Below are 229,620 nucleotides of genomic sequence, written 5' to 3'. Positions count from 1 at the left end.
GAGATGAAATATTAAAAACAAAGATAAATCAAAGTAACTATCTTTGTATGAACCTAATATTTTAATTTGACATCCAGTCGAATGTTATGTCAAATTGTACAAAAACAATACATTAGATGCTAGCTTTGAAATGGAAATTAAACTTAAGACAAAATCTAATTTTATGTTAAAATTATTTTTTAAATATCATTTGAATGATGTGCTTACACTGTTAGATGCTGTTAGTAGGCAAATTAAATAAGGGAAAGTTTGAAAAATATGTATTAAGGAGGGTTAAATTTGAACAAAATGCATCAACAGACTGAGAGGCGGCGCCTTATTCCTCAATGGAAAAAAAAAGGCTCATCTCAATATTGCATTAGTTTCTGAAAACCTGCTGTGCTTATGCTTCTATGTTTCTTAAATGGCACCATTTTTCAGCGTACAATCAGCAGGGGGAGACGTTTTGATTAGAGCTAATTTACAGGGGCGTGAGAGAGTGGAGTGACCCCAGCGGACTCATTTCCTAATTGAGTGCATGCGTTTTGCCGGCTTGAACACTCCGTTAATAAAGTGCCCCATAAAACTGATCTGAGCTCTAAATCATGTCTGCATGTCCTTGTGCTTTCTGCAAACCACTCAGAAGACATGGACATATAGGCTCTGCAGGCTTTGACTCAGGGATAAATCTCTATTCCTTTTACAATGACAAAAGTTGCGCTTAATATAGAGTGTAATATTGTAAATCATGATGTGCACTCTGATAGACTGACTCAACAATTACAAGTAGTGCGGTATTGGAACAGAGACAAGGCATAAACTATGACATGCTGTGGGAAGGATCTTGGAGTCACTTTGGATGATTCAGCTGAATTTGACAGTGAGTTTGGCCATGCAGTGTCAGTGCTGTAGGTTATCAGTGCTGCTCTGTTAGACACTGTCTTCATTAGTGATAAGATAAGATTAGCTCCTGTCTTCCTTTTTCAGTCAAAGAACAACACCTAGTCAGTTTTAGGAGCAGAAAGAGTCACTTAAATAATATGTAAATCTATAATAGTTAAATTATTAGTAACATTTGGAAATTATCAGTTATCATTAAACACTCCAATTACATACAGATATATTTGTTTGCTGTAACTGGACCATACTGTCACTTATTTTATTTGGCTACTAACAATGTTCAACAGTGTTTAATAGCATTCTATCTGGTGGAAGTGACATTAAATAAATTAAACAAGTAAACACAAACATTAAAATATTTAGAGAAATATAAAACATACCAAGAAGACAGCTAAAAGAACAGTTGATAATTATGTAATGTCAATTCCACCATATAATGCTACCAAACACAGTTTAAATTACTTAATGTGTGTGTGTATATATAGCATTTTATATATATATTATATATATATGGTTGTACTTGTTTACCAAGAAGACATTCCACCAGAGAATACCTCCTCTTGAACACTGTTGATATATACATATATATATATATATATATATATATATATATATATATATATATATATATATATATATATATATATATATATATATATATATATATATATATATATATATATATATATATATATATATACATACATACATACATACATACATACATACATATATATATATATATATATATATCTATCAGGGGTGTAACAGTTCACAAAATTCACGGTTCGGTTCGATACGATTCACTGGTGTCACGGTTCGGTTCGGTACGTTTTAGATACAGCAAAAAGAAAAAAATTGGAAGATAAATTTCCTTGATTTTTAAAAAATGTTTTATTTATTAAAACTAACAAAGTAAGTTTTTTGTTTGTTTTTTACTTGAACAATGATGGAGCTATTCTTTACCCATCTTCTATGGTGTTTTCAATGGAAAGTAGCAAAACCCTGCTTGAAAAGTCGCCAAATGTCGCTAGATGACGTCATATGCTAATTTGCATATCCATGACGTAAGTGCATCATATTATCTTGACCTTTCTGTGCTCATCTACTGCATTTTAAGGCAGCAAAAATTCTCAATAAAAGTTTTTTTTATTATTATGTTTTAATGTTTCTGTTGTCCAACAACGGAATTAATATTATAATGACTGAAACGCGGTCCATTAAGACTACATAACCAGCTCTGCACTAAAATCCTATTCACGACATTGTCTAATGAAATCACATACACATATGTGGCTAGATTTGTCGCTAGATTTGTCGCTAGTCGCTTTTTTGGAAAAAAAGTTGCTATGGGGGTCTGAAAAGTCGCTAAATCTAGCGACAAAGTCGCTAAGTTGGCAACACTGCTTTCACACAGGACGCAGTATGCGTGCAGCTGGACCCTTGGCTCAGCGTTGCCCTTCAGATACAATGCGATTTGCGCTGCACTATGCCAAGAGCAAAGTAGGTGGAGTTTTTAAAACTGCCCATGCATACGTTCTATTTATAACAGTTCTTCTATCTAATAACGTGCAGGCCTGTTCATTGTATCGTACTGCTCAGGAAATTCCGACACAGTATAGTACTAGTCCATTTTGATTTCCGTGCTTGTTTGGATGTCCCGATCGATTGGTAAAGTGCAACCAAACACCAGACCTGTTGGTTATCGGAGGATCTTCTATTTCTGGTCTGTTAAACGCATTGGCCATTTTGCAACGAGCCTTCAGCACTACTGACTCTGAGTGAGCGAGCGCCTGACTGAGTAGCCTAACATAAACATATAAGTTGGTGTTTTTTTCTTCTTCGGGGGTGTCAGGGGCATTGCCTGTTACGTCGTTTGGGTTATTGGGCTACCTTGTTGAACACATATCATTATATTTCACAATTTTGTATTTATTTTCCAAATATAATTAATTAGTCCAACGAACCGTTCGGTACATAATGCGTACCGCGTACCGAACCGAAAGCCTCGTACCGAACGGTTCAATACGAATACGCGTATCATTACACCCCTAATATATATATATATATACTGTATTTTCCGGACTATAAGTCCGCTTATAGTCAGGTGCGACTTATTTATCAAAATTAATTTGACGTGAACCAAGAGAAATGAACTAAGAGAAAATATTACCGTCTACAGCCGCGAGAGGGCGCTTTATGCTGCTCAGTGCTCCTGTAGCCTATAGGTTATATAGTATATACTGTATATATACTGTATATATACTATAGTATACACTGAAGACATAGAACACCTTCTCGTGGCTGTAGACGGTAATGTTTTCTCTTGGTTCTAAATAAATGCGACTTATAGTCCAGTGCGACTTATATATGTTTTTTTCCTCATGCATGATTTATTTTTGGACTGATGCAACTTATACTCAGGTGCGACTTATGGTCCGAAAAATACGATATATTTATATATATATATATATATATATATATATATATATATATAGAGAGAGAGAGAGAGAGAGAGAGAGAGAGAGAGAGAGAGAGAGAGAGAGAGAGAGAGAGAGAGAGAGTTTAAGAAACACCAAGATGTGGCTGTTGGTTTGCTCTGAATTCCTGACATGTCTCTGTTTATCATTTGCATTTATCATTTCCCTCTGTAGCATTGCACTTTTAATGTCTTCTAACTTTAGTCGTTCATGAATCACTGTAAGGGTGAACAGCATGACTAGACAGAGACTTCAATAAGATCGGTGGGGGCAGAATGGGACAGAGGAACTTGAGAGCTCCACACAGCCCACTCCGCTAATGGGCCGAAGCGCTTCATTAGGTAATAGCAGAGACGCGACCTGCTGGAAATGATTTTTTTGACTTATTAGTGCTGACACCAGCTGGCCCTGTGATGAATTAGATGTCCTCCTCAGACTTTTGTGTAGCAGACAGAAATGATTTGCTGCATCATGCAGTGACAGAAACTGTGTGGCAGAAATCAGAGAGGTACATTTGTAATCATGCTGTTATCTGGAGAAAAAACACCACTATTAGTGTGATATAGATAAATTATATTAAATGATATAAATATAAAAGACATACAAAGGCATTTTGTCTCTCTCGAATCTGATGGGCATTCTAAATGCATTTTAATAGACTAAATCACATTCACTCTTAGAAATAAAGGTAAAGAAAGAAAGGGGCAATTTTCCTCCCCCTTAATAATCCTCTTTTTTTAATCTTTATGCCACTCATATACCTTCCATGCATCAGCCCCAGTGCATCTACCCCGCAATCTGTCAGTCAATGCACACATTCAGATGTTATAGACATTCCCTTAGTGCGCCCCCATCAGAATATGGAAAAGGTGAACAGTCTGGGATTCAGATGTAAATGTACACTTTTAAGTGCTAAAATTTGGAGGACATAAAAAGTGTTTTAAAGTGTTTGACCATATGGTCACCTTTTAGTGACTCAAAGACATGCAGCTTACCACAAATGAGAGAATTAAAGTGATGAAAATTCTGTCATTATTTACTTATATTCTTTAAAATGTTATCTTTTGTGTTTCGAAGAAGAAAGGCAAACAATACTAGTCATGCGCCTGCCGATGGATTCTCTGCAGTGCAGTGCTCTCATTGTTTAGATGTTTAAAGTTAGCACAGACCCGACCAAATCTAACATTCATGGATAAGTGCTTTTTTTTATATATATATATATATAATCACTTTTTTATGATCAATGCTGAAAAATAAAATAATTTCTTATGACTTAAGAAAGAGACGCAAAAGAGTAAATAAACATGCCGTGTTTATTTGTCACTGTATTTTATCAAAGTAATGGGCCCTTTCTGCTATTACAGAGATTATGATGTAAAACACGGAAAGGGATCATAAATTACTCACTCCCTAATTCCATTGCACTATTGATTCTATTTCATACTGTACCAATTATTAAATTCCAATTTTGTTATTTTTTTTCTTGCTGTTTATAGCACCATTATGATTAACCACATGTACTTTAAAATATAATAATACAATTAAGGCATAAGTATTGTAATGGATTTAATTGATAACCTATATATTTATTTCTTTTAAGAAATATAAACGTACATAAATCCTGGGGCTTTATTAAAGTGAGAGAAAATTTTGCCATTTCAGCCATGCAAAAAAAAAAAAAAAAAAAAAAGTTAAATGGAATGCACAATAATTTCAGCTTTCATTGTCCAAATGTGGCTTTCAAAGAGGAAAAGCTCTCAGGATGCTCCCTGTGCTGTCATTATTTATGTGGTGATTGTGTTCCGAGAATTCTGAATGATAGACAGTCAGAGATTACACTCCACTGAAAACCAGAGTAAGGCAGTAATTTGGCACTCGAGAGAGCCAGGTAAAATGAGGATCTTTAATTCATCTGTCACACTGCAGTGTACATCAGATGCCGACTGCGCAGTGCACTTATATATCACAAACCTGTCTGGCAGTGCTTTAGGGCTTCTTATGGACTGCAGAATAAAACATGGCAGCTCAGACTTCTCAGAGTAAAACCTCAGAGAGCCCAGCAACAGAACTGCTTTCTTTCAAGATCTAAAAAACATCCTTAGGTTCTTCTGAACACAGTATGTGGCTGACTGTTCAACATCTAGCACTCAACATTCTTTGCTTCCACCTGCTGGTCAAATTGGTTCATTGCAGCATTGCAGTCTTTATTCTTAAAGGGAACAAATAATAAATTATTTTAAATTCACCGTTATGTAGCTCTAAGCACCCATGAATTTATTTCTTCTTCTGTGAAACATAAAAGGTGAATTTTTAGGTGATTAATCTTACTGCTTTTTCCCATATGAACATGAATGAGGACTTGACCGGGTCTGTCAAGCTTTACAAATTACACAGGTCTTGCAAGTCATACAATAGCTTTGCATGAGAAACTGAATGAAATTGAACCTCTTTTACCGTGTTAATCTTCCTCTCCAGTGAGCTGTTAAATGCTCCCACAGTATCGAGTCAGTTGAACTGAACAAATCATTCAGAACAGTTTTGTGAACTGGATCAACCGTTTCTTCAAAAAGATTGGATTCAATCAAACTGTTTGTTTACAAATTGGACATAATTTCAAGTTTGTTGACATCATTATTTATTTCAATAATAATTATTTGATAAATAACAAGTGCTAATGAAAATCTATCTTGAATGTGCAAATATTTATAGAAAGGCTGACTGGCTGGCAAATCGATTAATTAAATATAAAGCAAATAATAATAATAATAATAATTAAACATTTTTATGTAAGTTAAATTATTGGAGGTTTAAACTGCTTGACAGAATGGAATTCTCATTCAGTGTAGACTGTGTTTTTCACATTTAGAGTAAAAACTTACTGAATCCATTCCACAGCCTGGCTATCTTGGTTTAATCATCAATTGCGTAATCATTTTATTTGTTGATAACATGTTGTCATATAAAGCCACTTCACCATTTTCTCCACTTCTGCCAATGTGTCTCAGAGTTCGTTCTAACAATATCTCAACTCTAGCTCCCGCTTGATGGATTGAATGGCTGTCCTCTAATCTTGGCAGCAGGCTCAAATTAAACAGGAGCTTTTTATCAAGTGGATGTCATTCAAGCGAGTGAAACGCTCAGGTGCAGCAGAAATGACAACCAGTGGCAAGATGCCAAAGCTGACAGTGACCTAAAAGCAGAAGGAGTCAGGGAGAGGAAATGACAAGCTATTCAAAAAAAAAAATACTTTACACAATGTGGTTTTTATTGGTCTGCCTGCTCATGTGCTCTTTGCATACTAAACAGCTCTTTGAAAGACCCCGAGCAGGACTTGTGAAATGTGGTGTAGTAATGGGAAGTTCAAAGTATCAGATCTCAGAGATGTGAGTGTGAGTTTTATGACATGTGACTGTCATCAGTATGTCTACACAACATATATATTTTAGATTGAGCACAAAAAGCAAAACCTCATTTACATTCCATTAACACATTATTTGCTGTATATACAGGATTCCTATGGTCATACATACTGTAAATTAACAAGCACTTTAAAAAAGGTGAAAATGTTCTTTATGTACATTTTGTTTTACATTCAAATTGGTTTAATGATGTCCTTAAATATTTAAAAAGTTAAAGTTTGCATTTTGTAAATGAAAAAGTTTTTTTTTGCAGTGATTTGTCGCCAATTTATCTGGGAACACGTGGTTCCAGCTGTTTTACTTGTCAACAACTTTTCATTTCAAAGGATCAGAAGAGGGCAGCAGAGATGCGTGTTTGTGAAAACTCGCAGGCCAGCTTGACCATAACTGCCAACAAAAACCCTTGTTTTGTTCTGGAATTTCTTTTGCGGAATCTAGCTTTTAAATATTGACATACAAAAGAATAGTCAGTAGTTTAATTTTTGTTGTTCTTGAGTTTTTTTTTATTTTTATTATGTATTATTTTAAGTGGAACCCTTTATTGAACCTTTAGACAATATATATATATATATATATATATATATATATATATATATATATATATATATATATATATATATGTGTGTGTGTGTGTGTGTGTGTGTGTGTGTGTGTGTGTGTGTGTGTGTGTGTGTGTGGGTGTGTGTGTGTGTGTGTGTGTGTGTGTGTATATATATATATATATATATATATATATATATATATATATATATATATATATATATATATATATATATCCAAAAAAATGCAAATTGTGTTGTTGTTGTTGTTGTTGAGTATCTTATTTGATACACCAAGCTTTTATGACATGTATGGAGTATGGAGCTCACATAAGAGGAAAATATGCAATGAGATCCAGATCCAGATATTTTTATTTTGTCAAAAAGATGAAACTTAAACGTAAGTAAATGATATCTTTATAACATAAAATGCATATAAATATTAGTTGTCACTCTATATCTCCCAATAATGTCTTAGTAAAATAATATTAAAATACTTAGTTTTATGACCAAAGCTCTGTAGATTTCTGTGATTTCTCATGAGAACTGATGCCACTGAATATTTCAATCGAACCTTTTCTTCTGTCACTATACATTTTCTTTCTTAAGGTCATTTAAGCTGTTTCTTTGTAATGGATTCTAACTTTCTAATGACATAATCAGATCATAATATGGGGGTAGTAAAGTTCATGAAATGAGTAACTAAATTATTAATAGATTTCAAAAGAGACACTTTTAAATAACTGCAATAAGCATGCTATATTTCATGTTTGTTAAGCAATCCAATGGCTTTGTATCACTATCATAAATGCTAGCTCTCATTGGCACATTTATGAAATAAAAAAATTAGTAATACCTAATTTGTGAGCAGTCTTTCTTTCTTCCCCCCGTTCCCAAAATTAAAAAAGCAGTTTAACAACTCACTGGAGAGAAAGATTATCAATAACATTAATTTCTTTCAGTTCCTCGCACAAATCTGTTGTAAGACTTCTGAAGGCTTGGCATATAGCGCACACAACATGTGGACCACTTTTATTGTGAAAACTAATTAGCATGAAAAAATCTTTACATTACAAAAGGATGAGTAAATGATTGCATTCTTTTTTCATAGTGATCTCTTTAGTTAAATATTTGTCTAAAATCGAACTCTTTGGATGTTTTATTTTAGAATCAAGCAAGAAGGATTTGTTTCCTGTCAGTGGATAAATCAGTCATTTCTAGTAAGCTCAATTTAGCATTCTACTTTTAACAGCCCTGAAAAGTTCCAATGTTTCACTGCAATTTTGGGACTCAAACAAAAGAACAACTTGTAGAAATGCTTTATGTTCTTCGTCATGCTTATCTGAAAGCCCTCGTGTGAACATGAGTGGAAGCAAAACAGATCTTGGACCTGTTGACCCACAATCTTCACATTCCTCCTTACCCAGTCTCATACATCTTTGATGCCACAAAAACAAAGAGCGAGTGGAATCCATAAGCCTCTGGAATTTATGCAGAAACCTGTAGAGATGGTACTCCATCAGAGTCGCCATTCATGTGAGCGATCAACTTTATACGGGAAACTGAAAGAGAAGGATTTGAGGCAAGAAAACGGGTGAAATTTGTCTGGATCGTCAAAAGGAAAAGCGCCGCATACTTCTGCAAAAGACTTTGAAGTCACGCAAGATGATTGAGATGGGAGGCATGGTTTGATTTAATTTGCCAAAGAATGATTGGAAATGGGTGAGCGGTGAGGGGAGGAGGCTGTTTCATAAAAAAGTCAGTTCACAAAGAATGACAAAAAGAGCACATTTCAACGAATGTATCAATCTGCCAGTAAGGAGCCCAAGAAAGAGGTCTGAATGACGTGAGAGGCTGAGGAAGAGAAAGCAGGTTGTGAGAAAACACTCTGGTTGGCTCCTCTAAAGAAAAAGCCTTCTCTCTCCTGCTGGGCCCAGCTCTGCTCCTGTCCCCTGTCACAATGCGGGGCCTACCGAGGCCCCCTGCCCCCTGACTGCCCTTGCTGCACTAGGAGAGCATTCCCAGCCTGGCTCCAGAACCCCAGCATATGGAGGCCAGACTGAGGGGGTTGCTCTCCACTGCGGCCCCCCAGCAGCAGCTACACTGTCTGGCAGCAGTGTGGAGCCTACTCCTAGAGAGCCGGACATGAGATCTTAGTGCAAGGGTCGGTGCTTTACTGCAAGGGCACACTAAAACTGTTGTCAAAGACAGCATGAAGATTGAAAGAAACATGAAATATATTCGGCCCTTCATTTTATTTAAGACTGGGGGTCTAGTTCGGACTGTCAAACTGTTGGTGCTTAGTCGAGGACGACAAGCTAGAAACACCATCAAATTGCCCCCCTACCTGTTATTAAGCTTCTGTTCACACAACTCCTGATGTGAATTAAAAATGCTTTTGAACTGGGAGAGGAATCTCCAGTTTCTGTTGGGTGGAGCTTTCCATAGGGGTTTTAAATCATGCTATGATTTATTGATTGGTTTTTTAAGTACTCGGCTTTGATTGCATTTACTTCTAATTTAATTTTTTTTAATGGAGATGCAACATGTAAAATAAGAAGAGATGCACAATATATCAGTGAAGTTAAAGAACTGGTCTAATAAGTAAACTATGCAGATAATGCAAGCTAAATTGTTCATATTAGTGCTTCTCTAAAAGTAGACGTATCAAAACTTATTTAAAAAGAGATTTAAATCCAACAGGATTTAACTTGAGATTCTCCAAAATAAAATAAAAAACAGGTGGTGAGATGAAGTGGGGTCCAGTCAGGATCTAGTATCACTCTAAATGCCTTTTGTGAAGTTGCAGTCAACAGCTGTCTCTAAACTAGCTTCAAGTGTCCATTGGAAGAATTTCACTGTAAATGTAATGCATTGGTTAATGGCTCCACAAAATGGGCCACACACGCCGTCCCAACACAAGAGGTGCAATCTGTATAACCAAGCACACTTTACTCAGGAGAGCTGTGCTTCTTGGCCTGCCCTCAGCCCTTCAGCTCTGACATTAACTAATGTTGGTTCACTGCAGGAATATGCAGCTATTCTCATGCTAATGGCAGATTTAACCAGCTCCTTATCCTCAGTGTCTGAGCCTCTGTTCAACTTGATCTGCTGGGAAAAGCGAGCAGAGAAAAAGAGAACAGGGAGGCGAATAAAAAGAGAGGGAGAAAGAGCAAGAAAGCGAGGCAACAAAAAGTGGAGTGTGTAAAACATTATTGTCAAAGCACAGGCACAAGGAAGTTTGTTTCTTTACTTTGCCTTTGTAAATGCTAAAGAAACTGGTGGTCAATATGAAAGCTGCATGTATGCTTGTAATTATGGGACTAACTTGTTTCATGGTTGGAAAGCATGACCCACATGTGCAGTCAGAGAACCACTCTAGGAAGTGAGAACCCGTCGGAGAGCTTTACACTCTCTCAATGCAGAGCAGCAGAAAGGCCAGGTGGTCATTAAAACTGCTGTAATCCCCTTCATGAATAGATCACGGCTTCTCTCACTGTGAGGAAAGCTATGCATGAGCAGAACTGCAGAGAGAGTGAGAGAGAGAAGGGCAGTGTTTGATGCTAGGCCCCCGAGTCCTTTACCACAGTGGCTGAACCGTGTTTCTGTGCGGATGTGCTAACAGTTTCAGGTTCAATGGAGGGAGAAATCCCCACAAAGAGAGGTGTACAAATATTGTGGGAAATCCGTCCACTCTTTAATATTTCATGAAGCCCCACAATCTATTCATTGGACTTCATTCCTTTGGAGGGGCCCTCATTCAGACTCACGCCACTGCCTCAATGGGCAGCTCTTAATTGAGTGCCCGCTCATTTTCCAGCTCCCTGGAAGATTGTTCTTGATGAAAAGACCCTGGCTCTTCATCCTTCTCCTCATCTGCCCAAGAGTGGGAAGCAGAAACGAGGGCGTGCCTTGCTGGTGGTATGAGTAAGAGGGAGGGTTTGGGGGGTGAGGGGTATGAGAAATAAGGGAAAAAAAGTAAAGGAAATAGCAAGAAAGACCATTTGAGAGTTTGCATATGTTGTGTGCCGAAAAAGGCAAGGGTTGAGGGTTGTCCCTTATCCCAGGCGAGATGAGGAACCCATGCGATGAGAAAGCCAGTCCATGCCAGCACAAGACAAACTGCTGTTCAGAGTGAGGCCATGGGACTAAGCAATGATTCGCTCAGCTCATTCTGGCTCCCCGCTGCCTCTGGCTGACAGAGAGGCCTTTCAGCACCGCTGACAGCACCTCAGAGAAATCCCCCATTCGCACCCTGGGAGCTCCGTATAGTCTGGTGTCAGCCCACACCGCGTCTTAAAACAGCCCGCAAGATAGATGCCGCTGTGCTAATCAGTCATTTGTGCGCTGTACGGACTCCATGCTGGGAATCTCAAGATGCTGAAGAGCACCGAGCACCTTTTTGATCTTTTCAAGTGTTTGTTAGATCAACTGTTTATTTACCACACAGAGAGGTCCCTCTCTCATGCCTTACGTCTTCAATGGGCACAACAGTGAAGTAACCTTCACACTTGTTGCACCTGTTCCCAAGCTAGATAGAGTTTCATTGACCTTGTGGACCTGCCAAGGTCTCATGTTGTAGGTCTTCGGTGAATTGTTGGTTGGCATGTAAATGAGACTCTGTGAGGTAAAGGCCTTTCCATATTGAGCATGATGAGAAAATGTGAATCGCAGATGAACTGTGCTTTCACGCCGAACGCGAAATGATTGTTCACTGCTAATTCAGGCCTGCACGCTAGGTGGTGCTGACCAACAATACATTTTTCCTCAGATATGTATATTGTAAATGGATTTAACATCATCTGCTGCTCAATATACAGCATTAAATAAAGATCTACACCAGAAACACAAACTATCTATACTGCTTACAAAAATAGGCCTAAAATATACAATTAAAGTACAATTAGCATCAAGCTACGGACAGTGAAAACTGACAATGCTCTACAGGTCACATAATTCAGTCAACAATTAAAGGTGCTGTAGGGAACTTTTGTAAAAAAATATTTTTTACATATTTATTAAACCTGTCATTATGTCCTGACAGTAGAATATGAGACAGATAATCTGTGAAAAAAATCAAGCTCCTCTGGCTCCTCCCAGTGGACCTATTGCCATTTGCAGAAAGTCATGCGCTCCCGGTAAAAAACAACCAATCAGAGCTGCGGTCCGTAACTTTGTTTGTGTTCAAAATGTAGAAAAATGAACATAATAAGCGAGTACACCATGAATCCATTTTCCAAACCGTGTTTTTAGCTTGTCCTGAATCACTAGGGTACACCCATAATAAGTGTTTATATTCGGACTATTTTAGATTGCTTCGGGGATACCGCGGCGGAGTAACCCAGTACCTTTGTGATTCTTCATAGACATAAACAGAGAGAAGTAGCTCCGGCTACGATGTTCTTCCGCAAGATGCAAGCAGTTCTGTTTATTAAACGCTTGAGCGTCAAAAGTTCCCTACTGCAGCTTTAATATAAATGTAATTCTGTATAAAGAACATGTTAGAATAAATCTGTTCTCAAATACCAAAGATAACAAGAACTCAGCATCCACTCTCTTCTCTTATCTGGGATACTCTTCTTCGATGCTTGTTTACACTGGTTTTCAAAACAACGTCACCACTCTCCCTCTCTTGTGCAACACCAGCTGCCCTGGTCATGAGATCCTAGCTGCAATCTTATTGGATGGCCCTTGATTTCACTTTGCAAAACTGAAAAGATTTGACGGACTGGTAAAAACAAAACAAAAAAAAACAATCACATTTTCAGTGGGCAAATGTTTACAATCTATGTGGAAGCATCCATAGAAACCTATTGTTTCATTCCAGCATGTCATCGTGTCTGATATCATTTCGATTTTTAACACTTAGTGTGGAAAGGCCTTAAGACAGAACTGAAAGGAGTAGCGAAGTACTGTGTAATGTTAAGACTGATATGCTTAAACCACAGTGACATTGATGACGACTCCTTGCACTGGTTTAACATAGCTAAATCTTGTAACAGATCAAGATGTGGGACTCTGACTGTGTAGGGCATGCCATCATATAAATCAGACCTGGCCCAATGTGACAGTGACCCAACTGTGAAAGTGTGACCTTGGGTGTTATCAGGATCCTGAATGTGTCCTGCTGCATGCATGGCCCCTGATCCTATGATTAAAGGTCATCTGGTAAGAAAAGCTGAGCCTGGCATGCTCCAGCTGAGTCTGCTCACATTAACCCTGATGTGTGTCCAACAGGCTTAGAGCGGCTCATGAGGGATGGAGGATGCCTGCAGAGAGGAGTCCAAGGGAGAGGAAAATCCACCACCACCACCCCCTTCCATCAGCTCTTGCATCCCCACCATGCCTGGCTTGCTTCTTGGCTCCAATGGAAGGAACTCAGGGGTGAAAGCATGGAAAATGGATTTCTCAAGGAAGGCATGATGGACCTTTAAGTCTTTCTGTTTCAAGTTCCTGCCTTTCACATTAAAGGGCTGTTAAACTAAATGTTTTGAGTTTGAGTATGAGTTTTTTTTTAATAAGTGTGTCAGTGTACCAAAGTGTGCTGCCAGGAAACCATTAATGTACGTTAACTTGACTGGAAACATAGGGTATATCAGTCCAGAATACCAGAAAACTCCCTTCTATGCCTTTGTTGGGTTTAGAATATGAATTTGAGAATTTCCAGAGCCAGTCTAAGTGGTACCCCATCTCTGTGTCTAATCCTGATTTTTTTTTTTGAATGAACTTCAAGAATGCACTGTGTGAGAACTTTAAAGAGCCGTAGGAATGTGACTTCAGAACCATTGCCTTGAGAGTGGTTAAATCCGTCACAGGGCTTATTAAACTGCCAACAACTCACCCTGTCCCCATCACTACCGAAATAATGACAAGAGCATGCAGCATTCAGACAGACTGCCCAGCTCAACTTTGGAATAACTTTACAGGTGCTTTCAGAGTCAAGGGCGAAGCATAGAGATGGCGGTAGACAGGGTTAAGCACAGTAACATGATTGCACCTTACTTGTTAACCTAACAAGCAGGTTATTAAGTCTAGGAGCTAATCTTGTGGTACTCAAGACAGGAGGAAATACCTCTGGTGGCCTAATCCACACAGGCTTGGCCCAAGACACTCACTGTGCTACTCATCAAGGCCCTTTGTGTTGGACAGGTATTAGCTGACAAGAGCAGGTCTGGCCTGCAGTAGTCATGGGCTTGAGAGGAGGCCTACCTCAAAGACCCCAGAGTGGAAGGGGCGGAAGTAGGCCACTCTCAACCAGGGTTTCTCCTTTTTATTGCCTAGGCTTGCATTTTCTATCTGCTTGCAGTGGACATGAAAGAGTCTGGGTCTCAGACTGGCCTTTGTGTCTCTTTACATCAGAGGGCATCTGAATCTAAGCAGCCAGACTATTTGCTGTTCTGATTCTCAATAAAGCTCATTCTCTCTAAGCAAGTTTGGAAACACTGTTTGAGAGTCAAGATGCCCTTGTTCATTTTTTGTCCAGTAAGCCATCAAATTAAAAAAGGAATCTGCTTCAGGGTGTGTAAAGTGGTGGTTGGTATGTCTAATACGATGGCCGACTTGACCCACCCAGTTTGGTGACCAATAAAATGATACTGCTAAGCAGGGCTTGAAAACAAACAAAAAAAATTCAGTCGGTTCATTCCGAGCAGAATCGATATTTTAACGTTTCTGTTCCTGCGTTCTGTTCCCCTGAAACTGGTTCATGTGGAAGAAATACCGGTCAATAATGTTATTTTTTTAAACAATATTAAACAATATTCTTTACCTATAATCTGCCTAATAATAATAATAATAATAATACAATAATAATAAAGTATAGCGTTTTCTTTACTCAAAAAGAAAAGGAAAAAAATAGAGATCTAACGCTTAGTCACAGCCAATACAGCATCATCTTCTTTAGATTTTGGGCAAATGTAAGATACTTAAAAAAACAAAAAAAACAAAAACAAATTAACTCTTTAAAGACGTCAAACTATTTTTAAGATTGTAAAAAATGTTTGCTGCATTGTTTAAAAAGAAAAAAAAAAACTTGTATAAGATTTTCGCGGCTCACGTCACATTTTATTAGCCCTATTACTTCCAAAATAATGAAAGCTAAAATGCCTGTAGTCTAAAGCAAAATGTTTACAAACGTTATAAAAACAGTTATTAGTTTCTCTCCAAAACAAATCCTCAAACGCTATAAAGATGTCAATCCAAAAACAAAAGGTGAAGCTGATGCCTACCTCTCTCATTCGGCACAAATTCCAAATGTTTCCATGTTCTCGATGCTAATATCTGGATGCTAAAATGTTATTTATTATATAGTGTTTGCACTTTCAATTATTATTATTTAAAATAATCTTGTCGGTTAATGGTTAATAATCGGTTAAGTTGGTTAGGAAAAATAACCGAAATTAACATCCCTATTCAGTAACATCACAGTGCAAAGAATATAGAATAATAGTAAATGTAAAATAAGTAACGCTGTATATGCGTCTGCGTCTGAAATTTCCAAAAAGAAATTTCATTCTAAGAATTACTTTGAGGTTAAAGCTGAGGTAGTGAACTTTTGGCGCTCTAGCGGTTGATAAACAGAACTGCTTGCGTTTTGCGGAAGAACATCGTAGCCGGAACTACTTCTCTCTGTTTATGTCTATGAAGAATCACAAATGTACTGGGTTACTCCGCCGTGGTACCCCAGAAGCAATCTAAAATAGTCCGAATATAAACACTTATTATAGGTGCACCCTAGTGATTCAGGACAAGCCAAAAACACGGTTTGGAAAATGGATTCATGGTGTACTCGCTTATTATATAAATTTTTCTACATTTTGAACACAAACAAAGTTACGGACCGCAGCTCTGATTGGTTGTTTTTTACCGGGAGCGATGGAGTTTCTGCAAATGGCAATAGGACCACTGGGAGGAGCCAGAGGAGCTTGATTTTTTTCACAGATGATCTGTCTCATATTCTCCTGTCAGGACATAATGACAGGTTTAATAAATATGTAAAAAATATTTTTTTTACAAATGTTCCCTACAGCACCTTTAATATAGCAAATGAAAACAGTTCAGCTTCCGGGAAATTTGAGAAGCTACTCTAGGCTACTTTAGTTCCCCTCACTCCACAACAAATCATTTCAATTAACAGTATTTAGAAAAGAACAAGAATTAAAAATATAAGAAGCTATAGCAATATTAATGACAAACCAAAACTAATTAATTTAGGCTAAAACTAAACTCAAACCAACGTTGGGTCTCTCATTCGATACAAAATCAAATGTTTCTGTATTTGCAGTGTATTTGAATGCCAAATGATTATAAAAAATTGCCTAGCTATGTTGACAGTGTTTATTATAGCATAATGTTTGTAAACATTTTGTGTCTGCATTGTCTATTTCTAAATGAAATAAACTTTTTTTTCTCTAAAAAAAGTCATTTTATATATATACACATGGTGTATTTTAACCTTCCAGCAAACTTTTTAAAATATTTTTATAACTTACTAAAAATAAATAAATGGCTTTTTAAATGGTTTAACTGATTATTAATCAGTCAAAATTAGCTGATAATGTTTGCTGCATTCATGCGCACTCAGAAACCGGTGACTGAATGAATCAGCAGAGCTTGTATATGAGCTTTTGTCATTGTTGAATCTTTCTCAGACGTTTCCAAACGTTGAAATTGGGTTGCACATCTATCTGTGCATGATGGTGTCCAATGACTCCGGCAAGCAGAGCTTCTAAAAGTTTGGAATAATCAAAGGAGAGCTGCAGTTCTCAGTTGGGCAGGAAAGGTTAAGCATGCTGGAACTTAAGTGTTGAATGCACATGCACCAACACCGAGAAAAAATGTGCCTTTTTTGCGCTGCAGCATCAGGCCCAATTTGGTCTTAATCTGGCCCTGAAGGCGGTGCATTGTCATTGAAACTTGCCTATGAAGAGTTCACAGATGAGCGGACATTTCACTCATTGGTTTCAGTGTCACATTTGCCTCTGCCGTGCTGCTGGAATTCGTGATTGGAATTTCAAATATGAAATGGAACGATAAAATAACGTTATTAACCGGTTAATGGGCAATTAAAATTTTCAGTTCTGTTCGGAACTATAAAATTTGATTTCGTTTCTGGTTCTGGTTCTGTTCCTGTCAAAATTTCGTTCGTTTCCGGATTTCGTTTTCGTTCCTTGAACCGGTTCAGAGCCCTGCTGCTAAGTGGCAGCTTTCATGATCGGAATTTTTATATCCCTAAAACCAGGCAGTGAGTGACATAAATAAACACAGTGGAGGTTCATCTTTTCTGACCTACAAAAGGCGTGAGTGTGCCACTGCCAAAGGCTGTAGTGAACTTTGACCCTACTGGGTCACAGAGAGCGTTTGTCCCTCCGTAACTGGACAGAAGGGTCCTTTCGCTCTTCATTTAACCTTTTCTGACTGATTCTTTCTTCCCTAGTAGCCACAAAGCCCGTGGTCCTGACCCAGTTGTTCCTGGCATATCTTTGCTCCCCCAACCCAGGCCTTTGAAAGCTGGAGAAAAGCTGGAGTGTGCTTGCCCTGTCAGGAACAATGGCAGAGTTAGTGACCCCTGACCTCAAAGGCTTTGAGATTTCTTCCTGGATCAGGAGCTGTCTTTCTCCATGGTTGGTTACTGCTTTGCAGCTCAGGAACAGAATGAGAGGAAACACTTGTTAAGAAGTGATTCTCATCCATCCTTGCACTCCCCCCATCCCCCGTTTCTCTCTCTCCTTTTTCTGTCTCTTTGATTCTTTTGTGTCCATGTGTTAAAGAACTTAAGGCAGGTCCTCTCTTCTGGCAGCATCCTGACAGTCCATCACTGTCACAAACACAATGTCCATCAGTCACAGAACACACACACTTAGTAACTGTATATATTTATGACTGTGGAAACTCTCAGATTTGTTGCCTTGTTTTTTTATTTTCTATATAGAACAAAATACAATACCTCAGTGTTAACACATAAAATAATAATAATAAAAGGTGCAACATTATTTATAGTCAACAGAATGTGTTAAAGGGACCATTAAAATAAAGTGAAACCGAAAATTCAGTTTCTTTTTTTTCTTTTTTTTTTGTCTTGATGTAATATATTTTCTTTACCAATTATTTAATTAATGCAATAATTAGAGTGTAAAGTTAGGTTAATAAACTTAAGTAAACATTCGCTTTAATTTCTTTCGGCAGCACCACTCAAGGTACATGAGCTCTATGTTTGTGCAGTTAGTTATCAATGGCACAAACAATAAGACTCTTGTTTCTTTTCTTTTCTTTCTTTCTTTTTTTTAGCATTTTATATCACATTTCTTTTTCATGTACATTTTCCAAAATACAAAAATAAATAAATAAACAATTAAATCTGAGAATTTAAGCGTGGTCTTGAATGGGACTTCATTCAGGGATCCTGTATTCACAGGATTCTATCCCGATTCTATTGCAGTTTCCAAGGATGCCACCCCCGCTGGTTGTCGAGGGGACCATAGTGCTGTCCTCTCACGTGTCCAGATGCTGAACATGAGGTCATACAGCAGAAGCAGGCTGAGAGCGGCCCGTGAGGGGTCTGTGAGTGCTGTGAGTGGGCAGAACCATATGGGCTGAAAGAGTAGACCCACTGGGGCTGCAGCTCCAGAGACCACATGAGGCTTTGTCTTCGGCCCTGCCCTCCACACCACTTAATTGTGCAAAACAGTATTGTACAGTATTGTCAAGTGCCGCCGGTCTTTAGTGTGTGGACACCCATGAAAAGAGACCATCTTCTGCCTTCTCTCTCACTTTCTTTTGCTCAGTAGGTGTTTTAGTGCTTCTCTTTTAACCCATTCTTTTTCGTCAAATCACCTCTTTGCTTCCTTTTGGCCTTTTTGTCCAGTTTGAAATGTTCTCTTGACTGATGACCAGAGAGGAACTAAGTGAAGTGATTTCCATTCCTGCTTTGTCTTAGCCATGTGTCTGTAAATCTGTAGGATAGTCCCGTAATAAACCAAAAATCTCAGGCATGAAGTGTCTTTATCAGTTATGAAGTCTAAAATAGCACTCATAATTGTACTCAGGAATTGTGGTCTGTCAAGTCCATAAAACCTACTCTAGGATAAGGTTTTTTTTGCAAAATGCAATGGATTTCATTAGGGCTGATTAAAAATATTGATTTTGATTTAGTTCAGTAGTAGAAATTGTAGGTTCAGGCTAGTTTTTGGTTTCTTTTTGTATATAACTAAATAGCAACTGGGCTTCATGGTTTGAGCCCTTTTGTTAATTTTTTAAATAATTTTGTAGCTAGTAAGTTTCCATATTTAAAAAAATATATATTTTCTATAATTTACAGACTAAGCCCTGTTAAAATGTCTGTTAACTAGCAGGGCATTATATCTGAAATGATCATTTCAGAATGAATCAGAAACAAATCAAGAGCTTATGAACTTAAATTTAATAAGTGCCTAGTCCTAGATTTCCATTAATATCTATCCGTTGTTAAAAAAGTGCACTCAGTATTTTGTGACTCTTATTATCACTTTTGCTTGTGGAATTCATTAATTATAAGTGACTGCTAATTGTTCAATTCTACAATGGTTTTGATACCTGAAAATATTTGCACTTTTAAGTATGGGCACTTTTAATTAATGCATTTTAAAAAGCCATCAAAAATGCTTTCTCCTTTTTGGTATACATAACAATGCAGATAATTCAGATATAAAGATTCATAAAGAAGCCTTTTTATGCTTGAACTATTTTAATTTACAATTGAAATAGACTAAGCACCACACATCCCAAGCTTTTCATTATATTACTCAGAGGTCAGCTTTTTGGAAAGATTACAAATATTATAAGGGCACTGATTTACTGAATGTGACCCATCCCCTTTAAAACTTCCTGTCTTGTTGGGCCTATAAAGCTGTCCCTGGCCCTGTGAGGAATGAAATACAATCCCATTTAATGGACAGATATCCAAAACAGCTGGCTGGCTGCTTTTCACAATATGGCATGTCTGCACACTTTTACTTCTTTATAGTTCTGTGTCTGGAGTGTCACAGATGTGACCCTGTCTGCAATCCTAACCACACTGTTCTTTACACTCTTTTCTTCACAGATACTTTCCGCCCCATTTCACCTGTCTGTAACACACCCTCTCACCACACACACACTCACACACGTGGATAAGTACACCCATTGCCACAGTGGTTGACCCCTAAGGCACCTGTTTCTTTTTCTGTTTTAAGATGAACTGGGTTTTATTATCAGATTTGCTTAGAATAAAGGAAACAACTATACCGCTGTAACTGCTACATAGAAAATGCCCAAATAGTCTAAAAATATCCAGTATTAGGCCTTTTGCAAACATCAATAGATTTTCTTACAGAAATTCTTATTAAAACAGTATATGATTTAACCATTTTACTTTTTTTGTCTTTAATATGGTTACAATTTTGAGTCATCTTTGTAGTTTTTAAATTTTGTAGTCATTCAAAAAAACATTAAATCCAGTTTTTACAGTCATGCAAACTGATGCAAACCTCCTTCATGGTTGATCTGAAATTCCATTGAAATCACATTTTATAAATAATAGTTTTTTTAATGGTGTTCTGTGATTAAATGTGTTTAGACTGGGTACTGCCCTGAATGACAAAACATCCATAGAGTGCTGCAGGAATTACATCAAAACTAAAAAAAAAAAAAAGAAGAAGACTAATTTGTCATGGGCTACCTTAAGATTTTCCTGTGGGGTTTTATAATCGAGATTTTCAACTGATGAGTAAAATAAGTTCTATGGTAAACATAACTTGACGATACCTGAATGTTTTGTTCTACAATGTAAACTTCCTTCATCCCATAAATGCTCTTGTAAGATCCAACGGTACTCCGAAATGCTCTAATACAAACATACTTCATCTCTCAAACACTGCAAGTGTCTCACACAGTATGTAATCCCTCCGAATCGTACCCGTATATTCATTTGTTCCTGTCATGACTTCAGTGGCACTGGAATCTGCTAATGGTTAATCATCTGCCCTGCCACACTGGGGTTTTGTGATTACGCTTGAGAACACTGGGGTGCTAATGGAAGAGAGGCCGGGCAGGCCTGACCCTGTCATTACCTTAATGTGGGCCTGAGCTCCCCCGCCTTGCCTCCTGCCACCATCAAATGAGCCTCACACATGCTAATGCCAGCCCTTTGATTGTTGCGCTAAATGAAAATTAATTGATTCTCATTCAAGTCTTTTGTCAGCTCCCTGTTTTCTCCACCGTGTGCTCTTTCTTTTTGGACCTGGCCACTCAACAATACACACCGCAGCCTTCTCCCCAACGCATTCTGAAGCATGTAAATGTACTTGCCATTCCTATGCAGACTCCAGAGGTACAAAAGAGAGCGAGCCGAGCAAATACAGCGCCTTGTCAATTGGTTATGTATGCGAGTCACCCTTTGGTTAGCAATGCCCTACCTGTAGGTTCTTCAGATTCCCTTTTGTGTATGCTAACACGCTGTGAGGAGTACAGTCCTGGGTGACAGAATGTGAAACTCTGTGGGTTGGTCTTCGGTCACAATGCGCAGTCCATGGTGTCCTGATGGGACCACTTAATATGGAGAACGGTGAAACAAAAACAAATTCCGTTATGTCTATGAATCATTTGCGGTCACACTGTCGACAAACTGTTGCCAAGTATAAAGGACTCAAATTACGTTTTTGAAGAGCAGAGCCGAAGCTTCTTTCATAAAAGTTCCTTCTGAGGCCTTTCTCATCTCATGATGTCTTGCCAAAATGGAATGGAAAGTTCTCAGATGGACGTAAAACAATTTAAAAAGATTAACAGAAATGTCAGATTCACTAATTCGTTCTCTCGATTTATAAACCATGTACACGATTTAGCAAATCGATGGAACGAATTAATGAATCTGAATTTTCTGAATTGAATTAGTAAATTGTGCAGACGATTTAGCAAATCAAGGGAATTAAATAGTAATCATGTGCATGTTTTAGTACATAGAGGGAACGAATTAGTCAATCGTGCATGACATGGGCTCCATAATCTTCAAATCATTCTTTTGATTTATCTTTACAGTGAATCATTTGATGTAGTTCACAGAACTGGTCTGAATGATTCGTTGAGGGATTGGAGTGATCCAGTGCTTGAATTCAACTCAAAAACACTGAACAAGGACTGTTTTACTGTGCAGTTTCGATGAACTATTTCGTTAATGAATTCAAATGATTCATTGCATGAAGTTTGTCCACAGACCATTTAACTCCAGACATCCAGTGGCCTCATGCTTTGCTTCGGTTCTAATGGACTGTGATAAATGAATGTGCTGCAGATACACCGACGAAAGAATCTCCCCAGTCTCTTTGCATTGTCCCTCCAGCCTGTTTGTTTGTCGATCGATTGCCTTCCGTTTTCCCTGTGATTAACCATCCCTCCCCTGCTCTCCTCTCCTTTTCTTTTCCAAGGCGAGGGAACAAAATGGAGGGCTGGTGAAACATTAACCATGTTGTGGTGGCTGACACTGACGGAATGAGACAGGAGTGGTGATGGCCCTGTTGTCCAGTATGAGGAAGGATTGTCTTCAGCTCCAACTCGGTTGTCCGGGGTCATCTCAGAGATCACTTGTGGATGTAACACCCAGATTCATTTAAGGACGGGGATAGCGAAAAGTTACCAAACTGGCCTTTGATTTATAAAGCCGACACCAACACGAAGCCTGTGACATGTTTAAGAATGGCTGAGCCAGGAAGTGCGACAAAATAAGCATTAAAATGTACTGCTTTTGCTGTAGTGCAATCAGACTTTCGCTCTCTGTGTTTTTGGATGGGCAGCATGAGAGCGAAGTAGGTATGAATGCCAATTAAAGGAGTGCCATTCGCAGGGCCATCATTCATGAGTGAGGGCTCCATGCCTCCACAAGCTTGCTCCCAGCTCCCCACACTCGTCGCCATTGTGACACTCTGGCAGAGAGAATCTTCTATAGTGGTCGGAATCAATTCATTGGCCTGACAACACAGTACCAAACCAGGCTGCCGTTTGCACAGAGAAACCCCCATGAAACAGCCCTGGCCCCATCTGTCAGGGCCTCTGAGGCACATTGTGCCTGTGTGAATGTGCATGGGAGGGAAAGAGGAGGTTAATCAAGGTTTGGATGAGGAGGAGGAGGGGAGAGAGTGTGTGACTGAATGTGTGGGAGGGGTGCATGACCATTATGCTGATCTGCCTGTTTTGCTGCTATTCAGAGCCATTAGAAGAATACATTCTTTGGCAGTCCTTTGGCTCGGGCAGTGTTCTGTCACCTATGCTGCCCATTTTTCAGCAGCAAGGGTGGTCACAGGGCAGTGGATTGTGGGAATCAGGTTAATTAGAGAGGCCGGGGCGTTCGTGATGAGCGCGAGTCGGAGAGAGGCGTTTTAAGATAATCGAGCAGACCCTTGGCCTGACCCGCTCCTTGTTTAACCAGCCCCGTTGTGATGTTCCCGACAGATCCCTTCTTACGAGTACCTCTTCCTGCTGGCGATCCCCGGTGTACCTTTCATCCGGTCTTGCATTGGTCTTTGCACACCTGCAAAGTCCCAGCCTATGCTTGTTTTCTTGTTTTGTTCCCCGTCATTGATAACGCATAAAAGGCAGACAAAGCCTCACGACTATACGTTTTCCTCCTAATTAGAATTCCTCCTTTCAGCATTCCGAGTGGCAAGCCGTGTCGAAGAAGCTCTCTTGTTCATTTCTCATTCCTCAACCTAAACCACCCCACTCCTACGGTGTTGGACTGAGGTTCATGTTGGCTCTGCCGCACAATAGGATAAGTGCTGACCCCTAACCCTCTGGATGACCCTCTCTATTGCAAGGGTTAGAGAGCTGTGCAGATGTGGGTAAACTTCCAGAGATCTGGAGAATGCTGCACACTTGTTAAATGGCTGTTTTCCCTCTCGTTATTTAAAGAAAACTCCAAAGAGAAGTGGAAGATGGTTCTAATTAGTGTGTGGGGTTCAAGCACAAAAGGCTATGCCAAGAGGACAGATATGTTCCGCTGATTGGAGTTGCCGCGTTAACTAGCGGCCTGAATGAATGAAAAATATCAAAGGATGTCCAAAAAAGAAAACAGTGCATAACTTATTTAGGAAGGATCATCGGCTAACAAAATCAAAGCTAAAATATCAGTTCAAACTGAGGACAAAGTGAGTGTGCTTCATTTCCTTTAAGTTAAATATTATTAGAATAAATCAGCATTTATTGTATACCGATGTGTGCCCCAGTAAGTTAACTTCTGCTAAATTGTAGCCATTTTCCTGGGTTTTTGAGGACTTATTGCTGGTGTGTGCTTTGGTAGGCCTTTGCAATGTATTGACATCTGTTTCTCTTACTGCAGCACTTATCATTGGCTACCAGAAGGTGGCAATCTAGACCAATTAATTCCCATTTTGGTGTAACTGGACCTTCTACAGCAGTGAATCCCATATCCAAGGGTATATTTAGGTTCAGTTCCAGGGGATGCATGCAAATTTAGATTTTGTTAAACTAAATAATACAGATTTTTGATTAATAAAATAAAATGCATGGGAAATGTAACACTAAATACAAATCTAAAAGAAATGATATAAAACTACTAAATTGTGAGGGCTTGGTCTGTCTTATTTAACCTACCTGTGTTGTGCAAAGTGAATAACTGTAATAACTGAACATTTTATAATATATAACTCACGATGCTTAATAACATTTTAGTTAGCTTGGCACAAAACAATCAATATTTTAAAACAAAACAAGCTAATTTATGTGGTGTTTTTTCACAAACCGTAATTGATTCAGACTGTTTTGCCTTTAGACTTTTTTCTCTACAGGTTCTGGCTGGTTTTATTTATTTGTCTGCTGATTATAAGTTGCAATGTTATCAGGCCTTTTGATATTTTTGTTTTTGTTAGAACCTAAGAGATCAGACAAACTGTACATTTTGCAAAGAACAAAGCAACATCAGCCCCTTTGTCTCTCATTGTATTAATAAAAAAAAACTTTTCAAAATGTTTTTTTTAATGTTCCACAGAAAAGGGAAAGTCATAAAGTATGCTATATGCAGTAAATATACATTTTAATATAAAATGGAAGTGATATTTTAGTGCAGCTGAACATTTGGATGACCATGGTTTCCTGCAATGCTAACACAGTATGTTCTGAGTATGACTCAGAAATTCAGTCATTCTCCAGTAAGTGATTTGTTTGCCTTGCATCTCACAAGAATCCTATTTCTAAGCTGTATCAGTTAACACTTTCCGATAAATTTCAGAGAGCTTGTTTATTAATAAATATCAATCAAATCTTTCAAAATATGACATGCAACCATCTTCAGACTGCAGTTTGTGCTTCTACTACATTACATGGGAACCTTTGTTTCATTCAGGCTTGTCAGTAATGATGCAGGCATTTATGCAGAGAAAGTGAGACAATGCCTGTGAAAGCTAATAACATACCATTTAAATCAACCAAATGGGACAGGAGGAGTCTCCCTTTAAACTCTCTCCATGTCCACCTCTCAGAAATGTGGAGGTGTCTGTCTGAGCAGCCCGATCCTGGGGTGTCAGACGGAGATACATGGAGCTCTATGGCCCGGGAATGAGACCCCTTTTATTTTTTCACCGTATCGGCATCATAAATGTCCTGTTTCCTATTGTGTGGGAACTCATCTTGGACATTGTTCCTGTGGATGTGGACACTTGTAGCCAATAAGTGGAACATGGTCTCCCATGGGGCTGGAGTCTAGCATTCCTGGCATTTCCAGTCGTCTGTGCTGCATCAGGCATGGAGGACTGGTGTATTCATCACTGATTGTGTTGGGATGTTTCTCCTGGCGTGAAAGCACATGTGTGACCTTCATTGGAATGTCCTTGTTTTTCCAGTCCTGTTTTCTTAGTGATATTTTTTTTAAATAACATCCAAAATGTTTGCTACCATAATGTGTTTTTGTAAAATCGCTCCAAAAGACACGTCGTGTTGCATGCATTGATTTACCCTTTCTCGGTTTTCCATTAATCCAGTAAATATTGTTGCTGGTGGTACGGTGTAAACATTCTGAAAGGAATGTTGTTGCAACTTTTCAACTGACAGCTGCTTGTCATGGTGGGTATATTCTGCAGGTGAAGAATTCATCCTGTACAGTGCGAGATGGGTTCTCACAGCCTGTGTTTGCTGTTAAGCTGGTGTGAATTCTACTCACAGTGCTCTGATGCCCTATAGGTCACGGTGAGATCAGCCCTTCATCACACATTCTCTAACTAACATATCTCTCTTTCTCTTCCATTTTTTCCCACACACACACATTACTGAGGTGTATAAGTGTGATTTATGCAGATTATCTGTTATTATTTATTGCACATATTAAAAAGTTGCTATGAAGCTGTTGAGTCTTGATAATGTGGTCATGTGCACCAACATCAGAGAAAAATATAAAATAATAATGCATATCTATAATATAGAACATTTAAATAAAGATAACAAGACTTGCTTTGCAAATCTTTGGTTGTTCGTGTTCTGCACTCTGTTTAGCCTGACATGGAAAAGTTATGTATTAACAGTAGTCCACCAGTAAGTGATTAAGTGTATCCAAGTGTCCTGGCAAGTGCTCGACTCCATTTATTATCCCAAACACAAGACAAAATCCTAGTGTTAAAGCAACATAATGGTTCTTGGGAAACAAACTTTTTTTGTTGATTAATTTTTATTATTATTATTATTATTATTATTATTATTTGTAGTCATTATTTATTTATTATTTTTGTTCCAGATTTTTTTTTCTTTTTTTTCTCAGCTCTGTCACACAAATTTTACACAAATTTTACATAAATTATTTTCCTTCATTTTAAGTAGGTAGTGTTTATAGTCATCCATGTGTGAATAGTTATTTGGTAAATTATATTCCTTCACTGATTGATGGTGGTGACATTTAAACAGAGTGAGCTCAAAATGAGTTTGAAACAATATGATAGATATTCCTAATCATAGTAAAGTATATTTGCAAAAAAAAAATAACATAATGATAAATGTATTAGATGTGACACTATCCATTAACCTTTGCATCTGAAATGTTGACCATAATACATTTTGTGATAAAAAGGAAAGAGCAAGGAAAGAGAAGTTGAATAAAACATAAATGAATATCTCCAAACATGAACTTTATTTTTGACTAATGTAGCCTGATTTGTCCGATGTATTGAGAGTCAGAGGTCAACATTTTTTTATTTTTTTATTTTATTTGGATGTCACAAACTCTGCCCATCATATCCATTCCATCTTCTCCCAGCATCACCAAAGGCTTGTGATATCATCTCATCAGATCTTCAGTTGTGCAGAGTGTCCTTTCTCAAAGCCAAATCACAAGCGCTTCAGTCCTGAAACAATTGAAACCATGCAGAGATATTTATGAGAGTGTGTATGTGTCCGAGTTGTATTGCTACAGAGTAGCCAAAGGCCATCAAAGCATAGGGACCTGACGCGCCACCCTAACCCAGGAATCTCCCAAATCACTCAAGCAGCAGGAGGTAAAGCAACATTATTGGTTTGCACACTTTCCCAGGAGGGTAGACAGGTCTCCTGCCCTTTACTTTAATATACTCGACAACAGGGACCTAGGCCTGCCACAGTAGTGTGAATTTGTTAATTAAATATGCCAACGCTGAAAGTGAAGACCTTTGCACCTTTTTTATTCAATGTATTTCTCTGGATTTGTGTTTTCAGAATCCATCTTGGGATTTTGAGTTGTCATTCACCTTTATAGGCTATAAATCCAGAAGAAAATCATCGGTCGGTTGACAGTGGACATTGTTTTTGTGTTGCTTGCCCTTTAAATTCAGCTCATATGAGAGATAGCCATTCTCTTGGCCCTGTATCCCAAAGGAAATGATTACCCAGGATGCTTTAGGCTTAGTCAGACATTTGACTGAGCACAATTAGGATTGGAGCCGCTAGAAGCCTGAAAACTTGCTGTGCTCTACAATTGGTGTCCAACCGCACACTGTAAAATCAATTCAGACATTAGACATTCTCATCAGCGTCTTTCAACAATATCACTGAGCCTGGAGAGACCTGCACAGCCCAGTGCATTCTATCATCCTTTACTTACCCTTGTCACTCTAAATCTGTATATTTTTTCTTCTTCTGATGAGCCCAAAGAAGATATTTTGTAGAATGTGAGTAAACAAACAGTTGATAGTGGTCACTGACTTCCAGTACTTCATGAAAGTAAATGGCTACTGTCAACTGTTTGGTTTGAAACAATATGAGGGCGAGTAAATTATGACAAATTTAGCTTTTTTTGGTTGAACTATCCCTTTAAATGTGCCTCATGTTACTAAAAGAACTACAAAAAATCTAAATTAACCAAATCTATAAAAATGATCAGCAAGTCACTATTCTTTGTCTTCTATTGCCACACAAGGAATAGAGAAAAAATTGTGATAAAAACATTTGACTTCAGTAAACTCATAGCCAGGTGGGAAATTCTCATTATTTAAAGATTATGAGCTATCAAAAGCAGCATGAAGCCTCAATCAACCTGAAGGCTTCTTCAGCCGCTTTAAAACAATGAAGAAATTCACTGAACAAGAGAAGACCCCTTGAGAGAGAACCGTTGACCCTGAAGATCTATTGATTTATATTGTTATAGAAAAGGTAGTTTTTAATCAGCTGAACAAATACTTAAACTCAAATGGATACCTGGACAATTTTCAATCTGGTTTCCGACCACATCACAGCACAGAGACAGCACTCATTAAGATAATAAATGATATTCGCTTAAATTGTGACTCTGGCAAAATATCGGTGCTGGTATTGCTAGATCTCAGTGCTGCGTTTGACACTGTCGATCATAACATACTACTAGAGAGACTGGGAAACTGGGTCGGGCTTTCTGGGATGGTACTCAAATGGTTCAGATCATACTTAGAAGGGAGAGGCTATTATGTGAGTCTAGGAGAGCATAAGTCTAAGTGGACGTCCATGACATGCAGAGTCCCACAAGGGTCAATTCTTGCACCGCTCTTGTTTAGCCTGTATATGCTTCCACTAAGTCAAATAATGAGAAAGAACCAAATTGCCTATCACAGCTATGCTGATGATACCCAGATTTACCTAGCCTTATCTCCAAATGACTACAGCCCCATTGACTCCCTCTGCCAATGCATTGATGAAATTAATAATTGGATGTGCCAGAACTTTCTTCAGTTAAACAAGGAAAAAACTGAAGTCATTGCATTTGGAAACAAAGATGAAGTGTTCAAGGTGAATGCATACCTTGACTCTAGGGGTCAAACAACTAAAAATCAAGTCAGGAATCTTGGTGTGATTCACACCAGTCCTCAGGTCCTTACACTGGCTTCCAGTTACATTTAGGATTGATTTTAAAGTACTTTTACTCGTATATAAGCCACTAAATGACCTAGGACCGAAATATATTGCAGATATGTTCACTGAATATAAACCTAAAAGAGCACTCAGATCATTAGGATCAAGTCAGTTAGAAATACCAAGGGTTCACACAAAACAAGGGGAGTCTGCCTTTAGTTACTATGCTGCCCGCAGTTGGAATCAGCTTCCAGAAGAGATCAGATGTGCTAAAACACTAGTCACATTTAAATCTAGACTCAAAACCCATCTGTTTAGCTGTGCATTTGTTGAATGAGCACTGTGCAATGTCCGAACTGATTGCACTATATTTTCACTGTTTTATGTTTATTATTGTTTTATTATTATAATTTTTATGTAAAATCATTTTCTAACTGTTTTTAAATGTTTTAATAATTTTAAAAGTTTTAAAATTACTTGTTTTATGAACCATTCACATCAGAACAGTGGTCGAAGCAAGGAATAAGGACTCTTGCTGACATATGGGATGATAATGGTATGCTTAGTTTTCAAAATATAGCTGTATCATTTAACGTACCTGCATCATCCTTCTTTTTATTCTTGCAATTGCGTTCGGCACTCAGAGCATACGGAGTCCCTTGGGGCTTAGCTCTCGAAACACATCCTGTTCACAGTTGGTTCTTTAATTTTTCTCAACAAAATGTTGTGTCAGCTATCTATTCTCGCCTTCTTGAAGTTAAGGTAAAACAACTGCCATTGCATACTATTTGGGTAAGGGAGTTGTCTGTTGACCAGATTGATTGGGAGACTGTATGGGGGAATATATTCGGTGCATCAAAAAATCCAAACCACCAATTAATTCATTACAAATTCTGTCATAGATTGTACTGGACACCAAAGAAACGTTTTCTCGTTAAACTATCTCTAAGTCCCCATTGCAATTTCTGTACCTACCAACAAGTGGGAACATTTATGCATATGGTGTGGGAATTTGAGAAAGTTTATGAGTTCTGGGAAAGGATCTCTTCAATATTGTCTGATATGATAGGAAAAGATATACCAGTGCAACCAGTAGTGCTTCTTCTAAATGATGATTCCAGTTTAGGTTTCACTGAACTACAAAGAAAGATCTGGTTGGCAGGACTAACATCGGCCAAAAAGATAATTGCACAAAGATGGCTCCCTCCTCATACTTTATCTGTGCGACACTGGCTACTTCAGTTTCATGAAATAGTAATGTTAGAACTCTCAACAGCCAGAATAAATAAGGCTAGAGCCTCAACCATTGAGGCATGGAAAGTAGTTGCAAAGGATTTAACAGAAAAACTTCAAGTTTAGTAGAAATGAACGTGGGGTATATTTTGAATGTTTAACATGATTTATGTGGTACTTTGTTTAGCCTAAGGTTATCATATTGTAGATTGCCTCTATTTTTGTATGTATGTATTTATTTATTATTTTATTTGTAAAAAGGTTTTTAATTTTGGAGTATCTATTATTTATATTGCATTTTATTTTATTTATTTATTTTATTTATTTTCTCTTCTTTAAATTTTGTAGGCAAATTGTTTTTGATTGCATATTTTTTTTTTTTTTTTTTTTTTTTTTTTTTAAGGTGGCCTGGACTTAGGGACCGCTGGGGGGCTGGGTGGGGTGGGTGATTGGAGGGGTTTAGAGGGTCATTTTTGTATGGTATATTTTGTAGAAGAAATTGTATACAATTGTATATGACCCTTTCTTTGAAAAAGAAATAAAAAATTTATCCCAAAAAAAAATTACTTGTTTTATTTTTGTTATTATTTTTCCTCATGATTATTTTACTTTCTTTTATGTAAAGCACTTTGAATTACCATTGTGTACGAAATGTGCTATATAAATAAACTTGCCTTGCCTTGCCTTGTTTTAAAAACTAGAAAATAGCAGCACTACTGGTATGTCTCAGATTGTGAAGAGTGTGTATGTAAATGAGTGATGTCAGTGGGATTTTTGATGGACCACTTCTTCCCTGCTGGGTCGTTGCAGGTGCCTGAAGGTTAATTTGTCTAAATTCCTTTGAACTGTTGGCTTAGCTGAATAAGAAGGCTTTCCTCTCATTATAATTTTGATTAGCATAGCTTTCCAGGTCGCTAGAACCATGATCATTGAATCTTAAATATTCAAAGTTCAAATCAAAACACATTCATTTTACTGTTGATGGCATACCCAAAGAAAATACCAGTTTTGTCTGTGCAGGTCCAGGCTATGCTTTGAAGGATTACTTATTGCTCATCAGTGTTAGCTGTGCTTCTGTCTCAGTGGGGAGAGTCTGGGTGAGCACACGTCCCAGAGGTGTCGAAGTTCCCCTTCACCTGAGGCCGTGCTCAGTCATCAAACAGACCTGAGGGCTTCACGAGCTCTTCTAAATGCACCACATTGTCTCCTCCCCACTGTTACTTTCAATTCAGATCTGTCATCATGCAGTTAGTAAGGAGCAGAGAGTGAAGAGCTACTGTTAGCATCTTTTCATTAAAGTGCCTTCACAGCTCTGAGGAGATGGCTTCCTGTTGAGAGGTTAACTAGGATAAAACCGGACAGTAAGCGCTGATTTTGAGTGCGGTGGATGCAACAGATATACACTGCCTTGCTCAAAGCCTCATGTAAATGATGCTAACATTAACTTTGGTTCTTTAACTTCCACACTGTTACATGTTTTTTTTAATTTTTTATATTATTATTATTATTTGTTTATGTAAACAGTCAGGTTATAATAAAACGAGCAAAAAATGCATGAGCATATTTCTGAAAGTCTAGTCCACCCATTTTTCTCTTAAAAAAAGTTTAAATAAATTACAATGTTCATTCTCTAAAGCTTCGAAAGGTACTGCATAACAGGACTGACCCATATCAACAGAGTCCGATCTTTGTGGAAATTCCCACAACACATAACATCATCATCAAAACCATGGCACACTCTCAGAAAAAAAGGTACAAAAGCTGAGGGACTGGTACCTTTTCAAAAGGCACACCTTTGTACCTAAACAGTCCATATTGGTACATTAAAGATACATATAAGTACATAAAGTGTACATATTAGTACATAAAAAGTACAACATTGTACCTTTTCTAAAGGTACCTCCACAGTGACAGCTTTTGTACCTTTTTTTCTGAGAGTGCAGGTTATGGAGTTAGACATAATGTGGGAGTTTTTGGAAACAAATACAAAAGCTGAAATTGTTAACCTCAAAACAACTTCACCTCAGAACAGGGAAGAATGTGAGAGGAAAAAGCGTCACAGGGATCATCAAAGTGATTGGCTGGTGCCGCGCTGTGGAGGCATCCATGCTGTTGTGTTGTGTTGTGTTGTCTTGGCTGGTCTGCTTGCTCCATTCGGACCTTGTGTCAAAATGTTGCTCATAGCCCACAGATCAGCCCCCCCCCCCCCCCCCCCCCCGCAGGCTGCCCACCGGCCTCCAGGTGGGCACACTAATGAGCCAGGGCCCCAGCTCGACTGCAGCCTCCCTGGGCAGGAAGGGCCAGAGGCCGAGGGGTGTGGGGTCAGCCATTCACAGGGGGCTTGAGCTGGGGGAGAGCCAACAGAATTGACAGATAGTCCATTTAGATTTGGGATACAGACTGTAAGGCCATGTGGAGGGGGATGAAGTGACAATTTGTCAGCAAAAAGCTTTATTTTGCACATGTGCCGTCTATTAATTCTCCAATGCTGATTGTCGATGTGTTTAAAGAAACAGTGTTGAATAGTCTTCTCGTCATCACCCCCACCCCTCAGGCTTTACAATCCCGTAGTATTCCCAGTGTAAACACCACAGTAGTGATCTCTGCACTGAAGCCCCTCAATAGGAGAGAGGAACAACTAATGGGAGTGTTTGTCTCTTCTTTCCAGCCGAGTCTTTGTTGCTCTGATCTTACAGGAGTTTATTTTGTCCTATGAGTCCATGGTGTTTTGAGAGAAACAGCCCATCTCCTCCACTGCTGTTTGGCTCAGTAAGACCCCACTTCTGAACCCAGGTACTGTCAATGAAGAATATAAATGCTTATCCCTTTAATAATGGCTTCCTAACTTCAGTGTCTTCTGCTATCTTGACTGTCATGGTATCCTAGAGAGCACCAGATGAGAATGGGTCATGGCCATGGATTTTGTGGTTTGTTTAGCCTGCCTTTCATGGGGGTAAATAGTCCCGGTTTGGCTGAGGCACCGATAACACGTGGTGGGTGTCCCGCAGTGCTGGTCAGTCAAGAGGGAATAAACTCACTCCATACAATGTGCTGCCTCAATAAAAGCTTCTTTGTGGCTGGAGAGAAGGGTCAACTCACTTCTCCAGCCAGCTAATAAATGCCCACATTCTTTACCTTTTTGATTTTGTTTTGGCAAGTAGGCGCAGACAAAAGTAGAAAGACATTTAATTATTCACAGGGAAACAGATAAAAGATTAATTTCCATCGATTTTGCTTCCTGACAAAGAGAGTAATTTTATGGACTAAAGAACCAGAATACAAGCCATTTTCCCCAACCAAACGAATGGAACAAAACAATCAATGGCACTTTTAGCATGGTTATCAATGACCAAAACCTGGAAACGGTCCCTTTGAACAATATTGGTTTTATGCATTCTATGCATTGTCTGTGTCCAAAGTTTGCACCGAATCCTTCAGAGAAAATGTGTGCTTTAGCACAAGAGAAAACCAGATAAATTTAAATAATTCTGTTATGTTCACAATGCAAGATTTAGGTTAAATCACAGGATTCATGATAGCATTCAGAATGTTAAAGCAGTGACAAATGCTAATTTTTTCTCGTACATTTTCAGCTTTTAACTCGTTCAAATGCATTAACCAAAGCATTTCAATGGTTTTTCTGGCTTGTTGTTTTGTGTTGACTCAAAATGAATTAAGAACAATCTTTCTTATTCACATATACACAATATCATACCACTTATATACACTAAGAAAGTCTTCCAGTTTTGTGAGCATTCACACAAAAAATAGTCACTAGTCAGGTGGCTTTAATTACACAGAAGACACAAAAATAATTTCAGTTTTAAGAAGTGTTTTCTTAGCATTTTAACATTACATACTGATGAACATTATTTTTTGTTGTTGTTGTTGTTGTTGTTGAATTATCACCAGTGTTATTTAATCATGTGTTTGTCTTTGGAAGGCTTTGTCTTTCAAATACATTAAATTGTACAATATCCCATCATTTCTTATTTACATGTAATGCAGGAATTGTTTGTTTTTGTCAGCCGAACTTCTTTCAACTAACTGGTTTATCACATTGTTTTAAATAGGATTATCTTGTACCATATTGATATAAAAATACAATGAAAAAGAAAATATATTCCTAAAAATGAAGTGCATTAAACATTACTTTAAATTATCAAGGTTTCCCAATTGGGGTTCCTAAAGGGAACTGCATGGGGTTTGTGAGTTTAATGAAAAGCTACAAATGTATTAAACCATAAAAAGTTCAAATTAAAACAAATAAACTAAAAACAACATAAATCTAAGTAAAACATTAAAAAATGCAAGTATTATATTTGTTCGCCTATATGTCATGTGACCATTAAATACACTTTAAATTTGACTGGTTTGCAGCCTTGCTATTATCTTCTCCCTCATTATATATTTTAAGCAGAGACACTATGCACAACACTGCACACCTGCTTTGGAAATAATTAGATATGTTTTTCCATCCTCTTTGATGTATTGTTTTATCTGTGTCACTCCAAGTCATCCAGGAATTGGCAATGGCATGTTCCTTAGCGGTGGGGAAGGCATAATGTCAGCACAAATTTGCAGTTTAAAGCTGAGATGTGAAAGAAGTGTACCAGTGTGTCACAGCATACTATGCGGGACCCAAATCACTGCTGATTCCTCATAATGTAATTAAAGCGGCAAGTCCCAAGATCTACGAGCTTGCTGTGTCCCTGTTGTTCCCATTTAAGCAACATGCCTTCCATCTGAAGTGAGGCCTCTTAAAACCTTATAAAAAGGCTTGTCTTTACTCATTGCTCTCATTGTCTTTAAAGCCAGTTATTAGAGCAGGGAGTCAAAGAGGTGGACAAAGTACACAACTGCATTACTTAAGTGAAAGTACAGATAGTGCTAGTCAAATATTACTCCATTACAAGTAAAAGTTGTGAAGACAGATTTTTATTTAAGTAAAAGTACAGAAGTACTTGCAAATTTCCTTTTTTATGTCAACATGTTGTTAATTTTTGTTTCATTTAATTATTGCGATATTTTATGCCTCTGAAGCAACTTACAATGCATTAAGTCTACTGAATACACTAGTATCTTTAAAATAAAGAGCTTTTAGAATGTTAAAAACCATTAGAAATGAAACAAGTGAGTTTTGCAAAATCAAGTTTCCAGGAAAAAAAATTCTCAAGTAAAGTACAGATACCCAAAAAGTACTCAAGTAAATGTATACTTTGTTATTGTCCCTCTCTAAAAAATGATGCTGAGCTGCTTTTGAGGACATCAGAGAATGTAAAAGGTGTAAGATCTGTTCTTAATTGGAAATCTGCCTACTGTTCATACTGTGTATGCTTGAATAGAGGCAACGGTGGGAGTGTTAGTGGTGTGAGTTGCGTCCAGATCAACTTAAAATGAGATGTAAATATAAGCTTCTCCTAAAGACACTTTTGTTGAGCTTATTTAATGGCTCCAAAATGACAGTCCTGTTAAACTGAACAATTATGTACTATGGGTGTGCCGGGTAACACCGGTATTTATCTCAGATCAGCTTTTAACAGAAGGAAGAGATCCAAGAGTCCTCACTAGGCTTTCTTCCTCCTAAATTCCTTCATAACTGTGGAAGAGTGAGCTCATCGCAAATGTCCTTAAATGATGTAATGAGATAATATTCTGCTTTGGAATAGTCAGCAGTTGGAATACAGTAGTGCCACACCTTGTGTGTGTGTGATATTCACATACAATGCCTTATTCGGTGTTGGTAATAAGTTTATTTATTTATTTTTACTTTCTTTTACTCACCAGGGCTGCAATTCACATTATTAAAAATACAGTGAAACAGTAATATTGTGAAATATTATTATTATTTAAAATAACTATTTTTTATATATATATATATATATACGTTTAACATTAAATTTTTTCGGCAAGATTCATTTTTCAGTCTCCATTACTTCAGCCTTCAATGTCATATGATTCCTAGAAAATCATTCAATCATATGCTGATTTGTGGCTCAAGAACTATTTATAATCATTATTTATCAATGTTGAAAATAGTTTTCCTGCATCATAGTTTTGTGGACACTATTTTTAGGATTGATTAATGAATAGAGTGTTCAAAAGAACAGCCTTCATTTATTAAACAAAATGTTTTTCAAATTAAATGTTTAATTGAATTTATTGAATGTTAAATTTATTTTTTATTTATTTTTGTAACACTGTGAAAGTATTCAATATTTCTTTTGATCAACTAAATGCATATTTGCTGAACAAATGTATATATATATATATATATATATATATATATATATATATATATATATATATATATATATATATATATATATATATATATATATATATATATATATATATGTATAATCTTACTGACCCTGAACCTTAAACTTAAATATTAGAATTTTGGAAACCTCAAAAGTTTATCTACCAACAATGTTTATTTCCAATAATTTTTAAAGCATTACTTGTTTTCTAGTTTCTTCTGTCAGCAATTATATAACAATTGTAAAATTCAAATGAACCTAAATGAGCTTATAATCAACATATTGCTGTTTAATAGAACATTAGCCTCTTGATTGTAGCCGAACTAAGCTACAAGTAACCACAAAGGCACTGAAGCCATATCATTGTTTTAAAATGAGAAAAGATTGCATTAGCGTTGTAGTCCCTGTAAGCTCCTCCAAACATTTATTTATGAATTAAATTAGAGGTTCCAGCGATTCTCAGAATTCAATTTGCCATTTTGTGTTTCCACAATCTGTTTCGGTCCACCCTTTTACATCGACATCAATAAGAATGATCAAAAGTGTCGTTGCACAGCTTTTACGCATTTGGTCCTATAGCATTGCAGTGAAGTGACCCATTCCAAGTAACCCATATCAGTCTGGAACCGAGGTTTATAAAAGATTCTATTGGAACTCACTCTCAAAAGATTTTTGGGGGGAAGCCACAATGAAAAGTGCTCAAAGAAAAAGTATTTGGAGATATCAGCAGGCTCTCTGAGGGAAAACAAACTATACCAACCAATGTGAATTGACTTAATCTGATTAGGCTAACCTCATCAACGGCCTCTTAAAAAAGAGAAGAAAGCCATGAATTGGTCAGAAAGGCTAGGGGATGGGGGATGCTCTCACTTGCTCTAAGAGCACCAAAGAGTCTCAATGAATACCACACGTTGTAAAGGACATGCTGGTCCGCAGATGGTGAAATGACAACGATCCATTTGAAGCAAAGCTAACAGAATTTATCCAAGGTTTCTGCAGGTATAAGAACAATGAGACTGAATAAAGTAAAAAGTCCCAAAAAATTTCTTTACTTCATGTCACACCACTGCTAGAACTTTACGTTGAAGCCCTGAGGACTAAATTCATCCTGACTCAAACACTCCAGTAAAAAATATCTCAATATTTTAAGAAATGAATGTGGGATTCTATCTAAAAACTCCCCACAGGGGAGTTTATCATCATAAAGATGATAAACTCAGACAATATTATCCGACACATAGATGTATTTTAATACGTTTGGTTTATAGAAATCCTTAGCAACAGTGTGTTTAAGATATCTTCCCTGCCAAGATCTTCCCTCTTTAGATCTTTTGTCAATATTTTCTCTTATTCTGGAATCTGGATGATGTCAACTTAAGTACCCCAGAATAAGTTCAGAAACCTAGCAGCGAATCTATCTCTAACTATAACTGTATAAACACAAGTTGAGGGCTGCTCAGTAAAGCAGTTTCTGAAAACAGGATCTGTTATTATTTAGCACAAGCCCTGTATGGTGTAGCTCCAGGCTCGTATGGGAAACTGTTTTCTTTTTATTTATTTATTTATTTTTATTATTTATTTATTTATTTTATTTTATTTTTTGTTAATGCGTCACATATTTCAATGTTACCAACAGAGATACAAAGTTCTACCAGAAGAACAACTTAGAAGCAAAACAAGAGGCCAAGAAAGGAACTTAAAGCACTGACAAAGACAGATCTCAGTGGTCCCCCAGTTATTCTCATCATCTTTCTTTTTCAGCATTTTTGATGATGAGAGAATTCAAAATGCAAAAACATTCACTGAGGTCAGTGTGACTTTTGATTTCTTGATTGTGCGGTTCATAAAATAAGTTTTATAAAGCCAAAACACTAAATTAAAGTCAAAGGATTTAGAAAGTCAAAATAATCAACTGAAGTCAAAATACTTAATTGTATTACAAAATACTCAATTCAAATGCTTAATTTTTTCACATGTGAATTTACAATCTAATAGGGCCTACACTGTTTTCATCATAACATTCATAACAATATTCTGTGCTGTCATTCAATTCTTTGCATCAAAAATTTATAATGTATCTTCCAGTCTGTTTTTTGAATTCTCTGCAAAACTAAAGACCAGAATCGAGCCTACAGCAGTGTGATCAAAGAGTGTGTAAAGGGATTGGCCAGACAACAGTGGCTAATGTAGACATAATTGACTGTGTTCTCGCCATTCTGTGAACAGATTTGGGGACTGAGACTCATTAACCAACAACAAATTAACTTTACTTCAGTGCAAAGAAACTTTGTGCACTCTCTGATTTTCGACAACAGTTTGCTGGTCAGTGTTAAGTCTTATTACAAAACACACAATCCCTTCATCTTTTTTTTCATCTTCCTTTCCTTTCAGACAAAAAGTTTATCCTGTACACTAAAGTCAAACACATCCCACAAACATATAATGGTGTCCTTGTTATTCTAAATTTAATCCATTGATCTGAATTCGAGGAACAGTATTTTTATTTTTGTGATATATATATATATATATATATATATATATATATATATATATATATATATATATATATATATAATTATTATTGTTATTGTTATTATTATTATTAATCCAGTGATCAGTATCCAGGAAACATTTTTCTGGGACCTTTGTTAAATTCTAAAAAATATCTTAAAATGTTTGGACAAAGGGTCAATAAAATGTATGTCCTGACCATCTAAGTAACCTCTGAAGCTCTGTTTATGGAGGTTTAACACATACAGAAAGCAGGATTATATGTAATAATCCCAAAGCAAACAGGGCAAATGTGAAGAGGTGAACGCACAGCTGGCCCCTGAGAACTCAGGATCCTTGGCAAACAGGATTCCAGCATGCCCCAGCTAGTCTTGGCAACAAATGACAAGAGTCCCTAAACAATGGTCAACAAGCCAAACAAACTTAATAAATTCTCATTGCTATGGGACTTCTCTACCTTATTAGATATAAGAAGAAGACAAACTTTAATTAGATGAGTTTTTGTAGTACTTGTTACACTGGCAGTCCTATTTCATGTTAATTTAAATTGATGTAATTTAATAAACATTATTATTATTATTATTATTATGTGTTACTAACTCACTAAAAAATTGCAAATCGCTGTTTTATAGTTTTGGGATGCAAAACTCTGGCAATGTTGTAGGAAGTATTTTCTCTTTTTTAATATATTGACTCTGCAAAGTGAACAATATGAGATTTCAAAAACACAGTATGTCTGTTACTTGCAAATCATCTGATGTAATTAGTCATTTGTATCGAGGTATAGACTGGGTTACCGCTGTGCTCCACCTCGTGGTCAGATATGTTATCGCACTTGACAGTTTAAAGTTCTAGTAAAATTTTCGATAGATGGCGCGCGACACCAATAAATTACTTCTCCCTAACAGCATCTTATCGGCAAAATAAGATCTCCATTGATCTTCATAAATTATATTTTTCAAAAAAATATTTACACTAAATAATTTAATGTTTGTGTTTAAGATGGTTGCAATTAATATGGGCCAATGCGTTTTAAATCCCGTTTTTCTTTTAACTGTGTCTTTACTTAAAAAAAAAAAGTACTCAGAACCCCCCCCAAAAGTTATTATCTTAAATAAGTGAAATACAAACTTATAGTTGAGGGTGTAATAGGTGTTTCTTGTATTTTATTCAATGCATTACTTCTGCATAGATTAATAGATGCAAGTCTAAAACAGTATTGCATTTTTCCCAGTCGTTTTGCAACGAACCAACAACAAACATTAGCAAACCTCCTACAAGTTTAAGCAGTGTCCTGCCAAGAAAGAAAAACACGAGTTCATAATTCAGCAACAACAATCGCAGCCACGAAGCTCGCTCTCTAAACCCCGCAGCCTGAGAGTTTAGAAACGGCACGTGCTCCGAGGACGCAGAGGTGCAAACGGGTGCAACGAGCGGGCGCGCAGACTGGCTGGCACGCGGACAGATGTAAAGGCACCTCCCCCGCGCGCTCTCTGCCTCCTGCACTGCTGGAATGATTGACGCGTAGATGTTAACCCAGCCAATAAGACGAAACTCCGCTTTATTTGCATAAAGGAGCCAGCTTCCCATTGGTTTCCTGCGTGCAGCTCCGAACCGCCTCGCGTGCCTGTACAGCTGTTTTCTTCTTTGAAGCGCAACTAGATACTCTAAGTTTTCTCGGTTCTATTTTCATTCTAAAACGACCGGAGACTCGTATTTCTGATATATAACACGAACATTTTCCCACGAACGATTAAACTAAACAATATAAAATGCTGTCAGGATGTTACACTGTGGTAAAAAGTCAGTATATAAAAAATATATATATAAAAAATACAGAAAATTAATAAGATTTACATATTTAGAGAGTAAGAACAAAATGTTCAATGCAAAACCTTTCAACGAAATCCAGTGCAATTAAATGCAATCTTAATGCTAGATTGCAAGATGCATGTAATACTTTTAATGCTAGTTAAATCATAGTAATTCGAGGGGGACATATCTGATAAGCATAAAATTATAGTTTTTGTAATGTTGATAAAATTACATGATTTATCAGTTTAACCATTCCGACATCAAGTGTACAGGAATGTTGGTCACGCAGTGCCTGAATGCAGAAATACGTGAATCGGCTATGAAGAAACGTTGGTGGCGAACAGCAAGAGTATTCCCCTTATCACTTCACAGCCAGGCCGACTGCACTCGCCTCTTTGTTGTTTGTCCCTCCAGGGCTGATTGAGCAGCGCGTGACTGACAGCCCGCGGGGGTGTTGTCCAATCAGCAGTCTGCCCGCGCCCAATGGGTGAGTCCGCGCGCCTATTGGCTGAAGCGAGTGTGGGAAAGAATGCAGAGAAGGTTTCACACGAACTGGGAGCATGCGATCTATCTATAAATACCGCTGGCGTGTGGCAGTGGGAGATTCGACTTGCCCTCAGAAGCGCTACACCACACACTCTCGTTTCCTCATATGACAGTCTGCAGACTATAAGTCATATAGCTGATAAGAGGGCCTCACACACCCTCTCGTGAACATCCCGAGGTCTTGTCTACGCTCCGCATCTAATCCTAACACTCCGTCTCGGTGTTTTGAAAATCCACACAAGGAATATAAACAATTTTTGGCTCACATCGGACCCAAATTTTGGTTTTGATCATGCCAGCCGATATCATGGAGAAGCAGACTGCATCACCTATAGCTGGTGCCCCTGCCAGTGGATCTCATACTCCGGACAAACCAAAGAATGCCAGCGAGCACAGAAAGGTAAATATCATTTTATTGTTTTGACACTTTTTGCGGTTGTATTTCAGTTTAGACAAATGTCATTTGTCATTTCCTAAATAAATAAATAAATAAATTCCAGTAAATATAAGGGGGAACATAAAAAGTAGCGTCTTTGTAATATAATTTAATGATCTTTGCATTTCTTCTGCAGTCTTCAAAGCCAATCATGGAGAAACGCCGCAGAGCGAGAATCAACGAGAGCCTTGGACAGCTGAAGACACTTATTCTTGATGCTCTTAAAAAAGATGTAAGTTGTGTAGCTATATGAATAGGTCTATTATTTGCATGTGTCAATAAATAAGTAATCTTCATTTAAAAAAAAAAAAATCCTAATTAGTTCTTCTCATTTACAGAGCTCCAGACACTCTAAATTGGAGAAAGCTGACATTCTTGAGATGACAGTTAAGCACCTGCGCAATTTGCAACGTGTTCAGATGACTGGTAAGTTATAAGTCTGATTTATTAAAATGTGGAACTTTAAACACATAGCCTAATTAAAAAACGTAAGTGAATTTCCTAAACAGACAATGTTAATGAACGTTACGTTTGCTTTGCAGCGGCGCTGTCAGCTGACACAAACGTCCTCAGCAAATATCGCGCTGGATTCAACGAGTGCATGAACGAGGTGACTCGATTTCTCTCTACCTGCGAAGGGGTGAACACGGAGGTTAGGTCGCGACTTCTCAACCACCTGTCCGGTTGTTTTGGACAGATGATGGCCATGAACTACCCACAGCCTGCCCCAGCTCAGCAGGCGCATCTGGCTCAGCCTCTTCACGTGCAGCTTCCTTCAACTTTGCCGATCAACAGCGCCTCTATGGGCCCCAAACTCAGTCCATCAGAAGCGGTCTCACCCAAAGTCTTTGGAGGATTCCAGCTGGTGCCAGCTACTGATGGACAGTTTGCTTTCCTTATCCCCAACCCGGCTTTCGCTTCTGCTTCAACACCGGTCATTCCTTTGTACGCAAACGCAAGTGTTCCAGTGACTGTCAACGCCAGTCCCCTCCAGGCCAGCTCAGCTCCCACGCTGGCATCTCCTGTCCAGGGAATGACCTCCTTCGCAGGCGTTTCGCAGGCCATCAGTCCCGTTGGTGTTAGTGCCGGAGCAGAAAGCAATGAGCCGGTGTGGAGACCTTGGTAGACTTGCTCATCCCATACGAGCTTCTAAAACTGTTTTTCACGATGAAGAATATATGTTCAGTTCCGTTTTAAGGGACTTTTTGAACTTATGTTGAACAAGGCGTATGTCTTGTTGTTTGTTAGCTGATTCCAATATTTGGATGTTGTTGATGAATATGCTGTCGTTAATTCAACAGCATTACACTTAATGTTTATAAAGTACTTTTTTTAAATGAAAGAATTTAGTTTTGTACAAAGTTTGTAAAAGATTGTATCATGCCAAAGGTTTCGTATTGTTTTTTTTTTCATGATGAATAAATCAAAATAACGAAATCTGTCGTGTTCAGGCTCTTTTTTAAAGATCAGTCAATGTAAATCTGTAATAGGTTTCCTATACTGGATGGAGTTGACAAATTATTTATATTTTTGATATTTCTTACATCATGATGCTTCATAGCCTACTTTCAATTGACAAGTGACAGTTTTCTAGCCAACATAAATATTTTACGCTTTATTAAACATTAATTTATTTAAGTGCAGTGTTAAAAGGCATACAACTTTTCTATTACAGCTGTTCCCCTTTTCTAATTTAAAGTCTCAAATACGTCACCTGGCTACCCGGGATCAGTTCTACTTCTGGCGGGAATAGATCACTCTAAAGGGAAAGTTAGTGCGAGGGGGTTTTCCTTTTCTTTTGCAAAAAGGTAATTAAACATCTGAAAAGGGTCTCATCCTGTATGCAGCGGTGTCTTTAAGAAGTCCTAAACCCCCATTCATTGGCCACTAACAGATTGCCTCAGTGAAAAGAGAATATGGAAGAATCTCTTCCTTTTGTGAACAAGCCGCTTTAGATACCTGAATAGCGCGTGGGGTACTTTCGCGCCTCTTTTCTGACTAAACTAATGAGTTATAACGCCAAACCTCTTTCCTAATTAAAATGTAATAGAATTAAAATGTGAATATGAAAAAATCATATATCTTTTTACAGGCAGCTTGACATGCAGGCCTCCCCAGGTGAGTCGAAGTTTTCCCTGGATGTAAACTTATCTTCCCTTTGCGCGTAAGCTCCGGAACTGCGAGACGTGTCGCTTGGGTTGTCGGCATGGCGTTTGCCGTGTGTCTGCCACTTGCAGTAAGCGGCCCACTTCGTTTTCGGATTGTGTTACATACCCTGGTGACCGACGGCCAGAGGGTTTCCCCACTTAACAACTCCCGTCTTGTTAAAACCAATGCTGTACGGGTTTTGGGAAGTTATTTATTAACAAGTCACTAAGTAGGCTAATTTCAGCATGTTCTTGTATTAGAATATTTATTATCTGCTTTATTATTGTGATTTACTTAATTCACGCCGAGTCACGAGTGGTCATAAATTTCACCCTTAAGTTGAATTTTTCTTTTCACGAAGTCAAAAGGGAAGTCTAAACCTGTTTTTATACAGTCTATGGTCTACAGACGGTTTGTTGTATAGCCTATTTTTAATACAAACTCAACTACAAGCTTTAAACAGGAATAAACCACAAATATCACAAAAATAATGCGTTGTTGTAATAAAAAAAAAAAAAAAAAAAAAAAACAGACCCCCCGAAATTCATTGAAAGATCCGTACACTGTTCAGAACCCTCGGGGCTAATCTAAATCGCACAGAAAAGCTTGTTTTCGCACGTGCATTGCTGAAACACTAGTTGGCAGTGTGTGGGCTCCGTGGCTTCTCTCTCTGCCTGCGTGTCTGAGTTAATAGTTCAGAGATGCCGTTGTGGTGCTGAGGTCGTGAGAACCGAGCGAACTAGACTGCCTGCGGTCGGGCAGAGCGCCAATCCGTAAATCCCCGCTGGCAGGCCGGGTCGTGCTTTGGCCGCACAGCCCCTCTGGAGGTGAAGAGGCACACACGCTGGCCGCCAAGATGCTTTTAGAGTTTTGAGCCAATAATTACAAGAGCCACTGGCCAGATTCAAAACACAGAGACTATTGAAGCAACAGGAGGACTTCTCATAGATGCATTGTTCTTTTTTAAGTATTATCTACAAGTCCATAAACCTGGTGACAAAATCGCGTTTGAAGCAAAAACATAATATGGCAGATTTATGAGTATTTCGAATATTGAGGACATGTTTTCTGGGGGTTAGGACATATATTCTTATTTGTTTGATATAGCATATTTATTTAATGTAGGCTATGCTACTATTTTTATATTTAATATAGGCGTATTCAGGACTGGCAACTTCGCGGAAGCACTAACTGGTTCGATTTTTGTGAAATGAAAGGATTTCTAAATTGTATCCATTCAGTAACCTACGAAAGCTATCTGAGTTCTGCAAATAAGTGCACAGTAGGCCTATATTATAATAATAATAAAAAAACTGCACAATGTTGACTTTTGTGATTGTCCATAATAGGCCTATACCTTCAGATCACAGCCAATGCAATGGCCCTGTTCCTCACAGAGCAGAACATGAAAAAAGACTGATCAATTATCTGGGGTAATTCGTTGTTTTTGCCGAAACAACAGAAAATTTGATTTGGATACGGATAGAATGTTAACATAAAACACTGGATGTTTGCTCAGTGCATGGTTATCTTCTAATAAATTAAATAAATAAAAAAAGAGACACAATGTAAATAAGATTCATTGTGCACCATAGAGCTTCACTGATTACAACAAAAGATTGTGAGATCGCGATAAACTGACATGAGTGACAGCTTTTCAATAAAGAAAGATTACAAATGTGTTATTGATTTTATACAGCAGTTCAATAAACAACAAGTTAATATTAAGTGCTCTATTTCAATAGTTCCAAACAAGGTCACTGCACTTCTCCAAGCAAACGCTGTTTCTTATGAATGAATGTGCGTTTTTGAACGAATCTAGTTAGTCAAGATTCAATGACCCATTCATAAAGACAGTCACTTGCATAGTTCTTGAATGAATCAGCTGTTTGAACAAATCAATTGAATGAATGATTCAGTGACAAAGAAAATGTGACTTACCGTCACCTACTGGCAGTTTTAGTTTCATTTTTGAAGAATAATTCCAGTTATTTAAATAATTTAGCCTAGTATTTCATATGTTCAAAACTTTTTATTTAAAAATTAAACTCATCTTCCTTAAACAGTCTGTAAATATACCTAAATGCCACTTTTGTGTTTGCTGTGCCCCCTCTATAGAAGATGTATTACTGATTTCATTTGAATGGTAACTTATTCTTCCTGATTGTGGCTTATTATTCTAATTCAATTTATTGTTTTCATCAAATGTAAAGATTTATAATATAAATATGAATTTAACATGCATAATGACATTTAATGAGGTTCTAAAAAAATATAAAGGGTGACCCTGCAAATCACTGTAAGGAGTCATATATCATCTTAAATCGGAAGGTTAATTATTGTCATTGTCACACATAATTAATGGGCATTATTCATTGACCTGTAAAGAAAAAAAAAAAAAAAAAAAAAAAATTATAATTTATATAGGAAGCATTAAATAAATTTAACTTGTTGGCTCCGATAGTCAACAAATATCGCAGCAGCACGACCACATCGCTGTTTCACTTCGATAGTCAACAAATATCGCAGCAGCACGACCACATCGCTGTTTCACTTTGGATGACCCGAGTTTGAGTCCTGGTTCGCTATCCTTCCCTAATCCCATTTTTTTTTTTTTAAAGGTAATCTAAAGTGACCCTCCTAGCCCTCCCCTCCAAGATGGAGTCCACACAGTAAATTTCTTTTTCATTTCCACCACTGAATCTATTCTTTTAAAGTTTGGCTCTAATAAATACAGTCAAAATTATACATACACACAGACACACACACACGTAGTACAGGGGTTGTTCATATAGAGTTGAATGATGAATAAGCTTCTGACTGCTTAAAAAAAACAGGATGCACTACTACCGCAATAAAAAAAAAAGTGTTAAAAACGTAACACATTTTATAATTTTTTTTTTATTTGTCTGCAGGGCCTTTTTCTGAGGTCAGACCATTTCCACAAATACTAAATACAACCAGCTGATGATTCATTAGCAGGCTGTTCTTAGTTTTTGACCAAACCTTCCATGAATGGACCAGCTAGATTTTTATGGACTCTGATTTTTGTTTGAACTGTTTATTTGCCAGATGTGTCTCAAAAACTTACAATATTTTATATCAACACAACAAAATACATTAGCATCATGATGCTATATGACTGGAAAGTACTGGTCAGCAATGTTGTGAATGTGGTGTCCAAATGTAGTGTCCTTTTTTACCACAAGGAGGAAAATAACATCTTGTGTTGTGCTACACAGATATATTTGATTATGAAATTTAATGATATGAAATTAGGTTTATGTAAGAGAGGTGAGAAGACCAGTTGATGTAGAATCATAGAGAATAGATTAATTTTCAATACATATAAATATACGCATTTATCTATTTGTATGCACGTTGTGTGTGTGTATAATTTTTTCCTCTTTTGCCTTCACAACAAAACAGGCTAACTAAGTAATCCTGTCTAAATTTATTCTAGTTCAAAGTCACACTCATGAGGACAAGGGGGAAATGCTCAGCATTCTTGATATGGGAGAAAGGTGGGGGGGCAAATGGCACTGTGGTCCAGAAAAGAAACCAGATGAGTGTGACACTCCTTTCTCCTTCAGCACCTGTTGCCCAAGAAGTCATGAAAGACACAGTGATCAGCAAAATGTTCCTGGAGACCCAGACTTAGTTCCTCATCCCAGAACATCCCCACATGTGAAATGCATGAACTCCTTAAGAAGACATTAAAGGGACAATTCAACCAAACATGACAATTCTGTCATTAGATAATTGCCTTCATGTCATTCATAATCTGTATGACTTACTTTCTTTGGAACACAAACACAAAACACAATATTTGAAATATATATATATATATATATATTCTTTGACCATACAATGAAGTCAATAAAATGCTCTTATGTTTTACAGAAGTCATATAGATTTGGAACAACATGAGGTTAAGTAAGTATTTAGTAAGTCTTTTGGGTTAACTATCCCTTTAAAAATCTCTAGTGGATGTTAATCAAGAAATGTTGACAATTATTCTTAAATTTTATTTTATTTTTTGGGGGTTTATCCATTCTTCCACTGATATTAATAGCAAGCGGCCTATCTTTCCCTAGTAGCAGGAGTCGTGTGGTGGGGAGGGTGGACGCACTGCCGGCCCTTATCAGATATCACAGCCCAAGGAGCCGCAAGGTCCGCAGACCCTTGTCACTTGTCTGCAGGACATATTTCTGAGTCCAAGTTTTGCTTTTCAGCACAATCTATGGTTTCAAGTCATGGTGTCTTGGCAGTCTTTGAAGCCTTTGCGAATAGTATAGATTCCAAGGGAGAATGTTAAGGACCACCCCCTGACAGTCAGGAGGTCTTTCCAAGTATTTATAATCCCATCTCCTTGGTGGCCTTGAAGAAGACTGACTTTAAATTTGGACATGCTTTTTATTTATGTTTTTACTCATCTTGAAGTCCATTTATTTATGAGGATCTGACTGGTCAGCTGTTGGACTATTTTAAGTGAAGTTCTTATATTACAAACACACTGCAGAGAAGACATTTTCAAGATTTTTATTTAGTTAATGTAATGATTAAACACTCAAACACATACACACACATGCACACATACTGAAAATATTCAAATAGTGTGGAATATTAATAAAAAATATTTTTATATGTATCTAAAAATGTTACTCCAGTCTTCAGTGGAGTGTAGCATTATGCCTTAATATACAGTATTGCACTTTAATGTTGTTAATTATACAGTGATCATCAACCATCAACCCAAAAAAAAAAAAAAAAAAAAGTGGAAAATTGGTTGGTGATTATCACTGTATAATTAACTGTATTAAAGAGTCAAATATCTATAACAATTACATTCACCTGCCTCACTATTAAATATTTAACAGGTAAATGATTTGATGATATTTACTTCTAAATAAAAATAAGTATATATTTTTCAAACCTAAGTACAATGGAACAATTACTTGTTTATATATATATATATATATATGTGTGTGTGTGTGTGTGTTTTTTGAATAGATCCTTCGACATTATTTTAGTAACATTTAGTAACATTTACACTATAATTTCTGATTACTTTGTACAACCTTGTGGATGACAAATGGTTAACTGAAAAGTCAAGCAGAGGGCACAATCTGTGGGTTTTCTCGAAATGAGTGTGCTGAAGACTTGCATGTTTGTGGGATGTATTTCTGAGGTAGTGAAAACAGTCCTCTCAGCATGGCATTTCCTGTGCTTGCTGAGCTCAGTAATACATTTGTACAAACACTTAATTGAAGTTGGGTTTCAGGAAACCCAATGAGTCATGTTCACATTAAGTGTTTATGTTCCAAATGGTAACTGTTCAATGGAATTTGTGAAGACCGATAATAAAACTTTTTTTTTTTTTGTAAGTTGTTTATCCCAGTTGTGCTCTTTGCAGTGAATGCCGTTTTATTTTCAGCATATTTTAAAATTTTGACATCGTTTTAATATTTGAGGAAAATGCGATTCTCTTATTTTTTTCCAGACTGGCAGCGAGCACATAAGGGTCACTTTGAGGGCACAGTTAGTGGTAGTGGGAAGTCTGGCCCCTGCATGGGTGGTGAATCAGCCGCTGCCTCACCACAAGCTCAGACATGCCCTAGATAGACACCTGAGAGTAACTGCTCACTACTCTGACTCATGTCAGTCCTTTCAAACCATCTGTGAGAATGTATGTGTGTGGTGTGTGCTCATGTCAAACACAGGATCTTCACTGTAATTTTAGTGTGAAGCCAAGAAACAAAACAACAAAAGGCAGAACAATACGTTAACGCAAATGGCACAGTGAGTTTCCGTCGGGTGTTTTGATGATGTAAGCTGCAAACAAGATAAATACTTTGAAAAAACTGGTGCAACATCAGACTTCTGTCCTGTTCTTTTAAAAGTGTTCTGTATTTTAATTTATTTTTAAAAATAAAAATGTATATATATATATATATATAGACTTTATTATGTCTTAGTGGGACAGTCATTCATTCATTTAATTTGTTTGTTTATTTATGGGCCACCTTTTGGAAAAAAAGTATTCAATTCATTTGTGGGTTTAAATTGTGTGGGTTTTGTATTATATCTTGGTGAGACACAGTCATTAATTCATTCATTCCTAGGCCAATTTTTTGTAAGAACTTATTTATTTAACATTTTAAAAAGCCATATATAGCCATTATCTAAAAAAAAAAAAAAAAATGAAGTGTGCATTTTATTTCATTTATTTATTTACAAAAAATATTTTTGTAATGCTCTTGTAATGAAATTTAAATTAAAATAAATTAAATAAAATTTGCAGTTTTGGGAGCAGACCTGACTTTTTAAAAACATAATTTTATATTAACTTCATAAGTAGTTATTATATATAAATTGTTTTATTATATTATTATATTTTTAAAGGTGAAGTTAGTATTTCCATATGAATACCTTATATTAACCCATTATTATTATTATTATTTTTTCCTTGAAAGGTAAAGTGTTTCCACTTGTTTCAAGTGGCACAACAGATCACAGACTTCACCTCTAAAGAGCCATCTGTTGATGTTCTCCGTGTTCAGATCACAAGGATTAACTGTGTGTTTATGATAGATTGCACAGGCAGTTTAATCTCTCCACTTATCCAGTCGTGTGGCTCATTGTCCTCATACAGGATGTCCTCCTGGTATCTGGAAGGGCACTATCAGGAGCAGGGTTGCAAGTGTGTGTGTGACAAACAAAGAAAAGTAAAAGAGAAACTACAAGGCAAATCTTCTCACAGATGTTACCAGCTTTTGAAAAGGTGTATGGGAGCTTTCTCATCCTGCACTTTCCCTCCCCTCATCTTGTCAAAAGATCAAACTGTTTTTCTTCCTTTCTTTATCATGCAGCCTCATGTGGATCTTCCTTTTTAAAGGCTCTTGACTCAGACTGTGACAGGTCTCTGTCTGAATGGGGCTGCTCGTAGTTATTAGTGCTTGTCTTTTTTTTCCTTTTTTTTTTTGATCTCTCTTGTCTCTTTTCTTCAGATAGGAAGGTAAAGTTTACTTGTCTTACTTGTTGCAGTGTGCCCTGCACTTGGAGATTTTATGGTGTTGATTCTCATGCGTGAAACAGTTGAGTCAAGTGTCAATAAGAGAAAGGCTTCACTCCAAACAAAAGCAGCTGATGAATGGTAGGGTGAAATGAGAGCCCAGCTGGGCACACACACACACACACAAACAAACAATACATGGTGATACTCTCCAAATCATGTTTCCTTGTTGAATTATTCCTTACTAGTGACTTAGTAAATGTTGATTTTGCTAACTTTTTACTTTAAAATATTAATAAAACCATTAACATTTTTTATACAAATTTTGGAGTGTTACATTAAAAAATGGGAGGGAGTATTAGTGGAGTACGAGGGGATGGAAAGATGACCTCCGCCTCTGTTGCAGGAGCCATCGACTCCACCTTGGCCCTCTGTGTCACCTGGCTCTTTAGCTCTACATCTCCTTCCAGAGCTCCCCCTCTATGAGCTTTATCTCTATCAGCCGGCCCCTTGGTGTCATCAGCCTTACCTCCACCATGGCCCCAGTCCTGGCTGGACTCTGGAGTGCCACCTGGCTCCTCCTACTCTAGGCTCCTCCCTGGATCGTCCCACCATCTACACCTCCTTGGTTGCTCTGATCATCACCTCTCCTGGGTTCCTGTCTCCTCCCTTCATCACATCCTGCCTCCATCTCTTCACTTCAGCCTCTCACCATCCCTTTACCATCTCCTTGTCCACCTCCAAAAACCCCTACATCCCTCCCATTGTTGTTCTGTTATGGCATGAGGTCACATCTTGCCGGAAGGAGTAGTCATATGTCACCTTTATGTTCAGTTTAGTTTAGTTCATGGACTTTTAGTTTGTAATTCTTTAGTTCATGTATTACTTTGTTTGTATTTCCCGCTCTTCCTTTGTCCTTATGGTTTCAGTCATCCTGAGTTTGTTTGTTTCATCTGTGTTCAATTAATCTTCAAAAGTCGTATATAGTTGTACCCTTTCGTTCATTCTTTGTCTGGTCTCGTTAATGCTCACGGGCTCTCCAGCAAGAGATCCTGACACCCTGTGGTTGTATTTCCTATGTGTTGGTTTAAAGACTTTTTGAAACCTTTCTCTTCTTCTTTGTGCATACATACCATGATAATATGGATAAATGATTGCTAAATTATAAATAGTTTTTTATAATCTACTTAAAGCACATATTATAACAATATTTAACCCTGTTCTGGTGTATGAACTTCATTACAGTACTAATTTATACGATTAGCCCGATGCCTTCACCAGGTTTCTTTCATCGTAGGACAAACCCATGACAAAAGTAACAAGATTAGGATAAGCAAACATAGCAACATCTATTAATGAAGGCATTTGTAGGAGAAGACAGATCTTTTAAAAGTATCTGATATTTCATATTCAAAGTTTCATCATCTCATATTTACTCCCGGAATAACTCAACATTTAGCAAGCTAAAGATTATTATTTTCACTTGCTGTCAGTTTCCTCACCAAAGGGCATGAACCGCACCGTGAGTCATAACAGAGAAAAGCACCAAATCAGAATGTGAAACATGAGTGAAAATGAATGATTTTGGGGCATGATAGTGCTCTTTGAATTTAAAAGACTTGCGCGAAAGCTTGTTTTCGCTTGTGGTTAGGAGACAGTTTGTTTGCATGCATGGGAGTGTATGTGGGTATGAGAATGTAAGTTACCGCTCAGGGTTTCCGCTCAGAGTGTAAGTATTTGTGTGCTGCTCTTTGGTTCCTGCTTCACTGCCTTGGTGAAGAGGATCCCTGGAGCAGAACCACCATATTGATTGTTTCACTGATCCTGCAGACTACCACATTGTGTCCTCCGTTTTCTCCCCAGCCAATCAATACCTCTTTGTGTCCATCTCTCTCCAGTGACAAATCACTCAGGTCAAATGCTTTTTTGTGTTGACGTCAGTCAAACCGAAGGTATGACTTTGTCTTTTCCTCATTTGACACTTGAATTGCTTTTAATCACATTCATTGTTCATGGTCGGGCCACATTTGGGAGTCTTCATCAGTGTGAAGTGGATTTGCCTCTCTCTAAACTACAGTGTCTTTTTCAATCTTGGGTATAAAAGTGCGATTACTTTCATGTAAGTGCTGTTTTGGAGGTGGACCAATTTATCCACTGTCTGCCTGGCTGCACTCCTGTTTGGTAGATCTATGGCTTCCGTACATTGACATCAGCACTTGTTGTATTTTTCAGGGGTCTAGCTCTCCAGTATCTGTTTATCACATTTAACATCCTATTCTTTTGATGTGGCCACTTGCCATAGCCTCCATGTTTCCATGGCCGGCTCCAAACAAGCTTAGACACAACAGTTCATCAGAGGAAGACAACCCTCTGCAGCCTCTCACTTCCTATAATGTCTGAGGTGATTCCGATTTAGGGAGAGTTTATTGTTTGTATGCTGCTTTGTACCGCTGGGACTATCAGTCTGGAATGTCGCACTTCCTGTGGATTATTTTGAGACCGGACATTAAATTCAAGACAGTCGTAGATGCACTTTTATTTATATTAGAGAAAAAAGTGTGATTTAGAAGATTACAAAAGCGTGTTTGAGCAGCCTATTGTCTTCCATTTTATGACAAATCAATACATAAACTGTCAGACGGCAGCACTGGGTCACTTCCTGAGGGACTGTTTGCTCCCTGTGGGGTGTGTGGCAAGGGGACAGTGAGGGCATTTTGGGTCCTTGACCCTTCTTATTTAAACTGGTTGAGTGTTGCCTGGAACCGGGGCCATTGAGAAGCCATCAATGGATGCGGCCATCCAGTAGACAGGAGCACTGATAACTAAAGTGATGGAACAGGGTTAACAAGACATATTTAGAGAGCATTGTCATTTCTGTTGAATAAATGGACTTCTTTTGGAAGATGCTTCTTTCAGCCTCACACCATGAAACCTAGAGAAACTTTGACTTTTGTCCAGCAGAGGAAACATCTGGGGATATACAATAAAGAATGTGAATAAACAGAAGAGACCCTTATCCATTCTGCTTCACCTCCGTTCTGTTGGCTGCTGAATTAAGATGTGTTACTCATACAGGTCTGATGAGCTTGGACAAACATATGCTTTCAGAATTTTAGCAAGAAAACAGCTTCAATATATCTTTCTGACACAAAACCTGATTGATTTCAGTAGGGGTTTGACTGAAAGTAATAATCATTTGCCCTTTACACAGCGTGGAAGATGTTGATGATTCATTAACCGCTCTGATTTGATTTAGTTCAGAGCGCATTCATCAAATTGAAGGATTCGTCAGACTCAAACAGCTCTTTCTGAACCAATCATTAAATAATAAAAGAACCAGCTCATTTGTTCGGAAATCATACGTTTACATGCACACCTGAAACTAAAAATCCTGTTTAAGAGATGAGAGAGGCACTCACATTTGCATGTACTGAGTACTTTTCTAAACCCCTAGTACATGTGGTACCAACAGTGAGCTGTTTTCTCCACACCGTCATTGTGCAGAATTAGAGGTGGAAATAAATATCTGTTTCTAAATCCCTCAAACAGACTGGGGACAGGGACCTGTGCATTCACATGTTTCAGAACTCGAGGACAAACCATTTTCTTATCTGCATTAGTGTATGCAAACTTGATATGTCTCTTTGTTTTTGATTTACTAAAAAGAATAAACTTATTACAGTCATTCATTTGGAAATTAGACTACACTTTTGGTCTTTGCATGATGTGCAAACCACAAGTGTATGTATAACTTCTGATTATCCAGTTGGACATACTTACAACATATTGAAAATCTGCAAATCACCCCACGGAGCATGTGAGGAGTACTTTAATGATGATTGGATGCACTTTTTTGGGATTCAGTCTCAATCTTGACTACAATTCACTGCCCTTATAAAGCTTGGAAGAGCCAGGACATTTTTTTTAAAAATATAACTCTGAATGTATTCGTCTGAAAGAACAGTCTCATAAGAGATATTCATTCGTGAATAGGGCTACATCGATCAAGTTATATTGTGGTTTCATAGAGCAAAAAAATAAATAAAAAATAAAAAAATCGGTTAGTCTACATGTCACTATTTTATTTTTGCTTTTCTTTTCTTTTAATTAATATTTTATATAATTATTTTATATCCCTTGTGTCATGTGGAGTTTAAGAAGAGGGCTCTTATCCCTATTCAGTGTTCACTCCCAGCCCCCCATGAAACAAAAGTCTGTGATGACATCACCTAGTTTTCTCAACGAGTAATCCAGAGGGACAGCTCATGAGATGTCTTATTCAAGCTCAGATTATCTCCACAAATCCAGTTAGCAGCGAAACTGTGCCACTTCCTCACAATACTTTTATTTTTTCTTCTTTGTTTCCATCCTTATTCTCCCTTTCATATGTGTTTTTCTGTAGTTGCTGAAAAAAAAAATGTTGCGAAATGCAAATACGTTTTTGGTCAATCACTATTAACCGCATCGGCTTTTTTGCTGTTTGTCTTTGAGCAAGCTAATTTATTCAGTCGTTGTTTTCACATTCAGCTCCGGGTCAGTGTGCAACCACAGTTACCTTGTCACTCATTCATGTGCTTGTCTAATTCAGAGGATTAATTATGCAAATCAAAGTTAATGCCACAAGTAAGCTCTTAAAGGAGCAGTTCACAGAAAAACACTACATAAATTATTATTTTTTAAAGTCTAATAAGGTAAGGGGTTGCTGAATAGTTTGACAGTACTGAAAAGGCTATGCACCCATTCAGTGCAAAATGAGAAGACTAAATTATTAATAATAAGTGTGATTTGTTGTTTCAGATTTAATAAATTGCCTTTAAAAGTCTTGAAAGTGCATCTAAGACATCAGTAAGAGACTGCTGAATTGTGGATCACCAGACCCATAAAATAAATTAACATAAAATATCACTGAAAATCAATATTTAAGTAATTAACAAAAAATGAAACAAATTAAATTTAAACAGCTTTTCAATTCTTTTAGCTTTTCTTAAGGTTATTTAGAAGTTGCTAAATTGATCAGTGTTTAATTTTCTCAATATGGTTGATTGTTCAGCCTATATTTAAGTAAAAACATTTTTAAAATAGCATTTCATGATTCAGCTAACAGTTGTTCGCAGGAGAGAGCTGTGTTTTGGGGGGTGAGAGGAGCTTCCAAACTTAATGTCTTAATATTTATTATTGTAGTTCATATATATAGTTCAGTAATTTAGTCAAACCGCATCCATGTAATAACTTTTTTTTTTTTTTTCTAATTTTAGTTGTTGTTATGCTCTTGCTTCTCTTTACAAGTATGTTCACTCTCTCTATGTGACCATTAAAGTATTACATTTCTGGACAAACTCCAGGGGGTGAACTGCTCCACTTTAACCATCTGAAGAATTCAGATGCTTGGCACCCACTGCATTTAATGGTATGTTAGCAATTGTCTTATCATTCCATGGGAAAGGCTGGCATAACTGCGACTGATCTGCACTGACTCGTTTAGGACGGAATTAAAACAGAAGAAGACATGTTGCAGCAATCTGAGAGGTTTATTACAGCAGTAATGAATTATTTCTTATAAACAGTTACAGTTTCAGTCAAATGTATGGAATCCTGTTACCAATAAGCAATAAAAAAAAAATACAAATTGTGAAACTGCAACTTTTTGATCTCATTTTTTTCTGAGAATTGTAAGAAACAAATTCCGTTGTTTCTTACAATTCTCAGAAAAAAATGAGATCAAAGTTTTGAGAAAAAAGGTCAGAATTGCAAGATTTCAATTCAGAATTCTGCCTATTTTTCTTGCATTTATGACTGTTTTCCCATAATTTTGAGTTTATATCTTTGCAAATAGCAGTTCTGAGAAAAAAAAAAGAAAAAGAAAAAAAGTGACATATAAAATCATATTTATGAGTTAAAGAATCAGAATTCAGACTTTTTCTTGCAATTCTGAGTTTACATCTCACAATTCAGGCGTTTTCTTCTGTGAATTCTGTGAAAAAAGTTTCTATTATTATTATTATTATTATTTTTATGGTGGAAACAGGCTTCCATACTAAAATAAATAACATAAATAACACATAAATAATACAAAAGCAGCATTTCAGACTTTCTATCTTTACATTGCTGTTGATATACTCTAAAAAGGAACAAGCTGTCAGTAATGTCCGTATAAATGTAGGAGCAGGTGGAAAAGAAGCCTTTGTTAATCACTTAATGATGAATTCTTCTCTTTACATGGTGGCTTGTGCATGGCCTGTAGAAACTTTATAAAAAGTTTATTTTAGCATGAAATGAGTAGGCACAGATAAATGGCCTGTTCGAGGGTTTTGTCATCTGATGCAGTCAGGGCTATTGGGGGTCTTCTGACCAGACGGGTTGAGACCATATGTCATCATTCCTGGGCTTTGTGTGGGCGTGTCTCTGTGGCAACCGCATCAGCTGTGGCCATTGTGTGGCTGGACTCAATAGCCCATATATTCATTGCTGGGCTATTGCAGGCCCTGCAACAGAAACAAATTGATACATACAAGCTCCTGCCCCATTGGGATCACATGACACATTTGAAATCAACAAAAAAAGGAACATTTTGGCCTGTTGAAATCTTGAGAAAAGACTGGTTTCCATGGAGACCAGGCGGCTGGCCCGCTTCGGCCCATTAAACTCAAATCAGATGTAAATTTCCTTTGCCCCGACGTCACTGTCTCCTCAGCGCAGACACAAATTAAACAGTTTGTTTGCCAATCCACGTGTCATTTTAATGGCTTTTTATGCGTCTCCCCTTTGTTTAAATGAACAGAATAACAAAACATCATTGATTTATAATATCTAGCCACTTAAAGGGGTCTGTTCACAAGGACTTTCACACTAACAGGGTAATTAAAGAGGATCAGAGGTGGAAACATTGCCTTTCATTCAGATACTTGTCATTTATAGATACATTTTTATCTCTGAGGCTGAATGTAATCATGTATAATTGTCACATAAATGTCAAAATAGTTGGGAAGACCCTTGCTAGATTTTTTTTGTTGTATCATTTTGTATATATCTAAAAATAAATAGTTACATGAGCATAATGAAAAAAAGAACAAATATCTGTAAATATTAAAAGCGCCAACAAGTGTTGTCAGGTTTAAAGGGGAATGTAAAGTCATATGTTTGAACCACACTGTACACTTGATTTTTATAAATATTTGTAATTTAAAAAAAAATGCCATTGTGAATGTGATCATATTATGAAATCATACCACTTTACTTCCCAAATCCAGCCTTTTTACTTCAAGATTTCATGTGTGTGTGTGTGTGTTAGAATTCATTGTGTGGTTTAGTTTGACACATTTCTAGTGCTCTTGTCTGTGCTTCTGTAGCAGGCCATAAATCCTGATCTCTTCAGTGTCTCATTAATGAGTTGGGGTCTGAGCGGCATTTTTCCAAGCTCACAAAACTGGCTTATTTTACAGCCGTCCGTGTGCTTGTTTCTCTGCTGTTGCTAAAGAGACTGTTCCCATCCCCTGACGGCCCTGAGATCACTCTCACAATGGGCAGCTTTTCTGTTTTGTATTTCCCCTATTGTGGAGTTTTCTTCTTAGAAGCTACAGCAAATGCAGCCTACAACTGATCTCCATTAGTTTTTAATAAATCTGAAAATAAAAAAATTACAAAAATCCTTCAGACACCTCCCCAGAGATATTCTTCTTCAGTATTTTTGTCTTGTTTTCCAGTGAAAATGACTAAAATGAATCAATCTGAATATATATAAGTCTTGTTCTCTGAGATATTTATCAAAATGAAAGTGAAATTATGATAAAAATGGGACCAATAACTTGCAATGGCCTCAGAAAATCTACTTAATTCAAAAGGAAAAAAAGGTTTTCCATTCACTGATATTTTTTCCTTTTATAAGCATAAATTCACTTAATTTTATTCAATTTATTCAGAAAACAATACTTAATATCTCCACTTTTGGGTCTCAAGCATACTTGTAAAAAAGTTACACATGAAAGAAAAAACATATATTTTTGCAGGGCATGCAACATTTAATGTCATGGCTTTATGATTTTAAGTCTTCTGCTTCAATTTTAGACCTTTATATTATATATTATAAGAATTATAAGGCCCTTTTAGACTTCAAGTACTTTTTAGGACCCGCAGAAACCCCAGATAAATTGAAGTGTGATTTCACCCACTGTGGATGAATCCACCTGCCAAATTTAAATGCAATGTAAAAAAATTTAATAAAACAAATGTAAAAATTAAAGTAAAAACAGAAAAATGTGTTTGGAAAGCTCTCACAGGTGTGGTCTGGCGGGCTGCCATCTCCACTGGTATCGCACCACCTCTGGCTTGTCCCAGATGGAGCTCAACCGATGCAAATTTGACAGTCTGATGACTGATATTAGTAGCAGCAGCATCAGCTTTGCTAATTTTCATATCTTATTGTGTTCAGCATCAGCCCTCCCAGTGAGACAGAGGCTTCCATTAGTGGATCATCCGTACCACGGAGAGACAGACACGTAAAGCACAGCGGTACGGAAGCTCCGAGGCTCGCTTGCTCTCTCTGTGTCATCCATTCATGCACTGTGTGATTTAGCTGATGGAAAGGTCACTTTTCAAGTGTAAACAGTGTTGTTTTATCATTCTGTTTTGATCAGATTCATTTATCAATGCTACTGTTGCTAGCATGGAAATGTGACATTGATTCTCAGTGAAATGATGAACATAAACACTTCATGATAACATAGTGAAATCCTGGAATGACTTCAGATGGTTTTGCATCATTATAAATCATCTCAGTGACAGATTTCCCAGAGAGAAAGCAAAATGAAGATTTATTAGATGTTTGTGAAAGCGCATTGTCTGTGACATTTCAAAAGCTCTACAGTCCGTAGGTCATAATAGGAAACATCTCAAGAATGTTGGGACTCTTCAATGCTAATGCGAAGGAATGTGACCATCTCGGGCATTATTTGTCTGCGTTTATTTCATGTGAAGAGCAAAGATGGATTTAGATGGTGGACCGTCGACATGTCTGGTATTTGCTGTTCTTTCACTTGTAGACTGCTGGTGGCCCAGAAGAAGCCATATTCACGCCCTCTCAGCCTGACTGACAGCCCTCCACGGCCACTGAAAACCCTCTCAACAATTATTGCAAAATTATAATTGCCCATCTGGTTGTTCATTGAGGGTAACAAGGGTGTCCTCTTGGAAATAAGACAGGGGCTTTGAGGAAAAGTTAAGAAAAGGCATAAGATTTTCCAGGGTCCATAGGCTCCAATTATTCAGAGATTATCCTTTTTACGTTGACTGATCGCGAATTGAATAACGTTTGGGCTGCATTACTGACAGCTGGGTGCACCACTAAAGGGGCTGGAGGCGGATCAGGGCCCTGGGTTACGGCGTTAGTCTGGGTCTGACCCCAGAGGTTAGTGAGGTGACATTATGTAGTGACAGCACTGGGGCATCTCCTCTTAGCTCTCTTCAAAGCTGGCGGGATAAATGCAGAGGGCAATCACATTAGGCAGCTCTTTCACTATCTTTCTGTCTCTTGTGCTCACCCTCTTTCACCCTGAATTTTAAAGCAAAACTCTAAAATCCTAAAGTGCATACAGGCTGTTGTCGTTTAAAGTTAGGTTAAGAGATGTGGGTCATGGGGCCGAGCTCTGGCTTCTGATGTCATCTAACAGTGACGTTTTTTGCCTCTTTTATGTCTGTGAATTCAGACAAAAAGTACATAAATGAACATGTAGCCACAGATTTTCTTAAATACGAAATTAGATTTCTATAAACACATGATGTATCATATTGGCTGTCATCCAACATCAGAGGGGTTTTATGTTGTCAAAATAATATATACCAATCAAAAGTGTGAAATCAGGAAGTTTTTTTTTTTTTGTTGTTGCAAAGATGCATTAAATTGATCAAAAGGGAAAATTAAGGTATTTATAATCTTACAAAAGAGTTCTAATTCCAAAAAACAAAAACAAAAATTATCAAAGTTTTCACAAAACATTTTTCAACCAATCAGCAAATTAGAATGAGATTGATGTGACACTGAAGACTGGATTAATGGCTGCTGAAAATTCCACTTTGAATCACAGAAATAAATTACATTTCAAAATATATTCAGAAGGAAACAGTTATTTTAGATTCACAGTATTACTGTTTATATTTCACATAAATTCTGCCTTGGTGTGCATAACTTCTTTAAAAAATGTTCAAAAATCCTACACACCGCAAACTTTTCAATGGTAGCATGCAAACCAATATAAGATTTTCTCTTCTGTGCATGCTCATTTTCTCTACTTTTACGTATAGAACACCTTTGCTGTCATTTAACACTCACTTAAGAGTAATCATACATTAAGCAACTTCTCAAAAACAACATGTTATTTTATTTGAAAAATCATTTATTTTATAAATTGAGTTTCTTTTGTTTAATCTATTAAGACAAAATAATGTAATATTGGCAATTTATCAGTTATAACATGTACATTTTACATGGTTTATCGGTATCAATCAGAATTATTAATATTGTTTTTATTCCTACTGGTTTCCTGTCATCTGTTAATCTGCTAAAAAGTGATGATCTTCATAGAAAATACTGCAATGAGCCAAATGCTTTGGCAACCGCCTCCACAAGTAATTATTGTTGACCAAGGCCCTTAACATGTGGTCATATCTTAGTAAGACAATGATTACTGTGTGATTACGGAGCACGGGTACAGTGCCCTAACACACTGCTCCCAGCATTCCTTGGCGGGCACCTCTCCAGGTTGTGAAAAGATGCTCCTGTGTGTTTTCTCCCTCCGTGGCACCTTCCCTCTGGCTCTACAGTTTCACGCTCCGTTTCGGAACGCTTAGATCTGCTGACAAGTGTTGCCGAGGCCTCTCGTTTTTATCATGTAGAAAGGCTGCAGGATTCTCATGCCATTGCACAATGCCTAAACAAGCGGGTATGTCTAATTCAATTAAGTACACGAGACTGTGCCAAGCCTCTCCACTGCCGGTGTGACAGTAGTAATGAGCTTGGGCTTTGAGCCGTCCTGCTGGTGGGGCGGGAGTGTGTGTAGGTAGGGTGGGCTTTGGTTGGGGAGAGGGGAATGCTCTCCTTAATTCAATGCTTCTGGTAGACAGTCTTTGAAATGCTGAAAACAGCTTGGAAACACTTATTTAGACCCTTTTAAATGGAATATTCCGCATTCCTGTATGGCTGTATGAGAGAGGCTTGAGAAGAGACACAAGCAGGCATTATCTATTGCACTGGGTGTTCGACTGATTCTCTCTCACTTTTTCTTTCCACTGTGTGGCACAGACACAGCTGGCCTCTCATCTTTGCATGCCAGAGGCCACACTGATTCAGAGCGGATGTGGAAAACAGTTTCTTTGAAGACACATCAACGGAGAACTGTGATGTTGCGGAAGGGACTGTGCTTACGTGGATTTCCTTTAAATTGTATGTTGCAATCTGAATATGCAATACAAACAAGTCTGGATCAATATTTTGATGGGGAAGATGATATTAAATAATCTAGGAAAGTAATAAAATAAAGTATAATAATTTGAAATAAATCATAAAAATGGGAAAAAACAAAAAAAAAACATATAATTAATAGTAAAATAAAATGGAAATAATTACGCTATTTTAAGAGTGTCATGTGTCACATGTCAAGAGTGTCACAATCATGTGACTGCTTTTAGATTTCAGTATGTATGATTATTGATTATTAGGACTGTTAACGATTATCATTAAAATGAATTTCCTGTTTAAAATACTAATTCCTTCTTTGAAAGCACCTGTGGCATTCTGCTGATCGCCAGCCAGGCAATAATTTCATCCCATTGTTCAAAAAATACAAATAAAAAGAACTGAAAATATATGCACTGAGTGGCAATGTAAACCTTTTTTATTTATTATTATAATTATTATTATTATTAAAATGTTATTTAATATTGAACTATTGTTATACTGTTACACCTGAACAGGTCAGATGGAAATATCTGCTGTATTTGATATGCAAAGATATGATACATAAGACTTTTGAGGAATGTTTAACATGCACATCTCTCAATCATCATTGTATTGTATTGTTTTCCACTCAACAATAAAAACCTGCACATTTTCACTTTTTGCAGTTATTGTTATTATCATTATTATTTCATTAAAGGCAAATCTACAAAAATACATTCAACTGTCAATGAAAGCATCTGCAACATGCTGTTGATTTCCACAGATCTGGAAAAGCAAAGTCTTTGTCAATGATGGGCAGCAAATGTTGTCAATTTATATACCGTAATGTAATTAATGATGAAACTGTTAGCCAACAATTTATGCTAAATTTTTTTTTATCTAGCTTCATTTAAATGATTTCAACCAATTTTGTTGGAGACTCCCTCTCAGACTTTCTTCCTCTCTTAGACAATGATGTTGACGCACTGACACCTCGTTGACTTAACTGATCCATTGCTCTGATTAGTCCTCTGACCTTTAACCTGAATGCTCTAATTTGTATGTTAGAGTTTGGAACCGTTTGGCATAATTTTAAAAACAATAAATAAACAAATGCATGAATAACTAAATAAACAAGCAAAACTCTTCAAGGCAAAAGCAGAGACCAAAGAATACTTTGAATGAACAGTGATAACAGAAAAAGTCCTAAAGTACAAACCATTACACATCGCTTACGAATAAACAGCATTCTTATGCATTCCAGCACTTTTGACTCCGGTTAGCAAACATCAGAGACCTGGACAGCCTTTAGTTTCAGGAAAACGCTCAGAAAAGGCCTCCCGCTGCTCCAGTGAAGCACTGATTCAGCCGCTTTTAAAAAAGCCTCTTAAACGTTTGACTTTCTCACAGAAACAGCCTGCTAAATGGCATTTCTGTAATGGACTCCTGCTAGGGTTCATATGCGTTGTATACCCACCCTGCCCAAAGTTGTGTCAACACCATTAACATGAGAATGCCCTAAAAGAAAGGCAAGAAAAGTTTTTTCGGCGTTAAAAAAATCTGAAACTATAGAATTCTTTGTTTTCCGGAGAAAAAAAGATTTGAATCAAAGACACTGATGGTCTTTTTTTCTTTCTTTTTTTTGACTCTGATGGAAAAAGTGAAGCTGAATGAATGTCTTATTTACATGCCAATGGAAAGGGGATGTGGTTTTAAAGGATGGGAAAAGCAGGCCCTCTATTATGGAGGGTGCTGGTAGCAGGGGCCGGGACAGAGCGGGAGCCTCCCTGCCAGGCAGCGGTTAACAAGGCGCTGGCTGAATTAGAGAATGGCAATGAGTTTTTAATTGGTGACACATTATATTTATCAAGCTGACAGCCAGAGTCCTGTGCCGGGACCTTTCTTGTTTTGTCCCATGCTGTGCATTATTTCCCCCTTGGTGCCCCTGCACGATACCCCCTGTCCGGCCGGTTCCCTCACGTGTGAAAAAAAGAATCAAAACATAATAACTGAGCGGCAAGTTGAATGATAACATTGAATTATTCATTAGGGCTGCTTAAAGTGTTGGATAAATCAGGGCCCCTTCAACCCCAACAAAAGCCTGCTCATTGTTATCGGCCAAATCAGCACGGAAGTTTAAGGCCTCGCATAAAGGCAAATCCTTTTCAGACCTGTTTAGCGAGGCTGACAGAGCTCTTTGCGCCACAGAGGCAAAAGTTATTAACAAGAGTTTAATATTTGTATGGGAGTGGTTTATCATCTTCTGCTAGTAGTCTATGATTGCGAAGCAGTCGAATTATAACTATCAGCAAACACACTTTATTGGATGAGTATGAGAAAATAGAGTAACTGACAATATGATTCAGTACATCATTTCTTAATTACAATAGTCGTAATTACAATAGTAATACTAGTAGTCTATGATTGCAAAGCAGTCGAATTATAACTATCAGCAAACACACTTTATTGGATGAGTATGAGAAAATAGAGTAACTGACAATATGATTCAATACATCATTTCTTAATTACAATAATCATAAGTCATTTACAGTTTTTTTATTTAAGAAACTCAAAGTCAAAGTTGTCTGAACAATTCATGATTAAAATGCTTAATAAGTTAGTCATAATACGGTGATTAATGTAATGATTTTATATATATATATTATTTATTTGCAAAAATAATAGTGAAAAATGTTTCAGATCTGTCGAATTAACCTATAACAAATTTTGCTCTAATGAAAATTATTGAAACAATTATGATACATTTATGTTCATCCAGAGATTAAATAAACAATAAGACTTACTTGAAGCACAAATAAAGGAGGATTAAAGCTGGATATGAGATTTAATGTTGAAATTGAGGTATGTAATGTTGTAATGGAGATAAAGTTTATTCAGATGCATCCTATTAACTTCTGCCTAAATTTATGTCTGGCTCAAGTCATCTATAAAACAAATTTTAAAGGGTAATTTCAACATTAATTGAACATTGGAAATTGCAGATATTTGCCTAATTTCAGCCATAAATCACAACTTGATTAGGATCCATCCATATATATTTACAATATGAACGGCTGATGTGAACACATAAAAGAGAAAAGTAAGTTTAGCCCCTTTTTTCACAGTTTGAAACTTAAGGAGCAACAGGATTTGATCAGAACTCAAACAGATTTGAAGAAGTCTTTTGTTGACACTCAGGGGAATGGATTTCAGGGTAAAGCACAGTTCGCCTCTTCATAATAGACCTGAAGAATGGGAAGGGGGCCTAATGAAATATTTAAGATTTTGGCTAAAAAGGGCCTTGAAAGTCACAACAAAGGATTTGCTGAGGGCTCTCATTGTGTGACGGACTTGCGGAAGCCGCGGCCAGACCACTACAGATGTGATGAGGGCCCATATTGAGCGGGGCTGTACAGGCTCTGTTCACAGCTGTGTCCTTGCGCTCCCGACTGGGCCACCAGCCCCCTGCCTTTGTGCCCCATTGTGCCCGGCACAGAGCACCAATTTTACACAGAGCTGATTGCACAGCAACGCCTTTGTGTCATGGCTAAAAGAGAGCCCCACCCAACCTCACCAAAGAACCTCGCTCGTTCTCTCCCCCCTTCCGTCCATCTCTGCCATCGTTCTGTTCTCCTCTATATCTGTGGTCATTTAAAAGATGAAAAGGTTATGAATCCCTACTTTTTTGGATCATATGATCACTTGAGATACGCAGAAGAGTCTACAGGCTATTCTTGCCATGTCCCCCTTTAAAATCTGCCTATTTAGACCTTAATGGTTGTTGATTAATGGACCCTTCATTCAATAGAACATATGCCATTTTGGGATTCTATAAGAGCTTTATGTTGAATTTCTATGCTTGGTGTCACAAGGTCAAGGCAAGCTTTTTAACACACTACACGTGAAAAGGAGGTGATGCATAATTTACTCAGAATGCAGCTATTCACTGAGTGGTTTAAGCTCACAATAACAATTTCCCCCCAAACTAAGGGAGGTTGCAAAACATCATTTTAACCTCTCCAAATGCTAGTCAGGTGCATCTGCCCATGAGTCTGCTGTTCTTTCGAATGAAATTATCCTTTTATCATTGCCTGCTTTGCAGGAATTGTACAGAAAAGAGCAATGTGCACTGAAAAAATCATTGCATGTTTTGTGACAAAGAGCTAAACCAAGGTACAGAAACCTTTTTTTTTCTTTTTTGGCTTCAGAGCAGAACATAGAGTGTACATGGGACCGAAAATCATAAACTCACAATCATGTGAAATCTAAAGTTGCAATAGTGAGATATAAAGTCTCAATTGTGCAATATAAAAATCCATTTGTGAAATTTAACACTGACATTAAGAGATTTAATGTTGCAAATTATATATATATATATAAATGTGCAACTGAAATAAACATTTGCAATTGTGGAACAAAGTTGCTATTGTGAGATATAAAAGTTACAGTTAGAAAGTTAATAAAGTTGATGTGAGATTTAACATTAAAATATTTTAACATTAAAATTGAAAATCTTTTAATCTTGCAAGTGAGATATAAAGTTGCAACTGAAATGAACAGTTGCAATTATGAGATATATAGTTGCAGCTGAAATATATGTAAAGTTACTATTGTGAAATATAAAATATAGTGAGATATAAAAATATAAAAGAGATATAGTCAAAATTATGAGATATGTGTCAGTTATAAGATATAAAGTCATAATTATGGGGAAAAATTGTGAGAGACAAAGTCACATTTGTGAAATATAAAGTTGCAGGTGAGTGATTTAAACTTGCAATTGTGAGATTTAACATTTAAATAGAAAGATGTAATGTTGCAATGAGATATTCACAGTTGCACATGGGATATATACAGTATAGCTGCAGCTGTCAGAATTCTGAGATATAACATTTTAGTTGTGGTGTTAAATCACAATTGCAAGACAGAGACACAATTCTGAGAAATGTGTTAGAATTGACAAATGTGACAGTTGTTATATTGTGAGAGAGAAAGTCACAATTATGAGAAATTAAGTTGCAACTGTGATAAAGTTGTAAATTACATATATAGCCACAATTATGAGATATAAAAATTGCAGATGTGAGATATAGAGTAACATTATGAAAGTTGAAATTGAGATATAAAGTTAAAATGAAGAAATTAAGTTGCAATTATGAAGCTGCATAGTCATATTTTTTGTTGATGTACTTGTTGATGCAGAAAAGGGCTCCTACTGTATATTAAGCCTTAAGCACTGTGCCTTTTCATTCAGAAACTTTGTAGAAGAGGAATCATACAGGTCAGTTTTGTTAAATTAATAATTAGTGATGGGTGCTAGTCTCTTAATAAGCTTGCATTCCACAGGTTAGATATTATAACTGCAACTTATCAAACAAAAACAAAAAACCCTTCATCACATTCCTCTCTGAATCAGTCGTATTTCCGCTGTGGAATAATTCGGGTGGGCTGTAGGTTTCTAGCAATATCCATAATAAAGATAACGCTCACCACAGAGAATGTGACTGGGAAATGTAACCATTATACAGTAATTACTGTACACTCTTTAGTGTCCATCTCGTTTTGGACTACAAGCGCTTGTGTTGGCGGCAGCTGAGCACGAGTCTATGGCAGACAGAGAATTATTCATGGGAGATATGGAGTCCTCCGTGTGGGCTGAGAGGATTGATGTAAACCAGAGCCTCTCGCTGCCCTCCTCATGCACAGCGGCCGAGCCTCATCTCCGCCGTGTGTTTCCCCTCTCTCCACAAAGAACTGTCACGTTTAATGGCCTGTTGGCTGAGTGGGCTGCTGTAGCCCTCTCCAAAAGAAAGGCCAGGAAAGAAAGGCTCATAGACAACTAATGCAGCTTAATATTCTTTAAAAAGGTCGAGGGACAATTAAAGGAGTGTTTCCCATGGTTCTCCCCCAGCGGTTTCTGCCCGCCTGCACAGCAGCTCGGCTGTTTGATGGAGTCTGAATACATCTTATTGATGGGGTCAGAGATTAGACACGATTGGGCCGGCTCTGAAAGGGGTCGTGCGTGGCCCCTGAGAGACGCTTGGCAGAGCCACATTCAGCTAGGCCTCTCCGGCGGCTTCACACACCAGCACATTTGCTCCACTTCTCTGCCTGCAAATGCCTTTCAACAGAGCTGGCCTATTCACAGAGGCAGTTCGGCTGATGCACGTGTGGCTGCTCTGTGAGCTCCGGAAAATGTGTGCTGTTCTGTACTTTGTAAATGCTTTGTAAATAGTTCAGCTGTTCAGTCTAACCTCGGTTTTCTTAGTATAACTTAACTTTCTTAGAGGTAGATTTCAAGGGTGCACTCTTTCATATGAATTTCAACAGGGTTGAGGACATCAATGAGTAAGTAGCATTAGGCTAGTTGTGTGATCTCAATATGGTGTCCCCCGTGATGTGACCAACCCCATATGTAGGTAAAATAGCTTAAGTGTAGTGATATGACTGGACTCTTCATCTCATGAAAGCGAATACACAGTACATTTTCACTGAGCAGCCATTGCACTAAACTGTTAAACCATTTCTTCTTTCTCTAAAGGAAGTGGCATACTAAATGTGAATGTGGGCAAAACAACGCAACAAATACAATGTCTCGAAATCTCATTCTAGAGTATATGAAGCATGGTTTCAGTGCATACCTTAAAAAGGTGGGAAAATACTGAAAAAGCTGTGAAAATATAAAAGTAAAAAAAATGCGACTAAAAATATAAAGTAATGGTTTAAAGATATTATCAATGACATATACACATTATAATTTATATCTCTATTTTCTAACACACAAACACACACTCACATATAGTTGTAATTATTGTATGAAATATTGTAATTATTTTAATTTAAAAACTGAAGCTTAATGATAGTAATATAATGATGTATAGTTGTATAAATATAACTGCAACCTATATAAACATAGCTAAATAAATATAACTCACATTATTGATATTAGTAAATGTATATATTGTATACACACACATTTTATATAATATAATCTGCTGAAACAGTAATGAAAATTATGAAATTGTTGAAAACAGGAATACTTGTATTATTCTTATATAAAACAAAAAACAAAAAAAATATAAACATTAATATTAGCAGTGTTATATTCTATGTGTGTGTGTGTGTTTTTTTAAAATTTTTGACATAAATATTATGTTAAATATGTATAAATATGACTTTCAATATAAATATTAGGTAAAATTAACTGAATGGTAATACATTATATAAATCTGTCCTGACAGTGAAAGGTTGTTGTTCTAAGATTAAATGCTTTTCTCACATTGCTAAGATGTTATCAATCTGTCCGAGACGTTTCAGGGATACTCACTGCCAGATAGCAGCAGACTGATGTGTTCTGTCTGTTCAGTCGCCCTCGAGGCTGGCCATCATTCTGGCACATGTCTGCAATGTGATCTGTAACAAGTGTGAATATGCAAGTACAAGTGCATCCCACAGCCCTTCTCTCACCCCACGGACCTCTGCACTTAAAAAGAACAACAGATGCCTTGTAATCAAGCAGGCCAAACCATTAAATAATCATTGCAATTATTACACAAGCGAAATCTGCTTCTCATTTGTGATCCAGAGAATATCTTGCTCAGATATTGGCCACTCTATTTAATCAGGTCATCTCTGATACACCTTCCTGTGCGTCTGGAGAAATGCTTTGAAACGCTCCTCATTTGGGAGTGTGTAGATGCGACCCTAAGGAGAAGGGGCGCACAGCTGTATTATACAAAGCTGCTTTAATTAGGGGAAAGCTTTGGGTCAGTGAAAACACTGGTTTTGTTTGGCTTGGTCCCTACCTTCAATGACATCTATAGAAGCATCAAAGAAAAGAGCCCAATTACTGCACTGAGCGTTTTGATTTTGCTTTTCATTCGCTCTAATTAGGAGGCAGCTTTAAAATCTTTAAAAAGTCTTCTAGATTATTATTATTTTTTTGTTTAATGTATTATTAGGCCAAATGGCATGCCCTGCCCAGGTGCTCTATATGGCTTAGTATAATAGAGGAGATTGTTTAAAGCAGAACAATTCTCAGTGCTTGTAATGCATTGTTAGTGTGTTGTTTTGCCATGTTATATGTATAGGTCTGGCTCCTTGGGTTCTAAAGAAGTTTAATTTAAAGGGGCCAGACCTTATGTTTTGTGCTTCAAAGCAAGTACACATATAAGAAGCAATACCATAAACATGCCTTTGGCATTTAGTATATATATATATATATATATATATATATATATATATATATATATATATATATATATATATATATATATATATATATATATATATATATATATATATATATATATATATATATATATATATATATATATATATATATATATATTTTGTTTTTGTATGACATTTTTTCACTTTACATTATTATGCCTACACAAATCCATTGTGTTTGTTCAACTATAAAAACACTGTCATTAATTGAATTTGTCTGCTAACTATGGAATTATGAATATTCTCACCACAGTGTGGGAATCCATCATATCTCAAATTATAAAATTAAGCATTTTGGTATGGAAATTACATCTTTAAATTTTTTTTAAAGCAAAACAGCAGATGTCTTTGTCTTTCTAAGGCTAAATATACAGCTTGCATTTTATGTATCTAAAATACAGACAATGTAATAGTATTTCTGCTCTACTTGCATAATTTTCTAAATTATAGCTAGACTGGAAATTACACAAGATAAAAAATATTGGTCATATTTACATAGATTTGTGTGTGTGTGTGTGTGTGTGTGTGTGTCCTTCGCACATTGGAAAAACTTTACAGTAATGTCCCATTAGTTGGATTAACAAAACATTAATCAAGCAATATATTATTATTTTTTAAACATAATAATGTATTAGTAAATGTGAAACCTAGCATTAAGTAATGAAATGTTTATTCATATTTTACAAATTAACTAATGTGGTTAACAAATGGAAAATATTGTGTAAAGTATTACCCATACATCACATGTCTTGTATTTTATCTGAAGCTTTAAATGCCCCCGGTGGAGTTTGAAATGCACAGCAGTTGTAGCGGGCCTTTCTGACATTGGCAGGGTGTGGGTGGGGGCTCATGGGAAGGCTCTGTGTGTGAAATGTTAATATCTCACAAGTGGCAGAGGCTGGTGGTCACCACATTAATAATATTCTACTACACTACTGGCATCCGACCCAAGGATACATTCCTGCTGTAATGGGCAGCAGCTGGACCGGGGTTTCCGGGAGGACAGCTGAGCGCTGGCGGACACAGAGGGACACCCCGTCCTTCCCGACCTCCCGAACTGTGCGCTGTGTGTCTCATCCAAGTTTTGCTGCTATTGGGATTAAATTGCACTGTGTTTCATACCCATAACTCTCTATGTCTTATAATTACATGCTATTTCATTCAATATTATATAATTTCAGAAATTAAAACATATTTTCTTGGCTTATGAACTGCCTTCTTTTGAAAGCAGTGCTTTTAACTCTTTTGTCAGGTCCCAAAGTAGCAACATATGGGGCCATTATAGAGCACTGAACATACATTTCAACATGCTGCTTAACAGCTCTCTGGGGACACAAAAGGTCATTCAGCTAAAGTCCCGCGATTACACTCTAATGAGTAAACTCTCAGTGGGAATGGCTTATTAGGACATTTTGGAAAGCTGTCAGCATGCAGCTAAAGAGGAGAAGGGTTTATATTATTTAAATAGCTTTTAGTTTAGTTTTTTTGCTCCTTGTATACATGTGTATTATTGAGACAGTGATAGCAGTGCTTGCTCTTTTTTTTCTATTTTTTCAAACTTCTTGTTTTTCTTTCACCTAAAACGTTGAAAGCTTATTGGAATGGCAGATTTAAAAAAGGGTGAAAAAAATCTTACATTTTGTCTGAACCAGATGCTATGTCATAAAATGAATGAATCTCTTCTACATAAGTTTCTATCTCTGAGTAACCCCATCCACTGTGAAATCTCTTTGGAATAATAGTGCATACAAATCCTCCTGGGACTTGTTGAAATTACAGTATAGTATGAATTCAGATCACTGTTTCTTGGAGATGGCTATCTTTTAAACAAAAATACAGCAAAAAAATTTTTTAAGTAAAAAATATTTTTTAATTTTTTTATTAAATTGATGGTGCTGTAAATTGAATCTTTATTCTAGCATAATTATACAATATTATGATATTTTTTTAAATGACAGCTAGTTTTATCGTAAAGAGAAAGTTGTAACTCTTTTTTCATGGTTTGTTTGTGTAAATTAATGCAGTTAACTAATGTTAACAAATGGAACCTACAATAATTGTAAAGTGTTATTCATTTGAACATATTTAACATTAAAAAAGATTGCGTCCACCAAATTTCCTACTCATAATTACGAATTTCTTGTGGCATAATTATGACTCGTAAATATGATATGTGTTCCATGACTAGATGTAATTGTGTCAAGTTGAGCAGCAGTTACAGAATTCCGTTTTGAACCAATTGCTTGCATTGCATCTTTTTAGCACACTGGAAAATTGTGGGAACCTTGAAGGGGGGTCTTTTGCCTTTATGCAAACTCCAAAATTCTGGTGATGAGATTTTGATCTTGTTTTACATGGTCTTACATCTTGTTTTACATGGTCTTGTCCACATACAGTTGCAAGCATTACTTTTTAAAAGCACCTCTGCGAGCTGCGGTTTTGCGAGGTGACCTTGACATGGCATCACATTTAGCTTCCACTTGCCAGGAATATATTTTGAAAAAGCACCTTCATTCTGACACATGGACCTCAGTCTTGGCCGGTGACCAGCGGTCGAGCAGCATTAGCAGCGAGACCGTGAGAAACAGGGGGGCGACACCCAAATGTCAGCACAGCTGCAGAACTGCTGAGCATAAAGGCCTAATTACAGAAATATGCAGCCGGAGGCCTCCTGACAGTGAAAACAGAGCAGCGTTTGACTGGCCGCTTCCAGAGAGCGCTAGTGTAGCGTGTCCTCCGATCAGTGACGTGAAATTTACAGCACGTGAGGAGCTCCAGGATTCCACAGCTGCCGTCTGACATCAACCCAGGCGTGCGTAGGTGTGTTTGAGGCATTAGGTTTCTTTTCTCCCAAAATTTAACCTGAGAAGAAGAAAAATAAATAATTAGAGAATTAAAGCTATAATAATGATTGACAGTGGCAACTATGTAAAATATATTCCACATTATATATATATGATATATAATAATATATAATATATATAATATGTTTGTTGCTAGAAAACCAGGGGTTGAAAAGTTTTTTTTTGTTGTTGTTGTTAGTTTTGTTTTGTTTTTTTAATTGCAACCACTAAAGAAAATGTATAGAAAATAGTTCATATGAAACCTTCTGAGGCATCTAATCAGCATTTTTTTTAAAGGTTAAGCACCTCCTTTCTGTTCATACTTTCACCTTTCACATCATTCTCTAACAATTTTTTTTTTTTTTTTTTTTTTTTTGCAGGCCTTATTTTGTAATCTAATATATCATTTTGTTTTGTTTTACATTTCTTGAAGCTTAAGCTCTTCTTTCAACTTTAACCTCCTTTTCACTCTTTTCTTTTCTCCTAAATTTTTTGATGCAGACCCTATTTTGTAATTTAATTCTGTATTTTATTAATGTTTAAAAAAAATGTTAAAGGTAAAGCAACGTAATTCTACTTTCACCTCGTTTTCTCTCCTGTTTTGGAATATTATTCTATTGTAATTGTGTGTTCTTATTATTTATGTATTTATCCTGCTTTTTCCTCATAAATATCTTCCATCACAGAGGCATCACACATGTATTTCAGTTTAAAATTTCACAACAACTATGAGTCTCATATCTTCTCTTAAAGAAGAATTTCACACACACAAAAAAAATTTAAATAAATAAATAATAATAAAAAAAAATCAATTTTTAAATTCTATGGTTTCTCAGATTGTCCCTCCATATAAAAATAAATTCATGACATTTTAAACCTGAGTCCCTTTTCTACAGAGCATGCCTAAACCATGAATACATAGTTCTCAGTTATCAGCTGCTTTTCCTGTAAGCCCATATAACCCATTTCACAACCGCTCTTATCAAATGTTCTTCAACATGCTTAGTTGTGTTTTACGCAGTAGTTTCTTACTTACCAATCATCAGATTGTCATCCTCAGTGCTCTGCATTTTCCCCATAGGGGCCCGGCTTTGAAGGGTGTGCATTATGCTTAGGTTATGCCAGCTTCAGATTTCACCTTATTCGTGTACTTTTTAAGCAGATAGCTGCACTGTTAGTCACACTCTGTTGTGACTGAAAACAAAACCCGAAAAGAGCCAACAAAAACCACAGGATGATGAAGTTATTGTAGTACTTATTTAAATCCATTAAAGTTAATAGCCTTTTTTTCTACCACAATTTAACTTGCTACCTTCATTTTGTTTAAAAGCGTTTTAGGGTGTATTGCCAAATATTATTTTATATTATCATTTTATTTTATTTTAGAGATGTACTTCTGTTGCTCCCTTAAAATATATGAAGTAAAGATTATTTTTAAAATAGTAAGCACTTTACATTGCACAGTGATTTGGTCAAAAAAAATTATCACCTTTTTTTAACCTCTTGTCATATTTTAATTTTAAAGTGTTTCAGACTGTATTTTGTAATTATTTATTTACTTTAATTTAGGGTATGTACCTTTTATCTCTCCAATTAAGAGCCGCATATGCACATGCTTCATTCACTGACACACTACGCAGTGAAACAAGATAAACCAGGATTCCATTTACCCAGGGTTTAAAATGACCCAGGGTTAACTATTTCAAGTGTGAAAAGCCCTATATATAGCCTATATATTTTTTAAGCAGAACACACACACACACACACACACACAAGATGTTTTGAAAGACTGTTTTCATCCAGTTTCATTCAGTGGTAGTCCGAAACAACACTGAACCCTAGTGAATTCAATTGTATGGAAAAAAAAAAAAAAAAAAAAAAAAATATATATATATATATATATATATATATATATATATATAATTAATTTTAAAAAATTAAAAAAGCACTGCAACATTTTTCAAAGTATCTTCATTTGTGTTGCACAGAAGAAGAAAAAAGTCATACAGGATTAGAGCAACATGAAAGTGTATAAGTGATGACCAATTTTTATTACAAAACTCCCTTTAAAATATAAGAATGGATCACGTGTTGGTGTATGTGAGAGAAAGAGACCCTCTGTAAGGCAAGCTTTGTGATGTGTGACATGTGTATCCGTGCTTACGTGCGCCCATATTCTAGACTCATGTTTACACGTCATATTTTTGACAGACAAGTTTAAAGAGAGGCAGAAGGGTCAGGAGGTGGTCAGAGGAGAGTTGAACAGTTAGCGAGGGAGAGGTGGGAGAGAAGGAGCGTGTGAGAAAGAATAAGAAAAGGGAAAAAGAGCCTGTACTTGTGCCTTTCAAGGTGTGTTATTTGTTCAAGGCTGTCCAAACATTTACAGAGTGCTGGCAGCCTCGGAATGCAGAGGCAGGGCTGAGGGGGGCGAGCTTGAGCCGTGGGAAACCGCTGCTCTCCTCAACCTCTGCCGGCTCCTTTCCCCTCGGGCAGAGTGTCAACATACCCGGTGCCAGAGATTTGTGGGACTGATAGTGACAAGTCCCGTCAGCAGCCTTACACACACACACACACCCGTAAGCACACGCACACACGCTCCCAGCGGCACACAGTCGAGCTTTCCGCCTTCCTCTCGCACTGACACACTTTAACAGTCAGATGAGGAAGCCTGAGGCACCCACAGACGAACACACACACACACACACTTAAAAACACATGGCCCACACTCAAATACAAAGCCCGAGTGTTTTTCCTCTCTCAACCTTCAAAGATATACGCATTTACAATGAACTTTTTTGGTTAACAATACACATAGCACATAACAATATCCGCAAATCACGGATGATCAGGGACAAACTCGAGGATGCACAATTTTGCCTATTTTTCATCCACTCCAGCTCATGTCATGGCTGAGGTCATGTTAAGAAGATATTATTACTGAATGCTGAGCGTCCTCTGCTCCCTGTCATTTAGTTAATGGCTCGACGTATTGTGTTTTGTGTGAGGTATAGAGGATGGGTGTGGTTTGTGCACAGCAGCTGACAGTGAATGGTGATAAAGCTCTTCAGACTGCAGTAAACACTCTCACATGCTGCCTGAGTAGGAGTGTCCACTATCCGTCTCATGAGTGTTTCTATTATACTATGTGTGTATGTGTGATTGTGAACAAAAAATAAAAAAGTAATTTAAAGCCAGATATGTCTATAAACGTATGGTTGGATTTCCCAATAGGTGAATATAGATTCCAAAAAGCAACCTTTATTTTTAAGAATGTTGGATAAGAAATATAAACTTAATTCAAGTCTTAAGTAAATGTATCTTGTTTTAAGAATATTTGTTTTACTGGAAAACTAGATTTTTTTTTCTCAGTTGGATGGATGGATAGACAGACAGACAGACAGATCTATCTCATGCCCCTATTTTCCCATGCATACGTCAGTGTTACCACATCTGAGGGCTTTAGATGGTCACCACCTCAGATCAAAGTCCATGACTTGGAAAAATAGCCACAGTCAACAGACTCATAGTACAGCAGTTCAAAGGAGTCTTCAAATGGTTAAATATTTGTCTACTACTCGTCATCGAGTGGCAGCAATTCCATACGTGCAACTTTTTTGTTAAGCGTGAGAAACATGTCTGGTCAAAACCCAGAGCAGGAAGCCTGTGGTATCTGATGGCTCGGGGCAGGATGAATTTCACATTGCCAGCTGGTGCAGAAGTAACACAAAAGCAGTTTCAAGCCTACATTGTAATATGAATTTTCATAAGATGAGTTGTTAAAGAGTGACAAAAGGAGCAATATAAGGTGAAACTTGTTTTAACTTTCCCACCTCTCTGTCTATACGTGTGCACTGCTTCTCTTGTCTCCGGGCTGCAGACACCTGCCTTCATTGCTGGGGAGGTCAGGTTACAATGATGAGGCAAGATCTGGCCAATCAGCTCCTGTGAGAAAGACGAATGAAGGTGGTGGGAACTCTCCTCCCTTCTTTCTCTTGCTCTCTTTCTCTGTCTCCGCTCTGACGGCTTTACACAACCTTACCTGGAAAACTCACACAAGTAAAGGGAAGGGCCAGCAACCTGCCCACCTAATGAATACAAAACAAAACCTTTTACCAACAGGTGAGTTACAGAAGTCAAGTGTGTTCAGTTTACTTCTTTTTTTCCTTCCCCTTATTTCATTCATGACATTGGGCTTTACATCAGCCTATCTTGGCACTATTCAGAAGAGAAAAAAGAAAGAAAGAGAGAAACAAAACAGAGCCGAAGTGTGGGAACTTTTCCTCCTTCCTTTATTCCAATCTGAGTGGTTTCATTGTTGTTAACCCTTTAGATGCTGGTCGGAGTGCACCTGTGCTGCACTCCGACCTTTGCTGATTACATTTCATAGATGGATGGATTGATTCTTTTTTTTAAGCATAAACATCAACAAAACAACATAAATAAATAAATAATAAAAAAGAAAGAAAGAAAAAATATAGTGACATTATATTTGTTATCATGAACTAACAATAAAAAAAACATTTAATCATTTTTTAATTTAATTTAAACCTTTATTGATCCATTCATAAATACTGTAACAAATATATTGCTCTATGTTTGTTAATATTAGTTAATGCAGTAACAGAAATAACTAGATTGACTTTACTGTAAAGTGTTACTAAAAATAAATTTTTAGATAGATAAAACTACTTTGAGCAAGAAAAACTAACTTTAACTGAATTTAACATATTGTACAAAACCACTTCTTATGCAGATTTTTAACATGTTGTATATTATTATTTTTTATTTATTGTGTGAAGTCTACATTTGTGTGAAGTTGATTTCTCAAGGCATCATAGAAAAGTTAGAGCTTTATTCATGTGCACTGCAAGAATTCTGGTTTCAAACAATCACTGGGGTAGATCCAATACTGCCACCCTTAGGTCATCGAAAGTATTATGATACATGGTACTGTGAAAATAAATAAATAAAATAAATAAATAAAAACTTTGGTTCAGAATTGTATTTGTACCCTGAGAGACCAAAGACCCCATTACCTTTTCATCAGTTTGCTGAGTGTGGCTTAAGTGGTCTCTGCAATGTCTCAAAGCTAACTGTTACTGATGGACAGTATCTGCACACACACACACACATCACACATAATATGACATATAAATGAAGGTGTGTATGTGTTTGATGTGTACGCACAACTACGGTTTGAAACTGATGCATGTGTGGAAAGATTATGTGTGTGCATGTATATGTGTGCATACCAACATGGGTTGAGAATAAATGGAAAAGTATATTTATGACAACTTAGGGTGAAAAATGCTCCTCATTGCCTACATTTTACAACACTTCTCTCTCTCTATTGCCCAAATGGATCTCACTGTCTATAAATGTGGAGAGGCCGGACATACTTTTAAACTGTCTGCACTAATGTAAAGTAGGGCTTTGTTCAAGGGGGCTTTCTCTTGGTCTTAAGTTGTTATATAACATACTTACGTCTTATTCAGGTTTCCTGTTTCATTAAGATAGCTCAACCTAATTCACTCATTGCTTTGGCCATGTCAGGTTTTTTTTTAATTATTATTATTATTATTTTTTTTTACTGTTGAGGCTTGAAATGTTTTAAACTTTTAAACACTTTTTATACCTTTCTACTAAACGATCTGTTTTTTTTACATTGATGCATCACACAGTCAGTGAAGATTTGTTAGGAATTTGTCCAAGTTTTTACATGTACAACAATATGCTGATAACCATCATAAAGCAACTCATTATAAAAAAAAAAAGAACAATGCAAGAAAACAGGCAAAGATTTAGAATCATTGTGCTTTTCTTTAGTTTCTACATTAAAGCATTAACAAACATGCACACGAGTAAAGGTGTTTACATGTACAGTAGTGTGTGTATATATACTGTATATATATATATATATATATATATATATATATATATATATATATATACATACATACATACATACATATATATATATATATATATATATATATATATATATATACCCACACACACAACACACAAACAGCATATACACACACATGTATACAGAACATGTACATTAAATAAGACACAATGTATTGTGTTAATATGGAATTTTCCATATTGAATATGTATTAAGCATTTTATATATATATATATATATATATATATATATATATATATATATATATATAAGAAATTGTTTCGTGAGCACAAAATTAGCATATTAGAATGATTTGTGAAGGATCATGCAAAACAAGGTCTTACAGACCCCAAACTTTTGAACAGTAGTGCATATATGTGTATGTTCAATTACTGTTATGTATAACAGTTCAGAGAGACAGAGACTATGCAAAAACCTACTAAAGTTCAATTATAATGTAAACATAGTCTAGTTAGTCTGTCTGCACTGGCTCTGTCTCAGACTGACAAGTATGAGCTCAAATCTTTTTCGTGGTCACTGCAAGAACACCCAGACACTTCTCAAACTAGATTAGGCTGACTTAAGTCACCTGTAAGTTTCTCTTAAAAAGTACTACCTGCACAAAGGTGTGTCTGCTATTGGCAAACATATTAATGGTAAAAAATTAGAGTGATGTAATTTCACAACTATAGTTGTAAGATGTGTTTCAAAGAAATTTATGCAGGCAAAGCAAATTGTCCAGTCAGCAGAGCAGCAGATTGAAACAATCTTTTGTTGAGTTACTAAATGGACCGAAGCACTCCATGCACGTCCTAATCGGGACTTTTTCTCAAAAAACATGTTAGCCACCGAAATCTGTTGTTTCTGGCCTGAGTGGGAAACCAGAACAAAGCTGAATGAACAGTGTCCAGTCACTGAGCCCTGTCCCCAGAGTGCAGCCCAGGATCAATTCTGCCAATACAGATCTGTTCTCTCCACACCGCTGGACAGCCCTCTTCTCTCTCCATCCAGACTCATTTACATGTTGTTATTGTCCACTGTCTGCAATGTAATCTGATCACTTCTACAGCACACACAAAACCGGCATGAGGCACAGGCCCTGCATCCCATTGTGGGGCCTTATTTCCCATGAACCATGGACAAAGGTGAGAGAGGAAGGCAAGGAGAGAACAGAACCAATGTGAGAGAGCAGGTGGTGCCAAACCCAACTCTGTGTCTGAGGTTACTGAACCCAAACCTGTAGCCAGAGCAGCAGAGATCAAAGCAATGTATGCTTTAGCTTTCTGTATGTCTCTGCGTTTCAATACAGTATGTGCTGTCTGGATTCAAAGTTTAAATAAAAATGCTCCAAATAAGGGTCCAAAATGAATACTTGCAAAGCACCAAATCTAAAAATTAGATTTGTAGATCAGTTGATCAATGGAGAGAAGAGATATCAAAGGTAGACTAATTAAATCAGAAACATACTCAGGTGCTAAGCCATGGAGAGATTTAAAAACATATGACAGCACTATATACTGGATTCTGTATCAAATCTGTAACCAATGCAATGGAACCAATGTAGGGGTTATGTGGTCTCTTTTTTGGTACCAGTTAAAAGCCTAGAAGCTGAGTTCTGAACAAGCTGCAGGTGAACGAGGGAAGTCTGACTCACACCCAGATAGAAAGCGTTGCAATAATCCAAACCAGACAACATAAAAAGGAATGAACAACCTTCTCTAAATCACTGAAAGAGAGAATAGACTTTTCCCCGGAAGCAATAACAGATTGTCATTAGAATCCATACCAAATCCTTTCTGGCCAAAAACAATAAACTCTTGACTTGTCCTCATTCAATTGAAGAAAGTTGTTTGCCAACCCATATTGCTACTCATATTTTATAGGGAAATAAATTTGAAAATCATCAGCATACAGATGGTAATTTTTTACTGTGCTTATCAAAGATCTTTCCTGATAGAATCAAATAAAGGTGAAACAAAACTGGTCTCAAGATATAGCCCTGAGGAACCCCACACACTAATAGTACAACAGAAGAATTTCCCTAACTGACTGAAACGGTTCTACCTTTAAGATATGATGAAAACAAGACCAAGTCTAAACCCTGCATACCCACTTGGTATTTGAGATGATCAATGAGGATATCATGATCAGCCATGTCGAAGGCAGCACTGAGATCCAACAGTAGAAGAACAACAGGACTACCTGAATCTACATCTAACCCTCAATAAAGCAGACTCTGTACAATGACCAGCTCTGAAACCTGATTGAAATCTATCAACAATATTATTACTAACTAAAAAATCATTCATTTGTAGAAACACAATCTTCTCTAATATGTTTTAAATAAAAATTGTTTCAAAATAGGACAAAAATAGGTATTTGGATGTTTTTGGAACTCAATTCTGTCTCTCTTCTGCTCCCCCACAGTCTGACTGAAATGTTGCTTTGTACAGACCACTGAAGGGAGTATGTGTGGTTAACATGACCTCAGTGGAACGGCTGCCCATGTAAATGTTATTTGTTTGTGTAGGGTCAGTGTGAGTAAACCTTGTAATGCTCATGTATGGTGGAGTTTATACAGAGGAGTCATCTCGGCCCATGCCCGACACCTGAAGTGTGGAAGACCTAATCGCACATAGCCATAAATAACAACAATGTGTGAACAGAGTCTGAGATGTTTCTTCAAGGTGTGAGGGTCTTCAGTTATCCCATTAGCAACTGTGAACCACAGAGATGAGGCAGATAATGTTATCTTTGGTTTAGTTAATATCTGTCTACAACCTATAAAGTTAGTAATTATCATTGAAAAAAACAAATACTGTATCTAGAGGCATGTTTTATTTCAAAAGACAGAACTAAAAGACCATTAGCTGTGAGGCTAAGTGTATGGTAGTGTATCGTAGTGTGCTTCTAAACACTGAAAAAAAAGAATTTGTTTTAACAATCTTTCTCATCAAGGAAAATTTGCCAAAAATATTGATGACTCATTCTGCACCTTACAGATTTTTGTCCAATCATATGCTCTAGAATGAGAAAGTCCCAACCCCAATTCCATCTGCATCTGACTAGTTCATGGCTGTCAAATTTCCTGTTTCAGTAAGAAATACGTCAATACAAGAAAGAAAAATGTGTTTGTCTTGAAACGCTATGTAAGGTCAATACATTTGAGGATACATGCCTGAAAATAGCTTTATGGAGACTTTTGTATGTCATTGCTGTAAATGTTATTAATGTATTATCAATGCAGTTAGTTATCATTTTTTTCCCATTTTTTTTCCCATTTTTTAAATTAACTGTTTTCTTCCTTGTTTCTTTTCAGAAAAAGCCATGTGACACAGTCTTCCTGGGCAATAAAAGGCAGAACAGACAAATAAAAGAGCAGAATGTGGTGAAAGAAAATAGAGGAGGAGGTGGAGTGAGAACAGTTTTACTGCTGCATGTTTAATTGAACTCATTGAGGGGAGAGTGGCATGGTCCCTCAGGGCCATGAAGAGAAAGGACAGCTCAAAGTGAGAGGAAGGGGATGGACTGCAGTAAAATAGCACACAATGTCATCCGTTTCCAGTAGAAATTTGTATTGTAGAGTCAGATTTTCATGGCAATAAAGGGGCATTTTGGGCATTTTTCAGACCTGATGTCCTAAAAGCCCTTGTTTATCAGTGTGGACAATATATCTAGAAGAATGACCGATTTTAAACAACATTACGCAAATATTCTTAGTCAATGACCCAAATTGGTGATTGCAATCCCTCTGCAAAATGTGTAAAATGACATCTTTACGTTTTACATTTACTTCCACTGGTTATACAAACAGAATGCAGAAATACAGGTGACGCACGCCAAAAATGTTTAAAATCAATAGATGATCTAGATTTTTCTAAAGACATTTTTTATTTCAAATGGAGCCTGGAAGGTTTTGACCAAATCATGGAAAACAGGATAGTGTCTTATCAAACTGTAAACTGTAGTGTCTTATCAACCAGCCTGATCATCAGTGCAGTCTTGTTAATCTCAGTCCTTTTACTGTCAAGAAACGTTATCATTAGTCATTCAAGTGCTTGTCTTCAGTTAAAAATGAACTCCCAAATCCAGACTTACTATATGAGAATCTATTATAAAAATTGTAGATTACGACTGTCCCACAGCATTATTCCAATAATTTACCACTAATACAGTTTTCTCAAAAAAAAATGCTATTTATGAGTGACGGAATTATATCATTTTGAAGGTAAATCAAATTATGCAAAATTATAATATATAAATTATTATTAAATAATAATAATAATTATTATTATTAGTATTATTAGAATGATGTTTCAATTATGGGCACTTATAAAATGATGCACTTTTGACACTTTCAGTGGTTTATATATACCACTGAGAGTGTCAAAAGTGCATAATTGTCTAAGTGCCCATAATTGAAAGAACATTCTATTAAGTGGGGCTAATGTGTGTAAATTCATCCTGCATTTCAAACAAAGCCTTTCCCTTTCCCTCCATTTTCAGAACCTAATATTCTCCAACCTCAGACAGGGAGAATGATTCAAAAGATGCATTGCGTTTCATTCACCTACAGTGGGATTATTACAGTTTGTTTTCTTTATCTCTCTTTTTTTCATTTTAAGGTCTCTGTAAGTCCTGCTGTTTTGCCTTTTTAAGGCCAGACTTAAATCTCTATATCTGTTTTGTTCTGTCTCCTCCTGCTGGAGACTGAGCTGAGACAAAGCGCTGTTTACACTAATGGCCCACTAGGCCTTTCACAGCAGAAACAAACAGAACTGGGAAAAGTGAATAGAACTTAACATTTTGACATTTTTCCACATGCTCTCAAAACCAATATTGACCTAGCTCCCCTGCAAGGTGGGCTTTAGTCCAAGGACTTGGCATTAAAATCAAACCCATGCATCTCAAGCAGCAGGCAGCAAGTCAAGGGGAGAGCCCAACAATGTCCTTCCCAGGATGGGGTTCTCCTGCTGGGAAGGCAGAGTGGACACTGTGCTGGGCTCAAGCTGGTACACGGAAACAGCCACAATGAAAGGCTTCGTGCCACCCCTTGCTTTTAATGATTCCGTCTGCAAAGGCCGACTGTAGCCAAACCGTAGACCCTGCTGGTGTCCGATGCAGACAACAGGAAAGGGACGGCGGGGAAACCCGTAGTACCACCTCATAGCAGTACCACCCCATAGCAGGGAGTGCTTCTCAAAGACCACATTACAATCAATTAGGGCCCTAATGAGCAGGATTTGGACTTGTAACCTGTGGCTTAGGGTCAGTATTTAGCAGAGTCTCAGCGGCACAGCTGGACAACGCGTCAATATGTTCAGAAATAGCCTCGGACTGGAAAAGTGACGCAGCGGGGAAGTGCAACGCAAGTGGAGGTCTTTGCTTCTGCTCAGGAAAACGCACACACATTGACTCACTCCTCTAAATGGAGAAGACACCAATGGCAAGGAGAACAAAAAGAACAAATCTGGCTCAATATAATCAATTAATTTAGCATAGCTCTGGATGTACGTACTATAGATTTTGCAGGCAGCAAGGTGACATATGGGTAATGTGAGGAGAGCAAACAGAGAGCCTTGAGGCTGCAAGTTTATGGCATTTACATACATGGCCAGCAGACGTTTGACCATGCTGGAGCTCACAGGGGGTCTGACAGAGAGAGTGTTGGGTATTTGGGGGTAACGAGGCCTCGGGCTCCTTAGAATGACTGCACAGGAGGGATCTCAAATCACAAGATCCTTCACAGCTGAGGGGGAGGGACATCTGATGGTAAACTATTGTCAGCAGGGGGAGATGGCAAAAAGAGGGGGATACATTAATCAGAGATTGCTAATTATGTTATTTTTTGACATCTTTTAATGTGTTATTGTACCTTACATGCTTAACACAACATTACAGCTAAAGGTAACACACGGTTTAAAACTTAATTAACACAAATAGATCATTTTGCTCTGTAAGTCAACTTTTACTGTTGTTATGGTAGCTTATTCAATGTGCACATTTCTGACCATAAAGGTCATTTATTCATGCCAGAGTGCATACTGGGAACTTTAAAACCTTTATCAAATTAGCAACATCATTAAGTATGACATACGACACTGATGCTCATGACACATTCTCTGCGGTCCTCAAGACTTTTTGGATTCAATGGAGGTACATGTCATATCTTCCTCATTATCTCAAAAATAATAAATAAATAAATAAATCAGATATAACACTGTGAAAAGATTTGATTGACACACAAGAGTCCTAAACCGATATTGTGAATCCTCTCCTCATATCGTCAAAACTGTTTGTGAACACCAGCCAGCAGAACGGCTATGAAGTGCTGCCTAAGAGTAATAAAAGTATAGCACATGCACCCATGAAGGGGTTTTTTAATCAAATGGAGTGTATGGAGGAACCAACCCCCCTCTACGCGTTCACCTCAGCAACCCCACCCCAACAGTAAGAATTAAAGTATTTAATGTGATTTCGCTGTGTGAACCTCATAATGCATTAAAGGCCTAAATGTCTTGATGTCCTGCTCCTGCCTCTCTTATCATATTGCCCACAGTGGGAGCTTGGAGAGGGAGCGAAGGAGTCTAAGTTTATTTTGAGTTCCCCATTGTTTAGGCAGGCTCATGTTTTTGGTGGCCAAGAGTGAAACTTCATTCCCAGCATGCAGCTCACCCTGTTTGATTAAAACTGAGACTATCGTGGAAAGCTAACAGCTTGTGTTTTCGACCGACTGTCGCTCTCATCTCTTTGAAGCTTAAGCAAAGTCACATTTTGAGTTTTATATCAGCACAGGACATTATTTTTCACACTTCAAAAGAAATCTAGTAAGAAATCTGAGATCGTTGGGACTGAGAAGTTCTGGACGATGAAAAGCAGGTTTGTACTTCATCAAAAATCATTATTGGCAACTTTAAACCTCTAACCTCTGACTTGTCCGGCTGACAGACAGTTGTCAGACAGTTTTACACAAAACCTGCACTGCTCTTAATGCGTCTGCCAATCACAAAGTAGAGGCAGAAAACTTGCAGTGTTTTATGTGGCTGCAATGACATCATGGGGATCGCTGTTGAGGAGCTGTGGACCTTGGGAGCTGTTTGCTGTCTGGCAGGTGTTTCTTTCTCTTTATTTTACCTCTTTTTTATTTTTCTTCTCATGCGATGAATGAGAGAGTAAATATCACTTCAAAGAGTGGGGCAGCTCCACACTGAGCTGTGGGAGAGAAGGGCAGGGAGCTCCTGCGGAGAGGTATAAAAAGTTCTTGTCTCTAGTTGGCAAGGTACACCACAGATTAACTGCTCAGAAGGATATGTCTGCTTTTAGTCACCATCATAAGTCTGGATCAATACGGTGCGATAACCTTGAGAAGTTTTGAGACATGTATTGAGGTATATTAAAGTATCGGAGTGATGCTTGTGTCTTTTAAAGAGCTAAAAGTGCTTAAAGCCCTGTCTGACCTATGACCTATCCCCTATTCGCATGGCTCATTAAACAAGGCAACACATCGGTTGCAACTACTTGTTATCCTACTGTTATGGCAACATTCAAGCAAATAAGCTCCAACCTCTTGCCTCAGACCGTGTCGTCAACTACATAAGGGCTATTACCCTTCAGAGAGCAGCACTCCTCGAGAACAGGGTCCTGTCAGCAGCACTTGCTTGGAGTCCACCTTATTGTCCAGAGAATGGGGCTGCCAGGACACAAATTCTTCCACGCTCTTGAAGAGAATGAAAGAATTAACTCATTGGTTGTGTTAATTTAGTTGTTTTCACCTCCAAATCTTATCTATAACCTCGCTGGTCTCATTCAGCTCTGGGTAATTTGACAGCACTGGTGAAGAATGTTGCCATTCAACAAGAGAATTAAACACTGGGACTCCTAAAAACCTTCATTTACACATACAAACAAACTCATAAGAGATAAGAGTTACTGCTAATAGAAAACATAGCACATGCAGAGGGTGTTTAAAAAAAAATTTCAATGGTTATGAAACAATATTGTTTTATAGGGCCTCAAAAGTTCTCAGTTATTTCTTCTACACAACAGAAAATGTTTTAAGTTTTTCCTTAAATGTTTTCCAAGAACAAAAAGCCCCCAGTAATCTCAAAGTCAGTCTCAAAGTTTCACAAAACAGTAAGTTAAAGGGATAGTTCACCCAAAAATGAAAATTTGCCCATGATTTACACACCCTCAAGCCATTCTAGGTGTATTTGACTTTCTTCTTTCAGACAAAATCAATCAGAGTTATATAAAAAAAATTCCTGGCTCTTCCTAGCCTTATGACACTGGGCAGTGGTTTCTGTTCAACAGTCCAGGGAAATAAAGTTCTCCTGTAGTGAATTGATGAATTTTTGTTAGAAAACTATCCAAATATTATAAACAGTAATCTCTGGCTTCTGCTAACGCGCGTTCTCCCCCCCCCCCACGCAACTGCACTAAACCTCTGGTTTATTATAAAGATCATTGTAATTCTTATGGTTATAATCCTGTTTTTTTTTTTTTTTTCAAATAAATTTTTGGAGAAAAATCTAAAACACAGTCATAATCCAATGATATGCAACTGAGAACTCAATTACATCTCTTTAGCTATGAAAGAGCAATACAATTTTACACTGGGTAAGGCGGATGTCACCAGTGACTAATTAGCTAGTGATGGGAGAGAATTGCTGATCCAAATCAGAAGGACACAAACAGACTCCTCCGGAGAAGGAAACGTTTGTATGCTCTGGGCCCATTTACCTGAAAAATAAGATAACATTTAGCCCTAACTCCTCTGAGACACTGCATACCTGTAGGTCCCATGCTGAGGACTGAAGCGAGGATGGTGAGTGTTAGTAATTCAGCAATTTAATTGGATGTTAAACACTACCTTCTGTAATGATCACGTCACAGCAATTACAAGTCTGGAAAGTTCTACCTTCTAAATTCCCCCTTGCTCATTTTTCAAACAGCATCAGCCGCCAAAAACATTTCAAACTATATAATTGATAAAAGCCACATCTAGTATGATTTATTTGAAGCCCACATGCACAAGTAGCATCTCAGTTGCTATTCGGGCCTCAGCCTGAAGCCTGGCATACTGCAGGGGGAAGTCCAGGGAAAGCACCAGACCTCACTCCTCTCAGCAGCAGGCTATTGCTCTGTCTGTCCAGCCAATCCATGGGCCACATAGTAAGGGAGTGAACCAAGAGAGAGAGTAGGAGTGAGTCCAGATGTGTCCTCCCCAGGCCGAGCCGGGTGTGTTTGCGGTGAGAGAGCGGATGCTCTGTGATTTACTGTCTGATCCTCATTACACTCCAGCCTTGACGTCATCCGCTCTCTATAGCCCTGCAGAGCCAAGTACACAGGCACACGAAACACTCCCTAAAGCAGCAATGTCTCAACGTTCTGCTCACCGGGCTGCTCTGCCAGGACCCAGCTCTACTGTACACAGAACAGAAGCAGCATGCGAACCGTGGAGCGTGGGATGAAGACACACCTAGATGAATCTAAGAATGGGATTTAACCATCTAAAAACTGTGTGTTTTGGAAGGTACATGAAAGAGAATCATAGATGACGTCAAAAGTGCCTGTCAAAGCATAATGGCTTATAACTGTGTGAAAGCACAACAAAAGCCCTATTTCTAAACAGTTCACCTAAACAACAGTAAAACACATCAGTGATTTATATAAAAAGCGTGTATAGAACAAAATACTTTTTTTTTTTATTGTATACATAGTTGAAAGTTTTCAGTAAATATCTTATAAATCTCATATAATAATATTATAACATTATATATATATAATATATTTATATATATATATATATATATATATATATATATATATATATATATATATATATATATATATATATATATATATATATATATATATATATATATATATATATATTATTATTATTATTATTACAAGCTGTCTTTTAATCTCAAAGGCATTTGCATAATTCAAAAAATGTATTATTTAAAATTATTTCCATCCACCTTTCTCTAATCTTGTCACAGGGATGCAGAAGCCTATAAAAATTATTATTATACAATTAGACTTTAATATTTACAAATATAAACAACTATTATTAGTAGTAGTGTAAATGTTTAATTTATATTATATATTTATATTTTAGAATAATATTTTTAATATTTTGTGGAATTTATTTTTAGAAACGTATGACATTTTATCATATATTATTAATATTAGTATTAATAATAATAATAAATAAAGTTATCATCATTAGAAATGTTTTCATTTAGAAAATTAACCTATACTGCAAATAAATCTTGAGCCTTACTTAAGCTAAGATATTATAAAGAAACTGTCCAATGATAAAGCATATTTTAAGATTTTACAATGTATGATTATAAACCACTTCCACAGTATTTAACAGCTTTTCTAATCAAATCAGTCGAGAAAATGCTAAACAATGTGCATCTGAAAAATCTAGGCCTTGTTATAAGTACATACTTTTCTAATCTTGCATTACCAAGCAATATCTTTCATCAGTTCTATTCAGCACTTACAGAGCTCATTGTTTCTCTGTTCAGTGCTGATTGGGCTGTGAGGAGTAATAGCAGCAGACCTGAGAGGTCAGAGGGCAACTCTCAGTCCATTCATGGCATGGCTAAATGAATGAGTAGTGACAGCCCTGCTCTTGTTATCAGCCATGATGAGTGACGGGGTGAGTGTAGAGGGCTGTGTGTCCAGTGCAGTGTCTGTAGACATGCAGCCTGTCAATGCTAGACCTGGCAAGTGCCAGGCCCTGCCCCATTGGGCCCGTCCCATTGTTTTGTGGCCAATGATAACCCAGGCGACCTTGGGGAAGCAGGTTGAGCCATCAGTCTGTGTGTGGTAGAGGGCCTGTCAGACCTTTGTCATCAGATCACTCATTAACAAACACTTCCACCAGTGGAGAATGGATCTGTGAACAGTCCTGGTATGTTTAACTCAGAGCAAACACACAAGCTGTGCAGGAGGTTGAGAGGATGCAGTCTGGAAGGATTTTAATCACATTTCCTGTCAGCCCCCCACCTGGGCTTGCCTGATATTAAGGCATCCATATCTTTCTGTTATAATAACTCAATGGTTTGATATAATGCTTTGTCGGGTCTCCTAAAAATTCATTTTGTAAAAAATATGATCAGAACCTGAGTTAATCATCCTGACTTTACACCAAAGTCATTTTATGGATTAAAAGAGAAATTGATTCTTAAGGATACAACTGCACATATTCCAGAGTGTGCTGTTAATTTTACTAACTGACAAACTTCCGAACATCTTGTGACATATGGAGGCCACATGTCTGTCTGAAAAGCTAATAAGCAACTAAACTGATGTGTGAAGCCAAAAAAAGTGAGACAGCCTTTCAGACAGACATAATGTAATGTTTAATCAACACTCTTATCCTAAACTGCTGTGAAATTTCCATATCTACTTTATCCAAAAACACAATTTGTAGTAAAAGATGAGTTCCTGATAAGAATAAATGGGATTATATTACACAGTCAACTTTGTAACAGGATAGGACAATGGAGGTGGGTCATTAAACTAAAAATAACATTCATCCTATTCCTGCCTGTATGACCTTTAATGCTTCAGAAATTACTCATCATGAAGAGGAAGGCTGTGGTCTGAGACCCTTCCCTGATGACTCCCTACCAGGCCTGGAAGAGGGGAGCACAGCCTGCCCTCTGCTGAGTGAGACACACTGTGGACCACAGCCAGACTTATGAGTCAGAGAAAGCCAGCTGGATTTATCTTTTCTATCTATACTAAATGTAAAGATACAGAGCTTTGTGTGAAAAAAGGATGCCTAGAGTAGACTAATTAGACAGTGTGAGTCTATGAGTATTGTGAGGCTGATGCCATAGGCCTGTACTTGAAAGCAAAAAAAAAAAAAAAACACTGACATGCAACACTTATTTTTATTTTATGTAATAATATATAATGTAATTAAGTGTATTTGGAATTAAAGTAAACGAACTAAAAGTAAATGGTTAATGTCTACACGAAATACATTGAATGATAATAACAAAGAACTAAAATATGTAGAGCACACGGTGGTATTATAACATCCAGCCTACAAATAAATGTCACATGGTGCATGTTAACTGGGAACAAACAATGCGAAACTTGGTGAATGAAAGCCTCTTTTCTGTTGTAATATTAATCTCGACTGCCACCTTGTGTTCAACAGTGGAAAGAAAAAAAATTATAGTGTGATTGCAAACAGTAGTTCTTATTTATTATATATTTTTTATTATTATATAATTATTAAAGAAAAATGTTATTTTGCCATTTTAAAAAATGTAATAGGCTATATTTTAAGCGTTCGCTTTAGGTTTCTGGTAGTGGGCCCTAACTTAAAAATAATAATAATTAATTAGCCACCCATTATTTACAGAAATAATAGTAATTCATTGATTTTGTTTCTTTTGTTATTATTTTATTTCAAGCTGAGCAGCGTATTTGTGTCAGAACCTGACACTCTTGATGCAAATCCAGTCTATCAATCCTGAATCCGAAATGAGCAGTTCATATCCTCCTTAAAGGACATCAAACCGCTTGTAAATAATGGGCTTGAGTAAAGCACGGATGAGGCAGTATTCAGACTCGGAGGTCCCGGTGGCCGCTATCGCTCAGGTGATTGAGACGATGCGCATTTGTTGGCATCTGCTCTCACGTGCAGGGATGAGCTCCGCGCGACCGCGCGCTGGCCCGTCAAATTATTGGGGGTGACGAGTAGTCACACTTAAAGTAATTTTTCTCCTATTTCTGCACAAGATTGCACTCGTTGGTTGTTTAAGTTAATAACGCAACTGATTTGATTCGAATACACCAACTACACTATGCATATTTATTTTGTTCATAAAACTTCCATTTAATGGTTTTTGGTGACTTTATATCTTTAATACATGGCAGAAGTTATTGGTAATTGCTCAGCTTATCTCCTGGAAGTACACAACCCAGATGCTGCCATATTTGCGTCATAAGGGCTACTATATTCTTTGATGTGGCTGTTTATGATGCTTTCAAGTCATGTCGGATAGATATGAACGAGTTGGACGCACATGAACCCCACCACAATTTACGCCTGTTTGACACATACTGTACTCCGTGCCAGTGAAGTGCGTCACGTATGCGGTGCAGAAGCAGGACGCGTTTGCAGTTTGCAGTAGCTACTGATGCACGGTTGTTTATGCTACCACAAACACAACATGTATCCATTATTTTGAATTCAAATCCAAACTATTACTGAACATGCTTTTTCAGCACTGTGATCTGTTATCACAGTACAGTATAATCTTCCATAGACATTCGTTAAACTCAATAAATATAGGCTAAACAAAGAATTATTTGTATATTAAGTTGCTCAAGCAAGTGGCAAAACATTGGAACACTTTACTTTTCTTGTTAAAATTAAGCTACTAGCACAAACATGTAAATTCACAGAACTGAAACTGACAGAAACAGTCAGCTCTCTGCCTTTTCGTTTGTTTTTCTATCTCCACAAGTAGTTATTGTGTTGCCTTGTTTATCTAAAAGTGAACTTTTCCCTTTTTTTGAACCTAGCCAAAAAGCCACGTGTTGACTGTGAAACACAGTAGACTTTAATTATATACATTTATTGTGAAATTACTACATTTCTGTCATTCCATGTTCATGGATTGACTTTTATAATCCAACCCTATGATCAGTAAGATCTCCTGATTACAATTCTTCCACTTTTTAGACCAGTAGTTCTCTCAACAAGAGTGCCCAATTCTTATAATAATTAAAATGTAGTTATATAATGTTAATTAAAATGCTTAAAAAAATAAAAAATAAAAATAAAGATGAGTTTGAGTAAAATGTCCAGCTTTTATCATACACATATCAGGGCCTTTTGAATATTGTCTTGAACAAAGGGCAGAAAAAAGGTCGAGAGGTTCTAATAGGCAGAGATGGACCAGGATCTTGAAGTTTTACCTAGTTAGCATACTATGAACATATATTTTCATAGTATTTAGTGTCTTAAATTGCCATTTTTTACCACAAAAAAGAACTTCTGAACAACTCAAAAATAAAAATCCTATATCATGGAGTCCGTTTTTCAAACCTCAGATGAGGATATGTAGTTTTCCAATAAACTATTGGAGATACAGACCATGATGCCAAGCTATTTCATTTCAATTCAAAATAGATTTTAGCATTTGTAGCAATAGTGCCACTATTCTTTAAAAGACAAGCATGAATTTAATTATCTTTTTCTCAAATAAATACAGTGTCTTTTGTTACATGCAAAACTGAAAGGTATTCAATCCATGCCATGCTTTGTTGAAAAACTGTCACTTGACCTGGGCGTTTCTATTTACAAGGGAATGAAAAGTCAGGCGAGCAACAGTTGCTGCTGAAACAGCAGTCTAATTAGAGAAGAAACACCACTGTATTAGCAACTGCTAAGTAGTCCAAACAGATCCCAATCTTAATCCCAGAAACAGATTTATTGGGCTTAATCCTCTTGATGAAAACAGAATCCCACCCACGTTCAGACAGCCCACCGCCCCAGGTGCAGTAAACTCACTAGACAAGGCTTCTGTTTTAGTAAAGCTCTGATGAATTGATAGTGTAGGACCTCGCTGGGCAGCGTGCCCGGTCTGTGGTTGGTTAATTGGTGGGGGGAACGTTTTCGCACTGAAGCCACAATAAAATGTATAAAGGTCATGAATAATTAAAAGAGTGAATGCAAAGTAGGTTTTGTTGGTCCAAATATCAAGCAAACTTCTCACTTCAGAAAGACTTAATTAACATTCCTTCTGTGAAAGAAAAGGGACTCCAAGTACTACTGACTTGTTATTTGATTTATAGTCCTTGGTTCTTACATTAAATTTTTTTTGTAAATATTACATGTTAGACAGTAAAAAAAAATACAGTTTGTTTTCTCCAATAAAGAGCAGAAGGCACGAGACACCGCTTTAGATCTGTAGATAATGGGATAAAGAGAGATCTGTTATCTTAATATCATAATGACTTAATGGCACTTCGCAAATTGGCCTGATTAGCTAATCCTACTGTCTACGTTTATAATCTTGATGTCTCTCAACATGACCTCGGACCCCATTTGGCATTCAGCCTTAGGCTGGACAGGAGCCAACATGAGCAATTTGTACGAATGATATGCATGTTTTTTGCTCAGTTTGAAATCATTGTAAAATTATGTTCTTGATGAATTTGTTGTAAAATTACAATTATGCAGTCGGTGCCAAATAGCCTTGTGCAGTGCACCGACATGTAGTGCCGTTGCACTACGCATGTACAGAGTTTGAATCCTGGCTCATTGACCTTTCCTGATCCTGTCCCGCCTTTCTCTCTCCCACTTTGCTTCCTGTCTAAATATTGTCCAATAAAAATAAAGGCAAAAATGCCAAAAAGAAATCTTTAAAAAACAAAGCAACTTACAATTGCATTCAAAGTTTACATTTACTTTATACCAGTCTAAGCTTTCTTTGGGAATGGAACCCATGATCTTGGGTACCACCATGCTCTACCGTTTTAGTCACGGTGCTACATAAATAAACATAACATACAACACTAGATGTGATGTGTTTTAAACTAGCAGCACGTGTTTTAAGCATGTGAGATGTGTCAGACCACCACGATTGTGTCAAATGACCAAAATCTGTAGGTGGCATTCGCCATAACTTTTAAGCAGTGGGAGAGAAGAACCTACATATATACGCATGATATCACATCAGAAAGCTGGCAACAGACACAATGAAATGACCTCTAGTTTGCGTGTCCTCCACTGTTTTAGCTGATGGAATCTTTTTGACTACAGGCAATACAGTCAATAGAAGTGTACAATAGAATTAAAACCTGAGATTGGAAATTGAAAGGAAAATACTTTTACAACTATTATAACTATGTGTTTGTGTGTGTGTGTGTGTGTGTGCGTGTGTGTGTGTGTGTGTGTGTGTGTGTGTGTGCAATATAATATATATATTATTTTGAAAGGAGTATCTTATGCTTTCTAAAGCTGCATTTTATAAAAAAAAATGCAGTAAAAGCTATAATGCTGTTTGTCAATATTCTACTCTTGGTATTTGGTTGCAAATGTTCTTGTTGCATGTTGCAAAGGTACAATTTTAAAATGTCATTTTTCCATTAATGTTGAAGTTGAATTTTAGCATAATACTCCAGTATTCAGTGTCACATGATCCATTCAGAAATCACTCTTATGTTGCTGAATAAAAGTGATAAAATCTTTACTTCTTCCTGTATGTGAATATTGTTTTTTACAAATCATTTATTTGTTTTTGCAATATGAATACCAATAAAACCCAAAGCTGCCACACCTTTTATTAGCTTATATGTAATTTATATATGCAACTGAAGCATGGTTTTTCATGACTAGTCATTCTTCTGGAAGATTCTTCTGTGCCTTCTACAGTGCCGAAAACCATAATAATATATACTCTAGCAGATATAACAGCCTTGCCAATCAAGAAGCTGTAGTGATCACTGTGTACACATTTGTTTGGGGGACTGTTGGAAAAGTGCTGGGTATATTATGTGATGTGTAACAGCGTTCTATTTATAACAAATCATAGGGCCTTACTCAGAAGGGCACACTTCAAAGGGCATTCACTGTCTATTGAAATGGTTTGACAGGGTAAATGCTCTAGGACTTTTGGACTTTCACATCATTGAACAGGTACTGTACAGATTTCTGCTGTGAGTTTTATAGTTTGATAGTATTGCTCACACCAAATAAAAATCTAAATGTGAACAAAAGCAGTGGGTTCTGCATTCTTGGTTCCCTATGCAGTTTTACCAACGATAGGGTTTTTTTAAGTGTTGTGTTTGACTGTATATATTCACTGATTGTATTTTTAAAGCTTGAAATAATTGTAGTTTGTTCAATGTTTTTTTAGCTTAAGTGCACCTTGTTTCTGAAAAACAATATTTATTTTTTATGTATCATAATTTGTGTTTACAACATGTGTAGTCCTAGTTTATAAGATGAATGGCATATATGTTAAGATTAATTAGATGTCAGTTGACAATGGCTGTGCCATTCTCAAGATGGCAATAAAAACATCCACATTTCTGCATTTTTCGCTATTTTTGTGTATTTGTTTTGCCAGACTCTTTATTCATGTCATTCATGTTTATTCATTTATAGATTCAGAGTCTAGTACCTGTGTATTGCCCATTCACGATGGACGACTTTGAACACAGTGTGCACATCTCCAACCAAGACTGGGACTGTTTTTTTCAGGAGTGTGAGGACTGTGACCTACTCTCTCCATTGCTTGCCAGCCGAGAGGACTCTGGTATGAGTGACATTGATGAGACAGGCAGCTTCTTTCTAAACAGGACCCCGGCCGTGGGCACAGCATCCACAGACCCTGATCCAGACCTTCAGATTGATGGCCCGCCAGACTGTGAGGGTTCACCTGTCTGTAATTACCTCAGCAAGTACGGAATACGTAGTCCAGAGCAGGTTCTCTCTGGCAGTGAGGAAGACTTGCACCTTCAGACTGTCAATCTCTTCTTGGAGCAATTAAAAAGTGTCACAGAAAATCAACAGCCCTTGGAACAAAGCCACATTCTCATTTGTGGAAGTGAGAAGACAGGCCGTCTGGAGGGTTTGTTTGATAAGCAGGATATTCTGTATATAGACCTTGGTTCATCTGGCCAAAATGAGGCCAGTCTTAGAAGAGAAATCACTAAAAAGGGTGTTGCTGATACCTGGGGTGATATAGCCTCAGAAAAAGCTTTAGAGATCACATCCACTAATGCGCAAGAAGATGCATCAAAGTCTGACACAGAGCTAGTCATTGGTGGGAAGCCATTGACAACACCCCTGATTACAGTAAGAATGAAACAAGGACAACAGGGAAGACGTAGCAGTCTCAGCAAAGATCCAGAGCTAACTACTGAAACAAAGCCACCTGAAAAAGTGAAAATGGTAGTGGTTAATAGAAAAGACATGACTGACCCATATCCAGCGAGACAAAAAGTTGCTCAAGTGGATTCTATAAGTAGTTCTGACTTGAAAGATTCACCAGTCGGTCAGATCCCAGTGTCACCTTCCAATCTCAGGAGAAAGAGGAGGAGGAAGAAGAGATTGAGTATCGAACCATTGGAGCAAGGACATGATGCTCAGATCCATTACCGTCAAAGTGAATCAGAGGAAGATAGATTCATTCAGTGGGAAGAGATAAACAACCTTCCTGCAAATGTCTGGAAGACAGACCACATATCACTTCAGAGAATTAAAACACCTTCGATTGTGCATAATACCTATCATTTACAGCTTAAAAACACATCTGATTTGGAGGCTTCAGCTGATTTTATGTTTTCAAAAAGCTTGCCAGTATCTTTTGCCAGTGATTTAGGCACCATACTTCCAAAGTCTGAAATTCAACACAACACAAGCTTTAATACTGAACGCATGCATAATACGTCCCTTGAAAACAATGGACAATTGAAAGCAAAGATTTGTGAGCTGTCTTTATTTTCCCAGGTAGATAAAGTTCTAAATGTAAAAGATAGTGGATTAAATATAACCGAATCCCTTCAGCTTGATCCTGCCGTACACTTAAAAGAGACCATATCAAGTGATAATTCTGATGCAGGATGTCAGAGGAAATCCTTATCATCTCCTAGCCTTTCCAGTGTTATTAATTCAACAGAGCCTCCTTCCTTTACAGTCTCTTTTAAATTGATGGAAGACAAAGATTTATCCTGTGTAGGAAATGAGAATGACTGTTCTCCATTAAAAAATGAACAAACAATTCCACGCAGTAGTAATATTGTGGAGATTTCAGCCACCAAAGAAAGCAGCTTGTTTTTAACGGACAACATTGAAAGACTAGGACCTGGTTCAGATGGAAACGGACCAGAATCCTTTACTTGTTCACAGGATGTTTCTCAAAAACAGAAAGCATGTATTCACAAGAACATTTTGGAATTTCAAAGCCATTCAGGCTCTCAAACCATTGAAATAAACACTGTAAACAAGACAGATGCAAAGACTGAGAATCGTTTGTCTGATAATATTACTCATGGAACAAATGATTGTCATATCCAAAGCAGAAATAAGACTAGTGAGATATCAATTATGAATGCCTCACCCATAAACCCAAGGAATTTGGTTGAATCAGATGACAAGAGAGACAATAGTGATAATGAAGTTGCTGTTTCAGAGAGGAATAATAGTGAACAGTTATTTTGTGGCAAGTTCGTCAAATCTAGTGAACACATACATGGTCCTATGGAAGAAATGCTAAGTGAAAATCCTTCTCGAGAAGTTGTAGAGTTACCTCAAAATATGTTAGCTGAAAGTAACCCTTCTTCCGGTGAGTTAAAAAGTGGAACCAAAGACCTAGAGAGTGCTTCTCTTGATGTTTCACATCAACTTCCATGTCCTTTGTCTGCTATCTCCTCCTTTTGGAATGAAATGGAGAAATTAACCATCAATGACGTATTGGGTCTGCGGTTGATCAGTAACGCCCATCACCCCAGCACTTTGAACCAGGCAGAGGATGGTAGCATACTGGACATTACAGACGCTGCAGACTCAGGCTACTTTACCCAACTTAATGAGCTTGACCGCTTAACTGGAGACATGTCCTACATATCTGATCTGGATGAAGACCCTGCACAACTTCAAACCCCATTTCCTTCCAAGCAAGAGGATGAATCAATTGAGTTTCCTAGCTCTTGTGGGGTGATGTGGGAGAATGATCCAGATACAGTGGTTGTGGATGACGGAAGTGCTGAAACAACTCTTCCTCAACATCCCTACATGGCTAATGCTCAACACTGCTTCAGAAGAACGTGTAAGAACATGTCTGTGCAGAACCTGCAAATTCTAGACACTCAACCAATCAGGCAAATCCTGAGGAATGCCTCAATGCATTCAATCCATGCAGAGGTAGAAGATGATTTTATGGATCCTTTCTACCATGTGAACACTTCAGGTTCAAAGATCTTTTCTGATGACGAAGAAGAAATAGAGAGCAGTGGTATAACTTTTTCAGAAATAATTCAGTATTTCTTCGGTGAGGATGAACCTGAAAAATGTGCACCTCGTGCAGACAACATAGCTGCTTCATACCTTGATGAAACAGGCACCTCTTTGCCTGAGACGTATGACCATTTCTTCTCCGAGTTTGATGCTGGGAGTTTTGTTTTTCCAATTGTGGAAGAGTCAGGTGGTGATAAATTGGTTCCCATATTTTCCTGCTCCTGCTCAGCTAACACAATCCTTCATTTCCCAGAGGCATATGACTATTTCTTCCCCGATTCCCCTGGGAATTCAGATGAAGAGGATGACAGTGACAATGCAGCAATCAAGGTAGTGACACGGAATGACTATAAGCCTCCCAACCATGATCCTGTTGACATGTACGAGCACTTCTTTTCTGAAGATGAGAGCGACTTCCTCTGGACAAACCCTCTGTCACTTAGAAAGGTTCGTCGCACAGGTTTTACCATGCCTGAAGAGAAGACATGTTCTGGGGAGCTTGTCCCTGTGGAGACATTTCCCAAAGGAATTAGTCAACCTATTAATGCTATGAACCCTGATGGGAGCCCTTTCCCAGATACTTTGCTTCTCAACCTGGAGAACTGCGTCTTCCAGCAGCTGGCTGAACAACAGAAGAAGTGTATGGAGATGCAGACAGTTGTTGCTGATCCAAGTAAGAACTCTTAGCATGCAGTATTCTGCACATACACACACTGAAACTGCAATTGCACACTAACACTTTCTTCAAGTCATATGTTTGTTCCCTTTAAACCTAAACCTAAAATAAGAAAATACATTGGTATCTCAAAATTATCATATGTTAGTCAACTCTCACCTCTTTTCTGTCAATAGCTGCTGACTGAGAGTATCTAGTCACATGTAGAGCCATGCCCGGGCTGATGTAATGGTAGTATGTTCTTGACTCCTGCTGGCCAGCTTCTCAGATCTGCCATGTGCCAGCATTAAAGAACATGTCTTCACTTTGATGAGCAAGTAAAAATAGAGAAAACTCAGGGACCGTCAGGACACTTGTCATTATCACTTCATCAATCACTTATTGTCATTGGGGATTCAGCCATAGTTTATTATTCAGTGTCAACTCACTACTATGAAATGATACTGTTCTGTTCTGATTTTGGTGCTTCTTTTCTAGGGTTGGATGCTCCATTCTTGCCTCTTAAACAGGCAGACATGTGCTTGGTTTGTATTGCTTTTGCCTCGTGGGTGCTGAAAACAACTGGTTCAGGAGCAGACACCTGGAAAGCTGGTATGTATCTTTATTTGCCTAAATATAATTGATTAGGGTTAATAAAGTGAGTCATTAATGTATCCATTGAGTTGTGTTTTGACATTATTACGTAGTATGTTACAATTTGTACCGAAGAAATCGTTTTTTCCTGGTAAAAGCTCTCTGTCACATCAAATTAAGCAAAAATTTTTGTAGTAATCCATAATGACGTATATCTGGCTTTTTTTCTAGCTCTTCTCGCAAACGTCAGTGCACTCTCTGCCATACGATATCTGCGCAGACACAAGAGGGAGGAGGTCTCTGGAAAAACTCCTTTGCGTCAGATAGAGCCAGCATAACTCAATAGCACCGCCACAGCCCCCCGATCTGATTTCAGTCACACTGCCATGATACTAATCCAAAAGGTTAGATGGTGAATGTCAAACATGTGCATGCATGACTTTTTCCATCTTTCTCAGTACATATTATTATGATTAACACTCTGGTGTGTGTTTATTGCTGATGAACCAGATTTAAAAAAGCAATGTAGTTTGATTATGAAATGACCAAAGCTCTTTATCTGATTCTGAGATGAGTGGATTCACTGTTCACAGCGAATTCTGTTGTGCATTGTGATGAGGGCAGCAGTATGTTGATTAATATTTGATAATGAGATGAGTATGGAGGTGTTATGATGAAGATAGACATGCGTGTCTCAATAAGTGTACCTGTGGAGAGATTCAAACGGAAGAACTAATGACTATGTACAAATAGGCGGTTTGTTGTGATATTATTGGGATATTTTTGCTGGGCCAAATTATTTTGGTGTATTTATAGATCATCTATAAATGATTTTACAAGTGTAAAATCAGATACCCATGTGATGATGCCACTTCGGATCTGAAAACAGTGTTTGATTTCTTCAAAATCCAGTCATATGGTGATCCCAGTTTAAAATATAATTTAGGATTAAATATATCTGATTTAATTTAATTAAAATGAGGGAACTGGTGTTTTATTTTTCAATATACCTGTATGTCAATAGTAATGCTTATTTTGGCCACTAGAGGGGACTAACAGTCAATTGTATTATGATTGTGCCAGTCTACGGTAAGAAACCTTAACCACAGAGACATGTAACGAGTTTTTCTAAATGTTACCAGCAGATGGCAACAGAAGACAGCGGTTAAAGTCACAGTAAAGAAGGAGCGGGAAGATCCCTGAAATTCATAATTCAAATGCATAATTTCCAACACATTGTTGAATGTTCCCTTTCCCAACGTTTGTATGGCATGTGTCACCGATCAGCTGTACTAAATTTAATGTAGGGTAAGATGACCCAACTTTTTCTCTTGACCATAGATGGCAAAAAAAATATATAATCTCAGCACTAATGAATGACTATGATATTTTTCTAATTTTGTGTCTTTGGAAAATAGTGATTTCTGATAAGGGATCTGTGGACACATCGGTGTTATTAGATTTGTGGGATAAAAGTTATATTTATTATTTTGCAGTAAAACATAGACCCCTGGGGAAGATGGGCCCCAGTGAGTTAATAATATTAATATATAGTAATATAAATAATATATCCTTGAATTTACTGTACGTTTCATACATCTTCACTTTCAATAAAACATATAGGTTCAATGAGAGAAATCATTACATTTGCATTCATAGTGTTGCTATTAACATATCTTTAATTAAAATATGTAAATATTTATCTGCCTGTATATAAGTCATAGAATAATTTTACCTTTCAGATTAAACTAAATTGTCAAAATAAAAATTTTAATAGAATGGTTGATATAGTATTTTACATTAATGACACTTTAAAAAAACATGTAAATATTAATAAGAATTACATCAAGGTAATATAAGTTTATCCAGGGAAGCTTGTTACCCCAGTAGGGGCCCTCTTTTAATATTTCACATTTTGTGGTATAACAATAAAAAAATTAAATGCTTCTATTTATTTCCTATAACTCATCCTGCACATGCTAGACTTATGTAAATATGTTACAATTTAAAAGGAAATCCAGACTGTTCCGAGTAAAGAATAAAGGTGTTCTGGGAACTTTTTATTAGCAAAAATACATTTCAAAATCGTTCAAAATGTAAATTTAACAACATGTACATATTTAAAGTGGACAGATGCGGTGTTACAATTGTTTTATCACTTGTGTTTATTTGTCACAAACAATACAAAAGCAGTTCAGATTTATTTATTTTCTAATGAATAGCTTTGACCTCCACAGGACAAATAGATTTTTCCAACAAAAAGCAGAAGGCCATAATGAAATATGAAAAGTATAAATAAAATAAAAATAATGATAATAATAAAAACGTATGTTTAAAACTTAAATAGAAAAAATAACATATTTACATTTGGTATGTACAAAAAAAAATGCTTTTAATCACAATTTCCAAAAGTTTGTAAGAATCACAAACTAAATTAAATTCAAAAACTCCAAAATGCTACCTTAAGTATTTTTTCTTATATTCATATATACATAGATGCATCAGTGACTAATACACGAATTCGTACCGAATGCATAGAGCAGTCTGAAATCAGCACCCCTAAATTGAAGGATTGTACATGTGCAAAATATGTCATAAAGCCACTGAATAACCAAACTGTGAGAATTCAGATACTCTGGCATGCCAGCCCTTGGAGAAAACATGCCCAGTGTGCATGTGTGGCTTTGATTAGTCTGCTATGTGTGCAAGTCCGGACGGGCATAAGCCCATTGTTCTCTTTTATGACCATCTCTGCTGTGTTGTCATAGCGCCCAGTCCTTGAGCTCCAAAGTAAGCCAGTGTCCGGTGTGGTGAAGTTCCAGGCAGGGCTTGAATCCTCCTATTATCTGGGTCAAATTCCCATATGTTATCATAGTCTATTTCCTGGTCATCTGGATCCACCGGCTGAAGGTAAGAGTCATCTGTGAGAAGCAAAAGACAATGATTCATGTCTTCAAATATTTGAAATATTTAGTTTAATGATTTTTCAACTAAATTCTGACCAACTTAAGCTGTCTTCCAATACTTGGATTCAATATGTAAAAATTGATAATTTAAGTCAAAATCCACTGACAAAGGTTAAGGTGTTGTAAACTGAGCCTTCTAAATACTTCATGCCGTAATTTAAGATCTAACATATCGTTTGTTGTGTTCTTTCTCACAGAGAGGCTCTAAATGTCTTGCAGGATCTCCCACTTGTGAGCTTTAAATCACCCTCCGTGGTAATTCTGTCCTTTTCGCTGGTCTTTCCTTCAAGTGCCACCTGCAGTGCTGTCATTTAAATACCCTGAGCCTGAGCCATATTACACACACAACCATACACACACAGGCCCCTTCATCTGCACTCTTGTTTCCACTGCCATGTCCTGCCTGGGCAACCACACCCGATCAAACCCTGTGTGTGTGTGTGTGTGTGTGTGTGTGTGTGTGTGTGTGTGTGTGGGTGTGCACGTGTGTGTGCGCGCGTTGGAGAAGGTCATTCTAAAACCATCCTGTTAGCTGTGCCGTGAGATTCTGCTCTGTGCACGTTACCATAAATTATTTCCTCCCTATGGTGTTGTGTTTAAACCTGGCAAGTGAGTGTGTACATGTGTGGCCTAATTAGATGATTAAGCAATTCAGTGTCACCATTTTTTTTTCTTTCGATCAGTTTAACCAATCTATGAAACATACTCATGGCCCAGGTCAACATTTCACACTCTAAACAAAACTTGTGGCCACAAAACTGGTCATGCAACTTGCTGTACATATCTATCTACATCCGTGAAAGGTGCATATCATCATGCCATTGTGGTGCTGTAACTGCCTCCTGACTTTAGCATGTCAAACATTCTCACCTGGCGTGTAACTGTAAGATATCTGCTGCGCCTCCATGACAATGTGACCTGGGAAACCTCTCTGTAAAAGACAGGAGAACAGGAGTTCATTTATTTTATACTGTTTAAGATACACACATGTAGAGTAATATTTATATGCATTTTTTAGTCATATTAATTCATTAAAATAAAGTTTTACTGTTTTTACTGTATATTTGATCAAATAAATGCAGCCTATGTGAGCATAAGAGACTTCTTTCAAAACATTTTAAAAAAGTCTCAACAACCCCAAACAGAACAGTATAGTGTAAATCTCATGCATAAAGTGACTTAACCAAAAATGTATTTAGATATTTGGGGGGGGGGTAGCATAAATAAAGAATGTCTGGGTGATACAACTATCCTGATATGATGATGAAGCAAAAAGAATTTAAGTCTTGAAAGAAATTTACTACCATCTCATTACCTGAGAGATGTGGTTGTGTTCTGGCTGTCGGTTTGGGGCGGGCAGTAACTTCAGTTTGGAAACGGCCTGAGCACGTAGATCATCAGACCACTGACTGCTGCCCACCTCGGGCTCCAGGGCCTGGCCATGTCTATTTTTCCGCCCAAGAGGGGGAGTGCACAGCCGGAAAGAGGAAGGAAGGAGAGGAGGATACGACTGCTCCATGGAGGCCCGAGAAGAGTGCTGTGTATCAGAAAAACATGCAAAATATGACTTATAAGGGTGATTAAAAAAATAGCATAGTGAACTAAACCAAACATACTCAGCTGATTAACGGGTTTAAACCTAAATCTGTTATGTAATTCAGGTTTGAAAACCTAACAAGTTAAAACCTGTATTCTATGTTGAAATATTCTCTCAAATGTGCAAGTTAGGTTTCTCTCAGCAGCCTTTTTTATTATGCATCTGGATGGATAAATTAGTAATGAATGCAATGGGGACTTTCCATGGCTTTAGCTCATTAAATCAGGGCCCCTGCGGGTGTTTGGTCACCGAAGGCAGTGGTGTCAAGTGAGAGAGCGGATCTGATATCCTGACCCACTTACTGATGCATGTGCAGCGCTCTCCTCAAGAGGGTACATACTGGGGGTGCTGGGGTCGTCATAAAGGGGCGAGAGAGGTTTGCGGTGACCGATCAAGTCTGAGTGGCGGTGAGGAACTAAGAGCTGGTGTTTGACATTTGTCTGCGGCGTGCTCCAGCTGTTTGACTGAATGGAGACAGATGGAAAACATATAAGTTCTGCATGTTTTCATGCATTCCATTTACACCAAACCCAAAATTCTAAATCTAATGCAAATCAAATATCTCTGCTAAACCTGTCTTCAAAGTAAAAAAAACAACATAACTACTAAGTAGTGCATCAGATTATAGTAATGCTTTACTACCTTGACTAGCGGGGCCTTCTCGATGCGTTGAACAGGGCCGTTGCAGTACACCGAACTGTATGGCGTGTTGTAAACCGGTGACATGGGCCCCTCTGAAGCGAGATACGATGACTGTGGAGGGGAGGAGTAGTGGAGTGAAACAGGGCGGTGGTTAGGGGCCGGTCGGACTTGAGAAGAGAAGCTGCTGCTCCTGCTGCCCAGGTGAGCTGAGTACTGCATGTCTGAGGAGCTGGGCCTACTGGAAATGAACTGTACCAACACACAACACAAACACTGATTTACTGGACTGTATTCACATTCTTCTACCAGATTACAACAAACTTTAGAATCTTTTTGACAATTTTCCACTTTCCAGTCAAATTAATGGATAAAATCTAATGGAAAAATCTCTAGACCTACTTTTTCCCCCGGTTTCAATCAGAAATATTCAGCTTTACACACATAAAATGTGCTGTAAATGGCAGTCCATGTTGACTTAGAGGTGAAAAAATGTCGTAGCATCTTGTCATATTGTGGTTGAACATCAACGCATGCTTATGTCTAAATCTCAGATGTGAACATTTTAATAGTTGAAAATTTGAATAACTAGAATAAAGAATGTAATATGGATACTTCTGGAGGATATAGGTAAATAGAGTTTAGTACTAATTCACAAGATTCTTGTGGGTGGTAACACAGCGGAAATTGATTGCACACACATTAATTATTAACAGAAATTCTACTGATCTTGATCACAACCACATGTGCTACTCCTCCAAAATAAACATACAAGTCATTCTTATGAATAATGCCCCATATTTTACAGCTGTGAATAACCACTGCCTTACTCAATTTCACACTAGACACCAAATTAAACTAAAACTGTAAGAGCAATTCACATAGGAAAACTAGTTCCCTATAACACAAGTTCACAGCTTAACATTAATGGGTTTGGGCTGTTGGGATAGACACTTACACAGAGAGGCTCAGCATATCCAGGGGAAACAGGGTTGTCATCAGCACTGGGCAGCTGGAACTCATGGGATCTGCGTTTGTGCTGGGACTGCCTTAGTGGTTCGGTAGCTCCGTGGCTGCTGCCGCTCCACCTGTCAAACTCGGGAGCCTGAGAATAACAGAGGAGAAAGTGAATATCTCACAACGTTTACATGCGATATCTAAGATATTCAGCACCATGTCCAAGATGGAAGTGAGCGCTCACCTGTTTCTGTGTTGGAGTGTAAATGATGTCATAGACAGGGGGAGGAGGGCTGAGGATCGGGACGTCAGCGCTTTTGAAATACAGGATCCAGTCACTGAACTCGCTCTTGTCCAGACAGGACACAATGATGGGGTTTATCAACTTCCCTAACAACAAAACCCACAAGAGTTAAATTCATATATGAATCTGTGCAGAAACAGGGTACAGCATGAAAGGAAATCAGTAAGAGTGTACACTCATCTTTATTGCACATAGATCCTTGCCAAGAAGGATAACATGCAGCAACTGAAGTTTGATTTGTTAACTCACCCTCAATCATAAATGTGTTGGGCTTGATGTCCTGGCAGGGAGTTGTAACTGTGATCATATTGAGAGGAAGTTTGCCCTACAATTGCAAACGCATTCAAGATTATTTTCAGAGTGCCTCACTGGATTGCGTAATGTTGCAGCTGTATTCATTTGTGAAAATGGAATTATTTTCAGATTGGCCTACCTTGTAAAAGAGGCCATCACTCCCTTCTGACAGAATTATGAGATAGTTGGGATACAACACCAGCAGACGATCATACTGCTCCTGTTAGCCAAACAGAGAAATTGAATCACATTCATTATTGCTTACACTACAGTAAAAAAGGCATGAAGCAAATATTGAGTAACTTGTTTCGGATGCTTTATTGCAGTTAATTCATCTATTTTTGCTCCACCAACAAACTATTTCCAAATAAGCAGCAGAGCTAGTGCAACTGTATAGTTGTGTTCCTAAAGGAATCAGTGTTTTTGAACAAATCGATCGAAAGCCTCACTCATTAACTTGCATCCCTAAGTGAATCAGTGTGTTTGAATAAATAGTGTGAGTGAATGATTCAGTGACTCACATCTAGTGATGGGGGAAATTAAGCTTTCATTTCAATACATTTTCATTGTTTCGGACCGCAAGCTGGCGTTACCTGCTGGACTTGTCAAAATGGTGTAAATGCAAAAAGAGCTCAACCCAAACCTGCACAGACACCTTTTTACAAACCACTAAGAATCCTTTAAATGTGAACCTTCGGAATTTGTTTCGAAACAGTAGCCTTGTTTGCTTAAATCACCTAACGTGGTGAGTTTGGTAAGAACCACGGATTCGAAACAAAAGATTTGCAAAAGCATTGACGCTTCATGAAGTACTGTTTTGAATGTGCTCATTACTACTAACACCCAAATATGGACAAGCAGAGTGAAACAAACTGTTGAAAATCCCAATCATGTTGGAGCAGAATTCAAGGACCGGAACTGTTGTATAATAATATAAAGAAGCTGACCACCACTTTGCACAGCAGTGTTTAAAGCACAGTTTTCCCCAAAGGTTTGCCCCGGCCTCGAGTGTGTGTGTTTTTACTCAGCTCAGGGTGTGTTCAAAGTCAGCTGTTGGGTGAGTCAAATCAAGTGCTTGAGGCAAGCAACTGGTTTACACACCCTTTTCTCAAGCAGATCCTCTCTGCTCTCACAGTAAGCTTAAGATGCACTATCAGTTGCTCACCCTCCTTCACTCTCTGGTAAAAGGTTTAGATATTTGGCCACACGTACACTGGATATCTGGTTACACTACAGTCCCCCTAGTGTGAAGTCACATGCTTTGTGTTTTTGCTGTCGGTTCAATGAAACCTGCTGAATTCAGGCATTTTGATCCAGACTTTGACTAATGAGGGTGGTGTGGAAGTGGCAATGCCAATGCCAAACAATTAATTCAAAGGCTTTTCTCAAGAGTCATTCTCAATTTTGTAATACATCTGTGTTCAAATGAACTTAACGCTAATTTGATATCCTTATAATATTTTGAGTATTAAATAAAATTAGAATAAAATTTAGATTTAGCTTTATAATAAATATTAGGATTAACAGGACGGGGCAGTTGTGGCCTATTGGTTGTGGGTTTGAGTCTTGGTATAGACAGGGATTGTAGTTGGGGGGAGTGGTTGCTTTCTTCCACCCTCAATACAACGACTGAGATAAGACCCTTCAGCAAGGCACTGCTCTGGGTGGGTGGGTGGGTGTGTGTTCACTACTCACTGCTGTGTGTGTGCATTCGGATGGGTTAAATGCAGAGCACAAATTCCTAGTGCGGGAATTTGTCACGTCACTTTCATATACCGCTGTTGTTTTATTCCATTATATAATAAATATATTATTTTTCAATTTTTTCAGGTTGTATAAATAATGTAACCAAAATAAAGGGGCGAGATAATGACAACATCTTGGAGAGCTCTTACCTGACAAGGCATGTGTTGCAGCCTGACTTTCGTGACGTAAGTAATGGGCCCTAGACTCTCTCGTTGCGAGCCCTCCCACTCATAAATGGGCTCTTTACTGATGGAGTTCCTCAGCTCTTCTTTTTCCACTTTGGTCTCTTCTGAGTACTGCACCTTTGGACGCAATATTGAGTTTAAATCCATGTTCAAAAGTTAAAACTGGCATGATGTTTCTTGCTATGTCATGTGAAAGATCAGGGAGTGTCATTAGCATTGGGAATTTTAGAGAAATCCATTGCTATTTGATTGCACATCTCTGCTAATTATGGGATGCAGGTGTTTTTTTTCTATAAGCTCACTTACTGCAATAGCATGTTGTTTCAAAACAGGAAAGAAACCATGTCTTTATCAAATCCAGCTAAGGTGACCACAAAAGAAACAACTCATAAGATCCCAAAGGACAGTGACCAACATTAATCATGATGACCTGAATTAACACCTTTTTTTATGTTTATTGTCATACACTTTGATCTGGCAGCTAGCAAGTACAGGTAATTCTGATAAAAGGTTGATTTTGCAATACCTTAATTCTTGTGTATGTCTCTGGTGTGATTGCAGTGCCGCCATTAGCCTCGATTTGTTCTGTCAAAAGGCCAAACCAGTTGTTCATCTCCTCCTCCGTCGAGCAATACACAATGATAGGGTTCAAGCTGACCCCTACGAAGGTCAAAGACAAGGGGTCAGAAGTTAGGTCAGATGACTACAACCAGTGACCATCTGGATCTCTTTAAAACCTGCAACAGGTTGCTTAATATTTTAGTGAATCTTGTTTTAAAGTATAGATGTATTTGACTAGATACATTTGCTCTGTTTCATGTTAAAATATCAGAGTTAACACTTCTGACCCTGAGAGCAAAATTTCTTTTTCAAGAGCTCTTAACATTACAACATGCCATGCATTTAAACCTGTTGTCACTTCTTGAAAACAGCTATTCTGAAAGAATGCATCCAACCTGGAATCTCCCTTTTATCAGACTCGCATTCCAGGCTTTATCTGTTCAGATATCAACCACTCTTACCACTCTGTCATTTCCAGTTAGATGTGATGTGTTTTAGCAAAAGCACGTTCATGTGCAAGTCTTGGTCATTTTTTCCCAGATTACATATTTAGTCAGGACTGGAAATGCGGCTGTGTGATTCCCAAATCTCTCACTCCCAACAATCTAAGACATCATCTTTCCAAAATGAAATACAGTAGTGAGTCCTATCTGATATAATGTTGTGGCAATAAGAAGATTTATTCACTAATTTGTAAAGTAGGTTTTAACATCACGTAACGGTTAAGCTTAATTCTTTTTCATTCAGTCACGGTCACATTGACTCATCTTCCGAGAACGTTAAGCATAGTTTGAAGCTTTTTGTTGATTGCCCAGCTTGACAAAGTAATATTAAAATGTCAATATTTCAATATGTGGTAAAAATAAAAAATTGGTAAGCAAACTTGTGTCTCCGGGTCCAGTGCGCTGGAATGTGGAGTACTTTAACTGTGATGGAGAGGTGAAGAGGAAAGTCTTTGTGCTTTTGAACCTCTGGAATGTCCAAATATGAAAAGTGGTTTTGGGCCTACATAGTATGGCTTTACAATGTATCAGAATCAAAATCAGAATCAGAATGAGCTTTATTGCCAGGTGTGTTTACACATACGAGGAATTTGTTTTCGTGACAGAAGCTCCGCAGTGCAACAGAATTACAGCAACAGAACAAAAACATAGATAATAAAAGAATTTAAAAAAATGTATGCTGTTTTCTGATTAGTTTAAGATCACAGATCCCACCCTTAAATACCACTGAGAACAACAGGGTTTACTGTAGAATAAAAATAAATCAATTAAAAATAAATAAATAAAAATAGACCTCCAAAATGTAAGTAATAAAATATTGCAGAAATACATACAACTATGTATTAGGCAATTATATGTATGCCACTATATCTCCCTGTTGCTTTATCTCGGGTTCCTTGCGTGCCTTTTCCTGTTTGTTCAACCCTGAATTATCAAGCACACTCACCATTTATCTGGAATGCAAATTCCTGCATATCACCAAAGCTGTTCTTGTTCTGCAGCTTGCAAATTGTGAGCTCTTTGAGAGGAAGTGTTCCCTGTAAAAAAAAAAAAAAATTAAATCCTCATTGAAAATACGGGATTCAAAATTATTTATACATTTATTTTTAAAACAATTATTTAAAAAAGTTATATTTTTTAATAATATCTTTTATGATATACAATTTTATATAAGAATAACTTTCATTTAAACCTGTGAATGATTAGAATGTTTCAAGATTTCTTTTTATATATAAATGTTACTTATGACATTTCAGATGTCTGTCACTTTCAATATTGCACAATATTTAATGAACATTTATTACCGTTGCCTCCCAATGACTCAGATTAAAGAATAGGCATAATAAAACCTGATTAATACAAGTCACAATAGAAAGAGACTAATTTTATGATTGAATACAACTTAGTGTGGCCTTTTTGGCATGGATAGGTGACACATTTTACATCATCTTAAAGTATAAAGTCTGTAATATCTGTCTCCATTACCACATGACTCAAACGACAGTTCCTGTCTAGAGCAGTGACACAAGCATGGACATATTTGGAGTTCCTTTACATTTCGACCTGTGGTATGCATTGTCTATTGTGTGGTTACAAAAGAAATACTGTAGGTGCATCTTTTACCTGGTATGTGAGTCCAGTTGTGTTGTTGGAGACAAAATGAAGATGTGTTTGGAACAGGTCCAAATAGCAGTCATGCACGTCCTGAAAGAACAGACACATTTCATCAGCTCAGCATCCACACAATCAGAAGGACCATTCTAAGTCATGCTCCTTTATAGGTTTAAATTTAACAACGCTGACAGATTAAAAGATTTCACTCTCCCATAGTCTGAATAGCAAGATTTTCAAAGGTCATGTTGAAGGCAAACTCAAAAAAAATAAAAAATAAAACAATAGATAGGGCATTAATATGTGGTAAATGTAGCAATCTCGTTGACAGTCCCTGGAATGAACTGTTAAATAATCCTGTGTAAATCAAGGCAATCTTTGTGAATACTTTCTGAGAAGTGTTTGTTTGCTCTAAAGACTAGTTTAAAGCAGCTGACATTGATTTATCACTGACAGCTCATTTCCTTTTATCTGATCTAGGCCTTTACCATGTTACAGAATATGCCATTATCACAAATACTGTTAGGTAACATTTCCTTTCAACTGTAATATCACCACTTTACGTTATGTTCCCCCTTTCACCTCACCCTGGTTTGGGTTATTTTGCTTTTCTTTTCCTTCACACAAATTTTTTTTTCCCAGTATGACCACATGTTATCAAAACCAAAGAGATTCCCACGCTCCAGAGCCAATGTGTAACATATCAGCAGTTTGATCAGTGTGCTCTGCCCCAGGAAATATCTCTGCATCTCTGAGCCATTTCACAACACCTCACATCTCCACGTGTTCAGACACGGCCTAAACTCCCCAAACCGAGTTGCATCAATTAATCAGCAAAAGCATGGACGTCATTCTGACAGCGCTTCATACAACAACCATGTGACATCTTGTATCTTCCATCTGCTTGTTATGCATTACCTCATAGCGAGTGAGTAAGTGACTGTCGTGGCTGCTCAGACCACCTTAATCATCATACGAAAGTCTGTTTTGAAAGGTTTATTGAATGATTATTCTTGACGACTGCGTGTTTGTTTTGGAGTTTGATTGGATGTGTGTTTTAGATGTGAGTTGGTGTGTCTTACCTGGCAGTGCAGGAAGCGGAAGCGGACCTTGGAGCTGTGGATCATTCTGCCATAGTTCTTTACATTGATGCTACTCTTTTTCCATCCACTAGCTGGGTCGTAGGGAGGGTCCCATTTGATGTTTTCGATCGTCTGGAGATCTTTGGGTGACATTTCCTATGTCAAGACAGTGTTAAAAATGAGTTCCTTTTCTCAGTTACATCTGATATGCAAAGCTGTATGCATTAAATGTGAAATCCCAAATAGGCAGTGTTTTCGGAACATTTGTTTAATGTTCTTTAAAGGTTTTTCAATGTTACAAACAAAAATGTTAGCACCAAAATAATATTTCTACACTTTTACGTTCTAAGACAAGTGTCATAAATTATGACATTGGTATTTCCAAACATTGAAAGCTTCAAATTTTGAATAATTCTATAATGTTTTTACAACATTTAAAACAAATTGACATTTTAAATGAGCTTTTTAAAAAATAACGTTTTTCAAACGTTCTTAGCACGTAAACTTGTTTTCTGGTAACATTTTACAAGATGTTAGTATAATGCAAGAAAAACTTTGTTAAAACATACACAAACAAGTGTTTTGAGCCTTCACAGAACTTTTCATGATTTACTGTGAAGGTTAGAAGAATTATTAGCAGGAGGTTGCTCACCTTTCTTGGGGTGACGGTGCAGAGGATGTTGATGATGCTATTGGACTTCTCCTGGCCCTCTTGCGGGTACTTTTTCCGGAACAAGCGGCTGCTGCTCACAAAACAGTAGACTCTAATTAGTCAAGGGTTGTGGGATAAGAAAAAGTGATATGACCCCACACAGGGGTTATCTTGACCCAAGATGATCAGTTAATCACTATAAGTCAATCTGTCTGAACACTCTGGTGCTCAGTGTCCCACACAAAAGATTACTTCACCATTACACATGTCCATTCTTCCTTAGCTTGCACAAGTCAACATATACGATTTACATCACTATCTGCACCATTTAAAGAGAAAAAACAATAGCGCTTATGTTAAAAACCACAATGCACCGCTCATGAAATGCCTTTTTGTTACCCATGACCCCCATTTATAATCATTAGTGTCAGATCTGTATAATGAAGTCTTTCCTGCGCAACGATAAGCTAAGGAAGTCCGTGTCAGCGAGGAAGTCATCCTCGGCGAGAGACACGTCCTCAGTGACTCCCATGTTTTTCTTCTCTCTCTTTGTCAATCTGTCTCTGCTTTGAATGCAATTAGCATAACGACACTGGGCTCATTCATGCAGACAATAATAGGAAGTATCGGTGATTTACTAGGACTCAGTGATCAACGTGTTTGGCATCCGGAGAATTCATCCGGAAGAATGCAGGTTGTAGGCGGCTTGTTAGACAGAACATGCTCGTAAAAGTGCTGAAAGTTTGACAGCGACAACTTTGTAACTTTATGAAAAAGGCATCAACTGTTTTAATTAAAACTGCAACCATTGAGTGCACTTATTTGAAATCTGATAGGGGTCCTGGGTTTTAAAGGGGCCGGGTCCCGCTGCACTGAACTCTGATCTGATATGTTCGACAAAGACTTTTTTTATGGGCTTGGACTCTGAACCCTAACTCAACCCAGGAACTTATATTCGGTGCACATGCAAACCAGACACAACAGACAAACTGTCTGATTTAAAATAGGCCAACTGTCTATTTAACTGAAAGGTAGTCAGAAAAGTTGTCCAAATTGGACAGCAGTAAATTACACAGATCGCTGTCACTAGCAGTGCAAGCACAATAGTATTACTTTCTGTGCAGGATAAATCCAATTCTCTCAAAAAAACCACAAAACCTGAGAACCTTCCCTGAAGACTGCACTGGAAACAGATATAGAGCTAACTTCATTACACTAGTGAATTCTATCAGCAGATGAATGTATCAGTCAGTGTGAAGTGAGATCTTGACACTGAGCTAATGAGATTTACAGGCAGCATCATTACACTGCCAAATTCAAATCACTAACCCATGTTCATCATGTCAGTGTGCTATAAAATATCACTTTTCAATGAGACTTTTTTTTTTTGCCTTGTTTTCCATTAGAACTTCATAATATATGCCATAAGCCATATGGCAAAAACTAAAAGTATTTTCACAGATTATGACAGATTTTTTCCGCCTTCTTTTGAATATAAAAATATACAATTAAAATGTATCTTTTAATTAAATTAAAATAATAATAGTAATTTTCATAGTAAAAAAAAAAAAAAGTTAAGTGGGGTGAGGAAAATAAAATTAATTAAAAAATAAATAATAATTAATTTTTTGAAAACAAATCTTATAAATGAATATCTTATGCACTGAAAAAAAAATGTTTTTAGTTGTAAATTAAACAGATTATTAGAGTTCGTTTTACAATAAATAGTATTTCAGGTTTTTCTGCTTAATTAAATGTGTGCGTTTGTGTGTAATCGTTACATTTATAAGAAATTTGTGCAAAAATATTTTCTACATCAAATTGTTTTCAGTGTACACAAAATTGCTTCTCAAGTGAATTTATCTTATTTTAATGATGATTACACATTTCTACTGGAAAACAGGACAAAAATACAGATGTTTGAATATTGTTATTTACTTTCCAAACTTTTGGCATTTCAGTCCAATATCAAACTCATACTTCATACCTTTAAAACTTGATCGTTTTAAGGCAGTATCTCATGGTTCTTACCTGTTCCTCCGTATGAAGCTCTTGCTGGAGAACCTGAAGTTGTGTTGGGGGACGCATGACATACTACTCCCCATGTTGATCCTGGGATAGTGTGTGAATCTCCTTGATGAGAGAACTCTGATGTATCTTCCTGCAAGATCAATAGAGTTTAGTGATCCCTGTTGTAATCCAACCTCCCTGGAGTGAGTGAGTGAGTGAGTGTGTGTCTGTTCACCAGAGAGACCAGACTGATACTGAAGCAGCAGACAGGCGAGAGGGGAGTGTATGAGAGAGGGAGTGTGTCAGTGGGTGGAGATAAAGGGAGGTGTGTGTGGGCAAGAGTGAGGGAGGGAGACGAACACGGGGGACTGGAGCAATGAAGTTCACACCTTCTGCATGAGATCCCCTCACTAAATAAAGCATAAATGACAAAGGGGAACGTGTAGTTTTTCACACCTTATAGTGGACAAATGGCACTGATTTGAATGCTTGAATACTCTGATGAAAGAGTGTTAAAGTCTGAATGGAGCTTGCTGGTGTCACTTAAGAGGTCACACCAAACATGTCTGGACATGCTCTGAATACTTCAGGCTCATTATATTATTCACACACCTACATAATTAAAATAATGTGTAATCAAAAAGTTATAGAAAACTGTAAAAAATATAAATTTTTTTGTGTTTATTATTGATAAATTTTTAATTACTATTTCTGGCAGTATTTCGATTTTATTTATATAATAGAGGTTTAAAAAACTGACAATGGGGTTAAAAAATGAAACAAAAATGTGCTCTGGGATGGGATGCTTATTATTTTCTTTATTGTTTTATTGTATATTTATTTGTGTGTATGTATGTTTTTTCATTAATATGGATTCCTGGCAGTATTTTATTTTGTTTATATTAATATAAAATAATATTAAATATAAAATAAAATAAAATATATTGTTTAAAATAATATTTTCTTTTTCTTTTTTATTATTAATATTAATGTATTACTGTTACTGGCAGTATTAGTGTTTTATAGTGTTTTATTTTATATAAGTATGTAATATATGTATAAAATAAAGTATAAAGTATTAAAATGCCATAACACTGTAATTAAAAAAACCAGACCTCTCCAACTCAAAATCACATCTATATTTTTCAATTGGTCTAACCTAATTTGTGTTAATTAGTGGTCACATCTAAATGTTTCAGTTGGCCAAATTGAATTAGTGTGAATTAAAATTAAAATTAAATTAAATTAAATTTATGCATTTAGCAGACGCTTTTATCCAAAGCGACTTACAGTGCATTCAGGCTATCAATTTTTACATATCATGTGTTCCCGGGGAATCGAACCCCCAACTTTGTGCTTGCTTGCTTGCTATCGCAGTGCTCTACCAGTTGAGCTAATTTAATTTCATAAATGTAATTAGGCCTCATCAAAAGCTACAAAAAAATATAATAATAATAAATAGCAAAAAGAAAAATGATAACATTACAAAATCACCTATATAAAATCTACAAACATGTGATCATTGTAGGATCTAAATTTCTGAAAATTACACTTGTAAGTATTTGCTGTGAACATGTCACCTGTGACTGTATGGTTCTGTGTGAGATATGATCTAATCCCTTTAAAAGCACAAGTGAATAATCCCATCCTGCTGAGGGTTTGTATCCCTGATATCTTCCAGCTGTCAGACATGCAGTCTGCCTACAGAATATTACATTATAATAAATGCAATTACAAGTTCTAGCCTTCCTCTTTGTACATGTAAGTGATATAATGATGATTAGCTATTGTATGAGGCATTCTGTGTTTGAATGCATACTTGGAATGGCTCTTCTAATGACGTGTAAATGAATGTGTAGGTAAACTCCGTGTATGCATATCAGCTCTTACCATTTATGGTTTCATTCCCAAACAGCATATTTTCAAAAAAACCCTTAGAAATAAAATGTTATAGTTATTGTTAGTGTGGGGCGGCTGCTGATCCAAACCAGCTTAACCAGAAAATGTAAATGAGGCCATGCCGGAGGCACTAAACTGACACATTCCTCAATTCACTGTATTAAACAGCTACAACATGTTTATTCTTATCAGATACAATGACAGTGTTTATAGCTTACTGAGAAGTTTCATGATTCAGAATAATAATAGCTGAAGTTATATTATATAAATTCTTGAAATGGCTCTTTCATTTTATCGCCATAGAGCTATTATGAAGAAACAGAGATGATGTATCATTCCCCATTCTCAGTCTGAGCACTGAAGAACTAAACTATGAGTCAGAAAGTGCTCCCTGCTTATCAAGCTCTGAGCCTCCTAAAGGAAATTACAGAATAAGAAATCCTATGGAAACATCTGACATAGTCTGGGAAAATTTCACTTCCAGTCATGTGGGTTTCTGTCTGTTCCTTTAGGTTTCAGTTGCTTTTTGAATACAAGTCATATAATCAGTTCAGATAAGGGAAGGACTGAATCCGGGATTTTCTACCATTACAAATCCCTCTAATCTGACTCTCAGCCAATTTATAAACCCCCTATTTTTATAAGATTTACACTTTAAAATAACATTAATGAACATGATTACCGTTGATTAATGCCTCATATTTAATTAGTACATTTACATAGTAGACTATATGTATATGTATAACAATATTATATATATATATATATATATATATATATATATATATATATATATACATAATATTGTTAATTTATTTTTTATTTTTTAATTATTTGTCAGTAAGTTACAACAATACTTTTATACAGCAAGGATGCATTAAATCGAAATACTTTTTTAAGTTTAAAGTTTTCACAAAAATATTAAAAAGCCATTTTCAAACTGTTTTCAACATTGATAAATAATAAGAAATGTTTCTTGAGCATCAACTTAGCATATTAGCACGATTTCTGAAGGATTGTGTGGCTAAAATATATTGAATTAAACAACTGTTATATTAAATTGTAAAAAATATTTAACGATATGACTTTTTTCCCTATTTTTAAGTCTATGCAGACATTCAAAAGCATTAAAATGGGAGATTTAAGCATTTTAAAAAGCCCCCAAAACTTTCACAAAATAAACACCTTTAGGATTTTAGTACACATAAGTTTTCTCAGTTATTATTTTTTTATGGCATTATAAGGTTCAATAGTAATTGTATACTATTATGAACCACTATAATTATGACAAAATGGCCAAATAATGTAAAAAAAATTATAATATTTATGACTGTTATGTATGTAGAATAAGTATTGTCTAGTAACAAAAACAGAATACTATTGTGAATTTTTATAATTCATAAAAACAGGTGGTTTACATTAGTCTCATGTTTTTGAAAGCTGTCACAAAGGAGAAAGGAAGGAAGTGGAAAACCAAGCCAAACACAACAGAGGATCTGACCGCCCCCACAACATTTTATGTTGTCTCTTCTTCCGATCTTACGCAAAACAATGACTTGCTTCCTCATCTGCAAGAGATCTTCTGTTTGGATCCTACAGGGTTAAATGCTTGGAAAGGCAAACAAATGGAGAAAAAATAATGTGATTCTCAGTCATCATTCACTTACGATTCATAATCCCTAATAGTCATTTTGACCATACTTTACCTGCACCTTACACTCCTGAAATACTAGACAGTATCTATTACATTCATTCAACTAGACCGCTATTTGAAAGAAAGATGTTTCAGTTTACAGGAAAAGTGAAAAAAGATCTCAAATGTTATTGTGATAAGGCAAATCTCTAGTTCACAAAGTCACGAATCCTTCAGTAAGAATCTCACACACACGTACCAGAGCTATGCATTGAGCTAGACTATCAGCACGACCCTGTCTGGCAAGTCCCTATCAAATGTTTTTTCAGACTCACCGGGTTCGTAAGGGGTGCTAACTTCACACCTCTGGCTGTTTTCAATGAACCACGTGTGCAAGAGAGAACCACAGGTGTCAGAGCTCTCACGGTACAAAAAAACAGGGTGTAAGAGGTGGCGTAAACAAGGCTTTGAAGGGCCACATCAAACAGGAGAAAGAAGTGAAAGATGTGAATTTTCTTTTTTTATGTGTTCAACAGAAGTGATTATAAAGATGAAGATATAGATGTTGACAGTGTTAAATGAGACCATGTTGCCAGGACACCAAAAATATAGTGTTGGCTCAGACGCAGCTCATATTTGCCCCGTGTGAAATCTATGTGGGCCAGATCTGGGCAACACTGGTTGCTTCCTAGGAATGGATTTTTGCTGACACAGAATTCAGTTCAAGTAGAGCGGCGAGAAGCCAAATCTTTTTCCCTGGAAAACATGCAGGTTCTGAAAGATCGACTTCTAGGGAATAATTAGGGCATAATTCTATAGGGAAGACAACTTGATACTTTACCAGTCAAAGGTTTGGGCACAGTGAAGTTTCTGTATTTATTTATGTCTTCTTTCAACGGGGACACATTCAACTGATCAAAAGACATTTGTAATTTTACGAAAGATAAATGAATGTTATTTTGACCTTTCTATTTAGCAAAGAATCTTGAAAATGAATCACAGTCATGCTAAACGTTAGGGAGATCTTGGTCATTTACACAATTATTTTTGTTGTTGTTTTGTTTATTTATCTGGATTTTCTTATTCCTGATATGCGGTGGGTTGGATAATGGGTAGTAAATGTTAGAAACATTTTCTTGTTTGTTGTTATAGGTTTGATATGCTACTTAAAAAAAATATAATAATCACAGTTTCCACAAAAATATTAAGCAGCTTAGCTGTTTTCAATATTGATATTGGAGCAATAGTTGCTTGCCATCACTAGAATACAATATTAATATACAATATACAAATTTAATTTACAATAAAACAATTTTTAACTATAATAACATTTTACGGTATTATTATTTTGCTGCATTTGTGATTGAATAAAAACATTTAATGCATTCTTGATAAATACAACTTTTAATTTCTTGAAAACATCTTACCCCAAGTGTAAGAATTCCTATATAGTGTGTCTAATATGATACAAAACTGCAGATGCATATTTATGAGCCTGGACTGATGTTTGTAGACTGAGCTCAGGTGAATAGAGCTAGCGGAGGATGGTTTATGGTGACTGAGTAGCTGCTGGACAGATGCTGGGGCTGTGTTAGTGTCTCCTCTGTCGTACAGCTATGCCTACAGCTGCCTTTCCAGGCTGTAAACTTATCATAGGCTCTCATATCAGTGTGCTTCAGGGATCGAGACATGCGCAGAAGCTTGCACCATAGCCCCCAGTCTGCTAGCCCCATTAACAGAGCTGCCTAACAACAGACGACTACGAGGGATAATTCACAGACACACAGATGCTAAAACAGCAGGGACAATACTGCTGTCCTGAAATGAATCTTCTACTCAAAGCAAGAGCTAACATATCAGATGTACTGCCCATATGTGTCTGTACGTGTTCGTGCTCTGAAGCTGAGGTCATGTTGGGTAAAGCGAGAGTGCTCAGCTGTTTGCGTACATCAGTTAGAGAGCAGAACTCTAATGGGCTGAGCTTTGGAAGGTCTAGCTCTTAATCCAAAATTCATTTTGTTCATCAAAGGGACAGATCACCTTATAATTAAAGTCTGTCATTGTTCACTCATCCTCATGTCATCTTTATGATGTTTAAGCTAAAAACAAGATGTTTAGCAGAATGTCCAGGCTGCACTTTTGACCAGAGATTAAGCAACATAAAGCATCATTAAACTACTCCATAAAACTTTGGCACTTCTGAAACCATTTGTGAGAACAAACGGAGGTTTCAAATTGAAAAAATCTTACTTGACAGCTTTAGTCACCATTAACTTTCACTTGAGTATTCTGATATGAATGCTTTTATTTTCTAATGAAGTAAGGTTTTAAAACTATGACAGAATTGTATTCTTTTAAGTCTTTGGGGCAATACTTGGAAGCATTTTTAATGTATATTGCACAAATGCTAAATTATAAACCAAGTGTTTCTTCCTGAAATTAGTTAATCCAAAAAAGAAAATATAATTTACTCACTTTTGTTCTAAAACGTCGTTTTTTTTTTTTTTTTTTTTTTTTTGCGAAATGTCAGTGTTTGTTTCTTTTTCTTTTTTTCTGTGCAATTAAGGGTCAAAAGGCACGAAAACTGTTTGGTTATCAACGTTCTTTAAAATATCTTTGTGTTCTGCAGAAGAAAGTAAGATTTACATAATGGTGACAGAATCTTTATATTTGGGTGAACTATTCCTTTTAATAATATGTAAATGTATTTGTTCAAATGAGATTAAACTCACATTCCACCTGAAAACAGCTTTATTTCATTTACAGTAGTCTTTTGATTTTAAACAGCAGTATATTGCTCCATTTGACATTAGTGCAAAAAATGTATGTGTGTTCTTAAATATAGCAAAACATAAACAATATAAATAACACATTCAACAACATTACAATTCAAAAATAAATGAGATTCAAGAAAAAGAAAGCAACAGTTACATTGACATTGCACAAAATCTCTGGATATTCTGTAATATACATATTCTGTAATTTTTTTCTGTGGGGTCCTGTGGTGCTTTGTATGTATTGTCAAAATTCAGGATGATTTAATTTTACAGAAACACACATACACAGCACTCTGATCTCCCTTGACACAAAGTTATAATGACCTTAAACAAGTTTCTCTGAACTAAAAAAAGCCCTTAAAAAAAGGAAACAAAATCCTAACTTCTCAGAAGTTTTGAAATCATATAATACAATGCTACATTTTAAAACCTACGTAAAATAGCAGAGAGAAGGAATGACCCATCATTGAAAATCATTTACTCACCCTTATGTCATTTCAAACTATATTGCTTAATTTCATCTAAAAGAAGATATTTAGCAGAATGTCCTGCTCTTTTCCCATTCAGCGATCCTTATTTCCACTTATTTCAAATTGTACATACAATCTCGGACATTCTTCTAAATCTATTCCTCTGTGTTATACATAATAAAAAAATGTCATGCAGGTTTGAAACAACACCGTGGTAACTAAACAATTTTTTTTATTTTGGAGGAATTATACCTTGTTTTGGGATGATCTGTGCTCTATTCAGATAAACGAATTACAAAACCCAGCGTTCCCTCATCTGCTCATCTGATCTGTTAAGATGCATTGGTAGTGGCCGTTACCAAAGACATCACAGCACAACACACACTATCTATATCTAATCAAGCTGTCAAATCTGACAGTCCTGGAAAATAAGCAAAATTTTGAAAATTCAATATACAGTGACATGGTTCACTAACTAAAGACTTACGACTAAATACTAATAAATCTGACTTACAACATATAAGAGCTCATAAAAGCAGAGTTAGATTGAAGGGCTTGATATTGAAGTGTCAGTGTTACTCATTACCTGTTAATCAGGATTGGTTCTGAGCACTGTTCACCCTTTCGAAAACAAGAGAAATGAGAAAGTGCAGCTTTAATCTCACAGCTAGTTTTAGGTATGGCTATAGTCTTTATTAGAAAGACAGTGATATCACCTGGTTAGTGATACAGACGTGTCATATTAGTAAGTTTGTACTCATGTAGAGCTAAAACTCTCGAAAGCTTGTAATACCTGTTCTTCCTAAATCTTGCATTTCATACCAAACACCAGTGCTTCTATGATATGTAATAAGTATGTCCATTTGTACATTAAAACTATATTTCCCCTCTTAAGTCAGAGGTGGTCCTTCAAAAATCTCTGAAATAGTGCCATATATTTAAATTACATTTGATAAATAGGAAAATAAGTAAAACATTTATTATGTTGTCAACATGATCTGACACACTCATAGTGATGAATCCAGCCACTGGTTTGTGTGAATTTTCTGCTTCTGAATGTCCATGCTCATCTGTGGTGAGACAGGGCAACCTTGCACATTACTACCACCTAGTGTGGCACAGCAGCACTACAATATTTTTTTCTGCCAGGACGAAATTTCTGTAAACATGCGTGGCAGAACATGTCATGAGCTACATTCCTAAAGTTGTTCATTATTATTATTAATATTTTTTCAGTTTAATATATTATACTTTAATATTTTAAAAAAAGAATCGTAAACATAAATTAAATATACATTTAGATATACATCATACACAAAGTGACTGCAAAATGGCAGAGCAACATTATTTAGCATTTCAAGCACTGGGGTTTATAGGATGAGAGTTTTGAAGGCCTGGAGTGTGAGTGTGAATGTGTGTTTTTTCTTTTCGTCCTTTTTACCCATATTATTTGCAAAATGCTGCAGTGTTCCTCCAGGCAGAGGGAGGGCACTGTGGCCCACGAAACACTTCTCGTCTGATGCTCAAACTGAGCAGTTGCGCCTCTTGGCTACACAGGGCGGGCTGCTGGAGCTAAGCTGGGTCTTTACCCTTTGTCAAAGACTGGTGGAGGAGACGGAAAGAGTAGGAGAGGATGGAGGAGGAAAGTTGAGGAGCTCTAGAACAGCGACTCCCACGCTGCTACGACGCGTGAACATGCACGACGCTGCCACCCATTTATTGCTACGTGGGTTGTACTTTTCTATGGAGTTGAGACTAGAGCTGCCATCATTGCCTCCAACCGCATATAGCCAGCCATCCATGGCGACCAGGTCATGGGTGCTCCTGAAGACCAAAAGAAGGCACATAAGGAACTGACTGGGGGGGTTTGCACTTAAAGTGGTAGTTCACCAAAAAATTATAAGTATTTTTTTTATTCCAAACTTGTGAAACACACAAGAAAACATTTGTTTCAGCTGTTTTTGATCATACAATGAATGTCACTGGGGTCCAAAACAAGCCCACTAGACACAATGGACTTTCATTGTATGGACAAAAAAAAAACACTTCCCACAATATGTTGTTCTTTGTTCTTCAGAAGAGAGAAAGTCATACAGGTTTGTAACTGCATGTGGGCGAGTACATTTTGGGCTTAACAAATGCTTGAAGGTCACTTTCAAACCTGCGGACGTTCATGGGGGCCACTCCCTCCCAGGTGTTGGTTTTCGGATTATATCGTTCCACTGAATTTAGGCAGCTGGTACCATCATTGCCCCCCGCGACATAAAGCATGCCCTCCAATACAGCCACTCCTGCGCTGCTCCTCCTGCTCAACATGTTGGCGATGGCAGTCCAGGCATTACTCTAAAAATCAAATAACAAACGTAGTCATTATCTTAACCATGGAGAGAAAACAAAACACTCTCTGGAGCTGTATCACTGTCTGGTACAGGACCTGCAGTGCTGCTGACCGCTTATGTATAGTTTACAGTAACTGTGTATTTCATTTTTGTTATTTAGTTTTTTCTTTTGCTATTTAGAAAAAAAAAGGCTCAATTATACTTCTGTATAGGGCGGGGCAATATGAGCAAACATTCATACCTCTGTAGATTTTCGGTGTACAGTAGCCTATAGATCTCTGTATTTTGTACTTTGATTAAACAAATAAAGTGAATGTAAGCATGTAGTGCAAAATTATGCAAAATTATTGTGCAAAAAAGGATTAAAATCACATGACACTGTAAAACTGCAAAGTTAAAGTTCCTAAATTAAAAATGAAAATAATAAAAAGCACAAACTAATTAAGCTAATTGAACTTTGAACTGAAACTATTAACTATAGGCTACTAGGAGCGTATTATAGGCTACTTTATTTCAAAGCGAAAAAAATCTGATTGGTTGACCTCTGTTGCTTTTTTGAATACTGCACGTGGACAGAGGCTTCACTAGATTTTAGTGTAGTTTAGGGCGACAAAACCGCTACGCAAGATGCGTACAGGTTGGCAAGTCTGCAACTACATCAGAATCAACTAAACACTGGAGTTTCCAAAGTATGTGAAATATTTAATTAAATTTCTCGGCATATAATCTTTAAAATACGTCCGAGAGTATTACACACTGGCCTGTTGTGGTGGCAACATTTCCACGACCCTTTAGGCTTCGCAAGACTACTGACCGCAAGACCCTTTGGACATTGAACACTGCTGCAAAGATCATCAGTACCCCACTCCCCTCCATTCTGGACTTTTTCCTTGCATGATGCTCAAGTAAAGCCACCAATATCTCACCCATTCCTCCCATTATCACTTCCAGTTCTTGTCATCAGGAAGACGGTACCGGAGCATCAGAGTCTACTCAGCAAGATTTCTCAACAGCTTTTACCCCAGGCTTTGAGAGCCCTCAATTCCAATAACCTCACCCTCCTCTAAAAGCTCATCCACAACCCTGCCTCCTGAAACACACTCTTTTCTCTCTAAATGCATCAGACACTTTCTTATAAACACTCCATGTTACGAGAATAACATTGTGCAATTCTGAGTGTGCTACACACAGGTGAGTGGGCTGAATAAACCACCTGTAGAAATGCACTCTTTTCTCTCTAAATGCACCAGACACTTTCTTATAAACACTCCATGTTACGAGAATAACATTGTGCAATTCTGAGTGTGCTACACGTATACACAGGTGAGTGGGCTGAATAAATCACCTGTAGAAACGCACTCTTTTCTCTCTAAATGCACCAGACATTTTCTTATAAACACTCCATGTTACAAGAACTTAATAAGGACTTACAAATGTTTACTTGTGAATCCACCACAAATCATATTGCACTATTTGCTTCTTAACCCTTAAATACCTCTTTTGCACAATATTATACAGTTATTATGTAAAGTACTTGTATAATCTGTATTAGGTTATGTATATGTATAGTCAACTATTTGTAGTATGTTTAGTTAGATTACCGCTTTCAGTAAGTTAGTTAAGTACAGATTTAAAAATTGTTCTTACGTCTAGTGTTGTATGTTTATATTTATGTTTATTTCTGTAGCACCATGGTCCTGCGAGACACAACATTTTGTTCCACTGTACTGTATGTCCACACATGAATGAGGAATGACAATAAAGCTGAGCTTGACTGGACATGAGATGTTTTGAACATGTCAGAGAGACGCGTGTCACCTACCTGAGGGTCGTACTTCTCTACTGTGGCTAAGTGTGAGGAGCTGTCATACCCGCCGACTGCGTACAAACTGCCGTCTAATAGAAGAAATTAGAATTGCAGCTGTTCTGATGACAATCCTTTACATTTAATAGTACATTAGCAATAGATTTTCACCTAATGTGGCCACTCTGACGTATCTCCTTCTGGTGCTCATGGCAGCGATGGAGGTCCAGGTACTGGTCAGAGGGTCATACCTCTCCGCACTGTAGACAAAATCAAAGAGAGAGAGAAATGTAAAAAAAAAAAAAAATTAATATTATCAAAAAATGTTAATACCATTTATCATTTAATAATAATTTCACATAAATTTTATATTAAAATGTAATGCTTTTTTTTTTTTTATGTTTTTGTCTTTTCGCATTTGTCTAGAATAGTATACCTGTTGAGACAAGAAGCACCATCGTATCCTCCTGCTGCATACAGCAGCCCATGCAGGACCGCCACACCTAAACAGCTCCTCCTCGTTCCCATAGACACCTCAGGTTGCCACGCATTAGTTACTGGGTCATACGACTCTACAGTAGACAAATCAGAGGTGCCGTCATACCTGGTTTGGGAAATGCAAAGGAGAGACAAAGCTAAACAATAGATCTTTCACATATGATGTTGTATATATCGCATCTATATCATGCAAGTAAAGACAAGACCGTCATCATTCACAGAAATCCATTAGTCAACACCGGACACATTTCCTAACTAATCTTAGGTAACTTCCTGATTGCTTCAACAAGGTCATTTTAAGAAATTAATGTGGCTTTCTGAACATTCTGTTCCTTTTGTAATAAATCAAATCTGTATGTGCGTTTTTGGTTGCTGTGTCGCATTTAGCTGTTTATTCAGCAACTTGCATTATAAGTGCCATATTTTTAATATATTGTATCAAATTTATGAGAGATTAAGTCATTTGACAAAATTAAAAATGATTAGAAAGCTATCATTATGACAGTTGATTCCTATCATAATGACTGTCATAATTATACTTTTCTCTCAATTTAGACATTTAGATTTTTATCATAATTCAGATTTTACATTTTAATGTGATAATTATTACTTTTTGTCATAAATCTCAAGTTTGACCAGGTTAGGTACTCAGGTTAATGCATCTAAACTCAAAAGGTCAGCAACACAAGGGTCTCTCCACTTTATTTTGCTGCTATAAAATGAAGAAAACAGTGTCAGATTCAGTTTTAAGTTTGCTCTGACAAACACGAGGCTTTTGGGTCTGCCTACCCTCCCACGGCATAGAGCTTATTTCCAATAGCAGCCACTCCGACTCGTGCCCGCCGTGTTGACATGGATGCAACCATGTGCCAGCGGTCTGTCCTTGTGTCATAGGCCTCACAGTCTCCATGAATGGCAAAAAGACTGCCCCCACCTGAAAGACATTTAGCGTTTAAATCAACCCAACAACATACTGACATATATGCATGTGTGTTTTACGTGCTCTTACAGACCGACAGCAAAGAGCACCGGACTGGCTCCCTCGCAGCGGCGCGGTCGGGTGCGACTGTTACTGAGAACACCCCTCTGCTCGGGCATCAAGTGATACTTCAGTGCCTCGATCAGCAGGTCTTTGCACTCGGAGTGGTGACGCACCAGCAGCTCCGTGTCCACATTACTCATCAGGAAGTCTCGTGTCAGCAGGGGCAGACGCACACACTTCATCAGCTGAAGACATGGATGGAAAGAGTGAGAGGTAAGACGTGTGTGTAAAAAGGATTAGAGAAGAATACAAAAGGAGGGAATAGAGAAACAAGTATCGATTTGCAAAGACATAATCCTGTGATTTACTGTGATGTTGCTAAAAGCGCAGTTTGACAGGAGGAATCAGACCCACCCGGGGCACGTGCTGTCTCCGTCCATCAATGTCATGCTTAACCCAGCTCAGCACAGCCCTGTACACCTCCTCCTCTGATGGGACATTCAAGTTATCACTAGAGATCAGATCCAGCACCTGTAGAAAAAAACATGAAAGGGTTCAGAACTGGTCTTAAAACTAAAGGATGTCTGACTAGCAAGGTTTCAGTTGGACTAAAGTGTTTACATAACTAAAAGACAAATTGCTGTTTTAATCTGAATGAAGTGCATTTAAACATCTTATGTAATACATTTTACAGGACAGATGTGCTCAGTCTGAGATAATCCAGAACACGGTGATTACCCTGATTCCCTATTCAGTTGACAATTTATTATTCAATTTGTGTTATTCAAAGACACATATATTAAATGAAGTTGGTGTAATATATGTATATATATATATACATTTTGTTTTTTTTCTCTCCAATATATAGATAAGCACTACCTTTCAAATGTTTGGGGTCAGAAAGATTTTTTAATGAAAAGCTAAATTATCAACAGCCATAACTAATATTCATTTCAGTGTCAAATGATCCTTCAAAAATGCTGATTTGGAATATTTCTTATTATTATTAATGTTAAAAACCATTGAGCTGCTTAATATTTTTGTCAAAATTGTGGAAATTTTTCAGCATTCGATGATAAATAGAACGTTCCAAAACAACAGCTTTTGTCATTTATTTGAAATAAAAAATTTTGTAAGATTTACTGTCACCTTTGATCAATTTAATGCAACCCTGTGGAATAAAAAAAAAGTATTATTTTATTTAAAAAAAAGACCCAAAATATATATATATCATTCAAATATTTTGGATATATATATATATATATATATATATATATATATATATATATATATATATGCAGAAAATTTTGGGGGGAAACAGCCTAGTTATAGTTAGACTTATTTTCAAAACATTGCTGTTTTTCTTGTGTTTACTTCACATGAACATGTCAAATTACGGGTCAACCAATAGTGCTGAGTGAATGTTTAGATTAAAACAATGGCAGATGAGGTGGTGGGCTGATAGGAGTGTTTGGAAAACTGTTATCCCTATTTTTGCAATTCCATTTGGTGCTATTAGTGAAGCAATAACTGAACACATTAGCCTTCTTTTCTCTGTGTTGTGAGATAAGACTTCAGCTTACCATTACACTATCATCTAATCTATACACGCAGAAGCACCACAGCAGCCTCTGTAGTGTTCCTGTCACAGACTGTTTGTTTATTTGGGGCAGAGGGCACAGTTAACATGGATACAGCTTGCAACAGCTGTTAAGAGTGAGAAAGCATCATACAGAGAGAGAGAGAACGCAGTTCTATGTCATCAGCCAACTCTTGCACCTCTTGGTTCTCTCCAATCAATGTCTAAACAGCAGGGAGATTTCATGGAATCACAGCCTCTCAAACCACAGAGATACTAAGACCAGCAGCACTCTGATTATTCAAAAGAACGCTCTTCTGTGAAGACAGCGGATTAGGAATGATGAAGTGTCATAGTGTCATATGAGAGCAGGAGCTGCTTTCTGCTGATTGGCTGTCTTAGCTTCTCACTGACGTGGTGCTGACACCGCATATTTGAGTGGATGATTGACACTGTATTGAAGGTGCTGATGCAGACAGCACTTATATCAGTGTCATCATCGTGGGCCAATGCGTTCTGACATTTTAGGTTTTGCAAGTCGAAGAAGAGGTCAAGGTTTGGCTGATTAGCACGGTCCAGTTTGCTCCTGCTGATAGATGCTTTAACTATCTTATCTGGGGCCAAAAACAACTCTCTGTTTCCACAGCCATTCAGATGTTCCTGTGTCTGCTGACTGAATACATTTTCTTCTGAGCAATATGTAAAATGCAAATATCTCATTATGCTATTGTAATAATTATAATTTTGGGATATGTAATCATATGTCAAATACGTACACTACTGTTCAAGGATTTTTATGTTTTTGAAAACTTTATGCTGGATTTATTGGATCAAAATACAGTAAAAACATAAAAAGAAGTGGTGTCAGTGACATATAAATAATTAGACATCCGTAGCCAAAACTATTATTCCTCCAAGGATTGTTAGCGCTCAGCTCTCCATGCATAATTTAACAGGTACACTTTTACCCCTCTTTTTATACATCCTGAATAAATCTATTCTTGAATAACCTCTAGGATCAGAGTTTATTCATCAGTAATTAAGTTTGAATTTTCTTACGACCTTGGACGTTTCAGTCTGTTCCTCATACAAAGCTACTACTGTATATGTACTTTTATGGTGTGTGTGTGTTTGGAGCTTAACAGCCCCAGTCCTATCATTATATGAAAAGGAGTGGTCAGGATATAATAAAACAAATTGTAGGGCCAGTCTTGTTTTTAGCTAAATTTCATTAATTAAAATAAAGCTGAAATAAAATTTAAATATAAATCATACTATTATATATTCTTTATAATCTTATTATACATATTATATATAAAATGTAAAACCTAACTTAAAAATTCGACTAAAATAAATAATTTCAAGCACTTAAAAGTACTAAAATATTAAAACTAAAATAAAAATAAATTAATAATTTTTTAAAAGAATTTTAATATATAATAAAAATGCAATATAAAAACACTGTGATGTGATGACAGATTTTTTATTTTGGGTAAAACTGTGCATTTAACTATCTTACTGTCCCAAAGCAGCTGGCTCACCTGTTTGAGTGGTAGTAGCATGAACTCCTCAGTCTTCGATACCTCTACAAAGTGTTGCAGGACATACTTATGGGCTGACTTGAGAAGGTCGCTGCAGGAGTGAGTGTCTGCAAAGCCACGGATGCCCAGGCAGTTTGAGGGGTCCAGCTGGCTGAGAAGGAATTTGCAGCAGGCATCTCTCACTCCGTTGAGCTGCAGGAGACTAGCTGCTGGTAACAGGGTCTGCACGAGGTATAGACAAGTTACAGGGGGTGAAACGGATGAAAACTAGAATGAAGTAAGTGGATATTTAACATCATTAGGCTTTTTTGTTTTTTTATCAAAGATCAATCATTTCAATAATAACCCGCACAATCAGGAGTTTTGCATGAATGCAAAAACATTCCCCATGCAGATTTAAGTTGGGCATGTGAATTCGCTGCACTAACCAACAGAAAACTGCTTGATTCGAATGTGAGTTTTTACATCATTACACTACTGACAACAACAGACTTTTTTGCAAAATGAAAACGTTGCAGAAATTTTGCAAACGTGACTTCACCTTTAGTCTAAACAAGCTGAATACGCATCTGCTCTTTTGAAACCACACAAGTATGAGAAGCTCATCATTTGCAAAGATGCAAATTCTAAGCTAAACCATCTTGAACATCCTGTCTTGCATTGTACCTCACAAAGCAAACAAGATGACATCACACAGAGTAATAATAGAATGCCCTTCAAAAGATACTAAAGGTGACATACCTGCACATTTCCCTCTCCTACTACAATTTCGGCAGTGTAGGCGTACTGGACCAGCTGCTCCAGAGCCTGAGGGTCAATGTCATGCAGGGTCACATGGGTCTGACGGCTCTCTGACATCTCATCTGCACAGTCACAACACACAGCAGTTTTTCTTAACCAAGGCCTATGCAGAACGCTGGTTGATTTAGATGATACCAAAATGGCCCGTTCACACATACAGTACAGCAGCCTCTGGAGGTCACGGGGTAGCTGTATTGTTTGTTGAAGGAGGCGTTCCTATTGCTGGATGACCTAAAGTTATTGGTACTGCTCAACTGGCAATAGCTTTTGAAAATCCGATCGCAAATGGGATGAACATCTGATCAGAGTACTGAGTCTTTGTGCTTTTGAATGCTAGCAGATTAACCTACTCGACAGCTATCAAACTGTCTGTAACGTGTAACAATTGGTTTTCACCACATTTTATAATTTGCATGAATTTTGCATAAACTTTGCTTTATTTGATGTGTTGCCCAAGTTCAATGATGTTCATGACACCGGAAACCGCATAAAAAACAGTCTTGTTAATTAAATAAGGCTGAAACAAAATAATTATTAACAATTATTAATAAACACTATAATAGTATATGTGTATATGTGTAGCTAAAATAACACTGTTTGAGATTTATGACAACACTGAGGTTAAATTAACATTCCACACTAAATAAATCGCTACATCGATTCATTTGTATTTTCTAACTTCTTGTTCTGCACTCTGTTTACACAGTTTTTTTCTTCATATTTCCCATTAACTGTGTAGTTAACAAAGCTTATGTAATGTTATTCTATGAAAGGAGTGATCTACTTTTGCATTTTAAACCCACAATATTATCAACTTATTTCTATTCAGATATTATTTTTCATCATAATATTGGAAAATTATAAAAATTATATACAGACTAATTTGTTCTCATACTTTCTGAATTTCTGCATTTCTCTTACAGGGAATGCCAATATCCCCTATAAGAGAAGTGCAGAAACTCAGAAAGTGTGAGAACAAATTAGTCCAGAGGTTGTGGACAAAACATTAGGTGGTGATAAAAGACTGAAAGGAAAGAAAGGAAGCTTAGGTAATGTACACATCGGCTTGAAAAGGAAGCTTAGGAAATGTACACATTGGAGAGAACACTACACAATACACAATACACCTTAAAGACCATGTGAAGTAAAAATGTGTTGTTGCTTTTTTTGTGACTTTTAGTTTATGTGTTAGCTTTAAAACCATCTATATGGTAACATGCTCCAAACATTTCACAAAAATAATCTTTAATAAATATATACAGAAATTAAATGCTAAACATTTTTTAAATCATAACATAGACCTACTTGTAAACATGGCATGGAAGTATGGACTGCAGGAGGCCAGCACCACCTTGTGTCCCTTGATCTCCTTGTTGGCCACATGGAGCACAATGTCGCAGAGCAGGCCACGCTGCCGCATGCGGTTCATGGATATGAAGGAGTCATGGTAGTGGCGCTTGGAGTTGTGCGAGATGCTGTGGCCATCCCGGTTCAGCAGCTGCATACCCCCCTCCATCATGCCGGTGCTCACCGAGGCCTGCTGGAGTCTAGGCCTCACTCTAAGACACTAAAGAAAGACAAAAAACCCTATGAAATCAAGCATAGAGCTTTGTGGCTTTTATTTCACACCTAGTTTGAAGGTTGTCTATATACTAACGCATTAAAAGTTGACACATTTGAAATCTAAATTCTACAAATACTGCACTATTCAGATTTTTTTCCATTCAAATGCTCTTTAAAATGTCAATGCCCCACCCCCTAATAGAGCGCAACAGTGCACAAGCACTTTTACACTGGCCTTGGTTCTGAAAGTATTTCCCCATAGAGATTTTAAAGAGTTATAAGCAATGAACCAAACCATCTTACATTTGCTACAAAAAAGTATTCAAAATTCAGATAAAAAGACAAAAGGTACAATATTATATACTTTCCTTCATAATTGCAGTCCCAAGAAACATTGTGAATGGAATATATCTGAATTAAAAACGATAGCTTCAACAACAGCATATCATCATGACATATACCATCAATTAACAACCACACAGCTCACAGTAAGTCTGTTTATAACATGTCATTCATAAAATAAATTACTCTATGGAATAAATAAATAATTTTGCTTTCAGAACCAGGCTGCTTGCACTCTACCACCTGAAAACCTTCCTGTCTTAACATATTTCAATAGAAAAATAGTTAAAATCAGGAAATCAAAACTGATTTCACAAGGCTTTTTAAGAACTCTCAAGCAAAAGCTAATTATTAATACATCTGTGCATTTCTTATTTGGCAGGCTGTAAATCCATCTTCATTTGTGCTTTCTTGGTTCACATTTCCTTTCCATACAGCATAATGGTTGCTTCAAGGCATTATGAACAATGAGTACAGAATTGCAATGGGAGAGGCGAGCCAGACTGAAGCGCTCAAACATTAAATATCATGAAAATGATCACTTCAAAAATTCCCACTCAATTTACAGCTTACATGATTTGCTCTTCAACAGTCAGTGGCCTTTTCTCACTGGCCTGAGGACTTGAAAGATTTTTTAATTTGGTCTCTCGTGCACATAAAGACTCTGGCACACTCACTGAATATAAAAAAAACAGCTGCTTGATTATAAAAATGAAACCGTGTTCCAGCTGAAAGGACCAGAGGTATGGAAAGGTTGGACCAGGACATGTCGTGATGAGTTGGCCAGCCAGCTGCACAAACATTCAATTCTCCATCAAAAGCATCATTATAGAAACCAAGGTACCCACTGTAACATGTGCTGATATCTGTCACAATGAGTGGGATGGAGCTGAGAGACATTTTAAAGGTAGGTGATAAATGGCAATCCAGTTGACATGGTGGGATTACAAGATGCCACTTCTTTGATAATAGTGTTGAGATGGATACTGTTTTAAATCAAATCAAGCATCCAGCAATGGGATGTTTCGATGAACAGAATGATTATAAGGTTCTGTTTTCCTTACAATGCCACTCCAGCTCTAAAAGCATTACTCATGTTACTCCAAATAACAGCCGACAGGTGAAAGAGCATGAAAAGTGCATGGAGTCAGAGGCTCAGTATTACAGCCAGCAGTCGTGCGGCTGCCCACAAAATGGTTGTGGGGTTTCAAATGTATAAATCCTTTAGTTATACAAAGCAAACATTGCGGTTCTGAAACCTGAGGGCACTAGTAAACCGTTTAAACATGCAGAAGAGATGAAACAGTTGACTACAGTTTTTTTGTAGTTTGGTAAGCACTCAGGATAGGTCTTCTACAGATGCCTCTGCGTGGCCCTTTAAAACAGTAACAAACAGAGACACTCCAGTACTGCTGCTGAATAAAAGTTGTATTATGATGATTCATTTCAGGCAATGCTGCGTTTATCAAGAGATACTCAATTAAAACTAAACTCCATTAACTATTGTAACCCATTGTAAGTCATTGCTACTAGAATAAAACTGTGCTCAAATAAAAATAAACTAATGATAAAATAAATAATATAACATAATCTGACTATAACACTACAAAGTTTTTGATAATATCCTTATTTTTATGATTTTTCAGCAGCAGCAATAGCTGTTGTAACTGGTATTTGAAAGAAATGTGACAGATTATAAAATAAATTGCACTTTTCTTCCTACATTCTAGGACAGCCTGTCTAGAATGTAGGAAGAAAAGTGCAATTTATTTTATAATACGACTGTTTACTACAGCTAAAGACAATCCCTACAAAAATCTCTAGTATCTTTAAATCTGACTCAGCACACTGTGTGCCAAACAGACAGAGCATCTCTCCCCTCTGTGCTATACAAGGCATGCAGCACAATAACACTGAGTGTAACCAGCACTACCTGAACTGATGGACGCCTTTTCCTTTAATTTCTTTACTTGCTTCATGAAGAATATATATTATATATATGTATATATTTATTTATTTATTTATTTTTTTGATTGAATCCTAGAGTGCAGCAGTTGAGCATCAGGGTCCATATGAAAAATGCATTGAGCTTGTGTGGTGTTGACGTAAATGAAAGCCGCATGAGTGCTGGAGACTGACGTCACATGTTAAGGTCGCGCCGGATGTTTGTTTTTCTAACGATTTGGCTCTTAAACGTGGCTCTGGTGAAACTGCTCACATCCAAACAGAACTGAACAAGATGTCATCTAGCAATCTGATAACGCACCATCTATAAAATTAAAAAGCTATAACAATTCTCAAATCACACCTCCTTAACTACAGTTAGCTAGTGATGGAAAGTCCGAATCATTTCTGCGAATCGAATCGACTTCGTTTCAAAGAACCGGTTCTAAAACAATTGAGCAATTATTTAAACGACCGTTTTTATACAGTCTATGATCACGACGTAATTAGGTTTACGCAAGGTCCTCACCGCGGTGCATATTACATGCTTTGAATATTCCAAGTAACTTAAACCAAATGCATTTTTGAAGTTTATATATTTTTTTAATACATATGTTTTCTCCAATTTAAAAACTAAATTTGAATGCTTGATCCACTTCATTCACTAAAAAAAATCTCAACAGCTCATTCCGACACATCCTGAAGAGAAGATTCACGAGTTCCTGACGCGAGAAACAATTTAAATGAGACGCGAATCGTCCAGAGTGTGTTGAACCGACTCATTGAAAAGATTCAAAACTAAGACGAAAAACAACGATTCGTTCACTAATGGGAAATTGCTAAAGCTCATTGTGCATGTATCGGAAATAAACGTCTGCTGTCCACGTACAAAACAATAACAACGCATAAAATCAACATAATAGGAATCGCTTTTTGACTTAACTAATTTTGTCTTTGTCCAAAAGGATACAGTGAGACATACAGAGATCAGACAGCTGACAAATAAAAAGCATCATTCAGCCCTCATAATATATTTCAGACGCTTTATTAAACTGCACTACAGCATTAGGTACGGAGAAGTCAATGGTCAATGCGCGAGCTTTCAAAATAACTCAAATGACAAACTGACGTCTGAACAAAGAGCACAACAATGCAGCTTTGACACGACGAGCATGTTGTATAATGTTAAAAGTTAAGACAATTAACTGATAAATAATTAAATAAATGTTGCTTTTATTGTCAGCTGATTGAGTTGCAATTCGGTCTGGATGAGATCAGAATCCAAACTCACCTGCCTTGGTTTGTGTCTGATTGACGAGACTCGTTTCTTTCTGAGTAGCGCTCTCTCCAGTTTGGTCCGTGAGTGATGATTAATTTTGATGCGTGTAGTAATTTATTTAGCCGTGCGTGGTTGACATGCTACATCACAAGTCGCATCAAAACAGACGTCTGTCTCAGCTCAGATCGGCAATAATCAACATTTTAATAATCTGTTTATTATGTCACGACAACCTCAAATGTGTCTAGGCTTTTGTCATACAACAACGTTGTCAGTATGTGTGCCTTGTCTACCAGTCTATGTGGCTGTAAATCTGTATAGGGGGATTTAAAGTATCTGGTGGGTTATTTTATCTATTTTTATATTGTCAGTTGCTGGAAAAATTATGCTATGGAAAAAAATAATAATAATACAAAATAAAAATAAAAATCCGCCACACGTAGAGGCAAATAATCTTTTTATAATGATACTACGAAAGACATAAGCAAGCAAAAACAGACATAATGGCATTAAGTTAAACGACTGAGTCTTCGTGTTTTGTTCTGCGTTTAAACCTAACGTTAGACAAAAGATCAACTCATCTCCCGAAAGCGATGCATTGTGGGTAATGCGTCGCAAGTTTCTTATCCAGCATGGCAGGGAAAAACAAGAGGTCTGTTCAATTCTTAGCTATTTAACCTCGCATACATGATCATATATTAATGCTCGAATCAGAGAACATTGAACTTAGATCGAGTTGTCAGAGCTTAGTTTAATTCAAAGACTCTTGCCTGATTATATATTTGACGACAGCTAGCTGGTTTTAGCCACTGATTAACTAAAAACTCAGGGAGATCAGCATACATTGAACATAAATGAGCGTCAGTAACTTTCTAAATGTAATTTCTATATCACATTCTTTACATGTTCACTTTACAGTGGAAGGGAAGTTGTGTAAACATGCATCCGCCCAAAATTTTTTGCTAGTAAAAAAAAAATCACTATGCATTTAAAAAATGAACAGCACTTTTGATAAATAATATTTTAAATAATAAATTAATTTTAATATAATTTGTGTGAACGTGTGTGTTTTCCTTGGAATCTGAAAAATCACAGTTATTATGTGACACTAGGAAGCTGATGATGACGAGGAGGAATCAGAAAAAAATGATGTGAAAAAGTCTAAAGAAGCTAACGTTACCAAAGTCACTGAAGCAATGATTGAGAACCGCAGATCTGGACTCACGGTAACATATTTGCATCATCCTTTTTTCTTTTTTTTCTTTTCTTTTTTTTGTGAGCTATTGTCAACAGTAGTGGAATTTTTTTAAGCTGTTATATGTATTTCGTTTGTTTGTTTGATTTATGGTAATGGAGACATCCTGAATTTAATTACACTAAAATTTTAATTTTCCATTGAAATGGCTAGTCGTACTTTTTTTTAACTGGCATAAGAAGGGATATTGTTATTTCTGGTGAAGAACCACCAATCAGTGAAATGAATGTTGGGGCAAAGGAGTAGTGACCACACATCACTACTATTTAAAAGTTTGGGGTCAATAGTTTTATTTGGTAAGGATTCATTATCTGGCAGCCATATCCCCCTGGAGCCCAAGACCAGTTTCCCACTGAAGCTAAGCAGGGCTGAGCCTGGTCAGTACCTGGATGGGAGACCTCCTGAGAAAACTAGGTTGCTGCTGGAAGAGGTGCTAGTGAGGCCAGCAGGGGGTGCTCACCCTGTGGTCTGTGTGGGTCCTAGTACCCCAGTGTAGTGATGGGGACACTATACTGTCAACAAGCACCGTCCTTCGGATGAAACGTTAAACCGAGGTCCTGACTCTCTGTGGTCATTAAAAATCCCAGGATGTCTTTCGAAAAGAGTAGAGGTGTGACCTCAGCATCCTGGCTAAATTCGCCCATTGGCCTCCGACCATCATGGCCTCCTAACAATCTCTATACCTGCTGATTGGGTTCATCACTCTGTCTCCTCTCCACCAGTAAGCTGGTGTGTGGTGGGTGTTCTGGAGCAATATGGCTGCCGTTGCATCATCCAGGTGGATGCTACACACTGGTGGTGGATGAGGAGATACCCCCTGACTATATAAGCGCTTTGAGTGTCTAGAAAAGTGCTACAGTATATAAATGTAGGGAATTATTATTATTATTATTTAATTCATCAAAAATTACAGTAATTTCTAATATTAAAAGTCTTACATTCTTAAATAAATGTTTTCTATTCATCAAAGATTCCTAAAAAAAAAAAAAATAGAACCACTAAAATATTAAGAAGTACTGCTGTTTTCAACAGTGATAAGAAATGTTCCCTGAGCAGCAAATCAGCAAATTAAAATGATTTCCCAAGGATCATGTGATGCTGAGGATTGGAGAAATGATGCTGAAAAAAGCTTTACCTTCATAGGATTTAATTTCATTTTACAATGTATAAAAAAAACACACACACACACATATATATATATATCTATATATATATATCTATATAGATATAGATATATAAATTATATTAATATATAGATATAGATATAGATAGATATATATATTAGGGCTGTCGAGCGATTAATTGTGATTAATTGCATTCGAAATAAAAGTTTTTGTTTACATAATATATGTGCACTTTGTATATTTATTATATATATGTAAATACAAACACATGCATGTGTATTTATTTAAGAATAATATATTATGTTTATATATTACATTTATATATAGTATGAAATATAATAATATAAATATATAAAAGTATATATTTGTAAATTTTTTCAAAGTATATACTGAATGTGTGTGTATTTATAAAATAAATAATAAATAAATACAGTACACATAAATATAATATAATATAATATAATATAATATAATAATCGTTTTACAGCACTAATATATACAATTATTGCAGGGTAATCTGGGAGCTGGCTGGTTTTATTCATGGTTTAGAACTTTTTAGTTAATCTTTTTTTAATTTATTTTTTATGTTTTTCTTCTCAGAAAGAGCCCACGGCGAAATTGATTAGGGACATCACACAAGCCTTTAAGGCTGCTGTGGCTACAACGAAGGGCGACTCTGAGAAGCTGTGTCGATATACTATCTCAGACAGCACAGGTAACTATCCGGCTTATTTCAGACACTTGCGTACAGAACCGAAGATGTTTAATGTGCTCACTGACAGCCTCTACCTGTTTCCCATTACAGTGTTCAATTCCCTTGTCCTGTTCTGCATAAAGGACATGAGCAGCTCTGAGCTAAATGCTGAAGCTGAAAGCTCCAGAGCAAGGCCAGAAAAAGTAACCGCTTTGTTCCTCCTGCTGTAGACATAGATGGTTTAATCAGTTAGATTTCTTCAGGTAACACTGTGTTAATCTGTATTTTCAGATTGATACTTCCATCTTCAAGTCCCAGGTGGCAGAAAAAGCAGATTGATATTAAGATGTATGTTGCTGGTGTTGTTCGGGTAGATTTTTCCCCACATCTTTGTCAGTTATTTTTTTAGCTAGTTTTTGGATCCCAGTGCTAAGGTGTGATCCATTTTTTTCTCTCTCCTTAGCTCCCCTCCAGTTTAACACAGACCACAGTCATAGCTGCAGTTCTCCGTCATGCCCACCAGATGGTGCCATACTACCCGTGTCTGCCAAAACAGTGCAGGCACTTGCAGAAGTAAGCACTGCAAATCAGTGGCACTAACTCAGACAGAAATGGTGCTCCGTGAACTGAGATGGATGTTTTTAATCAGCATCTGTTGTGTTTTTTGTCTGTGACACTAGAGTCTGATCAAACACTGGAAAACAGAAGAGATGATGAGGGTCCTCTTCTTCCTGGCTCTCAACAAAATCTGCAGACACAAACAGGAAATCTACTTAAACTCTGTGCTTAAGGCACGTTGGGTTTTACAACATATCATACGTTTATTTCCCATGTGGTGAAATTTTCTTTTGCACTAAATGTTCCTGACAGCAGTGTGCAATACTGTGGTACTCTCATATATTGCTTTTATTCTCAAATAACATAAGCAGCTATAGAATTTGAGTTGACTAAAATTATAGCGCACATAGTGAAAATGTAGTTATTTTTGCAATATTGCAACTGATCTTATGCAGTTAGAATTATTGACTGATTTCTACAAAAAAGTTTTTGAATTCGTAAAGACGAAAAAATTGTGAATATATTTATTATACATGGTTCATCATTAACAGTGAGTTTTCTGTTTGCAGCAAATGTACATCACTTACGTAAAGAACTGCCAGTTTACATCTCCCAACACTCTTCCAGCGATTAATTTCATGCAGCAGACTCTCGCTGAGAGGTACTCACTGGACACACAGGTGTCCTACCAGCATGCCTTTATTTACATCCGTCAGCTGGCCATCCACCTCAGGAACGCCATCAGTTTGAAGAAGAAGGTAGTTTGAACTCTTGACCTGTGTTCTTTTGTGTTGAATGAATGACTGTTTGAAGTTAACATGAAAATAAAGTTGACTGTATTTATTGAATCTTATTGTGAATGATTCATCTGTGCTTGTTATTCAAAATGATATTCTTCATTTTTAAAATTGATGTTTAGTTATTGTTAGGTATGGTTGTGGCAAATTCTAAATCACCCACTTTTCATCCAACTTTACTCATATTTTTGAGAAAATACTCTAACACTAAGAAATATGTCCAGATGCAGATGTCAGCTTATCTTGATCAGTATTTTTCTGTTTTGTGCATCCTCAGGAGACATATGAGTCTGTGTGTAACTGGCAGTATGTGCACTGTCTGTATCTGTGGTGTCGGTATTGAGCACCATTTACCCCTGTGAGGTTTTGGAGCCATTGATCTAAGTCAAGTCATCATCGGCTGCATCAAGTATGTATGACTGTTTGGTTGTTTGTTTTTTGTTGATGTTTTTTTTGCCTACCTTTTTTTTTTTGCTCAGCATCTTTAAATATATTTTCCACCCATAGTCATGAGTCAGATGTGCCAGTATAGGGATTTTTTTTGTGTGTGTGTCTTTTTTGGAAATTGACAGTGTCAGAATTAAAATCATCAACATAGCATGCATGATTATTCAAAATAAAATCTAAATTGTAATAGCGTGTTTATGAAATAAATATGCACTGCATGTTTTCGAGTGAAGTAACGGCATTATTTTAGTTTTCTGAACTACTCTAATTTGCAGTGAATATTTCAATAGTAATGTTTTTTTAATTTTTTTAGTTTTTAAATTGTTTATTTAGTAGTAATAATTATTATTTTAGTAATTATTTTATAGGCAGATTGATAGATAATCACAACATTTTAGCCAAATTGTGCAGCCCTACAAACAAGCACAAAAAAATTAAAAATTGATATTATAATTTTTTTCAGAAAGATCTGAAGGTTTATTTATCTATTTTTAGGTTAACTACTCTGTAAATCCCATTAAGAGTTACTGCATTGACTGTTTTTACCAGCAGGTGGCGCCATTAGCCACATTTAAGTTTACAGCCCTCAGTCACAGTGTTTCAGAACACTGAGCTAAGAACTTCAGCTCTGAATACTTCATTACATTTCTGTCTGCAGATAGGAAAAAAATTATGTTAAAAATCCACATTACTTTATTTGCTTACAGAAACTTCTCTATCAAGTCATTAATGGCTCCGTTTATGTGTTTGTGTGTGTATTTGTAGGCTTGTGCCCATCTCCCGCTATTAACCTTCTAATCTAGCGATTCTAATGTGTCAGAGCGCACACCCTGCTGTCTGCCAACACCAAGACATACGTGACCGCCCTGCCCTTCCTGCTAGATGTGAGACTTGCAGTTCATGCCATCATCAACTGTTCTGAAGTCTCCCAGGCTGTCTTAAATAAACGGGTTGATGTGTGGGTGGACGAGGTTTGGGCATGAGTACTGTACCCACGGCGTCTGTCATCACGGTCGTCCTGCTTTTTAACAGTTAACTATAAAAAGACTTCATGCTCTGACCTTTCTTCACATCTGAAGTACAATTACAAGAATTCTTCCTACGAAGAATCGAATAAACTGAAGGGTCAGTTTGTGAGGTCAATTAATGTATCTTTTTGCTTTAATAAATGCTGTTGCTTTTGTAAGTAAATTAATTTAGAGATGCAGGGGTTTAGAATGCTGCTAGACTTTGAGTTTCATTGTAACAAATAAACAATTTTTAATACATTCATATATTTTAACATAATTCCTTTTACCCTTTATTCACTTATTTTTATTTAGGCAGTGCTGTAATAAAACATTAACCAACCGCCAAATACATTAGTGTTCAAAAGCTTAAACATTTTAGAAACCTGTCTTTAGGTTTAGGTCTCATTAAAAGAATCAAATCTGACATTAAACAAATTCATAATGTTACAAAATATTTTAAGTAAAAATATTTTAAATAAATGCTGATTTCTAAATAAATGAAATAATGATTTCCACAAAAATATTGAGCAGCACAACCGTTTTCAACATTGGTAATAAGAAATGTTTCTTGAGCAGCAAATTAGAATGATTTCTGAAATTATCAAAGACTGTGGTGATGATGATGCTGAAAATTCTTCTTGGCATCACAGTAATACATTTTTTTTTTTAAATATGATAAAATAGAAGACAGTTCTTTTAAATTGTATTCTAATTTTAATATAATATTATTGTTTTAATATTATTGTTTTACTGTATTTTTAATCAAATAAATTTAGTTTTCATGAGCATAAAATAATACTTTAAAAGACAAACAAAAAAATGTACTGACACCGCATTTTTAAATTGTAGTTTAACTAATTAGGGAAACTCGCATTTGACCACTTTTCACAAGTCAAATTTATTACTAATGGATAAAACTTCAAGCTTGTAAATCTCTCAGATTACAGAACTATACTGCCCTACAAAGCAAAAAGGCAGTAACTGCATTTTTGGTCAAAAATTAGTTATTGTCATTTTCATGACATTCAAGACATCCTTTGTTATGTGACAAAACATCTTATCTGAAATGTGTGTCGTTTAGGAGAAAAATGGTAGTTGTTTGTACAGTAACTACTTAGGCTGGATGACAGGATAACTTTTAAGTCATTTTAAGTTACTGCCTTTTTGCTTTGTAGGGCAGTATAGTGAGTTGTGAATGGAAACAGAAATAATACGGTTTAAGGAACACAAGAAAAGACGCTCCCTAATATCACATCTGTTTGGGATCTGGCAGAGCCTTTAATATTGATTAGTCATTTAGAAAACCCATCAACTTGTGGAAAATTAAAAACCTATAAATAAGACGAGGCAAGCTACCTAAACAGTCGGCAAGCTTTGAATTAAAGACTAAAAGATAATAGACACCAGAGTTTGCGGTCTGCATGAACGCGCATCCTAATGTGTGTGAACGCTGCGCATCTTCATTTTTGGGAGAAGTAGAGGTCACAAACTGTCACCATTTTCCACCGTGTGAGGCGGGTGTTTGTGTTTGGCTGGCGTGGGCCCCTGTGGTGACAGCTGTTGTGAGAATAGAAGCGTGGAGGCGACAGCAGCCGAGACCACCGGATGGGGGGGTCACTGCTTGGCTCCGATCTCCCACCAGTCCTGACCATACTGCGATAAAGCCTGGGGGGGGAGAGCGTACGTGAGGGAGGTCTGTGGTTCTCACTCAGCTCTCAAATGTGTTGCGCAGACCACATCCTCTGTCAGTGTGGCGACTCCCACCGACCCCCTTCTTGCTCCCTGTGTTTATTTGTGATGCAGTCCACTTCCTGTTTTCGCGCTCATGTTAAAAAGTCGGTGTGCCGAGAAGTAGAGTAGAGCATGGCTTTCTTTACTTTTCTCTTTTCCCGCTCTTTCTCCCTCTCTCTCTTTATCTGTCCCCTATGGTTTCAAGCTTCCTGTTTCAGTAGCCTCTGAGCGTATCAGGTTGGGACCATGCACCACCACTTCCTCATGTGTCCCGCAGGCCGACACCACATCCGCTGTTTGTGTAGACCGGCCGTCCATGAGCGTGCACACACACACACAAACACACACACACCTCGCTTGTTCTAGATGACCTCGTCAAGCACTTTCCACTGCTCTTAAATGCGGAAGTGCAGAGAGAGAGTTATGGGATGCGCCACAGCCCTGTACCAAAGTACACTGGCTGACTGTTTGTTGAAGTCACCGGATCTTTCAGATATTAGTTATGGAGCAAGTATTTTTAAAGGTCCCCTTCTTCGTGATCCCATGTTTTAAACTTTAGTTAGTGTGTAATGTTGTTGTTAGAGTATAAATAATATCTGTAAAATTCTAAAGCTCAAAGTTCAATGCCAAGCGAGATATTTTATTTAACAGAATCACAACACGGGAACCGCTGGCCCAATCAGAACTCGTTATGTATTTCTGAAGCAGGGACTTTATAGAACAAGAAAGTCATCAGCCCGTTTTTATGACAGTGAAAACAACGGTATACAGATAGGTGAATTGTGTGAAAAATACAGTTTTTTTTTTTACACGTGAAACATGAACACATGTTATATTGCACACTGTAAACACAATCAAAGCTTCAAAAAAGCACGAAAAACGGGACCTTTAAAAGTATTCTTTGGATTATGATAAATAATATTATATTATATTATATTATATTATATTATATTATATTATATTATATATTATATTATATTATATTACTTTACATTATATAAAAACCACCCAGTTACTTTTACCGCCCAGACAATTTTTTATTGTATTGTTTTACGCTTCCAGATTGAATAAATTAATAAAATAAAAATGCTAAAATAAAATTAATAATATATAAAAAGATTAATTTTAAAGAATCACTTCACTACTGTTCTAAAGTTTCAATTCACTTCTACTCAACAAGGCTGCATTTATTTGATTAAAAATACAATAAAAATATTGTAAGATACTGTTACAGTTTAAAATTAACTGTATATTTAAGAGCGTAACTTATTTCTGTGATGCGAAGCTGATTTTCAGCAGCCATTACTCCAGTCTTCAGTGTCACATGATCCTTCTGAAAGCATTTTAATTTGGTGATTTCATACTCAAGAAACATTTCTTTAATTATCAGTGTTGCTTAACCTTTTCAGGGTGTTCAAGAGAACATCATTTGTTTGAAATGTAATTTTTTTTGTATCATTATAAATGGTTTTACTGTCACTTTTGATCAATTTAAAGCATCCTTGCTCAAAGTAATAAAAAACTTATTTTCTTTCTTTTGTAATTTTTTTTTTGGTACTGTAAATCCAAAATAATGAGCAAAGAGACAGTAAAATTAAACAAAAGGCAACCACTTAAATGCCTTTGATAAAGGTCTGGATAATACTTGCCACTCCTCCAGACCACAGGAGTGTAAATTAAAAAAATTGGGGGCAGTCATGGCCTAATGGTTAGAGAGACTTATTTGTAACCCAAAGGTAGCAGGTTTGAGTCTTGGTGCTGAGAGGGATTGTAGATGGGGGGACTGAATGTACAGCACCCTCTCCCACCCTCAATACCATTTCTGTAGATCAGTTAATGAAGAAGTATGCAATCTTTCTGTGTTAGCCTCAATGCACTTATCAATGGTTGCAAATGGTTTGTACTACTTTTAAGTTTCAGAAAAGCTTCCCAAACACTCATCTATACACCAGATTTAGATTGTATATTTTAAGTTCCTGTAAGCCCTTGAGTCATTCTCTGGTTTGTGTTTGTGTGAATAATCAGTGGGCTACTGCTGTAGTCAAGTCTTATTTGTGTGTTTCTGTGCACACATGTCTGTGATGCAGTGCTCTGATGTATCTGTTTGTTCACTCTGCTCCTCAGATCCTCCAGCGGGAAGACTTCAATAAGAAACCAGGCCGCATGAGTATAAAGCCCATCAATTTTGCAGTGATCCTCAAACTCAGCAAGACCAGTCTCCAAGAGAAGGCTTATAAGGTCACGCATCCTGTACTTCTTTGAGTTTCAGATCTTCATCAATTCTTCATGTTCTTTCAGTTTCTGACTGTGTATGTTCACTAAGCCTTTCAGAATTAATGTTACCACATTTAGTTAATTGAAAACGGTTTAATGCGTAAAATACTTTAATAGTTAACCCAAAAATGTACATTTTCTAAAAACATTTGGACTGAATTTCTTTGGAACTTTTTTATTTTGAATTTTTTAGAGATTGTGTGTGTGTGTTTGTGTGTGTGTGTGTGTATATATATATATATCAGCAAGACCAGCACACAAAAAGACAATTTACAATACATAAAATAAAAATGATAATAAATACACAGGACCACACAAGACCAAACAACTGGCTTCATGGGATACGTGGTGATTTGTTCATCAATTAATCAGCTGATCAGCTTAATTATGACCTTTTTAAAAAGCTTAAACATTTAAATTGATTAAGCCCAAATTCACACTGAATTTTTTAAAACTATTTTTTCTTAAAGGTATGCAGGTAGGTCGGTATAAAGGTTTTTTTTTTTTTTTATAAAATAAATTATGCTGACCAAGGTTTCATTTATTTGATACAAATCCAGTAAAAATAGTGATGTTTTTAAATATTAATAACAATTTAAAATTGTTTTCTATTTGAATATAATTGAAAAAAAAAAAAATCCTGTGATGGCAAAGATGATTTTTCAGCATCATCACTCCAGTCTTCAGTGTCAGAAATCATTCTAAAATCCTGATTTGCTGCTCAAGAAACATTCATTATTACTAGAGAAGTTGAAACATTTTTAGGATTCTTTAATGAGTAGAATTTTCAAAAGTCAGTCTTTTGTAACGTTACAAATGTTTTTACTGTCATATTTGATCCATTTAAAATTCTTTCTGAATAAAATATAATTTCTTACAAATTTTACTGACCCGAAAATTTGAACGGTATTGTAAATCCAAAATAATGAGCAAAGAGTCATATTAAAAAGAAACAAAAGACAATCACTTGCATCAGATCGCCCCTCCTCCTGGGCCAGGAGCCCGTCATGGCTTCATGCTGACTGGATGTAACTGGATTGAGGTTAAGAGATGAAAGCCCGAACACGCTGCTACACAGGCTAAAGCGATGCGCACCGTGTTGTTGCCAAGAGGATTGCCACACAAGCTGAAGGGATTATCCTTCTCTCCTGGTTGGCACGGGGAAGATTTCCAGTATGTTCACCCGGGCCAAGACACCACAGCCACAGACCCCCCGAGACGCCGCTACACCCTTGCTGTCTGAGATCTCTGTCTGACTTACTAAATCTTAAATATTTCCTGTAAGGGCAGTTACCAGCAGGGTTTTCCCTTTTCCATAGCGGAGGAATGTGTTTTCAAAGGCTGCGGCTGTGAATTTTAGGTAGGGCAGAGGATTTAGGTCTGATCCCAGCACTAAACCGGGTCAGGATTAGTGTGAATGCTTGTATGCCAGGTGTTAGAGATGTAGAGATGTGAAAACTCTGTGGGGGAGGCAGGGCTGCCATTTCTCTGTTTGGAAAACTGATTGACTGCTCTTTTTTCCATGTGTGTGTGTGATCTCAGGAACAGGTGGCATTTGTAATAGACGTAGTGTTTCTGAGTCTGGGTTTTCATTTTCATTTTTGTGTTAGACTGACACAAAAGTTTGAGCAATAAGCAATAAACTCTGCCTTCCCTTCTGTAAATGTCACCATGTCTCCAACTTGAGACATATTTTTAAAATGGATTCACGCTCATTCAAAAGTTTTTTTTTTATAGAAACTAATACTTTTATGAAGAAAGTGTGCATTAAATTGATCAAAAGTAATGTTAAACGCATTAAATAAGCAATCTTATAAACAAAATATAAAATTTTTAAATAAATGCTTTTGTAAACGAACATTTTAAACATTCATAATAATAATAATAAATGATTCTTGAGCAGTAAATCGGCATATTAGATTGATTTCTGAAGAATCATGTGACACTGACGACCGGGGTAAATACAGCTTTGTCATGACAGGAATAAATTACACTTTAAAATAGAAAACTAATATGTCACAATATTAGTTTTTACAGTGTGTTTGATCATATGAATGCAGCCTTGGTGAGCGTTAGTGATTTCTTTTAAAAACATAAAACATCAAACAGTATTGAACATTTATTGAAAATACCACTGTGTAACAAAAGTTTGTTTTTAACTCAACTAAAACCCAGCATTCCTAGAAATACAATGCTTACAATGCCGAACTCTGAACAAATAGCTAAAAATTAAATCCAAATACAACAATTAAAAATGGGCGTAATTGGATGCTGTTGAAGGCCTGATCAAATCCTACGCAAGTGTGTGAATGCAGACGGTCCTAGCTGTCCCAAATCCAATATTTAGTGTTGAATTCATGACGCAGGAACATGTTACATTGTAAACTCCTCTTTCTCCCAACTGTGCGACTGTCAGGCAGGTTCACACGGAATGCGCTTCTGCATTTTAAAACGTGAGGTGCAGGGCAGTGAAATGAAAGAAAAAAAAAGCTTCCCTGAATGATGCATTCACATGTTGGATTTTATGGTGTAGACATGTAAAGCTGTCCCCCCTGTGTTCGCATAGTTTGTTTCTGGGTTGAGAATGCATCCTGTGTGATGACTTGTGAATGTTTGTGTTTTCACTGTTTCAGGATGGTCTAGAAGTGGAGTACCTCATTCTGGAGTACTTCCACACACAGGCCTGCTCCGTTGGCTTTCCCGAGCTAGCTTTGCCCACCATCGTTCAGGTACTCTTCGCACTCTCTCTGGAATAAGCTTTCACTTATTCACATCCCTTCCTGACATTTACCACATTGCCAACAGCTCATAATAAGTGAAAGTTATGGAGCATGCTCAACAGTTATATTTAATGGCTGCTTTTAGTGCTCACACCTCAACATACACATCCCGACACTTACTCTTGCAACATAGCACACATACACCGCAGTGTTCACACTAACACACTGACTGTAGGAAACAAGCCAGCTTCTTCTTTCAGCCTTCTCTCACAGATCTACACTCTGGCCACATCCTCTGTTCTGGCCAAAAACGAGCACTCATCACTGCTGTTTGAAAATCTGGTTTTGAATATTTATCCTTTTGGCCCAGTCAGGTTTATTTATAATATCCACTCCTGTTTCTTCCGTACTTTTCATTGGCAGAATCAAAATTTTGTTATCATTTAATCTGTACAGAGAGTTTTTAGAGATGTATTAATGTTAATCTTTCAGGATAGTTAGAAATTCTTTCTGCATAATTTTTTCGGTGTTTTAAGTTTGATCTTTCCACTAATGTCTCTCATGCATGCACTCTCATGTTGGTCTCCTTAGTTGAAAGCGTTCTTGAAGGAATGCAAAGTGGCCAATTACAGACAGCAGATGTGCCAGCTGCTGGAGAAGATACAGGAGAACTGCAGCTACATCACGGGACGAAGGCAGAAAGCTGCTTTTGGCGCGGCTGATGTCACAGCTGGAGTGAGTACTTTTTTTTTTTTTTTTTTTACCAGGAATGGACCAACTGTTGTTGAAATCAATATGAAATTAAATGATCTCATAATCTTTTAGCAAAATATAGGCCTTGCATCAAAAAGCCACAAAGATGGGGAACAATAATATTAAACATTAATATAAAAGTTCAACAAAAACCGGTAAAATCCTGTTAGATGCAACATGCAGTCAAGACCCCCCTTGCATTATTTTTCAAAATGTTTTTTCACTTGAAAATTCCTCATTCTTCAATATTCCGTTTTATAATTCATGATATCATGATATTATATATCAATTCAATTTTTTTTTAATTTATAATATATATATATATATATATATATATATATATATATATATATATATATATATATATATATATATATGTATGTGTGTGTGTGTGTGTGTGTGTGTGTGCGCGTCTGTGCGCATTTATTTATAAATTTTATGAAATGTTTTATATTTAATAAAACCAATACAATAAATTCATGCTTTCAATGTATTTAAAATTGATTCAAATTATTATTTACATTTATTTCTGCATTTGTACTTTTTGTACATTCTGTGCAGCAGAGAAAAAAAAACATCAAATTAGCAGCGAATTCTGAGAAATGTCAATTTACGGTTACTTACTGTTATTTATATGGTCTTTTTACACTACCAAAAAACAGTATACTACCGTAAAATTACATCTAATGTCCAATACAGTTACACCATAGTAGGGGAATTTACCGCTGTGCATTTTTACAGTCTTTTACCGTTAAATTCACAGTGATTTTTTTTTTTACACCATGGTACAGAAAAAATATTTAAATAGTTTTAATTAGTTTTAGTCACATTCACACTCTACTTAGTTTAGTCTAGTTTTAGTTGACAAAAACTGATTACATTTAGTCTAACTCCATCAGGTGCTTTTTGACTGAAAAGTTTTTTTTTTTTTTTGCATAGTTTGTCCAAGGCTTCTTATTTGAAGTATGGTTTATTTTTATTGTATAAATTGAATAATAATTCATTTAGATATTAATTATACATTATTTGCTTACAGATGTCTTGTGCTTGATGCGAAATAAAGCCAATAGTTTAAGATTGTTTTAAGTTTGTACATACGTAAAGAAATTATTAATTCATCACAAGACTTATACTGGCAAATTACATTTTTATCCATTTGTTTTGATTAATTCTGTCAACCCAAGGATGTTTTTTTTTTTATTCCCTTTAGAGTTTTTTTTTTTTTTCAATTACAGAGTGACCATACCAGCACTTCTAGTCAGACATTTGTGAGCTTTGGGACCAGACATTTCAGTCAGATGTTTATTTTAGCTGTAAAAGCAGACTGTTATCCCTGCAGTTCCTCCTCTTTCCACCCACCTCAAACACCACCCTGCCTTCCGGCCCCTCGCAGGTGACTGCTGGTTACCCACAGGCTTCGTCTGTGTTTGCGTGTTCAGAGCCCTGCGTGTTTACGTGTGAACACATCTGAATGCATGTTGCTGTGGTCAGTTGAAAACAGCATGGAGTCTAGTTGACCACACCACCTGCAGGTCAGGAAGTGCAGTCACAGGTCTTCAGACAGACACACACAACCGTTGTGGCACGGAATGCTATTACGGCCGTAGCCTGACACAGGGTCAGTGGCAGAGAGCAGATGAAAGTAAAGGGCCGAAAGCTTTCTAATGCCATTTCTCTCAACGAGAGACTCCGAGGAGGTTGAGCAGATGTTAAGTGCTTTGTCTGCGAGAGTCTGGTAATGTCAACTCTGTAGCAGATTGGATTGAATCAGACTTGGTGGTTGTACTTACTGAAAATATCAATGTTTTTACGTTTGCTTTTAAATAGTATTGATGGTGTATAAATATATATATATCTTATTTTTAGAATTTATTTCAAATTGATTTAGTTTCAGTATAGTTTTATCCATATTTTGTTATATAATAATGTATATTGGATTTTAAATATGTATTATTTTTATATGTCATTGTTTACTAAATAATATGCATTCATTTTAATATCAATTATTTTCATTATTGCTTAAAAACAATGATAACAATAATAATAATAATTATTATTATTATTATTATTGTTGTTGTTGTCTTCACCCATTTTAAGATTCACAAATTCAGAAAATGTATACAGAAAGTGAACTGTTTTGGTTGTTGTAAATCAGACATCAGTCTCTTCTTGGCAAAATAACTTTAATTAGAATTTAATATATATTAATAAATATATATATATATATATATATATAATTGAAACTATAATATTCATTTTCTTTATAATTCTGCTTATTTGTTCATCACATTGTAGTGCACATTTATAATTCATTTTCTTTTTTACTTTATTTAATGTAATTTTTTGTCTTCATAACAGTTTCAGTTAACAGTAATAACCATGGTGCTGAATGGGATGATAATGACTAGGTTGGTGGGAAGAAAAAATGAGGGGACAGCAGGGGTGAAGGTTGTGAGAGAAGGTGAGAAGTTGCTTCCTCTCTGGGGCGAGATCTCGGCTCCATTCATCTCCATCTCCACTCTCATTTGTCACCCCTGCCGACACACAGCCCGTTCATCTCTCCTCCCCGCCCCTCGCTGTCTCTGGACTGACTCGTGCTTCTGATAAATATTTAAGGCCATTTAAGACTGAAATGAAGGAGGGGTGGAAGGGTCTGTGTGTCTCCTCTGTGTAATGTTAAGCCGTAGGGAGAGATGCAGCAGGGCAGAGCATGCAGACAGCATGGCACCTCGCCGGGGTGCGTCTGTCGCTGGGCTCCGGCCAGCGGGAAAAATGTCCTTTAGTAACGAGGGTGGCTTGGCACACTTCTCACCCAGCACTGCCGCCAGCACAGCTGCATAAAGCCGCATCCCCCAGCCATGGATCAGTCCAACAAATAAATATCTGTCTTTATGGGTCATATCTGTTCCTCCATCAGCTCTAATACTTCCACACAACGACACACTACACACAGAGGCTAAATATCTAGATACCTTTCTACCTAGTGTTATTATATCAGGATTTTGAATTCGCTTTTTTATTTTAATTTATTTCAAAATTAAATTTTAAAGTTTTGAGTTAGTAAATGTTGTACTTAAACTTATTTCAGTTAGATGCAAAGCCTATATTTTCTAACTTGCTATTTATTTAAAAAATATTTTCTAATAGTTTTAGTCTTTCTTACTTTGTCTCTCTTTCTCATAATACATACATACTTATATTTACATGCATGTTAACATAGGTTAAATAATAAGTGTCACACTATATGGCCCGTTATTTTATTTATTATTTGTTAATTATTTATAACTATTATATTGATTGTAAGAAAGATTTACCACTCTTAAACTTAAAATTCAGTGTCACCTGCTTGAACTCCAAAGGTTAATGTGTTGTGAACCTGTACTGAATGTTGCAACTCTCTTACGGATCATTTTAGCCTTGGAACAGTAGTGAAAGAAGTGATCGCATCAGGATTTCCTTCCAGAATGTGCACAGCAGTAGTTGAACAGATGCTTTAAAGGATGAAGCCCCGAGTCTGGCGGGAAGCTCATCCTCACTGGTCATGTACACATCTGTTAGCTTTCTTTGGGTCTGTTGCATCAAGGAAGGAGCATATTGCGCCATTTTCTAGCTTTGATCGTTTTCACTATCCTACAAACTACTACAATTGTTCTAAATAAGTTCAGCTAACTGTAGACTGAAGTTGATATTTATTATGGTCTATTGGGTTTGGAGGTCAACTAATCACATTTTACCTGATCGGTATCATCCACAAAGACCTTTAAGGAAAAGCTGACAGGGTTTCACTCTCTTACACCCTCCCCTGACTTTTTTCCTTCCATTAAGTTCTTACTTTTGCTTTTTCATGAGAAAAGTTGTGCACCAAGGGTCACTTCTTGGTCCGATATGATTTGCCTGATACTCCATTAATACACTAGACCCTACATTATTTCTGTTTTCTGAGGTGTTTCAGACCTGCTCTGTTTTTTTTTTTTTTTTGGGGGGGGGGTATTGATCCACAATAACAGAGCAGGCCTGTGTGTACTCATCATATCTAACAATTGTACTTTTTGAGTAAATTTATGGTTTTATTTTGTTGAGAATGTGCATTGAGATCTGTTTTGTTTAGCTCTCCTATGGGTGAACATGCAGTAACATTCATTGTTTCTTTATTTTGATGTGACAACAAGCAGCTTGGGAGAAGCGGGTAGCAAAGGAAGATACTCCACTCACTAAATATTACAGCCAGTGGAAGTGAAAAGGAGATCTCTGGAAAAAAAAGGGTAAAAATGGCAAAACCCCAGCCATGATCACCATTAGACCCAAATCATCCCAACCACACCTTTCAGAGGAAGCTGGATTTAGACATGTTTTACCAGTGAGAGCGTCATTACAACTGTATAGTTTGATCTTCAGAAAGGATTTCATTATTTGGATTATATATATCAAGATGTATGTTTACCCCAATGCTATTTTAATGCCGTTCTTACATGAAATGCACAGATGTGGTATTCTTTGTGAAAACTGTAGTGCTGGTTCTGTGAAAGCACCTACTGTGTGTGTTCGTGTATGTGTGGAGCTGGAGCGTGTCCATGGGGAGATAATGGAGATGACACCAGGCGGAGTGTTGGCGTCTAGGAAGCGGCAGATTGGCGGAGGCGGCGGCAGGGCTAGTGCTACAGGAAGAGCATTATATCGCTCAGGGCTGCGTCCCAGGCTTTGATCCACCGAGTCCCCACGCTCAGATCTGATTACCACTGCCTCCCTCCTGCTTCTGCTGCCTCAACACACACATACTGTCCCATTATGTTTTAGGGGAGAATAACATAACTTTTATAATATAATATTACTTTGAATCATTTGTAGTATTAAGATATATATATATAGAGAGAGAGAGAGAAAGAGAAAATAGGTTGAATACTCAGTCTCAACAGTGACTCATTTTGTGACATCTGATGTTAATGAGATGGAAGGAAACTCAAAACAAAAACACTTCCACTCGAGCAAATTTAGTCTAAAATTAAATCTGAAACAAATAACAGCAGCATTTCATCAGCATTATATTCTCATTAATGTTATGTCTGTAGTGTTTTGTTCATTTTTTGCTGGTTTTGATTAATGACAATATTTAAAGATCCTATTTTTTTTTTTATCATCGTTTTTTAATTTAGATGGAGGACTTGAATCTCCCTGAGATCAAATGCAAGAAGGCTGAAGAGAAGAAAGCCAACAAGAAGGAATTCAAGGGTCTTTTTGAGTCAGATAGTGACGACGATTACTACCTGTTCAAATCCAAAGGTAAGGAAGGCTTCGTGTTAATATTACCCTTTATTGCAACTAATGTATAAACTACATGATTATCTAAACTACTTGTGAAACATCCAATGGGAAAGATTCCTAGTTTTGTTTTCCTGTAATGCCTTTCTTAGTCACTGGGAGGCTGTAGTCCATTACGTTGCGCTGTCAGAAGATTCTGAAAAACAGAAAGTATAAACTCCAGAAGTCTATTGAAAGTGCAATTTTATTTTAGATCTGTTTTACTGTAATGCTCACAATATATAGGAAGGATATAGGAATAGTTCACCCAGATTTTGTTGAAAACTTTCCCTCCAAGATGTAGATGAGTGTTTTTTTTCTTCATCGGACAGATTTGGCAAAATGTAACATTACATCACTTCCTCACCAGTGGATACTCTGCAGTGAATGGGTGCCGTCAGAGAGTCCAAGCAGCTGATAAAATCATCACAATAATCCACATGACACCAGTTAACTCTTTGGGAAGTGAATACCTTAGTGTTTGTGAGAATCAAATCTGCCATTAAGACATTTTAACTTTTAAGCTGTCGCTTATGGCCAAAACATAAGTCCATAATAACGTTTCCTCCAGTGGAAAAATCTATCACCTGTTGTCTTCTCAAATCAAAATCTATAGACATGTTTGTTTAGAACCGGTTTGGTTCAAATTTGATGTTCCGAATGCAACAATTTGAAGTTAAAAACATCTTAATTTGTTTGACTAATTACAAACATAAAAATAAGATGATAAATAAGAAAGCTTTATGATGTCATCTGAAGGGAAAAGTTATTTATTTATTTTTTATAGAGGTCGAGCAAGGTTATCATCATTTTGATGAAGGATTGTATATAAGGATAAATATTCCTTATATATTCCAAAATATGTGCATGTATTTTTGATTTCATATTGCCATTGAACATTTTTAATAAAAAAAAAAAGTGATGTTCATATTGAATATTTAGAAGAATTTCCATAAAAACATGAAACAATTAACAGTTAACACAAAAACAAAAAAAATGCACAAAATAAATCCATTTCATTGAGTCCATATCCAATATCCATTGCTTGTTTTCTCTCTCTCTCTCTCTCTCTCTCTGTGAATGAATCTCAGTGGAGGGCAGGTCAGCTGTCAGGCGTGCACTTGCCTCTCCTCTTTAACTCTATATCTGGAGTTGTGTGCTGGGTCATATGTCGGACACATGCCACACTCTCCCACTCCTCCCGCCCATGAGCCGACAGGCCGACAGCCACAGAAAAAGTCCCATAGAGGTTGGGAGGCGAGTGGAAGGGCTTCTTTTTTTCTTTTTCTTTTTTACATCTGGTGCTCATTGTGTGGAGTCCCTACCTCTCTCTCATTCTGTCTCTCACTCTCTTTTACTCCGTTCTCTCTTACAGGAAGCTTTTTTTTTCGCATACTTGGATCCCAGTGGGGGTTTGTAATTCAAAACATTTGCTTGGAAAGATGTTAGTGGCCGCTCCTTCACCACACGGCTTAACTGGCCCCATACCTCCAGCGCTTAGACCTGAAGAACACAGTCACAGGACCGCTAATATATTAATTTGTGGTCTTGGTTGCATATTGTCAAAGGAAAAGCTCTTGTTTGTTGTTGATTTGTTGTTCTGATTTGCTCTTTTACCAAACCAACAAATAATTTCATTTTTCAACACTTTTGAATAAGACATTTTCACTTCTGCAGTTGGTTTTATGGCGGGCACATGGCAGAGATTTAGTATAAGCGGCTGGTGTGACCACAAGAGTCATCGCTGTAGTGAGAGGAAAGGAAAGGACAAGGGTGGAAGTGGAAGGAAGAGACTATTATTTCTAATTTCACTGTACATTACATGACATGACCAATATTTACTTGTCCATACCCTGGATGCTAGGCTATTACAGGATCTGACTGTAATATCTTACAGCACAACTGGTTGTTTGCAAATTGTATGGTGATAGCGATATGATGACAGCACCCAAAATACTATCAAACACTCCAACGCAGCTCCATTCTTCGCGAAAAAGGCGCACAGGAAATAAAAGGTTACCAGGTAATACTAATCCTGTGTGAATAGGGCTTTTGTCAAATTAATTGATGATGGGCAGTATCATACAAAAACAAATATTTATCTAGCTTTATGTGCACAATATTTGTTTTAAATCATGAAAACACAGAATGTCCATTATATTTTAGAAATATATACTTTTATAGTAGTAATATCCCTTTTTTGTAAAATTATTACTTTTTTTCTGCAAATAACAAAGCAAAACCAAAAATTTGGGGTCAGGATTTTTTTTTTTTTTTTTTTCAAATTAAAACTTGTTCAGTAAAGACGCATTTAATTGATAAAGTACAGTAGATAAATAATGTCACAATAATTATTATGTCTATATTGATTATATCAAAATGCAAGTTATTTTAATAATATTTCACAATATTACTGTTTTAACTATCTTTGATTAAAAAAAACAGCCTTGGTGAGCATAAGACAATTCTTTCAAAAACATTAAAAAATCTTATTAACCCCAATCATTGATTATTTTTCTGTAATTCCATACACTTTTAAAATTAATAGTCAATTCATCCACCTCAGTATGAAAGAGAGAATCAGATTTCAAACAGTTCATTTTTTTTATTCAAATCATGATTTATTAAGTTCATAATTTGTATTCAAACTCAAGCTCTTATAAACTCAAATTGCCCAATATTGTCCAATTAATGTGCTGTATCCATTGCTGTTACTATTTTGAGGCAGTCTGATGTCTTTTCCAAACTTCTAGTTTGTTTGTCTCTGAAGTTTCGGTGTGCTTCACTACCTGCTGGGTTGGTCCGTTTTTGGCCTATTAATATTCTTGAGTGGTGTTTATTTTGTTGTCGCTGCAGTGTGCCAGATCATTTGATGCTTTCAACGCTCTCAAAGACTTGGCTTGAGGTTTCTCCATCTTAAAGTGGAGATTTTGTAAACACCCTCATCTTCAGTGTTTCTGTGTCAAGGCTGTATTCAATGCTCAGAGTCACATGTAGATTGTGTATTTGTTTTTTTCTTTTCCCCCCTCTCATTGTATTGATCAGCCCACAGGCAGTTGTTAAAGTCTTTGCCTCGTTCTCCTGGTGGACTTTCTTTACCCTCTCTGAACTCTCCGGTCAGCCGGTCGCCGGTTAAATTAAGATGCATGAGGCAAGATGTGCCTGGTGTTAAGCTTGGCTCCCCCCTCTGGCTGGCTCCAGTGTGTGCTGGGTAATTAGGGTGGAGGGTGTCTGGCTGGGGAGGTGACTGTGCTGCCATTCACCTCCCAGGCAGCATCTAATTAAATCCCACTTCAAAGCTCAGGGATTTCAAACCCGTCCTCTTCAGAGAACACGAGACACTCCCACACACACCTTTGGATTAGGAAGGCTAAATTGCTGCTAGAAGCTAGCCTCTATTTTTGTCATGTAAATAGTAACCTATGCGTGAGCAGCATGGGTAGGTCAGCTGTGGCGTAGTCGAGTCTCTAGACGAACGCTTCCTCTAAAATCATTCAAGCTCTTTCTGTTGAGTGCGTTTAATGGGAATTCATGTGCATAGATGGGCTTGAAAATGTTAAGTGTTATATTAGAAAACTTTGTATTCCCTTACAGAGTGAGAAAAGGAATTTGTGATGTCAGTGAAAAAAGAAATTTCAGAGGCAGACCAAGGCATTGAATTTTGATTAGTGATGCACGGAAAAAAAAATGTTTCACTGAAACACCAATTTTTTGTTGTTAAATTTTTCTTTTCTTTTTTTATTCACAGTTAATCACATTTATTTAATAAGTAGTCAAGATGGAGGAAAAGCAATAATTAAACATCGCCTTTTATTCTAAACTGTTTTTCATCAGATTTTTGAAAACGACTTTTGGTGCATCACAAATTTTTAAGGTTTAAGGTTTTGAAGACAAACATATTTCTTTTGAGTAACATTTTTTGTCACTGTTTTGGTAGTTTAAACAATTCCAATCCATGCATTTGGATAAATGCAAATGAATGTTGTTCTGAAGACATTATCTGATTTTCTTTACAGAAGAACAGGGTGGCTCTGATGAGGATGATGAAGGCCTTGAGGACCTCTCAGACCTGAGCAATGAAGAGAATGTAGATGACTCTGTTTCAGGTGATTATATGTTTCTGTAATGAGCTAGGATTGCCTCTGTAGGGATAGATATTCACTATATTGCATGTCTGAGGAATTGTTTTCATCAAAATTTTGCTCATATTTTTTAGTCATCTTAACTGTATGTACAGTAGCATACTTTTGCCCATTTTTGTCATTGTCTCACATGGAGACCAGAACAAGCCCCCATCTTCTAAAAGCAAAAGACCAAAGAAGATGTTGAGCCCAGAGCTGAAGGTGGTGGCTGAAAGAGATGAAGATATGGTAGAGGACCTGGAGCTCTCTGATCAGGACTAAAGTCACAGGAGTAATGCTTTGCTATTTCAAATTTAAACATAATTAATACTGTTATTAGTAAGTACTTTATAAGTAAAGCTCACCAAGATATGATGAGCCATGTACAGCCCCTGTTGTAGTAACTACATTTCTTTTTCTGCACCATTGTATTCTATAAAGTCAAATCTCAAATTAAAGACCTTATCAAAAACTTTGTTTTAAAACTAAAGACTTTTTCACCTCAGTATTCAGAGATGTTGCATTGTTGTGCCGAGGGCACTGCTTGTGGTGAATGTGTGGCCAGAGGCAGGAGGTGGAAGCACGGGGTCGGCCCTGAGCGCCAGGCTGGCAAACGCTCGGATCATCCACTGCCAGGCTGTGCTGCCCAGGTGGGAAGAGAGGAAAACAGAGAGCAGCCTGTTCTCTCGCCAAAACATCTCTCCCCTTCAATGCTTTCACGTCACTCTCTGAAACCGCCTGGCTTTTTCTAAATGTTTTACAGCAGAGTTTAAGCTGCCAGAGCTCCACACGGCTCTAGTGATGCTGTAGGAATTTGGTTAAAAACTACTCTACTAGAATAGTAAAAAAAAATTAAAATTGCCCTTATTCCAAAAGTTATTTTTTTTGTGACTCATTTCAATTGAGTTGTTTCATCCAGTTCACATGTCTGAATGATTTGTTTAGAAGTTAGACTGATCTCGTTCTCAATTTCAGCTGACTGATGCAGTTCTCTGGAGGTGAAGACTATTCACAGACGATGACTAATTTAGGTCTGTCTCAAACCTGTCGTCAGATAAGACGTCAGAAGTCTTTGAATATAGCACACATAAGAACAACTTTTGTAGTGTTGCTTCATCCTTTTTTTTAAATCCTCATTCACTGTATTTGTGCTGGACATGGTTTTCCATGCATTGTCTTTGTGTGTCTTGAAAGAAAGCCAAAGGTTTGGAAAACCTCAAAGGGTCAGTAAATGGTAACCATTTTATTCCTTTAACTTTTTTAAATCATCCTCTCTTATGCTCACAACTGCATGTGACCGCTGTTGTTGATGGCTGAAGCATCTTTATGAGCACTCATTATTTTGTGTCCTGTTCTTTCTATCACTCCCAGCTTGAGGTTCAAACGTCAAGAATCGTTAAATTCAGGCCCCCATGACTGAACGTCAGCTGGGCTGCTTTAGAGTAAATTCAGTTTGCACTAGAGTTTCCGCGTGCGTCATGCCTGTGTTTGCGCAAGTCTGGGTAACAGGTTTACGCGTCTATCACTTGGAGCACCTGACACTGACAGTCACGGGTGCAGTAAAAATATTTTTTAACGGGCGAGGGGCGGACGTCCCTGAGAGTCAGTTGTTCTTTGGGTTAGGCTGGGGCCACAGGGGCCCTGGCCTGCGACTGAACCTGACGCGCTGACAGCTGTTGTTGACCTGAACCCTGCTCCCCCTTCCACACGCTCCCTCCCTTGACCAGGGGATTTACCATCCAGCTGGGGCCGCCACTCCCTGCCCTACTGTGGAGGAGTTTGGAAATAAACGTATTACTCAGAGAGAAAAAAAAAGAGGAAAGTGCATCTGCAAGTTTTCAATAGGATTTATTTCACCCAGCAGAGAATAGAAAAATAGGATGAAGACAAAACATTGATGGGGAATCTAGACGATTTGAACCGTTTACATATTTAAAAAGAAAAACAATTTCAAAGATTTGCATAAAGAGCTTTGTGCCTTCATTTCCCTGCAACAAAGAGAAAAGTGTTGTTCTTTGGGATCAATTTAAGGACAATTTCATATTTCATTGCTCTAAATACAGCAAACAAATCCCTATAAATATTTTTTTTTCTCTCATTTATATGCTGAAGTGGCATTTAAGATTGGGGCTCATGACTATTACAATTGGAATACACAGCAAACAGAAAAAGATGAACAAAAGTACCACTTAGTCAGCCGGTCACATTTTGTTCAGTAATAAAGATTTTTAACTCGTGCAACTACATTTAACAAAACGTACCACTTATCTCATCTTCAGTATATTCTCATCTTGAGCATGTTTCTGTACAATTCAGGATAACATGTCTTTCCCACAGCAGTAAGTGTGACCTCACAATGGCATCTATATACCGACATCAGCAGGGATGTAAATCCTTCCCTAATTCTCTTTTTTCGCAGGATCATGAAACTAAAACGGGCCCAGATGTTTGTTGGGTGATAGTTTGGGCCATTGCTTTGGCTGATGGCTTTTGGTCACAGGAAGTCTAAGTGCTTTACACATCTCTTTTTGAGGTCCTTTTTCATTCCACTTCCTTTAGTACGGCACCCTGTATGTGTACCTTGTTTTGTCACTGGTGAGATCAACCCTAGATCTCGTTTGAAAATTCCACATCCATCCATCTTTGGTTTTGGACTGTGGAATGCATAGTTGCACTGGTCAAGACTGGAGATGAGTTCCATCCTGTTCTTATATTTACTCCTCTTTGGAGGATTTAGCCTTTGAAGCGAAACCAACTCCAGAGAATTTAAAACAGCTGGAAGTTGAAGGAGTTGGCAGAAAAAGTGTCTCTTTCGAAGTTCACCACTCCCCGGGATTGTTAGGTACCACAAGAGTTTATCGCAGTGAATGTTGCTTTCCTACAACATCTGACACAAAAGAATGTTGTATGCGTACCTCATACATTCAGTGGATGCATCTCCCTTCTTTCTGACATGCCGTTTAATAGCAGCTGTCTGCTCACGTTCATCTGTCGCACACTCCTAACGCTTCCTGTCTCGTCCCCAAAGTCCGATTTGCACATCTTTGGGTTTTGGCTTCCACACAGCCGCTGCAAAGGGTGGAGCAGTTTGAGCCTGTGTTCCATCAGTGTCTGTCTTCTTTCTGCTCATTTTTTCACACTTCTCCTAAAAAGATTAAGTGCCTCTTTTTAAAAGTCCTCAAGTTTGCTTTTAATTTTGGGAGGGAGGGTAAAGGGGGTAAAGAGGAAGGAAAGAATAGTTCAAAGAGGGCCCCCTTTATGCCCTCTCTCCGTTTTTACCTCCTCCTTGAAGCACTGCCTCTGCCATAAGGAGAAGCAGTCAAGAGTTTTAATGGCCAATTCTACCTGGGAGGTTTAGTGGAGTCGTAAGCTCCCGCTGAGGAGGGATTTCCGTTCTCCTGTTTGGGGGAGGCGTGGCAGGCAGGAGGGGGCACGCTGAATGGTGAGGAAGTGCTGCCAGTAGAAGGAGGGCGGGTCTCGGCGGGCAGGGGGTCTCTGTCTGTGGGGCGCAGAGCAGATGGCGGCAGCGGGAGGGCCAGCGGGAAGCTGGTCATGTAGAATATTCTGCCAATACGTCGTGCCACCTGAGGAAAGCAGCCACATGACAGTGTTATTTCTCACACTGTACACCCAACAGGAAGTGCACAAGGATGTACAGTAGCAGTGATACAAGATTATTGCTTTCGTGTCTGTTTAGATTACTGAATGTAGAAATGTGATTACCCATTAAGAAACTAAGACAAATGGGGTGAAAGTGGACCTGCAGGTGTAAAAATGAAAAATACCTTCTGACCAGAAGTTCTAAACTGCTCATTTATTAAAGACTATCTTCTGTGGCCCCCCAGGCACTGTGTGCAATTACTGGGGGAACCAAATTTGGATGATCTACTTAAAGAGTGTGTAGACTCCTGTTCCTATTTGCACCACTTTAGTGCAAAGTTTAGATCCAACCGTATCCACCGCACCTGCCCAGATGGTTTAAGTGATCCTGCAGACATTGATTAGCGTCCTCATGTGTATTTAATTAAGGCTTAAGCTAAACTCAGGATGGTGGTCCTTAAGAAGCAGGGTTGTACACCTTTGCCCTATTGCAAGGTTGGACAACTCAAGTCCCCTGCTCCAGCCCTGATCAAACTCACCTGTAACAACTGTGCGTTTGATTAGGGTTGGAGCTAAATTCTGTAGGACAATGAGGACAGTTTCCCACACTTTATCTCTGGTAAATCTGCCTACTATTATTGCAACTTCTTGTCCTCAGTACAGTCATTCTCCTGGAGTGCTATTGTCCTGTAGAGTTTAGCTATGTCCTATTTACAGCTGCTACTCAACTTCTCAGGATAACTGGACAATTACAGACAGGTGTATTCAAGTAAGGTCTGCATGAAACTCTACAGTGGCCTTACTGGAGCAGGATTTGATACCCCGGTACAGCAGGTCTTTTCTTTACCTGAGTGCGGATCTTGAGGGCAGGCCCCAGTTTCAATCCCATGTTGTTGAGCAAGTGGTCTTCCGTCAGCAATGGCAGAGTCTCGCCATCAATGGCCTGCTCTCTGAAGACCTGAAATAGATGACTTAGCTTCAGATGATGTTGATGAACATTCACCAATAAACTCCACATGCACTCAGTTCATGTGACTCCACAGGAAGGCTCATGCACACTCGACATTTGCAGTGAAATGAGGTGCGCTGCAGTCGACGGTGGGGTTTTGGTGATGCGCTGTGCATGCGACAGACTGACATCCAGTGTGGTGAGATGTGTGAGACAGAGCTGTGAGTGAGAAAGATAAGAGCAGCGCAGAGCGGCCTTCTAACTTTTTTAAGTACACTCTAGAAACATCTAAATCAAGCTATTCTTGTCTACAAATTGCAGCACGTGATCTTCATTCTGTGCTGTGCAGTATGTCTCCAGTAGCCCCTGTTTAAGGCAGGGGAAGGAGAGGAGGCATCCAACGCTCTGCTCCTGCTCTTGTCCTCACCTGTGTATACTCCCTACAGCCTGCTAGGCTGCTGATGAAGCTGCACACCTCCTCCACACTCCACTTGCTGATGTCCTCGGCTGCTCCCGCCTCTTCTCCGTCGACAAATAGACCCCCCATGGCGCCTGTGAGGGGAAGCAGAAATCATTAGAGACAGAAGGACCCTGTCCTCTTACACGCACGCTTGCGCCTACACTCCGCTCTGTTATTGACCCTGCCTATTACAGAGTTTAGTAAAGGTCAGCGGCAGGGCCCCTTCCTGGAGGAGGTCTCTCAGCTGGAGCAGGTAATGTGTTTCAGATGGTCGAGGTTTCTCTGCACTCATTCAAGTTAGGTGGGGACAAACACTTCAGCCACTTGTCTTTACTGGCTAAACCTTGCATGCTTCTTTGATGTTGATATCTAAAAGATATTGTTCAGGCTATTCTTTTTTACCAGTGAAAGTGCCTGTTTGTGAAAGTAACTGTTTGTGAGTAACAACCCCAACTTTATGTTCCTGACTTCTTTTATGGTACTAGTATTTTTGTTGTAGTTGTTGTTGCTCTTTATAAAGCCTGACAGCTATGAATCCCATACACTTACATTTAAAGGGGAAAAAAACCTGCATGTTATGGTAAATAATTAATTTTTTCAGTAAACAAATGACAGAATTTTTTGTTTTTGGGTGAACAATTTTGTAAGTTGTGTTTTTATCCATACCTGTCTTGTTTGCATTCTGTCTCATCCTATCAATGGCACGTAATGTATGTTGGTATACTGGTGCATTTTTGTGTGTGAGCCAAAATCTTTTCTATGTTGCATGTTCAGTATTTGCTCGAACGCCTGAGGAGGGTTAGTTCAGCCTTTCTCTGAGCTGGTCACTTCCTCATTAGGAGCCTCATTTTCCATTAAAACTTGCTCTGGGCTTGCTTGCACTCTGGGCTCAATTTCTCAGTTTCTCTAACTCTCTCTCTCGCTCACTCTTTCTGTCTCTCTGAGGACATGGAATACTATTTGAACTCCAGATTTTACAGATTGTTAAAGTTGAGGAGCAGGCCTATGGTGTCACTAACACTAGTGTATGTTTGTTTTAAATAAGGAGTGCATTGGGTGAGTTGCTGAACTGGAATTGGAGGAGTTTTGAATATGAAAATTGTCTCTAAAATACAGTATCTCTCATTGGATGTGGCTGGATATTGTTATATGGTTTTTAAAAAGCTGTAAACTCACCAGTGTGAAAGTAAGGGCTGTTGTATGGAAAGGTGAAGGGCAGTTGTCCAGGCAAGGTGGGTAAGGGTGGGATTCCTGGCGGCAGGTATTTGGCCTCACTCTTGCTCAGTCCTGATGTGAAGAGGTGGTGGGTTGGTGACTCTTGTCCAGTGGAGCTACAAGGAGCACTGAGCCTCCCTGACCCCTCCCCCAGCTCTTTTACTGCTTCACTAGACTTGGTCACATCCTTGCCTTGGCACACCTCTGAACCGAGACCATGTCCGTCAACTTTGGAAAGCCTCTCAGGCCTGTCTTCCCCAACCTCTGCATCATTCTCAAAGTCTTTCATGTCTTCATCTTGTCCCTCTGTTTCTCCATCCCGTGCACAGCCCTCCGCGAGGATCTCTTTAGGCTCAGATGAACCCCCTTGTTGGTCCCCTCTGAGTGGTCCTCCTTTCCTCAAGCTCTTCCTGTTGCTAAGGTCTTTAGAGGAAGTACCTGCTGCTGCCCCCTGATGGTTGAGGGAGAGTAATGGGGTGTTGTTGTGCCGCAAAACCAGCATGGCGTTGCGGCGATTGAGCTCTTCTCGGAGTGGGTGGCCCTCCGGGATTTCTTGCAGGCTGCGCAAGGCAGGGTGTTCTGCAGGGAGCCCAGGATGCAGGCTCAGCGGGTCCGCCAGCAGTCGCTGCCTGTGGAGGTTCTCAAGCTCCTTCTGTCTCAACAGTTCAGCAGACATTTCCAACCTGGTGGAACAATCCACAATCAGAGAGACTCGAAAATAAACATTTCCTGATGAAAGCTTGCAACTAATATATAATCATATGAAATGCACCATCAATTAACTCTTATATTTTTCTATAGCTAAAAGCAGTTGCACAAATGTCAATTTTACTAAGAGTTTAAGACACATTTCTCTGTGCAGCTCTACAACATTACCGAGCAAGGTTCTGTTTACGAAGAATCTCCTGTTGACGGGCAAACATCTCTGCCTGAGCAGGCTGCAGGAAACCATAACCTACAGGACAATGGCAAAATAAGAAATACATCTATCTGTGTACAGTATACTGTACATCTAGTGTTCACAGAATATACACATTAGTGACCAATACAGTGATCAATACATTTGCTCCAAATAAATGTTGCTAAACCTTTTTAATAAATATGTATATAATTACATTTAAATGCTACCTGTATGACACAGTATTTTTATATTTTGTTAAATAGGTATATATATTTTTAAGTATGTGTAAATTATATTTGGGGCTACTGTAAATGTTTTATATATATATATATCTACAAATAAACTGATTTATCAGAGACCTTTCTTGAATGTGTATATGGGTGGAAAACAACCCATAACACATGAAAGAAACTCCCAGGTTTAATGAGTTAATGTGAGGGTGTGTTACATCTGGCAGAGCTAGCTCACCTGGGGCTTGGCAGAGGGCAGAAGGCATGCCCAGGAACGGGGGACGCAGGTGAGGCCCCAGAGCAATGTGAGGAGCATTCTGCGGGGACAACAATGGAGGAGGGTGCGATATGTCTCTGTGTACACAAACAAAAAACACACCATCATTAACCAGCTGCTACATTAACCAACTGATACTGTTTTTCAACTTTCTGTTTTTAAGTCTCCATCGCACATGATTAGCACTGCAACAGTATTGGTACAGTGTTCACAACTTTTATTTTTCTCACTGGCACGTGATGCCTTTAGCAGCCTGCTTAAAGACATCATGAAACAGTGTTTACAACCCATTTGATTTTTTATTACAAAGTGAAACAAGAATTTATGAAATGTAGATTTAGATTGCAAATATCTTTTTTTTTTCTTTGGAATAAAGTACACACATGAATCACACAATAAGACACAAAATGTGTAAGTACATGTAAGGAAGCACGGTCATGTCATGTTGACTGTAGCAAATTGTTACTTACATGCACTTTCTTGATGTGTGGTGTTATGGTAATGATACAGGGTTTTTTAACACTTTGGGTCAACTGTGTGGTGGTATGCAGGTTCTGTACCATAACACTGTACATCTGTACAAGACAGATTTTCAACAGTCTGTTTTAGCAGTGTTGTGTTATGCTAACAATAAAATTTTCCAATATGGCTACGTGGCGTTATGGTTATAATTCAAGTTTTTTAAGGAGTGTGGTACACAGTTATGCAACATTGTGATAATGAAAGGGTTGCCAACAATCGGTTACTGCAACGTGGAGGTATACTAACAATACAGTAATGGTAATACTGTGTTTTCTTTTATCAGTTATTTTTTATCGCTCCATCCAGTGCATGCGAGCCACCGTAACCTCTCATCAGTCCTGTCATGCTGGGAATAGCGTCATGGTTTGTATCCTTGCCCCCCACCACAACCTCCATCGTCTCCTCGCTCTTGCTTCTTCCCTCTTGCTCTGCTGCGCTCTGTGGCCCTGCCACTCTGGTAATGAGGCCTGAATGCACAATAAGAGCATGTCATACTCCGACAGCTGGGGCGGCCCCCCAGCCTCGCCCGAGCTACAGGCTGCAGCACCCACTAATTAACACAGTTCTTCCTCTTCCAGCCCAACACACGCATACATCCCCCTCCTCTTCTTGTCTCTCTGCTGTAATCAGCCAATACAAAGATGGCGTGGCGCATAGCCTCAATTATGTTTTTCTAGTTTTGTAGAGGTGGAGAACACAGGCTGTTCATACACAATCCAGCGATCGCGTTTATTGAGCCCTGGCGGGGAAGAAGGAAAATGAGAAGAGGGGTAAGGAGAGAAAAGAAAGGAGGGGAAAAATATGAAGAAGTGTACTATGACTGCTAGTGGGGAGGTGTTGAAATCCAGGCAGATCCTGCAGTGTATTTTTAAAGCTTTTGACTGCTCCTCTGCCAATGCAATCCCCTCCATTTACAGCAACTTCTCACCAAGCCCCTCGAAACACACGCTCACACATGCATAAATATAAATGAAACCCAATGCGCCTAAAGCAAGTGAAAGAACAGCGCGGTTGCTTTGTACTTGTGACTGAGCAACGCTTGCTCCAGGGGGAGAAAGACAGAGCAATGCAGTACAACACAAACACATAAACATCCAAACAGAATAGACAACAAAAAAAAAATGAGGAGAGAAGACACATTTTGCTGTGCTCTACTTAGGTTTTACGTCATTTCATAACTATACAAGCCTTGTGTGTCTTCCTAGAGCAAAAACAAAGAAGAAATCTAAAAAACAGAGGGATACATGGAAAAAGTCTGTGTGTGTGTGTACGGAGAAGTGGAGGAAGGTGTGGAGGAGAGACACAAAGGGGGGAAATCATCGATCGATTGGGTGGCTGTTGAAATGTTAATGCTAATCGTATAACCGCTTTCCGCCGGTGCCTCGCACTTCTGTGGCAGCTCCAATTAATCTGGAAGAAGGCAGCGCGTGACCTTGGGGCCGGGAGTCGGGCCGGCAGCCCAGCCATGCTTATGTAATTACACTGTGAAGTGTGTAATCACCTGGCCTAATCCCTCAGGCCTCACAATTAGCCCGGGCGGCGCTGGCTAGGCCTGCCAAACTCTGCGCCGCCCTGCGCGGCCCACAGATGAATAACGGTCAATTAAAGCTGCATGACTGGGGCTGCGAGGCGTCCGCTCGATAGTAATTAGCTGTAATCATGGGGAGACGTGCCCGGCAGACGTGCTTCTCCTTTTATAGGAAGCAATTTTGGAATGAGGCAAGCATTAACCGTTTCACTCTGGCTCTCTAGCCCACAGAAAAAAAGAAAAATGGGGTAGAGAGCAAGTAGCAAACAGAAAGATACGGTGGATAGCAGGGACTGTGATTATGCTTTAATGTGTATTATGCTTAAATGGATTATGCTTTAATGTCATATAATACTCAAAATGTCAATTAAAAGCTGTGTGTGACTAGTGGCACCAGATGAAGTTACAAAAATGTTTTCAAACTGCTTTTCTAAACTGCTTTAACATTTCTTTAATCAATCAAGAGATACACCCAAAAATGTAAATTCTCTTAATGATAGATTGATATTGATATTTAAAAAAAAATATCTGTGTTTGTACCCCATTAACAACTGAAACATTTCTCAGAATATCTTCTTTTGTGTTTCACAGATTAAAAACAATCATATATAATTTGAAACGCATTAAGTAAATGACTGTATTTTCATCTTTGGGTGAACTATTCCTTTAAGTAAAGACAGAGGGAAGTATTTTAACATTAAAAAAATTGCACAAGACAGCTTTAAAAATTGTACATTTATTTCCAGCACACAAACTGCTTCTCAGTTTACTGGCTTAATTACCTCTACATCTTTTGAGAACTGCCTCCATTCCTCCACCCTGCCCCATCTCTCCTTTTCTCTATCTGTCGATCTCACTAGCTCTCTCTCAACCTAGCTGGCGGTAGGGCAAGTAGACGCCACTTGTGTTCGCTCATGTGTGACGACCTGTCAGAGTGGCAGCGGCGTCGCTCCTTGCCTGAAAGCAACGGCTATGTGGTGTGTTGTGTGTGTGTATTTGTGTGTGTGTAAAAGCAGAGGCAGAGCACCAAACTGGCCAGAAGAGAAAAAGAGAGAGAGAGAGAGAGAAAAGTAGAGCGGAGCTGACAGGATGGCCCTTAATGAGAGGAGCACGGAGGATTAGCCGCTCGCCACACCGTGCCCGCCTTGACTTGACTCGAGGCGGGAACACATTTGCACAGGAAGCACATTAAAATGCATAAGGCTCTTGCACACCCACAGCCCCCAACTCCAGACCACTGTCTGTTGCTTGTGCTGCCCCACATGCCAAACACATTAGGATTTGCCTTGCAGATTCCCTAAATGCAATCTGCCATTTAAACCCAGACAAATGGCTGGCCGCGGCTGCAGGACTATTGATCTTGGTAATGATTTGTTTTTAACAATAGCCACTAATGGGCGTCAGATAATCAATTATGGAGAGTCGATAGAAAGGTGAGCTTGAGGAATGGCTTCCGGCTCACCCTTTTAGCCTGGCAGACTGACTCTCTGTCGATGCTTTAGAGGGTTTACAATGTCACACAGTCTGTGCTAAAAGCTTATAGCCCACCCAAACATCTAAGTCATATATATACACATTGCACACATTCATACTATATATATATAATGACCTAGATGTTTGGGTGGGCTATAAGCTTTTAGCACAGACTGTGTGTGTGTGTGTGTGTGTATATATATATATATATATATATATATATATATATATATATATATATATATATATACATACAGTATTATATACATGCCTAAATACATATATATCCACTGTCTGCAGTAAAGCTTTCAAGCTTCATAAAGGACATTAAAGAACCATATAAGTATCCAAATGTGTTTCTATAAACCAATTTTGTAAACTCAATTGATTCACGTAAAAGATACAACTCAAATGACTGATTAGTTCACAAATTGCAAATTTTCTTATTATTTCTTAAAAACATTTCCAGCGCACAAGTCAAATAGACCGCTTATAATACTTTTATGGCCCATTTCTTTATTATTATTTTTTTTTGCATTTTTGAAGCTTGAAATATTTGGTCCCTTTTCATTGTTATTTAATGGTAAAGAAATCCATACAAAGAAGGTAAAGGTGAAGGTAAAAGCTTTACAGTTTTGTAACAACATCAGGGTGAGTAAATGATGACAGAATCGGGATATTTAACCCACAAATCTGCATTGCAGCAGTAATACAATTTTCCAAGCTCAAACAAAACAGTTAAACAATGGGTCAAAGAACCAATGAACAAAAAAATGAGTGTGTAGAAGCAAGAAGAAAAAAACATTTTCCTCCTCCCTCTTTTCACCCACAACCTAGGAAGTGTGCAGGCCTCGTTAACATCAGCGGTCCTGTGTGGCTAATTACCGTGAGCTGGCGGAGCTGCGTTGGCTGGCTGGTCAAAGCTGCACGCTGAGCTCCTGACATGATGCTGCGCTGGGCCAGGAACCGAACAGAGTTCCCCCACCCACGCTAGGCGACCCCTCCCAATTCACTTCCTCCCTACCGCCTCGGCGGCCCATTATCGATCCTCCAGCTTCCCGCGCCACATAAATAATCGACAAGCAATTACCTGCCTACTCCCGCTGCCCGGGCTTTGTTTGGAGGCGGAGGGGAGCGCCGCAAGCACAGTGGCCATGCTGAGATGAGGAGAGGGGGAGGAGGAGAGAGATTCGGGGGGAATAAACTTGCAGGGAGGGGGAACGGCGTGTGTTGTCCTAGCGACCCGTTTGGTCCTAAGCCCTATTAATGCCTCCTGACAAGATCAAATCGAACAGGGTTGTGAAGAGGTCATACGCAGAGATCATACCCACTGGCACATCCCATTAAGTGGATTTTCTATTTTCCCGTGGCCTTAACGCCAACTTCCATTTTTCCCTCCCTTTTCCCTCTATTGTTACTTTGGTACATAATTCAGTTTTTCCCTCTTTTCTCTTCGGCAGGCAGTCACCCACTCCAACGTGCATGCAGTATTCAGTAGAGTCAGATGTTGGCTTCATTATTAATGTAAAATATTCATGTTATTTTAAAGCTTAGCATTTTTTCCTGTATCCATGGTCTTAAAGTGTGCCTCAGAGGTTTCCATTCAGCAGAAGGGCATTTATCAGCCAAACGCATGCACACACACACATACTTGCATCTCATCCACTTTTACACTCCAATCTAGAGTCAAGAAAGGTTTCAGCCACTGTCCAAGATATCTCTTCTGTGTAAATCTAAGTTTTCCTTAACCGAGCTGATAGCGTAACAAGTAACAAGAAATAGAATATTTAGTCGGTCGCTTAGTCTCCCTTTCTGCACCGCACTAAGTAGAGCAATCTACTGTGAAATCTACATAATTTTACAGTAAAAATCAAATATCTTCTTTTTTAGATGCTTGTCACTAAAACATGTCGTCATGTCTGGTTAGAACTACATGTTGGGTTGAAATATGTAAGAGCAAAAGTTTAGTTTTTTAGCTCAAAAGCATGCAAAAGAGAGATTCCAGAGAATATGATATTGTGCTTTGCATTACCGCTCAGGGAAGTGTGCATCTCTGTGTTGAGGAAGGCCCTGCTTTCGGCGCTGGCTGGAGGAGCTGCCTGCAGTGGTCACGTGGGCTTCCATTCCTCCCGAGTTTCTAACGGCAGCCATGGCTTCCTGACGCACACGCAGCAGCTCTGTGAATGGAAGGAACAGACCAGTTAAATTGAGATTCTCATCCGGTCTATGTTTCCAGCGCCAAATCCGTCAGTCTAGCTCTGAACCAACACTGGAAGATTCAGTCCAAGAGTCCCAGAGCAGGATATGTTAACCGCCACACAGGCAAGACTTCACACTCCACCTCAAATATGAATCTTTATGACCTGTTAAAGAAAAGCCAAGGTCATCTATTTTCCAAATTACTTCTCCACAGTTCAACATGAACCTCCCAATTAAGGAGACATATTTGAGTGTATAAATGCAGGTGAAGCATATTGTTTATTGACAAATATATGATATTTCATTCAAATAAATTTAAAGTATCATTTATGTTCGTAGCATAAAATACAGTGCAGGACGTGCTTGAACGTAAAAAGCAATGAAGTAAAACCAAACTATATGAATACTATACATGGCTATAAATTAATAATTATGACTTAAACTGTTTGAGATAACATGGAGCCGCTGGTCTCCCTCCTGAATCTATGATGTTACACCAGCCCAGACCATCTCCCAACATTACCAAACTAACAGGGTCACAACAGGAAGCATACTCTCTCTAATGAAAGGGTGTTAAATAGAAAATCCATCCTGAATGCCTCCCTCTCTTCCTCTCCCTCCCTCTCATTTCTCGCTCCCTCTCTCCTCTGGCCCTTTTTTAATTAGACGGTTCCCTCGGGAGCTGGCGGCCATTTCCGAGGCTGGCGTGTGGGCCTGAGTGATCGGGTCGGAGGCACCGCGACAGATATTAATGTGCACTGGCCCGCTGTATTGATCTGTTTATTGCACTGCCCCACGGGGGCCCGGACTGACAGCGGACAAACCTCGAACAGCCCGTGAGAGGGAATAAAAGAGAATGAAAAAAAAGGAAGAAGGAAAAGCACAATGGAAAAGCAGCAACACTTGTCATTTGATCACACGCTCATTCCAGATGACCAAAAAAATGAGTAGTCTGTCCACACACATTATAAACTGCTGGAAGAATGTGGCTGAAGCTTGTAGATGGCTGCATCCAAAATGTCATACTCCGTTACTATATAGCAGGCAAAAAACACTATGTTTAAATTCACTGCGTTCATAAAAACAATAGGCAAAAATCACAGAATGACCTACTATTTACTGCGAGATTGTAGTTTACTATCCCATGAAGTCATAAGAAAGGATTTGTGAATGGCGGTGACACTAGTAGGTCATATGACAATGACATCATACTGCACACATTCATACTAAATAGAACATACTTTTTTAATGGTCGCAAAGTAATTACTTATTTAAAAGAAGTACAGTACCTACTCATAGAGTATGCGATTTCAGACACAGCCGATGTGCTTTGGAAAATGGTAGCTGGTTTCTAGCATGTCACTGATACTCCTAAACCATTTTGGTCAGGCAACAAACCTTCTAATAACCAGCTGCTGCTGCTGCTGCCATCATGTTCCAAAACACACCTATCGGCTTCGCAGCAGGGTAATACAGCCCCAAAATCCTGCAGAACTCAAAGCTGCTCTGAAGCCCTTTCCTCGGTTGCCCAGAGATGAATTATTCCCTTTAACCTGCAACAAAGTTAGCACAGGGTCATCTGGGGCTGCATGTACAAGCACACCACACATCCAAACAGTGACATTCTGACACCCTGACACCCATGCTACCATCTCCCACCCACATTCACCCCGCATCCTCTGTCACACTCTGAATTTGCATCATCTGAGTCAGTGTTACTGTGGATTCTTTAACAAGGGAGATCTAGTTTTCTCTGCACCACATACACGCAGAGCTCCCGTGGTAAAGCATTGGCAGGCCTTTGAGAGCGTCTGTATGGCACAACAGGTCCACGTGTGCCAGGAGCAGCTGACAGACACAGTACTCATCGGGAATTCTTTAAGGGGGATGGATGACAGATCCAAAAGCAGCAGAGCAGCTCATGCCTTTTTCTCTTTTTCAAATTCACTCAAATTCAAGCACCTAGTTTTTTGAGGGGACACCAGTGACAGTTCTGACTCACTTACATGAGCGTAGGATGTGTCAGTCTAGTGAAATTCATTCTGTTTAGGTTCAAATCCTAACTATTTCACTAGGATATTTTCTCTAGGCTTGGATTAGAACAACAACAATTATATTTTTACAAATTATATTCTAATATTATAACACTTTTATTATTAGTAGTAGTAGTAGTAATATATTTTTAGTCTGTAAGATTTTTTTAAAACATTAACATTAGCAAAGCTGAATTTATTTGACAATAATAATAACAATAATAAAGAAATATTTTGAAAAAAAATCTAACTTTTCTATTTTTTCTGTGTTATATTTTAATACATTTTCATATTCTATCTATTCGTGTGATACAGAGCTGAATTTTCAGCAGCCATTACTCCAGTATACACTGCTCAGTTTGTGCTACTTAATGTTTTTGTGGAAACTGTGATCAATTTAGTTTGAGGATTATTTGATGAGTAGAAAGTTCAAAAGAAAAGCATTTATTCTTTAGTAATCTTTAGTAATCTTTAGTAATTAGCATAAATGTCTTTACTGTAAATTTTTATCAATTTAAAGAGCCAGTAAGATGAAAATTCTAAGCTTCCTATCACTGTTTATAAGTCCTGTACATTCGGTTTAAATCCATCCAAGGTTAAAAAACATTGTCATTTTGTCAAAATATCAATTTAAAATTACCTCAATTATCAGAGATCCCCAAACGGTTCGCGCGAAGCTGTTCAAAAGATTCAGTTTCCTTAAACCCCACCTTTCGATAGCATACTGTGTTCTGATTGGTCAACTAACATAGTTTTGATTGGTTGTTCCGCACACACCTCCACGGTAAACTATGCGTTAGCATCTGTTTGGGGTGAATTATGTCTTATTCCTCTCATCGCGAAGCAAACAGTAAAATAAAAAACTTGAACAGTCTCGCTGCTTTTTCTTCTGTGTGGGTGTATTCAAACCGCGCGCTTCAGTTTGAATCTGCGCGGGGGCGTGGTCACGAAGGGAGACATGAAAAACAGACATCGCGTTGTTTTCATATGTGTTACTTTATCACAGAATATCTGTTTTCGGCAGCACTTGTTTAGTTTTAAAGTAGACATGTCAAGCTTTCTATAGATATCTCTCTCATGTCTCTTCGTTGAGTATTCACGGAGTTACACTTCATTTTAATGACGTGTTTGTACATGACGATGAGCACAAACAAAGGCTGCAGACAGCACACATACTGATAAGACGCTCGGGAGAAAACAGACACATAACTTCATAATCATACTTCGCGTTGTGATTCAGAGATGCTTGTTGGTCTAAATAAAGTTTGTAATGAACCATCTTTTATGGCCAAACGCTTTGAAAATCACGCTGTACTCACCGAGATTAGAAAAGCAGTCATCAGTGAAATGTTGTGAACACAACAAAAGGGATTTGTTGTACTGCTCTGGCATTGTGATCAAAATGAATTTTAGCCATTGGTTCTTCTGATCTTCATTCTTTGGCAGTGAAAATAAAACAAACTTGCCTTTACAATTAAAAACACACTGTCTCCTCGACATGATGCTATCACACCAACCAGAGCGTCTGTTTGGGGGGGGGGGGTGGGGGGCAGGTCAGAGCTCCGTTTCTCTCAAGACGGTAGGTGGAGATTATTATGCAAAGTGTTCCTAGTGACGTACATAGAGATGGGCAAAAGATTTGAAATCTATAACGACTCGTTTCAGGGATTCAGAGTCGACTCCTTACTTTAGAAGCCAATAACTTTATAAATCGTGTACTTTTTGGTTTAATTATTTGCACATTGTTTACACTGATGGAAAGCTACATCATACACTGTAATACAGGTAATTTTTGATTTCCCATCTGTGTGGCTCTTTAATGTCTCCAGGCTGGATAAAAGTATGCCTTTTTCTCAAATACATACCCTAACTCTTGAAAGGTAGTGTATGTGGTATACTATAAATATTAAAAGAAAGATTGATGTCATAAAGATAGAGATATTTAACAATCAAAATTCAAAGGGACATGGGCCCACAACAATCTGAATGACCAAAATGTTTGAGTACCTATAGCAACCTCATCATAGCAAAAGCTAAAGGTGCACAACACCTTATATACCCCCCCACCCCCCACCCAATTCCAAATGCACACACTCACACAAACCTATCCAGGTTTCCTTCACGGCCTTTCATTTCAGGGCCTCCACTTCAAACACATGAAAGGATGCTCTGCGGGGATCCAGGCGAGAAAGAACGAGGGAGGAAAGAAAGAGAGAATATAAAAGCAGAGCTGTGTGTGGAGAATTCTGGGGGAGTGTGTTTCTGGAGGGGGATGGTCAGAAGGGCCTGGCCCCACTCTCTGCTGATGTCAAGGGGTCTTTGGAGCCTCTACTGTATAGAACCCAATAATGCATCAACACTTCCCGACACACTTCAGAGGCACACACTAGAGGTTGGGGTATAAAGACGGAGCCATAAGGAAGGTGCAGAGATATGAAGAAAGGAAAGGAGCCCGATAGAAAGAAGGCATCTCAAAGGAGAGAGCAGGGAGATGGAGGCACGTGGAGGTAAAGAAGAGAGGAGAAAACACAGCTGGGGCTGATGCTTCCATGAGCCAGAGGGGCTTCTCTGAAGACTCACTCCCGAAAAGCAGCTTCTATGTGAGCTACAACGCTGGCAAAAAAAAAAAAAAAATAAAAAATAAAACAAACGAGAACATAAATTTAAAAGCAAGTTAATGCCAAAGGGGGAAAAGCGAGTAAAAAAATGAATGAATGGGAAGGGAATGTTTGGGACAGACAGCCAGTCAGAACCAGCAAATTTGTCACAAGTGCAAATCTAAACATTAGAAAAGTGTTGAATAAAAATAAAGTGAAATATACAAAAGCTTAAAAAATATGTAAAAAGTCATGCATTTACCCTTGCATCATTATTTTGTAAAAACTGCAATAAATGGGGGGGGGGGGGTGATTGCAGTCACAAAAAAATGGTTACTCTGGCATCAAAAAAGCAAAATCATCATTTTAGTGGTCCACACAACTTGTGCAATATAATCAAAGATTTTTGAAGTCATACAACAGATCTGTATAAGAAATACAATTAAATTTAAGTTATTTACTGATAATCGTCCTATCAAGTGAGCTGTAAACAGCTAAGACTGAATTATGTGCTTAATGTGAACTGAATTAGCTGATTCATTAAAAATGACTAATGTTATGATACTGATCCTGTACTTTTGCATCCTCTTTGAAGCCTTTTTCCAGCACAGAAAGATTATTTATTCACCAATCTGACATTGTTGTTAAAATTTTTAGTGATCAACAACTTTCCTTTCTTTCTTTCAGTACTTAAATGATAGATGTTAGGTGCTTTCTGAAGATTAAAAACCTCAATCTTTGCTGCATTGTAATTCCACGAAAAAGAATGACCAGTAAAATGTCTAATTTTGTGTCACAGATCAGGAACGACACAAGGATGACTAAATTATGACATTTTTGGGTAAACTAATACCTTTAAAAACTGAAGAAACATTGTAGATGTCTACAGTAGACCACTGGTTAAAAGGTGAGAATAGGTATCTCCCTCATCAAAGTCCTGGCAGCCAGGCATGTTGGCAGCGGTTGACTGGCACGGCCTTATCGTAAGCTTATGAGCTCAGCGTGCAGGGGCAAGCCAGCACGCTCACATTCCTCAGGGGAGGAACAGCACCTTGGCCTGGTGAGTATGTTTTCAATGGCAACCATTATGAAACTATACACCTGACATTTTTCCAGAAATCTAGGGGAGGAACCGACGGTGACCCTGCAAATCACAAATCACTGCTTTCTCTCGCTGGATTTCCCACAGACGGGTAAACGCCTTGATTTTTCTTCTCAGATTCAGATTCCTTTCCACAAATAACCACACCTTTTTTTAGGTGTTTTTGGTGGATGTGAGGAGTAGAGATGGAGAGTGGAAGGAAGTTGAGCTGGGAAAGTGAAAGTGAGGGATGTGTATGATGAGAGTAGATTTAGAGTTTTGTCTGTGAATTCATCCGCAGCATGCCTTGGTGTGATGGTAGAAAAGGTGACAGGAGAGCGCAGCACCACTGTCATAAAATCCCAGACGTGAACAGCACATACAGTGGCACTAATTTCTTACAGATGTATGAGAGGGGCAATTAAACCCTTTATAGCATTTCCCCCCTTTGGATTTGCAAGCAGTAATTAAGAATCATTACTGATCAAATAAAATTTAAAGTCGTACGCTCGGATTTAGCAAGCATGTGAGATTGATTAAATTCATGCTACCGAAAACAAAAGCTGGATGCAATTAACGGTTTCTGAGAGAAAAACGTCAACAAGGCTCTAGAGCGCTGTTAAGATGTATCCAAACAAATAAAACAAAATAATGCTCACTAAATTTAGTTTTACAAATCTTACAAATCTGCATCCTTTAACCCTGGTACCTGGTCAGTGATCGTAAATTTGAAAAGGCAAAAGAAAAAAAAGAGAGCAAAGGAACCATTTTCATGGTGTTGGTAATTTAGAGGGGTTGGCTTGCAGCCAATCAAAGGGCCAAATCGATCCAGTCGACCTCAGGGCCCAATGGCAGTGTTATTTACTACTGTGTGTGGCAGTAGTCACAGATCACCCACTCTGACATCCTACCGTTGGGTGGGCTGAGACCGCAAATAGAATTGTCAGTAATCTCCGCAGTCGAGCGCTAGTTGTTTGTGTGGTTTCCAGGAATAAGACTACATGGGTAATTAGAGCGGATACAGAAACAAGCTCACACACACACACAGGTAGCACACACTCACCGTGGCTCGGGACGCCCATGTTGTTCGCCAGCTGGTACAGGCGCTGCTGCTGCTCCTCGAAAGAGCCATGCTCGTTCAGAGCTGACATCATGCGCCTGTAGTGCTCCTCGGGGGTCATGTGACTGCCCAGCTCCAGCGCAGGCGTGTGAGAGTTCTCTGTGGGACGAGAAGCAGCAAAATTCAATCAGCTGGTCAAAATGTTTGATCTTATGTGAGATGTTTGAATCAAGGAGAAGCCTATGTGCGGTTCTCCCTGGTACGCTGGGCAGCAGTAACTCAAGCCAGCGCATGGAGAGAGACTCTTGGGGGAGAGATGGGGAGGAGGAAGAGGGGTGGAAGGGGGATATTTTACCCTCCTCATTGAAACCGGAGCTTGGCCCCGGGCAAACGAACAGAAGCAGTGCGGCCCAGTGCAGGGGATGGGGGAGTGTGTTCTGCCAAGTGCCAGATAATCCACCCGAGAGGCTTTCAGGTGTGTGTGTGTGTGTGTGTGTGTGTGTGTGTGTGTGTGTGTGTGTGTGTGTGTGTGTGTGGATGATGTTTGAGGCATTATGAGTATGAACACTTGTGTTATAAAGGAGAGATTTTAGGAATGTCTAGGTTTTACACACAGACATATATATATATATATATATATGTGTGTGTGTGTGTGTGTGTGTGTGTGAGAGAGAGAGAGAGAGAGAGAGAGAGAGAGATTCTTACAATTTAAAATAAATGTTTTTAGTTTGAATATATTTTAAAATGTTATTTATTCCTGTGATTGTAAAGCTAAAGATGGGTAAAAGCTGCTGAAAATTCAGTGTCACATGATCCTTCAGAAATCATTATATGCTAATTAGGTGCTCAAGAAACATGAATTATATTTATCAATGGTGAAAACATTTGTGCTGCTTAATTTTTGTTTGTGTGGAAACCAATATATAATATTTTTCAATTTTTTTGATGAATAGAGAGCTCAGAAGAACAGCTTTTTATTTTACATAAACATTATAAATATCTTTGTAACATTATAAATGTCAAAGCGGGGCTTGCAAACTTTCAAAATCCCTGGTATCTCTTCAGGCAGGCACTCATCAGGTTTTTGGTAGCACAAATAAAAAATTTTTTTAAAAAAATTATGGAGAAAATTAGGAGTCAAAACATCAATCAAAAACATTTTCAAAATACAACTAACAAGGAAGGAATTTTATTTCACTATTTACAGAGGATCTGCAGGATTTTTTAATTCAAATTTAAAGTTTTTTATGACCCTGCACAGATAAAATTAATGCCATACGAATTGGGGTAGGGCAATGTCTGGTAACATTAAACTGTAAAAGGACATGATTTACTGTCCAGATAAAGGTTTTCACAAATCAAAAATCATTAACATCACATTTCAACCTTAAAAATTTTCAGGAGAAAGTCAAACGTAGACTATAAATTATTATATTAATCTAAAACATATAAATATCTTATTGTCTTCATTGTTTTGTTTTTTTAGGAGGCATATTAGCTTGTTTTTGATCAATCGTTTCATATTCATAACTGTACACGTTTGCAGAGTAAAAACATGGGTTGATTTTCACATTGGTCTGAACAAAAACAGCAGACGGGCAAATTTATTTTCTGCCACTAGGTGCCACTTTTGATGTGGCAGAAATGGCGGTTTCTCACAAACGCTTCATTATCAGGCATTATAGAAAAGATGAAATTAACAGTGCTTAACTGAAGATAGCTGGTTCCCTTCAGAGATACATTCATAGAAAAAACTCACACCGCGTTCTGCCTTTGAAACGAGCAGTGCTCTTATTTACTCATTGAAATTATAGCCTTTTGAAGTTTAATCGTCACATTAATTCATAATCATCCATTCTTATCTTTCCATCCCCATATGTAGGACCTCTTGAATTATTATTAAGTTTTACTTTTTTCATTTAAGGTATTTGAGACTTTTTATAGTCTTAAATTTAATACAACTAAATTTAAGATTTTAAGGACAGTTCAGTTGTAAAGCTGCTTGTATTCCGTTCTGTGTCGGTTAAGAGTTTTTCAGGCATGCTTTTGTCATTAAGGGTAATGCTTGCTGCACTGAGATCAGTACTACCCTCCAGCTGTGTGTGTATATGTGTGTGTGTGTATTTCTATAGTTGTGTGTGTGTTTGGGAGATAGGACCTTAGACAACAGCAGCTGCTATGCTCTCAAACTACACACATGTGCACACAAAGGCGCACACATTGCTATGTTGTTTGGGTGTGGTGATGGATCACAGACACGCAGACACAAGACATTAGATCAGTGGCATTCCAAAGCCATGCTAATCCACAGTGGGTGACCAACACAAGCCAACTCTAATTCCCAATACTAAAACGCACATAACACCCATTTATCATTCTCACTGCAGCAGCCGTGCTGATTGGCTACACGGTGACGAGTGAGCAGATAATGCCTCAAAATACAACACTGTCCAAACACAAGGCATCTCAGATGACTGATTATTGGGTGTGGATGTGTTGCGACACTTATATACAGATGTCACATACTAGATGCAGTTATGTGAATTTCTATTATTAGAATTTTATTTTCATTTAATTTAATCAACATTACTTTTTTTGTATAGAGTTGCTTTAGATAGCACATTGAAGTTCCTATAATATATATATGAGCATGAGTTATTTGTATGCCATACATGTATATGTGTGTGTGCGCACTAAAATTTTATATCATTTTATATTTGATTGTGGAAAGATAAATTTAATTTCCTTAGAAACTTTAAGAAACATTGTATTAATGTATTATTAGGGTGTATTAAAGACCTAAGCATGCAGATATATGTAAATGTCTTACTAAAAAGGCTCAAATGAAGACTGGTCATCTTACTGGTATAAGGAACAGATCCAGATCACTGCCTGCTGAACTCTTCCTGCTAGATGCTTGATTATATTTGACTTGGTGTCCCTGAGTCTGCCTGATGTTTCTGCTGCCTGCCTGTTGCACTGTTTCACCTCATTAGCTCGGCTGACTGACAATACCCAGGAGCTTCACCAATTTGCATATTAGCCAAATATAAGCTTTAAATCTGAGCATGAATTTAGTGATTTTGAGCTCACTTTTAGTCCAAAATGTAAGACTTTCTTCTTGATTACACAATAATTGTAAAAGAAGAAGAAAAAAAATTACACTACATGTACAGATGATATCCAAACATACAGAAACCTTAAAACTGTGCACTTATCACACAGACTCAAACACATATTCCTGAAAGGAAAAAGAAACCACAATTGTGTTTCCTACCATCAGGAGGAAGTCAAACATCACCCTTTCCTCACTGTTTCCCTCACTCATTTTCTTCTTTTCTCTCCAACAGGCCACTGCAAAATATATTAGATTAATCCTGATCTGTACTTTTGAGTCTTATTTTATACCTAGTGAAGAATGTGTGTTGTCAGTATGGATGTGGAATATGTTATGCATATGGACCACCCCAAAAAATGGCAGAACATAGTCTTTGTCACATTAGAGAGTCTCACTGATTTGAACACTAATAACTTGATTTGCAACAATAAATATGACAACTTCAGGCCAGATTCAGTTCAAGTCATCCTGTATGACAACTTCACGTACAACAACTTTAAGCTAGTCACCTCTACTAGATCTAGATCACCACTGCTTTGACCACAGGAGGCTCTTTTAGCAGCTCCAGCTGAAGGTGAGTGTGTTTGGTTAATGACCGTGTGTCCAGAGTCCATTCATGCATAACAGCGAATCAAGCTTCGGCAGCACTCCCACTTTATTGATTTTCAATTCCTACAACAACCCCTATACACCAAAAACTGAACGTCGGCACCCAAGCGTGGAGCTGTGTTAGTGAGAAAGGCAGAAAATAATGTAGAAAAGAGAAAGAATCATCTAGATTTTGTTATATTTGTCTGAATGAAAATCTCAGAGTCAAAATAATCTTAGATTTTCAATCATTCTAATTTAGGAAATAATATACATTATTATTAGTAGTAGTAGGATTATATTCTTAATTAACATCAATATGGAATATTGTGCATTATTTCACTGTTAAGTCACTATTCACATTTTTTTCACTATTTAAAAGTAAATTAATGAAACTGATCATGTGACACTTATTACAGAAATTCACTTTTCAATTTACAATTACGTTGTCACTCAACTTTTCACATCTGAACCATCTGCATGAATGTATACATGAATTAGCAATGCTGAGAGTGTGTGAAAAGGTTAACAGGAGGGGGGAGGTCATGTCTGTCTTCCACTAAGCGTATTTCTCTCCTCCCTCCTCTTACTATCTGTCCACCCCTTCTCTTCCCTCCACTCTCGCTCAATCTCACTCCATCTATTCCCACCTACTCCATCTTACGCGCTAAGGTTAAACAGCTCTGATTGAAGCACATTATCATCTTCAGCACACTTACGCACATGCACACACATGCAAGAGAGGGGCCCTTACCTTTAGGGGACACGCTGCGGGACTTCTTGCTGTCAGATGGGCACTCGCTGCTGCTGTTGGGGGAGTAGGATCTCCGTTTGCCTAGAATGTCATCTGTTGGGAAAAAAAAGAGAGAGAAATAGGTTAGGATCAGATGAGGTCATACGCACCTAAACCCCTCAGCATGCAGCCCACCGCCTGGCTCTATACCTGCATACATGATGGAGCTGTGCGCGTGACTAAAGTCATGAAGAGATGAGAGGGCCCTGTGCCAGCGTGAATGACAGATCTGGTTCTTACTCAGCCATGTGCAGAAACGAGAGGTTCTTTTGCCTGATCGCTCTCTCTCTCTCTCTCTCTCTCTCTCTCTCTCTTGGTTTCTCCTATCTCTAACAAACACGCTCTCTCCCTTTTACACTTACCCTCACTCTACCGTCGTTTCTTGTCTTGACTATCTATGTATCTCTCTATCTGTGCATACAAACACTCCTGGTCTTCACACCAGCCTAAAGCAGAGTAAATCTCCAGAAATGACAACGAGATGACGACGAGAAAAAAATAGGGAAAAAAGTAAGCGGTCTTGCCTATGTCTTCTATCAAACTCCTGTTGTCATCCTATAACGCCTTTTTGCTTTTTTCACTCAATCTCACTCTCTATTTTCAGTGAATACAGAGCTCACACCTTTTGCTAATCTCTTCCTTCCTTTCTTTCACTCTTCTTCTCCCTCCCCCTTTTCTCTCTCTCTCTCTCTCTAGAAAAGTGGAGGCTGTCTGCACTAGCCTAATGCAGCGCTCTAGTGAGCCGCTGGTGTCTAGTGTACGATTACAGCACCCTCCTCCCCCCAAACACATCTCAAATCAATATCCTGCTAATCACGCTGGGAGGGGTGCTGCTGAGAGCATGGTGGTGCATGCATGCAGGAAGGAAGAGACCGTTTGTCATTGCACTCTCCTCTCCCTCTCTCTGCCCTCATGCACCACATGAAGTAAAAAAGTCAAAGCCACAGAGTTATGCTCTTCCTTTTTTCTTTTGTTGCTGTCTGATTTTGTTGTTATCTAAATAGACCATGCAATAAACTGAGAGGAAACGGATTTTACACGTTGCTTGCATTTGAACTTTTTGTTGTATTTCTTGTGTTTTATTGTCTATGGATATCATGAAAAGTTATTTTTAAAACATTTATGGTGCCCTGAATAACATCGCTCAACAAGCCCAGAGATCTTTCTTATGTTGAAAGAAATCTGGGTGCAAAATTCCTAATGAAAAAACTATATTACCCATGATTCTGCAAGACAGTCTGAGAATCTAAACAACTGTACCAACAGATCTTTATAGCACCTACCCACTCCCATTAAGCACCGCGAATGACATAAGTCACATTTTCAAACTACTTTAATATTTGAGTGTATGTGAATATTCTGCAGTAAACATAAAATGTGTTGTTTTTATACAAATATATTTCACTTTATTGTTCAAATCAACAGTTGTCATATTTACCTGACATTTTTAATTAGTTCATTATTTGACAGTCATTCCATTGCTTCATTGGACTTTAAGTCTAAGTTAATGAGTGCACTTGCACTTGCATGTGAACTAAAAAATCTCATTTTGATTTCACAAGGTCTTTAAAGGAAGCCATTACTCCAGATGACCCTTATGTATAAGCCATGAATAAAGCTCTACACATCAAAGAAGATTGAAGAGGAAGATTCTTGCATGGCACAAAACCGAGAAAGGCTGCATCTCTGTATATATCCAACACAAAAGTACAAACTACTCTCTCACACCCCTGCCTCTCGACACCAAGCGCGCTGCTCGTCCCTCTCTCTGATAAGAGTGCTAGAAAGAGACAGAGAGAGAAAGAAAAGCAAGCCTGCACTTGAAAGGGCTTTTGGAGTGGCAGAGCTCAGTCTGGGATTCTTTGTGGGGAGCGAGCTTTACTAATGACGCTGTTTGATGTATTCTCATCAGGGGGGATGGCTGTCTATCCCACTCCAAAGAGAAAAAGGGGCCTCTCTAATGGCCCCCATCTCCTCTCCTAACCTCTGCCCAAAGACAACAACAACACTCCCTCCGTCTGTCTCCCATTCCACTTTTTCTCCCTTCGTCGGCCTTTGAGGTGAAGAATCTCCCTTGGCGTATTCAATTATTTTCCACTCTCTATCTTCACGTGGAACTGATACGATCGCTGCAAAAGTGTAAAACTATATCAATAGGCTGCTCCTGTCTATGCATTAGCCAAAAAAGCTCAAAAGTCTGCAAGGGATGTGCAAAAACTTCAGACAGCTGATAAAGTTTTAGTTTTAAAAGTGTTAAATAATATAATACGAGATAAAGGGATAGTTCACGCCCCAAAATGAAAATGTGTTCATTATTTACTCACCCTCATGTTTTTCCAATCCTGTGACTTTCTTTCTCCTGTTGCACATATATATATATATATATATATATATATATATATATATATATATATATATATATATATATATAAATAATTGTCCTCAATGACTTCCACAGTACACTACTGAAGTCAATGGGGGACCATCAACTGTTTGATTACAAACATTCTTTAAAACATCTTCTCTTATGTGCAACAGGACAAAGCATGAGTAAGTGACGACAAAATGTTCATTTTCAGGTGAACTGTCTCTTCGAAAGGAGCATGAAGGTACCTAAGATGAGAAGGGTTTGGAAACACTTCTACATACCACAGCACCATCTGATTTCTCTAGCAGTTACGTTGAGCTGCTCTCATTTCCTCTCTGTATGTCTCTATTTGACCCTAATCTCTCAGCAGTGTCTTTCCCACAGGGCTCAGCCACCCTAGTGCTGCTATCTCCAGCCCAGCCTGTTCTCCAAGCTCCATCGCGTCTTATCAGGCAAGCTCCTGCCTGCCAACACTCCCAAAGCCCTGGGCTGAGTCCAGTTCCTCTCCATCTCAACCTCCATCTCCATCTCTTCTAAATCAACGGTCCTGAACTGTCACTGAGACCTGCAGCTCAAACTCACACAGCACTCTGTCCCCTGAATCAACACCCCCAAGTGATTATACACAACCTTTAAAACCTTTAAATTCTCATGATGTGATCTGAAAGCATGGGACAGAGGGATTTGCAGGATGAAATGCTTTCATAAGCGAAAGGGGGAAAAGTTTTGGAGCAGGGCAGCGTGCCCGTGGCGTCGGCACAGGCGTAGAGGAAACCTGGCTCCTGACCGCACTCTCTGTCTGCTCTTAGCACTTTGGTCTATAGCTGAAGTAATGCACTCAACAAAATAATAGAGAGTTTGGGACCGTGAGGAGAAAACCGTTATTCTGCATAGAGGAGCTGGAGGCGGGAAGCGACACTGACTCACTCGCAGTTTCTTTTCTTCTTATAAACCTTCATGTGAACTGTCAACCCACTTCTCTCCTGCTCTTATGCTTTGTTTACTTAATTTTTGTAATCTAAGTTTAGATTTAACAATGCAGGTATGTTTGTAATAGAATACTCCATACTTAGTTACAGTGTGGAATATATATTTTATACTACCATTCTTGGTGCTTATTGCAGAGTATATATGATTTATACTTATAGTTTTTTTTTTTTACTAAAGTTTTGGGTAAAATGTCTTAACATTTGACAGTTCAAATTAAACAATGAGTCAAAAAAGCCATAGAATTTTAAAACAATATTGTATACTAGAAATTGAAGGTCATGCTGAGAGCACTGCATCCAACAATAGAGGATGTCTCAACATATTTTCTGTTGCTTACTGAAAATTTGGCAAAATAATGTTTTTCACACATAGCCTTTGGCTGCATTTGGAATATCACATTAGTGCACTACTCAAAAAGCAAAAAAAGTAAGTAATATGCTAATGCTAGTGTGCTATTTTTCAAATTAATACTTAATCTTTCATACAAACTTTTAAAGAGTAATTTTAGTAAAAAATATGCTATACACAACTTACTTCTCTACCCTGAAACTTAGTGCTCATTCAAAAAAATAAATGCAAAAAAAAAGCTTCAAAGAGCTTTTAAAAATCCACAGTAGCAGTGAGAATACTGCACTCTCTCTGTCTCGCAGTGCGCTCAAGGAAGAGGCAGGGTTTAAGCAGCGCCTGTCTGCCTCAGGGTCAGAGATTTTAAGGCAGAAAGCCTTTAATACCAATTAAATGTTGCTTCTTAAAGCTGTGATGCTCACATTTAACACCAAACAGAGAGGCTCGGAGCTGCCTCATGCTTCAGCCATGCTACCCAACTCACGGAACTCACGGTTGCCAGCGCTGCCGCTCTTTAAACTCCAGGCTGTGCAGTGCTAAGGTGGGCCAAAACAATGGCACAACTTTAATAAAAGGTGGTGGGGGGAGGCTAGATGGATGGAGAAATAGCAAAACGACTAAATATGTAGGTTTTCTCCTCCTTCTCCCTTTGCTCCTTCCACTTCTCTGGCTACTGACAAGTTGGACAGGCCACACTCCTTAATTCCCTTTTCTTATTCCCTTAATCTGTCATCTTTATCAGGCAGGGGAAGTAGCGGGCGTCGCGGCGGAGCCCCAACCTCCAATCAATCTCCACATTACAGCTGACAGAATGGTGCTAATAACTTATTGATCCCCCTGTTTGCGGGGCTTGGCCAGAACTGAAAGGATGGCATTGATTGGCTATGGGGGGGGGGGGGCACGGTGCTTCCGCCAGCTCAGAGGATTCAGCACTGCTCCCCACTACTGACGCTCCCCCACTGAGAGCCTTGGGGGAGAGACAGACAGACAGAGAGAGAGACAGAAAATGAGGGAGGGAAACAAGCAGGGAAGAAAGAGAGAGATCAAAATCATAGGAAAAAGAAAGAGAAACAGAACTAGGCAAAAAAAAAATGCTGCAATTGAGGGGAAAATAAAGACGGGGAGACAAAAGGTGGTTGAGGAAAATGCAGGAAGATGCAAGAAAGGCGATCGTGAGAGAGTCAAGAGATAGAAAAGGGTGAAAAAACATAATTTCTGCATGACAACCGATGTGTCAATGGTGGAGATTTTGTTTATATCATGGTACATATATTTGAATGGATTTTACTACGGCAGACTGCTTTATTTTACATACACACAATAGTAATGAAATGCAAAAAAAAAAAAAAAAAAAAAAAAGATGTTATGCACTAAACTCCAGAAACTTGTTTTCATTTTTTGAGCAACATGTGACTTTTGTTTACTGATGCTGAATTGATTGAACACATAACAATCAAAAATAAGAGCTGAAACTTTCAGTTTTATAAAATTAGTCTTCCTCTTTTGAATGTACTATTTTCAACCCAAGGGTTACATAATGTGAAGATGTTGTTATGAAGAATCTAATCTTTTTTGGCTTGCATCCATCACAGTCATGAAATATACATATCATTTTATTATAATTTAAAATAGCTGTTTTCTATTTTGATATATTTTTTAATGTAATTGATTTATCGACATTGCGATGGCTGAATTTTCAGAATTTCAATGTTGAATCAATGTTGAAAACAGTTGTGCTGCTTAACATTTTTGTGTTAACAGTGATATATTTTTATAGTATTCTTTGATAAATAGAAATAAAAAAAATAAAAACATTATTTATTTAGAACAGAAACCTGAAACATTATAAACATCTGTACTGTCATTTTTGGTAATTTTAATATGTCCTTGCTAAATAAAAGTATTAATTTCTTAATAATCACTAAAACAATATAAGTATCTTTAAAATATCTTTCTAGCACCAAACTTTTGAAAGAATTTAATAAACTTTTGGAACATTCCACAAAAATACTAGCAGCAGTAACTGTGTTTAGCGTTAATAATTTTCACCATTAATAAGAAACATTTCTTCAGCACTAAATCAGCATAACTGAATGGTGAAGGGCCATGTGACCCTTGACTGGACACTTCAATTGCAGTATAAACACACAGATGCTGTGTCTTGAGAGGGAAAATGTAGATTATAACACACAAATTCAGGGCCTATTTTCTGGTCTAGATATATAGCAGCCTCATGCAGATGCTCCTGTCTGCCTTTACGAAAGCATGTGAGCGGCAGGGAGCGAGAGAAAAAAAGCAAAAACACCTTATATGCCTATTAAGAGTCTCTGGTCTGACCACAAAGCCACGTTTAGGAGTCTACACAGAGAGCCAGACAAGCTGCCGGCGCCCTACCCCCCCCCCCCCCCCCACCCCTCACTGGGGCCAGCAGGCCGGCCGGCCGGACAGAGGGAGTGGGGTGAGGGAGGAGGAGCAGGAGCCGCCTCTCCTCCGTCACTGACTGGCTGCAGCTGACGCCTGGGTCAGCTCTCATGTCTGTCCCTCAGATTTAATTAACGGGCCTCTCCGGTGCAAAGCAACCCCATCGCTGCAGTCGGCTTCCTCTTTCTCCGCCTGTCTCGCGACTCCACACTGCAGTCCACCCTCCCTTGATACCATACGACGCTCTGCTCATTCATTTGTTCTGCACTTTTCCAACCTTTTCTTCTCTCATGCTCAACCACATACCCACAGAAGAAGTCAGACTTGAAAGGAAGTAAAAGAGACTGATGGAACAAAAAAAAAAGCTGTTGGAGTCTTGCAGTTAAACATGGAAAAATGAACACTTGCATCTGTTTTGATTTAAGCTTATGTAAGGTCAACCTTAAACATACTGCTACATCCAACATGCTTTATTTTGCAATGTCATGTGGAGAAATGCAAAATATTATAAATGTGTATCACTCTGATCATGTGAAAAACACACTTTCACATGGACCTGTGCTATCCATTCGACCCCTAACCTGGCCCAGAGACGGAGGCTCTCTGATTTCACTGGCAGACAGAATTAGACGCGCTGCGTGATCGGATTGGACTTGTTTACAGACATGAGTCTAGCTGCTTACAGCACCCGTTAAACCTCTTTTAAACACTCAAACTGCCAGATTTTGGTCATCAGCTGCGCTGCAGGTGGCTTCCGCTCTTATTGCTTTGTGTCTTCTCCAATTAAGATTAAGATTAATTGAGCATCTTCCATTCTGGTAATGGGAAATTGTACTGGTCTGGTTTTGAACCCAACCCTTAGATCTCTAGTCTGGTATAAACCTAGTGCCCAGTCAAGGTGATTTGATCCATATTTGGAGCCATACAATTCAGAAATATATAAATTTAAATTTATTTTTATCCAAAGTGACTTACAGTGCATTCAGGCTATCAATTTTTACATATCATGTGTTCCCGGGGAATCGAGCCCCCTACCTTGCGCTTGCTTGCTTGCTGGTGCAGTGCTCTACCAGTTGAGCTACAGGAACACATATAGACTCAGACGGTAGCTTAAGACTTAATTATGATGGGCCAGTGCTACTGTAATAGGATTTAAACACATATATTCACATAAGGCCATTTTACCAGAAACCCATAGGATCATCCATAGTATGACTTGACTGCAGAATTTATTACAACCTATAAAGCTGAGATTAATATTAACAAAAAAAAAATTGTCAAAATGTAAGCAATTAGTAACAGTAATAGTAATTTACAGATTTGAAAAAAAGTATTATTTAATTAAAATAAAATAACATTTAAAATTTATAAATATATAATTACAAAGCAACATAAAACATGTGGTTCAGGCTTATGAAAAAGTATTATTAAAAAAAAAAAAAATAAATAAAGGTATCATTATTATTTCTGATCACATAATATGTATAAGACAAGTTACAATATGTAATTGTAGTTCACACATTTTTTTTGCAAAGATATTTAACAAGTCATTGGTTTAATGTTTACATCATGTTGACAACTTCATGTGTGCTGCACTTGGAAAAGAAATGTCTTTAACTAGAGGGTTGATAAATAAAAAGTTACCTGAATCATATTGTGGTTACATTTTCAAGCTGACTTGTTAAAAATCGTAAAATATCGAGAATCGGTCAACATTCCTAAAAAATAGAGATTTCTTTTGTGCCATATCGCCCAGCCCTAACATACAGACATATTTTTTAAATACTGAAATGCAACATAAATCTTCAAAAATCATTAAAGTGTAATTGTAAAACCAGACAGGTCAAAATTACTCAACCTGTGGGTGACCATGTGGTGCAGAGAACCAATGAGATTAACAGACAGTATGTCCGGTAGTCCTTCTGTTTGGCCTGAGATTAATGACAAATAAAGCTATTTACTGAGAGTAGTTTTAACAGTGGTTTAAGCTGTGTGCTAAGAGAGGCGAAGACAAGAGCATTAAGTAATGGAATGAATATGGCCACAATGGAGCGAGTAATGAGCTTACAGCCCTCAATCATGCAAATTAAACCAAATTAAAATACTAGCACACAGTCATTGTAATTGTCCTACATCAATCAAAGGATAAACCGTGTAAAAACGGAGCATGATGGCAATAAAACAGAATATTACAGACAGAGAAAACCACAGAAGCAATTATAACAATAATTCAAGACTATAGGTCAGACTCTGCACATTTCACAGATTTGACAAGTGTGTATCATAATCATAAAAGCATTCTTGGCTACTTTCAACCAGACCACTTCCTATGCATGACCATGTGTTTTCTTTGGCTCTATAAGTATGTTTTCACCTCAAATCCATGAACTCATGGTTAATAACATAGCAGAACATTTCTAATCTACGATTACGTGTGAATGTGTCTCAGGTGTGCTGTCTCTAGGTGTGTCCTACCTGAGTGTGCGGAGGCGAGACTAAGGTCGGAGCAGGGCTGGCCCTCGGGCATGCCGTGCTGTCGGGTGTGGTGCAGGTTGGAGATGATCGTTGAGAGGTCGCTGTCACGACTGAAAAAACGAAAGCAAAGAAAGGGAAAGGAAGAGGGTGAGAGATATAGCAAGAAGAAGTGAGAGAAAGAGAAAGAGGGAGGGTAAGTATCTCTAGGGATTCCTAATCACAGATTCATTTCACAAAGATTCACACTTGCACACACTCACGCATTTAGCATATCAGGATTAAAAAAATAAATACAAATCCTTACGAAAAAAACTACCAATTCTGTCCAATTAAACTGAAATGATCAAACTTACCGGTTATACATAAGGAGAATGATGCATAAAGTACACAAAAAGTAAACCCAACGTATTTCCACCACAAACAACCTCAACTGAATCAAACACTCCCAGTTTGCACTCCCAGTTTGGTCCCTTGAAGCTGAAACGCTCTCTGCCTTTGGTTCTTTTACCTCGCTTCTGCATTCATTGTCTTTTGGATTTGAAGCGTATAATGAGCGCTGACAGATTCCTGCGTCAAGCAATTTTGAGTTTCATCCAGTCTCATCTTCAACCTTAAGATGCTCTAATCAACACATTCAACTCATAAGCAGTTTATGAGCTTAAAACCAGGTGATTATGGTTTTTATGAACGCCATGCTGAAATCGTTCGGGACTCTGGAGACGCATGAGGCGTGCGGGGGGTAAGTGTAATCTCTAGAGATCTGCCATTTTATAAAGGAAACCCGATGAGTGGCGAATAAAAGTGTCTGGTTTCCCATTCAACATGAGCATGTGGATTTAGAAATTAGAATGGATAATAAAATTTGTATGCAATTCCAGTGATATTTAAGGGAGGATTTATGTTCTGGTGTCAAAAAAGCCTGATATGCAAGCTTGCATGTCAGCTGTTTTGGACAGGGGAAGAAACCAATCAATGTTTCAACTTGATAAAATGTTTCAAACTTTGTCTATGAAAAATATTACATAATTTGATTACATGACCCCAGGTATCCACACTGTATAAGGTCCATTTGGACAGATTTTATTGTATTGTATATTGTAAGTTTTTGCCAGAGCAAAACTGATCCCACAAAGAATCAATGATATCATCTTACTAATATTGATTGATTTAATATATATAAAATGTCATAACATTTCATTAGCTTACACATGAATTATATTCACTCTTTAAATCATTTTATATGTTTAATATTGTATTACCCTTTTTTAATAATGTTTACACGTGAATCATATACACATGAAACAGGGTTAAAGCTCTTGGCAGACAGATAAACTGATCCCAGCCCAGGACCAGAATCCGTGCCGCACTGCACACTTGTCTTCTTCTCATGGGTCGTCTCTTCAAGGCCAACTGAAGGGTTTACAGATTAGAACTGGACAAGGCCGTTCCCTCAACCTCCGTTCCTCCCTCCTTCCCCCTCTCATCCTTCATTAACCCATGTAAGTCCTTCTTGGGCCATGTTGTCTCTATAGAGACTGATAGAAGTGTGTCATGGAAGTATTTGAATGCAATCTGATTACAGCTCTGATCGCATTATAATGCATAATGATTTCAAATTCCCGATTAGCATTTAGCAAATATCAGATGCGTATCTCTCAGAGCTTGGCGGTCTTTGGGGCGCACTAATGTCGAGAGAGTTCTGAGGGACATTTTTATGGGCTGTCACGGCATAGTCTCGCAATCCGCTGTGTTTCTGTGGTGGGCGACGATGTCAAAATGCTAGTTTTACAGTCTGTAGATTACAGGCTGGGCTTCAGTAATGTCAGCCTGCCACACTTTCAGTTGAGCTACAAACAACACAGCACATCCAGGAATTTATTCTCCATGACCAAACTGTGCTGCAAATTCACTTGTCATTTCGAGAATCCAGAAGGCTGACAGAAATGCCACTGATTGACTGTACAACAAGATCAAATGAACAATACTTATACATAACATATACATAATGATACTGTAATTGGGTTAAATGAGCATGAGCACTGTTAAATGCGAATTATTAGAAGTTATGTAAAAAGTATGTTTGTCAAATAATTAGTACAAATAACTGTAAAATCATAATTTAATAAAATATTTAAAATGTTTAATTTTAAAATACTACTCTTATACATTTATATACACACACACACACGCACACACACACACGCACACACACACACACACACACACACACACATATATATATATATATATATATATATATATATATATATATATATATATATATATATATATATATTACACACAATGTAGTGAAAGCACAATCATTCTCTACATTTACAAGAATAAAAATCTATGATCAGAAAACTCATATTTCATTTGAGGCTGGCAAACTCGCAGATAAATACAAAGATAAATGAGACTGAAATAAATCAATAAAATAAACATTAATTCCAAGCAAAGTATGCAAAGTGATTTCACAGAATATGCTACATTTATATAAGCTGCACTATACAAACAACTTAAACAGCTCAAGCTATAGTAGAAAACTATTTTTAAACAGCATTCAGATAAAAATATTATTCAGAATTAGATGTTTGTCTATTTTAATTTGGCAACAGCATTATAAAATATAAAAAACTTGCATGAAACTATGCTACTCTGCACAGCGCAAAGGTCCATTTAACCTTTATCTAGGAAACAACTCTGCCGTTCTCTATAGGTCATCCAAGTTTCCCCATCCATCCCCTTAACAGGGCATCAGTCCAAACAGCAGCTCCATCTTTCAGCTCCCGCTCTGGCAGGTAAGGAAGGCTATTATCCTCGGAGAGAGGCTCTGCAGAGAGCTCACTAAGCAAGGACATTGTTAGCAGGTTAATTAGCACACTTTTTCTGGGCTGTCCCGGTGAGGGCCACTAATGAGGCCTCCCACGACTGGTGGCCAAGGTCATAATCTGCGTCAGGGTTGGAGCTAAGACCTGGCCGCCTGAGTCAGCGATCCCCACACAGGGGAGCACAGGGCGGACCTGACAACTCCGCTTAGGACATGAGCTGCAGCTTATCACGCGCTGAAGACGATCAGCATAATCTCCATCTAAACTGGTCAATACCTCTTACACCTCCCTGTCAACTGCACACTTTGCCCCAGATATGACCCAATGTAAGAGGACATGTGCTGGGCATGACCAAAAAAACACACATGCAACAAACTGATGATTCAATAATGACTAAAAGCCTTGAAAATAACATTTAATACCAAGAAAAAATTTTGACAAAAAAAAAAAAATCCTATGTGAAAATTATTTTAAAGTAGGAAAGGTTCTATATTTTAATAACCTATGGTATATTTTATACACACTGTATCTTGTAAAATCTTAAAAAAATAAAATAAAAAAATAATAAATGTTCTGACCTGTTAGCAGCTATAATATTAAAACTGAGGTGGAAATTCTTTTAGGGCTGGTCAGTATAATAATATACAAAATCTAACTAAAGAAATGTATCAACTGAAAATATGCTATACTGACATTTTACAGTATGTTTTGACACAACAGCCACGCAATTTAGTTTGCGGTTGCAAAGCAATGCTGTCACTTGCTGCATTAATATGGAATTTAACTAATATGCAGTGAGCTTGGTTCTTTTAATCACATTTTAAATAATAAACATTTATGTTGTAAAGTATTTGATTCACTAAAATGTCTAAAACAGGCATTACTATTCTACATGTTTATTTAATGTATAAAAACATTTTGACTGAATTTCTAGCAAATGTAATATTTTCAATATAAAATATAAAAAAATGAATATGTATTATAATATTTTATATTTTTTATATACTGTAAAATATATCCCATTACCATGATATAAAATTGTGGAAATGTCGCTCAGCCCCTGCGGCTGGTGCATGAAGTAAGCGAATATATACATGACGGACATAACTATTGAGTTACACTTGGAGTTATGGTAGCCTTTTTTCCCCCCTAAATAATACCATATATGGAAGGTGCCAAAAAAATAAATCAGAGGCATTCAATGCAGCTTCAGAGTCAGTGCTTTACAACGAAATGAAAATCTGTGACACTGCAACGAACAGCAAAACATCTTTCAGATGCCAGAAAGATAGGGGTCTTTGCATCAACTGTGTTGTTGCTGGTAACAGACACATTTCCTCACCACAGCACTCACATGCAGAGCTGAAAGCACTTCCATCTGTTCTTGACATACGTCTGATACAGGAGCACTAAGCCTAGGAGTATAGGTTTGCGGTTGAATGTGGAGAAAACCAGCTGCACACCTGCACAGAGCTCTGGTTGACTCTGAACTGTGATTCAAGTGCTGCTAAAGGGATAATATCCTGTTATAGGTAGCTGTACGAGGGATTTAAAGGAATAGTTTGCCAACAAAATGAAAATTATTCACTGATAATCTTCCCCTCCAGTGAGCCCTGCTCAAGAACCGCCACAACTGAATCACTGATTCAATAAGCTGAACTCAAGTCAACTCAGCTCAAACAGGATCAGTGAACGAATCCTTCAAAAGGGTTTTGTGAAACGAAATGATTTGTTCACTAATCAGGTAGGGGTGCTCCGATCACGATCGGCCGATCGTTAATGCGCATTTCGTCAGTAAAGCCGGTTTTCTAATCAGCGGTTAATTCCATCAGGTGCGTGATTTCACATAGAGCAGCTGTTACTACACAGAGCCGTTGTTAACTGAGAAGATGGGCCAATAAACGCTGAAAATTAACGTGATTTGCGCATCTTCTCTATTAACAACGGCTCTGTGTAGTAACAGCTGCTCTATGTGAAATCACGCACCTGATGGAATTAACCGCTGATTAGAAAACCGGCTTTACTGAGGAGATACGCATAACGATCGGCCGATCGTGATCGGAGCACCTCTATAATCAGGTATACAGACAGATGTTTATTATGTAGCAATTTATACAGACTATTTATTTTTATGACATAATTATCAACATTTTTAGGCTTTAAAACTGTAGTTCCCATTCATTCTAACTGCAGCTGAAATATTTCTGCAAAATTCAAATATGACTGATTGAAAAGCATCCACTAAATGGCAGGTATTTATGAACTGACTTGACTTAAAGGCACTCAGAGGGCCTTTGGACAGACGTGGTGTTCCTCATGGCAGCGGGAGCGCCGGGGAGGGAAACAGTGCCAGCGCAAGTGCCCCTGCAGTGACACGGGAGACGAGATCTGGCGCCAGATATAGAGGTCACACAGAGAGCTGGCAGACCGGGCATCCTGACGCCAGGGCTTACACCATTACTGACACAGCGCTGATAGTCTCACACTGACACACACACATAAAGTGGTGCCAAACTGAAAGTGGGAAGGCATGTGGAGAGGATGCCTCCTTTTTTACAGAAAGTGACAGACGTTTTGCACTATGAACTGGCACCGTAAAAAAAGGCTAAACATGGTTATTCTGAACACAGATGTCCACTCACATACTGTCCAGTAAAACCAGTAAAAAATGTAACGCTAAAAACTTTGAGGGTATAAAAAAAAATCAATATTTCTCAGATTTTTTTTTTCTTTCTGTTTTTATTCTGCTCACATTCAGACCAAGCAGCCAGGCCTCAGCTAGCAAGGAGAGCAATAAATAAATATCGAAATAGATACATAAATAAATGAGAGTGGAGTGTGTTCTCCTGAGCTTTCCTGTTGTTCCTGCCTTATAAAAGCTGATGGGAGGTCGATAAGCATGCGGGAACCCAGGAAGGTAGAAGTGAAACAAAATATTATTTCGCCACATTGAACGTTGCGGTGTTGGATAATTAGAAAAAGCGAACAGCGGAAAAAGCCTGAGAGCTGTGTGATGTGGTGCAACATCTGTTTAAAGACAGCTGCCCTCTGTAGATGTGACATTAATGACACTGATTAACTCATGTGGTTGAAGAAAAAACAATCAAAGGAGATGCTAACAGGAAAACAACACCTGATTAAAACATCTTCACTGATATAACTTTTTACGTTGCTTGACAGGCAAGGGAAGCGCAGGGAGATGCGTGTTCAATGCTATACGTTTACTTTCTAGCAAATGCTTATACAAAAGTTATTGAAAGCACAATACAGACTGATTTTACATAAACAAGAGGTCTACAGCTACATTCAAAGCTGTTTTATTGTTTTAATATCCCATCCAATCACCTGGATGACTGAAAATATTCGCAGAGATAACGAAACTGCAAACAAAAGCTACAGAACGGTTCACGCCAAGTCTGACGTAAATACACAAAATGAAAGTACAAAATATATTTCACACCAAAACTATTCAATGTCTGAGGGAAATGACAAATTATTCTATGATTAAATGATAAGTTAAATATAACAGTTAAAACGCATTCAAAAATAATGTTTAAAAAAAGATGCATTTAGTGATGCATGTTGTTTTGGATTTGGCCTAAATTGCAGCCCCATGAATTTAGAAAGCATGGGTATAAATTAAAATTGTTGTAGCGAACATAGCAGAATTCATTTGTCCACTTTTCAAAAACAGGGCTTTAAACAATACTAGTTTTCCTGTAAACAGTAAACTGTAGAATGTTAAGACTACAGCCATTCCTTGGGAAGAGCCCTGGACATTCTAAAAGTTCCAGAACTGGAACCCAACCACTAATTATTGCCTTAAGAGAAGGTTCTTTCCAGGAATCCTACAGCATCACGTCCCCTTCCCAGCAGTGTGTTGAGAAACGCTCCAGAACTGCGCAGGGAAATGCTTTAACAAAACAAAAATGAATGGATGGCGCACATGGTCACATCGTATGAAGTAAACTTTTGCATACACATCATTTCCTCCGGCAGACCACACAGATGACTGAATATAAACGATTCTATTAAACCTGTGTGACCGTTCCAAAACCAGCCAAACAAAAACAGCCCCTACGCAAAAAAAAGTTAAGGCATCCTTAACATAGACAATTTCATGCAAGCGGCTGTTCATCATTCTCAGTCATCAGTCTCAGTTCACTTTGGCAAGTACAAAAAAGGTTTGAATGAAAATTGTTCACAACCTAGCTACTAGAAAGTCCCATAAACGTATAACTTATGAGTCTATATTATCTGTGTAATATCCAGTGTTAGACCATATTGGTCTAATTAAAGTTTAACTGTCAGATGAAAATGCCCTTGACTGTACATACCAGCATTTTAAGAGCCTGGCCAGTCACAGAGAGTTAAAGATGCTGGTTTGGGTTAGCTTCGGTCCGGAGGTTTGGACCAGCTGATTTCCACTTCTCGCTAGGCGAGTGCTTACATTCAGGTCCAGACAGCCACCAGGGAAGAGGACGGCACGCCTTGCTGGACAAACGCTTCTAATGCTAAACACAGACAGGTCAGGCCCTTCTCTGAAGAGGCCACAGAAACCCGGGGGAAGACAGACAGTATTTCTATCCACACAGGTGCAACAGTTGTCTGATTTATTTCCTTAGCCTGTCCCTCGTGCTCAAGGGGAGGGTCCACCATTCTGGAATCAACCTGCCTCCTCCTCCCCTACTTCATCTAATCCACTTATGTTTCTGCAGTTTTTTTTCCATCAGTTGTAAATAAGAAAAATAAAAAAAAATTGTGAGAGTGTCCCAATTAAATCAACAATTAAATGGCAGGTAGTTTTACACAAGAGACGAAATTGGTTTTATCGTTACATTAGCAATAACATAATAGATCATATGGGATGGGCAATCTTTTTTGGAGGCTTTTCTTAGCAGACTGTCCTCTGGGTAAGTATACTATCTTATATAATCCATGATGGTTACTCAGTAATGACCCAGACAAGCAGTCAGCACTTCTCAAAGCCCTGGTGTTGACATACCTGACTGTGCACAGGTAGGCTTCAGGAAATGATTGGCATGACCTTGAAGAATAATACTATAACAGACATGACACATCTGCAAAATTCATTGATAAACCAGAACGAGAAAGAGAACGTTTTTTCGGATAGGAGGCCAGTTGATGCATGCCGTTGTCTTTATCAGCCAATTTTACTTACATTTCAAAGATTATAAAACCAAACTTGTTATTCTGTTATTCAGTATGGTATTTAGACTCATACTAGTGCATCATGACCTGAAGACCCTCAACCTCCACATGTAAAATCACTAATATAAAATGAGTATAATAGACCAAGCCAAGCACTACGCTTCAGCCTAAGCACAGCTTGCTTTCTAAAAAAGAAAACCTGCAGGATACAGTAGAACTGAGGACTAATCACCTATAAACCTGCTGACCATTAACATTAATCTGGTTAAAAGATATAGGGAGTCTTCTTTAAGGTGTCAAGGTGTACCAGCTTTTCTCACGGCAGTGGCTGGAAATCCCCTGAAAACTAAACGCGCACTATTACCCAAACATATATTTGTCAGGCCGCATCTAAAATTGTACTTAATTTGTTTTTTTATATTTTTGGGCATGATACTAAAGTAAATTGGGGTAAAAAAGTCTAAGATTCAATAGAAATCTGAGCATCTGGGATTCAAAATCTTTTTTAAACCTGGAATAAACAAAACAAAATTTAAGAATTTAAAAAAAAACTGTAAAAGAGTACACATAAAAGACACATCACAAACAATATTAATAATAAAAATATCAGATTCTTCCCCTGTAATAAATATGTAATTCAATATGATCATCAGGTTTTACACAAACATCGACCAACATCAGTCTCATGCTTTTTGGAACCCCACTGCATATAGTACATATTAGCAGATACATTTGGACTGAAGAAATGGTATGCACACTCTACCACAACACTTATATAAACTGCAATGATGAAGGGTAAATACGAGCAAACGCAAAAAAGAATTCCCCATACTTCACCATCCATTGACTAAATCCAATTTGTTAAGACCCCTCCACAACTCACTTACCCAGTCCAGCTCAATGGAAATTGAATTTCATAGATTGAACATCCCATTATCTCTTTCGGTCAGATCCTCATCTGAGTAAAGTATGGGTGAGGTGAGCGGCCCCGGAACAGAGGAGAGACGCGGCTCCTCGGAGTCCGCCGCCTTTAACAGGGTAAAAGCCCTAGATATTAGTCATAAGTGTTCTTTAAATTCATTAGCATCTTCACGCGCGGGCGTCTGAAGTGTTGGGGGGAGATCACTTTAATAAGTTTAGCTTGCCGGTTCTGGTTCCTGTGCCGTCCTTGGTGTCACAGGGTAAGTGGCTGCCAGCAGATCGGGGGTTGAGTGAAGGAAGTGACCAAGAAAGTCTTGCAGATGAGGGCTTAGGTTTGTACCTGGGCAATCAGGGCTGATCCGCTCCAAGGTAAGAACTCGGAGCCCTTCTTTATTCCACAACACAATCATATTCAAGATGTGCTTGTGAACACATCTGGTGTCTTCAGTGCACAGCACAGTAATAGCACCTTCACATCGCTCAGTTTTGGTGAGTGGTGTTTTTTGTGAGTATGACAGCTAGCTATCATCCTGTGTTAGCTTGCAAGGCTAAAAAAAATGGACTGATCCAGCGATGACCTGCCTATACTGGATGAGGGCATGACCTCGTGTATGTATAGGCTGCCTTGAGATTGATATCCCAACAGTGCTGTGTAATGACCCAAATTTACTGCTTAACACAGTGGGCATAAACCCAAGCCTCTTATACTCAAATGACTCAACCATTGGAATTCATTCTCCATTTAATGCAGAGAAAAAGTCTATAACTGCACGGCTACAGCTATTATGGCACATCTTCACAGGAAAAGAGGTGTTAAACAGAAAGGCAACTAAATAAGTCAAATTATCATTAGACGCATTGGCGGTTGCTCTAAAAAAGCCTGACAGGAGCTAGGGCTAACGGAGACATTTTTAGCAAAAGCCGAATGGCTAATGAGAAAAGAGAATATAGTCTTCTCTTACTCTACTCATTAGAAGCACTGAAGCTTCCTGGAGATTCAACTATCCACAACAGCGCATGCAGACACCGCCAACACAAACTCTCACTGCAAACACCACCAAAACTACTGCTAACACTTCAATTAAAAAAAACTTTGAGTGAAAAATCACCTAAAGACCCTCGGAAGACAGAAAGCCTGCAGTCTCAAAGCAACAGCAAGCTTTAATATGCATGCCCAAGTGATTAAAGAATACTTAATAATAGATCAGAACCTCAAGGCCAAGCTTTTCCACAAGTTCTTTAGTAGAAGAGGAGATGGTCTGACAAAAATGTGGTTCCCCAGACTCACCTGCCAGGGCTGACATCTGCTGGCTAGTTATCACCTGTGATGCATTTAGGCAGAGCGAAAACGCTGGCGGAAAAAGCGTTCGCTTCAGCCACTGTTCTTAGCTCACTGCTGCAACGACTGCAGGCTCATAAGCTTCTTCAGGCTTGTGTGCCAGAGAGGAGGGAGGCCAAACACAGCTCATGAAGATTTAATGAACTCTGAATTCCTTCATTTCCCTCACACTGATTGGAGATGGAGATGTGTAACTTATAGCACATCATTGGATGAGTTGTATTTTTTGTGGATAGCAAATATTAAGACTGTTCCAGATAATGGGAAACTTAATTTTGTCTCATTTAGGTCAAATTCTAAGAGTTTTTTCTTGTTTAGAGTAATTTGAGTAATTGCCTAAGTAGTTCACTAGGTTTTGAAAGTTCTTATGATTTTTTTTTTTTAAATGCATGCCACTTATGAATATTAAAATAAACTTAAATGGCCATTTAAAGAACTAACAAAAAAGTACTTTGATATACCATGATACTCAACTATTTTTATATGGTACTTTCAGGAACTAAAATGGTCCCACCATAGTGCAGCCATAGACTGGCTTTCAAGTGTTTATCATTCACCAGCTGGAAAAAAATGATTTTGAATACTATTGTTTCTCTGTGTCGTTATCATGTAGAGTGGACTTCCCTGTTCTTGTAGAATTAAAAAGATTATTAAAACTTCGTAGTGATCATCCTTGATGTGGACAACACTTTAGTCTATGGTGACCAAGTACTCTCTTGCTTTCCACAGTTTTAAAAGAGCTACAACCAAAATAGAATTGTGCATGCGGTTAAGGCACATGCTGAAATATTAAAGGTGTTCATTTAACTTTAACACAAAGGAAATGAATAAGGTGGCTACTCAAACCGTTCTGAGATCACTTTTTGGTTCATAAGAAGGCCTCGTGTTTATTTCTGTGTGTATCCTGTGGGCTCACAAGCATGGGTATTTTGTTGGCACATCCTGTGTGTGTCTGTAGCGTCTGCCAGAAAAGTAAATGAGTGTATTTGTGTGTGTTAAAGGGTACGTGTGTGTCAAAATAAGGGGCTATGAGGGTAAAGACCTAAGGGGTGTTTAAAACTCTTTGGTGCTATACTGATGTTTGATATGGCTAGCCTCTTTCTGGCAGATTATGGTTGATTTATCAATCCTTGGCACTGGGATTGGCACTCAACTTTTTGCCCATGCACACACTCACACATATATACACACACACACACAACAAATTCTCACCTCTTTCTCATGATAGTATAATGCAGCTCTTCCTGTTTGATGTCTGCATGATCTCCGCTGGCCCGCTCGCTGCCTTCACTGTCGTCACTGCTGAAAACGGAGGCCAGCTCCTTTTTGGGCACCCGTGTTGGCGGCAAGGGGATGGTGCGTTTCTCTGCCAGTCGCCCACGGTTCTGCAGGAGCACAGAGGGGACAGACAGACTGAGACTCTGGGAACAGCCTTCTCTGATTTTACTGGCTTAAGCTGCGGTACAGAGAAATGGCTAATGTCCCCGATCTGTCACACGCTGGTTGAGGTTTCTGTTCCTTTAGGCTGATAAAAAAAACATTCTGAATGGATAACAGTCATTTTCATTATGTTTTTTTTCACATTTGCATTCATGTAATTTGATTGATGAAAGATATAATCTGCAATTAAAATAGCAAAGTTAATAGTGTAAAAATGTAAATAAATAAATACACCAAAAAAAAAAATTATAATAATAAAAAAACATAAATAGACTAATATATTTTATTCTATTATTATTATTTTTACATTACTACCAGTTAATCCTAAATTATAATATTCTAAATCATGGTATGTCACCACATTTAAAGGTCCCGTTCTTCATGATCCCATGTTTTCAACTTTAGTTAGTGTGTAATGTTGTTGTTGTTAGAGTATAAATAATATCTGTAAAATTCTAAAGCTCAAAGTTCAATGCCAAGCGAGATATTTTATTTAACAGAATACGCCCACAAAAAACGACCCATTTGGACTACATCCCCCTAGTTCCTGCAGTAATGATGTCACTAAAACAGTTACATGAATACACAAAAAAAGGGGGCGTGGTCTTGTTGCGCTCCAACGGAGAAGAAGGAAGAGCTGCGTTTGTGTTTCCCATGTCATCGAAACGCTGTTATTTTCATCCCGGACTCCAATCATCTTTGTTTGACCTTCCCAGGGACACTGTACTTGGAGATTAATGGTTACAATTTGTGTTTAACTCGGTTCCCCGAAAATTATAATCCACATGTAAAACTATGTGCAGCACATTTTGCTGAGGACAGCTTGCTGAGGACAACTTCCTCAATCTCAATCAGTTTAAGTCCGGATTCGCATTATTATTCTTGAAAGATGGAGTAGTTCCCTCTTTGTCTGGAGAAGGCGTTGTTTATGGACCACATCCAGTAAGTGTATTTTATTATTTAAGTTGTTGGGTTTAACAGTTTCTATAACTTACTACACAAAGGGCAACACAGTTTAGCTTTGTTAACTAGATGTTAGGGTTGTGCAAAAAAACGAATGCGTTAGTTAGTAAAAACACTCCTGAGATTATAAGTACATCTCCAGCACGTGCGTTCTAGCCCAATCGCGTTACCAGGAGGGCCACGTGCTCTAAGCTGGTGTCGAATCAAAACACAGGAAACGCTGGCACAATCAGAAGTCGTTACGTATTTCTGATGGAGGGACTTTATAGAACAAGGAAGACATCAGCCCGTTTTTGTGAAAGTAGATGAATAGATGAATTGTGTGAAAAATACTGTATTTTTTTAAACGCGAAACATGAACACATGTTGTATTGCACACGGTAAACACAATCAAAGTTTCAAAAAAGCGCGAAAAACGGGCCCTTTAAAAAAATTTTTTGGTTCCATTCAAAAACATTGAAAATCCCTGTTTTTACACTAAATTCCAGCAAACTTTCATTCTAGTTTCTCCTGCCGTTATATTATCTACACATATCAGCCTCATGGCTTAAATACATTTAATATAGTTGCATTTGAATTATGAATCTCAAAGGATGAATCATAGGTCACAAATCACAAGGAAGTAATGACAGAATGAAAAGGAAATGCACAACATGCTCTACTCCCTAAATAACAGCAAAACTCAGTCAGAGAGAGCCAAGCAGAGGGAAAGACCATTGATCCACGAGACTAGTGATGGAGGATGGATGAGTGGACGAGATGTGATAGTGATTCCTTCTCTTCCTCTTTCATTCTATACGCATCAGACATCTAAAGACAGCGAAGGATGAAGGAGATGAGAAGCCCTCAGGGTTTAGTGTGTGAAGCTGGGCGACCTTTAATGTGACCTGAAGGGGTCAGTGCAGATTTCTGTGCCTCTATCTCTATCCATGAGTGAACAGAGAGCAGAGAGGGAGAAAGAGAGGATATGAAGGGAAAAAGAGAAGAAGATTAAGAAAGTGAAGAAAAAAAGGGGGGGAAAGACTAAACAGACTGCAAAAACAGTATGGAATAGAGGGGTACGCTGTGTCGCCTCAAGAAAATGTACACAATTTTTGCCATGTGACCATATACTTGCCATGTGACTGAGAGATGCACACAGGAAAAGCTCTGGAAACCTAAATTAAAGAACATTTATAGATGCCTAAAATACATGTTTACATATGTACATGTAACCATTAATTTACATAGTGTAAACATTGTAAAAACAATGTCAATTTTATTTTAAATATTAGCCTAAATGAAGCACTTTTCCCAAAATGTAAACAGTGTCTGTGAATTAATAGTGAGGGTATGCTGCGCATCCAAATGCAAAAAAAAAAGAAAGAGAATGAAATACTTATGAAATACTGTAATGAACATGACCACAAAATGTTATAAATTCAACAAATATTAGCAATTAATACTTTTCCTGTCTGCTTTATACAAATTATTTTGTGCATCATAAAATTTTTTTTTTTTTTTTTAAAGATTTTTGTCATATTGAAACTCTCCAATTATTTCAATATTTTATTTGATATGACACAGCTTTACCCCTAATGTGGGCCAACTTGTGCCACTGGATCCCCATTTTTTTTTAGAGGTCTTATTTCTATAGCTTTTTCTTATAGATGCTTATAGATACACTCAGTTCACAGCAGAAAATTAAAAAGCTGCACATCTTACCCCGATCTCCCCTATAGGAGTGTTCAGTGATCTACAGCAATGGATTCAGCTTTGAAAAAGTTCAACTGAAAAGTCTGCTTGTGTGAATGTGTGGTGTATGTGTGTGTGCGTTTGTGTGCGCATGCTTGCATCTCGTTCTCTGTCAAACTTTGCCGAGCCCTGCAGCTATCCTTCCTCCACACCCAAAGCTCGCACGCGCACATACACATATGCAGAGCATCCCACGGGAGCCAAGGCGTGAGTGGCAGGCCGGGGCAGGAGGTGGAGAGACTAGCCAAGAGGCAAACAGGTGCAGCCCCTCTGGATTCTCTCAAGTGGCATACATTAAAAGGAGAAGGGAAAAAAGCCGAAAAAGATGAAAACATCCCTGAGGATGGGCAGGCTGAACACGCTTTTTCCAGAGCGACTGTCTTACAGCGAGTGTCTGTTTTTTTGTTTAGTTTTTTGGCAGAGGAAGCATATTTTTGTCTATATATCCCCTATTTTATCATAGAAAATTAGTTTAGTTTGAGTCAAAATTAGTTTAGTTTTAGTTTCCAGTATTTCGTTTGAGCACAGCATTAAGTAACAGATTGATTTAAACGTCCAAGTTCTTTAAACTGAGACTTATCTTGTATAAGTTCATGTTAAAAGTCATGAATACAAAACCATCAACACACAAACAAATGCTTCTTTTTAAATGACATTATGTTTGTGTGGCAAGTGCGTTTTGGAGCTGTTGACAGCCAACGAAAGCCACATATGAAGTGCGCCAGCGCTAGTGATGCTTTATCTGATAAAGTTAGCGTTGAGAGACGGCTCTAACCCACATGGCCTGAGCGGAGACAGGCCTCCACACACACACTTCCCTGCCCCCATTCCTCCTCTCCAACCCCCACCCTTCTCAACGTCCTCCCGGAAAGCCCCCTCGCTTTATTCAGTGTAACTGACGCAGAACCGGGGGCGGCTGTGCACTATTTCCGGTAACACTTCCGCACAGAGGGAGTCAGGAAGGGTGCTTCAAAACAAAAACATAAAAAACCTGGGCTTCAATTCCCACCTACATGTACATACACACATTCACACACACTCTGTCAGTCAGGCATGGAAAAATACTGAATATGAATTTCCTCTAAGCAGCATTTCTATGAATAAGTCCGCCCACACGTAATGTCTGCCCTTTAATGAGATGCGCTATATATACATTTGTACAAACACACACACACACACGCAAATAAAAAATCACACATGTAAACTAGAAAGGAGTAATCAGCTTGGTTGGGGTTTCTGTCTCAAGTCCCATAAAACTCATGAGCTGAGACGCCTTGAACTTATAAGGGATGTTCTCACCGTCTCCTCATAGAAAAGACCTCACAAGTGGGAGCAAGAAAACAGCAGAATTACAGCACAGTCAAGCTGCCCTTAGATGAGCCATAACAAGCCAGGAGAAAACTTTGCTCAAAGTTCTATTGGGCTGTAATAAGCAGGTATAAAAAGACACACACTGTGACCTCTGGATGAAGTTGAAGAATATATATTGTGCAAAAGTTTGGGGTCCGTAAGATTTGCCAGTAAGATCTGTTAGTTTAGATTACAAAATATTTCTATGTTAAAAAAAACTTTTGACTTTTCTTTTCATCAAGATTCCTGAAAAAAGAATGTATCATGTTTTTCACAAAAATATTACGTAGCACAACTGTTTTCAACATTGATAATAATAATAATAATAATAAATGTTTCTTGAGCAGCAAATTAGCATATTAAAATAATTTCACTGTGACACTGAAGTAGTGAAGACTGAAGTAATGGCTGAAAAATTGATGATAAATAATAAAAAAGGAATAAATTACATTTAGAATTATATTAAAATAGAAAACAGTTATTTTCTATTGTAATAATATTACAGTATCAATTTTTTTGTATTGTATTTTGATTCAATAAAATGACTAAAACCTAAACTTTTGAACTGTTGCTTAGCTTCTTCCTAAAGAGCTTACTACAGTGTAGCCAGAGTCAAGCTAGACTTTGAGAGCCACTGACTTTCATTTATATGCATTTGAATATGGGAGACAGGAAACACAAGATCATGCGGATAAATTGTGTGTTCAGCTGCATACAAAAGTTAAAGTTTGCCGAGCGCTGGTCTGCAAATTTATATGACAAGAAGATGCATGACCAAAAGAGGATCTACTGAAAATGCCACAGATGAATGAATTCCTGGCTCCATTCAACTGCTGTTGGGAACTTTAATAAATTATTAATACGATTATTTTTTAATTAAAAACAGCAAAGAGTTCACATCACACTCTATTTGTATCCAATTTCACATGCTCAAATTCTAAATGTGACCGTAATAAGGTTAAAGAACAAACTGTAAAGTTACTAAATAATAAAAATATTAAAACTTTTCATTAAACATTATTTTCCTTTCCAACTTCATGAACACTAGAAAACACGGTCCCTTTCCAGTACACTTAGTTTAATAGTTTGTCTCTAAGTTGATGACTAGTGATATGGTGAACAGGTGTTTCACATCATAGCTGTTACCATATCGTGCATTTTAAAGTTGAACGCTAGTGACTAATCAGCAAGTGGGACCGGATCTATCCTGTGTATCATCGGCCGTATAATGTGTTTCAGTCTACTGCTGAGTTCTAAAGCCATCCTCACATTTTTTATTGTTGGCTCAGACAGTAAGGATGATATGGAAAAGCCGAGGGACGTTTTCTTGGCGCTGTATCTTCTGAAAGGTGCGCTGGCCTTCTGCTAAGGTACACACACACACTTGCACACAGCAGTAGCAGCTCATGACATTCCTGCAGCTGTGGCGTGCTCCCCCCAGCACTGTCCCCGGGGGACGAATGCCTAATGAGTCACGCGTCTGTCTGCTCTTACCTCTGTGTGTGTGTGGAGGCGGGACTGGGCAGACTTGGCACAAGCTGGGGGTGGGGGGCATGTGGGTTGGTGTGGCAGGGTGTAATGTGCCCACTTAAATCTACTGGCACATTTGAGAATTCAGAGAAAGAATATACATATACTGTGTGTGTTCTTCTCGCCACACATTTGCCACAGAGTGCAGTTACATCCACATGATGGGATCTAATCAACTTTTTTCATGTATGCAGTTGGAAAACACTAGCAAAAAAACTTCCTTTCACTAAACCAAATTATGAAAGTTTTTAAAACTGTTTTATTTTGTTTCCGATGCTACAACCATTATGGAGTAAGTTATAGGGTAAGTAAGAGAGAGCTGAAGGGTAGAGTGCTTCCTCACCCCTACCACCCCCCACCCCCCAGGCCGACAACCACCCCCGACCCATAGGGTGAGCGGGCTGTGTCAGTGCAGTGAAGCGTTTCCCGGCGCGAGGAGGTCAGTGGCAGTCCAGCCAAGCATGCCAAGATTTCCCTGCCTACATTTGGATCCCCCCTCCCATCAAAAACGACAACCACAGGAGATCTTTATGGATAGATACTGACTCCAACTCAATCCCAAGAGTCCAAAATATAGAAGCTGGAACTGAGAATGTATGAATAGAAAGCTGTACAAGCAACAATTAATATAAAGTAAGCCGAAGCTTACAAATAAAGCTTACTTACAAATTCATAAGGGTTATTTTGTACTATATTTCGCTTTGCGTCTGAGAAAAGTGCATTATAAATAAAATGCATTATTATTATGTAATTTATTTTACATATATTTTTACAATTATTGAATATTTATACACTACTGTTCAAAAAATTGGGGTTAGTAAGATGATACGATTTGAAAGTTTTTGGAAAAAAGTATTTTATGTTCACAAAGGCTACATTTATTTGATGAAAAAAAAATTAAAATTGTCAAATATTAATATTACTGCTTTCTATTTTAATATTTTTTAAATAATTGATTCCTGTGATGGTAAAGCTGAAGACTGGAGTAATATCTGCTGCTGTAACATGATCCTTCAGAAACCCTTAGTACTAATATGCTGAATTGGTGTTCAAGAAACATTTCATATTTTTATCAATATTGAAAACAGTTCCAAGGCTTAATATTTTTGTGGAAACTGATTAAAAAAATTCTCAGGATTCTTTGAAGGATAAAAAAATTCAGAAGAATGATATTTATTTGAAACAGAAATCTTTTGTAACATTATACGTCTTATAAACATTATAAACCGTCGGTTTTGATTTAATGCAGTGTAAAGTTAACATTAAGTATAATAATAACATTTTAGACATAATATTGTTTGGTCTATGTTTTGTATCGCAAAACAAAGCCAAAGCAGGATCAACTGATAAGAGTTGCTGAGCTGTGCAGAGACAGAAAGTCAGTCCAGAATTGCAAAAAACACAAAAAACGTGGATTGATACAAAAAGTAAAAAAAAAAAAAAGCCCACATGCTTGGGACAAAATATGTGCACACTTGAACTACTGTTTAGCCGTTCAGATTTAAGGACAGTGCATAAAGACCTTTTGAGAATTCAGTCAAAAGTAAACATTTATTTATATTATTTTCGATAATTAAATTAATTACATTAAACCAAACATAATTTTACAATATTGTTTTGAAAACTTTTATATAAAGTATAGCATGACGCTGTACTTTTTGTGTGAAAACTCCTTTGGATGGTATCAAACTGTATCTGAACAGTTGAGAGCTGGGGCAGCCATATGTAAAAACTGATATTTGGGAGGAGTGTGTCCATATAGCCACTTTGAGTGGCTTTGTAATGATCAGCTGTATGAGCTGACAGATAAGCCCTATACCTTTCCCACCAACACCCGCACAGTCACACCCATACACACACACACACACAGTCTTCCCCCACCTGCCTGTAAGCCTTTCCTGCACTGTTTTCCTGTAACTTCAGTGACAGCATTTCAACAAAACCGGCTAATAAAATCAACAGAAAAAGCCTGTTGTGAGTTTGGTGCGGTTTTCTAGTGGGCTCTAATTTGCTTTAATTCATGAATGCAACACACTGCGGAGACTGCCTGGCTGCTCGCTGCTGTCCTGAGGACGGATCCTGCCGTTGCCATAGCAGCATAGCCTCGGCTCCATGTGAGGGATACAAACACTCTGCTACACAAACCCTGGTACGGCACACACACAGACACACACATCGAGTCTAACCCCCCACAGCGAGGGAGCTGTTATGAGACTGTGTGGCGTCAGCCTGTACCCAGCCCTCCAGCAACACTCTGTCAAATGAGCGTTGGTCTACGCTAACAAACCTCACCTAATACCACACGCTCCTCAGCGAAAACATCACTGTCTAATTACGCTGCCGTTAATGCAGCTCAAGCAAATTTGAGTCGCACAGTCCACACCTCAATTACTTCCGTAAACAAACCCCTTTTTACCACATCATCCCACAGAAGAATGGAAGATCCGAAATAAAATAATGATACCTCATTAAAGGGATAATTCACCTAAAAATGACATTCTGTCTTTATCTACTCACTCAAGTGTCATTCCAAACCTGTATGACGTCAGGTCTTCTGTGGAAGACAACAGAAGATATTCTGAGAAATGTCTTAGTGTTTTTTGTCCATATAGTGTATTGCAAGTGTTTGAGTATCAACATTCTTCAAAACATCTTCTTTTGTGGTTCACAGAAGAAAGTCAGTCATACTGGTTGGGAATGACCTGAAGGTGAGTAAATTACGACAGAATTTGGAAGTCAGCATGAAATGAAAATTCTATTTTGTATATGTATTTTATACATCTTATTTTTACCATCTTATCCAAGCATGCTTTTCATTTATCATTTTTTTGACCTTGTCCAAAATGTCATAATTGATCTTCCAATGAAACACTGGACTTCCTTTCATTGACATATGTAGGACTTCTCCAATCATTTGGCATGTTTAAACTCCGCCCCTTTCTTACAATCGATTGTTAAGTCACATTCATTTTTGAAGACAAGGGGCACAGTTTAAAATCCAATCCACAACTAATGAATAAACTAATAATCCATTACAATTGGATGCATGTCACAATACAAAAGAAAATATCTGTCACTATTTGCACTTCATTATGACTTCTTTCCGTACAACACTCCAAAAAAAAAGTCTATACACAAGCTTTGCAGAAAGGAAGGTTATTCGTGAACAACAACTTAAATTTCAGTAATCTATAGAAACATGTTTCCCTCAATATATATATATATTTTTTTTATTTGGTCACTATGATCTAATATTGCATTTAAAGAACTGCAAGATCTTCAAAAATATCTTTGCATTCCACAGGAAAAATAACAGCATGAATGTTTGGAACGACATGAGGGTGAGTAAATAATGACAGAATTTTCATTTTTGGGAGAACTATTCTATCCACTTCCAGTTCCTTCTTGCCTCAGAAGGCTGTACCAGCCATGCAACGAATATATCAACAACTGCTGAGATTGTACTCTTTGAAGGACCAATTCTAAAATGTTTAGACTGCGACATCACCATCTTCCATGTTTTTTTTAACCAGCCTTGTTCCCAACCCCCTCGTGACAACTTTTTCTTGACCCGGGACGCAGCAGGGGGAAGCCCAGATTCTAAGAGATATTTACGAGATGGAACGGAGTGTAATTTCCTGCCAGCCTCCACTAGTTCCGCTGAAAAAAACAAGGGAAAGGAAGCATATTTCTCCTGGGAGACAACAGCCAGGCCAACTGAATGACTCTGACTCTTAAAGAAACAACAACACACAATCATTCATCTGTCCACACAGAAGCAAGTAAACAATGGTTCTATGTCATCAAGCATGCTTCATTAGGATAAATCTACATATAATTTATTAACAGGAAGAAAATAAACCACAACAGCTCAAAGGTCCACAGTCACATATCGCAACTAAGCTAGGTGTTATGATGAACTCAAACTTGAAAATAACAATTTTCACCATAGTGCAGGTTTGCCTCGGATATACTTGCTGAGGGTAAAAAAAAAGAAACTGTTAAAAATGCAGGTACTGAGTAATAAGAGGAGCACTGAGCTGTTTAGAATGACTCTAGAATGATTCAAAGTCTAGATTGGTCAGAGACAAACACACACCAACACAGAGCATGTTGCCATATTCATTTGCACAGAGCATGATAGAACCTGTTGTATTGTACGTTCGTGTTTTTACATTTAATCTTGAATTTTGCATTTTACATTTAATCTTGCTAATTCATAAAAGCCACACTCAAATAGGAGTCACATTTGCACTAAAGACATTACATAGTTCATTTACTGAAGTCACTCATACACATATTCTGAGCATATACAGTTGTCAATTTCAAATGCTGAAGAAGAAACAGTAGGCATATGGTTTATTGTTCACACTCTTCCTGTAACTCCTCCTGCAATTGAAGATACTCTTCATCATCAGTAACATAAGTAACGTAAGATATAAGATGCAGGTCATCCATTTAAGAGCACTTCTTCAGAAGTATACAAACTACAGTTAGAAAGCATGAACAAGTTCTTGACATACTTTGTCTGCAGTGAAAGAGAAAGTGCGTGTAGATAGATTTAAAAGCCTAAGTGAAAGTAATACAGATGTGTTAATATTTCTTTAACACGGAAGCATTAACGTGTGAAGATTTATATAGTGTGAAAGTGAGTGTTTTTAAAGGGGTCATATGATGCAATTTTTTCTTTCTATTTGGAGTGTCACAAGCTCTTGGTGCATAAAGAAGATCTGTAAAGTTACAAAGACTAAAGTCTCAAATCCAAAGAGATGTTCTTTATAAAAGTCAAGAGTCAACCATGCCCTCCTAAAATGATTCGTTCTTACACGCTCCCACATGTCTATGTCACGATGTGGACACCACCCAAATGTTCACACATAGAAAGCAGACATATCTTTCATTCTCACTATTGCCACCGCCATGATGTGTAGACTCTGTGCGTTTCGTTGTCAAAGCGAAACTACTTTTTTTATTCTTCCAAAAGAGGACACCAATAGAAATCACTGTTCCAGAACAGTGTGCAGTGCATTTTATGGAGGGCGAGGACTGTTTCCAGAACCATAGCCCACAATCCTTCCGTTCATAAAGGCCGTTTCTATAAAGTGGGGCAATACCAACTTTGCAAGGACAGTCTGGCGCTTCTGACTGACAGTTTGTAAGTACGTTTACATATTTAAAGAATTTCCACTGATGATCCAAGCGCGAGTTTTGAGCAGTGTAGAGTAGCACTTGTTGTTTGTCTTTTCTCCAGTCACATATGCAGACATGGTTTTGTTTATGCAGTGTGATACACAACGCGTAAAAAGACAGTGTAAGTCATTATAATCATTATAATTATAATAACATTATAATGCCGGGAGACGGCAAGTCACGACATCACAGTATGTTAAGGGGTGTAACATTTCCGTCACATGCTAGAGGCATTCAGCCAATCACAATGCACTGGATAGCTGGTCAATCAGCGTACACCTTGCTTTTCAGAACAATGAGCTTTGTAAAAATCGATGCATCTCAGAAAGGCGGGGCATAGAGGAGCAACAATATTGTACATTATGTGGAATTTTTTTTTTTAAACTTTAAATAAACACATTGCATTACACCAAATACAAAAAATAATGTTCTTTTTAGCAACATCATATGACCCCTTTTAAGAGAAAGTGTCCATATACCGTCAGTGTTTATTTGGTTGTAGAGTTACAGGAGTCATCATACCTACACATTCTACTATCCCAATTATGAATACGCCAGATGTTGTTTCCTTGAAAAGTGTAATTACTGTGGCTTTTTTTATTTGTGCAACATTAAAACCAACTAATCAAGTGTGTTGGGACTTGCCTACCTGTTTTGCAAGTCACACAATAAAAACCATTATGACATTTTTATGTTTGCTAATATTGTTTTATAAGTCTCCTAAAACAGGTTTACATGCATGCAAGGTCAAAAAACATGTTAGTTTTCTCAAAAAATAGATATAATTTTTAGGGATACAACAATACAATTATTAAATAACTTAAGTAATTTGTGGATTAATGCTTACTGGAGACGAACAGGTTCAAACGATTCAGTCTGATTTGGTGAACTGGTTCAACTGGTTTAATAAGAAGAACCAGTTAAATCGAACAATTCGTTCATGAACCAGATATCACTAGTATAAATTTAAGAGATATTGATACGTAGTATATTAAATATGTGCGTTAGTTTAATTAGCTTTTTCTTTGAACAGTTTTAAACCTCAGTTACTGTGCGCTCTTGAAGAGAGTTTCATCGTTTTGACTGTAGTAACCGAACGCGACACGCAGTTTGATTGCTGAATGGAGGATGACAGACAGCCGCAACAGACAGTAGAGTTTACGTAAACTTGAATTTAATGACTTCAATATTAATTTGTACCTCACATGGAACTATGGAACAGCTTCCGAACACTTGAAATATGCCCACTAAAACGTTTTGGTGCTTTATAATGTGTTTGTGCCTTTTGTGGAGCTCAAAATGAACACAGAATAGTACCTGCACAATATCGAATTTGGATCGGTCTCGTCTGAATGTAAGTGGTAAGTGTCAAGTGTTAACAAGTTTGTGGTAATTATAAGATGTGATAAAACTAATTTAGTCTTACAGCGTAGGATACAGCATTTTCTCGATATTATGTTAACCACACAGAAATTTGTATGTGTTTGTGGGCAGGCAAGTTGGTCATGTAGAACATGGGCAGACATTATGCAAATGTATTCATTTGTGACGTACAGCCATAACAGAATAAGATTTGAATTACTGACGACTCGTTTTGGCGATTGTGAGCCGATCTTTTTGATAGACAATAACTTCATTTATCATGCACTGTCAGCTTCAAAACTTTGCAGATAGTTTATGTTCACATAAAGCTGCATGACCAGCCATCTACATTGTGAATAAATCCCTTGCATATGCAAATAAACCCTTCAATCTGATGACTAAATGATGTCTAATAATAGCCAAAGGCTAAAAAAATCTCAGATTTTACTCGCCAGTGTGTGAGTTGGAGGCTAAGTATAAGTTTAGCACAGATATATTTCAATTTGCCAAACACTCTGACTGAGCATTTCAGAACTTCACTCTCTGTGAAGCTATCTGTGATATTTTTCAGTTCATCTCAAGTAGTAGGTGGAACTAATGCGGAAAACGGCAATCTCATTGTCTGGTGCTCGCTTATTATTGTCCCTGTTTTGATTTCAGAAAATCAGTTTGCGCGAACGCACACAACCTGATTAATATTCACGAATCCAGCAGCTCGTTAATCCTTAGTACATTTCTTATTCTTATTGGTAGAATTTGGATTATTATTATTGTCATCTTAACAGTATTATTGTTCGTTTTTTTCCTTTGTTTTTTTTTTTTTTTTTACAGAAACACTGACTTACCACCAAAGCACCACCACCAGTCCTAAATCAGTTAAAATGTCTATGCATTTATGTATGGTTTCAAAGTTTTAATTATAATTACTATCAGTACTATCATAATATAAGTTCTATCATTAAATAATACTTGATTATCCAGATATCATATTATAATGCTTGACTGACTGATGCTAAGAGTGTACTTTCAGGTATTTAAAAAAGTTGTGCCATTTTAAAAACATGTACAGTATTATACAGTATGTCTGGCGAGTAAACTAAACAATTTACTAACCAAGGGAGATTCAACTGCCAAGGTGTCCCTTACAGGGTTGATGCATGAAAGGTAATATTCAAAAAGGCATAATAGGGGCAATTTAAGGGAGAAAATAAAGGAAGGCCAGAGACCTATGGTCTTTTATATGCAACTTATTAAAAGCTTCAATAACAAACGAATTACAATTTCGAATTACAAACCCAGATGTTACTCAAACAGAATAGAAAAGTAGGCCATTGCATTTAAAGATAACTGTGACAGTTCTTAATCACTCACATATATGGTATATAAACAAAGGTATAGCAAAAAGTGCACATTAAAGATCAAATAAAACAACTATCTCCCCAAGTAGTCAGCTCAGAAATTCTGCAGATGATGTCACAGCACTAAAGAGAAATTGTAACTGTTTCAAAGTAAACGTTCAAACTTCAATAGAACTTTACATGTGTGTTGAAATGATCAGATGGAAGCTGGTTAAATCAATTAAAGCAAGACAATTTCAGTCAGGGTTTGATTCACCCATACACTATAGGATGATATGGCACGACAGAACCCATTCACTTCGGGAATGAGAAGACAACAATCAGACAAAGTTAGTGACGAGCCTCCATGACTTCATCTTCAAAATCAGCCTCCATGAAATTCTAACACTCAGTGAGAGTTAATATAAGGGCCCCAAACATCTAAGCCATTAAGTTTTTATCTCCTCTGGCTCTGGCTCAGGCCCTCCTCAGTAGTTTACCTGCATCACTCAAACACCTCCAGCTTATCTGAAGCGTCTTCGCTTTGCATGCCGCTGCCTCAGTAATCACCGGTAGCTACGTTCAGTAGCTCAGTAAGCTTCTTACACCCTTCCCCTCCAGATTAACCATTGGGGCGGCAACAGACACGCTCAGTTCAGATAAAACACAGCACCTCCATGGACAAACACTGCAAGCAGCCAACCACTAGCCGGCTTGCTGCACACTCACACACATATGATGCACAAAGCTGATTGTTTTAACAGAGGTGGGAGATATCACAGAGTGAGAACAAAGAGATATGAAAGTCCATACATTACCTATTTATATTACAGATTAACTTCGGGATATGATCCCTGTCGGTGACATTGCCATGTCACAGAAACAGAGCAAAAAAATTCAACAAAAATACCCTCTAGAGAGATGAATCTATCAACTACTACCAATTTCTTTCCGACCTTCACGGACACTGAACTAGTTTTGTCGTCTACATGATCGATGAAGCGTCCTGAATAAGTGAAAATAAGGAGCGCGTGGCTTATTTTGATGGAACATCTGCTACCGACAATCTGTGACCTTACATTGCAGCTCGGAGTCCAACAAACCAAAACAATCAATTCCAACCATTTCGCATTTCTTTGTACTTGGTCTTTATTTACTTTCTGAGAAACAACCATGACAGCACTAACAGCAAGTCACCGTCCTTCTTAACATCTCTAATGCAATTCAGAGAAAAATGCATCAAACCGTGTAATTCATCAGCAGTGGTGTGTCATCCTCTCCTTAACTTTTCACTGAATGATGCTTTACATGCAGGACAATTTTTCAACACACAACGACAATGTACAAACTTGGTCATCCTGTAATGTTATTGAAACTTTTAAAGGGACAGTTCATCCAAAAATTGACAATTTTGTTACCATTGAGTCCTTATTGGTAGTTGTTAAGCACATTGACCTTCACTAAATGAAAAAAATGATGCAATGAACATGAATGGTGAATGAGTCTCTATCTCCTCTTGAAAGAGAGAAAGTCACACAGCTTTATAACAAAATAAAGAAAAAATAAATAATGTGGAATTTTCCTTTTTGAGTAAACTATCCATTTAAATAGATATATAAAAGAACATGTTGTCAATATATTTAAAATCCACATTTAATCCATTTACTGAATTGCACACTTACCACAGGAGATGAAATTCTACAGCCAGGGCAGTCACAGATTGGAGGATGTACCTGTAAGATTCCTTTGGACATAAGTGTCTTCAGACTTTTCCCTAAAAAGTAAAAACACAATCATTAACCTTTTAGATTCCTGTAAATGTATATGCCAACATGGAGTAAACAATCTAGAATTCAAATTCAGAATTTATTTCATGTTAGCATCATGCAACAAAATCTGCTTTTAAACAGAGTCATTCAGAAACGGACCTTCATCTTATGACTCCAATGAAACTATAGCGAATGCACCTCTTAAGTGACTAACTCCTGCAGTCATCCACCCATCTGTCAAACTCATCCATGGGACAGAGTCACCATGCAACAAAGGTGTCTTAAAAGGACATTCATTTTATTTATAGCAAGTGACCAAGAGTAAAACCCAGAGTACACATGTACAAAATGAGTCTTAACCGAAATGAACTGTTGTCCGAAAGAAGACTTGAAACCTCTGGAAATAAACTCAAGTAAACGGTATAAAACTCTTTAGATGAGCAGGTACATCAACACAAAGTTATTCCACATACGGTAACAAAACAAAATATGTATCAAAATATACTTATATACAAAGACACAAGCTTTTCATATGATAATGTCCCACTGTATCTTAATCCTCATGTACTGCACTTCAAAAACAACTCAATATAGGCATGTATTTCACAGCCTGAACAAAATATTAACTATAAATATTTTTTTCAACTATAATGATTTATTAAAAATAGCAACTTACTAAAGACGAAAACTTAAGTTCAATTGCAGTCTTAAAAGATGTCAAGTAAAAATCAGTGACAACCTGCAGATAGGTTTGTTGTGCTTATCGACCACTAGCTGATAAAGAAAATCGAGTTAAAACTCCGAGAAGGCGTAAACTGAATAGAAATGACAAATTATCGCGACGAACTGAATGGATGGAAATAAAAATGTTATTACGACACATTGATAAAAAACCCACGAACCAAAACAATTGGGTTAGCAGATATCTCAGCCCAGAGTGACTACATGTAATATAACATCAAGTGTGAAGTTTTAGACCTCAGAAAAGTCTGCTGGTTGAAATCTTAGTAAACAAATTGCTTAATCCAGAACTGCTTGAAAATGTGCCACGGTCTCATAATCCAGCTCTACTCCACTTCATTACAAAAACAACTTTACATAAAAGTGCACTTCAGTCAAATAACATTTAAATTCAAGTAAAAAGCTGTTCCTTAACTTTAATATCTGTGCGTAAAAACTTTTCACCTTTTTTTCCCGAACAGTGCGAATCCAAAGCCGTTCGATCCAATGCACAGTGAGCTCTTCTCAATGAACTAAAGTAGCTGCTGTTCATCACATCAATTTTTATATTTCTAAAAGAGCTGCTCTATTAATTCACAAACACGACGGAGTGTAGATGAGCCCTTATTTCAAAAGTATTATCCATTCGGCTGCACGCAGCTCTGACTTACCTTTGTGCCTAATACTCCGTTTCCAGTCTTTGGCTGTCTCTCTTCCACTCACGAACTGGAACTCGTTTGGGGTGAGCCACTCAGCCCGGTATTTGATGGAGGGCCCTTTGCTGCCCTGGCACAGTTTGTTAATGTACAGTAGTGCTTTGTTTTCCCCGCATTCCACTTCGATACAAGGCTCCCCGTTGTCGAAAAACGGCTGAAAGTCCGGAATAGATGAGAAGCTCTCCAGCATGAAGTCGTCCGAGTGGTGGTGATGAAGGTGCTGCTGATGCAGCGCGGCGTCGCGAAAGCCCAAGTACGCGCGCTGGTGATGGGCGAAAATGTGATCGTACGGCGGCGGATGAGGGGTCACCACGGGGATAGCGGTGGCATTTAAAGGAGCCAGGTATTCGGGTTGGTTGAAGGCGGCTAATGCCATGTCTTCTCCATCCAGTCTCTCCTTTTTGATGGCAGGCATGTTACCCGAAGCGGAGCGCCGGTAACGAGTGATTAGCAGTTCATGCGTCCCAACTTGTGTCCCTCTTCGCGGAGTTCCAGGCGCACCGGTGTGTTTACGCACGACTCCCGCGTCGCAGAGCGCTTAAGTTCAGCCATTCAGCACTTCACTCTTCTCCTCAGTGCGCTGCTCGCGTGACGGGTCTCCCGCGCTCCTGCCCACCACATCTAATCGGACTAATGCTTTACATCTCCGCCAGATATTAACGCTGAGCGTGCTTTAATGGTCGTTTATCCCGCGTTTCCTTTAAAATAATCACTATGGCAACTTCGATGTGTTTATTTTCTTCGTCAGCTCTAGTGCTAAGTTTATTTCTGTCCAGAAAGTAATGAGGACACCATACGACTATGATGTTTTAACACATAACAAACGTATAGATCATGTAGAACTTCAGTGGTAAGTTACATGCACAGTGGGTAATGAGTCAGACTGGTTTGGAGCATTTTCATATCTGACGAGGACAGAAATAATTATGCTATCTATGTGCCGGCTTTTCGATTGCAAATGATGCCTGGAGCTAATGGGACTTTGTTTTTGTTTAGTTTTTTTCTCTATCTCTCGTTCTCCATTTAACCCCTAATACGTCGCTGAAGTCACGCTTTAGTTCACAGACCCAGACCAAACAAGATTTGCACTCTCCGCCGCTTCTCAAACTTGGCCCATTTAAACAGCGGAGGCAGCGCGAGCGCACTCGAGGGGGTCCGCGACGGACGAGGTTGCGTCACTATTTCCAGTCACTGCATGAAGTTCACACAAATCATTTGATTTACCCTTTATTTTACATTCTCATACAGCTATGTGGTTACCTTTATATATATTATCAAAAGATTTGCTGACTATAAATATACAAGTTACTATATTATGCATAGAAAGAATGTTACAAAAAACAAATAAATAAAAACCATCATTGTAAGTTACCTAAAATGCTGTATACCAATGCTGTATACCATGTTTATATATATATATATATATATATATATATATATATATATATATATATATATATATATATATATATATATATATATATATACCAGAAATATACAGTAAAAATGTATTCACAAAGTTACAAAAGTAACAGGGTGGTTGTAAAATGTACTGATGTACCATTCACTGTATTTTCATTTTAATGTAAACAAAAATAAACTGTGCCATTGAAGGCTATACTACTGAATGTTTTGGCAACAATAACCTGTTAATAATAATTTTATAATTATAATCCAAATCCTCTAATCTCTCAAACATAATGAAACATTTTGATGTTATGCAATATATAAAAAGAAAATAAAAGGAAAAAATTTACCTATATTGGTCAAATGTAATTATTTACCTATAATATGCTTATTGTAAACAAATCTGAGGAAGTTGACTGTGCTATTTACATACAACATCACCATTATTTACACATTTACAACAAGGTTTACTTTCATTTTCATTTCATTATTTTATGATTTTTATCAACACTTTTATTTGATTTTGACATAACAGTTATAAGATGCAGTCTATATATAATCAATGATGATCAGATGATTCTCTATGTCTTGCTGAATACTGTACCAGAGGTGCACAGGCAGCTAATGGTAAATATAATTTGTATTATAAGGTGAAGGCAAAGGCAAAAATCATCGTCATTGATCCATTTGATGAATCTGCTCAGTCTAATAGCCACTACTGTTTGATTCTAAGGACTTAAAGATTTTGCAAGACTGTGAGACTTCCAATGCATCATTTCAATCTAGCAATCAAAAATCGCCCCCACAAAGATATATCAGAAGAAATCTGGAAAAAATCTAAAGGTCAAAGGTTCTCAGAGACCTCAGGAGATCCCTGAAACCCCAAGTGTGAGGATCCCCCGCGGGGATACCCTGCCCCCGCACATCTGTTCTCATCATAACCACTGGTGACTCATGAGGGACTCTATTTATGAAGGAGGGGTTCCCCTAAATCTACAGATGACAATCTAGTGTTCAACCTACAGTTTGGTTCAGGACGGCTTCCCCTGAACTTTCAGCCCCCACACATTATCGACAGTTCAGCAGAACAAGTCCTGTGGCATCCTCCTCTTGCTCATCAAAATGAAAGTGCCACCCACTCACACAGCACATGAAATGGTTTCACATTTCACAACATGCATGTTGAAGAAACTTCTCTGCTTTTTCATTATATAAAGTTTGGGTCACCTCCCTCTCACACACTCATAACTAAACAGCTAAACTCAAAGTGGAATGAATAAATAACTATATAAATCCAACAAATAAATTCAATTTACAAGATGATAAATGTAAATGTGTAAAATAATTAGTTACTCAAAAACTTTTGATCTAATAATCAATGCAATAATATATTGTTCTGGTTCAGAGCCTATGCACATTGTTATATGTAAACAATGCTTACGTTCAATGTCTACACTATAGTTATTAATATCTATAAGACAGTTGGAGGGAGTTGTGTTCATCCACTTGATATTACAATGTTGGTAACAACGTTATTCCATTTTTTAAATTCAAAATTTCCTTTTCTTCTTTGCCTTTTAGACTACAAACATCAAGTAAAATCTATGAGGCCTTATTGCTGCCATCAGAATATATTTTGATACTCTGTCTTATAATTTCATTACAAAATACATATATATATATATATATATATATATATATATATATATATATATATATATATATATACCAATATTTAATAAAGCACATGTAGTCTATTATAGGTTTGGTACATGACCAAAAAACAAAATGAAGTATGCACTTGTGAATACCTCAAAATGTTTACAATTATTTGCTGATTAAAAGCAGAATCACTATCAGTAAAATTCTGATTTAGTGTTCTGTTGGTTTGCCTATTATTATTACACAACTTCGTCAGTATAATGCATGTCAATAACTTTGTTTTCTCCGTATTCTGTCGGTGTAGGTCGCTGCCCACGTTCCTGTCGGATGTTGAGAACCCCCTTGCAGTCGTCCCCGCCCCCGCGCCATTGCTGGCAGCGTCCTGGAGCCACAGCGCTGCCGGCGGGAGAGAGAGGTAATAAATAACCCAAGGAGAGGAGCGGAGACCGCCGGGCGGTGCACAGTCTGACCTGACAAATACTCACTGGAAAACCATCAGAGAGCGAGAGCCCACCCCTAATGCTTGGAGCCAGCCTTTCAGACATGAGCAGAAAAATATATAGGCCTGCCCATACTGGAAAAAAACGGAGTCTACTCTCTCCCACCTCAAAATTAAAAATGTGAAAAATGTAGCGAGAGTAATTAAAAGTGTAATTCTAATTTAAAAAGTTTTACAGATTAAGAAATTAACAGCGCTTTTGTGAAATAGCATTAACATTATGTAAGTTCACATGAGATGAAGACATACAATATCATTCTTCTAGAAAAATAAGTTTTTACTGTATTTCACATGAGAAGTTCACCCACTCATGCCTACTGGCATCTTTACATCACATGAACAACCGTGGTATGCAATTGGCACAGCTACAATAAAATAAATATATACTGTGTGCATTGAAAAGACCCCCCCACCCCCCCTTAAAATAATCACATTTTGTTCACCCCAAAGGATCACCTCCTAAAAATAATTTGTAAACTCAATCAATCACCTTCTTCACCTTGACTGGATCAGGACGTCCCTCCAAACTGCATAAAAGAGCCAGGAGGAAACTGTTCAGAGAGGCAACCAAGAGGCCTACAGCAACTCTGAAGCAGCTGCAGGAAGAGTGATCATGTGACAACAATATCACAAATTCTCCACAAATGTGGCTTGTATGGGAGGGTTGCAAGAAAAAAGCCTCCTCAAGAAAGGCCACATGCAGTCACACCTGAGCTATGCCAAATCGCTCCTTGGAGATTCTGAGGCAGATGATACTAAAATTTAATTATTTGGCTTCAACACCGAACAATATGTCTGTCTGAAATCCAATACAGCTCACCATCCAAATAACCCCATTCGTGCAGTAAAGCATGGAGGTGGTGATGTTCTGTTATGGGGGTGTTTCTCTGCAGCAAGGACTGGAGCACTTGTCAGGATAGCAGGAAAAGTGGATGTGGCAAAATACCATCAAATTCTTGAGGAAAATCATTGTAATAAACTGTTGAGAATACTTTAAAAAGTAAAGCATCTTGATGCAGTAAGACTTTTGAGTTTTGTCAACAAGAGATTTTTAGTTCTGCCAATGTAAATTTGTTTGTTCATGCAATGCAGATTTTTCTAATAGAAAAATTCGTCATAGAAGCTGAAACAACAATTTCTGTCATTGAGATTATATTTTTTTTTGTTTCCAGATTCTGTTTTCTGTTTATGTTTGTTTACAAATGACAAATATGAAAGCACAAGTCTAATAAGCAGACAACTCCATCTTTCTTTGTTAGACAAGTTACAGGATTAAGACATCCAGAACATGGATTTAAGTGGTTGAACATAGGCCTACTCTAGGCCTCAAAACCAGACAAACAAACCTCAAGAACGATGACAACCATCAAATGTTAAAAAGATAAGCTCTTTACATCACAGTACAACAAATAACTAACAATAATGATAAAACAATTACAAAAAAAGTTTAAATGAAGTCAGCAAACAGCAAAACAATAATGCTATAAAAGTAACTGCATAATTAATTCATGCTGCAATGCATGTTGGGAACTCACAAAGTCTTAACATTTCAAGATGAAATTCGTTGTTTAGACAACTGTATTTGACTAGTTGGGGCAACATTGGGTCTCACCAGGATTTTTATGTAGTTTCAAGTTGTATTTGAGGCTCAAAAGGTTTTTTAAAACTAGAAAATGAGCAGTTTTATTTGTTACAGTGGAGTGGGAAGAAGGTTTGCCTTCCAACATGACAATGACTCAAAGCACACAGCAAAACTGAACACACACGGGTTGAAGGTGAAAAAGGTGAAAGTCCTTGCATGGTCTAGTCAGAGCCCAGACTTTAACCCCACTGAAAGTCTGTGGATGACTTGAAGACTGCAGTCCACAAATGCTCACAAACAAATTGAACTGAACTTGAGCAGTTCTGCAAAAAAGAGTGGGTAAATATTACACAGTCTGGATGTGTAAAGACATTTCCTTATCAGACTAAAGGCTGTTTTCTACAGGTTCTCATAAAAGAAGACTTCTATTGGATTTTAAACGGATTCTCCAGAGGGACTTTGGAGATCACAATTGCCAGCTCATGCAGCGCCAGTAAAGTGATGCTGTGTAATGTAAAACCATGAGCGTCTCCTCAGGTTTGTGCTGTTGTGTCGGCACCCTCCGCTGCTCACTGGAGATCTAAAGGCCATGGAGGCAGTCTGTGATACCAACCATAAGCCCAAGCTACCCCGTGGGATTTATTCCTAGCTGGACAGTTGGGTGGCCTGGGAGAATACTGAATTTAGCCAACTGTCTGAAGCTGTCAGTGTCATTAAAAGCAACCAAATCAACTTCCCTTGCCTTCCCTAAATGCTTTAATATTCTTAATGGACAAAGTGAATATGCACTCACACATTACCATTCAAAAGTTTGGGATGGGCAAGATTTTTTAAATGTTTTTCAAAGAAGTCTTTTATGCTTGCCAAGGTTGCAGTTATCTGATTAACAATACAGTAAAAACATTGCCGTATGGTATGATGTGAAAAAAAAAATACTCAGGTGCCTTCAACCCTCTGTTTTGTTTTAGTCCCATACTGATTATTACAAACATTTAAAGATATGCTATCATTGAAAAGGTGTGAAAGGGATTACCCTTGGTGTTACCCACGGTCACCTACTCTTTTTATTTCATTTATACCCTAAGGAGATCAAGTTAAAAAAGACAGAATATATATTTATAAATATACATACACATATAAAACGGCTTATTTCTAAATTGGAAAAGTATTTGTGCACCAAATATAGGACGTTGGCTGAAAGAAATACGTCAGTGGAAAAGATCGAATATATTTTAAGTGATAATTTTTTTAATGGAGTTTAGGGACCTCTCAAATAATTCTTAAAATGTGGTAAAGCTGTAAATGTGTTAACAGAAGACTAAGAAAAGAGGTGATACTGTATATACATGTAAAATATAAAATAACATGTTTTTTTTTTCCTTTGATGTTTTTGTTTTTGGTTTTGTTCAGTGAGCCCTCCACAGAACTGCATTTACGCCATTTATTTAAGCTACAGAAAAAAAATAAAAGAAAATTGAAAATTTTGAAAAAGCCTGGCTTAATGTAATAAACAAAAGTACTGTATTTCAAATTACGACTATTATTTAGTATTTATAGTTAATATAGTAAATTTTTTACATTTTGTTTCTTAAATGGAGACCTAAAAATCATTAAAGGAGTTCAAATAAGACTATTATTGTGGCGATAGATGTATTATTTTACTAGCACACAGCAGGTGGATCTGTAGGTTACAGCAAGAGTTAAACCTGCAAAGAGTAGTTTCTGATCTCTCAAGCCATATTGATTTTTCCCTCCGTGATCTGAAACCAGCAATCAGCATTGTGGTTTGAAATAGCCCTGAAACAAGAGCCAAGACGTCAATGAGTCGCCGACACGTTTCAATTAGCGCGCCGCCCAGGCCGATTTGTCCCGCGGGGCACATTGGCTCCGCAGGCTGGTCACGCCAAGAGAGATGTTCCATAGAGGTACGTGATTTAGGGAAATATCAGAAAGGGCAATGCAAATAAATCTGTGTATAAACTCACAATGTGTGTGAGAATATGCCACACAGATGACAGTGAGGTAATCCGGTTTCTAGTCAACTCAATCATTTCTCCCTCTTTAATTAAATTACTAAAGGGTAATGGAGGAATAGCAGACGCCACAATACAGACTCATAAGGTCTGCAACGTTTCGGCATAAGGTCTATCACACATTAATAACTGCATATCAGTCATATTAATGCAATGCTCAATGTGTTAGAGCATCTGCACAAACTACTAACAGAACAGTTCTATATCGGTTAACGGACAACATTACAGGTTTTTTATTTATCAGCATCAATT

General features: G+C 37.7%; 5 protein-coding genes and 1 pseudogene across 8 annotated transcripts; 3 read left to right on the top strand and 3 right to left on the bottom strand.

Moving 5' to 3' along the window:
• The first annotated feature begins 42,014 nt into the window (after positions 1-42,014).
• LOC127944203 (transcription factor HES-4-B-like) lies at positions 42,015-43,857 on the top strand. The gene is made up of 4 exons (XM_052540047.1): positions 42,015-42,384; positions 42,557-42,652; positions 42,759-42,846; positions 42,963-43,857. The coding sequence occupies exons 1-4, from the start codon at positions 42,277-42,279 to the stop codon at positions 43,544-43,546; spliced, it is 876 nt and encodes a 291-aa protein (XP_052396007.1). The 5' UTR covers positions 42,015-42,276; the 3' UTR covers positions 43,547-43,857.
• Positions 43,858-96,614: 52,757 nt separating this feature from the next.
• LOC127944447 (uncharacterized) lies at positions 96,615-102,669 on the top strand. Its single transcript, XM_052540362.1, has 4 exons — positions 96,615-96,678; positions 97,150-100,675; positions 101,156-101,269; positions 101,483-102,669. Exons 2-4 carry the CDS (start codon positions 97,186-97,188, stop codon positions 101,587-101,589), a joined length of 3,711 nt encoding a protein of 1,236 aa, XP_052396322.1. The 5' UTR covers positions 96,615-96,678; positions 97,150-97,185; the 3' UTR covers positions 101,590-102,669.
• Positions 102,670-103,280: 611 nt separating this feature from the next.
• LOC127944256 (probable pleckstrin homology domain-containing family N member 1) lies at positions 103,281-116,695 on the bottom strand. Its single transcript, XM_052540132.1, has 16 exons — positions 116,380-116,695; positions 114,349-114,439; positions 113,697-113,852; positions 112,627-112,707; positions 111,950-112,040; positions 110,466-110,599; positions 109,904-110,056; positions 108,148-108,228; positions 107,964-108,039; positions 107,655-107,800; positions 107,412-107,558; positions 106,457-106,705; positions 106,117-106,278; positions 105,533-105,754; positions 105,088-105,148; positions 103,281-104,172 (listed from the first exon to the last, which is right to left on the bottom strand). Exons 1-16 carry the CDS (start codon positions 116,451-116,453, stop codon positions 103,991-103,993), a joined length of 2,106 nt encoding a protein of 701 aa, XP_052396092.1. The 5' UTR covers positions 116,454-116,695; the 3' UTR covers positions 103,281-103,990.
• Positions 116,696-122,623: 5,928 nt separating this feature from the next.
• Positions 122,624-137,965, bottom strand: LOC127944455 (kelch-like protein 17). Of its 3 annotated transcripts, none has more exons than XM_052540377.1 (12): positions 137,822-137,965; positions 133,987-134,248; positions 132,622-132,743; positions 131,881-132,102; positions 129,175-129,291; positions 128,792-129,005; positions 128,568-128,712; positions 127,717-127,884; positions 127,452-127,540; positions 127,299-127,372; positions 125,299-125,480; positions 122,624-124,961 (listed from the first exon to the last, which is right to left on the bottom strand). In XM_052540377.1, the coding sequence occupies exons 2-12, from the start codon at positions 134,198-134,200 to the stop codon at positions 124,733-124,735; spliced, it is 1,776 nt and encodes a 591-aa protein (XP_052396337.1). In that variant the 5' UTR covers positions 134,201-134,248; positions 137,822-137,965; the 3' UTR covers positions 122,624-124,732. The 3 variants fall into 3 exon arrangements, with proteins under 3 accessions (XP_052396337.1, XP_052396335.1, XP_052396336.1); XM_052540375.1 differs by having other exon boundaries at positions 137,826-137,964; XM_052540376.1 differs by lacking the exon at positions 137,822-137,965 and adding an exon at positions 136,520-137,099.
• A 312-nt stretch (positions 137,966-138,277) lies between these two features.
• On the top strand, positions 138,278-161,062 carry LOC127944456 (nucleolar complex protein 2 homolog; annotated as a pseudogene).
• A 1,355-nt stretch (positions 161,063-162,417) lies between these two features.
• On the bottom strand, positions 162,418-223,204 carry LOC127944454 (sterile alpha motif domain-containing protein 11-like). Of its 2 annotated transcripts, none has more exons than XM_052540374.1 (13): positions 222,141-223,204; positions 220,663-220,754; positions 205,287-205,459; positions 193,812-193,921; positions 185,174-185,266; positions 180,717-180,872; positions 173,776-173,920; positions 168,182-168,297; positions 167,689-167,767; positions 166,774-167,495; positions 165,613-165,689; positions 165,036-165,146; positions 162,418-164,172 (listed from the first exon to the last, which is right to left on the bottom strand). In XM_052540374.1, the coding sequence occupies exons 1-13, from the start codon at positions 222,598-222,600 to the stop codon at positions 163,930-163,932; spliced, it is 2,577 nt and encodes an 858-aa protein (XP_052396334.1). In that variant the 5' UTR covers positions 222,601-223,204; the 3' UTR covers positions 162,418-163,929. The 2 variants fall into 2 exon arrangements, with proteins under 2 accessions (XP_052396334.1, XP_052396333.1); XM_052540373.1 differs by having other exon boundaries at positions 165,565-165,689; positions 222,141-223,201.
• Between the last annotated feature and the right edge of the window lie 6,416 nt (positions 223,205-229,620).

Source organism: Carassius gibelio, chromosome A23 (genome assembly GCF_023724105.1).
Source record: "Carassius gibelio isolate Cgi1373 ecotype wild population from Czech Republic chromosome A23, carGib1.2-hapl.c, whole genome shotgun sequence".
NCBI classification, from domain to species: domain Eukaryota; kingdom Metazoa; phylum Chordata; class Actinopteri; order Cypriniformes; family Cyprinidae; genus Carassius; species Carassius gibelio.
Note: the sequence above shows the minus strand (reverse complement) of the source record. Positions and strands in the feature narration are given on the sequence as shown.

What these genes read in the sequence shown, in the direction of transcription:
- LOC127944203 (XM_052540047.1), top strand. Translation starts at nt 42,277, where the DNA reads ATGCCAGCCGATATCATGGAGAAGCAGACTGCATCACCTATAGCTGGT. An exon ending in ATGCCAGCGAGCACAGAAAG is followed by an intron (nt 42,385 to 42,556) that starts GTAAATATCATT and finishes TTTCTTCTGCAG; the next exon opens with TCTTCAAAGCCAATCATGGA. An exon ending in TTGATGCTCTTAAAAAAGAT is followed by an intron (nt 42,653 to 42,758) that starts GTAAGTTGTGTA and finishes TCTCATTTACAG; the next exon opens with AGCTCCAGACACTCTAAATT.
- LOC127944447 (XM_052540362.1), top strand. Translation starts at nt 97,186, where the DNA reads ATGGACGACTTTGAACACAGTGTGCACATCTCCAACCAAGACTGGGAC. An exon ending in GACAGTTGTTGCTGATCCAA is followed by an intron (nt 100,676 to 101,155) that starts GTAAGAACTCTT and finishes CTTCTTTTCTAG; the next exon opens with GGTTGGATGCTCCATTCTTG. An exon ending in AGCAGACACCTGGAAAGCTG is followed by an intron (nt 101,270 to 101,482) that starts GTATGTATCTTT and finishes CTTTTTTTCTAG; the next exon opens with CTCTTCTCGCAAACGTCAGT.
- LOC127944256 (XM_052540132.1), bottom strand. Translation starts at nt 116,453, where the DNA reads ATGGGGAGTAGTATGTCATGCGTCCCCCAACACAACTTCAGGTTCTCC. An exon ending in ATTTGCATTCCAGATAAATG is followed by an intron (nt 110,600 to 111,949) that starts GTGAGTGTGCTT and finishes TGACCTTCGTAG; the next exon opens with GGGTCAGCTTGAACCCTATC. An exon ending in ATCTTACAGTTACACGCCAG is followed by an intron (nt 104,173 to 105,087) that starts GTGAGAATGTTT and finishes TGCTTCTCACAG; the next exon opens with ATGACTCTTACCTTCAGCCG.
- LOC127944455 (XM_052540377.1), bottom strand. Translation starts at nt 134,200, where the DNA reads ATGATGGAGGGGGGTATGCAGCTGCTGAACCGGGATGGCCACAGCATC. An exon ending in TAGGAGAGGGAAATGTGCAG is followed by an intron (nt 132,103 to 132,621) that starts GTATGTCACCTT and finishes TACCTCGTGCAG; the next exon opens with ACCCTGTTACCAGCAGCTAG. An exon ending in TAGAGAAGTACGACCCTCAG is followed by an intron (nt 125,481 to 127,298) that starts GTAGGTGACACG and finishes TTTGATTTTTAG; the next exon opens with AGTAATGCCTGGACTGCCAT.
- LOC127944454 (XM_052540373.1), bottom strand. Translation starts at nt 222,600, where the DNA reads ATGCCTGCCATCAAAAAGGAGAGACTGGATGGAGAAGACATGGCATTA. An exon ending in TATACTATCATGAGAAAGAG is followed by an intron (nt 193,922 to 205,286) that starts GTGAGAATTTGT and finishes TCGTTTTTTCAG; the next exon opens with TCGTGACAGCGACCTCTCAA. An exon ending in CATGGGCGTCCCGAGCCACG is followed by an intron (nt 173,921 to 180,716) that starts GTGAGTGTGTGC and finishes TTCCATTCACAG; the next exon opens with AGCTGCTGCGTGTGCGTCAG.